This window comes from Salvelinus namaycush, chromosome 35 (genome assembly GCF_016432855.1).
Source record: "Salvelinus namaycush isolate Seneca chromosome 35, SaNama_1.0, whole genome shotgun sequence".
NCBI lineage: Eukaryota > Metazoa > Chordata > Actinopteri > Salmoniformes > Salmonidae > Salvelinus > Salvelinus namaycush.
Genome location: NC_052341.1, coordinates 12,816,896 through 13,086,893, shown reverse-complemented (window position 1 = coordinate 13,086,893; position 269,998 = coordinate 12,816,896). Strand labels below are relative to the sequence as shown.

At 43.0% G+C, this 269,998-nt stretch overlaps 5 protein-coding genes and 1 long non-coding RNA gene across 12 annotated transcripts; 3 read left to right on the top strand and 3 right to left on the bottom strand.

Annotated features, from left to right (window-relative positions):
• Positions 1-36,792: 36,792 nt before the first annotated feature.
• On the top strand, positions 36,793-66,003 carry msh6 (mutS homolog 6 (E. coli)). Its single transcript, XM_038974691.1, has 20 exons — positions 36,793-37,140; positions 39,169-39,374; positions 42,161-42,336; positions 46,478-47,164; positions 47,425-47,577; positions 47,741-47,938; positions 52,179-52,325; positions 52,772-52,862; positions 53,268-53,527; positions 53,861-54,101; positions 54,255-54,553; positions 54,772-54,974; positions 55,145-55,259; positions 55,441-55,627; positions 59,333-59,622; positions 59,921-60,038; positions 60,666-60,755; positions 61,033-61,187; positions 62,502-62,704; positions 65,652-66,003. The coding sequence occupies exons 1-20, from the start codon at positions 36,881-36,883 to the stop codon at positions 65,731-65,733; spliced, it is 4,161 nt and encodes a 1,386-aa protein (XP_038830619.1). The 5' UTR covers positions 36,793-36,880; the 3' UTR covers positions 65,734-66,003.
• Positions 65,980-107,104, bottom strand: LOC120029463 (F-box only protein 11-like). 4 transcript variants are annotated; one of them, XM_038974692.1, is made up of 21 exons: positions 106,807-107,104; positions 83,450-83,580; positions 82,812-82,893; positions 82,353-82,497; positions 78,950-79,079; positions 75,443-75,526; positions 75,058-75,190; positions 74,661-74,767; positions 74,256-74,367; positions 73,216-73,322; positions 72,955-73,092; positions 71,057-71,274; positions 70,702-70,882; positions 70,129-70,251; positions 69,913-69,998; positions 69,747-69,823; positions 69,213-69,467; positions 68,757-68,864; positions 68,449-68,557; positions 68,053-68,151; positions 65,980-67,749 (listed from the first exon to the last, which is right to left on the bottom strand). In XM_038974692.1, the coding sequence occupies exons 1-21, from the start codon at positions 106,892-106,894 to the stop codon at positions 67,620-67,622; spliced, it is 2,643 nt and encodes an 880-aa protein (XP_038830620.1). In that variant the 5' UTR covers positions 106,895-107,104; the 3' UTR covers positions 65,980-67,619. The 4 variants fall into 4 exon arrangements, 3 of the variants coding, with proteins under 3 accessions (XP_038830620.1, XP_038830621.1, XP_038830622.1); XM_038974693.1 differs by having other exon boundaries at positions 82,353-82,494; XR_005473583.1 differs by having other exon boundaries at positions 67,633-67,749; positions 68,507-68,557.
• Positions 107,105-126,508: 19,404 nt separating this feature from the next.
• foxn2a (forkhead box N2a) lies at positions 126,509-157,436 on the bottom strand. 4 transcript variants are annotated; one of them, XM_038975397.1, is made up of 5 exons: positions 157,254-157,436; positions 134,343-134,920; positions 131,895-132,069; positions 131,003-131,074; positions 126,509-130,276 (listed from the first exon to the last, which is right to left on the bottom strand). In XM_038975397.1, exons 2-5 carry the CDS (start codon positions 134,904-134,906, stop codon positions 129,813-129,815), a joined length of 1,275 nt encoding a protein of 424 aa, XP_038831325.1. In that variant the 5' UTR covers positions 134,907-134,920; positions 157,254-157,436; the 3' UTR covers positions 126,509-129,812. The 4 variants fall into 4 exon arrangements, with proteins under 4 accessions (XP_038831325.1, XP_038831324.1, XP_038831326.1 ...); XM_038975396.1 differs by lacking the exon at positions 157,254-157,436 and adding an exon at positions 157,043-157,153; XM_038975398.1 differs by lacking the exon at positions 157,254-157,436 and adding an exon at positions 156,421-156,595.
• Positions 157,437-170,913: 13,477 nt separating this feature from the next.
• On the bottom strand, positions 170,914-174,739 carry LOC120029907. The gene is made up of 4 exons (XR_005473604.1): positions 174,672-174,739; positions 173,108-173,135; positions 172,555-172,865; positions 170,914-171,660 (listed from the first exon to the last, which is right to left on the bottom strand). It is a non-coding gene; the product is annotated as an uncharacterized LOC120029907 (long non-coding RNA).
• A 17,979-nt stretch (positions 174,740-192,718) lies between these two features.
• On the top strand, positions 192,719-221,458 carry LOC120029539 (protein phosphatase 1 regulatory subunit 21-like). Its single transcript, XM_038974806.1, has 21 exons — positions 192,719-192,984; positions 194,567-194,635; positions 194,805-194,951; positions 195,331-195,435; positions 198,661-198,825; positions 199,058-199,116; positions 200,548-200,642; positions 203,823-203,875; positions 206,092-206,241; positions 206,947-207,137; positions 207,453-207,589; positions 211,223-211,315; positions 211,575-211,702; positions 213,557-213,709; positions 213,963-214,055; positions 214,269-214,535; positions 215,758-215,793; positions 215,900-216,016; positions 217,612-217,710; positions 218,212-218,340; positions 219,130-221,458. Exons 1-21 carry the CDS (start codon positions 192,931-192,933, stop codon positions 219,160-219,162), a joined length of 2,373 nt encoding a protein of 790 aa, XP_038830734.1. The 5' UTR covers positions 192,719-192,930; the 3' UTR covers positions 219,163-221,458.
• Positions 221,459-227,444: 5,986 nt separating this feature from the next.
• Positions 227,445-248,404, top strand: LOC120030048 (stonin-1-like). The gene is made up of 7 exons (XM_038975364.1): positions 227,445-227,589; positions 241,543-242,854; positions 243,015-243,212; positions 244,591-244,731; positions 244,956-245,475; positions 245,855-246,057; positions 246,375-248,404. Exons 2-7 carry the CDS (start codon positions 241,643-241,645, stop codon positions 246,438-246,440), a joined length of 2,340 nt encoding a protein of 779 aa, XP_038831292.1. The 5' UTR covers positions 227,445-227,589; positions 241,543-241,642; the 3' UTR covers positions 246,441-248,404.
• Positions 248,405-269,998: the final 21,594 nt, after the last annotated feature.

Here is a 269,998-nt window from a genome sequence, read left to right as displayed (position 1 = left end):
TGCCAACCAGTTATACCAGCAACATGAGAGAAGTTTGGAACGGATCTCCCTCCAAGCTCCCTCCACGTGGACTCATGTCGCACTCTTGAGAGAAAAGGCATGAGAGAAAATGCAGTTGATAGCTTTGACTGGATGCTGTGTACAGGTTGCTGGCTCGGATTCAGGTCTCACAGTAGAAGTGGTGAAGGACCTTACTGAACACCATTTTTGCCATTTACTTCAGCCGGTCAGAGTGGGTTTGATGTTCACACTGTTCTCGTTTGAATTATCCCTTCCATGCATATAGATACCATCTGTGGTCACCTTCGCCATAACCTCGAGAGAGGACAGACCAGAACAACAGTTTAGTTTAGGGCATTTCTGATTCAAGAAATCTAGACAAATTCTTTACTGTATGACAAATGACAAATTATTCACTGTATGACAAATTATTACTACTACCCATATTCTTAATACAGATTTCTAAAACAAAAGTCTGAGAAAATAACAACACACAGTTGAAACCATTTATTTATATTTTTTCAAATTGGTTTATACTCCCCTATCATCTTGTCGGTCTCACTGCAGAGTTACAGGATCAGGGAGTTAGACCGCTAATCCTTAGGGAGAAATCTCAAGTATTCAGCAGACCCAATCTGGTGAGATTTGTTATTGAAGCAAAACAGAAACAGAACAAACCAAACAAACAGCCATACACTTCTGCATATATCATTTGATACACTTCTATATACAGTTGAAGTCGGAAGTTTACATACACTTAGGTTGGAGTCATTAAAACTCGTTTTTCAACCACTCCACACATTTATTGTTAACAAACTATAGTTTTGGCATGACACAAGTATTTTTTCCAACAATTGTTTACAGACAGATTATTTCACTTATAAGTCTCTGTATCACAATTCCAGTGGGTCAGAAGTTTACATACACTAAGTTGACTGTGCCGTTAAACAGCTTGGACAATTCCAGAAAATTATGTCATGGCTTTAGAAGCTTCTGATAGGCTAATTGACATCATTTGAGTCAATTGGAGGTTTACTTGTGGATGTATTTCGAGGCATACCTTCAAACTAAGTCCCTCATTGCTTGACATTATGGGAAAATCAAAAGAAATCAGCCAAGACCTCAGAAAAACAATTGTAGACCTCCACAAGTCTGGTTCATCCTTGGGAGCAATTTTCAAATGCCTGAAGGTACCACGTTCATCTGTACAAACAATAGTACGCAAGTATAAACACCATGGGACCACGCAGCCATCATAGCACTCAGGACAGAGACGTGTTCTGTCTCCTAGAGATGTACGTACTTTGGTGCGAAAAGTGCAAATGAATCCCAGAACAACAGCAAAGAACCTTGTGAAGATGCTGGAGGAAACAGGTACAAAAGTATCTATATCCACAGTAAAACGAGTCCTATATCGACATAACCTAAAAGGCCGCTCAGCAAGGAAGAAGCCACTGCTCCAAAACCGCCATAAAAAACCCAGACTACGGTTTGCAACTGCACATGGGGACAAAGATCGTACTTTTTGGAGAATTGTCCTCTGGTCTGATGAAACAAAAATAGAACTGTTTGGTCATAATGACCATTGTTATTTTTGGAGGAAATGTTTGGGGGTTGGCAGCATCATGTTGTGGGGGTGCTTTGCTGCAGCAGGGACTGCTGCACTTCACAAAATAGATGGCATCATGAGGATGGAAAATTATGTGGATATATTGAAGCAACATCTCAAGACATCAGTCAGGAAGTTAAAGCTTGGTCGCAAATGGGTCTTCCAAATGGACAATGACACCAAGCATACCTCAAAAGTTGTGGCAAAATGGCTTAAGGACAACAAAGTCAAGGTATTGGAGTGGCCATCACAAAGCCCTGACCTCAATCCTATAGAACATTTGTGGGCAGAACTGAAAAAGCGTGTGCGAGCATGGAGGCCTACAAACCTGACTTGGTTACACCAGCTCTGTCAGGAGGAATGGGCCAAATTTCACCCAACTTATTATGGGAAGCTTGTGGAAGGCTACCCGAAACATTTGACCCAAGTTAAACAATTTAAAGGCAATGCTACCAAATACTAATTGAGTGTATGTAAACTTCTGACTCACTGGGAATGTGATGAAAGAAATAAAAGCTGAAATAAATAATTATCTCTACTATTATTCTGGCATTTCATATTCTTAAAATAAAGAGGTGATCCTAACTGACCTAGATAGGGAATTTTTACTAAGATTAAATGTCAGGAATTGTGAAAAACTGAGTTTAAATGTATTTGGCTGAGGTGTATGTACATTTCCGACTTCAACTGTACATGTAATTGAGATGTTCTGTAACTGATCTACACACAATACCCCATAATGTCAACATGGAATTTTGTTTGTATAACATTTTTTAAATTAATAAAACATTTAAATCTGAAATGTTGTGAGTAAATAAGTATTCAACCCTTTTGTTACGCCTAAATAAGTTTAGGAGTTTAACAAAGCGCATTATAGTTGCATGGACTAATTCTGTGTTCAATAATAGTGGTTAACATTTTTTTTTTTTTATAACTACCCCATCTCTGTACCCCACATACACAATTTTTTGTAAGGTCCTCAATCGAGTAGTGAATTTCATGCACAGATTCAATCACAAAGACCAGGTAGGTTTTCCAATGCCTCATAAAGAAGGGCACCGATTGGTAGATGTGAAAAAGAAAATTATGCTTGTGTACTGTACACCCAATCACTACAAAGATACAGGCGTCCTGCCTAACTCAGTTGCTGGAGAGGAAGGAAACTGCTCAGGGATTTCACCATGATGCCAATGGTGATTTTAAAACAGTTACAGGGTTTAATGGCTGTGATATGAGAAAACTGAAGATGGCTCAACAACATAGTTACTTCACAATACTAACCTAAATGACAGAGTGAAATGAAGGAAGCCTGCACAGAATATAAGTATTCCAAAACATGGATCCTGTTTGCAAAAAAGCACTGCAAAAAATGTGGCAAAGAAATGAACCTTTATTTTAATTTTATTTGAGTCATTTAGCAGACATTCTTATCCAGAGTGACTTACAACAGTGAGTGCATACATTTTCATGCTTTTTTCATACCTTTTGTCCTGAATACAAAGCGTTATGTTTGGGGCAAATCCAACACAACACGTCACTGAGTACCACTCTTCATATTTTCAATCATGGTGGTGGCTGCATCATGTTATGGGTATGCTTGTCTCATCGGCAAGAACTAGGGAGTTTATTAGGATAAAAATAAAAGGAATACAGCTATAAGCACAGGCAAAATCCTAGAGTAAAACCTGGTTCCGTCTGCTTTCCAACAGAGACTGGGAGACAAATTCCCGTTTCAGCAGGACAATAACCTAAAACACAAAGTTAAATCTATAAGTTGCTTCCCAGGACGATACTGAACGTTCCTGAGTGGCCTAGTTATAGTTCTGATTTAAATCAGCTTGAAAATCCACGGCAAGACATGAAAATGGCTGTCTAGCAATGATCAACAATCAACTTGACAGATCTTGAAGAATTTTTTTAAGATAATGGGCAAATATTTTACAATCCAGGTGTGAAAAGCTGTAATCGCTGCCAAAGGTGCTTCTAAAAAGTATTGACTCTATGGTGTGAATACCTATGTACATTTGATATTTCTGTATTTCATTTTCAATAAATTAGCAAACATTTCTACAAACATGTTTTCACTTTGCCATTATGGGGTATTCTGTATAGATGCATTTTGAATTCAGGCTGTAACACAACAAATTGTGGAATAAATCAAGGTGTTGAATACTTTCTGAAGGCACTGTATTTAGGGACTAGGGTGTCATTTGGGATGCAGCCATACCCAGTCATTGCATCAGCCTCATTTGCATACAGGCTGTTCCATTTTAGAACATTTTGTCAGTCTGATGCTCTAAGCGACAGCCATCAAACTCCTTTAGGGAGCAGATAGCTGTACTTGCAATGAGTATGAACATGCAATATGCATGTAAGGTAAAGCAATGATAGGCTAGATCTTCTCAATTATCTTTGTATACTGAATATGAAATAGAAATGTACATGGTGATAGGTCTGGGATTAGTAAAGAACACTTAAATCCATGCAAATAGTTAGTGTTTGAATGTGCCAAGCTCTCGGTCACCAAGACCTTCATCAGAGCAAGGTTATAACAGGATCTAAACGTCATCATAGTTACAGCAGCTAATTGACAGACAGACCGCGCACGCATGCACACACACATACATACACACACACTCACACTCACACTCACACACATATTCAGTAGCTAATTTTCAGTTAGTGGAATCCTGTCACATGACAACAGCATATCCCAGCCAGCCTAATGTCAGACCATGTTTGTCAATCAATCAAACGTATTTATTACATGCACTTTTATATCAACCAACCCAGCCTAGACGCCAGTAGAAGAGCAAGCTGAAGCAGTGGCAAGAAAGAAACTCCCCAAAAGGAAGAATCAATCATGTTTGTGAATTATTATAACAGTGTATATGCAAAGTAGTTCCCTACCACTGAGTAAAACCATATCTCTACCCTATCATGCATGAGATTTAATATGATGTTAATTATATTTCTATCACCCACATACCATATGTTTACCGAGTGGGAGGATGGTAACTTGGCATAACAAGAAATTCAAGGTTAGGTGCTGGCGTGCATCTGGACTGCATAATACAAAACTTATATGTCCTAGAGTAGGTACATCCCAAATGGCACCCTATTCCCCACAAAGTGCAGTACCCTATGGGCCCTGATCAAAAGTAGTGCGCTACAAACAGTGCTTGACTTGGACGGAAATAGGTTCCGGACTCATTTTGGGTGCAGGTACTGTTAATATGTAGGTGCAGGAGCTCCACAATGCTTTTGAGCGAATATTCTAGGAGACGAACAGCAGCTGAAGCAGTAGAACATTTGAGGTGCCGGTACTCAGCTCTGGTGAGCTTCTGCCCAAGTCAAGCACTGACTATAAAGGGAATAGGGTGCCATTTGGGACACATTCCTTTACTTCAAGAAATGTCCAAGGAAGGTGTTTAATTTCATTGTTTTGTTCAGTGAGAGAGGGAGAGAGAGAGAGAGTACGAGTGCGAGAGAGAGAACGAGAGAGAGTGTGTGCGTGTATGTGCATCCTTCCTCGCTCTCTCTTTCTCTGATTTAATTTCTCACAAATGGATGTGGGAGACATTCATTTGGAATGCAAGGCGATCAATCTCAGCACAACATGACTGGAAATATATACATATATACAGCCAGTGGACCATTTAATATTTAGCCTCCTATATTGGATTCCTGCAAGTTCTAACATGTTGCATGAAGATTATATGCTGCATGATAGCATGTAGGTTGGAATAAACCACAGAGGTAATTCTATATTTCAACTCTATGGAGTACACTGTGTCTACCTAGGTGTCTGGTTAGGCTGTAAACTCTCCTTCCAGACTCACATTAAGCATCTCCAATCCAAAATTAATAATAGAATCGGCTTCCTATATCGCAACAAAGCATCCTTCACTCATGCTGCCAAACATACCCTCGTAAAGCTGACCATCCTACCGATCCTCGACTTCAGCGATGTCATCTATAAAATAGCCTCCAACACTCTACTCAACAAATTGGATGCAGTCTATCACAATGCCATCCGTTTTGTCACCAAAGCCCCATACACTGCCCACCACTGCGACCTGTACGCTCTCGTTGGTTGGCCCTCGCTTCATACTCGTCGCCAAACCCACTGGCTCCAGGTTATCTACAAGTCTCTGCTAGGTAAAACCCCGCCTTATCTCAGCTCACTGGTCACCATAGCAGCACCCACTCGTGGCACGCGCTCCAGCAGGTATATCTCACTGGTCACCCCCAAAGCCAATTCCTACTTTACCTTTCCTTCCAGTTCTCTGCTGTCAATGACTGGAACGAACTGCAAAAATCACTGAAGCTGGAGACTCATATCTCCCTCACTAGCTTTAAGCACCAGCTGTCAGAACAGATCACTGCACCTGTACATAGCCCATCTGTAAACAGCCTATCTATCTACCTCATCCCCATACCGTGTTTATTTATTTATCTTGCTCCTTTGCACCCCAGTATCTCTACTTGCACATTCATCTTCTGCACATCTACCATTCCAGTGTTTAATTGCTATATTGTAATTACTTCGCCACCATGGCCTATTTATTGCCTTAACTCCCTTATCTTACCTCATTTGCACTCACTGTATATAGACTTTTGTTGACTGTATGTTTTGTTTATTCCATGTTTAACTCTGTGTTGTTGTATGTGTCGAATTGCTATGCTTTATCTTGGCCAGGTCGCAGTTGCAAATGAGAATGTCAGAGTCGTGTGTATAGGTGGCAGGGAAGTCAGGCGCAGGAGAATCAAACGTAATGGAGTTGTTTAATAACAATAAACAAAACATAACACCAAAACTATGAATAACAATAAAACAAAGTGGGTACGAGGACCCGTCGCGCACCAATACAAACAACACAAAACTGAACAACAAACAATCTCTGACAAAGACATGAGGGGAAACAGAGGGTTAAATACACAACAGGTAATGAATGGGATTGAAACCAGGTGTGTAGGAAGACAAGACAAAACCAATGGAAAATGAAAAATGGATCAATGATGGCTAGAAGACCGGTGACGTCGACTGCCGAGCACCGCCCGAACAAGGAGAGGCTTCAACTTCGGCAGAAGTCGTGACAGTACCCCTCCGACGCGCGGCTGGAGCCGGCCTCGGGGACGACCCGGAGGGCGAGGCGCAGGGCGATCCGGATGGAGACGGTGGAAATCTCGCAGCATGGAAGGATCTAACACGTCCTCCACCGGAACCCAGCATCTCTCCTCCGGACCGTACCCCTCCCAGTCCACGAGGTACTGAAGGCCCCTCGCCCGACGTCTCAAATCCAAGATGGATCAAACGGAGTACGCCGGGACCCCCTCGATGTCCAGAGGGGGCGGAGGAACATCTCGCACTTCAGCCTCCTGGAGCGGGCCAGCCACCACCGGCCTGAGGAGAGACACATGGAACGAGGGGTTAATACGGTAATTAGTGGGTAGCTGTAAGCTATAACATACCTCGTTCACTTTCCTCATGACTTTAAACGGCCCCACAAACTGCGGACCCATCTTTTGGCAGGGCAGGCGGAGGGGCAGGTTTCGGGTCGAGAGCCTGACTCTGTCCCCTGGTGCGAACACCGGGGCCTCACTGCAGTGACGGTCTGCGCCAACTTTCTGGCATAGTATGGCGCGCTGAAGGTGGACGTGGTCGGCCTCCCAGGTTTCCTCCGCTCGCCAGAACCAATTGTCCACCGCAGGAGCCTCGGCCTGACTCTGATACCAAGGAGCCAGAACCGGCTGATACCCTAATACACATTGAAAGGGAGAAAAGTTAGTGGAGGAGTGGAGGAGCGAGTTCTGGGCCATCTCTGCCCATGGCACAAACTTCGCCCACTCCTCCGGCCGGTCCTGGCAATAAGACCGCAGAAACCTACCCACATCCTGATTAACTCTCTCCACCTGTCCATTACTCTCGGGGTGAAAACCTGAGGTAAGGCTGACCGAGACCCCCAGACGTTCCATGAACGCCTTCCAGACCCTTGACGTGAACTGGGGACCCGGATCAGACACTATATCCTCAGGCACCCCATAGTGCCGGAAAACGTGTGTAAACAGGGCCTCCGCAGTTTGTAAGGCTGTAGGGAGACCGGGCAAAGGGAGGAGATGACAGGACTTAGAAAAACGAGCAGGAGGAAACATAAATCCTCACGTACTTAGCTAAAGTGGGCCACCAGTACCTCCCATCAAGACAGCGCACCATCCGACCTATCCCAGGATGACCAGAGGAGGGTGACGTGTGGGCCCAATAGATCAGTCGGTCGCGGACAGCAGACGGAACTTACAGACACCCAGCTGGACACTGAGGGGGAGAGGGCTCTGCACGTGATGCCCGCTCAATGTCCGCGTCCAGCTCCCACACTACCGGCGCCACCAAACAAGAGGCTGGGAGTATGGGAGTGGGATCCATGGACCGCTCCTCTGTGTCATACAGCCGGGACAGTGCGTCTGCCTTAACGTTCTGGGAGCCTGGTCTGTAAGAGAGGGTAAACACAAAACTGGTGAAAAACATGGCCCACCTTGCCTGACGAGGATTCAGACTCCTCGCCTCCCGGATGTACTCCAGATTGCGATGGTCAGTCCAGATGAGAAAAGGGTGTTTAGCCCCCTCAAGCCAATGTCTCCATGCCTTCAAAGCTTTTACGACAGCCAACAGCTCCCGGTCCCCCACATCATAGTTTCGCTCCGCCGGGCTGAGCTTCTTCGAAAAGAAGGCACAGGGGCGGAGCTTCAGTGGCGCACCCGAGAGCTGAGAGAGCACTGCTCCTATCCCAGCTTCAGATGCGTCCACCTCCACTATGAACGGCAAAGAGGGATCCGGATGAGCCAACACCGGAAACGAGGTAAACAGAGCCTTCAGGTGCCTAAAGCCCTGTTCGCCCCAGCTGACCACTGCAAGCGCACCGGGTCCCCCTTTAGCAGTGAGGTAATGGGAGTCAGCAACCTGACCAAAACCCCGGATAAACCTCCGGTAGTAGTTGGCAAACCCTAAGAATCGCTGCACCTCCTTTACTGTGGTGGGAGTCAGCCAATTACGCACGGCTGAAATGCGGTCACTCTCCATCTCCACTCCTGACGTGGAAATCCAATGCCCTAGGAAGGAGACGGACTGTTGGAAGAACAAGCATTTCTCAGCCTTGACATATAGGTCATGCTCCAACAGGCGACCAAGCACTTTGCGCACCAGGGACACATGCTCGGCACGTGTAGCGGAGTATATCAGGATGTCATCGATATACACCACTACACCCTGCTCGTGCAGGTCTCTGAAAATCTCGTCTACAAATGATTGGAAGACTGATGGAGCATTCATCAACACATACGGCATGACGAGGTACTCATAATGCCCTGAGGTGGTACTAAATGCCGTCTTCCACTCGTCTCCCTTCCGAATACGCACCAGATTGTACGCATTCCTGAGATCCAGTTTAGTGAAGAAGTGCGCCCCGTGCATTGACTCAATCGCCGTAGCGATAAGAGGTAGCGGGTAACTATACCTCACCGTGATTTTATTTAGACCTCGATAATCAATGCACAGGCGCAAACCTCCATCCTTCTTCTTCACAAAAAAGAAACTCGAGGAGACGGGTGAAATGGAGGGCTGAATGTACCCCTGACGCAGGGATTCGGAGACATATGTCTCCATAGCCACCGTCTCCGCTTGCGACAGGGGATACACGTGACTCCTGGGAAATGTAGCATCTACCAGGAGATCTATCGCACAATCCCCCCGTCGATGGGGTGATAATTGAGTCGTCCTCTTTTTACAGAAGGCAAGGGCCAAATCGGCATATTCTGGGGGGGTGCGCACGGTGGAGACCTGGTCTGGACTTTCCACACTCAACAGCTTGAAAGGTATAAAAGATCGGTGAAGAATCCAGCTACGAACTGGTCCGTTTGGTACAATTTTGTGAAACTCATGGGAGACAATACGGCCACATTACCATAACCCTGTTTATACAATAGCCTCAGATATGAGGCTTACATCTAATTGTTGTATAAGATGAATGAGTGAGGATGATACTGTTTGTGAAATTGTGTAATGTGATTTTGGACTGTTTAATGAAGGAAACTCCAATTCCCTTTGGAGTTTAACTAAATCAGAAGACCGCCCATGAGCACAGTTATGGTCTTTCGTCCTGGGACAGGCCCTTTTCTGCTCTTCCGATTAAAACCCCCACCCGGGTTTTCTATCACCAGACCAGCTTACCTCGATAACGAGAGGGCCAAGGTTTGAGAAGAGACCGAGCTTACCTCAGTTACGAGATGGCTAAAGGTCAGCTTATCTCGATAACGAGAGGGCCAAGGTTTTATCTCGATAACGAGAGGGCCAAGGTTTGAGTAGAGACCATAAACCTGAGTATAAGCTAAGGTTTGAGTAGATGGCTGAATCTTTTAACCATACCACGTGGTTAAACTCTTAGACTATTGATACCGACAGAATAAGAACAAGTCTTTGATATTAATTACTAGTCTGCAGCTAGGAATTCGGGTATCATTGAACGCGAAGACCGACAACCGCCGAAACAACTATTCTATAACGACATGAATGAATGTCACTCTGAACTATCCATTCTAACCACGACAGAGAGAGAGAGAGAGAGAGAGAGAGAGGGCGGACAGACTCTCCAACAGAAACAAACTTCTCAACAGAGATCCCGACGACACACTGAACGTAAATATATACAGTATATCACAAAAGTGAGTACACCCCTCACATTTTTGTAAATATTTGAGTATATCTTTTCATGTGACAACACTGAAGAAATGACACTTTGCTACAATGTAAAGTAGTGAGTGTACAGGTTGTATAACAGTGTAAATTTGCTGTCCCCTCAAAATAACTCAACACACAGCCATTAATGTCTAAACCGCTGGCAACAAAAGTGAGTACACCCCTAAGTGAAAATGTCCAAATTGGGCCCAATTAGCCATTTTCCCTCCCCGGTGTCATGTGACTCGTTAGTGTTACAAGGTCTCAGGTGTGAATGGGGAGCAGGTGTGTTAAATTTGGTGTCATCCTTCTCACACTCCCTCATACTGACTGGTCACTGGAAGTTTAACATGGCACCTCATGGCAAAGAACTCTCTGAGGATCTGAAAAAAAAGAATTGTTGCTCTACATAAAGATGGCCTGGGCTATAAGAAGATTGCCAAGACCCTGAAACTGAGCTGCAGCACTGGTGGCCAAGACCATACAGCGGTTTAACTGGACAGGTTCCACTCAGAACAGGCCTCGCCATGGTCGACCAAAGAAGTTGAGTGCACGTGCTCAGCGTCATATCCAGAGGTTGTCTTTGGGAAATAGACGTATGAGTGCTGCCAGCATTGCTGCAGAGGTTGAAGGGGTAGGGGGTCAGCCTGTCAGTGCTCAGACCATACGCCGTACACTGCATCAAATTGGTCTGCATGGCTGTTGTCCCAGAAGGAAGCCTCTTCTAAAGATGATGCACAAGAAAGCCCGCAAACAGTTTGCTGAAGACAAGCAGACTAAGGACATGGATTACTGGAACCATGTCCTGTGGTCTGATGAGACCAAGATAAACTTATTTGGTTCAGATGGTGTCAAGCGTGTGTGGCGGCAACCAGGTGAGGAGTACAAAGACAAGTGTGTCTTGCCTACAGTCAAGCATGGTGGTGGGAGTGTCATGGTCTGGGGCTGCATGAGTGCTGCCGGCACTGGGGAGCTACAGTTCATTGAGGGAACCATGAATGCCAACATGTACTGTGACATACTGAAGCAGAGTATGATCCCCTCCCTTCGGAGACTGGGCCGCAGGGCAGTATTCCAACATGATAACGACCCCAAACACACCTCCAAGACGACCACTGCCTTGTTAAAGAAGCTGAGGGTAAAGGTGATGGACTGGCCAAGCATGTCTCCAGACCTAAACCCTATTGAGCATCTGTGGGGCATCCTCAAACGGAAGGTGGAGGAGTGCAAGGTCTCTAACATCCACCAGCTCCGTGATGTCGTCATGGAGGAGTGGAAGAGGACTCCAGTGGCAACCTGTGAAGCTCTGGTGAACTCCATGCCCAAGAGGGTTAAGGCAGTGCTGGAAAATGATGGTGGCCACACAAAATATTGACACTTTGGGTGTACTCACTTTTGTTGCCAGCGGTTTAGACATTAATGGCTGCGTGTTGAGTTATTTTGAGGGGACAGCAAATTTACACTGTTATACAAGCTGTACACTCACTACTTTACATTGTAGCAAAGTGTCATTTCTTCAGTGTTGTCACATGAAAAGATATACTCAAATATTTACAAAAATGTGAGGGGTGTACTCAATTTTGTGATATACTGTATATTGATTGCAATTGTTCCCGAATGAGTGAGCGTTCATGTGCAAAGGATTAGCATTTCAATTGTTATAATTATCACTCTGTCTAACAAGCCGCCATGCCGGTTTAGCCCACTAGGGCACATCCCCCTATCATTTCTTTGTAAACATATCTATTGTTTGTTTGTGTGATGCATTTCTGTGAATTACTTAGTTAGTAAATAAATTATTTTAATACAATTTGTCATGATCGTCGTAATGATGAGACCAAGGTGCAGCGTGGTGAGCGTACATTTTCTTTTAATGTTATAAATGTCGCCAACAAAACAAAAAACAACAAAAACGACTGTGAAGCTGACTAGGGCTATACAGGCCACTAACACAGACAACTACCCACAACTAAGGTGGAAAAACAGGCTGCCTAAGTATGATTCCCAATCAGAGACAACGATAGACAGCTGTCCCTGATTGAGAACCATACCCGGCCAAAACATAGAAACAGAAAACATAGAAATAAAGAAACTAGAATGCCCACTCTAGTCACATCCTGGCCTAACCAAAATAGAGAATAAAAGCCTCTCTATGGCCAGGGCGTGACACAATTAATGTATGGATGACTCATAGTGAAGACTGGGTTTACGACATTTGGAACAATTTACGACGTTTGGAATGAGACTAACGTGAGGTAAATAATAATTCATTAATCAGAAGACTAAGTGATCAGATATCAAAATATCTGAAAGTTATATTAGGAAAATTATAACTTTATAATCTGAATATTTTCCTTGGTGCCCCGACTTCCTAGTTAATTACAGTTACATGATTAATCAGTTTAATCGCGTAATAATAATTACAGAGAGTTATTTGATAAATAAGTCTTCAGTTTTAATGATGCCAAAGACACGACAGCGCCCTCATTACAGAATAACACCTCACCTAAGGGAAGCATCAGTGAGTGATTTTTGTTGCGGTTATTTATTAAAACACTCACTCCCTGAACTTGCTTCCCGACTCTCAGCGCACATCGTTACAAATACAAGCATCTGCCTATCAACTGTATCAATACAGGCCTCTGCCTTTCTACTATATAAATACAAGCCTCTGCCTTTCTACTGTATCAATACAAGCCTCTGCCTTTCAACTGTATCAATACAAGCCTCTGCCTTTCAACTGTATAAATACAAGCCTCTGCCTTTCTACTGTATCAATACAAGCCTCTGCCTTTCTACTGTATCAATACAAGCCTCTGCCTTTCTACTGTATCAATACAAGCCTCTGCCTTTCTACTGTATCAATACAAGCCTCTGCCTTTCAACTGTATCAATACAAGCCTCTGCCTTTCAACTGTATAAATACAAACATCTGCCTTTCAACTGTATCAATACAAGCCTCTGCCTTTCAACTGTATAAATACAAACATCTGCCTTTCAACTGTATCAATATAAGCCTCTGCCTTTCAACTGTATCAATACAAACCTTTCAACAATATCCTGATCCTGGGCACTTTATCCAGTTAGTGGAAAGGAGGGATGTCCCTTTGAGCTTTAAGTGTGTTGAAATGATTTAAATCTGTCTAAGAGGTGAATCCCAACTTCTACTCAAGTCAAATTTTCACTTAGTCTAACATTGACATCAGTGCATTACTGAGTAAAAATAAGACTATTGTGGAAGGTAGGATTCACCCTCAAGTGAATTACCTGTCCACATCAACACAAAGGCAATGTGTCTCAGAGACAATTGTCACACACACACACACACACACACACACACACACACACACACACACACACACACACACACACACACACACACACACACACACACACACACACACACACACACACACACACACACACACACACACATTCACTCTCTCTTTTTCTCTATCTTTCACTCTCTCTCAGTCAAACACATGTACACACTTTCTCTCTCTGCAATGTGTCACAGAGACAGTAGTTTATATATCGTTAGGAGGATTCCTGACTGGAAACACCACGGTCTGCGATCAGACAGGAAAAAATAAGGAGAGAAGGTGTGTGTGTGTATGTATGCATATGTACGTGCATGTGTGTACTAATTGTAAGTGTGTTTGTGTGTGTGTGTGTGTGTGTGTGTGTGTGTGTGTGTGTGTGTGTGTGTGTGTGTGTGTGTGTATGTGTGTGTGTGTGTGTGTGTGTGTGTGTGTGTGTGTGTGTGTGTGTGTGTGTGTGTGTGTGTGTGTGTGTGTGTGTGTGTGTGTGTATGTGTGTGTGTGTGTGTGTGTGTGTGTGTGTGTGTGTGTGTGTGTGTGTGTGTGTGTGTGTGTGTGTGTGTGGGAACATCCACCCCAGGCTGTCTAGTGATCAACATCAGGTTTAACTCCTTGATTCCTGTTCTTATTGCCTCCCATGCCTGCACCAGTTCCCCATCAATCACAGCTGTCACGGGTTGCGCTCCAAATAGCACCCAATTCCCTATACAGTGCACTACATTAGGCGCTCCAGTCAAGAGAGGGAGAGTGCACTACTTTTGACCACGGTCCATAGGGTCTATATAGGGAATAGGATGCCGTTAGGGTTATGTCATAGAGCAGAGTCAGCAGCCTGAATGAAATCTATCATTTATCTGTTGAGCTACATCACTAGCCAAAGTTAGGGTCAGAGGCTTGGAAAGCAGCTTGGGAAATGGGAGATCAAGGCAATTTCTTTCTATTGTTTTATGGAGGAATTTGACACAAGTGAAAGTAACGAGAGCAGAGGAGAGGTGTAAGGAGGGAGGAGAGGAGGTAATTGAGAAAAGCAAGTTTTACCTTGTAAATTATAATTTCGTTTTATCTCACATTTACATTATCATAAGCCCCTAGTTATAGACTAAAACATCCTCAATGATCACATTCTACTAATGATAGACCCTCATAGACTGCTAGAGGGTAGAGTTAATATAGTACTAATGATTGAAGACAGAGTGAGAGCGAGAGAGAGAGAGAAAGAGAGGGAGAGAGAGAGAAAGAGAGAGAGAGAGAGAGAGAGAGAGAGAGAGAGAGAGAGAGACAAACACACAGCGATCCAGTTACAGAAGACATAGAGAGGGCACACAGGTCTGAATCCTGGGGCTGATATGTCACATTAATTAACTGCAATTACACTTGTTGAGCTTTAATGAGAGCGGAGCTGAGGCAGGGGGCCCTTATGGGCCCTGATCAAAGTAGTGCACTAAATAGGGAATATGGTGCCATATGGAACATGTCCAAGCCCTTATGGAAAAAAACATGTTTTCATGTGATCACATGTGACATCAAATCAAATCAAAATCAAATACAACTTTATTTGTCACATGCCGAATACAGCAAGTGTAGACTTTACCGTGAAATGCTTACTTAGAAGCCCTTAATCAACAGTGCAGTTCAAGAAGAGTTAAGAAAATATTTACCAAGTAGTAATAAAAAGTAACACAATAAGAATAACAATAACGAGGCTATATACAGGGGCACCAGTACCGAGTCAGTGTGCAGGGGTACAGGTTAGTTGAGGTCATTTGTACATGTAGGTGGGGGTGGGGGTACATGTAGTTGAGGTAATTTGTACATGTAGGTGGGGGTGTAAAGCAACATGTGATAACATGAAACTACACATGTGAAAACATGTGATCATATATGACATTTTCTAAAAACAATTTTTCACATGATTTAACATGTGAAATAATGTGTTTTTTTCTGTGAGGTAGGTCTCACTGCTAGCAGCGTGTCATTTTCCCTTCACAACGACAGCACAACAGCATCTAGCAGCAACATCTAGCGGCAATATCTAGCAGCAACAGCATCTAGCAGCAACAGCATCTAGCACCAACATCTAGCAGCAACAGCATCTAGCACCAACAGCATCTAGCACCAACAGCATCTAGCAGCAACATCTAGCAGCAACAGCATCTAGCAGCAACATCTAGCAGCAACAGCATCTAGCACCAACAGCATCTAGCAGCAACATCTAGCAGCAACAGCATCTAGCAGCAATATCGAGCACCAACAGCATCTAGCACCAACAGCATCTAGCACCAACAGCCACTAGCAGCAACATCTAGCACCAACAGAATCTAGCACCAACAGCATCTAGCAGCAACACCTAGCACCAACAGAATCTAGCACCAACAGCATCTAGCACCAACAGCATCTAGCACCAACAGCATCTAGCACCAACAGCATCTAGCAGCAACATCTAGCACCAACAGCATCTAGCACCAACAGCATCTAGCAGCAACATCTAGCACCAACAACATCTAGCACCAACAGCATCTAGCAGCAACATCTAGCACCAACAGCATCTAGCACCAACAGCATCTAGCATCAACAGCATCCAGCAGCAACACCTAGCACCAACAGCATCTAGCACCAACAGCATCTAGCACCAACAGCATCTAGCACCAACAACATCTAGCACCAACAGCATCTAGCAGCAACATCTAGCACCAACAGCATCTAGCACCAACAGCATCTAGCATCAACAGCATCCAGCAGCAACACCTAGCACCAACAGCATCTAGCACCAACAGCATCTAGCACCAACAGCATCTAGCACCAACAGCATCTAGCACCAACAGCATCTAGCACCAACACCATCTAGCACCAACAGCATCTAGCACCAATAGTATCTAGCAGCAACATCTAGCAGCAACAGCATCTAGCAGCAACAGCATCTAGCACCAACAGCATCTAGCACCAACAACATCTAGCACCAATAGCATCTAGCACAAACAGCATCTAGCAGCAACATCTAGCAGCAACAACTAGCAGCAACAACTAGCACCAATAGCATCTAGCAGCAACATTTAGCAGCAACATCTAGCAGCAACAATATCTAGCACCAACAGCATTTAGCAGCAACATCTGGCACCAACAGCATCTAGCACCAATAGTATCTAGCAGAAACATCTAGCAGCAACATCTAGCAGCAACAGCATCTAGCAGCAACATCTAGCACCAATAGTATCTAGCAGCAACATCTAGCAGCAACATCTAGCACCAATAGTATCTAGCAGCAACATCTAGCAGCAACATCTAGCAGCAACAGCAATTAGTACCAACATTATCTAGCACCAACATCTGACACCAACAGCATCTAGCACCAATAGTATCTAGCAGCAACAGTAACTAGCAGTAGTAGCTCTTTCAGCCCAGCCAATCAACCAAATGTTGGAGTTGGTCTCCTCTCCTCTCCTGTGCATACACACACAAACACACACACGCTTGCACGCACACATGTGCGCACTTACACACTCCCATCCGTCTCCAGCAGGTCTCATCCAGGATGCGATGCAGTGAAGGCAATGACCTCTCAAGTATATGAGGAGGGGGGGGTGGTATATGTGGAGGGGGGATATATGTGGAGGCGGAGGGGGGTATTTGTGGAGGGGGGGTATAATATGTGGAGGGGGAGGAGGGGTATATGTGGAGCGGGGGGGGGGGGGGTATGTGGAGGGGAAGGGGGTATATGTGGAGTGGGGGTATGTGTGGAGGAGGAAGTCAGGGTATATGTGGAGTAGGAGGACAGGGTATATGTGGAGGGGGAGGACAGGTTATATGTGGAGGGGGAGGACAGGGTGTATGTGGAGCGGGAGGACAGGGTATATGTGGAGGGGGAGGACAGGTTATACAGTATGTGGAGGGGGAGGACAGGGTATATGTGGAGGGGGAGGACAGGGTATATGTGGAGCGGGAGGACAGGGTATATGTGGAGCGGGAGGACAGGGTATATGTGGAGGGGGAGGCCAGGTTATATGTGGAGGGGGAGGACAGGTTATATGTGGAGGGGGAGGACATGGTATATATGGAGCGGGAGGACAGGGTATATGTGGAGCGGGAGGACAGGGTATATGTGGAGCGGGAGGACAGGGTATATGTGGAGCGGGAGGACAGGGTATATGTGGAGCGGGAGAACAGGGTATATGTGGAGGGGGAGGACAGGTTATATGTGGAGGGGGAGGACAGGGTATATGTGGAGGGGGAGGACAGGTTATATGTGGAGGGGGAGGACAGGGTATATGTGGAGCGGGAGGACAGGGTATATGTGGAGCGGGAGGACAGGGTATATGTGGAGCGGGAGGACAGGGTATATGTGGAGGGGGAGGACAGGGTATATGTGGAGCGGGAGGACAGGGTATATGTGGAGGGGGAGGACAGGGTATAAGTGGAGCGGGAGGACAGGGTATATGTGGAGCGGGAGGACAGGGTATATGTGGAGCGGGAGGACAGGGTATATGTGGAGCGGGAGGACAGGGTATATGTGGAGCGGGAGGACAGGGTATATGTGGAGAGGGACTACAGGGTATATGTGGAATGGGAGGACAGGGTATATGTAGAGCGGGAGGACAGGGTATATGTGGAGCGGGAGGACAGGGTATATGTGGAGAGGGACTACAGGGTATATGTGGAACGGGAGGACAGGGTATATGTGGAGCGGGAGGACAGGGTATATGTGGAGCGGGAGGACAGGGTATATGTGGAGGGGGAGGACAGGGTATAAGTGGAGCGGGAGGACAGGGTACATGTCGAGGGGGAGGACAGGGTATATGTGGAGAGGGACTACAGGGTATATGTGGAATGGGAGGACAGGGTATATGTGGAGGGGGAGGACAGGATATAAGTGGAGCGGGAGGACAGGGTGTATGTGGAGGGGGATGACAGGGTATATGTGAAGGGGGAGGACAGGGTATATGTGAAGGGGGAGGACAGGGTATATGTGGAGGGGGAGGACAGGGTATATGTGGAGGGGGAGGACAGGGTATATGTGAAGGGGGAGGACAGGGTATATGTGGAGGTGGAGGACAGGGTATATGTGGAGGTGGAGGACAGGGTATATGTGGAGGGGGAGGGTTGTATATGTGGAGGGGGAGGGGGGTATATGTGGAGGGGGAGGGGGTATATGTGGATGGGGAGGGGGGTATATGTGGAGGGGGAGGGGGTATATGTGGATGGGGGGGGGGGGGGTATATGTTGCCAGGGGATACATGTGCTATGGATTAGAACACATTTTATGAAGATGGAAAAACAACTGTACAGGCCTCATTAGTTTTTTCTCAATAAAGCCCACACCGCTACACTGAGTGTACAAAACCTTAAGAACACCTGCTCTTTCCATGACATAGATTGACCAGGTGAATCCAAGTGAAAGCTATGATCCCTTGTTGATATCACTTAAATCCACTTCAATCAGTGTAGATGAAGGGAGATTGGTAAATTAAGGATTTTTAAGCCTTGAGACAACTGAGACATGGATTGTGTATGTGTTCCATTCATAAGGTGAATGGGCAAAACAAAATATTTATGTGCCTTTACACTGGGTGTGGTAGTAGGTGACAGGCACACTGGTTTGTGTCAAGAACTGCAACGCTGCTAGGTTTTTCACGCTCAACAGTTTCCTGTGTGTATCAAGAATGATCCACCACCCAAAGGACATCCAGCCAGCTTGACACAACTGTGGGAAGCATTGGAGTCAACATGGACCAGCATCCCTGTGGAACGCTTTCTACACCTTGTAGGGTCCATGGCCTGATGAGTTGAGGCTATTCTGAGGGCATACAGAACCTTTTCTTCTCTAAACATACAGTACCCTTTCTTTTCGTAATGCCCTGCGTGCAGTTTCCGGGATGCCTTCATCCATGGTTGCTTGATTAAATTATGTCCCTGGCTTGTTCCCAGAGAAAATGGTCTGTCAAGCATGTTGGCTGCATTTACACAGGCAGCACAATTCTGATCTTTTGCCCAATTATTGGCAAAAGAGCTGATCTGATTGGTTAAAATAGCAATTAGTGGAAATTTTTTTGAATTGGGCTGCCTGTGACAATTAGGCTACCACATTGCATAATTATGTATACTTTTACAGCAGAGAGAGATATTTTATTTAATGAATCATTGTTCAATGGAGGTGATGAGGCTGACTCATCACTAGGGCCAGTTGTTTTGGTTGTTTTTTCTTTGACTGATAGTTCCAGCATTATCCACTAGGTTTGCTGCAGGTTGAAAATCCTATTGAAAATGTTATTTAATTGACACAAGCTGTCTCCAATCAATCAATTAACCAATGTCTGCTTGTGCATGAGTGTTTGGTGGGGGGGATTGCCTGGGGAGGCGTAGCTTTAGGGGAGGCGTAGCTTTACCAATATTAATTGCACAAAGTCTATTATTCGGCAGGGAAAACTTTTTTCAAGCTGATCCTCTCCAACGGATGAAACCAACCATGGAAGTATGTTGTAGCTAACTCGGGGGTAGCCCTGACCGGGAATCAAACTCTGGTTGAGTGATTTTCAAGCCAACACCTTACTGTTACACCAAGAGGTTCGAACCTTTTGTCCAATGCCTTAAAGAGATACTTCAGGATTTTGGCAATGAAGCTCTTGATCTACTTCCTCAGAGTCAGATGAACTCATGGATACCTTTTTAATGTCTCTGCATCCATTATGAAGAAAGTTAGAGGTAGTTTCGCGAGCCAATGCTAACTAGCGTTAATGCAATGACTGGAAGTCTATGGTATCAGCAGTTACCATAGACTTCCAGTCATTGCACTAATGCTAGTTAGCAACGTCCCTCAAACTGCAGTCAGAGACATATTTGCTATCCACGAGTTCATCTGACTCTGGGAAAGTAGATAAAGGGCTTCATTGCCAAAATCCTGAGGTATCCTTTTAACCGTTATGCCAAGAGGCCAAACAGTCGGCATAACAGTCACTGGACCTAGGTTTGAGGACAACGTACTTCTATGGTTGGTTTTATTGACTCTCTGCTTAAACTGCCCCTAATTTATCTATTTTTAGCAACAACTTCCGAGTATGTTGGATAGGATTAGCTTGAGCAAAGTGAGGTATAGAATCACTGATCTACAAAAAGTATTCCCTGCCAAACAATAGGCTTGGTGCAATTAAGATTTGTAGAGCTTCACATCCCCTGGCTCAGGCAATCCATCCACCAAACACTCACGCACAACCAGACATTGATTGATTGATTTCAGATAGTTTGTGTCCATTAAATAACATTTTCTAGGATTTTCTACCTGCAGCAAACCTAGTGGATAATGCTGGAAGTCAAAGAAAAAACAACCAAAAAACTGACCCTACTCATCACATACTGTAGGCTGTGTTTACACAAGCAGCCCAAATCTGATCTTTTTACCTCTCATTGGTATTTTGACCAATCACATCAGATCTTTTTCAAAATACCAATTAGTAAAAAAAGAAGAAGATTTGGGCTGCCTGTGTGACGCAGTGCCAGGTGTGTGGAGTTTGAACTTTTGAGGCTTTTCTATTGGTTTCATTGCAACAGGCAAGCTCAATCAAGCTCAATTATTTCAAATAGTATTTGAACCCAGATCTGATATTATGCACTGTGTTTTACAATGTTAATTTGAGATGACACAGATGTGTGAACACTGAACATCTAACACGGAACCCAAACCGGCTGCGTGCGTACGCCATCGTGCGCTATCGTGCATAAATGTATTTTGTCCCCCTACACCAAACGTGATCACGACACAAAACAAACTGACATTAATTTGGGGACAGGTCGAAAAGCATTAAAAAGCATTTTTCCTATTTAGCTAGCTTGCTATTGCTAGCTAATTTGTCCTGGGATATAAACATTGAGTTGTTATTTTACTTGAAATGCACAAGGTCCTCTACACCGTCAATTAATCCACACATAAAATGGCCAACCGAATCGTTTCTAGTTTCTAGTCTCTCCTCCTTCCAGGCTTTTTCATCTTTGCATTTATATGGTGATTGGCATCTACACTTTCATAGTATTACCACGACAACCGGCAAAACATTTCGTCTTTCAATCACCAACGTGCGTATAACCAATGAGGAGATGGCACATGGGTACCTGCTTCTATAAACCAATGAGGAGATGGGGGAGGCAGGACGTGCAGCGCGATCTGCGTCAGAAATAGGAATGACTTCTATTTTAGCCCTTGGCAACGCAGACGCTCATTGGCGCGCGCGAGCAGTGTGGGTGCAATAATTGAATAACATGGATTTCTAAAATGATTTTGTGACACTCGCGCACGCGATGTGTCCGGTCTGGTCAGCAGGTTGGCTCCAGGGACAAGGGAGCTGCTATCCATGTGTTCAGGCTTTGGTTGGATCTAAAACAATTAATTACATAATTGGACGAGTTAATAGGTGTAATTTGGTGTAATTATCCAAAATAACTATTAGTTCAGAGTGTTATGAGCAAGGATGCCCTCAAACAGAGATGTTCATTGTTAGAAATAGTGAGCATTATTTTGGTCACAGGCTGCATCCAAATTGGCACTCAATTCTCTATACAATGCACTAATTTTGACCAAAGTCCTGGTCAAAAGTAGTGCACTGTATAGGGAATAGGGTGACATTTGGGATGCAGTTTTTGGTCTGAGTGTAAAGATGGATCATGTTCAGGGGGACATCATAATAGTCGTAATAATATAGGAATGGTCTAGACCACATATGTCAGAGTCAAGGCCCGCGGGCCACATCCGGCCCGCGAGAAGGTTTTTTACGGCCCCTGGGATGATCTTGATTTATTATTAGAACCGGCCCGCAGACCGCAGCAAGCCGGCAGCCCGCAGATCTTTTACACGCACCAATACTACATTTCCCACAATGCAACGGTGACGCACCGAGCAGTAGGCTGCTTCATTTCAATATTTATTGGCACAGCAGTCGTCAGCATCACAGTAAAATTAACTTTCAGATACCCATCAAAAATGGCAAAACGGAAGGTGGACACTGAGAACCGGGGGTTTCAAACAAGGTGGGAGTCGGAGTATATGTTCACGGAGGTAGCTGGAAAACCTGTGTGTCTTCTGTGTGGAGAAAGTGTGGCGGTACTGAAAGAGTATAATCTGAGACGACATTATGAAACGAAACACGCGGACAAAAACAAGAATATGGACATGGAACAAAGGCTACAAAAGGCTAGATTTTTGCACTTTATTTTATTGTATTTCAATCCAATTATATTTTAAAAATATTTCAGTTGAGTGGATGATAGAAAATTGCTATTATTGTTTTTTTCTTTGAAGTAAATTTAGCCCACTTTTGCTAAAATAGAAAATATAGGCTACTGATGGTGCCTTGAATACCGGTTTCTTTCATTTAATGTTCATGTTATGGGGATTTTTATATAAAGGAAATTTGTCTTTTGTGTCTGTTGAAAATTAAAGATTACTGACAGAGCCATAAGAAAATATTGCTTTATTTATCTGATCATATTGGAATATATTTGTTAGGTTTTCAGTAGGTTCAATTAGGTTCACTAGACTATATGCGTCATTTAAAAAATTTTCAATGAACATTCGAACAGTCCGGCCCTCGGCTTGTAGCTAAATTTTTTATTTGGCCCTCCGTCCATTTGACTTTGACACCCCTGGTCTAGACTATGACTTTGACTAGGAGTGTAGAGGGCATTACATAGTAGTAGGCTACTACTACTACTACAACCCACACGCACACACACACACACACACACACACACACACACACACACACACACACACACACACACACACACACACACACACACACACACACACACACACACACACACACACACACACACACACACACACACACACACACACACAGACCACACTCTGCAATGGTGTTCTTCTAACCTCTACCTTGATACTGGATACTCTCAAATCATCAATATTCATCCCAAAGAGGCAACACTTTCTGTGAGGAAAAACCAAAGTACAAGACTATTGCACCATAGTGAGACAGAAATATCAGCAGAGGAGAGTTGAGAGAGAAGGGCTAGAACTGTCACATTCCTGACCTTATTTCCTTTGTTTAGTCTTTGTTTAGTTGGTCAGGACGTGAGCTGGGTGGGTGTAGTCTATGTTATGTGTTTCGTTGTTTAGGTTTGTCTAATTGGCCTGATATGGTTCTCAATCAGAGGCAGGTGTTTTACGTTGTCTCTGATTGGGAACCATATTAAGGTAGCCTGTTTGCACTGTTGGTTTGTGGGTGATTGTTTCCTGTGTCTGTGTTCATGCCACACGGGACTGTTTCGGTTAGGTTACTTTGTTATTTTGTATTTCTTGTCGTGTTCAGTGGATTATATTAAAACATGGACACTTACCACTCTGCGTCTTGGTCCGATCCCTGCTACACCTCCTCTTCAGACGAAGAGGAGGAAACCTGCCGTTACAGAATCACCCACCAAACTCGGACCAAGCAGCGTGGTAACGGGCAGCAGCGGCAGCAGCAGCAGCGAAGTCAGGAATTATGGACATGGGAGCAGAATCTGGACTACACTACTTGGGAGGAGATAGACAGGTGGGCGATCGACCCAGGGAGAATGCCGGAGCCCGCCTGGGATTCTCTGGAGCAGTGTGAGGAGGGATACCGGCAAATGGAGGCAGCACGGCGATGCGGTAGGAAGCCGGAGAGACAGCCCAAAAAAATTATTGGGGGGGCTAAAGGGGAGTGTGGCGAAGTCAGGTAGGAGACCTGCGCCAACTTCCCTGGCTTACCGTGGAGAGCGAGAGTACGGGCAGACACCGTGGTATGCGGAAGAGCGCACGGTGTCTCCTGTACGTGTGCTTAGCCCGGTGCAGTACATCCCAGCTCCACGTATCGGCCGGGCTAGAGTGGGCATCGAGCCAGGTGCCATGAAGCCGCTCAACGCATCTGGTCTCCAGTGCGTCTCCTCGGGCCGGTGTACATGGCACCAGCCTTACGCATGGTGTCCCCGGTTCGTCAGCACAGCCCAGTGCGGGCTATTCCACCTCGCCGCACTGGCCTGGCTACGGGGAGCATTCAACCAGGTAAGGTTGGGCAGGCTCGGTGCTTAAGAGCTCCAGTACGCCTTCACGGTCCGGTCTATCCGGTGCCACCTCCTCGCCCCAGTCTAGTAGCACCAGTGCTAACACCACGCACCAGGCTTCCTGTGCGTCTCCAGAGCCCTGTTCCTCCTCCACGCACTCGCTCTGTGGTGCGTGTATCCAGGCCGGTACCACCAGTTCCGGCACCACGCACCAAGCCTCCTGTGCGTCTCCAGAGGCCAGAGTCTGCTGTCTGCCCAGCGTCACCTGCGCTGCCTGTCTGCCCAGCGTCGCCTGCGCTGTCCGTCTGCCCAGCGCCGCCTGCGCTGCCCGTCTGCCCAGCGCCGCCTGCACTGCCCGTCTGCCCAGCGCCGTCTGAGCTGTCCGTCTGCCCAGCGCCGCCTGCGCTGCCCGTCTGTCCTGAGCCTTCAAAGCCGCCCGTCTGTCCTGAGCCTTCAAAGCCGCCCGTCTGTCCTGAGCCTTCAGAGCCATCCGTCAGTCAGGAGCCGCTAGAGCCGTCCGTCAGTCAGGAGCCGCCCGTCAGTCAGGAGCCGCCGGAGTCACCCGCCAGTCAGGAGCCGCCAGAGCCGCCCGCCAGTCAGGACCTGCCAGAGCCGTCAGCCAGCCAGGAGCTGCCAGAGCCGTCAGTCAGCCAGGAGCTGCCAGAGTCGCCAGCCAGCCAGGACCGGCCAGAGTCGCCAGCCAGCCAGGACCGGCTAGAGCCGTCAGTTAGCCAGGAGCTGCCAGAGCCGTCAGTCAGCCAGGAGCTGCCAGAGCCGCCAGCCAGCCAGGACCTGCCAGAGCCGCCAGCCAGCCAGGAGCTGCCAGAGCCGTCAGTCAGTCAGGACCTGCCAGAGCCGTCAGTCAGCCAGGAGCTGCCAGAGTCGCCAGCTAGCCAGAGCTGCCTGTCACGCCGGCGATGCCGGAATTGCTCCTCAGTCCGGAGCTGCCCCTCAGTCCGGAGCTGCCCCTCAGTCCGGAGCTGCCCCTCAGTCCGGAGCTGCCCCTCAGTCCGGAGCTGCCCCTCAGTCCAGAGACACCCATCAGTACAGTGGGGTTATTTTGGAGGGTCGCCATTCTGAGGAGGCCACGGAAGCGGGGATTAACTATGGTGGGGTGGGGGCCACGTCCAGCGCCAGAGCCGCCACCGTGGACAGATGCCCACCCAGACCCTCCCCTATAGGTTCAGGTTTTGCGGCCAGAGTCCGCACCTTGGGGGGGGGGGTACTGTCACGTTCCTGACCTTATTTCCTTTGTTTAGTCTTTGTTTAGTTGGTCAGGACGTGAGCTGGGTGGGTGTAGTCTATGTTATGTGTTTCGTTGTTTAGGTTTGTCTAATTGGCCTGATATGGTTCTCAATCAGAGGCAGGTGTTTTACGTTGTCTCTGATTGGGAATCATATTAAGGTAGCCTGTTTGCACTGTTGGTTTGTGGGTGATTGTTTTCTGTCTTTGTGTTCTGCACCAGATAGGACTGTTTTCGGTTTTCACATTTATTGTTTTGTAGCTTGTAGTGTTCACGTTATTATTCTTTATTAAACATGTTGAACACTAGCCGTGCTGCATTTTGGTCCTCTCCTTCATCCCAGGAAGAAAGCCGTTACAAGAACGTGTCAAATGTAGATGTTAGGGGAAAAGCTCTCTCTCTCTCTCTCTGACACCAGATTCTTAGTTTCCAAAGACACCACAGACAGCAAGCATGGGGTTTTGCAAATGAAACCATTTTTATTATAATTAAATTAATAAACACAGTACAGTTCATAGAGTGGGACTTACAGGTTGATACAGGCAATCTAGCAACCTAAGTCCTTTTTCCCCCCACAGAATATCACTACAAACGTGCTCAAATTTTAATCGTTTCAAATTCCACAGCAAACGGTAGCCTATACATCCCTCCCAGGTATAGGGGTTTAAAGCACATCTCAAATACTTTCCACTCAATTATTATGCATGCGTAGCAGAGCTTCAATAATCATGCATTCGGTAGGCGCTTCAAAAAGCATGTAATACACAGTCAAGCTAAACACACATGCTCTATGGAGCAGCCAAAGAAATGAAACAGTGCTACGTGCACTAACTCAAAACACAATATCCCATAAACACAAGTGGGAAAAACAGCTGCTTAAATATGATCCCCAATTAGAGACAACGATTACCAGCTGCCTCTAATTGGGAATCATACAAATCACCAACAGAAAACAAACTAGAACACCACATAGAAATAAACAAACTAGATCACCCCCAGTCACGCCCTGACCCACTTCACCATAGAGAAACAATGGCTCTCTATGGTCAGGGCGTGACAAAGACAGGGTCCTTCTTTTTTTGCTGAGTTTATTTACAGAAATAAAATGTGTTTTATGCCTGCATTTTCAGCTGGAAGTCATTCATGTTAGCAGTCAATGTTAACTAGGAATATCATGTCACATTGTCACTTCTCTGGAGTCCAGAGCAAGCAGGATCCTGTGGCTGGGGTGTTGCAGTATCAGATGGAAAGCATGATTTGTCTGTAGACCTTTTTTCTTCCTCACAAATATCCTAGTTAATTCGCCAGAATGTTACATCTTCATCCCATGAGTATTGCAGGTAGTACGATGTTACAGCTATCTTTAGACATATGCAGTACCACCACTGAGTTATATAATTATAACACACCCAAACTAGGCCTATCTGAAATATGAAAATGGTCAATGAATTCACCAGTTAGCCTATTGTGGAAAAGATGCATCCATAGTGGGTTGCAAAACGTTACTTTATATGGAAAGTATTGACGTAGGTAAACTACTCTCTTTTTGCCATGCAAAGCGCTTTCTGGTCATTAATCTGGATACCTACGACTGCCTTTGCGCGCCAATGGTGAATCGCGTCACTGGTCAACAATCAACTTTTTGGTTTTGAAGCACCGATTTATAGATGTCTTTGAAACAATAATTTGGTGCATTTCCGTAGGCCTATGTTAGTGACCTGATCAAATAAGCAAAGGTATACATATAAAATAGAAATGGTAGGCTATATGTAACCTATTCAAATACATATTTAGTTTCATGCTTGCAAGTCCAAATCAAATTTGTGACTCGAGTGGTTTGACCTGATGATTAAATCACCATGGGAACATACCAGAGTTGTGGACTGTTAAGGCTGCGAAGGTTCAACTGAGATAGGAACAATAGCACACCTGAACTTGGTTAAAATAATTGTTTAATTCAAAAGTTAATAAATGGCAAATGCAATTTCCGTATATACGGGTTCACTGCACCACCCCACAGGGTGGAACAAGGAACTGACTTGTTCCTGACAAAAGATATTATAATATACTCATGACAGAGATAGTTCCCGCTTCCGAGCCGGCCTGTCAGAGTAGAGACTGGGCGTGGTTTAGACTCACCCAGCCTCACCCAGCCCCAACCACACCATCCGATATACTAGGTTGCTGATGAACCCAGGAACTTTAAACCTTTATTTTGTGAATACATGAAGTGATGCACGTCCCTTTGTTGATTAACATATATAAACTGGAGTTTTTGATTCCCCCTTTTGACACCCACAAAGGTGTCACTCATTATAGTAATATGTTAATAGCATTTCATGAAAATAATAAAAAGTTTATTATTAATTAATTAATTAATTGTATTATTATTATTTTATTTTTAATCAACAAATGATATACGCAAATGATATTGCATTTTGACTCCTCCTTTTGACACCCTTTTAGGGTGTCACACTCAATATACAAAGATTAAAAGAAACACACCTTTATTGTATAGAAAATAAAAACCCTCTAGTCCACCCTGCTACCCCTAACAGGTACTAGGTTGGCTACCTCCCACCCAGGAAATGTAAACCTTGACATAAGGTAGGACAACATACAGGGTAAAAGATTACAAAGATATATTGTGAAGCAAAAAATTATGAATTAAAACTAAAAATAAGCAAATTTTTATTTTTATTATTTTATAGCAAACCATGGATCATCCTCTGTCAAGACAGTCTCAGCATCCCCCCGTGAGCAAGCAGTGGCATCATAACCGCAGCGTGCGCAACATCTGTAAAAGATTTCCTCAAACAGGGGATAATACATGCAGCACAGCACATTAATATAAGAAATACAACTATTAGGGTCAGAAATCCAGTAACCATCAATGCAGTGCACTCACCAAACCAACCACCCAGCCAGGAGAACAGTCCACTCTCCTCCACACCTGCAAGACCCCTCATCTCCACAGATAACCTCTCCAACCCGCTCAGAGCTTTTGAAATGCTCCCATCCGGACTGGTTAGGGATATACGTGCAACATTGTTCTCCAAACATTGTACAAACACCCCCCTGGTTGGCCAGAATCATGTCTAGTGCTAGTCTATTTTGTCTAGCGGTTCGAGAGGTGGCATCCAATTGTTCAGCCATCCCCGTAAGTGCAGTGTGGGTGTAGTTAACAAATCATTGTTGATTATAGTAGATATAATTGATCCAGGCAGTTTGCTTAGCATCAACAATAGCTGGGCCAATAATGGGCAATAAATGCCACAGGCCATCATTCCTGTTTAATGTCTGGAATTCGTGGGGGACCCCTATTGGGACCCCACCAGGTTGGTGTGGATGTTATCTGTACCCTCGGACCAAGGAGCGTCACGTTTCTGCCGTCTCCTGGGTTGGTCCCGAGCGTCTGTGTCATGTGCAGATCCCAGGAGGCGGTTAGCTGTAACCTTAATAATAGTCAATGGTGTTATCAGACTGGCCAAAACACATGTGCCCTGCCAGTCTCCTTTCAAAATGGGGGTCAACCGCCTGGCAGGTCCACACATCCACCATACATCAGCAACACCTCTAGTTTGGTTCAGCCCTTCAATGGGCCAGGTGGCATTAATAGTGACATTAGTGATGCAGTCAGCAGTAGGGAGCCTCCCATAGTCTATACCTCTACCTGTACCAGTGATACAGCTGTAATATCCCCCATATGCCTCAACTCTCCACGGTGTCTTCTGGGGAGGGACTTCTGGGAACACAAGACTCAGAGTTTTACACAGGGTTGAATTTGGCTTAAACTTTCCAATATGCACATCCAACCTTCCCCATTGCTTAGGGCAAATGGGTGAGTAGCCAGAACAAGTCTAGCATGTCCACATACGACACAGTCCTTTCTATTAAGTGTTTTGGCTGTGTATCTCATATAGGCCAACCACATATTCTCCCTTCCCTCATAACCAGTTTCAGTCCCCAATTGGTCACTATCTGAGATATCTTTTACATTTATTACCTGTACCGGATTGGAGAGCCTAGGTGATGGCGTGGGACTTGGTCTTGAAGTGGTGGAGGAGGTCGGCTGAACCTGGCCTGTTGGAACCGGTGGTGGCCCTGGCAGTACTGTGATGGTAACCATCCCCATCGTATCCCAATCAGACAGCTCAGGACTACAAGCAGTCCTGTAAAGCCCCACCCTCTCCCAGAGAACACATCATCAGCCAGAGATCAAGCAACACTTTCACCTCTATGAACGTACACAGTGATGAGAGGGCGGGGTCAGGGAATCTTCAGTAGAGAGTTGGCCCCCAGTACCCTGTTGGTTCTGGTTCTGCTCCTACCCCTGTGATCGTTCGACAGTGTCAGTGTGTCTCACCCTCCAAGTGCGATATGCCCCCAGGTCGAGTGAATCACCTTCTCCTTTAATTCACCTGTAATGCATAAAATCTTGGACATACAGGTTTGGTTAACAAACAGTTTCTCATTTGTTCTATCTGATTATATATTTAACTTCTATGCCTATTTGTTAGCTAGAATTTTTTAATTTTTTAAAATTAGTTTATTATCCAATAGGCCCCATCCTATCCTAGACCACAATGTACCCATCCCCCTTTTGATACCTGGCTATGCCCAGGTAACAACCTTACCTATTCTAAATAATGACTTAGGTAAGATTAGTAAAATATTCTTATGTTCTACATTATCATGTAGGAACGCCCCTTTCATTCGCCGCATATCCAATTCTCCCTTGGGCGTCCATTCATATCTATCCTTTTCCAATTCTCTGTCAAGTGACTTATCTACTTTAAAATGTATCTGTGCTGCTTATATATGTTAACCCTTTTCTCTCCTATCTTATTTCACAGCCTACCTTGCTCATTTCCTGGTCCCCCCTCTCCACTCTGCTCTCAAACCTTCAAGGTCTCAACAGTGCGGGGTAGACCCCTCTGTCTGCCTTTTTCTCATAATAGTCAATAACAACTATGTGTTCCTTTGAAATATTAACTAAGTGTCTCACTGTTTTGACTTTATCTAAAATCATGGATTTAAAAAAAACAACAACATATCTTATAGTGTCAATCTCTAAAGTCCTTACATAACCTTAATCAACCTATCTCCATCCTATCAATAATCCTAAATCATCACATATGTCATATACCCCTGTCAATTTTAATACTATTTAAATAAAAATCTTCTAATGGCCAAAACAAATGCTAACCATATCAAATCCTTTCTTTACTAATAAGCTCTCTCCCCCAAGAGTCCACTATATTTTATTTAACAATAACATTGGTTATCCTTAAACTCAGTCTCATAAATAATTAATATATGTTTTACAGTGTGGATACCTTATCCACAGTTGTAACGGCTGTTCTCCTCCTCTTCGTCCGAAGAGGAGGAGTAGAGATCAGACCAACATGCAGCGGGTTTAGAAAACATAATGAATTTATTAAACGACGAAGACGAACACGAAACAACACTTGGAATAATTACAAAATAACAAAACGAACGAAGACAGACCTGAACTAGAGAACTTACAAATAACACGAAGAACGTACGAACAGGTATAGACTACAAACCAAAACGCTACAGTCCCGTGTGGTACAAACATACATACAGACACGGAAGACAACCACCCACAAACAAACAGTGTGAACACCCTACCTTTATATGGTTCCCAATCAGAGGAAACGACAAACACCTGTCTCTGATTGAGAACCATATAAGGCTAATTACCAAATGGCCTAAACATAGAAACACAAAACATAGAATGCCCACCCCAACTCACGCCCTGACCAACTAAACACATACAAAAATAACAGACAACAGGTCAGGAACGTGACAACAGTAAATTACCACTCCTAAGAACTGAAACTTATTTCTTTTCATTAATAATTTAAATGCTTATGTATTTTCCTGCCCTATTGGCTTAAAATATCTCCTGTTCAAACCTCAATGTATCATATCTTCCCCCATTTATTATCGATGACAAATGGGATTTTTTCTGTTGTAATACCAAATCAATAATAGCCAATTCAAAACCTTCATAGCCAATGTTTAAAAACAGAATCCTGAACCACTTCCTCTTTCTCCCTAGAGTTTATTCCCCTGCTCCCCATAATTTGTCCTACCTCAATTCCACTTTTTCCTCTGTGGTTCAAACTACAATTATGTTCAAGAGCTATAAACTCCATTATAATTAATTTACCTCAAAACTAGTATCCCAAATGACCACAAATTCATTATCTTCACGCCCCCCCCCCCCCCCCCCCCCCTGTGGCTGATCAGACCACCTGGGAATGCAATGAAAACTGGTCAAAGGTTACACCACCCCCTTACATTCGTGTTCCATACCATGTCTAGACATACTAAAGAACCCTTTATCTTAAAAAATTCCCTTGTCTAATTAAAACTCAGAAAATAAAACTCCTAATATTCCATATATGAGTGTACCCCTTTAAGATATCTTGTCTCTGGGAACATGGAAATCCCCTTAACCCAAACGTTTACTACAAAAACAAAACCTAATAATTATGATAATACCCTCAAATCATTCGTTTTAAATTTCCTCGATGTTTCATGTAACTCATTCAGTCTTTCTCCAAATTTTCTCCCCAAAATACTTTATACCCTGCCATTACACTCACACAACTGTGATAAACGTGTACTGTCCCTCTAAAATAAAACACTCCCAGCCATACCAGTTTGCGGGCCGTTCATTGTTCCCCATAATGAAAACAGATCACGTTTAGAATACGTTTACTTCTTGTTCGAATTCCCTGGTGTTACCTAACCAAAAACCAATAACTTTTAGCCACTTTTGAAAAGTGACTCAAAGCTATAATGCACGCATTTTCCCTCTAAATGACACAACCAATTTTCTCTGGCATAATTTGATACGGCCACACCCGGTGGGGAAAGTACAAATTGTATCCCGTTCCTCCTATAATACCCAATGCTAAATTCAACGTTGTGGTTAAATATACGGATTTGCCAATCATTATCAAATGTTGAATATACAGGTTTAGTAATTTTATCAAATAGATTAGTATAGTTCAAATCAAGATATGCGTTTCCATATGGATATACATTCTCACTGTTGCTCTCTTTAATTAAAAACTCCTCTACTATAGTATTTATTACTAAATGGAATTAACAATCCCTAATATAAGAATTCTTATCAAATATGTATTCAAATTAATCACAGTCACAACATCATTGCCTGGTTGCATAAGTGCATCGTGAGTTATGTCAACAACTAGTGCTCAACCTGTGTTCAGAACGCAGCAACTTTCAACGAACTGTAAATCATTGTTGACTAACTGCAACAGGCAATAGTACGGGTTCAATAAACCAAACCCAATTTATCACAAAGGTTGGATCTTGAATAGAATTTACAACGTCAATCAACATCTCTCAATCAAAATTATACTGCCAGAAGTACAGAAAATAGTGTACCTGAACAATGGCCAAATCCATTCGAGTAACGTAATTGTGTATCCCACCTAATGACGTTGTTTTACGTCGTTACACAACAAATCATCCTGTCTCTAGCAACGTACCCTGAAAATTAGTAGCCAATACAATACCAAAACTAACTCTCTTATTCATGCCTCTAGGCAAAACATCTACTTACTCCAACTGAGTTTTGCATCAAAACTATCGTATAAGTAAAATCAACTTCTCAACTTTCTCTACTCCAAAGTGTAAACGTACCATATACTTCGCTAAATTTATATCGCATGTCAATCATCCATAATAATTATAACATTCCGATGGGCACAACTTTATCGTATTTCTCCGTTATTCTTTAGAATTCATCAGGTTTAGGTAACTTCTACGATTCAGTAATATAAATACGACTCATGTCTCCATACATTATTCATGAAGATCATTGAGGCAACACAACGTATCACATCGAAAGAGCATCGCTATCATTTAGAATTAGATTAGTCTTTCATTTTACCCTAAACAAGTTATTAAAACGTTTCAGTTTATATCCTATACCGACACTAATGACCATCTTTTCTCAGGCAAAACATACAAATGGTTTAATTACAATTAAAAGACTCCGATTTTAGTCAGAGCATTTACCGTGAATCGAAGTCAGGTCTCAAGCTTGGGAGGCAGTTATTTAACCCCTGAACCACCATCACTTTTGGAATAAAGGAGCCAATAACCCTATTATAACAATTTTCTGTAGTCGCAAACTCCGGCACCGAGACAATTCCCAGAAAATATTACAATTCAAAGGTCCAAGCTTTCCCCCAGCGAGGATTATCTGTATTCTCTCTACTCCGAATTGGTTTTAAGTTTTTCGTTATGTCACCAGCATTCAACCAGGCTCCCCGTAGACTGGGAGCCCGTTGAGCGCGGCAATACTGCCCTCTTCTGTCCATTCTCTGTATAGCTTTTCACCTTTCTTCTTCCATTCTTTTTCATCTTTTCCTCCGTTTATCTCTAGAGTTGATTTTAATGTCTTCACCGCTTTTTCAATTTGGGCCATAATTATCGTTTTTTACTTACTTGATTATCTGCTATGTGTTTGTATTATGTGTTATTAGTTTTATTTAGGTGTACTTAGTTAATGGTTAATTAAACGTGTGTCCTTTACTTATTTTCCATATACAGGCCTGACTTATTACATACACAGAAAAACATTCATACAGTGTGACTTATCTTATTTCCAATACGTCTTATTCAATCAGTGAACTTATCTTATCTCCAAAATACTGCCGTTCGGTAATATGTGCACATAAACCCAACTTATCTTATCTCCAATATTTTGCCGTTCACTTGTTACAGGGAACTTGTCTTATTCAGTGTATTGCCGTCTAGGGACCACCTAGACTTATCTTATTTCCAATACTTCTGCCTTTCCCTGGACTGTATTGCCGTCCACTTAAACTCTTTAATCGACAACTTATCTTATTTCCAACATACCATGTAAAACCATAAAAATCCGTGAACCCAGTATATTGCCGTTCAATATTAGAACTTATCTTATGTCCAATATCCCGCCATTCACGGTGGTTATGTTGCCGTTGTCCTCACTCACTTCCTTAGTCTAACAGACATTTCATAATCTGATTCTATTCACATACAAACACACAATCAGGCTTTTAATTCCACTTCAGACACATACAGTCATTCCATTATTATTCTGTTGGCCAACTGAAAATGCATTCGCCATTAAATAATACGTAGTTTGTTTTAACCTTACTTTAATTTAACTGAACCTATTGTTCGACAATTTATTAACTTACACCAGTTAGGTTTTCTCACAAAATAAATTTGGTTAACGCCAATGTGCAGACTTTTAGTTTAGACAATAGGCATCTGCTTACCTTTTTTAGTAGACCGGTCTTTTTGTGAGAGGACCCCGTCTGGCGACAGTCTCGGCCAAAGGCTGGCGCCTTGTCCAGCGAAGTTCCCTCAGATCATGTTGGGGTCACCAATTGTTAAGGCTGCGAAGGTTCAACTGAGATAGGAACAATAGCACACCTGAACTTGGTTAAAATAATTGTTTAATTCAAAAGTTAATAAATGGCAAATGCAATTTCCGTATATACGGGTTCACTGCACCACCCCGCAGGGTGGAACAAGGAACTGACTTGTTCCTGACAAAAGATATTATAATATACTCATGACAGAGATGGTTCCCGCTTCCGAGCCGGCCTGTCAGAGTAGAGACTGGGCGTGGTTTAGACTCACCCAGCCTATCGCCGGCGCTCAGGCTAGTCCTAGCCTCTTTGCGCTCTTTGGTGTCCCGGCGCTGTTGCTGTGTAGATTACGCTCCCTCACCCCAGAAACTGAGGTCAGACAGCTCTGCAACATTGTCTGAGCTATTTGCACCTGTATACAAAGCCCACTGTTCTCGCTCAAGGCTAACCACAGCTTCCCAGCACACTTATCTGGGGCTAACTGTTACTTCCAGCACACACACACAGACACCCAGGCGCCCAGGCCAACAGTTGCTAATATTCAATCATATTGAGTATTCAATCACAATCACATATAGTATTGGGTTGTAGTGCATAATTCAGAACCTCACAGGACGTTCCTTTTTTTTTTGACCTGCTTCTGTTCTGCACCTGTTAAATTGGATGTGTACATTTTTATATTTTTTTATATTCTGCCTTAAAAATTAATATGCTCATATATATATAGGGATAGAGAAGAGGGTTGAGATGTTAGATGTCTCTCCTCACCACTTCTAAAACCAAAGTTGTGCCCTGGTAAGATATGAGATGTTTTACAAATCTGTGCTGTTTAGCTTGATGGGAGGGCACTCTCAATAAAACATATCACCAGATATTTTTGGGTGTGTGGTTAGTTTACACCAGTTTGTCTCCAACAACCAGGTAGAAAAATGAGGGTCCCGGTCCTCATATTGGGGAAGAGTAGAGTGAAAGTGTAGTGATGAAAATATTTTTTGGACTGTTCATAATGGTAAATCAAAATATAAGGGAAACTCACAGATTGTGAAATGGGACGAACAATTCACAGGGTGAATTCCAAAGTTATCTATGATGAATGATTTACACACGTCTCCCATAATCTGCAATCAATTATACAAATACCACTACTGCACTCTGCTGGTGATGTGTGGCTATCGCATAACAAAGTCGGTCTGTATCATGATGAAATGTAACTCCTAAATAAATACAAATATGTATTAACTTATTCTTACTCGGGAAGAGAAAATACATGTTTTAATTGTTATAATTGACATGAACCAGTATGAACCCAAAAATATTTGATTAATAAATACCAAGAATAAAGATGGTTTGCCATTGGCTGAATTCCCTTGTAGCCACTCCCACATGACCTTTTACCTTCTGAGAATTTCCCGCGAACAGTGCACGAGCACTGATGCCTGCAGACCAGACAGAGAGTTAGCAGATTCTAAACATTTGCTGAACTAAATCACTTTATTATACATTTTTCCATAAACAGGCTTTATGGCGAAGCAAAGCAGCATTTTCAATTTTTTCAATAAGTCTCCGCCACCGGTTCTGAAGGCGAAACCGAGTCCCTCGCCTGCAGAAGCCGACTTGCCATCCTCAGTTCGAAAAAAGAACAGCTCTCCAAAAGAAGAAGCTAAGCATGCATCTCAAACTCCCACCACCAAAAAGACTCCTGCAAAACCCCTTAATGCAAAAGCGAGCAAAGGCGGAATCGGCGAACTCTTTGGGAATAAGACACTAACAGTAAAGGAGAGGTAAGACAGATGGCTCAAATTAGTTAGCTAGCACAAACAACAACGAGTTGCTTTGTTGTGGCTAGTGGTTTTAGCGGTAGCTAGCTACAGTAGCTAATTATAACTCATGCAGAAATGCTAATTGATTTGTGAAATGGTTAACGCTCTCGTCTACCCAGGACAGACGTTATGTAATGCAATACGTTTTCGACAGATTAGTGGCTGGATAAAACTGGCTAGCCAGTCAGCTGATTACTTAACTAGTAACGTTAATGTTATTTGTGTTATTTGTGTGTCTCAACCCTTCAACACACTTTCGTGTGTTTCCGTTGTCTGAGAGTGTTGCTGTTGGAGTAATGATACATTTTGATCAAGCATGTCAAAGTGCACAGTAACATGCATGCGTCCTCATTTGGCGGGAGAACGTGTCATGTAATTCAACACTTTCGTGACTGGCATGATGCGGGTGGACAGGGACCAATTATATTCAAAGGGGCAAGGCATCATACCATATCTTCAGGTCTATGTGAAACTAGGTTTATTAAGCCTCGATCAGTGTCATTGCATTTTGGAACACCAGAAGTACCAATGATTGTTTTTATAACTGAACCAAGATAGACAACAGCCTGCCGTTTCCAATGGGAACAAATTAGTTATGTGGGCAGAACAAGCAAGGAGGTGGACAGAGCCAAGCACGAGCTAGAGAGAGCCTATTGACACGTTCTAGCATGCATCTGCATATTTCCGTTAGGGAAGGCCTACTCTATCAAGTGCCGTGTGCAATACCTGAATTCGCCTTTGCACTCCTACTAAACAAGGCGATTGGCAAAGGGTAAAGTCTTCAAAATGTAGTCCACTCTGTAAATAACATATTTTAGTTTTGGAAACAGAACTGTGTTGAGATCAAATATTTCATTGATGAGAAAGTCCGTCAAAATCCGTCTTCTCCCACTGCCAGCCACTGGGCTTCCTCTCACTACCAGTGAGTGGCAACGCCAAGCAGATGCCTCACATTTATACATCCGGTGAAACATCTGGCTCATTGTTCTATCTGTGGAAGTACATTCATTTCCAATGGAACGCTGCGTTTTCCCTGCAGCATTGCGTTGGATTTATCGAATGTATTTGTCAAACTGTATGCATAGATGGCTTGAAAGAAATGGTAGCGGAAGGTGATTGTTGAACCTTTGTTGCACACACATCCAGATGATGCTGCGTACCATTTTGCGCAAATATGCATTAGCTGAGTTGACAACAACCGGATGCATCCGGTTTTAAGGGATACAGCCAAAGATGGGCAGAAGCTGCTTCAATATAAATCCCCGATCACACTTGTAGGCGACCATTAGACACGATGCGCAGAAACACGTCATCATGTCTAATGGTCAACCCGTGGTGAACTGCACCTGTGCAGGCCATCAAATCAAAGGCGCTCCTTTGACAAAGTTGTTTTTGACAAAAATGTAAACGTGTCAGTTTCACAAGGTTGGAGTAATATGTTGAACTACTTAAGACATTTGCTTGACTCTAGGTTGTGCCTTTTTAGATTTCGAGAAAATTAACAAGGAAGGGAGATTTTTTTTTTTTTTACTTCTCAAACCCCAAAACCCGGCCTGGTCTGTTTCACAAGCATTCTCGTAAGTCTCATGATCTTGCGCCTCTGGGTTTAGAAACTCTGTGATACAGCTAATTCAACCCTATTCAACCTAGCTTAATTTTCAGCTGAAAACTGGATATGGAAACTCCGCTCATGTGTTTTCTTTTACACCTGCTGCCTTAGGTCAATGTAAAACAAATGAATGGGACGGCTCCATATTTCCCTCAATCCCTTTCCTCTTAGTGTGCACTCGTTCACTGCTCCCCACATGTAAAAAATAATTGGATTGGAGTAGGCATTGGCTAGAGTAGACAAGGGAGTTACTATACTAGTGATTTCCTTTGAAATCCATAAAGGGAAGTGCAACAAGTAGACACTTGGGTAGACAGGAGAGATTGTTACTAGATAACCTGTTGTCTGATATTTTAATTCTCCATCTTATTTTCTTCCAGTCCAGCACCATGTCCATTCAGTGCCGGAGCCTTGGTGTGGGCCAAGCTAGAGGGGCACCCCTGGTGGCCGTGTATGGTAGTTCCCCAGCCTTTCGGCGGGCAGCAGATGAGGGGCAGGGGTAAAAGCCAGCGCCTGCATGTCCACTTCTTCGACGAGCCACCAACCAGGGGCTGGGTCAGCACCAAATATATCCACGAGTATCAAGGTGAGAAAGTTATGATTTACCTGTCCAAAACTCCCTTCCTTTACTATCTACAGCGTGCTGCGTCATTCACCTAGCCTGTGCAGGTGGACATCTATTGTCTATCTATTCTTGGTTAGCCTGGCCCCAGATCTGTTTGTTCTGTCTTTCCAACTCCAATGTTTGTTGTCATGGAAGACAATGACCATAGGAGTTTGCAAGACGGCACAAGCAAATCTGATATCAGGCTAATTCTAGCTATGCTACGGCTAGTGATGTAAGATGTCAGTTAAGAGGTAAGCTATATTACTACATCAATAGCTTCTCCAAAAAATTGTATTATTGATTCTAAAGCAATGTTTTCGGCAAACTTGAATGTTGTGAAAATTCAGTGCAACTTCTTACTGTGAACACTGAGGCTGTACCTGCTTTAGGTTACAGTGTTAAGTGGCCATGTAGGCTACTGGGGCTATTTGATCATAATGTAGGCCTACCAGAGTGGTCTACCATCAAAAACAATGGAGAAAATGTATCCCATAACATTTTAACATGGAAATCGCTGTTCTATCATTCAGCCTACAGTAGCAGCCAATGTGTGGTGTTCAATGTAGGGCTGCATTCCATGCGACTTGTGAAAAAAGAATGCAGGTAAAAATTCTGTCGTTCTGCCCCTGAACAAGGCAGTTAACCCACTGTTCCTAGGCCGTCATTGTAAATAAGAATTTGTTCTTAACTGACTTGCCTAGTTAAATAAAGGTAAAATATATTTTTTTTACCTGTTTATCCACTTGTCCTTCAGACAAAGTGACTGAAAATGTTGTCATGTTTGATGCAGGAAACCACTTTACAAAATAAAATGCATTATTATTCCCATACCATTATTACAGAAAATCAGAAAAATTATGTTACCCTCTGCCTATTGGATACCAATCTTATTCAAGCCTGTCAAAATACAACACTGCCCCTGTAAGACAAAAAAAAGCTCTTTACCGGACTTGCATTTCAAAGATATCTAGAAATGTTCATGTTTTGTGCTCTTGTAGGAGGCAATCACTCCCCTATTGCTGACTACAAATTATCTGTAACCTGGCTAATAACTCACTAACTAGCAAAGTATATGACCAAAATGTGCACATGTGGCTACATGCAGCGTTTGCTTTGATCTCAAAACAAGCACATCTACTCAACCGTTTATGCTGTAAACACAGTCCAGTTCAAAGTAAGTGGCACAGATCCGTATGTGGCAATGGTCTGTTTGCGTATAGACCTACTGCAGCTCTGATTGTTTATGCCGCACCAGTCTGTGTAGCATGCAGGCTGAGTAGTGCGTGCCAATGCAATAGAATCTTACTCCGTGTTCTGCCTATAACAAAATCTCTTGCATAGTTTGTTTTGGTATGTTGCATTGAAAGTGACTAATATTGCGTTGATTCGATCACAATTGATAGTGTTAACAGGGAAAACTCTAGAAGAGTGGTCGCCAACCTTTTTTGTGAGTAAAAATCCAATCAGCGCATATTATGCGAGAGCTCGCAATTTTGACATATCCCTGCACTTTTAGCGCATAAAAGGGTCCAATCAAAAGCGGGTTTGTAATTTGAACTAATTACTGCACTGTTACTATGGAAAATCATCCAGTCCAACCACACATCAACGTTTTTTCCCCTTGGCCTGTCAGTGTATTCACGTGCGAGGGTGATTGTTGATGGCTGACGGGCAGTACAAGGAACAGAAATCAATCTCATTTGCCAACAAACGACCCCTGCGAAACCTTTTCCAAGTGTTTTTGGAAACTAGAGAAATTCAACAATCACTTCGAATCAGCAAAGCATATGAGAATGTCAGAACAGTTCCCACAGCAGCGGCAGATCACCATGACTGAAGTGTTAGCAGGGAAGACTGTGGCAAGCGCTGAAAGAATCAAGGTGAGTGGCGTTGTACTCAAACTTGTACTCCGCTAACCCTGGCTTTAGTAGGGTGGTCGGCACTCTGCTCTCCCCAGTCCGTCTATGGAGAGCGCTGCTCAAAGCACCAAGTGCAATTTGTCAGCTTTGCCGTTTTAAACTCTGTAAAACTTGATACGGATCACTAAAGCACAATCTTTCTGGATTTTTTTAGAAATGGTAACGCTGTTTCAAAAGTATATACCAACCACAATACTCTATTTTTACGTTTTCTGTTCTTTATCTCCCTAACAAACGTTTCAGAAAAAAATCTCGATCAAGTATTTTGAAGACAATTTGTAAGAAAGAAATATTGATCCTTAAATTGAAAGCGATTGATCAGCTTTGAATCAACTTTTTTTTGAGAGAGAGAGCTAGCGTGAGTAGGAATGTGAGATTCATCTCGTGTTGATAGCAAGCCCAAAGTCTGATGGAGAGGTGAATGTGTAAGTAGATTATGACAGAGCTGTGTTCTCAGGAAAATAAACAAAATCGAAAACATCTAAAGTGCTCGTTGTTTTTGTATTATGTATTCTGCTTAAAATTGTCCTGAAACTGAGCACATATGACTTTTTATTGCTTTATATGAAAATAATGTGGGCAAAAAAAGGATCACGGCTTTATCGTTGTTTTTTTTACAGAAATGTTGGTGATCCACTATTAATGACCACTGCTCTAGAAAGTTGAGTGAAGTTCAATCTCGTGCTTCTCTCTGTGGGGTAATATTTCTGCCGGACAGTCCAGTGGAGCTGCTCGGCAGTCTCGAAGCTACTGTGCGCGCAGCTTAGACGGAACATTGTTTTAGAGCCATATACACTTTGGAGTGTACTAAAAATAATGTCCCTTCTCACTTGTACTCCATCCCAGGCTCGGACAGCAGAGATGCTAAAACAGGAGGGGTGTTCTTCAGTGGTAAGCCTGTGATCCGCAGGGCCAAGGAGCTGGCTGATGCTGTTATGCCAGACAGCCCAGAGACCAGACTGAAGATGCCTGTCTGTATGGTCCCATCTGATGCTGAGGAAGACGAGGAGGAGGATATGGAGGTGAGAACTTTTCCGTTTGTATGTACTGCTGCTAACATTGCATATCCAGTTGATTGATACTTTATTAATCCACAATCTATTTGTCTATCTAGTAGTGGTGCGACGGATCACAAAACTCACGGTTTTGAGTCATGGATCGGATAATTTTTCAGCTCTGCAAAAAAAGGGAGACAAATAACTTTGCTTTCCATTTATTACTTAAAGAACACTTAAAGCAAGGAACTTTGCAATGTTTAAATAAAATATTTAAATAAAATATTCAATACTCAATTGTTAAATTAAAGTGCAATATGCAGCATGATACCTTCTTCCTTTGAACAATAGTGAATGAAAAAAATAGCCTGTGTCAACATTTAAAAAATAAAAATGTTAAAAAGAAAGCAAAGCAAACCTGAACTTATAACTTCAACTTCTTTTTCAGAAAGATGAGGATGTCTACATTGTCTGGGGAGAGGGTTGACCTGTTAACTTCTTATGGCTGGGGGGCAGTATTGAGTAGCTTGGATGAATACGGTGCCCAGAGTAAACTGCCTGCTACTCAGGCCCAGAAGCTAAGATATGCATATTATTAGTATTATGCATATTATTTATTATGAGTATTTCTGTAAATTGATGTGACTCTCTGCAAAATCACCGGATGTTTTGGAAGCAAAACATTACTGAACGTAACGCGCCAATGTAAACTGAGATTTGTGGATATAAATATGAACTTATCGAACAAAACATACATGTATTGTGTAACATGAAGTCCTATGAGTGTCATCTGATGAAGATCATCAAAGGTTAGTGATTAATTTTATCTATATTTCTGCTTTTTGTGACTCCTCTCTTTGGCTGGAAAAATGGCTGTGTTTTTCCGTGACTAGGTACTGACCTAACATAATCAGATGGTGTGCTTTCATCGTAAAGCCTTTTTGAAATCGGACACTGGTGGGATTAACAACAAGTTTATCTTTAAAATGGTGTAAAATACTTGTATGTTTGAGGAATTTTAATTATGAGATTTCTGTTTGAATTTGGCGCCCTGCACTTTCACTGGCTGTTGTCATATCGATCCCGTTAACGGGATCTCAGCTATAAGAAGTTTTAATATGTCCCCTGCTGTGAAAAACACCCTCTCGCTATGAACTGAAGTGCCAGGCACAGCCGGGTAGCGTCTTGCCATCATGGCAATGTGAGGGTATTTATACTCATTGCTTTTCCACCATGTCAGTGGATCACCATCCACTGGAATGCCGCTTGCTGCCTTGTAGGATGCCACCTCCTCTTTGATGGTGTTGGCAAACGTCTTGCCTGTGTCCTTGCTCGTAAAAGTCTCCCCGAAAAGCTCCATGGCCAAATCATTTTGTGGAGGAGATACCTCTGAGTTGGCTCTGTGGCTTGACCCTGCAGAAAAAATGACTATCTATTAAACTATTTATTTTCATATTTCATAAACTATAATTGTGGCAATAACATTTAATAAAAGCCATTATTATTCCAACTCAAAAAGGGATGATTCTAATAGCAATAGCGTAGACTAAGATTTATTTTTTTACCTCTTCAGTGGCCACAATCTCAGTGACGAGGTCGCTGTATGTCCTCCGGTGTAGGGCATGGTCTAGGTGAGTCAGGTTGAGAGCTTCAAGTTCCTTGGCGTTCACATTAACAACAAACTAACATGGTCCAAGCACACCAAGACAGTCGTGAAGAGGGCACAACAAAACCTATTCCCCCTCAGGAGACTGAAAAGATTTGGCATGGGTCCTCAGATCCTCAAAAGGTTTACAGTTGCACCATCGAGAGCATCCTGGCGGGTTGCATCACTGCCTAGTATGGCAACTGCTCGGTCTCCGACCGCAAAGCAATACAGAGGATAGTGCGTACGGCCCAGTACATCACCGGGGCCAAGCTCCCTGCCATCCAGGACCTCTATACCAGGCGGTGTCAGAGGAAGGCCCTAAAAATTGTCAATGACTCCAGCCACCCTAGTCATAGACTGTTCTCTCTGATACCGCAGGGCAAGCGGTACTGGGGCGCCAAGTCTAGGTCCAAGAGTCTTAACAGCTTCTACCTCCAAGCTATAAGACTCCTGAACAGCTAATCAAATGGCTACCCATACTATTTGCCCCCCACGCTGCTCCTACTCTCTGTTATTATCTATGCATAGCCACTTTAACAACCCTACCTGCATGTACATAGTTATCTCAATTACGTCAACACTGGTGCCCCCGCTCATTGACTCTGTACCGGTACCCCCTGTATATAGCCCCGCTGTTATTTTACTGCTGCTCTTTAAATATTTATTCTTATCTCTTTAGTTTTTTTTAGGTATTTTCTTAAGTGCATCGTTGGTTAAGTGTTGTGACAAATAACATTTGATTTGATTTGACTTGAACCTTGGATCCAGTGCAGTAGATCTATGAAGGTAGTCCTGTACATTAGGGGGGTATCTGGGGTTCAGGTCCTCTAATGGCAGCCTTGACATCTAGTGATGGTAATGTCTTCCTATCTTGGGGCCATGGATTGTAGAATCCTTGTTTTCAGAGGTAGGATCATGGACACAGACGGTGCAGTTTCAGTGCTCAATAAGGTTTTGAGGGGTTTGAGCACCTGGAGGACCTCCTCCTGCCACTTACACAGCTGCCTGCTGCTCAAGATAGAGCTCCAACATGTCATAAGTGGAGTTCTATCTTGTTGTGACATGGTGTATGAGCTTGCGGGTCGGTAGCTGTAGCATTTCTTGCTTGTTCTTAAGCACATGAGCGGCTGTTGTGCTCCGGGGAAAAAGGAAACCTTCCTGATCCTCCCAAGAAGGCGGTCCATCTGGTTCGCTGAGATTCCCGTTTGAGATGCTAAATTGATCACATGTGCAATGCAAGCTATCTGTGTCCCCAGTCCAGCCTCTATCACTGCATTTACTTGGTTCTTGGCATTATCTGTGGTGGTTGGGATATTGCTATTGGGCCTCTCTAGCTTCCACTCTGCTACTGTTCCTAGCAGTACCTGCGCCAGATTTGTGTTTCTCATAGAGGGCGTGTCTATAGCACCGGACTTCACACCTCCCACTCCTCTGGTGTAGTGAACAGTCACATAGCTTTCCGTTACCCTGGAGGTCCACCCGTCTGGGGTGATGGCTTTAGCCCGGTCTGATTCTACAGCAAAGGGCTGCTTAAATGTCGCGGTGAGAAGTTGTCTCTTGGCTGAGTTGGCTCCCGTCAGACACACCAGGGTGATGACGGCCATGCTCAATGTATTTCCATGATCATACGGCTTTCTTGTGGCACAATGCCTACACACCGTAATGGTGTTGTCCACCACCCTTCTTCCGTCATCATATTTGACAGGGAAGCCAAAATTCTCCCATCCATGAGACATAAATGAAGCGGGAGGCTTTCCCAGTTCTTCAGCTCCTCCGCCAGTCATGGCTGTCACTGCTCTTTTTTTCTTTGTTTTTTGCAACGCGAGCATCCAGGATTGATTCGTTGGGATTCAACATGTCCCATTCACGTGAACAGTAAACACAACTGCTTTTAAAAAATAATTAAAATCAGACTTCAGAGCAAAACACAGCACGCATCTATCTGTCTTGTCTTATCTTTTCACTGCAACTTTGCGTCGAGATTTAGGGAATTATTACTTTAAAAAGTAACAGCGGCAGTAAAACTGTATTTCACACTGATGGTTAAACTTTGCAATTGATCCTCGGTTCACACGCGTGCCGAACCATGGGGGGTTGATCCGTGAGGATCAACTACTATCCTACTATCTAGACACATTTGCATCAAAATGTAAGCCAGTATCAAAACTTTTATTTTCAACATTGAACTTACCACTCAATAATGATAAATACTGTATCATTTTATATATATATTACTCTTTGTCTTGTGTGCAAACTGGCATGTGTAAAGCAAATGTGTTGAATATAAAAAATTAAAATAAAAACTTTTTAAAAAACGGACGACACTGGGCCAAATGTGCGCCACCCTATGGGACTTCCAATCACGGCTGGTTGTGATACAGCCTGGATTTGAACCAGGGTGTCTGTAGTGACGCCTCAAGCAGTGAGATGCAGTGCCTTAAACCACTTCACCACTCGGGAGCCCATATAATTTTTTTCTCCCTTGAAATAATGTATTTTCATTTGCCTTTCCTCCTACAGCTTGATAAGTCAACATTGACCGACGAAGATTTGACTGAAGAGGAAGATGAGGAGACAGTGAAGTCAAAGCCTAGTCGCTGTTCCTCCCGTGCCACAGCAGAACAGGGCAGCAAGTCCAAGCGTCGCCGCATCGTTGTCGCCTGCGACAGTGAAGGCTCGGGTGAGGAATTCAAACCAGAACAGGCCGCATGCAGCAGTGAGGAAGATGAGGAAGAGGTAGTGAACAGTGCATCGGAGGAAGATGTAGAAAGTGAATGTGAGGCTGAACCCGACAGCCCAGTTAAACCGGTGAAACGCAAACGACCCGCAGAGAAGCCATCCAGTGCCAAACCAAAACCCAAGACTCCCACTCTTCCAGAAACCGCCAAGAGAGCCCCCTTATCTAGCACCATCACAGCCGACACCAAGTCTCGACTCTCAGGCTTTTCGGCCCCGGAGAGCTTCGACAGCCAGACGAATGGCTCAGGTGCCGGCGGGCAAGGTGGGGCTACGGTATGGGACCATGAGAAGCTTGATTGGCTACAGGAAGGCCGGAGGAAAGACGCCAAGAGACGAAGACAGTCTGAGGAAGACTACGACCCCACGACTCTGTATGTCCCAGAAGACTTCTTGAACAAAACGACCCCAGGCATGCGGCGCTGGTGGCAGCTCAAGTCGGAGACGTTCGATGCCGTACTCTTCTTCAAGGTACTATAAATCATTAAAATGCTGTATTTTGGTGGCGATGCAATGCTGCTTTGTTTAACATTGACTCCCCGGCCAGTTTATTAGGCACCCCCATCTTGTACAGGGTCGGACCCCCCCTTGCCTCCAGAACAGCCTGAGATCTTGGAGATTCACCTTTGAACATGCTTTTTAGTATAGGACTAGGCAGAATTTGTGGCTGTGAATCTGGCCTTTAGTGTCATCTATCTTGAAAGGTGCAAATAAAATGTATTATTACTCAGGTGGGTAAGTTCTATGAGCTGTACCACATGGATGCTGTGATTGGTGTCAACGAGCTGGGTCTGACCTTCATGAAGGGGGCCTGGGCCCACTCTGGCTTCCCCGAGATAGGCTTTGGACGCTTCTCAGACGGACTGGTGCAGAGGGGATACAAGGTGGGGAGCCATTTTGTTTTTAAAAGAAAGCTTAGACTCATCCTTTTTAAAAGGCTTAATGTTATCCAAAATAATATTGCGGTATGTAACTATTTCCCCCCATCACTACTGTTTTGCTGGCAAACCAATTTCTCAGTCATTAATAAAGTATTTCTTATGTTAGGTGGCACGTGTGGAGCAGACGGAGACTCCAGACATGATGGAGGCTCGCTGTAAGACCATGCTGAAGCCCACCAAGTTTGACCGGGTGGTACAGCGTGAGGTGTGCCGAATCATCACACGGGGAACGCAGACCTACAGCGTGTTGGACGGAGCCCCTTCTGAGACACACAGCAAATACCTCCTCAGCATCAAGGAGAAGGTAGGATGTGTTTTGTGATGCGTTGTACAGTATATTAATTTTGTTACCTTACAGCCTTATTCTAAAATGGATTAAATAATTTATACTCCATAATGACAGAGCAAAAACAGGTTTGTAGACATTTTTGCAAATGTATTAAACAAAAATAACTATCACATTTACATAAGTATTCAGACCCTTTACTCAGTACTTTGTTGAAGCACTTTTGGCAGTGATTACAGCATTGAGTCTTCTTGGGTATGACGCTACAAGCTTGGCACACCTGTATTTAGGGAGTTTATTCCATTCTTCTCTGCAGATGCTCTCAAGCTCTGTCAGGTTGGATGGGGAGCGTTGCTGCACAGCTATGCTATCTTCAGGTCTGTCCAGAGATGTTCAATCGGGTTCAAGTCCGGGCTCTGGCTGGGCCACTGAAGGACATTCAGAGACTTGTCCCGAAACCACTCCTGCATTGTCTTTTCTGTGTGCTTAGGGTTGTTGTCTTGTTGGAAGGTGAACCTTCGCCCCAGTCTGAGGTCCTCAGCGCTCTGGAGCAGGTTTTCATCAAGGATCTCTCTCTACTTTGCTCCATTCATCTTTGCCTCAATCCTGACTAGTCTCCCAGTCTCTGCTGCTGAAAAAAATCTCAACAGCATGCTTCACCGTCTGATGAAACCAAGAGTCTTTAGATTACTTTTGGCAAACTCCAAGCGGGTTGTCATGTGCTTTTTACTGAGGAGTGGTTTCCGTCTGGCCACTCTACCACAAAGGCCTGATTGGTGGAGTGCTGCAGAGATGGTTGTCCTTATGGAAGGTTCTCCCATCTCCACAGAGGAACTCTGGAGCGCTGTCAGTGACCATCGGGTTCTTGGTCACCTCCCTGACCAAGGCCCTTCTCCCCCAATTGCTCAGGGCAGCCAGCTCTAGGAAGAGTCTTGGTGGTTTCAAACTTCTTCCATTTAAGACTGATCGAATCAAATTTATGCGCCGAATACAGTAGACCTTACTAGAGGTCGACCGATTTATGATTTTTCAATGCCGATACTGGAGGACCAAAAAAAGCCGATACCGATTAATCTGCCAATTTTTTTTTTTTTTTTTTTTTTTTTATATATATATACACTGCTCAAAAAAATAAAGGGAACACTAAAATAACACATCCTAGATCTGAATGAATGAAATATTCTTATTAAATACTTTTTTCTTTACATAGTTGAATGTGCTGACAACAAAATCACACAAAAATGATCAATGGAAATGTTACATTTACATTTAAGTAATTTAGCAGACGCTCTTATCCAGAGCGACTTACAAATTGGTGCATTCACCTTATGATATCCAGTGGAACAGCCACTTTACAATAGTGCATCTAAATCTTTTAAGGGGGGGGGGGGTTAGAAGGATTACTTTATCCTATCCTAGGTATTCCTTAAAGAGGTGGGGTTTCAGGTGTCTCCGGAAGGTGGTGATTGACTCCGCTGACCTGGCGTCGTGAGGGAGTTTGTTCCACCATTGGGGTGCCAGAGCAGCGAACAGTTTTGACTGGGCTGAGCGGGAACTGTACTTCTTCAGAGGTAGGGAGGCGAGCAGGCCAGAGGTGGATGAACGCAGTGCCCTTGTTTGGGTGTAGGGCCTGATCAGAGCCTGAAGGTACGGAGGTGCCGTTCCCCTCACAGCTCCGTAGGCAAGCACCATGGTCTTGTAGCGGATGCGAGCTTCAACTGGAAGCCAGTGGAGAGAGCGGAGGAGCGGGGTGACGTGAGAGAACTTGGGAAGGTTGAACACCAGACGGGCTGCGGCGTTCTGGATGAGTTGTAGGGGTTTAATGGCACAGGCAGGGAGCCCAGCCAACAGCGAGTTGCAGTAATCCAGACGGGAGATGACAAGTGCCTGGATTAGGACCTGCGCCGCTTCCTGTGTGAGGCAGGGTCGTACTCTGCGAATGTTGTAGAGCATGAACCTACAGGAACGGGCCACCGCCTTGATGTTAGTTGAGAACGACAGGGTGTTGTCCAGGATCACGCCAAGGTTCTTAGCGCTCTGGGAGGAGGACACAATGGAGTTGTCAACCGTGATGGCGAGATCATGGAACGGGCAGTCCTTCCCCGGGAGGAAGAGCAGCTCCGTCTTGCCGAGGTTCAGCTTGAGGTGGTGATCCGTCATCCACACTGATATGTCTGCCAGACATGCAGAGATGCGATTCGCCACCTGGTTATCAGAAGGAGGAAAGGAGAAGATTAATTGTGTGTCGTCTGCGTAGCAAGACGAATTAATCAACCCATGGAGGTCTGGATTTGGAGTCACACTCAAAATTAAAGTGGAAAACCACACTACAGGCTGATCCAACTTTGATGTAATGTCCTTAAAACAAGTCAAAATGAGGCTCAGTAGTGTGTGTGGCCTCCACGTGCCTGTATGACCTCCCTACAACGCCTGGGCATGCTCCTGATGAGGTGGCGGATGGTCTCCTGAGGGATCTCCTCCCAGACCTGGACTAAAGCATCCGCCAACTCCTGGACAGTCTGTGGTGCAACGTGGCGTTGGTGGATGGAGCGAGACATGATGTCCCAGATGTGCTCAATTGGATTCAGGTCTGGGGAACGGGCGGGCCAGTCCATAGCATCAATGCCTTCCTCTTGCAGGAACTGCTGACACACTCCAGCTACATGAGGTCTAGCATTGTCTTGCATTAGGAGGTTTAAATAATGCAAAAACAAATTGTTGGGAGAAGAAAGTAAAAGTGCTATATGTGCCATGTAAAAAAAAAAAAAAGCTAAAGTTTAAGTTCCTTGCTCAAAACATGAGAACATATGAAAGCTGCTGGTTCAATATTCCCAGTTAAGAAGTTTTAGGTTGTAGTTTTTATAGGAATTATGACGCGTCGACTATTTCTCTCCTATACCATTTGTATTTCATATACCTTTTGACTATTGGATGTTCTAATAGGCACTTTAGTATTTCCAGCCTAATCTCAGGAGTTGATAGGCTTGAAGTCATAAACAGCGCTGTGAAGCAAGCATTGCTAAGAGCTGCTGGCAAACGCAGTAAAGTTTGAATTAATGCTTACGAGCCTGTTGCCACCTACCACCGCTCAGTCAGATAGCTCTATCAAATCATAGACTTAATTATAATATAATAAACACAGAAATATGAGCCGTTGGTCATTGATATGGTCAAATCCGGAAACTATCATTTTGAAAACAAAACATTTATTCTTTCAGTGAGATAAGGAACCGTTCTGTATCTTATCGATCGGGCGGCAACCCTAAGTCTAAATATTGCTGTTACATTGCCTTCAATGTTATGTCATAATTATGTAAAATTCTGGCAAATTAGCGGCCCAAACTGTTGCATATACCCTGACTCTGCGTGCAATGAACGTAAGAGAAGTGAGACAATTTCCCTAGTTAATATTGCCTGCTAACACAAATTTCTTTTAACTAAAATATGCAGGTTTATTGATTTTAAGAAAGTCATTGATGTTTATGGTTAGGTACATTCATTGCAACAATTGTGCTTTTCTTCACGAATGCGCTTTTGTTAAATCATCCCCCGTTTGGCAAAGTAGGCTGTGATTCAACCATGTGTAGTTCACTAGTGATTATGCGAAGATTGATTGTTTTTTATAAGATAAGTTTAATGCTAGCTAGCAACTTACCTTGGCTCTTTGTTGCACTCGCCTAACCGGTGGTCAGCTTGCCACGCAGTTTCCTCATGGAATGCAATGTAATTGGCCATAATCGGCATCCAAAAATGCATATTACCGATTTTATGAAAACTTGAAATCGGCCCTAATTAATCGGCCATGCCGATTTTAACCGGTCGACTTCTAATTCAGCGTTTTTCTTGGAATGTTTCACACAGGGCGCCATTCCTTTGCCGGGTGGGCCGTTTGGGGAAATTCTGGGTAAAATTAGATTACCCACTTTTCCAGCTACCAACACACCATTGAGTTCAACTACCACCAAGCTACTGCAAAATGTAGTTAAATTACTAGTTGAACTACATGTATTTTACTACTCCCCAACACTGTCCTTTTTACAGGGTTAGTTCATCTAATAATTATGTTTGGGTCAAATTCCTCTAAATTCCTCTGACGGAGTAGGCCACAATCCCAGAATGTTAGCAAAGCTGCACTACAAGCCTGAACTTTGTAATAAAAATAATAATTAAGTAACCCTTTAAACTTTTTTATATTGTGTGACATGGAGGTTGTGCAGGAATGTGTTTTGCATCACAAAGTATAACCTCTCATCTCAAGGCAGAGGAGGAGAGTTCAGGGCACTGCAGGACCTATGGGGTCAGCTTCGTGGACACATCTGTAGGGTACTTCCATGTGGGCCAATTCCAGGATGACCGACACTGCTCCCGGCTCCGCACCCTGTTGTCTCACTACGCCCCTGCACAGGTCAGTCACTACTTCTACAGCAAAGGAGGTTGGTGGCACCTTAATTGGGTAGGATGGCTCATGGTAATGGTTGTCGCTGAGTAAGTGGAATGATATCCAATACATCAAACACATGCTTTCCATTCGCTCCGTTCCAGCCATTATGAGCCGTCCTCCCCTCAGTATCCTCCACTGTTCTACAGCCTGAATTGTTCAACACTAACAATTTAAACTTGTTAACTTCGTTCACTACCATAAAAATATGTTCGGACAGCTGAAGCAAGTCACACAATTATTATTTAGGGAAATGACCCTTTCTAGTTTTCACAACACTTACAGCATATCACAATCACCCAACAACAAGAAGACACACTACATTGATCTGCCCCATCCTGGTCGAAAATGTTTTTTAGACATAAAGGAAAATGTATATAAAATGGTCCTTTATTTTCTTTCTGTTCACACAGGTGCTCTTTGAGAAAGGGAACCCTTCAGCCGAAACCCGTAAAATCTTCAAGGCTTCTTTGTCCTCGGCTATGCAGGAGGGGCTGACTGCAGGTTCACAGTTCTTTTTCAATACTTTTTTTATTGTGTTTGTCTGTATACATCAATATTTAACTTCATCCACTTTTTCAGTACTTTATTTACAATGATAATGATTACAGCTTTACTTTACAGCTGTAATCAGTATCATTGTAAATAAAATAAAAAGTGGATGAAGTGACCCCTTCCTTCCTCTCCCGTACTTCCAGTCTGTAACGTCAGTCTTTATGTTTATGAAAATTGGTTGGGTGTCTGAACTTTACTTTACCAACGTTGTTGTTGACTTGCTCTCTCTCTCGCTCAACTAGTGCATAATTAAAACATGGAATGGAATATTGTTTATCGGTTATCAATATAATGAAAGCATGGACTGGAATAACAGTAATGTTCACTACATTACACCCTCCTCCCTCTCAACAGGCTCCCAGTTCTGGGATGCACAGAAGACCCTGAAGACCCTAGCTGAAGAAGACTACTTTAAGGAGAGTGTGAGGAAGGATGAGGAGTCTGGGAGCAGTGTTCTCCCCTCTGTCCTCAAATCCATGACGTCTGAGAGCGATTCGTTGGGTCTGACCCCTAAGGAGGGGTATGAGTTGGCCCTGTCGGCCCTGGGAGGCTGTATGTTCTACCTAAAGAAATGTCTGGTAGACCAGGAGCTGCTGTCCATGACCAACTTCCAGGTAGGGATGTCAATGGTTAACCGATTAGCCCACCATAATAATTAAGCCAATTAAGTTATTGGTTTAATGCTTAATTTGTATTATGAACATTTGCTAGCCATAAATTAGTGAATGTTGTAGGAAAATAAGTAGTTTGTAAGTTTGGTTAGTTTGAGCCTTTCAGGTGAAGCCCGGTCCCAGATCTGTTTATGCTTTTGCCTACTCTTTTGTCACTGTAAAAACAAACATGGCAGGACGATTCCATATGGAGTTGTCAAGAGAGCAGAAACAGCCTGGCACCTAGGCAAGAGGTTCCAGGGGTGCAGTAAGTTATGATTTTATCCCAAATTTTAGGAATATATCCCAGTGGACGTGGAGATGGAGAAGGCAGCCGGGCCGACCAGTTTCTTCTCCCAGACCCGTCAGCGTATGGTCCTGGATGGGGTGACCCTAGCCAACCTAGAGATCCTGCAGAATGTGTCGGGGGGTACAGAGGGGACCTTGTTGGAACGCCTGGATACCTGTAGTACTCCATTTGGTAAAAGGTTGCTGAAGCAGTGGCTCTGTTCCCCGCTCTGTAACCCCACATCCATAGGTGAGGGGAACACGAAAATACACAAATGCAGAAACCTATTGTTTTGAACCCTGTTCTTGTTTTCATTGGTTGGTCTGCTATTGTCTTATTTCTTTTGATTTGCTCGGTCATTGAAATGCGCTATATAAACCCCATGTATTATAATGATTATAGGGGAACGTCTGGATGCCCTGGATGACCTGATGGGAGTGCAGGCCCAGGCTACGGAGGTCTCAGACCTGCTCAAGAAGCTCCCTGATCTGGAGAGGCTCCTTAGTAAGATCCACAGCATCGGTACTCCGAAGGGTCAGGACCACCCGGACAGCAGGGCTGTTCTGTATGAAGAGGTCACCTACAGTAAGAAAAAGATTGCGGACTTCCTCTCTGCTCTGGAGGGCTTCAAGACCATGCAGGAGATTGTGACCATACTAGGACCGGTCGCGGTCGACTTCCGGTCCAGGCTGCTGCGCCAGGTTTGTACACTACACACCACAGCACTACCCGTTACTATAATTGTGCTTTTTACTTTACTAATTCTGTACTTTTTAAATGTCCTGTATTTATTGGTGTTGTCTTGTGATTGTTTTAAATGTTGAGTATTTGTGTTTGTTTTTACTATGGTTGTAACGAAGTATGACACTGTTTTCTTCTTGGTGATTTAATAAAGTACAATTTCATGTAATCTCATCAGGTGGTCAACCTGAAGGATGACGGTCAGGAGGGCCTCTTCCCTGACCTGTCGGCCGAGCTGAAACGCTGGGACACAGCCTTCGACCACCAGAAGGCCCGCGCCACCGGAGTCATCACCCCTAAGGCTGGCTTTGACCCAGAGTTTGACCAGGCTCTCAGTGGCATCAAGGCCTGTGAGAGGGACCTACAGGACTACCTGGACAGGTACCTTCATCTCTTGAGAAACACATTTAGGACACCTTCCCAGGGTCACATTACACCTAGTCCTGAACTAAAAAGCATGCCCAATGGAGAATTGAAATTAGCTTTTTTGCTATATTTTTCTTGGACAAATGCGTATGTAAAATGCAGTTAACAAACTTGAATGTTGCCAGGCAGAAGAAGAGGCTGGGCTGCAGGAACCTGACCTACTGGGGGACGGGACGGAACCGCTTTCAGATGGAAGTACCAGACAGTGTCTCGGAGAGGAACATTCCTGAGGAGTACAAGGTCAGAGTGGCTGCTAGCAATGCCATTTTCAGGTGTTTGATTCCCGCTGGGGCCAAAAAAGAAGCGTCTGCCAAATTAGAAATACTGAGTGTTACACAATGTGATTTTTAATCTGTAGTATGTCTTGTAAAATATTGTGGAGTGACAGTTTAGCAAACTTTTCTGAACTCTATTTAATCAGGTGAAGTCCACTAAGAAGGGCTGGAAACGCTACTGGACCAGGGAGATAGAGCGTCTGTTCTCAGAGCTCCAGAGTCTTGAGGAGAAGAGAGACGCAGCTCTGAAGGACTGCATGAGAAGACTCTTCTACAACTTTGACAAGAACTACAGGGACTGGCAGACTGGGGTGGAGTGCATGGCTGTGCTAGGTAAGCTTTGATTTATTAGGTTTATTTAACTGGCTCAATGAGTCTTCTGAGTATCCTGGGCAATTGTTGGTATATATCTGTTGCCTGGTGTAACATTTGTATGTATTTTAAATAGTCAAATCAAATGCACATTGATCAACATCTTCTCATGATCATGTAGGTCTAGTTGAATTCAAAAGAATCAACGATTCCATAAACCTACAGCTTGCTGTTTTGAGGTGCATTATACTTAATATTGAGTTGCTGCTGGTTGCCATAGATACAGTTCATGCACCTGGTGAGCCACAGACATTGGTTTGTTGACAATGCCTAAACACGTTTGCAAACTGATATTTTACATCCATTATATACAGTAGGCTTTATAATCATATTTGGCAGGGGTTTGAACCAAACCAAAAACTGGAAAAGGGCAATTTGTTTCTGCATTGGAACGAAAGTTATCTCTACTGTTCTGGAATATAACTGTTATTTTAAAAGCATGGGAACTGGTTTATAATTGTATTTTATTTTGCTGTCATTTAAAAAAAAAAAACACCTATGCAAAGCCCTCGCTCTCTCACTCAAACGTATTCCAGTGTCTGCCTGCCACTGAAAATCTTTGCTAGTGTGTAAGCTACCTGCCCCCCCCCCTGCGAAGCATAGACTACTGTAGCCTACTGACTATACAAGCATGATTCAGAAGATGGGGACAGATTTTACAGAAGAATGGATTAACTTTTTCAATGCTAGTTAACTTCTCTGGGATATGTGGGACGGTAGCGTCCCACTTGGCCAAAAGCCAGAAAAAAATGTAGCGAGCCAAATACAAATATATTACTATAAAATCAATCTTTCATGAAATCACACATGAAAGACACAATTAAAGCTACACATGTTGTGAATCCAGCCAGCATGTCTGATTTTCAAAAAGGGATTTACGGCAAAAGCACACCAAACAATTATGTTAGCTCAGTACATAGCCACAGAAAAACACAGCCATTTTCCCAGCAAAAGATAGTAGTCACAAAAAGCAGAAATAGAGATACAATTAATCACTAACCTTTGATGATCTTCATCAGATGACACTTATAGGACATGTTACACAATACATTTATGTTTTGTTCGATAATGTGCATATTTATATCCACAAATCTCTGTTTACATTGGCGCCATGTTCAGAAATGCCTCCAAAATATCCGGAGAAATTGCAGAGAGCCACGTCAAATAACAGAAATACTCATCATAAACTTTGAAAGATGCATGTTTTACATATAATTAAAGATACACTTGTTCTTAATGCAACCGCTGTGTCAGATTTTAAAAAAACTTTACGTAAAAAGCACACCATGCAATAATCTGAGACGGCGCTCAAAAATAACAATATTTCTCCGCCATGTTGGAGTCAACAGAAATACGAAATTACATCATAAATATTCCCTTACCTTTGATCATCTTCATCATAATGCACTCCCAGGAATCCTAGTTCCACAATAAATTGTTTTGTTCGATAATGTCCATTACTTATGTCTAAGTAGCTACTTTTGCTAGCATGTTTAGTACACATGTCCAAACGCTCGCGCAAATGCAGGCGAACTCGGACAAACTTCAAAAGGTTATATAACAGGTCGAATAAACTGGTCAAACTAAGTAGAGAATCAATCTTCAGGATGTTGTTATCATATATATCCAATAACGTTCCAACCGGAGCATTCCTTCATGTCTGTAGAAGTTATGGAACGCAAGGCGATATCATGAGGAAAGCGCATTACCAGGAACTGGCATTCTGCCAGACCAATGACTGAAACGCCTCCCATCCGGCCCCACATCACACTAGAGGCTTCATTCCACGTTCTACAGACTGTTGACATCTAGTGGAAGGCGTAGGAAGTGGAAACAGATCCATATCTTACAGGGAATTGAATCGGCGATGGTCAATGTTCAACTCAGTCTCAGAATTCTCACTTCCTGTTTGTATTGTAGTTGGTGTACTTTGTTTGCTAGCCGGGAAATGGGCCTAGCTCGAGGATAGCTGGTGCATGCTTCTGGACAAGGGCGTTAGCCACAATAGCCTTTCGGTAGCAACTAGCTAGCTGCAAAGATCCGGTGTAATGGTCCAGAGCTTGCGGCAGGAATCCGGTGATGTAGTGGAGAGAAAAAAGCAGTCCGATATGCTCAGGGCTGATATCGTGCTGTGCAGACTGGCAGGTATTTATCTGGGCTATCCGGGCTAAAGCAGCTGGAGTCCGACCTAAAGGTAAAGACCGCTAGCAGTGGCTAACAATGACTGAAAAGCTAGTAGCTAATTAGCTGGCTAGCCTCTGATGGAGGTTCCAGAAGGTGTCTGCCGATATGGACAGACCCATCAAGAGGATCCTCCTGGATGGTGTATTTTGGGAGAGAGTGGTAAGCAGCCTGACTAGTGAAACCTATAGCAGTAGCCATTGCACGTATTGAGGGAGACCATGCCATTCTGTCTGATGTTCAGACTCTGCTTGCAGATGTAAGAGAAGAAATCCGTACTGCCCTGCCCACTTCACGGTTGCTCCAAGCAGAGGAAACTGCAGTTCTGAAATGCATCAAAAAGCGTCAAGACTTCTGCCTGAAGCCCATACACACCGCAGCGTACATGTTGGACCCCAAGTATGCTGACAAGAGCATCCTGTCTGGTGCAGAGATCAACAAGGCCTATGGTGTCATCACTACCGTTTCTCGCCACCTTGGCCTGGATGAGGGCAAGGTTCTTGGCAGTCTGGCGAAGTACACTTCCAAGCAAGGGCTTTGGGATGGAGATGCAATATGGCAGTCGTGCCAACATATCTCATCAGCCACCTGGTGGAAGGGACTTTGTGGATCGGAGGCTCTTTCCCCTGTTGCCTCCATCATCCTCTAAATCCCACCAACATCAGCCGCCTCAGAGCGCAACTGGTCCTTGTTTGGGAACACACACACCAAAGCACGCAACAGGCTGACCAATACAAGGGTTGGAAAATTGGTGGCCATCTGAGCAAATTTTGGGCTTTTTGAGCCTGACAACAAGCCATCCTCAACAAGGATGGGAAGTGACAGTGAAGATGAGGCCTCAGAGTCTGATGTTCAAGAGATGGACATTAAGGAGGTCCAGGTACAGGGAGAAGACATGGAAGCCTGAGAGGAAGACAACCAAAGCTTTAGTTTCTAGACTATCATTTTACGTTGAATGTTGAAAACGTTTTTGGGAGATGCGATGGATCATTCAATATTCACTTTTGTTGTTCAGTGAAATCATCCCATGTGAAGAGTCATCTCATTTAATTAAAACAATTTTTTTTTTCTATTTTAAGGATTTAATCATTTGCAATTGTCTACTTATGATAAGATAAAAGGTTTGTTTCTGTCTCCATATGTTATGGTAAATATATCCAACGCAAAAAACATCTACATTTAAATGGTATTAAGGTATTAACTTGCATATTTCTGTTAATTCCCATATATTCCCGTTAATTCCCACGGAAAGTTTCCATCTCTGAATATTCCCCAAAATGTGCAACCCCAATCACAATATTAGGTGCATTTGACATTTGGTCTATATTTTATGTCATCGTTATGTGTGTTTTTAAATACTATTTTGTAGGACGTAACTAACTTCAGACATGCATAATTTATACACAAGAAACAACACATCTACATATCTCCAAAAACAAAATGCATGTTTATATACTAAGTTAGGATCTGCTTTTACCTGTGTAGATGTGTTACTGAGTCTGACACGGTACAGCCAGGGAGGAGATGGAGGACCAATGGCACGGCCTCAAGTACTAATTCCTGGTGACATCAGCCAATCAGCAGCCTTCCTGGACCTGAGGGGCTCCCGCCACCCCTGTGTCACCAAAACCTTCTTCGGTGATGACTTCATCCCTAATGACATTGCTATTGGCTGCCCTGGCGGCGAGGAGGAGGGCCAGGAGGATAAAGGACATGCACCCTGCGTGCTGGTCACTGGGCCTAACATGGGAGGAAAGTCGACTCTTATGAGACAGGTATGGGTTTTTCTTTCAACTTCCACTTTCAACTTTATTTGTCCCAGAGAGAAAGTGGTTATGCTGCAAGATCACACATTAAAGACATCAAATAAACATTTAACAGGAATGGCAGTTGATCTTGAACATCACCTAGGTCCTGTGTGTACTTTTGCTTCTCCTGTAGTTGTTGGCTTGACGTTGTTAGATTTCCATCTGTGGTGGTTCTGTGTTCCTGGCACAGTCTGGACTAATATGATTCTGGATTTCCTTGGTCCTGATGTGTATTTTTTCCTGTGCTTGGTCACTCCTCTCGCAGTGTGGTCTGGTGGTGGTCTTGGCCCAGTTGGGTTGCTATGTTCCTGCTGAGAGCCTGTCCTTTACCCCTGTGGACAGAGTCTTCACACGCTTGGGAGCATCGGACCGTATCATGGCTGGTAAGGACTCGTACCCCACTCCCCAGGAAGTGAATGGGTGTGTCCCAATTCTTCTGAAGTGTGGACTTGTGCACTGCTCCCTGTGCATTTTAAAAGTATTTGATTGGTGTAAGCATGGGCAACTGGGAGTTTTGACCATATTTATTCAACCTTTCCTATTAAGTGTGAAGTGAACAAGTGCAAACTTTGGGCATAAGGGTTGAGATACATAAGTGTTTTCCCAGAGTCTCAGGAGTTCCTTAAGATGTCCTCCTGAACTAAGTGAATGTAACCCAGGCCTGTGTTCCTTAAGATGTCCTCCTGAACTAAGTGAATGTAACCCAGGCCTGTGTTCCTTAAGGTGTCCTCCTGAACTAAGTGAATGTAACCCAGGCCTGTGTTCCTTAAGGTGTCCTCCTGAACTAAGTGAATATAACCCAGGCCTGTGTTCCTTAAGATGTCCTCCTGAACTAAGTGAATGTAACCCAGGCCTGTGTTCCTTAAGGTGTCCTCCTGAACTAAGTGAATATAACCCAGGCCTGTGTTCCTTAAGGTGTCCTCCTGAACTAAGTGAATGTAACCCAGGCCTGTGTTCCTTAAGATGTCCTCCTGAACTAAGTGAATGTAACCCTGGCATGTGTGTTCCAGGGGAGAGCACCTTCTTTGTAGAGCTCAGTGAGACTGCTAGTATCCTCCACCATGGGACCAAGCACTCCCTGGTGCTGCTGGATGAACTGGGTAAACAACACATCTCTTATCTATTTGTCTGTCTTAAGTCTTTGTGTTGAATTCAACATGGTGTGGGTACTACAAGAAGAAGATGTAGCTTTTGGGTTCATCCTCCACTTCTGAGGCATAGTTCTTTGGCCAGTTTCAGACCCAGAACTAGTTCGGAACTAAAAAGCATGATCAATGAAGATTCTCTTTTGAACATGCTTTTAAGTCAAAGACTTAATCTGTGTCTGGGAAATCGGCCCATAAAGTTTAAGTGAGAAACTGATCCTTTGTGTTGCAGGAAGGGGCACAGCCACATATGACGGCACAGCGATAGCCAGTGCTGTGGTGAACGAGCTGGCGGAAAGGATATGCTGTCGGACCCTCTTCTCCACACATTACCACTCCTTAGTAGAAGACTACACCAACAACCCTGCTGTACGGCTCGGACACATGGTGAGGAGACGGCACACAAGCTCAATGATCATCAACACAGTACACGGACATAACAATTCAATGACAAATATTGTGCCTTCGGATTTTATACGCTGGACATGTTATTTTCAGCTCTGTCAATCAATCACAAATTGTAGACTGTTTTATAGCCGTATCAAATATTTCTGGGTAACAATTACGTTATTTTCTAACCAGGTTTCCAGCCAACCTTTTTTATGCGAATAAAGTACATGTCGGATAACAAATGGCAGGACTGATGGAAACTTCCACAAAACACATACGCTAGACAATGTGGGATCTTTTTTTGTCGGTAAAATTAATTATGCAAGAATTGTCGGTGGAAATCCTTTTCTTCGCAAATATTGATAATAACCATCATATCGAAGTACGTGATGACATCTTGTGGTCCTCCCACTACGACTTGTCGGGAGAGCATGCAGTTTTTTTAGGCTACAGATTAAATCAGTTATGATGAACTTCATAGGCTGGTGAAAGTGCAAGGTGATGAGCTTGATGCTCCTTTCCAATAAATATTGAGGATCTTATTCTATTCACATGATGATCGATGCTTGGCTGTCGTTTGACAAATAAAAAAATTCTTGCTCGTTTGTCCATAACAATCTCATGAAGGCTGTACGTGTGTTCTAGCCAACAGCACGTAGATAGCGCTATTCATTGGCTAGACTAGAGCGAACCTGCCAGTATCAGAGTGGGCACACTGGCTATATAACGCAAAAGAAATTAAGGAAAACCATTAAAAATGGGTTAAAAATGCGATGGAAACCCATTTGACTTGTATTTTTTTTATTTGGTACTTACGAATTTAACCGCAATCAATTTTTATGTGCCCTACGTCATCACGCACATTATTTTAAATGCAACAAGTCAATTTTGTGGAAACACATCTCTGGAAGGAACATTTTGAATATAGCTTTTATGATTTAAAAAATATATATATTTGCATGAAAATCCAAATCTGTCGCCAATTGGATAAAAACCTGACTACTGTAATAGATTTCAATTTAAAATTGGCAAAAATTGCTTTCTAGCTAAACTTATTCTCAAGCAACAATTTTCCTAGTACTGTCTGGGAGGGGAAACCCGAAAACTAGCTGTTATTAGCAGAGCAGTTTGGAACTCTTTGCTATTAGTCTATTAAGCAAACATAATTGACTGCACTGGGCCTTTAATCAACCAGTCAGTCTTCCCCTATCAGGCTTGTATTGTGGAGAAAGAAGGAGATGAGGACCCTAGCCAGGAGACATCACCTTCCTCTAAGTTCAAGCAATTAACCCATCACTCTGTCCCCCTCAGGCCTGTATGGTGGAGAATGAGGGAGATGAGGACCCTAGTCAGGAGACCATCACCTTCCTCTACAAGTTTATCGCGGGAGCATGTCCTAAAAGCTACGGTTTCAACGCTGCTCGCCTCGCCAACCTGCCTGAGGATGTTATTCAATCAGGCCACAGGAAGGCCAAGGAGTTTGAGAGGAGCACCATTTCCCTACGAGTCTTCAAGTATGTGTTGAACTGTAGTTACAGTGAAGTCGGAAGTTTACATACACATTTAAACTCAGTTTTTCACAATTCCTGACATTTAATCCTAGTAAAAATTCCTTGTCTTAAGATCAGCACTTTATTTTAAGAATGTGAAATGTCAGAATAATAGTATAGAGAATTATTTATTTCAGCTTTTATTTTCATCACCTTCCCAACTTTGGAAGTATGCTTGGGGTCATTGTCCATTTGGAAGACCCATTTGCGACAAAGCTTTAACTTCCTGACTGATGTCTTGAGCTGTTGCTTCAATATATCCACATAATTTTCCATCCACATGATGCCATCTAGTTTGTGAAGTGCACCAGTCCCTGCTGCAGCAAAGCACCCCCACAACATGATGCTGCCACCCCCGTGCTTCACGGTTGGGGTGGCGTTCTTCAGCTTGCAAGCTTCCCCCTTTTTCCTCCAAACATAACGATGGTCATTATGGCCAAACAGTTCTATTTTTGTTTCATCAGACCAGAGGACATTTCTCCAAAAATTACGATCTTTGTCCCCATGTGCAGTTGCAAACCGTAGTCTGGCTTTTTTATGGCAGTTTTGGAGCAGTGGCTTCTTCCTTGCTGAGCAGCATTTCAGGTTATGTCGATATAGGACTCATTTTACTGTGGATATAGATACTTTTTGATTTGCACTTTTCGCACTAAAGAATGTTCATCTCTAGGAGAAAGAACGCGTCTCCTTCCTCAGTGGTATGACGGCTGCGTGGTCCCATGGTGTTTATACTTGAGTACTATTGTTTGTACAGATGAACGTGGTACCTTCAGGCATTTGGAAATTGCTCCCAAGGATGAACCAGACTTGTGGAGGTTTACAATTTGTTTTCTGATGTCTTGGCTGATTTATTTTGATATTCCTGTGATGTCAAGCAAAGAGGCACTGGGTTTGAAGGTAGGCCTTGAAATACATACACAGGTACACCTCCAATTGACTCAAGTTATGTCAATTAGCCTATCAGAAGCCATGACACAATTTTCTGGAATTTTCCAAGCTGTTTAAAAGCACAGTCAACTTAGTGTATGTAAACTTCTGACCCACTGGAATTGTGATACAATGTCTGTAAACAATTGTTGGAAAAATTACTTGTGTCATGCACAAAGTAATGTCTTAACCGACTATAGTTTGTTAACAAGACATTTGTGGAGTGGTTGAAAAACGAGTTTGACTCCAACCTAAGTGTATGTAAACTTCCGACTTCAACTGTACATGTAGAAGTAAACTGAGTATACCAAACATTAGGAACACCATAATATTGAGTTGCCCACTGCCTTTTTGCCCTCAGGACAGCTTAAATTCGTTGAGGCATGAACTCTACAAGGTGTAGATAGCGTTCCACAAGGATGCTGGCCCGTGTTGACTCAATGCTTCCCATAGTTGTTAAGTTGGCTGGATGTCCTTTGGGTGGTGGACCATTCTTAATACACGCAGGAGACTGTTGTGTGTGAAACCCAGCAGCGTTGCAGTTCTTGACAAACTGGTGCGCGTGGCACTGACATTTGTCTTGCCCATTCACTCTCTGAATGGCACACATACACAATCCATGTCTTAATTGTCTCAAGGCTTAAAAATCCTTCTTTAATCTGTTTCCTCCCCTTCATGTACACTGAACAAAAATATAAATGCAACATGCAAAGTGTTGGTCCCAAGTTTCATGAGCTTAAATAAAAGATCCCAGAAATGTTCCATACACACAAAGCTTATTTCTCTCAAATTTTGGGCAAAATGCGTTTACATCCCTGTTTGTGAGCATTTCTCCTTTGCCAAGATAATCCATCCACCTCACATGTGTGGCATATCAAGAAGCTGATTAAACAGCATGATCATGTGCTGGGGACAATTAAAAGGCCACTCTAAAATCTGCAGTTTTGTTACACAACACAATGCCACATGTCTCAAGATTTGAAGTGGCATACAATTGGCATGCTGACTGCAGGAATGTCCACCAGAGCTTTGCCAGAGAATTGATTGTTTTAAACGTTGTTTTAGAGAATGTGGCAGTATGTCCAACCGGTCTCACAACCGCAGACCGTGAAACCACGGCAGCCCAGGATCTCCCCATCCGGCTTCTACTCCTGCGGAATTGTCTGAGACCTGCCACCCTGACAAAACTGGGTTTGCAAACTGTCAGAAACCGTCTCGGGGAAGCTCATCTTTGCTCGTCATCCTCACCAGGGTCTTGACTTGACTGCAGTTTGTCGTAACAGACTTCAGTGTGCAAATGCTCACCTTCGATGGCTGCTGGCATGCTGGAGAAGTGTGCTCTTCACGGATGAATCCCGACAATATGATTGCACAGAGATACAATGAGATCTTGAGGCCCATTGTCGTGCCATTCATCTGCCGCCATCACCTCATGTTTCAGCATGATAATGCACGGCCCAGTGTCGCAAGGATCTGTACATCATTTCTGGAAGCTGAAACTGTCCCAGTTTTTCCATGGCCTGCATACTCATCCGGACAAGTCATCCATTGATCATATTTGGGATGCTCTGGATCGGCATGTACGGCAGCGTGTTCCAGTTCCCGCCAGTGTCCAGCAACTTTGCATTAGCCATTAGTGGGACAATTATACAGGCCACAATCAACTCTATGCGAAGGAGATGTCTCGCTGCCTGAGGCAGTCACACCAGATACTGACTGGTTTTCTGATTCACACCCCTACTTAAGGTATCTGTGACCAATAGATGCATATCTGTATTCCAATTGACTGATTTCTTTATGAACTGTAACTCAGTAAAAAATATATATTTTTGTTTAGTCTACATTGATTTAACAAGTGACATCGATAAGGGATCATAGGGTTCACCTGGTCAGTCTGTCAGGGAAAGAGCAGGTGTTCTTAATGTTTTGTATATACAAGTCTTCAAGTAACTAGTGTTATTTTTCCATATTTTTTGCTCCACAGGAAGCTGTGCTTGTATGCTGAAGACCCCACAGCAGCCAGCACACAGTTTGCCTTGCTCGTCCGGATGATCAGCAACCTGTGAAGATGAAGGCGTTTTGTTTTTTGGGCCTGTTAAAGAGAACGTTACATTTCTAATTTGAATGTTGTATCGAGTAGAAATGATTCTTTCAGAATAGGAAACTGTCTTCAGTCTATTTGCAACATTTAAAACCTTTCACATCTCTGAATCCATGTTTTGTTCTTTATAGTTTGCTCTTCTCCCCTTTCCATCATCACAAATATTATGATCTAATAAAGTTTATTTTAAAAGAATGACCACTTTCCTCTATCTAGGAAATTAAACCCTTTTAATTCACACTAGCATCTACAAAATGGTTATTGAATACTCCACAATATATTAAGTCTAGATGTTATGGTACATGCATACAATTCTGGCTGTTTGAGAACCCACAGTCACACCATATACTGGTTATATATTTAAGAGCTTTACTTTAGAAAAAGATCTCTGGCAATGCTTTACTCCAATGTGAAAATATTTGCCTTAACCTGGGCTCAGATCGGTTTGTGTGGCATTGCCAACACCTATGGTCATTATGGGAAATGACAACCAGAGGCATTTGCAAGACAGAACAAACAGATCTGGGACCAGGCTAGAAAAGCGCCATGTTAACCAGGACAGCTGGATTCAATCAGTATCGCAGAGGATCCGCATTATAGCTCGAGTTAAATTTTAAAGGCAATGTTCCTATGTTTGGCAACGTCATCGGTAAACGCTGCATGTCAGCTCAGTCAGAAATGTCCTTTACATTTTAACGCGGAAGATACCGATTGAATCCAGCCCTTAATACAGAGGTTTACCTCCAGTGTGGTCCAAATAATAGGAAATATGTAGCGAAGCATTCATGGTTCCTTATCTCCATATTGCAGACAAATGTATTTGGGTGTTCAAAGAGTCAAAACCAAAATGGCCACAGTTCTAGATCAATTCTAAAAGTTTTTAACAAGACCAATGTATTTTTTGCAGCTTTTCTTAAGTCTCTTAAAATAGTCAATGTTGCTTTGTTCTCTTTCACAGAAAGAATGTAGATACTGCGACATTACACCAAGTCTGGGGGGTAATAACCAAAAAAAAAAAGTATATATTTAATAAAGACATTCAAGTACAGTAACATTTCTGCATGAAAATACAAAACTACATGAGAAGAGCATTTAAAATCTTTTTTCTTAAAAAACCCCCGAAGTGCTAGGTCAATTTTTTTCTGTAACCATACATATACCAGCACAACGGTTTGCTGCCGGAGACAGAAGCAGTGTGTGGCGAGGCTCTGCCTCCTCTGCCTGAGGAACTAGTTCCTCGTATGGCTCTGTACAATAACTGCAGTCTGACTTCACTTCGCCAAGAAAGGCAGGGAGGGGCATTAAAATGTCTAGCGTCCATCCACAGCTCCGCTATAAAGCTGAAATGTTTCCCATGAATTCTCCAACCTGAGTCAATATCTGACATGGCACCCTATTCAGTTCATAGGGTACTTTTGACTAGGAACCTAATGCTGGCCCTGGTCAAAAGTAGTACCCTATGAAGGGAATAAGAATACCCATTCATCACCGACCAAGTCCCATTGCCTCCTCGTCAACATGTTGCTGGGAAGGAAAATAAAAAGAGAAGCGCTGCAAGCAGTCAGTGCATCCACAGCAGAAATGTCATGTCTCCTTTCAGCTTGACATCCATTTTTTTCCATATTTTTTTTAAGTCATTTTTACATTGTGTAATATTTATAAGTTTGTATTTTTCATCCTCCCCATAGGTGGACTAGTTAGCTGAGCTGAACAAACAGGAGTCTCTGTCCAAAATGACACCCTATTCCCTACAGTGCACTAGTTTTGACCAGGGCCAGCATAGGGTTTGAGTCAAAAGTAGTGCACTATATAGGGAAAAGGCCTGGAAGGGTCCGGGGGGGGGGGTCCAGCTCAGTTGTGTTGCAGCGTATTGGACTCTATAGGAGGGGCTGAGTCGTACAGTGTGTCCGTGTCGTGCGTGGGCTCTCCGGCTAGCGTGCAGGGGTTTGACAACGTCCCGGCTCCACAGTCACAGAAAAATCTACAGCGAAGACAAAAGAAAGAATTATGCTGGAAATGACATGGAAGACTAAACTAACTGATCAAGTAGCCACTGAAATACTAGCAGATATCCAGTTGGATCTGTACACTATTTTTTATAAATTAAAGTCAATTACTGACGAGATACTAACACGTTTGAATGTGACATTTCATTTGGCACAAGAGGAAGAGGTTCTGCAACAAAACCAGATCTAATTTGAATATCTGCAAAGTCATTTAGAATGAAGTATCGCTGTAAAATACAGTGTGTATGGGTCTTATTAACAAGAGAACAGTAACGTACCTATCATGCCTAATGAACTCGACGTCGTGTCCCTGGTGGCACTTCTTGATGCAGTTCACACAGATGGCGTTGCGGTCTGTTGTGTTACAGGTGTGACACCTGACCACACGGAGGGACAGAACAAAGAAACAGGTGATGAGCCAAACGAGTTGTCCAGGTTACATCGATTAAAGTGGACAGCTGGGGCCTGTTGCAGAGAGCTGGATCAATGAGTTAGCCAGCTAACTGTCCAACATTGCTTGATAATGTTATTTTCAGAACATAGCGTTCTCAAATCAACCAGAAAGTGAAGAGTTAAGTGGCTGTTTATCAAAGTTTAAATGGCTAATTTAATAATCCTGCTTTCTGGAAAATCCCACTGGTAGAAGTTAGATATATAGGGTAAGAAATTATTACCTGTAAAAATCGTGCATTGGATAGCTGGTGTAACTTGAAATCTTGTACAGGCACTGACCTCTGCTCACAGCTTTTTCAATGGCATCTTGATTGTTCATTATTTTGTTATCTGGAGAGACAGGAGGACAGGTGTAGTTGGATCAGTCCAGGTACAGATGAGAAAAAGTAATGAAGAGGCAATTTAAGATAATTCAATTTTGACAAAGACTAACTGATGTAAGTAGATCCTACAATGCTAGATTCCAGGAATAAATCATCCACAAATCACATCATGGTGACACATTGTCCTCCCCTTTCCCCCCTCTTACCTTTCATTGTAACGTTGACACCAGATGCGAGAAACAACCCTCCAAAGCGGTTATTGAAGATCTGATTTCCCTCCAGGGTTGCCGTGGCATGATTGGTGATCTCAATACCTGGTGGACAGAGACAGGTCAGGATCAGCGTGGAGGAAGTGGAGATTCAGGCCTGACCCCTAAGCACTTGTGGAGATCCAAGAGGATTTGATTGGTATAAGCAACATGGTTTAACTTCCACATTTTGGATTGGGCCTCACTCTTTGTCTACTATTAATCAAAAGGATACAAAGCAAAATACTGGTAGGCTGTGTTCATTAGGGCACACAATGGAAAACAGAACATTTGGATTTCTTATTGGACAAATCCAGGTAGTCCCTCCCTCTCATTTCATTCCACTTTCCACCATATGGTGCCTAATGAACACGACCTGGATTGAACCCTGCTTTCTAGAATTGCATAATGCACCTGCAGCGAAGCCGTCAAATATTCTGTTCTTCCTCAGGACGGGGTGGCTGTTGGTGCTGATGAGGACCCCTGCTTGGGCATTCCTGAATATATCATTCTCCTCCAGTAAACCTCGTCCTCCGTTGAATATACAGATCCCTCCGTCTCTCCCGTCGTGGATCTTATTCCTTCGGAGAGTGGGGTTGCTGTCAGTCTTTATCCACACCCCTGCCATGGCGTTGTCAAAAATCTCATTGTCCTCGATGAAGCCCAAACCTGAAACAGAGTCAATATATCAGCCAATAGGTCTCCCTTTCATTTATCCTGGTTAGAAGGTTCATGCGGGAGCATCTGAATTACACAGGAATTTGATTGGTCCACTTCACTCAGAACCTGTGAGTCCAGGGTGTCTTCACTGTTCTGCACATGAATTTAAAATGTAGAAAGGTACACTTTCTGAAGAAGACGTGTGCTTGCTTCACCCCTATCCAGACAAGATCAAGCAGTGTGAGAGGAGGATGGATAAAGACAGAATAATAGATACTGGTTTCTCACCTGAGTTGTAAACCAGAATGCCTCCATTTTGACCTCCCCAGATCTTGTTTCGTCTGATTTTGGGATTGCTGCCAGTTCTGTTACAGTGGGAAACATTAACCATCAATCAATCAATGCATATATGTATGGTTGGCCATTCATTTTGAGTTCCTGCTCTCTCACTGACCTGATTTGAACTCCGGAGTACATGTGGTTGTAGATATCATTGTCCTCCAACACTCCATGGCCGTTGTCGTAGAAGTAGACGCCAACCTGTATGACCCACACAAGGGCAAGTGTTTAGTTTGCAGGTTATTGTCAAATTTCATTCATTCATCTGTAAGAGATGAGTAGCCCATAGAGCCATCTGAACAGACAGACGGGTCTCTCTCCATCTCCGTACCTGTTTCCCACTGTGTATCCTGTTCCTCCTGAGGACAGGTGTGCTTCCTGTAGTCACCCACACTCCTGCCAGCGTGTTGCTGTACACCTCGTTCTCCTCTATCACCCCCTGTCCCTTTTCATGCTACAGGGGAGACACACATATTCATGACATTACTAATACCCTTATCCAATGAGAACTGTCCCGTCTTTCAGAGTCCATTGACTACAAGATGGCTCTGTATCAATTTACATTTTCGTCATTTAGCAGACAGACACTCTTATCCAGAGCGACTTACAGGAGCAATTAGGTTTAAGTACCTTGCTCAAGGGCACATGGGCTGATTTTTCACCTAGTCGGCTCGGGGATTAAAACCAGCAACCTTCGGTTACTGACCCAACGCTCTTAGCCGCTTGGCTACCTGCCTAGCGTTTTAGAGCATTTTATTTTCAGACACTAATAAGGTGGGCTAGTAGTTAAATATGCTAAAGGCTTGCAAATAAATCACAGCTATAAGTCTCAGAATATTTGCTACACATTTGACTACATGCTTTCTTTAAATACACATTAAAACAAGTTATAAGAAAGCCCTACCACATAGATGCCCCCGTGCTGTCCGTCGTGGATCTTGTTGTGTCGTACGATGGGGCAGCTGTTTGTCCTGATCTGGATCCCTGCCAAGGCGTTACCGTAGATATCGTTCCCCTCGATGAGGCCTCGCCCATCACCGAATATGTAAACTCCGCCCTGGTTACCGTTGAAGATAGCGTTGCCCCTGTGATTGACACAACGTGGAAAAATTTCATCAGAGTATCCATTTACACATCAGAATCAATTTAACTTAATATGGGTTGTATAACAGACAACAGCGCGAGCGATATAGAAACAGGGAAAGAGGGGGGAGAGAGAGAGAGAGATAGTGAGTGTTTGACTTTAAAACCCCACTGACCTTATTGTAGGATCACTATTGGAGGTGATCCACACTCCAGCAAAGTTGTTTGCATAGATCTTGTTCTCGATGAACTGTCCTCGGCCCTTCTCGTGCACGTAGATCCCTCCCGTCTGTCCGTGGTGGATCTCACAGCGCACCACCGTGGGGTTGGCGTACGCCTTCACCTCGAAGCCAGCTATGCGGTTCCTGTGGATGTTGCAGCTCTCAAAGTAGCCCTGCAGGGGGTGACAGTCACAGTCAGTCAAAATAATCAGAATGCCAAGGCTCTTTCTCAATTCATATTTTCTCGATTCGTTGCATCCTCTCTCCTTGCCTCCTTTTCCAAAAGCATTGGAGAAGATGGTCAGTGGGGAGGAACCTTGGACCTTCTCTAATACGTTTCAGAAGAGCAAGGTGCTAAACGGTTCTTTCCTCTTGAGAAAATTACCTCAATCCAATGTCTTATGTAACGAAGCTACAGTGTGAGTAGGAACACATTTACATGTTTTTAAAAGGGAAAAGCTGTGGATTAAGGTTTATGTAACTAAAATCAGTGGTGCGTCTCTAAAACCTACACATGGATTAAACTGCAAGCCAACACTTCTCTTTAAGAAGAAACGGCTGCAGACTGAGGTTCTACAGTACACTAACGTTCTTCCTCAATTCTTCTTTCCTTGTTACCTTGCATCCTCTCCTTCTCAAAACACATTGGAGAAGAAGGTCAGAGGGAAGAGACCTTGGACTTTCTCTTGCAATAGGTGAGAGGATGCAAGAGATGGAGGTAAGATGAATTGAGATGGCGCCTTAAGTCACTACAGTAGACAATGAGCTGGCCACAATGGACCAATATGGCGTGTCATCTCAGTGGTAGCCAACCCAATATGGCGTTTCATCTCAGTGGTAGCCAGACCAGACCAATATGGCGTGTCATCTCAGTGGTAGCCAGACCAGACCAATATGACGTGTCATCTCAGTGGTAGCCAGACCAGACCAATATGACGTGTCATCTCAGTGGTAGCCAGACCAATATGACGTGTCATCTCAGTGGTAGCCAGACCAGACCAATAGAGACCAGACCAATATGACGTGTCATCTCAGTGGTAGCCAGACCAATATGACGTGTCATCTCAGTGGTAGCCAGACCAATATGGCGTGTCATCTCAGTGGTAGCCAGACCAGACCAATATGGCGTGTCATCTCAGTGGTAGCCAGACCAGACCAATATGGCGTGTCATCTCAGTGGTAGCCAGACCAGACCAATATGGCGTGTCATCTCAGTGGTAGCCAGACCAGACCAATATGGCGTGTCATCTCAGTGGTAGCCAGACCAGACCAATATGGCGTGTCATCTCAGTGGTAGCCAGACCAGACCAATATGACGTGTCATCTCAGTGGTAGCCAGACCAGACCAATATGACGTGTCATCTCAGTGGTAGCCAGACCAGACCAATATGACGTGTCATCTCAGTGGTAGCCAGACCAGACCAATATGACATGTCATCTCAGTGGTAGCCAGACCAATATGACGTGTCATCTCAGTGGTAGCCAGACCAATATGACGTGTCATCTCAGTGGTAGCCAGACCAGACCAATAGAGACCAGACCAATATTGCGTGTCATCTCAGTGGTAGCCAGACCAATATGGAGTGTCATCTCAGTGGTAGCCAGACCAATATGGAGTGTCATCTCAGTGGTAGCCAGACCAGACCAATAGAGACCAGACCAATATGACGTGTCATCTCAGTGGTAGCCAGACCAGACCAATAGAGACCAGACCAATATTGCGTGTCATCTCAGTGGTAGCCAGACCAATATGGAGTGTCATCTCAGTGGTAGCCAGACCAATATGGAGTGTCATCTCAGTGGTAGCCAGACCAGACCAATAGAGACCAGACCAATATGGAGTGTCATCTCACCATGCCGTGGTCGAAAGTGAAGACGCCCACGTCTCTGCCGTGGTGGATGTGGTTCCGTCTGATGATGGGGTTGCCATGGTTTTTCACCCAGATCCCAGCCAGAGCGTTGTTGGAGATCTCGTTGTCCTCATAGATACCCTGGAAACACAGAGTGTCAGTTTCACAGCAGAATCTTGGAAATGGGATTATTTGAGTTATCAAGTGCCATAAGGAAAGAGAGGTGTGTGTGTGTGTGTGTGTGTGTGTGTTTGCATTACCTACCTGTGCATGGTCGGTAATGTAAAGCCCCACGTTCTCACAGTCGCTGATGTTGCAGTGTTTGATGGTGGGACAAGCTCCCTGGCCGCTCACACAGACCGCTGAGCCCACTGAAACAAACAGGTGTAGAGCCAGCAAGGTCAGCATGCTAGAGCCAAGCCAGCAAGGTCAGCATGCTAGAGCCACGTGAATCGACTACGTTAGACTTAGACAGATACCCACTGTCTCAATTGAATGTGTTGAAGACACTGAAAATAGCTAGCATAGCTCCAGCATTATTTTAAAGAGTAGAAGCCTATGCGCTATGATAATTATTATGCATTTGGGAGTCAAAATGCAATCCAAAATGAAAAGGCCCTATAAATAACAAAATCAATCAATTACCCATAATTGGACTGCACTAAGTAGGACAGAGGGTAATACTATGTTTTATGAAAGGCATGTAGTTCTGAGAGGGTAATACTATGTTTTATGAAAGGCATGTAGGTCTGAGAGGGTACTACTATGTTTTATGAAAGGCATGTAGCTCTGAGAGGGTAATACTATGTTTTATGAAAGGCATGTAGTTCTGAGAGGGTAATACTATCTTTTATGAAAGGCATGTAGTTCTGTGAGGGTAATACTATGTTTTATGAAAGGCATGTAGTTCTGAGAGGGTAATACTATCTTTTATGAAAGGCATGTAGTTCTGCGAGGGTAATACTATCTTTTATGAAAGGCATGTAGTTCTGAGAGGGTAATACTATCTTTTATGAAAGGCATGTAGTTCTGAGAGGGTAATACTATCTTTTATGAAAGGCATGTAGGTCTGTGAGGGTAATACTATCTTTTATGAAAGGCATGTAGGTCTGTGAGGGTAATACTATCTTTTATGAAAGGCATGTAGGTCTGTGAGGGTAATACTATCTTTTATGAAAGGCATGTAGGTCTGTGAGGGTAATACTATCTTTTATGAAAGGCATGTAGGTCTGTGAGGGTAATACTATCTTTTATGAAAGGCATGTAGGTCTGTGGGGAGATGAAGACATTGTGTTGTAAGGTACCTGTGCAAGTGCTGCGTATGATGCAGTGGTCAATGCTGGGGCTGCAGTTGACTGTAATCTCCAGACAGTGGTGGGCGTTGTGGTGCTGGGCAGACTTATCATCAGGATTAAACTAAAGGACCACAAACATACAGGAGTTAGACAAGTTAATTACATGACTAAGATATTACTAAGACATGACAAACGTCAGGCTAAAAGTAGATAAAAGCTTCTGCTAAATGGCATATATTATATTACTAAGATATGAGTCATATTCATAACATATGACTAACAACCACAACTGATATGTCAAGACTGCCCTTTGTTTTAGACCAGCTGTATTTACAATGACATGTGGACCACTAATGTACAGAGTCAGTCAGCTAGGCTAGAGTCATATTACATAAGTCATGGATAATATCTCACCTTGATGGTCATGTAGCCAACGTATGCATCCTCTGAGCCCTCCATGAAGACAAACGTGGAGTCTCTGGTGTTCTCAATGATCACTTTGTCCGCTACTTTACCAGGTGCTGTTGAAAAATGAACGTCGTTAGGATTAAAAGGGCGAGGTTAGGAAAACAACATCGGGCTAAAAGTGTCCAGCAATGACAATCAATTAACCTAGTTAACAGGTCAAGTGGTATAACTCAGTGGGGGTACTTGGCCTATCCACAGGGGGTACTTGAGAAGACTCCTGAGACCACAGGCCTACAAGCAGAGCAAAATGTATTTGGTGGTACAGTAACCAAAAAAGGTTGGGAACCACTGGTACAGATAGACAACAAACAGACAGTAGGTCAACTCAATAATGAATACGTACCAGCTCCGATCATTGTGATGGGTGACTCTATGTAGATCCACTCGTCAGTGTAGACCCCAGAGTGGACGAATATGAGGCCGTCAAAGTGGGCCTCCTGAACACCCCCCAGTGCATCCTCTATGGTGTCATAGTACTGAGGAAGAACAGAGAAGTGTGTTAAAGCCAAGTCACAGTGAACACATGATGACAAATCACTCAATAACAACCTTAAAACAAACAGAACTCTCTGGGCCAGTTTCCCAGATTGAGAAGCCTAGTCCTAAACTAAAAAGTTAGGCCTATTTAAATTGACATTCTTCAATCAGTGTGCATTTTAGTACAGGACTAGGCTCAATCTGTGTCAAGGAAACTGTCCCTTAAACTCTCTGAAACAAACAACTCTTACAAGCATGTTCTCTCTTCCTTTGTATCTGGCAGGATTACTGTAGAAGTGTTCTGCGAACCCTGTCTTCACGTGCGCTCCTTTATACTGAAAGCAAAAGAATAATGAATCTAGCCATTGCTATTATTACACAGTAATACTTATGGTGAGATTCCCTCTAGAATCACAGCAACCTCAAGTGATATTAGACTCCACTGGGACTACTTGCGCCATAGAATTAGAATTACTGAGACTCTGTTCTTGCATGCATACGTCTGTACAAACTATTGACAGTACGTTTTAGCAGCAGCAGTATCTACAATGCATTCAGAAAGAATTTAGACCCCTTCACTTTTTCCACATTTGTTACAGCCTTATTCTAAAATCAATTAAATACACAATTTCCCTCAATCTACACACAATACTACAAAATGACAAAGTTTAGATTTTTTTGCAAATGTACTACAAAAAACCCCGGAAATACCTTATTTACATAAGTATTCAGACCCTTTCCTATGAGACTCGAAATTGAGCTCTGGTGCTTCCTGTTTCCATGGATCATCCTTGAGATGTTTCTACATCTTGATTGGAGTCCACCTGTGGTAAATTCAATTGATTTGACATGATTTGGAAAGGCACACACCTGTCTATATAAAAGGTTCCACAGTTGACAGTACATGTCAGAGCAAAAACCAAGCCATGAGGTTGAAGGAATTGTCCATAGAACTCCGAAACAGGATTTTGTCGAGACCTCAGATCTGGGGAAGGGTACCAAAATATTTCTGCAACATTGAAGGTCCCCAAGAACACAGTGGCCTCCCATCATTCTGAAATGGAATAAGTTTGGAACCACCAAGACTCTTCCAAGAGCTGGCTGCCCGGCCAAACTGAGCAATCGGAGAAGGGCCTTGATCAGGGAGGTGACCAAGAGCTGATGGTCACTCTGACAGCTCCAGAGTCCCTCTGTGGAGATGGGAGAACCTTCCAGAAGGACAACCATCTATGCAGCACTCCACCAATCAGGCCTTTTAAGTTAGTGACCAGACGGAAGCCACTCCTCAGTAAAAGGCACATGACAGCCCGCTTGGAGTTGGCCAAAAGGCACCTAAAGGACTCCAAGACCATGAGAAACGAGGTTTTCTGGTCTGATAAAACCAAGATTGAACTCTTTGGGCTGAATGCCAAGCGTAAATGTCTGGAGGAAACTTGGCACCATCAAGCATGGTGGTGACAGCATCATGCTGTGGGGATGTTTTTCAGCGGCAGGGACTGTGAGACTAGTCAGTACAGAGAGATCCTTGATGAAAACCTGCTCCAGAGCTCTCAGGACCTCAGACTGGGGTGAAGGTTCCCCTTCCAACAGGACAATGACCTTAAGCACACAGCCAAGACAATGCAGGTGTGGCTTTGGGACAAGTCTCTGAATGTCCTTGATTGGCCCAGCCAGAGCCCGACTTGAACATCTCTGGAGAGACCTGAAAATAGCTGTGCAGCGACGCTCCCCATCCAACCTGACAGAGCTTGAGAGGATCTGCAGAGAAGAATGGGAGAAACTCCCCAAATACAGTTGTGCCAAGCTTGTAGCATCATACCCAAAAAAGACTAGAGGCTGAAGTCACTGCCAAAGGTGCTTCAACAAGGTACTGAGTAAAATGTGATATTTCAGTTTTTTTATTTTGAATAAATTAGCAAATTTAAAAATAAACATTTTGCTTTGTCATTATGGGGTATTGTGTGTAGATTGATGAGGATTTAATTATTATTATTATTTTTTTTTAGAATAAGTCTGTAACAAATCAATTTGTATTTGTCACATGCGCCAAATACAACAGGTGTAGATCTTAGAGTGAAATACTTACTTACAAGCCCTTAAGAAAAAAAAGTGTTAACTGTATTGTTAGTTAAGAAAGTATTTACTAAAATATACTGAAGTAAAAAATAAATAGATAAAATGAAAAATAATTAAGGAGCAACAATAAAATAACAGTAGCGAGGCGATATACAGGGGATACCGGTACAGAGTCAATGTGCGGGGGCGCCGGTTAGTCCAGGTAATTGAGGTAATATGCACATGTAGGTAGAGCTAAAGTGACTATGCATGGATAATAAACAGAGTAGCATCAGCGTAAAAATGGGGATGGGAACAATGCAAATAGTCCGGGTAGCCATTTGATTAGCTGTTCAGCAGTCTTATGGCTTGGGGGTAGAAGCTGTTAAGAAGCCTTTTGGACCTAGACTTGGCGCTCCGGTACTGCTTGCCGTGAAGTAGCAGAGAGCAGTCTATGACTAGGGTGGCTAGAGTCTTTGGCAATTTTTGGGGCCTTCCTCTGACACAGCCTGGTATAGAGGTCCTGGATGGCAGGAAGCTTGGCCCCAGTGATGTACTGGGCCATACGCACTACCCTCTGTAGTGCCTTGCGGTCAGAGGCCGAGCAGTTGCCATACCAGGCGGTGATGCAACCAGTCAGGATGCTGGTGGTGCAGCTATAGAACTTTTTAAGGATCTGAGGACCCATGCCAAATCTTTTCACTCTCCTGCGGGGGAATAGGTTTTGTCGTGCCCTCTTCACAACTGTTTTGGTGTGTTTGGAACATGATAGTATGTTGGTGATGTGGACACCAAGGAACTTGAAACTCTCAATCTGCTCCACTACAGCCCCATCGATGAAAGTGGGGGCGTGCTCGCTCCTCTTTTCCTGTAGTCCACAATTATCTCCTTTGTCTTGACCACGTTGAGCGAGAGGATGTTATCCTGGCACCACACTGCCAGGTCTCTGACCTCCTCCCTATAAGCTGTCTCATCGTTGTCGGTGATCAGGCCTACCACCGTTTTGTCGTTGGCAAACTTAATGATGGTGTTGGAGTCGTGCCTGGCCACGCAGTCATGGGTGAACAGATAGTACAGGAGGGGACTGAGCACGCACCCCTGAGGGGCCCCTGTGTTGAGGATCAGCGTGGCAGATGTGTTGTTACCTACCCTTACCACCTGGGGGCGGCCCGTCAGGAAGTCCAGGATCCAGTTGCAGAGGGAGGTGTTTAGTTCCAGGGTCCTTAGCTTAGTGATGAGCTTTGAGGGCACTATGGTGTTGAGCGTTGAGCTGTAGTCAATGAATAGCATTCTCACGTAGATGTTCCTTTTGTCTAGGTGGGAAAGGGCAGTGTGGTGTGCAATAGAGATTGCATCATCTGTTGGGGCGGTATCCAAATTGGAGTGGGTCTAGAGTTTTTGGGATAATGGTGTTGATGTGAGCCATGACCAGCCTTTCAAAGCATTTCATGGCTACAGACGTGGGGTCTGAATACTTTCCGAATTGACTGTATTTGGTTGAGTAACAGTGAAGGTTTAGAGGTCAGAGTACAGTGTGAGTTTACAGAAGTCAGAGGTAAGTGACGACAGTGAGGGTAGAGGTCAGAGGTAATTGTTTGTAAACAATCCCTGTCCTGAGATCAGAGGTGAGAGCTAACAGTGAGGGTAGAGGACAGAGGTGAGTAACAATTAGGACAGTTGGGGTATAGAGGTCATAGTCCTACCAGCTGCTGAAAGCTCTCTTTCCACGGGTTGGGCTGCTCGTACTCCTCTGGGTTAATCTGGAAGAACTTCCCCGCCTCCGGGTGCATCATGGGACGCGTGTACTCAAACACATCCATGTACAGCCTCTTCCTGTGAAGCAAAGCAAGGCACACAGACAGACACCATCAGACAGGGTTACTTCATGTGATAACACTCGGTGGTGGGAGGGGGGGGTCTCGGAGGTAAAGACATGGTGTGTGTTCCAGATCGGTCCATTGCAGTCAGACTGTGCAGAATCACTGGTCTACAAATCACCTTGCATCCCAAATTGACAACTCACTATGTGATCAGGATTAGACTCTGTGCATCAGCTTGCTGAAACTGCTGATTAACTGAGTGGTGCGGGAGGGAAAGGGATGCGGGAGGGACTTGAATGGGGATGTCCATTCTATTGCTATGGTCTCACCATCCATCCATCCAGTCAGAATGAATGGCAGTGTGTCTCACCATCCAGACACACACCATCAGTCAAACAAGGCTGGTCATGGCTCACTTCAACACCATCATCCCGGAAACCTTAGATCCACTACAAATCGCATACTGCCCCAATAGATCCACAGATGGCATAATCTCAATCCACACTGCCCTTTCCCATCTGGACAAAAAGAACACCTATGTGAGAATGCTATTCATTGACTCAAGCTCCTCATTCAACACCATAGTGCCCACAAAGTGCATTACTAAGCTAAGGACCCTGGGACTAAACACCTCCCTCTGCAACTGGATCCTGGACTTCCTGACGGGCTGCCCCCAGGTGGTGAGGGTAGGCAACAACACATCTGCCACGCTGATCCACTAGGGATGCGTTTCCAGTCCCCTCCTGTACTCCCTGTTCACCCACGACTGCGTGGCCAAGCACGACTCCAACACCATAATTTGGTTTGCTGACGACAACAGTGGTAAGCCTGATCACCGACAATGATGAGACAGCCTATAGGGAAGTCAGAGACCTGGCAGTGTGGTGCCAGGACAACAACCTCTCCCTCAATGTGAGCAAGACAAATGAGCTGATCGTGGACTACAGGAAAAGGAGGGCCGAACAGGCCCACATTAACATGACAGGGCTGAAGTGGAGCGGGTCGAGAGTTTCAAGCTCCTTGGTGTCCACATCACCACCAAACTACCATAGTCCAAACACACCAAGGCAGTCGTGAAGAGGGCACGACAACACCTTTCCCCCACAGGTAACTGAAGAGATTTGTCATGGGTCCCCAGATCCTCAAAAAGTTCTACAGCGGCACCATCGAGAGATTCCTGAATGGTTGCATCACCGCCTGGTATGGCAACTGTTCAGCATCCGACCATAAGGCTCTACAGAGGGTAGTGCGTATGGCCAAGTATATCACTGGGGCCAAGCGTCCTGCCATCCAGGACCTATATACTAGGCGGTGTCAGAGGAAGGCCCAAATAATTGTCAGACTCCAGTCACCCAAGTCATAGATTGTTCTCTCTGTTACCGCACGCAAGCGGTACCGGAGCGCCAAGTCTAGATCCAAAAGGCTCCTTAACTTCTTATGGCTGCAATCCCGTTAACGGGATGATATGACAACAGCCAGTGAAAGTGCAGGGCGCCAAATTCAAATAACAGAAATCTCAATTAAAATTCCTCAAACATACATGTATTTTATACCATTTTACAGGTAATCTTGTTGTTAATCCCACCAAAGTGTTCGATTTCAAATAGGCTTTACAGCGAAAGCACCACAAACGATTATGTTAGGTCACCGTAAAAATCACAGAAAAACACAGCTATTTTTCCAGCCAAAGACAGGAGTCACAAAAAGCAGAAATAGAGATAAAATTAATCACTAACCTTTGATTATCTTCATCAGGACTTCATGTTACACAATACATATGTTTTGTCCGATTAAGTTCATATTTATATCCAAAAAACTCAGTTTACATTGGCGCCATGTTCAGAAATGCCTCCAAAATATCCAGAGAAATTGCAGAGAGCCACGTCAAATAACATAAATACCCATCATAAACTTTGATGAAAGATACATGTTTTACATAGAATTAAAGATACACTTGTTCTTAATGCAACCGCTCTGTCAGATTTAAAAAATCTTTACGGCAAAAGCACAATATTCAATAATCTGAGAACAGCGTTCAGCCACAAAAGTAAGCCATACAGTTACCCGCCAAATTGTGCAGTCAACAAAACTCATAAAAAGCATTATAAATCTTCACTTACCTTTGCTGATCTTCGTCGGAATGCACTCCCAGGACTCCCATAAGAAATGTTTGTTTTGTTCGGTAATGTCCATCATTTATGTCCAAGTAGCTACTTTTGTTAGCGCGTTTAGTACACATAGCCAAATGCTCATGCAGGTCCAGGCGAATGTCGGACGAAAACTTCAAAAAGTTATATTACAGGTCGAATAAACTTGTCAAACTAAGTATAGAATCAATCTTTAGGATGTTGTTATCATAAATATTCAATAACGTTCCAACCACAGAATTCCTTTGTATCTATAGAAGTAATGGAACGCAAGTCGATATCATGTGGAATGCGCATGACCAGGACCTGGCTCTCTGCCAGACTACTGACTCAAACAGCTCCCATCCAGCTCAACATCACAGTAGAAGCTTCATTCAACGTTCTACAGACTGTTGACATCTAGTGGAAGCCGTAGGAAGTGCAAACAGATCCATATCCTACAGTGTTTTCAATAGGCGATGAGTTGAAAATCGACCAACCTCAGATTTCTCACTTCCTGGTTGGATTTCTTCTCAGGTTTTTGCCTGCCATATGAGTTCTGTTATACTCACAGACATCATTCAAACCGTTTTAGAAACTTCAGAGTGTTTTCTATCCAATACTAATAATATTATGCATATATTAGCAACTATGACTGAGGAGCAGGCCGTTTACTCTGGGCACGTCTGTGCACCTTTCATCCAAGCTACTCGATACTACCCCTGCAGCCATAAGAACTTAACAGCTTCTACCCCCAAGCCATAAGACTGGTGAACAATTAATCAAATAGCCACCCGGACTATTTACATTGACACATCCCCCCCGCCCGTTTTTACACTGCTGCTACTCGCTGTTTATTATCTATGCAATATTTTATCCCTACTTACATGTACAAATTATCTCGACTAACCTGTATCCCCACACATTGACTCAGTACCGGTACCCCCTGTATATAGCCTCATTGTTATTTTGTGTTACTTTTTTAATTTATTTTTAATTTAGTAAATATTGTCTTAACTATTTCTTGAACTGCAAAGTTGGTTAAGGGCTTGTAAGTAAGCATTTCATGCTAAGGTCTACACCGGTTGTATTCTGTGCATGTGACAAATACAATTTTATTTGAAACAGACAGCCAACCAAACAGAGACACAGCCACTCACCAGAGGATGGGATCATTGGCCAGTTCACTGAAGCGTTTGCAGACACATGCTGCGCGACACAGGTCCTGCTCCAGCAGGTAGGAGAAGATCTTCAGAACCACCTCGTCTGGCAGCTTCTCCTCGAGGTAGTGCTCCGCAGGCGCTGCTAGTGGTGAAAGCAACGAGATGGACACTTTATTAATGGAGGTTTTCACACATCCAAAGTAATAAACAGGAGCTGGACAGAAAGGATGTCCAACACAGAGAAGGGCCATTTTTAACCTCCAATTCTCATAACATGTTAACCAACATCTTCAACAACTCTCCGAAACCTCTGTCGTTGGTTTTACTCTATTGTGTATGTCATTGTTGTCTTTTAAAGATTTTTGTAAGATTAGCCAGAGGTGAGAAGTGACAGGACAGTGAATATAATAAATCTAAATTCAACAAAAAGTCTGTAAGATCAAAGTATTATTTTACCTGGTAAATCTTGAGACTTTCCTGACACTCTGGCACGTTTTGTCCGATGGCCAAAGTCTTCTGTGGCTGAAGTGGAAGCACCCTGCACACATAAAAAAAAATAAAAAAAATTGTTATAAGCCTTGATAGCTTTGACACGTTTTGATAGAACAGACAGTGGTCATCTGCTTAAAACGACTGTATCAATATTTCAGCATTGTTTTTAATAAATCAAATTCTTCAATTAATCACTACCGCTAGTGAAATACTAATCAATTATGCAAAGACGAAAGATTAATTATCAAATTCAGCCCGTGGGTGAAAGGACGACATGCTAAAGACACCATTGTGGGTGGAATGCATTTCCCACTGATATTGCTCAACAGTCTAGGTTATAATGTCTGCAATATGTCTTTATAACCAGTGGCACTCAACAGCCCGAGTTAAGTGAGCTGATTCATTATGGCAGATCCATGTTCAGCAGGCAAACAGATAGAAGTGTCATGAGTAGAGCTAAAATTAGTCATTATTCTACATGTCAGAGGTATCATGTTTGTTTTACATAACATATGTCTACCTATATGGTGCACTGCTTTTGACCGGGGCATAGTGCACTTTATAGGGAGCCATTTGGGACACATTCCATTCTAATGACTCACCTCCATGTTAGTCTTTGCTGGACACGCTGCTGTTCTCTTGGGTAGTAGAGACTTTCTTCGAAGTTGGTACGGACTATTCTGAGCTCCTGGGCCGGATTCTTCTGCAACCATATCTGCAGGGACGTCCTCATCTGGAGAGGAAGAGAGGACACAGTCAAAACAACCATATCTGCAGGGACGTCCTCATCTGGAGAGGAAGAGAGGACACAGTCAAAACAACCATATCTGCAGGGACGTCCTCATCTGGAGAGGAAGAGAGGACACAGTCAAAACAACCATATCTGCAGGGACGTCCTCATCTGGAGAGGAAGAGAGGACACAGTCAAAACAACCATATCTGCAGGGACGTCCTCATCTGGAGAGGAAGAGAGGACACAGTCAAAACAACCATATCTGCAGGGACGTCCTCATCTGGAGAGGAAGAGAGGACACAGTCAAAACAACCATATCTACAGGGACGTCCTCATCTGGAGAGGAAGAGAGGACACAGTCAAAACAACCATATCTGCAGGGACGTCCTCATCTGGAGAGGAAGAGAGGACACAGTCAAAACAACCATATCTGCAGGGACGTCCTCATCTGGAGAGGAAGAGAGGACACAGTCAAAACAACCATATCTGCAGGGACGTCCTCATCTGGAGAGGAAGAGAGGACACAGTCAAAACAACCATATCTGCAGGGACGTCCTCATCTGGACGAGGGGAAGACAGTCAAAACCCTCTTAGCTTAAGCTACGACAAGTAGAAATGTTACGGCTGCACAGTAGTGAGCTACATTTCCTTTGCACAGCGCTAAAATCTTTCACAGAGTAGAGTTCTAGAAGTCGGCATGCCTCTCAGATCACTGACTGACAGCAGAATATTCGCCTTCATTCCAGTCAGTATCTTCTAAATAAAAGAGGAATACGTGAAGAATGAAAGTTAACTACATGAAGTAGCTAAGAGAAAACATTTCATGTAGTCCAAGGTCCCGTAGACAACACTGCTTCCTAGCCTGTCACAATAACTGCTCCCTGGCATTTTAATTAGTTGTCATGTTAAACACTGTATTCAAAGAACTATAGAATTAGAATAATCATTCTATTTCCATGATTCCAACAGTTCACCTAAGTGTTTTGCTCTAAATCACAAGTCAATCGCAATTGCAACATTTGGTAAAAAATAATGCCTAGATTGTTTGCCCATATCGTGTAGCCCTATGTGGCAGTGTGGAAATTACCTCAAATGAAAATTGTTTTATACTATTCAATTCAACCAAAAACTATCAGAATGGAGAAAGACCCATTGAAATCACTTAGAATATGTGTGATGTAGGGCTGGCCCCATTTAGTCGACCAGTCGTAATTATTTGTATTCATTTCTTTATGGTGCACACGACACCTATCTGATTCGCGCCTGACTGAGTGGACTAACCCATTGCAGAGACCATGTGGATGGCACAGTCCACCACTAAGACGTGATACTGAAATTGTATATGGTTATATTATATTTAAAAAATTATGGCGCAACACTAATAAATCAAATATTATTTTATAACAAATGCACTCTCCCACATTGGATACGGTCGCTGTCCGCGGTTCTGAAATAATCTTCAGTGCGCTGTAGAATTTGCGCCTTTCCCTATGTTGCTATGTGCATAATAGCAAAGTTAACCAGCATATTGGGATTGAGAACAATGCGGCGGAGGCAGCAGCAGAGATGAGGAAACAGCCCTTGCCTTAGCCTAATTGTCTAAGAAAAGTGAGGAGAGAAGAAACCAACTTAATTAGGTCTATAATCAATAACCCAACTGTTAAATGTGCCTGGCTTTATAAATCATCCCTATATATCTACATAAATAAGACAGATCCTGCTTCTGTTGCCTGTTTGAGTGTTTGTTTAATAGCCTGCTGATTCCATGAGCACCAAGCCTCATGCAACGGCAAATATCAGATAAAGCAATCTCACAGATTGAGCTGTTTCTAATCTTTAATATGCTGTAATAAAGGCTTTACACATTTTTTACATTAGAACAGACTAGTATTACTTAACATTTATTCAGTGTTGTTTACACTGTTCCAAACAGGCAGAAAAATAACTAATCTAACATCTGTTTGACACAATATGCACGCAGCTCTCGCTCCCTCGTCTTATTGTTATTATTACAATCATCATTATAATAATGTAATGTTGTTATCAGTAGGCTTAGTATAGCATCCTTGTATAACCACCATCGAGCTGTCGGCCGAAGAGCGCGTCCTGTTTAGTCTTAATTACGTAACTTACTTAGGCCTATATTTCAATATATAGGCTACAATATCAATCAATCATTCATTCCTTCCATCACACAGCATACGAGACATTCATGCTTTGAAATGCAATCCAGGATTGTAGTTTAAAAATGAAACAAAAATGGAGCTTTGAATAATTAGCCTAAACAATAAATCAACCGCAATTCACGAATGCATGCAACCGTCGTTATACCGCTGTAATAAAAGGTTGATATATATTTTAAAAAATATATAGAAAAAAGTTTTTTACTTTAAAACATACACTTATTTAGTGTTGTTTACACTGTTTAAAAAAAATTATATTGTAATCTAACAGCAACTGTTCGGGCACACAATACTCTCGCCATGCGTGATCCTATACTCTCATTTATCTGGATCTCCAGTAGTTCCCACAACTAAGTCAAATGTCTTCCACAGATCTGACTTCCTCTTTCCCTCCTGAGCAACCAGTAAACATTCACCCGTTGCGAGTTTCTTTTTCACATGCGCCGCATCCATTTTGCTGTCATGTGTTACTGTATTCGGAGTTTGTTATAACCAATTTATTGAGGTGATTATGATAGGCTATAGCTCAGGCCATATTGTTCACATGCATGCGATGCTTACATGTTTTACGTAAAGAGAGCAAGGGTTGAGCGAATAGGGAATGTTTTTCCTAAACAAATTAGGGATTTCAGTAACAGAACTTTTCAGTCAAACAAGTAAGAAACTAAATGGCTGAAATGATGTAGAAGCTTCAGCACAGACAGCGCAATAAACACTTGCTGTGGTGCCTTTACGTTGCAGTAGGGAGGAGAGAAAGACAACGTGCACCAGTCACACGCTGTCATTTGTTTTTTTAAACAGTGTGACCATCAGGCTCTTTGAGTAATTTGTGTGTCTTTATTATCTAATCAAACAGTGTGCTTAAAGCATTAGACAAGGTCAGTGGGGCGGCAGGTTGCCTAGTGGTTAGAGCATTGGGCCAGTAACCGAAAAGTTGCTAGATCGAATCCCCGAGCTGACAAGGTAAAAATCTGTCATTATGCCCCTGAACAAGGCAGTTAACCCACTGTTCCTAGGCTGTCATTGAAAATAAGAATGTGTTCATAATTGACTTGCCTAGTTAAATAAAGGTCAAATAAATAAATAAATAAGTGCATATGTAGTTGATTTTATTCAAACACATAGGGTGTGTATCTATCTATATATTCAAACAAATGTTTCCATATTTCGACCAATTGATTGGTCAAAAGAACAAGACGACTCTCGGTCAACTAAGATTTTTTTTTTTTTTTTGTCGGGACAGCCCTAATTGTTGCTACCCTAGGGTCACGCACTATTCAAAGCAAATTTAGAACTTTTATTATTCAAAAACATAAAACATCGTCAATTTAAAAAATATGATATTTTGGTCATATTGCCCGGCCCTAGTATATACACACCATATACAGTGGTGTAAAGTTCTTAAGTAAAGTACTACTTAAGTAATTTTTGGGGGTATCTGTACTTTACTTTTACTTCACTACATTCCTAAAGAAAATTATGTACTTTTTACTCCATACATTTTCCCTACACCCAAAAGTACTCGTTACATTTTGAATGCTTAGCAGGACAGAAAATGGTCCAATTCACACACTTATGAAGAGAAAGGGAAAGGGGCATACCTAGTCAGTTGTACAACTGAATGCCTTCAACTGAAATGTGTATTCCGCATTTAACCCAACCCCTCTGAATCAGAGAGGTGCAGGGGACTGCCATAATCGACATCCATGTCGTCGGCACCCGGGGAACAGTGGGTTAACTGCCGTGCTCAGGGGCAGAACGACAGATTTTTACCTTGTCAGCTCGGGGATTCGATCGGTTACTGGCCCAATGCTCTAACCACTAAGCTACCTGCCGCCCCCATCCCTGGTCATCCCTACTGCCTCTTATCTGGCGGACTCACTAAACACAAATGCTTTGTTTTTTAAATTATGTCTGAGTGTTGGAGTGTGACCCTGGCTATCCGTAAATAAATAAAAACAAGAAAATGGTGCTGTCTGGTTTGCTTAATATAAGGCATTTTAAATTATTAGTACTTTTACTTTTGATACTTAAGTATATTTAAAACCAAATACTTTTAGACTTTTACTGAAGTATTCTTTTACTGGGTGACTCACTTTTACTTGTCATTTTCTATTAAGGTATCTTTACTTTTACTTAAGTATGAGAATTGAGTACTTTTTCCACCACTGACCATATACCAGAGTGTTTGGAAATAGCCATGCAATGGTTTTTCAATACCGTTGAAACTATTTCTTAGATGTTTTTCAATAAATGTTAATATTTGAAGCTACTTAAGTGAATACCTGCAGTTAACTTGTGCAATACGTTAGGAGATAAAGCATACACGTTCTTAATTTCACCAGTCACATTATGAAGCTTACCGTAGTTCACCAGAACGGTTGAGCAAGTTATGTGTTTGTAAATAGCACAATAGGAGAAAGCGGGAGCAGGTGAATCCAGCTGTGTATTGACAGGGCTGCGTTTTATATTGAAAGTCAGCTGTGTTTTTTGCTTCAATGGAGTGATTAGGGACGTGCAACTATAGTTTTCCTTCACAGAAAATAAATGAGCGTAACATATTCATCAGAAGACAACAGAAGTGCAACGCTATTTGGCTAGCAGCCACACAAGTAAATGAGCTTACAATGAAAACGCAAGGTCTTTTTTAGCAAAAACGACAAATGGCCATCCTATGTCTAATGTTTATCATCGAAAGAATGTAGCCAGCTACATTTCCTAGTGTTTTGTCTAAAGTTAATCTGGTATTTTACCAGAGAAAAGTAGTCTGGCTACGCCGAGAAAAGTAGCTACACATCAGTCAGAGAGATGTCTGCTGATAGAATGCCCGTTGGTGAATTCTCATCCAAGTGAAGAAGTGCAACTGAAGCACAGAATGTGTGATGCCGAGCAGAAATTAGAAGCAGCAGTTTACAAAACCCCCCTCGTCATGGAGAGCACCTCATATCAACAGCTGTGCTGAACGGAGCAGGTGACAGAACCAAGAGGAACCGGCTAGCATGACTAGTGATGCACAATATCGGTGAACATATCGTAATTGGCTGATATTAGCTAAAAATGCCAACATCGGTATCGGCCCAATGTCTAGTTTAACGCCGATGTGCAAAACCGATGTCAAAGCTGACGTGCATACCTATATAACGTAGGTACATGATGTAATGACGCCACGTAAAATGTTGCACTACACGTGCAACACAGCATTCCTGACCTAGCCCACAATGTCTGCTGTGTGGAGTGAGCAGTCAACAAGTCGAGCAGTCATTTGAAAGATTATGAAAATTTCAGCGAGACAACTAAAATGGCGAAATCCATTAATGCCAAGATAACAGAATTAATTTCCCTTGACAATCAACCGTTCTCTGTCGTGGGTGATGTTGGCTTTCGCGACTGGTCAAGCACCGGTACACACTAAGGTTACCAAGTAAGCTATTTTTCAGATGTTGCCCTACCGGAGTTACACTGTAATAGCGTCACTGCTATTAGCTTCACGACATACTATGGAACACTGTTTGGGTCTTTTGCATGTCAAAAAAGATACGTCAAATAACAACATTTGACGTGTTAAATAAGCGTTTAATTTGATACGTCAAATAACACAGTTCTATTGTAGAAAGTTGTGTGTTCTGAATTTGCAAGTGCAAGCCAAGCACCACCACTACTATCAGTAGCACTGTCAAAGCTGTACAAAAAAAGTCTGCAGACACCGGCCACGAAAGATGTGTTTACAATACCGCATTGGTAATAAAGCATTATTTGTCCGACCGCAAGTAGCTAGCTAGCTTAAGCTAGGTACCAAGCTAGCACCAATACAACCAGCCTGAAAACCATGACCAGTAGAAACTGCAGTCATTTTCATTATTCTTAGCAATGGTTTAGGAATCCTTGTGAGTAAGTATTAGCTAGGTAGCCACTTGTTGTTCGCCTATGGAAATTGAAATTCAGTTCATGAAAATAAATAGCTAGCCAGCTACTTAACCCTGTTGCCCAAAGCTAACGTTATAAGCAGCCAGCTAGCTTGCTTCATCTGGCTAGTGAGGCTTTGTCGGACCGGATTATGTGTTGTGAAGCAAGCCACAATATGGATTAGGCACAATAGTGGAATTTGCAGTTTGCCTTCAAAATAAAAGTACCTCTTTGAAAGTGATGCAGAAGGTTACAATTTGTGGAATCATGCCATATTTAGACTAGATAATGTTAAACAAGGTTGGAATGTGAAGCAATGAAATGGGGTATCAGCCTACTCAGTGACACCCACAGAACACAACTGTGAAGAATTTACGCAAATATTAGCGTTGTAGCTCTTATTGCGGGACTGTGACTGTGTGAAATCACCTCCCCAGTCAGCTTATTGTGTGTATTGACATTCATTTTGCATTGGGGATCAATGAAATTGGGTATCAGTCTACTCAATACCCAAGATATTCCTCAGGGTTATCAGACTCCAAAACATCCACGCAGTATTGTTTTTCCTCAGGAATAGTGTTCAATACACATAGGTTGACAAATGTGTCTCAATTCAGTTGTTTCAGAGTCCTGCAAAAAGAGCTATGACGCTAATGTTCTCTGGGTGTCACTGAGTAGACTGATACGTATGGATTGTGGATCAATGACATGGGGTAAGGCTGTAAAGTGAAATAAGTATGCCCCCAATGCAATTCTAAAGTATAATACATCCAGTGTGATTTCAACAGATTGTCAAATTATTGTCTTTTGTTGATTTTATACAATAACATTGCAACCTCGTTTAGCATGATCTATTCAATAATGGCATAATTCTACTATTTGTATTCATTTGCTTCACTGTCAATGACATACTTTTATTTTGAAGGCTAACCGCAAAGTCCACTATTGTGGCTAGCTTCACATAGATGGGTCCGACCACCATTAATCAAATAAGAACAGTCTTGTAAATTAGGGTTATTTTAGATGACACCTAGCTATATAGTTAGCTAGCTAACTATAGCTACTGAAACAGGTTGTAGTTTTGCTATGTTTTTGGGGAAGAACATTATTTGCATCCATGAGCTAGCTAGCTTTTTCTATGAACAGCACTGTAGGTGCGCGAGACAACTTTACCAGCATCATAGCATATGTATCGATTAATCGTTGTGACATATAATATACGAGTGATAGTGTAATCAATGTGTAATAACTAGGTAAAAAGTTTATGAACGCGTTAAATTATTATGTGACATTCAGTCATATTCAGGTCCTGATTGGTCAACAAGCTTATTTGTCAAATAGTGCTATTCGACGTACATCTTTTTTGACACTCAAAGACCCAAACGCCGTTCCATAGAAATCCTGGTTGAGAATGAAACGACTCAACGAAACAGGACAGCAAGTAAGTAAAATAAATAGGTTTTGATTATGTTTTACTGGTAATGGGGACATAAGTAAATGCCAACAAAATAACTTTTTGGTCAGTGTAGTGTGTGTGTGTAACCTTTATTTAGTGGGCAAGTCAGTTAAGAACAAATTCTTATTTACAACGACGGCCCGGGCGACGCTGGGCCAATTGTGCGCCGCACTATGGGACTCCCAATCACGGCCAGATGTGATACAGCCTGGATTCGAACCAGAGATTGTAGTGACACCTCTTGCACTGAGATGCAGTGCCTTAGACCGCTGCGTCCATGTGTGTGTTTTAACTATTTAACTGTACTAGAATGCTTAAAAGGCTGCTAAAATATAAAATAATCGGTTATCGGTATCGGTTTTTGGGGGGCAAGGAAAGTATCAGATATCGGTATCGGCCAAAAATGGCATATGGGTGCATCACTACTAGTGACGCAGTGACACATGGATGGTGGTGTATGCTGATCACAGATCATAGAATTATCAGCAGGGACAAAGCCCTCTCACCAATTCTAAGTCTCCTCTCTAATCTATTTTACATTTGTTATAGCATTGGCTATTCTCTCCTTTTAGCTGTAGTCATTTCCCACAAACTTTACCACTGTGTTATTCAATCTCTGTCTCAGGTTCCTTGACAGCATGACATAAGATAAATATTACAATGCAGTGCACTAACAAATTCATAAACTAGTTAGGAATATGTGGCGCTGGACATTTCACATTTGAGAAATCTGTAGGACCCACATACACTGGGTGCATAACCTTATTAGGGTGTCCACCCACGATACTCAGAACGACAGAAATCACATTTAGATTATGGTAATTCATATTAACAGAACATACAAGTCGAGGATGCAACGATGTGCGTCCTTCTTACCAAACTCTGATGTGCACTTCAAACATGTTAGAATAACTGCCACATTTACTTTCCTCAGGCTAGTGCTGTTCGATACTCATCTTGGCTATGTCAATCTACCATCCCCCATAGTAGAAAAGTTTACCTATTATATTGGTCAGCTTGTTGAGAAACAGCCTGTTCCAAACAGACTCTAGGACAGTTATGGGAAGACAGAGCCCAAATGAATACAACAACGAGGCCTAGGCTACATTAAAAAAAACATTAAAAAGCAATGAGTCTGATGCAACATATCAGAATGTTTAGCTTAAAATGTTGATAAACAAGTATTTCTTCACATTATAAGCAGACAAGGCAATAGGACACGCGCGAATGTTCATCCCATAATGCAAATAGCTGGAAAACACTGTTGTCAAAAGGGCACCTCAGTTTCATGTGACAGTGATGAAAATATCCATTAGAAATGGAGAAAAAGAGGACATCTAATAGGCTACTTTGAAGCAAGGTAAGACATGCCTCATATACAGTTGAAGTCAGAAGTTTACATACACTTAGGTGGGAGTCATTAAAACTCATTTTTCAACCACTCCACAAATTTCTTGTTAATAAAATATAGTTTTGGCAAGTCAGTTAGGACATCTACTTCGTCCATGACAAGTAATTTTTCCAACAATTGTTTACAAACATTATTTCACTGTGTCACAATTCCAGTGGGTCAGAAGTTTACATACACTAAGTTGACTGTGCCTTTAAACAGCTTGGAAAATTCCAGAAAATGATGTCATGGCTGTAGAAGCTTCTGATAGGTTCATTGACATCATTTGAGTCAATTGGGGGTGTACCTGTGGATGTATTTCAAGGACAACCTTCAAACTCAGTGCCTCCTTGCTTGACATCATGGGAAAATAAAAGAAATCAGCCAAGACCTCAGAAAAAAAATTGTAGACCTCCACAAGTCCTTGGGAGCAATTTCCAAACGCTTGGGAGCAATTTCCAAACGCCTGAAGGTACCACATTCATCTGTACAAACAATAGTACGCAAGTATACACACCATGGGACCACGCAGCCGTCATACCGCTCAGGAAGGAGATGCGTTCTGTCTCCTAGAGATTAATGTACTTTTGTGCGAAAAGTACAAATCAATCCCAGAACAGCAAAGGACCTTGTGAATGCTGGAGGAAACAGCTACAAAAGTATCTATATCCACAGTAAAACGAGTCCTATATCGACATAACCTGAAAGGCCGCTCAGCAAGGAAGAAGCCACTGCTCCAAAACCACCATAAAAAAGCCAGACTACGGTTTGCAACTGCACATGGGGACAAAGATCGTACTTTTTGGAGAAATGTCCTCTGGTCTGATGAAACAAAAATAGAACTGTTTGGCCATAATGACCATCGTTATGTTTGGAGGGGGGGGGGGGGGGGGGCTTGCAAGCCGAAGAACACCATCCCAACTGTGAAGCACGGGGGTGGCAGCATCATGTTGTGGGGGTGCTTTGCTGCAAGAGGGACTGGTGCACTTCACAAACTAGATGGAATCATTAGGTAGGAAAATTATGTGGATATAGTAACATCTCAAGACATCAGTCAGGAGGTTAACTTCTTATGGCTGGGGGGCAGTATTGAGTAGCTTCGATGAATAAGGTGCCCAGAGTAAACTGCCTGCTACTCATGCCCAGTTGCTAATATATGCATATTATTAGTAGATTTGGATAGAAAACACTCTGAAGTTTCTAAAACTGTTTGAATGAAGTCTGTGAGTATAACAGAACTTCTATGGCAGGCAAAAACCTGAGAAAAAATCCAACCAGGAAGTGGGAAATCTGAGGTTTGTAGGTTTAACTCATTGCCTATACAGTGGGATATTGGTAATATTGAACTTCCTAAGGCTTCCACTAGATGTCAACAGTCTTTAGAACCTTGTTTGATGCTTCTACTGTGAAGGAGGGGGGAATGAGGGCTCTTTGAGTCATGGGTCTGGCAGAGTGCCTTGAGCTGACCAGGCGCGTTCACGTGAGAGAGTTAGCTTGCGTTCCATTGCATTTCTGAAGACAAAGGAATTCTCCGGTTGGAACATTATTGAAGATTTATGTTAAAAACATCCTAAAGATTGATTCTATACTTCGTTTGACATGTTTCTACGAACTGTAATATGACTTTTCGTCTGAACTTTCGCATGGACTTGCCCGCGCGTCGTGAGTTTGGATTGTGTACTGAATGCGCAAACAAAAAGGAGGTATTTGGACATAAATGATGGACTTTATGGAACAAATCAAGCATTTATTGTCGAACTGGGATTCCTGGGAGTGCATTCTGATGAAGATCATCAAAGGTAAGTGAATATTTATAATGCTATTCTGACATCTGTTGACTCCAGAACATGGTGGATATCTTCATGGCTTGTTTGGGCTCTGAGCGCTGTACTCAGATTATAGCATGGTGTGCTTTTCCGTTTTTTTTTTTTTTTTTTTTATCTGACACAGCGGTTGCATTAAGGAGAGGTTTATCTAAAGTTCCATGTATAATACTTGTATCTTTTATCAATGTTTATTATGAGTATTTCTGTAAATTGATGTGGCTCTCTGCAAAATCACCGGATGTTTTGGAGGCAAACATAACTGAACATAACACGCCAATGTAAACTGAGATTTTTGGATATAAATATGAACTTTATCGAACAAAACATACATGTATTGTGTAACATGAAGTCCTATGAGTGTCATCTGATAAAAACCATCAAAGGTTAGTGATTCATTTTATCTCTATTTCTGCTTTTTTGTGACTCCTCTCTTTGGCTAGAAAAATGGCTGTTTTTCTGTGAATAGGTGCAGACCTAACATAATGATATGTTGTGCTTTCATGTGAATTTTTGAAATCGTACACTGTGGTGGGATTAACAACAGGTTTATCTTTAAAATGGTGTAAAATACTTGTATGTCTGAGGAATTTTAATTATGAGATTTCTGTTGTTTTGAATTTGGCGCCCTGCACTTTCACTGGCTGTTGTCATATCGATCCCGTTAACCTTTTCTCAATAGGGGGTGCTGTTTTCACTTTGTAAAAATGTCGTTCCCAAATTAAACTGCCTCGTACTCAATTCTTGCTCGTACAATATGCATATTATTATTACTATTGGATAGAAAACACTCTAGTTTCTAAAACCGTTTGAATTATATCTGTGAGTAAAACAGAACTCAAGTTGGAGCAAACTTCCTGTGAGGAAGTGAGAAATCTGAAATCAGGCAGGCTGTCCTGGGGTCAGTTTATTAATTTGCATGTCTTCTATTGGTCGAGATGCACTGCATACGCCTTCCCCTAGATGTCAGCAAATAGTGAAAATTGGAATGGAGTTGCTAGGCAGATCTGAGGCCATATAAATGGTCTTGGAACGTGGGGTGCAGTCTTTTCAACATTCGCCATGACGCAAGACAGACCTCAGGATGGCGTTCTGGAAAGCTCCCGTTATAGGCCTTAGATATATCCGGCTCTGATTTTATTCGATATAGGTGTTAAAGACATCATAATGTTGTTATTTTAAACCGAGTTATATCAGTTTATATCAGTATATTGCGATTTTCGGATATTTCTTAGTGCTGCGTTATAGTGAGTTGGACACGTCTTCGCCACATGGCTAATGTTTACTGCTAATTCCAAAGTTGAAGGCGACAATCTACAACCGATCAACGATTCCTCTGGACAAAGGACAACTTGCCCAAGATTCTGATGGGAGCTCATCAAAAAGTAAGAAGTATTTATGATGTTAATTCGTTGTTCTGTTGAAAAATGTAAAACTACTATTCCGCCATTAATTTCGGTGCGGTCTCGCTTTAACGCACGCTGTATGTCGTAGTAACGTTAATTTTAAAAATCTAACACAGCGGTTGCATTAAGAACTAATGTATCTTTCATTTGCTGTCCAACCTGTATTTTTTAGTCAAGTTTATGATTAGTTAATGATTAGATTAGGTGCCTCTCCCAAGATTTCTCCCGACATTTTGTTGGCAGCTTGGCTACTATTCTCATTGTATAACCACGATTTGTGCCACTAAATATGCACATTTTCGAACAAACTCTATATGTATTGTGTAATATGATGTTATAGGACTGTCATCTGAAGAAGTTTGAGAAGGTTAGTGAAAAAATTTATATCTTTTGCTGGTTTATTCGTTATCGCTATTGTTGGCTTGAATCAATGCTGTTGTGTGGTTGGCTATTGTAGTAAGCTAATATAATGCTATATTGTGTTTTCGCTGTAAAACACTTAAAAAATCTGAAATATTGGCTGGATTCACAAGATCTTTGTCTTTCATTTGCTGTACGCTGTGTATTTTTCATAAATGTTTTATGATGAGTATTTAGGTAATTCACGTTGGTCTCTGTAGTTATTCTAGTTGCTTTGGTGAGAGTTGTGATGGTGGCTGCAATGTAAAACTATGATTTATACCTGAAATATGCACATTTTTCTAACAAAACATATGCTATACAATAAATATGTTATCAGACTGTCATCTGATGAAGTTGTTTCTTGGTTAGTGACTATTTATATCTTTATTTGGTCGAAATTGTGATAGCTACCTATGCAGGAAAAAAATGGTGGGAAAAAAAGTTGTGTCTTTTGCTATCGTGGTTAGCTAATAGAAATACATATTGTGTCTTCCCTGTAAAACATTTTAAAAATCAGAAATGATGGCTGGATTCACAAGATGTGTATCTTTCATCTGGTGTCTTGGACTTGTGATTTAATGATATTTAGATGCTAGTATTTACTTGTGACGCTATGCTAGGCTATGCTAGTCAGCTTTTTTACTGATGGGGGTGCTCCCGGATCCGGGATTGTGACCAAGTAGAAGTTAACTTCTCTAGGGTAGGGGGCAGCATTCGGAATTTTGGATGAAATGCATGCCCAAATTAACTTCTTGACACTAGGGGGGCGCCATTTCGACTTTGTAATATTTAGTTCCCAATATTAAACTGCCTCGTACTCAATTCTTGCTCGTACAATATGCATATTATTATTACTATTGGATAGAAAACACTCTCTAGTTTCTAAAACCGTTTGAATTATTTCTCTGAGTGAAACAGAACTCATTCTGCAGCACATTTCCTGCCAGGGAGTGAGATTTCAGAAATCGAGGTCCCTGTTCTGAGGCCAGTTTATAAGTCCCCATGTAAGCCATCGGGCTACATGCACTGCATACGTCTTCCTCTAGATGTCAGTAAGCGGGGAGAATTTGAATGGAGTGGATTGCGCAATCTGGGGCCCTTTATAAGACCGTGGAACGGAAGTACCGTCCTTTTCAACGGTGCGCCTGACGCATGAAGACATCACAATGGCGTCCTGCAAACGCTTTCGTTTTAGTAGTTCTATATCTCCGGTCATGTTTTTATTCGTTATAGGTGTTAAAGACATCATAAGGTAGTTAATTTAAACCGACTTATAGCAGTTTATAGCAGTTTATTGCGATTTTCTGGGATTTCTTTGTCATGCGCATTCACGAGTTGGACACCTCTCCAGTTGGTGGCTAACATTAGCGGCTATTTCGACCGGACAAGAGGACATCTTTCAACCCAAAGACGATTGTTCTGGAGAAAGGACACCTTGCCCAAGATTCTGATGGAAGCTCAGCTAATAGTAAGCAGTCTTTGCTGTTAATTCGTACTTATGTTGACAAATGTCAGATAATAATTCCGCCATGAATTATGGTGCGGTCTCGCTTTAGCGCACGCTGTATGCTTGAAGTAACGTTAATTTTAAAAATGTAACCCAGCGATTGCATTAAGAACTAATTTGTCTTTCAATTGCTGTCCAACCTGTATTTTTTAGTCAAGTTTTGGAATAGTTACTGATTAGATTAGGTGCCTCTTCAAAGATTTCTCCTGCCATTTTCTGGGCAGCTTTGCTACTTTTCTCATTGTATAACCACGATTTGTGCCGCTAAATATGCACATTTTCGAACAAACTCTATATGCATTGTGTAATATGATGTTATAGGACTGTCATCTGAAGAATTCTGAGAAGGTTAGTGAAAAAATTAATATCTTTTGGTGGTTTATACGTAATCGCTATGTTTGGCTTGAATCAATGCTGTTGTGATGTTTGCTATTGTGGTATGCTAATATAACGCTATATTGTGTTTTCGCTGTAAAACACTTGATAAATCTGAAATATTGTCTGGATTCACAAGATCTTTGTCTTTCAATTGCTGTACGCTGTGTATTTTTAAGAAATGTTTTATGATGAGTAATTAGGTAATACACGTTGCTCTCTGTAGTTATTCTAGTCGCTTTGGTGAGAGTTGTGATGGTGGCTGCAATGGTAAACTATGATTTATACCTGAAATATGCACATTTTTCTAACAAAACATATGCTATACAATAAATATGTTATCAGACTGTCATCTGATGAAGTTGTTTCTTGGTTAGTGGCTATTTATATCTTTATTTGGTCGAATTTGTGATAGCTACTGATGGAGTAAAAAACTGGTGGAGTAAAAAAAGTGGTGTCTTTTGCTAACGTGGTTAGCTAATAGATTTACATATTGTGTCTTCCCTGTAAAACATTTTAAAAATCAGAAATGATGGCTGGATTCACAAGATGTGTATCTTTCATCTGGTGTCTTGGACTTGTGATTTAATGATATTTAGATGCTAGTATTTACTTGTGACGCTATGCTAGGCTATGCTAGTAGCTTTTCTACTGATGGGGGTGCTCCCGGATCCGGGTTTGGGAGGTGTTAGAGGTTAAACTGCCTGCTTCTCGGGCCCAGAAGATATGATATGCATATAACTGGTAGATTTGGATAGAAAACACTCTAAAGTTTCCAAAACTGTTAAAATAGTGTCTGTGAGTATAACAGAACTGATTTGGCAGGTGAAAACCTGAGAAAAATCCATTCAGGGAGTAGTTTTTGGGGGGGGTTTGTAGTTTTCTATTCAATGCCATTACAGTATCCATTGACTTAGGACTCAAATTGCAGTTTCTATGCCTTCCACTAGATGTCAACAGTCTTTAGAAATTGTTTCAGGCTTGTATTCTGAAAAATGAGGAAGTAAGAGCAGTCTGAATGAGTGGATCCTAAAGTGTCACAGAGCTTTTTCATGAGCGAGACCGTGAGAGTGCCTTTCTTGTTTACCTTTTAAATTGACGACGTTATTGTCAGGTTGAAATATTATCGATTATTTAGGCTAAAAACAACGTGAGGATTGAATATAAACATCGTTTGACATGTATCCGTAAAGTTCATAGAAACAAGTTGGATTTTTTTGTCTTCCTGTTTTGAATGCGTTTGAGCCTGTGGATTACTGAAGAAAACGCGCGAACAAAACGGAGGTTTTTGGATATAAAGAGACTTTATCGAACAAAAGGAACATTTATTGAGTAAATGAATGTCTGCTGAGTGCAACCATATGAAAATCCTCAAAGGTAAGGGATTAATTTTATCTCTATTTCTGACTTGTGTAACTGTTCTACTTGGCTGGTTACTGTTTGTAATGATTTGTCTGCTGGGCTATGTTCTCAAATAATCGTAAGGTATGCTTTCGCCGTAAAGCATTTTTTAAATCTGACACCGTGGTTGGATTCACAAGAAGTTAATCTTTAAACCTATGTAAAATAGGTTTTGTTTTCTGAACTTTTATAATGAGTATTTCTGTATTTGAATTTGGCACCCAGCAGTTTCACTGGCTGTTGAAGAGGTGGGACGCTTGGGTATGTCTTCAGGCGGAAGGGGGGGGGTAGCTGTAAGAGGTTAACGGGATCCCAGCCATAAGAAGTTAAAGCTTGGTCGCAAATGGGTCTCCAAATGGACAATGACCCCAAGCATACTTTGTGGCAAAATGGCAATGAAGGACAATGAAGTCAAGGTATTGGAGTGGCCATCACAAAGAAATACAAGCTGAAATAAATCATTCTCTCTCCTATTATTCTGACATTTTACATTCTTAAAATAAAGTGGTGATGCTAACTGACCTAAGACAGGGAATTTTTACTAGGATTAAATGTCAGGAATTGTGGAAAACTGAGTTTAAATGTATTTGGCTAAGGTGTATGTAAACTTCCGACTTCAACTGTATGTATTAAAACGTTCAGGTTTCAAACAATGAAGTATGTTTTCAAAATGCATAGCCTACTGCCTCCAGCTCATTGCAAAGTGGTGAGTGACATGCTGATGAAGCCCGTCTTCTGTTGCCGTTTGAGATGCTGCAGCAGCAGCTCTCGCACTGTGACAGATTCTCTGTATCTATCTGTATGCTGTACGGGTGTGATAAGATACAATATTTTCGTTATGTACGCACGCGCCAATTTAATTCCACTAAACTAAGTAAATTAACCAATAAGCATGTATTTCCATCAATTAATAGGCTAAAAAGCATTATTACACAATAAAAAAAAATTATCCTCCTTGACAATTGGCCGGGCCCAATTTTATTAAATCTGCTTTACCATTTCTTTTTTATAGCCCTAAAACCAGCTATTACCGCCTAACCAAAACCTGGTTAGAGAGAATAAATACAAGGATATTGGCCAGCGAAGCTAGCTGCTGGATGAGAACTCCTCCTGACAGAAAGAAAATGAGCAGTGAATTAAGTAACCCCACAACAGCTTGCTCACATCTGGGCACAGCCCCTTTGCCCACAAGGAGGCTTAAACACATTTAGATGGGTTACAAAGATCTCCCTAGAGGGTAGCAACAACAACAGAGCCAGCCTCGATCCTATCATGTCTCTGTGCCAGCAGCAGCTTTATGACTATTTAACTCTTCTGATGAGAGGTCAGAGTCTAGGCCTCGATCAGGAGCAACAAAAAGTTAAGGGCCTTTTGGGAAAGTAGGCTAATTGTTACACAAACAATAAAGAACATCAATCCCAGACCAGTCCTCCCACTACTAAACTTGTAATTCGTGAACTCCACTAGGTCTAAAAGACCATTAGATCATAAAAAGAAAACCACATCGTAGTTTCAAAAGCAGCAGGTCAGAACGTTCCACTGGAAAAGCCAAAAGGGTTCTGCCTGGAAGACATAGGACAAATTATTTACATCAACATGACATTAATAGGAGCCTAAACGTCCTGTTGTACAAACAAGATATGTCAAATCAACTGGCTTGGTGAACTAGGCTACCTCTCAGGTCATCAGGGTCAGAAGAACATCCATGTATGTGTACATTGTGTAATCTTCCCTGTCAGATTGTATCAAGCCTAACCATAGGCACACAAAATGGCTACATCATATGATAGGCCAATAAACAGCCATATATATATATATATATATATATATATATATATATATATAGATACATACATGTGGCTCTGGGCAAATAAATAAATAAATATATATATTACACACAGAACAAAAATATAAACGCAACATGCAACAATTTCACTGAGTTACAGTTCATATAAGGAAAGTCTGTCAATTTAAATCAATTCATTAGGCCCTAATCTACAGATTTCACCGGGGCATAGGCCCAGGGGGCCAAGGCCCACCCACTGGGGAGCCAGGCCCAGCCAATCAGAATGGGCTTTTCCCCATGAAAGGGCTTTATTACAGACAGAAATACTCCTCAGTTTCATCAGCTGTCTGGGTGGCTTGTCTCAGACGATCCCGCAGGTGAAGAAGCCGAATGTGGAGGTCCTGGGCTGGTGTGGTTACATGTGGTCTGCGGTTGTGAGGCCGGTTGGATATACTGCCAAATTCTCTAAAATGGCATTGGAGGCGGCATATGGTATAGAAATTAACATTAAATTCTCTGGCAACAGCTCTGGTGGACATTCCTGCAGTCAACATGCCAATTGCACTCTCCCTCAACTTGAGACATCTGTGGCATTGTGTTGTGTGACAAAACTGCACATTGTAGAGTGGCCTTTTTTTGTCCCCAGCACAAGGAGCACCTGTGTAATGATCATGCTGTTTAATCACCTTCTTGATATATGTCACACCTGTCAGGCGGATGGATTATCTTGGCAAAGGAGAAATGCTCACTAAAAGGGATGTAAACACATTTGTGCACAAAATTGTAGCGAAATAAGCTTTTTGGGCATATGGATAATTTCTGGGATCTTTACAAGTTGCTATATATATATATATATATATACACAATGCCAGTCAAAAGTTTGGACACACCTACTCATTCAAGGGTTTTTCTTTATTTTTACTACAGGTCATCTGATGCAGCACTCCGTCACTCTCTTTCATGGTAATATAGCCCTTACACAGCCTGTAGGTGTGTTAGGTCATTGTCCTGTTGAAAAAAATTATCATCCCATCTTGCGCTTAATGGGACTGCGTATCACTGCAGAGTGCTGTGGTAGCCATGCTGGTTAAGTGTGCTTTGCTTTTTAAATAAAATCACTGAGTGTCACCAGCAAAGCACCCCCACACCACCTCCTCCATGCTTCATGGTGGGAACCACACATGCGGAGATCACCCATTCACCTGCTCTGCATCTCACAAAGACACGGCGGTTGGAACCAAAAATCCCAAATTTGGATACAGACCAAAGGAAAGATTTACACCAGTCTAATGTCCATTGCTTGTGTTTCTTGCCCAAGCAAGTCTCTTCTCATTATAGGTGTCCTGCAGCAATTTGACCTTGAAGGCCTGATTCACAGTCATCACCTCTGAACAGTTGATGTTGAGATGTGTCTGCTACTTGAACTCTGAAGTATTTATTTGGGCTGCAATTTGAGGCTGGTAACTAATGAACTTATCCTCGACAGCAGAGGTAACTCTGGGTCTTCCTTTCCTGTGGAATTCCTCATGAGAGCCAGTTTCTTCATGGTGGTTCATGAATGGCACTTGATGGATTTTGCGACTGCACTTGAAGAAACTTTAAAAGTTCTTAAAATTTTCTGGATTGACTGACCTTCACGTTTTAAAGTAATGATGGACTGTTGTTTCTCTTTGCTTATTTGAGCTGTTCTTGTCATAATATGGACTTGGTCTTATACAGAAGATGGCACTGTTTGGTAAACCACCCCTACCTTGTCACAACACAACTGATTGGCTCAAACGTATTAAGGAAAAAAATTCCACAAATGAACTTTTAACAAGGCACACCTGTTAATTGAAATGCATTTCAGGTGACTACCTCCTCATGAAGCTGGTTGAGAGAATGCCAAGAGTGTGCAAAGCTGTCATCAATGCAAAGGGTGGCTAGTTTGAAGAATATCAAATATATTTTTGGTTTGTGTAACACTTTTTTGGTTACTACATGAATCCATGTGTTATTTCATAATTTTGATGGTTTCACTATTATTCCACAATGTAGAAAATAGTAAAAAAAAATAAAGAAAAACCCTGGAATGAGAAGGTGTGTCCAAACTTTTGACTGGTACCATATATAAAATTGAGACAGTCTGCTGTCCCTGAGGAGGGAATGAATCCTATGACAACATTTGGGAGGGATGCAACAGATGAAAAAAAGTTCAGTCCCTTGTAGAAATGTTGCAGCCTTCTGGCAATTTTGCACAGAGCCTGCTAACAAGGCAGAGGAGGATATTTTCATTGGCTAAAACTTTCAAACAGCTGTGTGGTGCTACTGAGCTTTCCCTCTGATTAGATTGTGTCACATGTAAAGCGCAAAGCAGTCCATTGGGAGAACCATTCAAACTACATAGTAGGCCTATACATGAAACACAGAATAAAATGAATGTCCCATAAAAAAGCTGACAGACCATATATTAAAAATTGTGAAGATCAATTTCTGAAACGTATTGACCACTGTCTGCACAATCTAATGTGTTTGTTTATGACAAAAGATTGTTAACCTTTGACCATATTTGTAGACAATACACTTTTTACATCTCCTGCTAGCACCCAGATGACAGAGGATTGAAATAATTTGCAATGACTGCAGACCGTTTACCTTCACCAGGTGAATAACAAAAAGTCCATTCTGCCTGGAGGATCCATAACGTATGAATCCATAGGCTAACTGTTGCCAATCAAAACCACCCAAGCTGGGAGCTCCTAGCTCCAGCAAACTGTCTATTGCTCTGGTAGCAAGGCTGCTCTCCCAGGCTACTAGTCCAGTAACCACTACAAACACTGTCTCTGCTTAGCTCACTACAACATCATCTCTAGTCTTCTACAACAAGTGCATCCCAAACACAAGTGGCACTAAAGCAACTAACTCATTAGGCCTAAAAGCCGTACATATAGTCTATTCAAAACACAGTACACAGAAAAGCCAACCGATTCCCTGCTGTTGACAAACAACCATTACAATGGACATATAGTGTGCCGCGTTGTGCTCCACATTTGTTTTAGCACAAAAAATGCATCCTTACTGGAAAAAAAAACAAGACCAGAGTTCAGATCATGGAGATGGTGGGGAGGAGACAGTAAAGACCTCATCAGGAAGAAGCAGGGTTCACTTAATTAAGACAGCCTAACGAAAGAGTATAGCGGCATTGTTCCTGTCATGGTTCCTGTGCCCCACTAGTTAGTAATCGAACTGATCAATGGATATGGGCAGTAGGGCCAGGACAATACCAGTATTGTAATATTTGTTCCATGGCAAAAATGAAAACGTGGAGCACACTAAACTCTTCGGTCCTTTAAAAACCTGCTGTATGTAAAATAGTGTGTTATAGCTTGGAAAATAAATACATGTTGCTCTAGATGACAACATAATTATGTTTGTTTCCAACATTAAGGCTGTTTTCCTAAACAAGTTAAGTCCGCGTCTTGTTTTGTTTCCTTGCCATGATACTAACGAGTATCGCAATACTGGTATTGTCCCGGCCCTCTTTTAAAGACTTTGCCAAATTCTGCTAAATAACATTTCAGGTTTTTAGGGTACAAAAACAAAGCCGGCTCTAATTTAATAGGATACCGTGTATTGGGGACAGTTTAAGAGGTGGCAGCATGACCAAAAACAAAACAGTGTTCCTCTCTTTCAGGCCGATGAAGAATGCAAATGTCTATATGTAAGCCTGTAATCTATAGTATTGAGAGCTCAGATCACAAGTGACAGCATCAAACACTCTTATTGCACTTCATAGCTATGCTTCCCTAAGGCTGCTTTTAGACAGGCAGACCAATTGTGAGATTTTTTTCACTCATTGTTCAAAAGACCAATCAGATCAGCTCTGAAAAGATCTGATGCGATTGGTCAAAACACCAATTAGCAGGAAAAAATAGAATTGGCTGCCTGTCTAAACACCCTAAATACTTAATTAGGAAAATACACATTAGTACAGAGTGCCCTCTTTTCTAACAATTGGAGGTAGTCGTATTCAAAAAGGATGTGGTAGTACCTCTCTGCTTGGTCATGCTGTCACATGATGAGTACCCCATAACTTATACCCAATTTATTTTAGATGTCAATGGATGCATGTACACAGGCAGCCCAAAACTGATATTTTCCCAACTGATTGGTCTTTTGACCAATCAGATCAGCGCCTTTGCCAATAATTGGGCAACGCAGCCAATATAGCCTAGCTAGCTAACATTACATGTACCTCTTCACTTCGGAGGCCTCAGACCATCATTTGAACAGCTGCCTTGACTATTTTGAAGCCTCCTCAACTACCGTGACTTGTATGGCTTATCCTATAACTGGTCATACTTACACGTTAATGTTTACAATAACGTAGCTGGCAAATTGACTAAAATCTAGTCAGATTAGACAAATGAGAATCACCTAGCTAACGTTAGCACCAAAATAGAGAAAGGAGTTTGTTTGCACTCAAAAAGCTCTGACGGTCAGTCCCAAGTGAATTTCCCCTGCTTTTATAAATTAGCTCGCTTTGTCTAACCATCAGCTGTTAACGTACCGGTAACTAGACGATTGTTGTCAAATTGTCGTGCATAGAACCTAAACGTTGTTTACATTTGAAAGGTTAGCTTTCGTAAGATTGCCTGGTTACCCCATTGTGTGCCTCGGTATAACGCCGGTGGGTGTCCTCAGTCATAGATACAAATGTAATCCTAACACAGCCAGGCCTTGGTTAAGGTGGTGTGAGACGCCGCACAGACAAATGTGTTAGCTACTTTAGATGCGTCAAGCGAATTTAGCAAGCTACTAACGTTAGCTGTCGACGCCAACGACAGTAGCTAGCCTTAGCCACAGCTAAAACGTGATTTATTCACCTCCTAGTTATTTTCTCTACAATTTGTGACTAGTAACAGTAGCTAGCTAGCTGCATTGGCTAGATGGTTAATGTTAGCTAACCAGCCAACACAAATACCAACTCTAGAGAACGCAACTTTCGTTAAACTAGTAACGGGGAAGGCGTAATGACAGGAAACTAAAATTGTCCTCTACATAATGTGCAAATAACAATTGTAAGTTATGTTCACTTCGATAATTTCCTAATTGTTATTTAAACAAAGGCGTAGCTAGTTGGCTAGCTAGCCGTCTACAGAACGTCCGTCATGTGTTGCCAATTTGCTCGTTACGTTAACGTACTACTAGTTCACTTAGCTGGCTAACTTTATACCAGTAAAAACTAACGTTAGCGAGACTAGAAATATTAAGGCATCCACAAGAGACTGACTAACCGTTATTTACAATGTACAATAGTCGTTTGAGTATTCTCTTCTACGATCTGTAGCTAGTCAAGATCAGCAAGGATTAGTTTAGGTCTAGGAACAAACCAAGCCAAACAAAGCGCGGCCTTAAGGATTGTGGACAGAGCAAGATGCCTCGGCGTTTCCTACCGTCTCAACCAAAAGGGAAATATTTTCAACCCTAATTTTGAAAATCAACCTGACAACACGCAAACGTTTACCTTGAGTCAACAAGTCACGTAATTAACGTATGTCTGTAAAGGTTTGAAATGGGCCCAATTAGCTTAGCGACTACATTAAATGCATTACCTCTTTCCTGGTTGTTCCTTTCCGGCTGTACCGGGCGCGGCCTCGACACTCGCCTGGGTCTTCTGCTGGTTGCTCTGACGGAGTTCATTTGGGGTATTTAGAATTTAAAAGAAAAACCGAACCCTTCGCTACAGTTGGAACGACGTCTAAGCACGCAATCTAAAATGTTTTTTTCTTAAACATTGCTCAATAAGTCACCCCTTTCCTGCGGCTAGAGATTTTTTAATATTTATTTGCGTTGCCCCTGCAACCCTTGCTCAGCTGCGTTTTGCTATTGCAGGAGGAGCCATTAGCGCAGAGACCGTCCGACAACAAGAAAATTGAACATCAATCACATGGGAAGAACTTCCACCAATAGCACATCGTAGTTCGACGTTTTTTCTTGCTACTGCAAACATGAATGTGCGTCTGAAAATGGCTGAGAATGAAACAATAAAGCATATTATGGGCTCACGTTACCTCTGAACTATTATTAGCCTACTGTAGCCTAATCATCACTATTATGTGTGTTAGTACTAGGCTGGAACCAAACCCTACACACCCTGTGAGTCCTGTTCAGAACAGTCTTTCGAGATATATAGACATCCAGTACAGGGGGCTAGTAGCCCACAATAGGGACTGAAGAACAAAGGTATATATGGCTAAAGAAGCCCACTCTATTTCAAAGTATTATTTGACAATTCATCTCCTATCGGAAAATACACTGCTCAAAAAAATAAAGGGAACACTTAAACAACACAATGTAACTCCAAGTCAATCACACTTCTGTGAAATCAAACTGTCCACTTAGGAAGCAACACTGATTGACAATAAATTTCACATGCTGTTGTGCAAATGGAATAGACAAAAGGTGGAAATTATAGGCAATTAGCAAGACACCCCCAAAAAAGGAGTGATTCTGCAGGTGGTGACCACAGACCACTTCTCAGTTCCTATGCTTCCTGGCTGATGTTTTGGTCACTTTTGAATGCTGGCGGTGCTCTCACTCTAGTGGTAGCATGAGACGGAGTCTACAACCCACACAAGTGGCTCAGGTAGTGCTGTTCATCCAGGATGGCACATCAATGCGAGCTGTGGCAAAAAGGTTTGCTGTGTCTGTCAGCGTAGTGTCCAGAGCATGGAGGCGCTACCAGGAGACAGGCCAGTACATCAGGAGACGTGGAGGAGGCCGTAGGAGGGCAACAACCCAGCAGCAGGACCGCTACCTCCGCCTTTGTGCAAGGAGGTGCACTGCCAGCGCCCTGCAAAATGGCCTCCAGCAGGCCACAAATGTGCATGTGTCTGCTCAAACGGTCAGAAACAGACTCCATGAGGGTGGTATGAGGGCCCGACGTCCACAGGTGGGGGTTGTGCATACAGCCCAACACCGTGCAGGACGTTTGGCATTTGCCAGAGAACACCAAGATTGGCAAATTCGCCACTGGCGCCCTGTGCTCTTCACAGATGAAAGCAGGTTCACACTGAGCACATGAGCACATGTGACAGACGTGACAGAGTCTGGAGATGCCGTGGAGAACGTTCTGCTGCCTGCAACATCCTCCAGCATGACCAGTTTGGCGATGGGTCAGTCATGGTGTGGGGTGGCATTTCTTTGTGGGGCCGCACAGCCCTCCATGTGCTCGCCAGAGGTAGCCTGACTGCCAATAGGTACCGAGATGAGATCCTCAGACCCCTTGTGAGACCATATGCTGACACATGCACATTTGTGGCCTGCTGGAGGTCATTTTGCAGGGCGCTGGCAGTGCACCTCCTTGCACAAAGGCGGAGGTAGCGGTCCTGCTGCTGGGTTGTTGCCCTCCTACGGCCTCCTCCACGTCTCCTGATGTACTGGCCTGTCTCCTGGTAGCGCCTCCATGCTCTGGACACTACGCTGACAGACACAGCAAACCTTTTTGCCACAGCTCGCATTGATGTGCCATCCTGGATGAACTGCACTACCTGAGCCACTTGTGTGGGTTGTAGACTCCGTCTCATGCTACCACTAGAGTGAGAGCACCGCCAGCATTCAAAAGTGACCAAAACATCAGCCAGGAAGCATAGGAACTGAGAAGTGGTCTGTGGTCACCACCTGCAGAATCACTCCTTTTTTGGGGGTGTCTTGCTAATTGCCTATAATTTCCACCTTTTGTCTATTCCATTTGCACAACAGCATGTGAAATTTATTGTCAATCAGTGTTGCTTCCTAAGTGGACAGTTTGATTTCACAGAAGTGTGATTGACTTGGAGTTACATTGTGTTGTTTAAGTGTTCCCTTTATTTTTTTGAGCAGTGTATAATTGGTCAATGTGGTTTCCTTCTGTTGTCTGAAGTAGAAGCCAGTATAGGTTTATTATTACAGTCCTGACATATCTGACACAATGCCTTGCATAACTATGTCTAAACAAGCACCTGATTGACTCCTGTAGGATAGACTGGACTACCCTTTTCTTTTCCCCCGACAACACAGGATTGTGCACAGGGTTTGGATAACAGGTGGGCTAGATGGGTCATCAAATCAGGGCCCCTCAGAAGAATTCTCATACCAATATGGCGCCCCCAAAATGTTCAAAGATATCGATGTCTGGGACCCATAAGACACCTCGTCGGGCACCCCAAGAGTCAATGTGTAATTCAAACCCTGAGTTTGTGTGCCACTGCCAGTCATTGACTCAGTGCTTAGAAGGAACAAATAAGCCTACAGACAGACATCACTACTCCTGTACATGGTCTTTCTCACAGTTCAGCTGTCTATGTAAATCAGTGTAATAAAAACATACTTTATCAATCACCAGTGTTGAACTTCACCTCACAGCTGAGGTCTTCTCCTTTGTGGTCAGCTGTCATTACTTTAAGTTCCTGACTGACAGCTGTATAGACCACATGTTGTGTGGTTGGTGGCTGGCTGATTGTGACCCAAATGGCACTCTATTCCCTATTTAGTGCACTACTTTTGAACAGGGACCATAGGTCATGTGGGATGCAGACACTGATGCCCATTGCAAATAGTGTCTGTAAGTAATTGGCATCTCTTGAACTACAACAAGAGGTGGCCACATTTTATGCATAGGGATTGATGGGTCGCTCTGACTGAGCATATCCAGCAGTAGGCCGTCCTGCTGCTAATTCTGAGCTCTAGTGTTAATTATTGAGCGAATGCTCAGGTCTCATTGAATGCTCTTTGTACTTGTGTATTTGTCATAGTATGGTAAACATTCTGTGAGTTAGATATTGAGCTTCAATGCCTTTATTCAATGGGCAGTTTATTTGTGAAATTTCTGAACAAAGCTCATTCATGATTCAATATTTCAGTGAAATAGTGATCATTCAAGTGTTAATGTATGGGACCTTGAATGCAGTGTTTCTCCTATATTCATTTAGCGGTGGCGGGCCGCAAAATGTTGTCTCTGAGACCAAGAGGTGAGCCTCTAAAATCTTTGGTCAGAGGCCGCGCAATTGGCCACCGCTGCTGAAAAAAGTCCTAGGGGAAACACTGGAATGGCATCATGAATAATATACATTTGACTGAGAGGAGGTAGCCTATCTATTCATGCATTCCGCGCTAACTTTCCGCGCTAAATTTCTCAGCTAATTTTCTGCGCTAACTTTGCCACCGCTGCTGAAAAAAGTCCTAGGGGAAACACTGGAATGGCATCATGAATAATATACATTTGACTGAGAGGAGGTAGCCTATCTATTCATGCATTCCAGTCTAGTGAATGTTCACTCACAGATGGAGCCATATTGAGGCATCATGCTCTGATTTCCTCATTGCGAAGGGTTAGTAATGTCACGTAGGAAATAACGCCATCTGTTGGGAGGTAATGATGATGCCACGTAAACCTCAAACCTAGGACTGCCCCCTGTGGTGTATTCATTAGTCAGACAATGTTGCTAACAGTTGCAAACTTTTGCAATGGAAGCTGTTTACTCCAAACCGAAAGATCAGGGGCGTATTCATTATGGAAACCGTATACCATTTAAGAAGCAAACGAAACGGGGAGGAACCTACCTGAATTTGTTCAATAGAAACTCTCGTTTACATTTTCCGTTGGAGTAAACGGTTTCTGTTGAAAAACTTTTTGCAACAGACTAATCATTTTGCAACAGACCCTGTGTAATGATTACACCCCAGATGTCATATAATGAAAAGAGGGACATATCACAGATGGATGCAAATCTTCTACTGATTTGTTTTTTCTAATTGTTCAATAATTTATGGGCTGTGGGAAGAGACTACTAATTGTTCCAGTCTCAGTCAGCTCCCTCTTTGACAACAGCACCATCAACAGCACCATCAACAAACTACAGCAGCAGTGAGATTCCCATTCTGCTTAAAGGCCCAGTGCAGTCAAAACCATGATTACCTGGGTTTTATATTTCCATACTATGAGGTTGGAATCATACTGTGAAATTGTGAAAATGATGATAATGCCCTTGTAGTGTGCGAGCTGTTTGAAAAGACCGCCTGAAATGTCAGCCTGTTTTGGTGGGAGGGAGTTTTGGCCTTCCATGGTGACATCACCATGCAGTAAATTAGTTAATAGACCAATAAGGAAGAGTTCCAAATTTCTCAGCTAATTTTCTGTTTTCTCCTCCCCACTCAAACCACTCCCAGTGTTGTAACTTTAATGTGTTACAGAGTTAATGTTTAAGTTAATTCATTGAGCTGTATCTAAAGATATTTCTTTACAGTTATTTACATATGTAATTGTATTGGTTAGTATTGAATTACGCTTTTGACTGCAAGTTCCAGAATGCCTTGCGACAGGAAGTAGAGAGTGAACGCGCTAGTTAAGTGCAATTAACAGGTGATTATTTGGCTCCTTTACGCTAGCATCTTACTGGCATTGCTCTGTAGAATCTAAAGTTGTTAAATGTAACGTGATCAAGAATTATTACTAAAAGAAGCTTTCATATCAAACCCGACGTCCCGAGTCATTACTTTGAAGATAGTTATTCTATATTTTGGTGCCGAAACCCGGGATATGAGCTGCGATGAAGAAGCAGCTGAAATGGCTGAGGAGGAACGTCGGCATGAAACCGAAAGAATGAGACGAAAGCGGGGTACCATTCGAGGTGCCACAACACGGATTTTGAATCAGATTGACGTGGAAATAACCCAGTCAAATCCGGATACCGATCACTTGAGTACATTGTTGGAATTGCTGTTAGCTAAGGAGAACAGTTTGTTTGAACTTGATCGTGGAATTGAACAGTTAACGCCATTGGACGGATTGGAGGCAGAGATTGCATGCACGGAGGATTACAAAGAGCGCGTTATCATGCTGAAGAGCCGTGCACAACGAGTGATAAAGAAAAACCAGGATCTCAATCCACTAACAGCACGGGTGAGTGACGCTAACTCCAACAGATCACAGAGACAATCAGTAAGGCTACCAAAGTTGATTATTGAGAAATTCTATGGAGATGTCAGTATGTGGCAGGAGTTTTGGAGCCAGTATGAGACCGCTATTCACAACAATGATTCACTGTGTAATAAAGAGAAGTTTACCTATCTGAAAACATATCTCACTGGACCAGCTGCAAAGGCAGTAGCAGGACTGATGTTAACAGACAGTAACTATGATGATGCAATCGCTCTACTCAAGAGCAGATTTGGAAGGAAAGATCTTGTGATTAGTGCTCATATGTCAAAGCTGCTGAATCACCCCTGTGAAGAAATCCTCTGATCTAAATGCATTGAGGCAGCTATATGATGAATGTGAAATTCAGATTAGGAGCCTGGAATCACTGGGTGTAGTGTCAGAAACCTATGGAAGCCTACTATGCCCAATCTTACTGCAGATGATTTCAGAGGACATAGCTCTTGACTATAGTCGTCAGAGGGGAGTAGATGATGAATGGAAAGTGTCTGAGATTGTCAGTTTCCTACAGAAGGAGGTTCAGAGCAGGGAGAGAGCGCTACAAATGACAAGATCATGCAACCAACAGAAAGAGAGCAAACCATGGAACAAATCATGCTTCTCCAATGAAATGAAAACAAAAAGACCCAACATGCCCTCTGCTGCAGCACTGCATACAGCCAGCCAGAAGGAACAAAACTGTCTATTCTGTGACAGTGCAGACCACAAATCAGAAAACTGCCCTGACCACAATATTGCTGCACGCAAAGAGAAACTAAAGAAAATGGGAAGATGCTTTGTATGTTTAGGACAGAGACACATAGCAAAATTCTGTAAAGTCAAAGATGTGTCATGTGCAACATGTGGAAGCAGACATCACATTGCTGTGTGTACCAGTAAGAGGAGTGAGGTGCAACCCCCTACTGTTTCTGTAGATGCTGTTGTTTCCTCAGTTATTCCCCATTCAGTGAAGATGAAACCAGATGGACAGAACACTGTGTTGCTACAAACGGCAAAGGCATGGGTAGAAGGCCCATCGGGCAGGAAGATAGCTCGTTGCTTACTAGATGGAGGCAGTCAGAGAAGCTTCATACATGAAAACCTTGTGAAGGGCTTGAAGCTACCAGTAATCAGACAAGAGGCACTCACTCTTCACACGTTTGGCTCCTCTGCCCCAGCAACGTCCCAACGCAACACAGTGAAAGTCATCTTGGAGAATGTCTGGGACAAACAGCAGAGAATAGAGATAGAGGCAATTGAAACCCCACAAGTGTGCACAGCTGTGATGAAGGTTCCTGGTGAACAGATTCGACATGAGCTCAATAGAAAGGGACTGCAGCTCGCAGACTTTCCAAGAGATGACAATGATCCTGAACTCTCTGTCCTGATAGGAGCAGACTACTACTGGCAGATAGTATCAGGCAGAGTGGAGCGACTGACGGAGACGCTGGTTGCTTTAGAGAGCACCTTTGGATGGTCGGTGCAGGGACCCGTGTTCATGTCAAGTGTCGCCGAGGCAACTTGCATGTTCATCCCACTTGATGAAGACACACTAGTCTCCAAACAACTGCATGCATTCTGGGAGCTTGAGTCTCTGGGTATTATAAGCGAGAAAACACAGAACCCAGAGGAAACCGAGGCTCTACAGAGGTTCGAGGAAACAACCACCTTCAAAGATGGTCGATACCACGTGGAGTTGCCATGGAAACGAGAAATGCCAGAACTCAAAGACAACTATAGAATCGCCAAGAAACGGTTTGAAGGTCTGAAGAAAAGACTGAAGAAGGATGTGACGTTGTACAGCAGATACAATGAAGTGGTAGAGGACTACTTACAACAGGATATGGCAGAGGACGTGCCCAAGGACAACGCATCAAGTGCAGACAACGTAAAATACTACTTACCTCACCATGCAGTACTCCGAGAAGATAAGGTGACAACAAAACTGAGAGTGGTGTTTGATGCCTCGTCCCATGAAGATGGCTGTCCATCCCTCAATGACTGTCTACTCACAGGACCGAACCTGAATCCGGATCTGCTCAGCGTTCTGATAAAGTTCAGACTACATGAGATCGCATTCATGGCAGACATCAAGAAAGCTTTCCTGCAGATATCCCTAGCAGAGAGAGACAGAGACGCCGTGAGATTTCTATGGCTCACAGGCCCACCAAGGGGAGAAAATGAAGAGGAGCTGCGTGTGCTGAGGATGAAAAGAGTGGTATTTGGAGCTTCCCCAAGTCCATTTTTGCTGGCAGCTACAATCAGGAAGCACCTAAAACAATATGAAACAGAACAACCAGAAGTTGTAGAGATACTGAGAGAGTCACTCTATGTAGATGATTTCATTGCAAGTTCACGCAATGTTGAAGAGGCTTACCTTGTGACAACAACTGCAAAGCGAATGTTGTCGATTGCAGGCATGGACCTCTGCAAGTGGATGACCAATTCTCCTGAATTAAAAACAAAATGGGAGGAGAGTACGACAACTGACCACCCGTTGACGCTAGAAACACAAGGATTAGTGCTGAAGGTTTTAGGTTTAGTATGGAGACCGGAAACGGATGACTTTGTGTTTGACCTCAGGCCGCTACTGAGCATTCTAAAGCAAAAGGAAAACACAAAGAGAAGTGTTCTGCAGTCGTCTGCACGTATATTCGACCCTCTTGGTTTCTTAACTCCCTTCACCATCAGGATCAAGTGCATGTTCCAGGAAATGTGGGAGAGGGGACTCAGCTGGGACGAAGAATTACCGCCTGATCTGACACGAGAATGGCAACAGTGGTGTTCAGAACTACCCCAGTTACACCAGCTCACCATACCAAGGTGGTACAGAACAGACATGCGGCCACAGAATAGCCACACTCTGAAACTACACGTGTTCTGTGATGCAAGTGAAAGGGCTTACAGTGCAGTAGCTTACTTGCAAGGTGATTCACAAGACAGGGAAACAACAAGTCTAGTCGCATCCAAGTCCAGGGTAGCCCCACTCAAGAAAATGACGCTGCCACGCCTGGAGCTCATGGGAGCTGTGATTGGAGCGAGACTCGCAAACAACTTGATGACCACACTGAAATTGGAAGAAAAACAGATCCAAATGTGGACAGACTCGATGATCGTGCTGCATTGGATTTGCAGCTCAGCTCAGAAATGGAAACAGTTTGTTGCGAACAGAGTGACGGAGATCCAGTCCTTGACCAATCCAGAGTCATGGTCACATATTGAAGGGAAAACTAATCCAGATGACCTCCCTACAAGAGGACAAACTGTTCGAAACTTGACTCAGAGCGAGCTATGGTGGAATGGACCCAGAATTCTGATATCACCCAATCAGTCCGAAGAGACTGATGATAACAAGGTTCCGGAAGAGGTGAATGCAGAACTCAAGTCCAGCTGCCAGGTTACTGTACAACTCGCAGCAAACAGCACAGCAATCACTGAACCTGTGTTGGAGCTTGAAAGGTACAGCAAACTGAAAAGAGTGTTCAGAGTCACCGCCTGGATAAAGAGATTCATAGCCAATGCTCGTACAACCATAAAGATACAAGGTGAACTGACTGCTGACGAACTGTTCGATGCAGAAAAGTACTGGATTAAGGTAACACAACAACAGAGTTTTGGACAGGAGATCAAACTACTGAAGGCAGGAAAAAGCCTAAACAATGACTGTAAAATCAGAGAACTGAAACCGTTCCTGGACGAACACGAACTACTCAGTGTAGGAGGAAGACTGCAACAGTCCAGCTTCACATTCAGAGAGCAGCACCCATGGGTTCTGCCCAACAAGTACAGCTACTCAGACAGTGCAAAAACGTTCAAGAGAGCTGATCAGGACTTGAAAGAGCTGTGGAAGGCAATCGAAGAGCCCCAACTCTTGGCTTTCTTCTCAGAAAGGGGCATCACCTGGAGGTTCATCGCCGAGCGAGCAGCCTTTTGGGGCGGATTCTGGGAAAGACTTGTCAGGTCAGTGAAAACATGCCTGCGAAAGGTTCTTGGGAGAGCTTCACTCAACTTTGAAGAGATGTGCACAGTCCTGACAGAGGTTGAAGCAATTCTAAATTCTAGGCCTCTGACCTTCGTGCACAATGAAGTGGATGAACCACAACCCCTGACCCCAGCACACTTCCTGGTGGGTAAACGACTAACCTCTTTGCCTCCAAAGCCATTTCCAGCTGACACTCAGCACCCAACGCTAAACAAGGAGGACATGACACGCAGATGGAAGTACAGGCAGAGACTTGTGACCAGCTTCTGGAACAGTTGGCGAAGAGACTACTTGCTGGATCTAAAGTCAGCACACCGCTGTGATACACCACAGCCCACCCCACTGAAAGCGGGTGACGTTGTACTCGTAGGAGAAGATAACACACCCAGACAAACCTGGAAACTAGGAAAGATTGAGGAACTGTTTCCAGGCCGAGATGGCCTAGTTAGATCATGTTCAGTTTGTACTGCTTCAGGGACTTGGTTGAGGAGACCTATTCAGTTGATATACTGCCTAGAGATCTAGATGAACACAGTTGTTCATCGGGGGGGGAGGATGTTGTAACTTTAATGTGTTACAGAGTTAATGTTTAAGTTAATTCATTGAGCTGTATCTAAAGATATTTCTTTACAGTTATTTACATATGTAATTGTATTGGTTAGTATTGAATTACGCTTTTGACTGCAAGTTCCAGAATGCCTTGCGACAGGAAGTAGAGAGTGAACGCGCTAGTTAAGTGCAATTAACAGGTGATTATTTGGCTCCTTTACGCTAGCATCTTACTGGCATTGCTCTGTAGAATCTAAAGTTGTTAAATGTAACGTGATCAAGAATTATTACTAAAAGAAGCTTTCATATCAAACCCGACGTCCCGAGTCATTACTTTGAAGATAGTTATTCTATACCCAGACAGTCTAGCAAAATTCTTGCTTGAGAAATTGCTCTTAGCTTAGAAACTATTTTTGTTTGTTTTTGACCATTTTAATGGAAAACAATCACAGTAAGGTACTTAATTGTTACCCAGCAATGATTTGATATTAAGATAAAACGGCTGCATTGGACCTTTAATCACTATCAAATGCACATCACACTATTGCTCTCGAGTGGCACAGCGGTCTAAGGCTCTTGAGGCGTCACTACAAACACCCTGGTTTGATTCCAGGCTGTATCACAACCAGCCGTGATTGGGAGTCCCATAGGGGGGTGCACAATTGGCACGGATTTGGCCGCTGTAGGCCGTCATTGTAAATAACAATGTGTTCTTAACTGCCTTGCCTAGTTAAATAAAGGTTCAATAAAAAATTGCTGTGTATTCCTTACATAATCGTATCTCTTTGCTGTAGTGTATAGCCATGAAAGAATATTTTGTAAGAGATGGCATTCCTTCATTCCTTGCATGTTCCGTGTGTGTGTGTGTGTGTGTGTGTGTGTGTGTGTGTGTTGTCCTGTCACACACACAATACACAACCTTAGAACACAATGTCAGTCTGTATTGCAATACCGTTTTACACCGGGGCCCAATGCTGGACATGATAACTTAAAACCCCCTAGGGTTGATGTCCGCGCCCCCACGGAAATGTAATTAGCATAATAACAAAATCCCCATTAAAATCTGTCAGTTTAAACTAGAGATAAGCTAGAGAAGCCAGCAGAACATCCCACCTCAGATCCTGACCATAGCCTCGACATCACAGCAGGACAGATAAATGAAGAACCCCAAGCCCAGGGGTTCCCACGCCCTCCTAGCACCCCCCTGTCAAACAAGCCACAGATTGTAATCCGTATGGACTCAAACGAGAAATATATACAAGAAAATACACTTTTTCCCAAACACAGTGTCTAAACTCTAGTGTCCAAACACCCAGCGTGCCCTAGACCTTCTGTACGAGGACCAATTAGGGTCACCCAGCCAGATAATGATAAACACAGGCACAGCACTCAAGGGAGTGATTGAAAAGGCTTCTTCTACTTTCCTAAACGCACAAGTGGTTATCTCCACCCTGCTACCACAAAAAGACTTCTACCCTGCTACCATACAGCGGGTAAACGCAAGTATTTCCCGTGACTGTGCCTCAAAATCGAATGTTTACCTGGCTCACCACTCCACCCTGGACTTGAACAGCCTTTACGACCAGGTCCACCTATACAAGGCAGCAGTGCCCACTTTCGCCAGGACCCTAAAGGACATCGCCCTCAACCGCAGCCCCAACACCTCACAGGAGCAACAGATCAACGGACACCCCGCCCAGACCAGCGAGACACTCTCCCAGACATGCGGGACCCCCCAGGACGTACACCTAGAGGATCCACGCTGAGAGGACCTACATCCAGACCACAGCACCACCAGCCACATCCACACCCCCATCCTAACCAATCAATACTCCCCCAAACCAACCATGCCCACACCCCATGCCACACCTCACCTCAGGCCCACTCAGATCAAACCTATGCCCCTCCTGCCCCCCAACCCTGCAAAGAGGGCCTCAACATGAAAATCACACATACGCCCAGGCCGTGAGCAGGCAAACAGAAGCAACCCCACTCTTACTCTAGCCCAAGCCAATGGCATGTATCAGATGCTCAGCAGGCTCTGCTCACACTTACTGGTCTGAGGCCAAACCACAGGACTAACAACATTGGACACTTTATGGAAAACAAAGCCTTCACTATCTCATCCTGGAATATCCAAGACCTGAGGTCATTTGCCTTTGGCCTAAAGAGCAGGAACCTGGAATTCACCAAAGACATTTGAAATACAGACATTGTCATCCTACAAGAAACATGGTATAGAGGAGACGGACCCACTGGTTGCCCTCTAGGTTACAGAGAGCTGGTAGTTCCATCTACCAAACTACCAGGTGTGAAACAGGGAAGGTACTCAGGGGGGTATGCTAATCTGGTATAGAACAGACCTAACTCATCTATTATTTATTTATTTATTGTATTTCACCTTAATTTAACCAGGTAGGCCAGTTGAGAACAAGTTCTCATTTAAAACTGTGGCCTGGCCAAGATAAAGCAAAGCAGTGCGACAAAAATAACTACACGAAGTTACACATAAACAAACGCACAGTCAATAATACAAAAGAAAATACAAAAAATTACAATTATTACATGAACTATTACATTAATCAAAACAAAAACATTTGGCTTGAAATTCAAAAGGACATTTAATTTTTTAAACTAGGAAAGTCAGTTAACAACAAATTCTTATTTACAATGACGGCCTACCCCGGCCAAACCCAGATGATACTGGGCCAATTGTGCGCCACCTTATGGGACTCCCAATCACGGCCAGATGTGATGCAGCCTGGATTCGAACCAGGGACTGCAGCGACTCCTCTTGCACTGAGATGCAGTGCCTTAGATTGCTGCGCCACTCAGGAGCCCAATGATCTCAACAGAGAAAAATGTCCTCCTGTGTGCTACCTATAGTCCCCCCACTAGAATCCCCATACTTTAATGAAGACAGCGTCTTCATCCTAGAGGAAGACATCAATCCTTTCCAGGGACAGCTACTAGTCTGTGGTGACCTAAATCCCAGAACTGGACAAAAACCTGACACCCTTAACACACAGGGGGACAAACACATACTGTACCTGGAGGTGACAGCATTCCCTCTCACATATGCCCCTCCCCCCTTAGACACAACTACGACAACATAACCAGCAAAAACACGTCACAACTCTTGCAGCTATGTTGCATGCTGGGTAAGTGCATAGTCAATCGTAGGCTTCGAGGGGACTCCTACGGTAGGTACACCTATAGCTCATCTCTTTGCAGTAGTATTGTAGACTACGTTATCACCAACCTCAACCCAGAGTCTCTCAGAGCGTTTACAGTCAGCCCACTGACACTCTTATCAGATCACAGCAAAATCACAATCTACTTGAACGGAGTAAGAATCAAGCATGAGGCATCAAAGCCGAACAAACTACATACTATTAAGACATTGTATAGATGGAAGGAGGGTAGTATATTAACCTATCAACAAACAATTGGCCAACAACATAACTTAGAAGTAGAAAGCCTGAACAATATATTTGACCTTTCAGCTGACATATCAAATGTTCTGGCAGAAAACCTAAGACAACTAACAATGAGAAATGGTTTGATGAAAAATGTAAAAACCTAAGAAAGAAATTGATTAAACCTATCCAACCAAAAACACAGAGAACCAGAAAACCTTAGCTTACGCCTTCACTATGGTGAAACACAAAAACAATACGGAAATACACAAAGAAAAAAGAAGGAACAGAATGACAGAAAACAGCTCATTGTGACTGAGGAATCCATAGAATCAAATCACTTCCGGGAAAATTGGAACACACTAAACAAACAACAACACTATCTATCCAAAATTGAGATGTATGAATAAACCACTTCTCCAACCTTTTCGGCCATTTAACAAAGAACCAAGGGCAAAAAACATATAGCAGTGCATTCAGAAAGTATTCAGACCCCTTGACGTTTTCCACATTTGGTTACTTTACAGCCTTATTCTAAAATGGATCAAATCAAATACATTCCTCATCAATCTATACACAATACCCCATAATGACAAAGCGAAAAAGTTTTTTTGAAATGTTTGCTAATATATTAAATGTAAAAAACAGAAATACCTTATTTACATAAGTATTTTGACCCTTTGCTATGAGATTCGAAATTGAGCTCAGATGCATCCTGTTTCCACTGATCATCCTTGAGATGTTTCTACAACTTGATTGGAGTCCACCTGTGGTAAATTCAATTGATTGGACATGATTTGGAAAGACACACACCTGTCTATATAAACTCCCACAGCTGACAGTGCACGTCAGAGAAGAAACCAAGCCATGAGGTCAAAGGATTTGTCCGTAGAACTCAGAGATACGATTGTGTCGAGGCACAGACCTGGGGAAGGGTACCAAAAAATGTCTGCAGCATTGAAGGTCCCCAAGAACATAGTGGCTTCCATCATTCTTAAATGGAATAAGTTAGGAACCACCAAGACTCTTCCTAGAGCTGGCCGCCAGGCCAAACTGAGCAATCGAGGGAGAAAGGCCTTGGTCAGGGAGGTGACCAAGAACCCGATGGTCACTCTGACAGAGCTCCAGAGTTTCTATGTGGAGATGGGAGAACATTCCAGAAGGACAACCATCTCTGCAGCACTCCACCAAATCAGGCCTTTATGGTAGAGTGGCCAGACGGAAGCCACTCCTCAGTAAAACGCACATGACAGCCCACTTGTAGTTTGCCAAAAGGCACCTAAAGACTCTCAGACCCTGATAAACAAGATTCTCTGCTCTGATGAAACCAAGATTGAACTCTTTGGCCTGAATGCCAAGCGTCACGTCTGGAGTAAACCTGGCACCATCCCTACGGTGAAGCATGGTGGTGGCAGCATCCTGTTGTGTGGAAGTTTTTCAGCGGCAGGGACTGGGAGATTGGTCAGGACCAAAGGAAAGATGAACGGAGCAAAGTACTGAGAGATTCTTGATGAAAACTTGCTCCAGAGCGCTCAGGACCTCATTCTGGGGTGAAGGTTGATCTTCCAATAGGACAACGACCCTAAGCACACAGCCAAGACAATGCAGGAGTGGCTTCGGGACAAGTCTCTGAATGTCCTCGAGTGGCCCAGCCAGAGCCCGGACTTGAACCCAATCGAGCATCTCTGGAGAGACCTGAAAATAGCTGTGCAGCGACACTCCCCATCCAACCTGACAGAGCTTGAAAGGATCTGCAGAGAAGAATGGGGGAAACTCCCCAAATACAGGTGTGCCAAGCTTGTAGCGTCATACCCAAGAAGGCTCGAGGCTGGAATCACTGTCTAAGGTGCTTCAACAAAGTACTGAGTACTGAATACTTATGTAATTGTGATATTTCAGTTTTGTATTTTTTATGAATTTGTTCAAATTTCTTAACCTGTTTTTGCTTTGTCATTATGGGGTATTGTGTGTAAATTGGTGAGGGGGGAAAAAACAATTTAATCCGTTTAAGAATAAGGCGTAACGTAACAAAATGTGGAAAAAAGGCCAGGGGTCTGAAAACTTTCCGAATACACTGTACATGATAATTTACAAAACTTAGAATCAGCTATTAAAGACTACCAGAACCCACTGGACTCTCCAATTACATTGGTTGAGCTACAGGATAAAATGCAAACCCTCCAACTCAAAAAGGCCTGTGGTGTTGATGGTATACTAAACGAAATTATAAAAGTATAGACCACACATTCAAATGGGCTATTCCTAAACTCTTCAACATCATCCTCAACTCTGGCATATTCTCTAATATTTAGAACCAAGGCCGGATCACCCCAATCCACAAAACTGGAGACAAATTTGACCCCAATAATTACCTTGAACTATGCGTCAGCACCAATCTCAGAAACAATCATCTACAGTATCATCAAATCAAATCAATGTTTATTTGTCACGTGCGCCGAATACAACAGGTGTAGACCTTACAGTTAAATGCTTACTTACAGGCTCTAACCAATAGTGCAAAAAAGGTGTTAGGTGAACAATAGGTACATAAATAAAGAAGTAAAAACAACAGTAAAAAGACAGTGAAAAATAGTAGCGAGGCTATAAAAGTAGCGAGGCTACATACAGACACCAGTTAGTCAGGCTGATTGAGGTAGTATGTACATGTAGATGTGACTATGCATATATAATGAACAGAGAGTAGCAGTAGCGTAAAGAGGGGTTGGCGGGTGGCGGGTGGCGGGACACAATGCAGATAGCCCGGTTAGCCAATGTGCGGGAGCACTGGTTGGTCAGGCCAATTGAGGTAGTATGTACATATGTACATCAACAGCAGACTCCAACATTTTCTCAGTGAAAAAAATGTCCTGAGCAAATGTCAAATTGGCTTCTTACCAAAATACCGTACAATAGACCATGTGTACACCCTGCATACCCTTATTAACAAACAAACAAAACAAAAGCAAAGTCTTCTCATGCTTTGTTGATTTCAAAAAAGCTTTTTGCTCAATTTGGCAAGAGGGTATGCTATACAAAATGATGGAAAGCGGTGTTGGGGGGAAAGCATATGACATTATAAAATTAATGTACACAAACAACAAGTGTGCAGTTGAAATGGGCAATAAACACACAGATGTCTTCCTCGGGGCAGTGGGGTAAGACAGGGATGCAGCTTGAGCCCCACCCTCTTCAACATGTATATCAATGAATTGGCGAGGGCACTAGAACAGTCTGCAGCACCTGGCCTCACCCTACTGGATTCATAAATCAAATGTCTACTGTTTGCAGATGATCTGGTGCTTCTGTCCCCAACCAAGGAGGGCCTACAGCAGCACCTAGATCTTCTGCACAGATTCTGATAGACTTGGGCCCTGACAGTGAATCTCAGCAAGACAAAAATAATTGTGTTCCAAAAAAGGTCCAGTAACCAGGAATTCTATCTAGACACTGTTGCCCTCGAGCACACACCTACCTCAGCTTATACATCAACACCACAGGTAACTTCCACAAGGCTGTGAACGATCTAGGAGACAAGGCAAGAAGGGCCTTCTATGCCATCAAAAAGGAACATAAAACTCAACATCCCAATCAGGATCTGGCTAAAAGTACTTCAATCAGTTATCAAACCCATTGCCTTCTATGGTGGTGAGGTCTGGGATCCACTCACCAACCAATAATTCTCGAAATGGGACAAACACCCAATTGAAAAAATATACTTAGTGTACAACGCAAAACCCCAAACAATCCATGCAGAGCATAATTAACAGAATATCCACTAGTTATCAAAATCCAGAAAAGAGCTGTTAAATTCTACAACCACCTAAAAGGAAGTGATGCCCACACATTCCACCATAATGCCCTCAGCTACAGAGAGATGAACCGAGAGAAGTGTCCCCTCAGCCAGCTGGTTCTGGGGCTCTGTTCACAAATGCAAACAGACCCCACAGAGCCGCAGGACAGAAACACATTTGGACCAACCAAATTATAAGAAAGCAAAAACATAACTATTTGACTCACTGGAAAAAAATCTATCAAATAACAGAGCAAATTGGAATACTATCTGACCCTAAACAGAGTACACAGTGACAGAATACCTGACCACTGTGACTGACTCCAAATGTAAGAAAATTCTTGACTATGTACAGACTGAGTGAGCATAGCCTTGCTATTGAGAGGCCGCCATAGGCAGAAGACAGGCTATGTGCACACTGCCCACAAAATGAGGTGGAAACTTAGCTGCACTTCCTAAACTCCTGCCAAATGTATAACCACAGTAGAGATGTAAATTCCCACAGATCACACAGACCCACAAAGAATTTCAAAACAAGTCAAACATTGATAAACTCCCATATTTGTTAGGCAAAATACCACAGTGTGCATTCACAGCAGCATGATTTGTGGCCCATTGCCATGAGAAAAGGGCAACCATTGAAGAACTAAGAACATTGTAAATACAACCTATATTTATCTGTTTATTTATTTTCCCTTTCAAACTTCAACTACTTTCACATTGTTACAACACTGTACATAGCCAATAATATAACATTTGAAATGTCGATATTCTTTTAAAACTTTTGTGTGTGTAATGTTTCCCTTGTTTATTTCCCTTTTGTTTACTGTCTATTCCATTTGCTTTGGCAATGTAAACATATGTTTCCCATGCCAAAAAAGCCGTTTGAATTGAATTGTTTTTTTGCTTTGGATGCGTCTCAATCCACTGCATTCGCCGATGTCGCTCATCCGCACCTGTGGTGAAAGTTGACAGAGCTAGAGCAATGTTTGTCAAACCATGAGACATCCCAAAAAATCATCCTTCTCACAAAATCGTCTGTAGCGTCTGAACGGTTTGTCTATAATGAACCCTCTATGGAAAGTTGAGACTCTCACGAACACCATGGTGTTGCTCAATGACCCCAACAAGCATCTTGGGACTCAAGTCGATACAGCCGATCTGTCAACTTCTGTCTGTAGCGTCCGAACAGTTGGGGCTACACACTAATATAATCCCTCAGTGTGAAGGTGAGACTCTCACGAACAGGGCTTGACTGTAATGGGAGTAGACAGTATTTTCCTGGTTAATAACCCATTACTATCTACACATGAATAAAACAGATTTATCTGTGTTACATCACCAAGTTTAGAAGTAAACTCATTGATAAAAGAATGTTTCACTACTAGAGGATACTACTGTATTATCTAGGTCTAAGACTATATTTATATATCAGCTAAGAGTTGTTAAAATCCCCTAAAGTCAATGTCTGTGCCCCAGCGAAAATCTAATTAGCATAATAATCCATCTCACATAGCCGCATGCGGTGGTTTAACACTTTTAACCTTTAACGAGGCAAGTCAGTTAAGAACAAATTCTTATTTCTAATGACGGCCTACACCGGCCAAACCCAGACAACACTGGGCCAATTGTGCGCCGCCTTATGGGACTCCCAATCACTTCCGGTTGTGATACAGCCTGGATTCAAACCAGGGTATCTGTAGTGCCGCCACTAGCACTGAAATGCAGTGCCTTAGAACGCTGCGCCACTCGAGAGCCCTTAAAACAATTCCATATAGGTTAGTAGAACCCCCCGGCTTAGACAGGGTTGACTGTTTAGTGTATCGCTCAGATATAGGACAGACACTTTTTTTGTGGGGACTATAGTTGTTCCATCTATTGAATCTGTTATTCAGTGCATTTGTATGGGCTAATAGCAGTAAGGCCAAAAATAATTCCTCATCAAATATTATTTTTGATACTTCAAGGGGTCTTAAAATTAGAACCATCACAACAAAGTGCTTACCTCCTTAGTTTAGAAATAAATTATTTTGACCGTTTTAACCACATTAGCACTCTGTTTTGAAGTAAGAAATAAAATGTGTTCCACATTTTAAAGGAAAATGACACAAAAAAAATACTTTTGGGACAATGGGACCTATAATTATTTGCATTTCAAAAGTCACTTCTGACCTCCATTACATTTTAGTGATTGCCTCCTCTAAACACCAGGTGGCGATGTTGATCACCATTTTATTACTAAAGCATGATCCCTTGACTTTCGGGTTTCATAACCAATGACCGAGTTTACACAGGCAGCCCATTCGGATATTTTTTCCACTAATTGGGCTTTGACCAAATCACAGATCTTTTCACATCAGAACTTTTTGGAAACTGATCAAATTTGTAAAATAACAAACAAATGGGGCTGCCTGAGTCACACATTTTTGGTTGTTCAAATGTGTAGTTTATGGAATGCATAATTATTTTTCAAATGCACCAGATGTCAATGTCATTTTGGATTTGTGATCAGTACCTCAGATGAAAAAGTCCATTTATCCTGATATATCCTTTGATTAGACAGAAGTTTCTCTATAATAGTCCATTCATCAAAGTAAACAATAACATGAAAAAACAAAAATGATAAAACAATATTTTTTTTATTTTGTAATACCATATATAATGCAATTGCATATCTTTGGCGAAAATAAACTTTATAAAACATTTTATTAACAGAGGTTAGCATACAAAAACCAAAAGGTGTCTGTCTAACAGACATGGCAGACGACTGACTGATACTGGGTTGGCAGCTTTAGTTAGTTCAACACAAAACGCTTTATCAGAATCAATAAATTGCAACTGCATTTTTGAAAAAAATACAAATAATTTTTTTTTAAATCGCATAATCAATATCCAATAACAAGTTTTCAAACAATGAAGCAATCCTATGTATGCAGCTTTGAGTCTAACATAATGTATCACTGTGTAAAGTGAACGATATAGACCCCTGGGGTACCCCACGGTGTGTCTTAGAGCCCCATGTCATGCAGTTATTCCTAAAGATCCATCTCAAAAACATTCACTTACTAAGAGACTCAGGATAAAGTTCACTTTGAGTCTGATAACATCTTCCTTCTAGCTACAAGCACTACAGCATGAACAAGTTACTGGAAACTGTCCTCAACTATCTAAGTTTAAACATAAGTCCATGGGGGTACCAAGACTAACACCAGGGCAACCCTCGGGAACATGTAGATGACTTCTATGGTGGCAGGATCCTAACATGTAAGAAGGAGCGCCAACTAATATCTATGGTGCGACTACTTCTGGCAGTCAGAATATTATATAAACTTAAACAATACTAATTCAGATAAAGGCTGTGAAGTTTGATGATTAAAATCAACTTTGCAGAGAAGAAGTTCTTAATAGTTAGGGAATATCCATTCATCTGAAATGTCTACGTCGGCTTTCTCTGTACAACACCACTGTTGGCAAAAAAGGGTTCAGGATCAATTTGCTCATAAATTTTCTTCTATCCAGTTCAACAACAAAACAATCGGTACACTTGGCAGTCGTGGAAAGACAAAATACATTGGCAAAATACTTTCTCAGACACAGATATCTTTATCACTATATCACATAGTGAAAGTATTGGTCTATGGCAGTAAAATGAAGAAAATAAAACAAAATTCATCAAAATAATTTTCCAGAGGGGAGAGAGGAAGTAACCTTTCCACTCGCTTCAAATGACCATTATTTGATAGAAGTTCCATTCAATCGTCCCATTATAAATTAATTATAATAAATACATTGATGATTTAATGGACAACATTAATTTGTTCTTTGTTTATTCACAGACAGTGAATGTCCATCTGTCCATCATATTTAGGAGAACCGCGGCTTAGTTCTAAGAACAAAGTGATTCCCATTCCTGAACAACAAAATAAACTGCATGTCAGACTAAAGTCAGTCCACAAGGTCAGAGTACTACATTTCCTGTTAGTTGGCTTCTAGGGCACCAATGTTACTGTCAGTCACACAAAAACTGTGAGAAGAGGAACATGGTCGCAATGGCACAAATTAATGTTTGGCACTGCATGCAATCTATATTTATGGAAGTGAATTAATTTAACATTATACAACAGAAGTGGAAAGTTAAGTGGGCTCATGACAGAGGGCAGTATACAGTCATACAGTGAACCAACTAAAAGCAATTCTATCATATAGGCATGCTGTGGGCTTTTGGCATTTTGCTTACTAATGCAGGTTAATGCATGCAAGCGCCGAAAGAAAACCAGTCTAGCCTCCTCTCTTCACAAGTTCTGTTGCAACATCCTGTACTTCCCGTCACTGAACTCTATGCAATCAACTGGCAGTAAACACATTACTGTACAGCGGAGCTAAGAGGGTGGTGTGTTTCCTGATTTTGCCCTCCCTCCTCCGTGTTTTCTTATTGTGGAGCAAGACAAACCAAAGCCTCTTTCTGTCAACACAGTCTAAACTTTGCCACAGCCAACAACAGGCAGTAAGTAGTACAATATTGTCAATCTAACCTCACTACAACGTTTTTATAACTAAATCCTTGTCTTAACTTCCCTTTGGCCTGAATACTAAGCGTCAGTAGGTGTGACTAATATTACATGATTGAAAACTGAGCAGCACATCTGCCAGTGAGTGCTCTCATGCAAGCGCATCGTCTCGGGATCACGATGGTTACAACCATAGCTGTGTTTCAGCCAGATACACCTTGCATAGGAGAGGATAGGACAGGGTAGGACAGGGTAGGATAGGACAAGAACAGGATAGATCAAGAGAAGAATCACAAATACAGGGGCCTGTGTCAAATGTGTCATTTCTCAGGTTTACACACTAAACACAAATAATGTATGTATAACAGAATAAGAGGGGCCACAGAGGAAAAGCCATGAAGAGGAGTGGGTTCTGATGGTACGACGACGTAATGACGTTTTCCTCTCAGTGTAGGAAACCAGAGTGGACTCTTGCCAATCTAGCAGTCGGTCATCGTTGTTTTATTCCTATTCTTAACACGGCAGTAGCAGAGTTCCAACATTTCCTTTGTTGCGTTTCCCCACCATGCTATTAAACCCTGACATGGAACCAGTCCAGTATTCTGCTCTGGGATCAGGTTGTTCCGATCACACTCTAAACGGCCAGTGCCATGAATCATCTCACTACTTCAATACATTCCCTATATTGTATTGTTTTTAGACACCAGTGTTGTCATCAACCCAAGAAGAATACCAACATTGAACTAATTAAATAATATAAAGAGCAGTTTAAGGTTACAGATCAATTATTGCATCTCTCTTTCTATGTTATTTCCAGACCAAGGTTGTCGCCTATCAAAAAACAGTGGCATGTTTTTATTTGATTTTTGCACGGAGAAGGGAGAAACTGACGAGAAGATGAGAGGTTAGTTGTTTGTTACAGACATGCACTCATTCTCTTATAAATAGGTTCACTTGGAAGAGGATACAGGTTGAGGAGGAAGCATGCAATGCTTTGAGTTTTAAAAACTTTAAGCTTTTTCTGGTCTCGTCTTTCTTTTATCGAGAAGAAAATCCTTTGAATTGCGAGGATCTGTGGCGAAGCCATCTGAAACAGGCAGTTCGTTTTGGAAAGATGGGTATTGTGATGGTTCTTCACAGTAGACCCCAAGCACCCCACTTAACCCCACCCACCTGACACGCCCGAGTTACAAAAGTCTCAATATGGCTTTATTCTCCTGTGTGAAAGATACTATTGCCATTTGTTGTGTTGGGATAGGGAGGGATTTCCCATCCCATCGTGTCAAACCAAAAAACTGGCTCAAAAATCAGCAATCAGAAAAGCAGGAGGCGGCACAACCTGGACCTATCAGTAGGACACACAATCAGATCAGGGTTACAGGGGCGGGAGTCTGAGGGCGAGGCAGTACGACCACCTCATTTCCTGTTCAGTTTTTTGCTCTTGGCACTGCGTTTGTTGAGCTCCATGGAGGTACGGATCCCAGCCAGGTGAAGCAGAGACCCAGCCGCCTCCTTCAGCTCCTCATCCAGCTCCGGCTTGGCTGTCACCTCCCTACGTGCCCTCTTACCCGCCGGGCACTTCACCGAGGAGGAAGAGGGGGAGGGGCGACGAGGAGCAGGACGGGAGTGGCTGCCCCTCTCGTCCCGGTCCCCGAGGTCGGAGTCCTCCTCGTCGCTATGGAAACCCTCGCTGCCGGCACGGCGTGGGCGGGGCCTGGCGTGGCCTGGGCCTCCTTCATCCAGGGAGGAGAGGGAGGAGGAGGAGGAGCGGGAGGAGCAGCGCTGCAGGGCCATGCTACTGTAGTTGTGGTCCTGCTTAGGATCGCTGCTCACCAGGACCAAGTCTGGCCGGGACAGGTCCAGGGGACTGTCTGGATCACCTGGGAGAGGGAGGGAAAGAAGAGAGAGATGAGGAAGTAAGGAGAGGAGAGGGAGAGAGATTGAGGAATAAACCATCTTCACACTAAAGAAACTGTGTTTCTGAATGCAACAGGGCAGTAGGATTAGTTTGTGAACAAGAGAGTCAAGTGTTTTTAATCCAATAAGCGGCGGGCTAGGGAGTGTCCGTGTGTCCAGCAGGCTAGGGAGTGTCCTTGTGTCCAGCAGGCTAGGGAGTGTCCGTGTGTCCAGCAGGCTAGGCAGTGTCCATGTGTCCAGCAGGCTAGGGAGTGTCCGTATGTTCAGCAGATAACAGCAATTAAGATTCATAACAACAGCAGAGGCAGAAATGTCTCGTGGAATGAACACTATTAAGACACATGGGGGGGAGGCATGAAATACAACACCACTTATTCACAGGAAGATAATTCTATATGCAACCTTGTCTGGCTTGGAACGGGAATATGCAGGACTTCAACTGTGCTGTTGAGTGTACATAGTAAGCAATAGAGAGACACAGGAAGATGTTTTACAAGGGGTGGATAGATGCTGGGCGAGTGATGCTGGGCGAGTGATGTAAAAGCATTAAAAGAGGAAAGCATGAAACGGGCGGGTGACAGAGAGAAAGTGGAAGAGAGACAAAGAGAAAGGGTGGAGAGTAGTAATGAAAAGGTCACAGAGAGAAGCAAAGAAGAAGAAGAGGCATGGTGTGGGGTGGCGTCTCTTACATGGGTTGGCGTGGTGATGACCAGGGGCAGAGTTTAAGAGCATCATGGCAGTGGCAGCATCTATGTCAGACTCTGGAAGAGGAGAGAACATGCATGGTGGTCAGTGGAATAGCCTGAGCGCGTGTGTGTGTGTGTGTGTGTGTGTGGCCGGCTGGCAAGGGGGCTGTAGAGGGGTAAAGGAAGAGAGGATTCCTAGCTCTCTCCATACCACACTTCAGGGGCTCTAAATTATTTATAATCAACTAGAGTGGAGACTGAGTGCTCTGCTCTACACTCTATCAGCATCACCAGGGCCTCTGTAGTCAAGGTTACCAAACAAGAGGGTAGGGGAGAGAGAGAGAGCGTTAAAGTGAGAGACACCGAGACAGAGACACACACACACACACACACACACACACACACACACACACACACACACACAGAGTGAGACAGAGAAAGAGACAGAAGTGGAGGATACAGATGAGAAGAATCTACCTTGAGGCATCTATGATTAGAAATCAAATAAATGACTAAAATGACAGTTGAAGATGAGGATGGTGATGCTGAATGTTTTGCCGGCCAATGTTGCATGACAAAAATGTGTAGAGGCAACAACCATGTGAATTTGAAATCACATGCACTGGATCAAATCTAATACCAATCATATTTCTAGATCAGGGATGGGCAACAGGCCGCGGGCCCTCTTGTGAAGACCCACAAATCAATCCCACCCTCCCCATTCTTTTTTGTAGAATTGCAAAATTAGTTTTAAAATTGCTAAATCTTCTCTCAGCCCAATGGCAAAATGTGTAGAATTGCAGCAAACTTGCTTTAAAAACAGCAACATTTTCTTTACACCTCTTGGCAAAATGTGTAGCATTGTACAAAATGAACAAAAAAAGGCAGGAATCACCTTTGAGGGAGCAGTCCTGCAGGAAGTGGTGTCTGGGTGGTGAGGAGGCACTGGGTGGGGAGGCGGGCGGTGTGCAGAAGGTATGTGCTGCAGGGAAGTGCTGCTTCTTCAGGGCCTGGATCAGGTTGGGTCTGTACTCTGGGTCCACACACCACAGGGAACCCTTACCATTCACCTGAAAAAAACATCACATACTACATCACAAATTACAGTAAGACTGACCCTGAGAGGTGTTCATTGGGGTACATCGTAGCAAAATGTTTAAAAACTGAACATTTCTTATTGGATAAATTCATATAGCATCTCACGGGTAGTATCAAGAGATACTTTGGTAAAGTACTCATCATGACTAGGCTTACTAGATTTTCCACGGCAAACACCTAGAACTTTTTTGCCTGCGTGGCTGACTCTCACGGTAGTCTCCCTGTAGTCTGACTAGTGCTGGCCGATATGGCCAAAACAATATATCATGATACTCTCATTTTTGATGGTATGGCGTCATGTTTCTGAATAATAAAAAGTTCTAAATATGTTTTATGAGTATTGCATGACCCTAGGATATCAACAAATGAATTCTAAGTGGTTTTAACAGGCTTTCTCCATTCAGATTGTTTTATACTCCGCTAAACTAGGACAAACTTTTCATTTGTTTAGCACTGTATCAAAACATTGTTATAGACGATATTGTAAAAATCCATACCGGTATGTTGATCCATACCGTTATACCTTAAAATACAATAAAAATCACCCAGCCCTAAGTCTCACTGAGTCTCACTGTAGTCTTACAGGATTTTAGTGGCTTTAGCTGCCATAATGACTCATAATGCAGTCACCTGAGCATGTGATAAACAATCCAGACCCTGCTGGGTGAACTGCATGATGGGAGGAAAACAGTCGATAAACAATCCACACTGTCCTTAAATGATTTATTACAGGGTTGGACTGAGTTTAGCTTTTTATAGTGCTGTCCATGTGATTTGCCTTTGTAGAACCTCCCACTACAGTAGCCAGAGACATGTGAAGGCATTGTCATAACCAATGCAAGTTCATGAACTACCACTGAGACAACACGTCTCCATGGTGTTCTCACAAAAAAAAACATAAATGTCTACGTGTGTGGGGGGTGGGGGGTGAGAGCGAGTGTGTAAATGGTTCTCTCATTATGTGTCTGTGGGGTTCTGTCCAGGAGGAGGAAGGAGGGATATAACCTTGACTCAGATTACTAGCCGGCTCGCAGGCAGGAAGGAGGAAATGTCACCACGGCAACGCAAACCACCAGGCAGCGTGTGTCATCTGAAACCAGTGCTGCGCTCTCTCAGCAGACGGGTGGGCTCACACTGAGCCCCCAGCACACTGAACCCAGAGAGACTGTCTACATTGTGATGCACTGGGCAACAGTCCTGCTGCCGCTAAGCTAATTTCTACTTCTAACTGGTCTTCAGCCCCTCCTAGCAAACTAGTTTTTATCTAGCCACTGAGCCCATTGTAACAGTATAGTTATATCCTCTTTTTTCCCCCGAGCTGAGCTTGAACCAGTGTCCAACACAACTACAGAAACAATGTCTCTTTCCTATATATGCTCTACTTTCTCCCTCACTTCGTCCTTTCGTTTCCCTTCTCTACCCTTTCTTTCACAGACACTTGTCTCTCTCCCTCTCTCTGTGTTGGTACAGGTCAGGTCTTCAGTCCTGGGCTTGTCCTCTGCCTGGCGCTACAGTTGCAGTGTGTGTCCACTGCCTGGTCGTGGCGCTACAGTTGCAGTGTGTGTGTGCGCGCACGCCTGGTCGTGGCTCTACAGTTGCAGTGTGTGTGTGTGTGTGTGTGTGCGCCTGGTCGTTGAGAGATAACTCCCCATCTTACTGCTGCGTTTGCATTTCCTCTGAAGGAGAGAGAGGAGGGTCTATGACCTTGACTGGTATACACCGGCTCTCCCAGCCTTATCACAGCGAGGGGAGGCACACAGGGGGCCGCAGGCAGGGGGCCGCACTACACTGGCCCTGACACACACACGTCAGGGGGCCCCAGGGTGGGTTAAAACCCTGGCCCTGCCCATCAGCCATACAGAGAGCTGCAAATCCTATACAGGCACAGGTACACAGAGTGGAGGTGTACAGTTAACACTGTTAGTCAAACACTTTGAGCACATTGTCAAAGTCACACTACTGCCACTACAGAATATCAGTGAAGAGCTCTAATGACTCTTCGTGGCACCTTTACACAACAAATCATCTCAATGGGGAAGGATACTTTGAGTTAATTTCAACCCCATAAGAAGACCACTTCAAACCCACAATGTCAACATATCAATCTCACCCTGCAGTGTCAGCATGACAACTTTTAAATGGTTAAATAACATGTTAGTGTGACCCTTGTGAGAATCAAACCCAGGCACTGCCAGCTCCTTGCAAGGTAAACAAACAGTGTGTGTGTGTGTGTGTGTTCACTCACCTTTCCCAGGCTCCTCTCCACCTTGCGGAAGCACTTGTTGAGTGACAGGTTGTGTCTGACGCTGTTCTTCCAGCCGGTGGGAGCGGAGGAGAAGTAGGGGAAGTGCTGTAGGATCCAACCATAGATGTCCTTCACCGGCAGCCTCTTACTGGGGCTCTGCTCTATGGCCATGTAGATCAACAGAGAGAATGAGAAGGGAGGCTTGGACTTCAAAGAGTCCCTCTGCGACGAGGAGTAAGAGGATGAAGACGATGGGTTCTGAGGGGCCCCGGGGTCACCCTCGATGTCAAAGAGGGGGCTGGCGCTGGGTTGGGCCCCACCGGGCCCCCCTAGGGTAAAGTTCTGGAGCAGGTTCTCATGGAGCCAGTTGAGGTTGGTGAGCTCCTCATCCTCGGAGCCACCGGATCCCCGGTCCAGGCTGGTGGCCAATGGGCTGGCTGCGCCGCACTCCGCCTCCGGGAGAGTCCCCGCCCCCCCGCATAAGCCCCTAAGCCCCGCCCTCTCCTCCTGCATCCCCGGCGTTTCAGCTTTCTTATCCGGCGACATCCCGATGATTGGACCCATTAAACCAGGTAGGTCTGGAGAGGAGAGAAATGGTTAGAAAACAACTGCAGGATAGGACGCACTAGTGGGGGGGGGGGGGGGCTACAGCACACAGAGACGGGATGCCACAGCACACAGAGAAAGTGGCTACACAGAGACGGTGGTTACATAGGCTAGAACCAGTGGCTTTAAGTGGCTACATAAAAACGGTGGTGGAAACATAGAACTTTCCTTCACACAGCGACACAGTAGTTATGCTGGGGAATGAGGAGGGAGCTGCTTTCCCAACACCACTGGAAACGTGAAATAAATTGATGTGACACATTGAAATGATGTGCTCTTCCAAGCACTCAACGTGTTTGTCTAAGGTTGGCCTGAGGGCAAGCATGGTCAGGGTACAACCCCATCTGTCTGTCCCGCTCTCCCGCTCCTCTCCCACCAAATGGAGAGACTATCCCCTCTCCTCCTCCTTTCTGCCCCCTCTCCCACGCAGGCTGATGGTGGAGAGACTATCCTCCCCTCCTCTCTCCCTCTCCAGCCGAGAGCCTTTGAGGAGGACCTCTAAAGTGTGGGAGACGACTCCAGTCTCTCCAGACTGCTCACCTCTCCGCCCACCTCATCTCAGACCAGACCACCTGCTTGTTAGATGCCAATGAGCATGAAACCATCTGCAAAATCCTGTCCCGGCTAAAGGAGGGAGAGAGAGGAGGGCATCCTTCCTTCTTACACTGCCTTGAGTGGACAGCTCTCAAATAAAGAGCCACCTGCCCTGCAATCATCTAGCAGTCAAGACCATTACTTAGCTTAACTCAACCCACCTGATACCACCTGATACCAGAGGGATTCAACTGCCTGTCCTCCTTCCACTATTCAAAAGCACTGAGGAATTCAGCCAAGTCAATATGAATATTGTTGATTAGCCCGGATAGCGATCATCTGGTCTCCCAAAAAACAGCTAAGTGAAGCTAGGCTACATAATGTTCAGTAGGCCTGTCCTGAAAGACTCAGACCCTCTCCACCTCCCTCCCTCCACAGGAAATAGTCTCACATACTTTGGGCAGTCCTCCTCTGGAATGTTTGCACACATTTAGTAGCTACTTCTACTTCATAAAACCAGCGAAGAAATATAGGCTATATAGTCCAATTATGTCAATGCAGCTGCAGTAAATACTAACACAGATATGCTAGTGTGTAGAGCACTGCATGATGGTCAATGAGGCCAACCAAGAGCACAGCAGGCAGCCAGCAAGAGATATCACCCCTCTCCTCCCCCCTCCCTCTCATCCTCTCCCTGCTCACAACAAGCTTTAATCTATGTCCCCAGTGTCACCATGACAACCCTGCTGCTGTCACTTCAATTAAGAGCAGAAATCCTCCCAACGAGAGAAAGAGAGTAAATGGGAAAATAAGTTATCCATCTAGGCTGGCCGTGTCTTGACTGTAGCCAACAACCAAATCAGCATTCAGCTTGTGGGAACCTTACAGTCTGTAGGCCACCACCAAACGTCCCAGTATAGGCAGATTGTGGCTTGGGTTGTGCTGAGCTGATGCTGCTTGGGCTTGAGGTGGGGCTGGGAATGGGGTGGGTTGTGACTAGACTGGTGTTGGGCTCAGTGGTCTGGGTTATGTCTGGGCTGAGGCGGATGCTTGGGGTGGAGGTTGAGGGACACTGAGAAACAGAGGGGTGGAGGGCAGCTGGGGCCCATCCTTTCACTGTTGTTGTTTAAGAGGAATTGGGTCAAGCTCTGCTCTGGACTGAGAGAAAGCAGGAGAAAGAGGGGGAGACGGGAGAGGGAGGGCATAGAGTGGAAGAAGAGAGAGGAGGGAGCAGCCTCGGAGCGTAGCGATGGAGGGATGATAGGAGCAGAAAAGAGGTCAGGGATGTGATGTGCACCAGAAACCCCCTGCCACTCATCCCACCTCTAGGTCTAGGGTTGGCTAGTCAATGGAGAAAGAGAGAGAGGAGTAGAAGAGAGAGGGGGGAAGGAGAGAGAGGAGTAGAAGAGAGAGGGGGGAAGGAGAGAGAGGAGTAGAAGAGAGAGGGGGGAAGGAGAGAGGAGTAGAAGAGAGAGGGGGGAAGGAGAGAGGAGTAGAAGAGAGAGGGGAAAGGAGAGAGGAGTAGAAGAGAGAGGAGTAGAAGAGAGAGAGGAGTAGAAGAGAGAGGGGGAAAGAGAGAGAGGAGTAGAAGAGAGAGGGGGAAAGAGAGAGAGGAGTAGAAGAGAGAGGGGGAAAGAGAGAGAGGAGTAGAAGAGAGAGGGGGAAAGAGAGAGGAGTAGAAGAGAGAGGAGTAGAAGAGAGAGGGGAAAGGAGAGAGGAGTAGAAGAGAGAGGGGGAAAGAAGAGAGGAGTAGAAGAGAGAGGGGGAAAGAAGAGAGGAGTAGAAGAGAGAGGGGGAAAGAAGAGAGGAGTAGAAGAGAGAGGGGGAAAGAAGAGAGGAGTAGAAGAGAGAGGGGGAAAGAAGAGAGGAGTAGAAGAGAGAGGGGGAAAGAAGAGAGAGGGGGAAAGAAGAGAGGAGTAGAAGAGAGAGGGGGAAAGAGAGAGAGGAGTAGAAGAGAGAGGGGGAAAGAGAGAGAGGAGTAGAAGAGAGAGGGGGAAAGAGAGAGGAGTAGAAGAGAGAGGGGGAAAGAGAGAGGAGTAGAAGAGAGAGGGGGAAAGGGAGAGAGGGGGAAGGAGAGAGGGGGAAGGAGAGAGAGGGGGAAGGAGAGAGAGGAGTAGAAGAGAGAGGGGGAAGGAGAGAGGAGTAGAAGAGAGAGGGGGAAGGAGAGAGGAGTAGAAGAGAGAGGGGGAAGGAGAGAGGAGTAGAAGAGAGAGGGGGAAGGAGAGAGGAGTAGAAGAGAGGGGGGAAGGAGAGAGGAGTAGAAGAGAGGGGGGAAGGAGAGAGGAGTAGAAGAGAGAGGGGGGAGGAGAGAGGAGTAGAAGAGAGAGGGGGAGGAGAGAGGAGTATAAGAGAGAGGGGGGAGGAGAGAGGAGTATAAGAGAGAGGGGGGAGGAGAGAGGAGTAGAAGAGAGAGGGGGAAGGAGAGAGGAGTAGAAGAGAGAGGGGGAAGGAGAGAGGAGAGAGGAGTAGAAGAGAGAGGGGGAAGGAGAAAAGAGGGGAAAACAAGCAGCAAAGAGGCATAGAAACAGTAAATAAATAAATAAGTCAGATCTCCAGTAGCAGGCTAGCGGAGGATGAAGATGAATCATAACTCAGAGTAAAGTAGAGCAATCAGACATGTCAGACAGCGAGAGAACTGCCCGTTTGTGTTAAAGAGAATGAGCTCCACATACAGAACCACAACACAAATACATCCCCCGTATTTCCACATGGGAGGCTGGGTGCAACCTCTGGTCTGAATGAGAGGGGAAATATATAAAACCAGACAGACAGGTCTGTAGCCTCTGGAGTGGTGCCACACCTCTTAAAGTGATGCTCCAAAACTTTTGTATTATTTTAGTCAGTAGTTTTGAAAGTAGTGCTCACGAGCCAAAACAGGTTCCTGAAAATTTGGTCCCCAATTTCTTCTCTCTATAAATATGTTACAAATGTATAAGTGCTTAAGATACCGGACTGCATCTTTAATACAACACAAACATACCTGTAGTAACAGGCAGCACTTTATACTAGAGGACAAACTGCTCTAGCCTGTGTTCTGCTGATATGTATTGTATAGGGCTTGTAGGAACCAATCACAATTGTCTGCATTGATGCCACTTGTTATATTCGTCTACAACTATCCTATCATGTTGATCCAAGCTCAATAACCACTGTGTAGGTGCGTGTTTGTCTGGTTTCTAAGTGCGTATGAGACATTGGCATCACATAATAATGATAATTATTTGGCGGGTGCTTATATTTGTCCTATTTCACACACGTACATTTTTTATTTTACATTTATTTAACTAGGCAAGACAGTTATGAACAAATTCTTATTTTCAATGACGGCCTGGGAACAGTGGGTTAACTGTCTTGTTCAGGGGCAGAATGACAGATTTTTACCTTGTCAGCTCGGGGATTCGATCTTGCAACCTTTTCGTTTACATATGCCTGGGCGATATGGCCAAACTATCATATCACGGTATTAACATTTTGAGACAGTATGATGTTTTTGAATAATATAAGTTCTCAATATGCTTCATGAGTAGTGCATGACCCTAGGGTGGCAACACATACATTCTAAATTATTTCAAATGGGTCTTTCTTCATTCTGAATGTTTTACACTATTAAATTCAACCCAAAATATTTTTCGGTATTTTCAGCAATGTCTGCATTTCCTGCACTCATTTGAGGTAATTTCCACACTGCCACATAGGGCTGCACAATATGGGCAAACAAACAATCTAGGCATTATTTTTTACCAAATGTTTCAATTGCGATTGACATGCGATTTAGAGCAAAACACTTGGGTGAACTGTTGGAATCATGGAAATAGAATGATTATTCTAATTCTATAGTTATATAATACATAAGCATGTGTGAATTGGAAATATGTTTTTTTGCATATCCCAACTCCCCCTTAGACACCTTTAGAGAGTGGGGTCACGGCCAGGGTCAGGCATGATCAATGGCGACCCTGGAGCAATTATGGTTAAGACCTCAAGGGCACACAGATTTTTCACGTTTTGGTTAATGGTCCAACTCCTAACCGCTAGGCTACCTTCCGCCCTACATGGGCTTCTTAAAGCACACGTTAAAGTGTAGCAAAGAAAGCTTTGTGTGAAGGCTAGTTTGTGTTCAAACAGGTATGGCAGAGAGGTAATGTTTGGTGTAAAAACAGTGTGGGTGTGTCCTAGTGCAGGCAACCAGGTAGCTTCCCTTCCTTCCTTCCCTCTCTGACCAACAAACTTAGCTTATCTATTGCACTTCTTACAGTACACTTGGCTGGCATAAACGGTGCATTCAGAAAGTATTCAGACCCCTTGACTTTTCCACATTTTGTTATGTTACAGCCTTATTCTAAAATTGATGAAATATTTGTTTTGCCTCAATCTACACACAATACCCCATAATAACAAAGCGAAAACAGGTTTTTTATCATTTCTTTGCCAAAAAATAAAACAGAAATAACTTATTTACATAAGTATTCAGGCCCTTTGCTATGAGACTGAAAATTGAGCTCAGGTGAATCCTGTTTCCACTGATCATCCTTGAGATGTTTCTACAACTTGATTTTAGTCCAGCTGTGATCAATTCATTTGATTGAACATGATTTGGAAAGACACACACCTGTCTATATAAGGTACCACAGTTGACATTGGATGTCAGAGCAAAAACAAGGCCATGAGGTCGAAGGAATTGTCCTTAGAGCCCCAAGACAGGATTGTTTAGAGGCACAGATCTGAGGAAGGGTACCAAAACATTTCTGCAGCATTGAAGGTCCCCAAATAACACAGTGGCTTCCATCATTTTTTAATTGAAGAAGTTTGGAACCACCAAGACTCTTCCTAGAGCTGGCCGCCAGGCCAAACTGAGCAATCAGGGGAGAAGGGCCTTGGTCAGGGAGGTGAACAAGAACCCGTTGGTCACTCTGACAGAGCTCTAGAGTTCCTCTGTGGAGATGGTAGAACCTTCCAGAAGAACAACCATCTTTGCAGCACTCCACCAATCAGGCCTTTATGGTAGAGTGGCCAGACAGAAGCCACTCCTCAGTAAAACACACATGGACAGCCTGCTTGGAGTTTGCCAAAAGGAAAATAAAAGACTCTCAGACCATGAGAAACAAGATGATCTGGTCTTATGAAACCAAGATTGTACTATTTGGCATGAGCAAAGTACAGAGAGATCTTTGATGAAAACGGGGCAAAGGTTCACCTTCCAAAAGGACAATGACCCTAAGCACACAGCCAAGACAACGCAGGAGTGGCTTCGTGACAAGTGTCTGAATGTCCTCGAGTGGCCCAGCCAGAGCCCGAATTTGAACCCGATCAAACATCTCTGGAGAGACCTGAAAATATCTGTGCAGCGACACTCCCCATCCAACCTGACAGAGCTTGAGAGGATCTGCAGAGAAGAATGTGAGAAACTCCCCAAATACAGGTGTGCTCTATGGGGTATTGTGTAGATTGATGATGAAAAAATAAAAATGTAATACGTTTTAGAATAAGTCTGTAACCTAACAAAATGTCAAGGGGTCTGAATGCACTGTATCTGCAGCTACTATTTAACCATTAAAACCATCTTCTGCTCTGTTTATTGTTGTGCAGGTCTGGGGCAACAAACATGCTAGTCGAGGTTAATCACCAACCAACACATACAAAGACTCTCCTTCCCTCAACACCAACCCCCCCCCCGCCACCTCTCTGCAGCACCACCACCGGCCCAGCATCCTTTAGATCACACACTCCACCAGCCACGCACATTTAAATATCAACAGTGTGTGTGTGTGTGTGTGTGTTAAAATGTGAGTGTGTAAAAAAAAAAAAAGCAGAAGAGCATCCATCTGAGGAGCACACAGGAAGTGCTTAGGCGATTAGCACGTTGCCGCTGAGCTGGATAGTGAATTATCATCGCTGTTATGATTATCGTCATTATCCTTGCTCTTATCAAAAAGGCATCAAAGCGAGAGGCGGCAAGGCGAGCGAGGGATGTGCTAGCTGGTTAATGGGCCACTTGTGTTTGTGAGTGGAGGGGTGGAGGAGTGGAGAGAGAGCTAATGAGAGAGATTAGCCTGTTGACTGTTAGCGCAATGCTAAGCAAATCACTACCGGAGCAGCACCGGCCCGGATGGTGGCCCATCGGCTCATCTGCAAGTTAAAACAACCCGCCTCTCCGTCGGGCCAGCCCCTGCCATCCATTCAAATTCATGACATGATTGTGGTAACAGAGACAAAACACGACAGGTACCGAAGCACACATTAGGCTATTTTCCCTTGCAAACTGATCTCTTTTATCCTTCTAATGCACTGATTTGAAGACACAAAACAACATATGGAGGCATTATGTTAGTGGTGACTTAATCTCTTCGGGCAGTTCTCCCTGTGTACAGAAGGATTGCAATAGTGGGTAGAGATGACAGACTACACCAGCTCAGGGTTCATTAGGTCAGGCACACAGTAACAAAATGCTTGAAACTTTTCCCAAAGGAAAAAACTAAAAACAAACAGTTCTTATTAGACAAGTCCATATAGTCTGTCACTGTTTCAGTGCAACTTCAATGCCTTATTAAAACAGAGCAGGTCATGAAGAACAGAAGAGGAGAGAGAGACCACATACCAGATGCCTATCTCCTGATCTGCAGTGTGGTTGCCGTGGCAGCAGGGCCTAGCTGTAAAGGGAAGTGATTGTATTCTAGGTGGTGATGGTGGCAGAGCGAGGCATGAGAAGAGAGGCTGATGTGGAGGGATCAATACACGCGTCGCTTAAAGTGCTGAGGCCAGCAGTCTAGCCCCATTCTCCTCAAACCTCCATCACAAAGAGGTGGCTAGGCTACAGTGACTGACTGGGAGAGAGAGAGATCAGCCCAGATGTCATTCTTTGAGAGTGCAGTAAAATCATGAGACCCTACGAACAACAATTTTCAATGGCTCCACACCACAATTCAAATATTGCATTGATATCTAAACAACATGGCATTTTGAAGTTAATAGAGGTGGGTAAAGGCACACACAGACACACACAACCATCCCTCCCTCGCTCCTGCACCGAAACCACTGACTCAAACCTGTATCACCTCTGTAATAGATACACAAAGGTGTGTCACGATGCTTACGCATATATAACGACTAAGGTTGGTTAGATTTCAACTGATACTTGTTACAGTGGGGGTTACTTTACAACCTGGTCTGTCTGATATTGGAACAAGGAGTAAGATATGTTTCAACAAGTTTGCGTCTTACTTTATTGGTGAAACTGGTTTATATGTGTTTTTATTAAGTGTGTGTGGGTGCCTTGTCTGTCTGTCTGTAGTAAACACAGGTATCTCCACTGATGAGAAAGGACAGAAAGACACTAACCTAATGAGATAATAATTTTTTCAGAGGCCTCTGATAGACCTTTCAATGAGGTTTTAAACTCCTCTGACACCGAGATATACATGTGGGTCTAATCTGTGCTTGAGGTCAAAGCAAACGAGAGTTGAGTTGAGAAAAATAAGTTAGATTCGGCTTGGCATTCTCCTCATATAAAGGAGCAGTTGTTTTTGCTCTGGCGACATTTGGCAACCCCCACAGTATTCTAAACAGAGAACTGAGCAAGGGGGAAACCCTTCGGGCCTGGTGAGGAAGTTAATTTACAGAGACACACCAACTCACAGACACCTCTATGGGACTGTGTGCTTGACCAGTGTAAGGAGTGGAGTTCCCTACTTGAGGGAGATTAGCTCTCTCACAGAAGGGTTATCTGGCTGTGTGTGTGGCTGCATGCGTCAGCTGAATGTACCCATTGCCACAACATGCACTGTCAGACAAAACAATGCCCACATAGCAGACATATGGGGAAATACAAAACCGTTGAAACCAAACAGAGTTGAGGATGAAAACAAAAAGATGTCAAAGAACAGCGATGAGTGATGAGCACCACAACACACACAGCAGCTGCAATGTTTCCTGTTTTCATTTAACTAGGCAAGTCAGTTAAGAACAAATTCTTATTTACAATGACGGCCTACCCCAGCCAAACCCTCCCCTAACCCGGACGACTCTGGGCCAATTGTGCGCCGCCCTATGGGACTCCCGATCACGGCCGGTTGTAATACAGCCCGGGATCAAACCAGAGTCTGTAGTGACGCCTCTAGCACTGAGATGCAGTGCCTTACACCACTGCGCCACTCGGGAGGCCAAGTCACCTGACTACCAGTCATATGAGTCCGACAGCTAGTATCAGGTTGTGACGATAAACAGTGTCCTTTAGCTCACCGACTTAGACTAGTGGAGGGAGTGACACAGATAGCCTAACAAAGGCCTATATAGAGGAAGACCAGGAAAGAGGACAAAGCGAGAGAGACAGACAGGACAGAGGGAGAGACAAAGAGATAATCAGACAGAGACAGATAGAGACACAGAGAGCTGAAATTCAGCTTGGCCCTTAAGACCCTGACAAATCTTTACAGATGCACAATTGAGAGCATCCTGTCGGGCTGTATCACCGCCTGGTACGGCAACTGGACCGTCCGCAACTGCAGGGCTCTCCAGAGGGTGGTGCGGTCTGCCCAACACATTACCGGTAATAAAGCAAATAACGAAGGAAGAGTCGGACAAGTGAGGACATTTCGCCAGTCCCCACAAGGAAAAAGGCTATTTTAGGCATAGGGGTTATAATTAGGGGTTAGGTTGAAGGTTATAATTAGGGGTTAGGTTGAAGGTTATAATTAGGGGTTAAAATTAGGGGTTAAGTTGGAGGTTATAGTTAGGGGTTAAAATTGGGGGTTAGGGGATGGAATTTTGAATGGAAATACAGGGTTAGGTCTCCACAAGGATAGTAAAACATGAGCTGTGTGTGTGAGGGGAGGTAGGTGTGAATGCCTTCCATCTATCTCTTAGGGGTCATGTGGTTTAGACTTCAGCCAGCTAACACAGATTCGTGGCAGAGGAGAGATGTTGCAGAATCATGTCGAAAAGAGCAGCACTAGGCAACTATTGAAACAAATGTAAATGCTTGTGCTCTTTTAAGACAGGAAAAATATTTAATTTGTGTGGAGAATGTCAGCAATGATTGATTGAATAGACAAATATTGACAATGACAATACTTTTTTCATAACCATCGTCTCATCAGCTTTTCTTGACATTACAATGTAATAACTTGACACCAATGTGTTGTGCATTCTTTGAACATAGGACTAAGAGCATTATGAATTCTGTTTTACTGTACCATACAAAAGCCTTAAAACCCCAGTAGCACTGCCCCAGTGGTCACCCCCCCCCCCCTCCGCCCAAACCCTGATCAATGTCAGCCAAGCCGCTCTATGTTCTGCGTCGTCACACTACGATCTCCTTTAAACCCAGCCGGTTTATTCAAGCAGGAGTCTCTCTCTCCCACCCTCCAACGGTCACACTTTAGCATCATTTCAACAGAGCTCGCCAGCTTGTAGTCCTAAATGTCCAAAAATAAGTTACCTCTGGCTCATTCAGAAATCCCCATGGAAAAAATGAATGGTGAAAGAACAGGGTTTTTGGAATAAATACCAAAAATATGGTCAGGGGTTAAAACAGGCTTAGGAGATCTTATACATGTTGTTCTATGAGATAATAGCAGTCAGTTAACAATACCTTTATTATGACATAAATGCTTCAAAATTCACAAAAAAGTGACATTAGCTGCTCTCTTAAGCCTGTGTTTACCACAGACCTTATTTTCGGTGTTCATCCAAAAACGCTTTTCCCCATAGGCGTTTGTCCAATGAACCATGGCGGAGTTAGTGCCTACAAAAAGACGCCATTACTCGCCCTCTATATGGGGCCTAAAGTCCCACACATCTTCCCGCCTCCGACCTCCCCACTCTCAGAAATCAGACATGCAAAACTACAAACATGCTTAATTAAACACACTCCTAAAGTCTGAACACACAGTAAAGTCACACTCGTCTTAGACCGGATCAGAGAGTAACGCTTTCAGAAAAGTGCACATACCCAACCTCCTGTTTTACAACTCCCCGTTGGGATAGGGGCACCAACTGTTGTTTTGTGATTGGGGGCCTAAAGAGTGGAGGGGCACACTTCTGCCTGAAGAGAAGAGAGCGGTAATACATTTGCAACCCAAATTCAGAGCAGCCACGTTTATTTGATTACTGCACTCTGATGTCATGTAACCAAGACAACGGAAGCGTTGCTCAGGGTGTGTGTGTGTACGGCTACCTCCTCCTGTGTGTCAGGAGATGAAAAATGTGTGCAGCTGCAGTCATTAAAAGCAGTCACCTCCAAACAAAGGCCAGATCATATCAGCAGACAGACACGAGCTTTGATGGGTTGATAGGGGGCAGCAGAAACAGCCAAGGCGGCTGGTTCAGTTGGAGAAATCAGAAGCCAGCAGAGATGGACAGAGACGACGCACCTTACTAACCCCACAGGGACAATGCACAGAGAGGACAAGATGAAGGATAGACGGTCATGATGAATATAACTGAATTAGGGCGACTTCAAAAAGAAAGAACCACAGCAAGAAGGCAAACGGTTTTTGCTCATATTTCACTTCCTTTAAAATCATACAGCCTGGGTTGAATGACAGGAATTCATTGTTTAACTTTTTAATGCAACACCGTTAGCAAAGTTCAAAGTGTTGCTTCTGTCCGTCTGTCCATCAAAACCAGACATCTGTGACTTAATGCGATTGTCTTTGTAATCCTCCCACTGGCATCTTTTTCTTCCATTGTGCTATAAACATGGGAAAACAAATTATCCAACCAACCACACAGAGGACAACAGCACATTTAAGGTCATTGTCAAATCACGCAGACCTTTTCTAGACTGACTAATGTCAGGCCACAACCAGAGGTCACTGGTACTGTAGTTTGCAAGAAACTCGTCAGTTTTTGTTCCTACAGGCAAATGGCTTTACAATTGGAAAACATTATCTCAAACCCCACACACTACGACAGTCCAGATGGTTCAGATAGGCCTAGTTGCTGCACACATCGGTAATGTTGGACCACCAGTAGATTGTCTTCGCAACTTCAGTGTTAATTGGGTATAAAGGGTGTTGACTGCAGCACCTTAGCACACTGGAGCCAATAGAAGAATAGGAGTGAGAGAAGTTAGTTTACGGCGTGGTCCTTTGTAGCTGAGTTGGTAGAGCATGGCGTTTGTAATGCCAGGGTAGTGGGTTTCATTCTCAGGACCACCCATATGTAAAATGTACGTACGCATGCCTACAGTTGAAGTCAGAACTTTACATACACTTAGGTGGGAGTCATTAAAACTCATTTTTCAACCACTCCACACATTTTTTGTTAACAAAATATAGTTTTGGCAAGTCAGTTAGGACATCTACTTTGTGCATGACACAAGTCATTTTTTCAACAATTGTTTTTATTTCACTGTATCACAATTCCAGTGGGTCAGAAGTTTACATAAACTAAGTTGACTGTGCCTTTAAACAGCTTGGAAAATTCCAGAAAATTATGTCATGGCTTCTGATTGACTCAAATGATGTCTATTAGCCTATTGGAGGTGTACCTGTGAATGTATTTAAAGGCCTACCTTCAAACTCAGTGCCTCCTTGCTTGACATCCTGGGAAAATCAAAAAAAATCAGCCAAGATCTCCGAAAAAAAATTGTTGACCTCCACAAGTCTGGTTCATCCTTGGGAGCAGTTTCCAAATGCCTGAAGGTACCACGTTCACCGGTACAAACAATAGTACGCAAGTATAAACACCATGGGACCAAGAAGCCGTCATACCGCTCAGGAAGGAGACGAGTTCTGTCTCGTAGAGTTGAACGTACCTTTGTGCGAAAAGTGCAAATGAATCCCAGAACAACAGCAAAGGACCTTGTGAAGATGCTGGAGGAAACAGGTACAAAAGTATCTATATCCACAGTAAAACGAGTCCTATATCGACATTACCTGAAAGGCCGCTCAGCAAGGAAGAAGCCAATGCTCCAAAACCGCCATAAAAAAGCCAGACTACGGTTTGCAACTGCACATGGGGACAAAGATTGTACTTTTTGGAGAAATGTCCTCTGGTCTGATGAAACAAGAATAGAACTGTTTGGCCATAATGACCATCGTTATGTTTGGAGGAAAAAGCGGGACACTTGCAAGCTGAAGAACACCATCCCAACTGTGAAGCACAGGGGTGGCAGCATCATGTTGTGGGGGTGCTTTGCTGCAGCAGGGACTGGTGCACTTCACAAAATAGATGGCATCATGAGGGAGGAAAAGTGTGGATATATTGAAGCAACATCTCAAGACATCAGTCAGGAAGTTAAAGCTTGGTCGCAAATGGGTCTTCCAAATGTATAATGACCCCAAGCGTACTTCAAAAGTTGTGGCAAAATGGCTTAAGGACAACAAAGTCAAGGTATTGGAGTGGCCATCACAAAGCCCTGACCTCAATCCTATAGAAAATTTGTGGGCAGAACTGAAACAGCGTGTGTGAGCATGGAGGCCTACAAACCTGACTCAGTTACACCAGCTCTGTCAGGAGGAATGGGCCAAAATTCACCCAACTTATTGTGTGAAGCTTGTGGAAGGCTACCTGAAACATTTGAACCAAGATAAACAATTTAAAAGGCAATGCTACCAAATATTGTGCATGTAAAATTCTGACCCACTGGGAATGTGATGAAAGAAATAAAAAGCTGAAATAAAAATCACTCTACCATTATTCTGACATTTCATTCTTAAAATAAAAAGTGGTGATCCTAACTGACCTAAAACAGGGAATATTTACTAGGATTAAATGTCAGGGATTGTGAAAAACTGAATTTAAATGTATTTGGCTAAGGTGTATGTAAACTTCCGACTTCAACTTTAAGTCACTTTGGATAAATGGCATATCTTATTATTAGTTAACCATTCCCGTCTATTAATAACAGACATGTCAACTTCTGCTAATCCGAATGGCCTCAATTAGACGGCACCAGATAAGAGACAATCCCCTATGCACACCAATACCACAGTTCTGAAGAGGTATATCCTAACCTTTCTTCATTATGGGTCAAAGTCTATCACACTGTGATAAAATGGCATTCTTGTTAAAGGGATACTTCAGGATTTTTACAATGAAACCCTTTTTTCAATTCAAATGGGGCATCATTGGCATGGGAAACGTGTTTACAAATGAACAAAAATTATAATCAATAAATAAGAGTGAGAAGACAAAACACCAACAAAAATATTTGAATTTTACAGTAAATATTGCACTCAAAAAGGTTTGTACAGTGTTTTAGCAATGTGCAAATATTTGTAGTACGAATAGTAGGGGAAGAAAAATAAACAAATATTGTTGGTATTTACAATGTTGTTTGTGCTCCACTGGTTGCCCTTTTCTCATGGCAACAGGTCACAAATCTTGTGGCTGTGAATGAACACTGCGGTATTTTGCAAATATGGGAGTTTATCAAATGTTTGATTTGCTTTTCAATTCTTTGTGGGTCTGTGTGATGTGGGAAATATACATCTCTAAAGTGGTCATAAATTTGGCAGGAGTTTAGCAAGTGCAGCTAAGTTTCCACCTGATTTTGTGGGCAGTGGGCACATAGCCTGTTTTCTGCCTATGGCGGCCTCTCAATAGCAAGGCTATGTTCACTCAGTACATGGTCAGGTATTCTGTCACTGTGTACTCTCTGTTTAGGGTCAGACAGTATTCCAATTTGCTAAGTTATTTGGTAGATTTTTTCCAGTGTGTCAAATAGTTATGTTTTTTCTTTCTTATAATTTGGTTGGTCCAAATCTGTTTCTGTCCTGAGGCTCAGTGGGGTCTATTTGCATTTGTGAACAGAGAACCAGCTGGCTGAGGGAACACTTCTCTAGGTTCATCTCTCTGTAGCTGAGGGAATTATGGTGGAATGTGTGGGCAACGCTTCCTTTAACCCCTTTGTTATGGCAAGCCTTAGCTTAACAAATTTAGTGTTAACCTCTTGGCGCACGGATCCCTTTAGCAGGATAATTTATATCAACAACCGCTGAATTGCAGAGCGCCAAATTTTAAAAAAATTGCTACAAATATTTATATTCATGAAATCACAAGTGCAATATAGCAAAACACAGTTTAGCTTGTTGTTAATCCACCTGTCGTGTCAGATTTTGAAAATATGCTTTACAGCGAAAGCAATCCAAGCGTTTGTGTGAGGACATCGATCAGTAGACAAAACATTACAAACAGCTAGCAGCAATGTAGCTTGGTCACGAAAGTAAGAAAAGCAATAAAAAATCGAATCGCTTACCTTTGATGATCTTCGGATGTTTGCACTCACGAGACTCCCAGTTACACAATAAATGTTCCTTTTGTTCGATAAAGATGTTTTTTATATCCAAAAACCTCCATTTGGTTTGCGCGTTATGTTTAGTAATCCACAGGCTCGTGCCGGTCATGAAGGGCAGACAAATTCCAAATAGTATCTGTAAAGTTCGTAGAAACATGTCAAATGTTTTTTATAATCAATCCTCAGGTTGTTTTTAACATAAATAATCGATAATATTTCAACCGGAGGGTAAACTATTCAATACAAGACAGAAATAAAATGTCGAGCTACCACTTTCGCGCGCTTGAACTAATCAAGGTCCCTGACGCAATTTGATAAATCTCGCTCATTTTTCAGAATTAAAGAGGAAGGTTGATATCCCTTTAAATGAAGGAAAGGCAGGCAATGGAACAGGGGTTTTTCAAAATAAGAGGCACTTCCGGATTGGATTTCCTCAGGTTTTATCCTGCAAAATCAGTTCTGTTATACTCACAGACAATATTTTGACAGTTTTGGAAACTTTAGAGTGTTTTCTATCCTAATCTGTCAATTATATGCATATTCTAGCATCTGGGCCTGAGAAATAGGCCGTTCACATTGGGAACGTTATTTTTCCAAACAAAAAAATTCTGCCTCCTAGCGTCAAGAAGTTAACCGCTCTGGCGCTCCTCCCACATTCCACTGAAAAGGCAGAGCGCGAAATTCAAAATATATTTTTTTAGAAATATTTAACTTTCACACATTAACAAGTCCAATACAGCAAATGAAAGATACACATCTTGTGAATCCAGTCAACATGTCCGATTTTTAAAATGTTTTACAGCGAAAACACCACATATATTTATGTTAGCTCACCACCAAATACAAAAAAGGACAGACATTTTTCACAGCACAGGTAGCATGCACAAAGCCAACCTAACTAACCAAGAACCAACCAAACTAACCAAGAAACAACTTCATCAGATGACAGTCTTATAACATGTTATACAATAAATCTATGTTTTGTTCGAAAAATGTGCATATTTGAGGTATAAATCAGTTTTACATTGCAGCTACCATCACAGCCACCGTCACAAATAGGACCGAAGCAGCCAGAGTAATTACAGACACCAACGTCAAATACCTAAATACTCATCATAAAACATTTCTGAAAAATCGATGGTGTACAGCAAATTAAAGACAAACATCTTGTGAATCCAGCCAATATTTCCGATTTTTTAAGTGTTTTACAGCGAAAACACAATATAGCATTATATTAGCTTACTACAATAGCCTACCACACTACCGCATTCATTCATCAAGGCACGTTAGCGATAGCAATAGGCACGTTAGCGATAGCGAATAAACCAGCAAAAGATATATAATTTTTGACTAACCTTGATAAGCTTCATCAGATGACAGTCCTATAACATCAGGTTATACATACACTTATGTTTTGTTCAAAAATGTGCATATTTAGAGCTGAAATCAGTGGTTATACATTGTGCTAACGTAGCAGCTTTTTCCCACAACGTCCGGATATTTTTCTGACACTTTTTCTGACCAAATAACTATTCATAAACATAACTAAAAAATACATGTTGTATAGGAAATGATAGATACACTAGTTCTTAATGCAATCGCCGTGTTAGAATTCTAAAAATAACTTCATTACGACATCCAGCTTAGGTATAGCGAGAGAGTACCCAAAATCTGGGCGCAAACGACTAGTACAACATGTTCGACAGATATATGAAATAGCATCATAAAATGGGTCCTACTTTTGCTGATCTTCCATCAGAATGTTGTACAATGGGTCCTTTGTCCAGAACAATCGTTGTTTGGTTTTAGAACGGCCTTTTCCCCTCTCGATTTAGCAAGCACACTTGCCAAGTGGCGCGAATCTCTCCATCGTCAACAAACTCAGAGAACGGAACACGGCAAAACTCCCGAAAAATTTTCAATAATCTGATTAAACTATATTGAAAAAACATACTTTACGATGATATTGTCACATGTATCAAATAAAATCAAAGCCGGAGATATTAGTCGTCCATAACGACAGCTTATCAGAAGGCAAATCCAGGTCCCTTCTCGCGCTCTCCAGAAAACAGGAAACTGGTGACACGTCATGCCAAGAGCTATTATTCGAGCCCAGATCAAGTTACACACTCAATTTCTTCTCTCACTGCTTGTCGACATCTAGTGGAAGACGTATGAAGTGCATCTAAACTAATAAATATCAAGGACTTTAATAAGCAGGCCCTAGAACAGTGCATCGATTTCAGATTTTCCACTTCCTGTCAGGAAGTTTGTTGCAAAAGGAGTTCTGTTTTACTCACAGATATAATTCAAACGGTTTTAGAAACTAGAGAGTGTTTTCTATCCAATAGTAATAATAATATGCATATTGTACGAGCAAGAATTGAGTACGAGGCCGTTTGAAATGGGCACCTTTTATCCGGCTACTCAATACTGCCCCTGCAGCCCAAACAGGTTAACTCTGTCAGTTAGGTTAGTATTGTGGAGTAACTACAATGTTGAGCCATCCTCAGTTTTCTCCTATCACAGCCATTATATTCTGTAACTGTTTCAAAATTCCCATTGGCCTCATGGTGAAATCCCTTAGCAGTTTCCTTCTTCTCCTGCAACTGAGTTAGGCAGGACACCTGTATCTTTGTAGTTACTGGGTGTATTGATACCACATTTTCTGCAGTTTTACTTTAGTGCCTTACATGTTCTGGAATATTTTTATTCTGTACAGCTTCCTTCGTTTCACTCTTTCATTTAGATTATTATTGTGGAGTAACTTCACTGAAAAAGAATAAACACAACATGTAGTGTTGGTCCCATGCTTCAGGAGCTAAAAAACAAATCCCTGAAATGTTCCATACGCACAATCTTATTTTGCTCAAATTTTGTGCACAAGTGTGTTTAAATCCCTGTTAGTGAGCATTTCTCCTTTGCCAAGATAATCCATCTACACAACAACTGTGGCATATCAAGAAGCTGATTAAACAGCATGATCATTACACAAGTGCACCTTGTGCTGGGGACAATAAAAGGCCACTTTAAAATTGTGCCGTTTTGTCACAAAACAATGCCACAGATGTCTCAAGTTGAGGGAGCGTGTAAATGGCATGATGACTGCAGGAACGTCCACCAGAGCTGTTGCCAGAGAATGTAATGTTAATTTCTCTACCATAAGCTGCTTCCAACATCGTTTTAGAGAATTTGGCAGTACTTGTAACCATGCCAGCCCGGACCTCCACATCCGGCCTCTTCACCTGCTGGATCATCTGTGGGTGATCAGTATTGCTGTCTGTAATAAAGCACTTTTATGGGGAAAAACTTATTCTGATTGGCTGGGCCTGGCTCTCCAGTGGGTGGGCTTGGCAGCTATGTGGGTGGGCCTATGCCTTCCCAGGCCCACCCATAGCTGGACCCCTGCCCAGTCATGTGAAATCCATAGATTAGGGCCTAATTCATTCATTTTAATTGACTGATTTCCTTATATGAACTGTAACTCAGTAACATTTTGAAATTGTTGCATTTGTTTTTTTGTTCAGTAAACAATGTTGATCCATCCTCAGTTTTCTCCTATCACAGCCATTAAACTATGTATGTTTTACACCATTGGCCTCAGGGTGAAATCCCTGAGCAGTTTTCTTCCTCTCCAGCAACTGAGTTAGGAAGGACACCTGTATCTTTCTAGTGACTGGGTGTATTGACACACCATCCAAAGCATAATGAATAACATCACTATGCTCAAAGGGATATTCAATGTCTGCTTTTTTTTTTACCCATCTACCAATAGGTGTCCTTTTTTTTGAGGCATTGGAAAACCTCCCGGGTCTTTGTGGTTGAACGGGTTTGAAATTCACTGCTCGACTGAGGGACCTTACAGATAATTGTATGTGTGGGTTACAGAGATGAGGTAGTGATTCAAAAATCATGTTAAACACTATTATTGCACACAGTTCATGCAACTTATGTGACTTGTTTTAAAAAAATTACTAAACATATTTAGGCTTGCCATAACAAAGGGGTTAAATACGTATTGACTCAGCTTTTCATTAATTGGTAAACATTTCTAAAAACATAATTCCACTTTGACATTATGGGGTTGTGTGTGTAGGCCAGTGACACAAAATCTCAATCTAATCCCATTTAAATTCAGGCTGTCAAGGGGTATGAATACTTTCTGAAGGCACTGAATAGCCTCCTACATGTTTCAGAAACATGTGTTTCATTCCCTTTGTCTGCAGAGTGAGATGTATAATGTCAGTACACTTTAACATGTCCCAGAGGACAAGGACAGAATATTCACTAAGATTGAACCAGCTGCTCTTTCTATTCCACTTCTTGATTAAATGGCATGGCTCCTTCCACTCTGTGGAATAGGCTGTGTGTGTGTGTGTGTCTCTCAACTAGTGTTGAGCGCAAATAAATAAATAAAAAACAGGGAGGAAATGTAGATTCCAGAATCTCATGCCCGCAATCTAAATAACCGTATTATGTGGAGCAGCGAAGATGACCGACGCACAGCACCGCCCCCCCTACACACACACACACATTTGTGACAATTGTTCAGCTCCATGTGCCTGTGCTGCACTGAGTGGAGAGAGATAGCCATTCCATAGCGAGGTTAGCAGCGGAGTTAGCAGCAGCGTTATTAGGGTTATGGGCAGGGCATATTTATAGTCATGAATGCCATGAAAGAGAGCAGGTCTCAGGCTATTTCAGGCAGCTAAAATACTTACCCTTCTGACTGCAGCCCTCCTCTGCAAGTATACATACTTGTACACACAATGCGAATGGTATAAAAAAACATATTTACAAAAACACACAGGGTATTAAAAGAGCAAAAAAAACAGCAGATGGTTCCAAGAAAACCAATCATGATGTACACTGTGTTCACACACACAAACACACTATTGGCATGAATTCCTGGCAGTAAACAAATGACAGGTTGATCACTTCTGTTTCTCTCCTTTTATCGCAGGCCTGCTTTGTTTTACTGTTTATCTGAGGCACATTAGTCAGCAAACTGTGTGTCAAAAAAAGGAACATTGCCCCTCTCCACCCTCATGTCAAACACACACACCACATACACCAAACAAACCGTTGCCTGCATAACAAGACAACTACAGTAGGCAACAATTTTCAATCCAAATAATTGATATAGGTTATTTTTATTTATTTTTTTACAATCAGAAATCCCAAATTTGTAACTTTTGTAAGATAGGAGAAAGGGGGTAATATAATCACACAGACACACGAGAGGGGAAACTATCATTGTATGTTATCACACCAACTGACATACCTCGTTCGAGAAAAATAATGAATTGGCCGCCAACAGCCACTCACTGTTTGGAGATAGCTAGTAATTTGTATCTGGGACAATCTTGTGATAATCCATTACATCATGAACAGCGTAGCAGCCTAGCTGTAGCCTCTGGTGCCAATTTCAATGTCCAAAATCACAGTTGCGGTTCTTTAGTTAAATAAGCAATAAACATCCCATAATGGTTAGGGTCATGTCTAAAATAAATGCCCAGTTGCCCATTATTAGCCTAGTGGTTAAGAGCATTGGGAAAGTAACCGAAAGGTCGCCGGTTTGAATCCCCGAGCCAACTAGGTGACAAATCTGTTGAATATGCCCTTGAGCAAGGCACTTAGCCCAAATTGCTCCTGTAAGTCGCACTGGATAAGAGCGTCTGCTAAATGACTAAAAATGTCAAAGTAAATTATTTTGTCTAGAAGAGATCTCAGTGACTTTGAAAGAGGGGTCTCAAATGACCATGGGGGTTTAAAGGGTGTGCATGTCTCAGTCACCAGATCTCAACCCAATTGAAAACTTATGGGAAATTCTGGAGCGGCACCTGAGACAGCATTTTCATCCACCATCAACACACCAAATTATGGAATTCCTCGTGGAGGAATGGTGTTGCATCTCTCCAATTATGTTCCAGAAACTTGTAGAATCTATGCCAAGGTGAATTGCAGCTGTTCTGGCGGCACGTGGTAGCCCAAAGCCCTATTACGACACTGTTGGAGTGTCCTTTATTTTCGGCAGTTATCTGTAGCTACATCAAAGGCAACTTGACACTAAACTCATTGCATGTCCGGTAATGTGCTGATATGCTCCAATATGTGAATAAGCCTTTCGGAGTTGCTGTTGTGACTTCTATCAACAGGGAGCTGTGTCGCTGTCCAATAATGCGTTATGACAAAGGCCACGCTCCTGCCTCACTAGCGCCATATATGCGCGTGGATGGGTTTGGAACTGTGTGTGGGACATTTGAACTGACAAAATTGTAACACCGCAACAATCTGGGCATGTGAGTGATTGAGGAATTGACTCAACGTCCATCCAGACATATTGCATTGCGTACAGGCCAACTCATGGGACAGAGGAGCTTTAGCGGAATAACATAAATGTTAGCAAGCTGCTAGCAAGCTACATTTTGCTTGCTCAGCTCTTCGATAACCCCTGAAACACTTTCCACTGGCAATGTCACTAAACGAGTTATCAATAACAGTAAAATAACTCACTGAATGATATCATCTCCAAGAAATGAATCACAGAGGACACACGGCAAATGAGCTACATAGTCACAAACACGGAAACCTCCCCCCCTTGCTCCTGTCGCCCAACAAAGTTGCCCTACATTTTTTATATAAAAAAAAAACATAATACAAATAAACAGATAAAGAGTCCTTACATGAACGACTCACCGACAAACGTTTGAAATTGGATTCAAGAAGACTCATATCAAACTGTTAAAATGGTCCACGGTCCAAATTACAACAAATTGACACGACCTCGTTGCTCAATATGAAATAAGTTCAAGCAGTTATCGATATGGTGTCTGACAGAAATAGTCGAACTCACTGCCAGACTCGTGACATGGCAATCGAATGACAACTAAAACGGGCAGCAAGCCAACACTATACAGAATCTAGAACTATACATTTTCAACGTATGACTGCATGCGCAAACGAGACATTTGTTATCTGACCAATTAAATTTGGTGTAAAAGTGGCGAAGCCATCCAAGCTGGATACAAAATATCCACCGTCGGTACACATTGTTGCAATTGATATTTAAGTTAACAGTGTTTCATGCAAGCTCAAATTAAAATGAAAACACATTGGACGGTCAAATTTCTCGTTGTTGGCTAACTACTTACTACTCGACCGTAAAATAAGTTTGCTACATCTAGCTAACTCGATAGCTAAAGAGCCACATGGAAGACAAGAGACGCCAAAAACAACGTATTAGCACAACTGGAAAAAAATTAACAAAGTCTAAAGAATTGTAAAGTTTCGATATAGCATTGTTTCTATTATAGCTTACCATTCCATAACGCAGCGCTAGAGCTCAGATAACAAATGGGGGAAGTACAGTACATGTTGTTCGCTATTGAACTGCCATGCTGGCTGCTCGAGCTATCAGTCACTTCTCCCATTTATTTTGCGCTACCTTTCACCGGCCACGAAAAACACATTAAAGCATTCCGTAATATCACACCATTAAATAAATTAAAGACGCCTTTTCAAGTACTTACATTCATGCAAGCGTTGCCTGCAAAGTAGCAGTATGGCAGGAATTGTGTGTTCAGATGTCTGTCTCAGTGTCAGAGATCACATCGGCAGCTGCTTCCTCCATCCACGCAGCGCGCAGATCACGCCGCACAGCAACGCTACCGAACCCCTCGCCGTCGCCAAGGCAACAAACCCACTTCAACCAATCATAACCCCTCCCATTCCATATCCCCTGGCAACTGCCGCAGCGCAGAAGCACATGGTTATTTTGTGGCGCTGCCGACGCCGACGCCACTCCATTTTCTTTTTTACTTTTTTTCACACGAGTTCATTGTGTAGCCTAAATAGAATATGACATATTGTAAACTTAATTAAAATACCACACAGTACATTTTTTGGGGTGTCTCCAAATAACACAGTTTATTTCAGCGGGTAGAATAAACTACACAGCATGTGGTGATGAAAGTGGGGATTAAAGTAATAGAAGGCACCTGCGTCATTTTGGCGGGGGACTAGAAGGCATCTACGTCATTTTGGCGGGGGACTCCAGCCAGCCAGCAGTCATGATGATGATACAATGTAGCCTACTTTTTCTGGACTAAGCAGTCTCTTCCGCTAGCAGATTAATTTGTAGTATAACTCTGCCTAAGGGCTCCAGCGGGTCATCATTAAAGGGATATGTTAAGCTTTGTAATGCCTCAATATGCAGCCAACACTAAAGAGACCCCTGATATCAGTACATATGTGACTGATAGGCACAGTATTAGTCATGTAGACCTACAGTATAATGGAAAGGGCTGCATTATTTGTATTCTGGAGTCGACCCTATTACTCATTTGGTATGGGCCACTGTGCAACTCTCTTAGTATCAGTGAGTTTACACCAAACTGTAACTCTCACATCAATGTGATACCTGACCCCCTTTAGAGCTCCTCCTCCCACCCCTCTGTTCTCCTTTTATTCATTTTTTATTTCACCTTTATTTAACCAGGTAAGCCAGTTGAGAGCAAGTTCTTATATACAACTGCGACCTGGCCAAGATAAAGCAAAGCAGTGTGACAAAAACAACAACACAGAGTTACACATGGGATAAACAAACGTACAGTCAATAACACAATAGAAAAAGTATATGTACAGTGTGTGCAAATGTAGTAAGATTGGGGAGGTAAGGCAATAAATAGGCCATAGAGGCGAAATAATTACAATTTAGCATTAACACTGGACTGATAGATGTGCAGATGATGATGTGCAAGGAGAGATACTGGGGTGCAAAAGAGCAACAACAACAAAAAATAACATTATGGGGATGAAGTAGTTGGGTGTGCTATATACAGATGGGCTGTGTACAGGTAAGCTGCTCTGACAGCTGATGCTTAAAGTTAGAGAGGGAGATATAAGTCTCCAGCGTCAGTGATTTTTGCAATTCGTTCCAGTCATTGGCAGCAGAGAACTGGAAGGAAAGGCGGCCAAAGGAGGTGTTGGCTTTGGGGATCACCAGTGAAATATACCTGATGGAGCGTGTGCTACGGGTGGGTGTTGCTATGGTGACCAATGAGCTGAGATAAGGCTGGGCTTTACCTCCTCCTCTGTCCACTTCGATCCTGTTTTTAGAAGCTCTCTCAGAGAGATAACTCTGAAAGCTACCAAAGTAGCCTGCCCCATTAGATTTTATTTTCCTGCCAAAGTTCTTCTTTCAATATGTTGAGTTCAAGGCTTATCATTTCTCTATTACCTTGTAATTAATGACCTACCTTTTTGTTCACTTTGAAATGTCTTTCTACGCCATTGTTCTGTTTGGGATGTTGTAGTATTTACAATGCTTTTGTATCCTTCTTCTAGTGGAAACACAGAAACACACCCTGTTTCACTTCATGCCCTTCAGTTAGTTCAACTGGACAAACAGGATCTTCTGTGAATCATAGGGTGGTGGTATGCTACAGCCACACTGGATTCGAGTAAACCAGCCATTAGAGGGTTGAACAGGACCTGTAGTGTTTGTTTACCCAGATGCAGTGTTGTTCTAACCCATTTAACTCCTTTTCATGTTGATGTTTTCTTTTCTGGGTTTTGAGGCTTGAAAGAAATAATACAATCCCACATGTGGTGCTCTATCAAGTCTTTGATTTGAAGTCTCAGTTTTGAGTTGTCCTCATTCACTCGTTTTCTTTCTGAAGTTGCTGTTTCTGTTTTTCCCCCAGCACATTTCACCATGGCTACTGTTGGTGACTGGGTCACATGGCCTATCTCGTGCTTGGAGAAGAGGAAAGGATGGACAAATGATGCAGGAAGCTGTTTGTCTGTTTCTGGTTTACTGGTTAAAACTCCCTTGTGGGAGTGGAATGAATCATCCCCCAAAAATGCCCCTTTGAATAATCAAACACTTTAAGGTCATATATTTGACCTATATGCCACATTCTGTTTATAGATATATTTGGAGAGCTAAGGACCATTATATTTCTCTTGAATAAATCCTTTGTGTGTATGTAGCTTGTGTCGCCACCGACGTAGGTCTGACGGTCATGATTTACATTCATTATTCACACGTTACATTGTTTATGTAATCCTCTCTGAATGTACAGGTATGTTTCGGTTTGTGAGTGTATGTACGTGGTGTTTGTCTACTCTCACACAGACCTAGCTGAGATAAAGAGGAATAATAATACATTTAGAATGGTATTCATGGTATCTTCCATAGCCAATCTCCCTGCTATTCTGATATAGTAGATAGATGTGCCATACTCTACGAGAGTGTATGAGAAGGAAAGCGTTAGGATTTATGACCAAAGTCAAAATATAATCCTTGAGTTCATCTTCTTCATTCACTTACTGTACTGTCTGTACTTTGCTTTTGCTCAGGTTGCCGTGTCATCATTTCAATACTGTACATGCTAAGAGCTATTCATAGGGCCATACAGCCAGCAGCAGCAGCGTACAGCCTATAGCACAGAATCACTCTGCCTCATTTTTATTCTCCTCCCTTCCCTGTATCACTCCTTCCTCTCTTTCCCTAGCTGGATGATGAAGTTGCAAAGACAGCAAATGGGAGAGGAGAACAAGATATAGCAATCACCAGGGCAACGGAGCTGATTGAGGATGCCTTGAAAAGACAGAGCCATTAGTCTGTGCGCCTGGAACTGTGCTAATCTGATTTTAAATCTGTTACTACAATCTAAAGCATTATGCCCAAGAGACCACTGACAGGGATAGGTCCAGATACCTGATTCAGGGAGGAGGGAATGGCACAGACCAGATCACTCACAAACAGTCTGCCTTGGATTTCATTTTGGAGAATATTTATGAAAAATAGAGAGGCAATAGTAGAGCATTATGTAATGTAGTTAGATGGGATGCATAGGTAAGAGGAGGTTATGTTTTGATGGTGGGGTTATGTTGGCTAAATGGAAGGAAGGTGATACATACAGTAGATGGAATGAAGTGTGAGAAGATTGAGGAGAGATGAAGGAAGAAATTAAATGTGGAGAGGTACCTATGAGAAGGAGGAGCTAATTTATGTTTTATGGTTACATACACCAGATAGGTGCAGTGAAATGTGTTGTTTTACAGGGTCAGCCATAGTAGTACAGCACCCCTGGATCAAATTAGTGTTAAGTGCCTTGCTCAAGGGCACATCGACAGATTCAAACCAGCAACCTTTTGGTTACTGGCCCAACGCTCTAAACGCTAGTCTACCTGCCTAGCCGTTGAACTGAGTGTGTGAGATGAACTATGTATGTGAGGTGGTAGTGGAGGGATGAAACATGAGGATGGATGCAATCTGTAGATACGGTGTATTTTCTGTGTGTGAGAGTGTGTGTATGTGTGTGTATGTGTGTGTGAGAGAGTGTGTGTGTGAGAGAGAGAGAGAGAGAGAGAGAGAGAGAGAGAGAGAGAGAGAGAGAGAGAGAGAGAGAGGGAGAGAGAGAGAGAGAGAGAGAGAGAGAGAGAGAGAGAGAGAGAGAGAGAGAGAGAGAGAGAGAGAGAGAGAGAGAGAGAGAGAGAGAGATCATGTGTGTGTGTGTGTATGAGAGTGTGCAGTATATCAGGACTGGTGTCTAAGAGTGTGTGTGTGTGTGCGTGCTTGGTTGCATTTTGTTCATGCTCTTGGGCATGCATGCGACTATGTGTGTGTGTATGTTTCAATGTGTGTGTGTGTGTGTGTGTGTGTGTGTGTGTGTGTGTGTGTGTGTGTGTGTGTGTGTGTGTGTGTGTGTGTGTGTGTGTGTGTGTGTGTGTGTGTGTGTGTGTGTGTGTGTGTGTGTGTGCGCAGTGTGTGTGTGCGCAGTGTGTGTGTGCGCAGTGTGTCAGATTAACAGGCTGCAGTGTGTTAGTAGTGGTGGTGGCATTGTGGTCAGGAGGAACAGGAGTCCTGCTGCTTTAATGGTATATAAATCTGTGCGGCCTGGCTAGCCTGACACTGTCCCACTGAGACCCACTCATGCGGAAATGAATCAGGCCCTTTATACGGACCGCAAGTTTCCAAGCTCCCACACACACACTCGTACGTACACACACAAGCACGCACGCACGCACACACACACACACTCCCCTGCCAGGCGGCTAGCCGATAAGAAAGGCTGCACACACACACGCACTCACAGACACACAGACACAAACAGACAAACACAGACACGCCCCTGCCGGCCGCTATCCGATAAGAGAGGCTACACATGCACGCACACACACGCACATGCACACACATACACACACAGCAATACTCCATTCCAACCCTGTCGGAGCTCCTAAAACACTCCATTAATGACAAGTCCTCTTCATTCTGACTCTCTTCTGATTTCCCTGGCTTGCTATTTCTCCCCCTGATACTCTCTTCACACCGTAGTTAGCTTTCCAGAGGGTGAGCAACCACACACACACACGCACGCACACACGCACGCGCACAAACACACACACACACACACACACACACACACACACACACACACACACACACACACACACACACACACACACACACACACACACACTACACAGTCATATTTTGGCCTATGAGGATCTGTGATTGTGGTAACACTCAACATCAAATCAAATCAAATTTTATTGGTCACATACGCATGGTTAGCAGATGTTATTGCGAGTGTAGCGAAATTCTTGTGCTTCTAATTCCGCAAATGCAGCAATATCTAACAAGTAATCTAACAATTCCCGAACAACTACCTAATACACACAAATCTAAGTGAAAGAATGGAATAAGAATATATACATATAAATATATGGATGAGCAATGACTGAGCGGCATAGGCAAGATGCAATAGACAGTATAAAATACAGTATATACATATGAGATGAGTAATGCAAGATATGTAAACATCATTATTAAAGTGGCAAATTCAAAAATTCAATAACAACTCTCAGTCACTGTGCTGGAGTTGTTATTGAATTTAAGCAGCTCTTAACATAGACGTGTCTGTAATGCATCTCTACAGAAGATTAGGTTATGGCTGCTACAAGCCTGGTAATGTCATTAATATACACATGCACCCACGTGCTCCTGACTGGGCACAGACGTCAGTTTAACGTCTAGTTTTGATTTACATTTTGTTGAACTACACACACCCACACGCATGCATGCACATACACACGCCTGAACACACATCTATGTAGGCAGGCTTGCATACACAAACACGTGCGTATGCACGCATGCAGGGGGGCATGCATGCACACACACACACGCAGACACACATGAAAGGTGTTTAACCTGTGGCCCGCTGGAGGAAACAGGAAGCCAGTGGTGCTCTCATCACTCTGTGCCTTCAGCAGTGGTGATATGGATCTAATTATTTTGTTGAATTAAATTGCTAATTGGGATTCCACCAGGGTGTGTTTCTGAAAGAGAATGTGTAATTGCATTGCAAGGTGGGAGGCCAAATTGTGTCTTGTGTGACTGGTCTCTGATGAGGGTTTCATTGGGGACAAGGGTCATACGGTGGAACTGCCTTCTTCTGTCACCTGTTCTTTATTGTATGGCTCCCGTCAAATGATATTCTTACAGGGAGTAGAGGCCGATGACAGCACTGGTGAGAATGAGGCTGAATCATCATGCTAAAGACACACCGATTGGGATTGCCATATGGGCCAAAGCCTAATGATCCTACCTGTGCAATGTTTTCATTTGCAGAATGAGTGTGATATGAGACACACCACTCACGCAAACCTTTCAAATGCACACACCATCACCTGAAGTTCCCAGGGGATCACTACGCTCAGGCCAACTTGTGCTAATTAGTTCAAACTTAAGTTGTTAAACAGTATAAAACTCATGAGCACACACACACGCACACGCACGCACGCACGCACGCACGCACGCACGCACGCACGCACGCACGCACGCACGCACGCACGCACGCACGCACGCACGCACGCACACACACACACACACACACACACACACACACACACACACACACACACACACACACACACACAGCCTACTCTGCTCAGCTATTTAGCTGTATTTCCATAGATAAGGATCTCAAGGCCAGCGGACAGGGTAAACATGCAGTATTTGCATTCGCCCAAGGACAGGTACTGCCTGTCTGTCTGTGGAGCCGTCACTGCACACGTCACCTGAGTAATGAAATGCAGTAAGTAAGTGAGTAAGTAAGTGTTACTTACTGCATTTCATTACACCAGGTGACGTGTGCAGTGACGGCTCCACAGACAAACAGGCAGTACCTGCCCTTGGGCGAATGCAAATACTGCTTGTTTACCCTGTCAATGAGCCCAGCCCTAACTCAAGCTTATTACTCCATTACATGACGATCAAAGTTCACTATAAAAGTGTGGGGGAGGCAATCAAAAACAAAATGGTTTGACAGAACACAAGAAACCTTTGGACATCCTGATTTTCAAGGAAAACCCCTTTACCTTTGCTGAGCTACACCCGTAGATAAAAAAATATATATACAAAATAATAATAATATATACAGTATTCATTTTATTAAGTATTTTGTATGTTTATTGGTGGAGAGAGATAGAGGTGAAGGGTAGAAGATAGAGCAGATTCAAACCCATGCCGGCAGCGATACATTGTACTCCAGAGGCAGCGGCTTAGACCGAAGACCTGAAAACCTGCCTAAGAACCGGGTGCGGTTAACAGGTTTCTTTTAACTTATCTGTTCTTCAGGTTTTGGTCCCTAGGTCTTTCCCTCTCCTCCCATTCCTGTCCTCCCGCTCCTCCCTTGTCCTTTCCTCCCTAGCCTACAGTAATAATCCTAAATGCAGTACTGGAGACGGTTTGTTTACAGAAGCCCTGTGTTTGACAGGCCTTTGTGCTAACCAGGCCTTATGAATTGTGTCAACAGGCGCTGGCTGTCTCTTATCTATAGCTTGATAAAGGCCTCCTTCAATGATGGGGCAATAAAATAACTCAATAGACAGGCAGGTAGGAACATTATTTATTTATTTTATTATTATTATTATTTTAACCTTTATTTAACTAGGCAAGTCAGTTAAGAACAAATTCTTATTTACAATGACGGCCTGTCTAGTAATCTCTCTCTGCTTTTGAGTGGCTATCCAGAAGGAAAAAGGGAACACACATTCAGAAAGACTAAAGCCAAACAATTAGCCAGTAATTCTCTATTGATTCAGCCTATTTATTCAGGTTAGAAATGTAAATAGTCATTGTTTTTGATGAGGTGTTGAACTGTTGATTCACTCCAGGGCAGGATGAACACCCAGGCCCTGGCTGCTTCCCAAATGGCACCCTATTCTTCATATAATGCATGGGTCCTGGTCAAAAGTAGTGCACTGTAAAGGGAATAGGATGCCATTTGGTACACAAACACTATAACGCGAACAAACAACAATCAGCAATGTTTTAACTGATAAAAAAGGACATAACAGACTTCTATGCAGGAATGTTAAAGCAGCTGCTTAGTAAATCCTGTTTTTTAAACCAAGTCCTGCTGCGGGCTAAGTTTACTGATAGATGAATGACAACGTCTACATTTTGTGTTCAATGAACCGTGGAAAAAGAGTTTCTGCCTTTAATAAGTATTTCTTTAACTTCTTTGAAACAGTTTAAAAATCATTAAGAAAGTTTTAATCTATACCATTATAACTAAGCAGGAAGAGAAGCAGGAAGACAGAAAGGCAGGGATTAGGAGAGGAAGTGTGGCCAGAATTAAATTATTATTATCTCACATGAATCCCAACAGTCTAAACAGCATTGGCCATGGGGATTTATCTGTATAGAGCAGTCAGTGGTTGAAAAGGAATCCCTCTCTGCTCTTGAGTGGCTATCCTTTTTACAGGTCAGGGTGAGAGCTGCAATAGTGTGAGGCACCAAGGCATCACAGATCAAAATCAATAGGCCCCTATAGGCCCCAGGCTAGGCCTATTCAGCTAGGAGGATGAGAGGGGACCTAGATTGAGTGGGGGGTTGGACATTCCATAAAGGAGGATAACATCACAATAGGGAGTTGGGAGTTGCTGGTTGGAGCACTGACCATGAAATAGACGCCTCTCTCTGATCACGGGATCAACCCACTTCCTAGAGAAAATCTAACCACTCCAGTTCCTGGGATTGTTCAAGAGGAGTGGGATTCCACAGCTCTACCCCTGCCTCCATTTCCATATCCACACTCTGAGGAAGACTGGTTGGTCGAAACATGTTGCTCAGCTATGTAGTTCTGCTCCTACCTCTGTTTACACAGTATCTACCTTAAGTATCTTCTCTGTATTATACAGGCTTCCTTTTTTGTATTTTGTTTTGGCATATCCTCAACTTTGCCTGACTACCGAGCATGGAGATATACTGTAACACTGTCACGTTCCTGACCTGTTTTCTGTTGTTTTTGTATGTGTTTGACGGTCAGGGCGTGAGTTTGGGTGGGTAGTCTATGTTATGTGTTTCTGTGTTGGTTTAAGGGTGACCTGATATGGCTCTCAATTAGAGGCAGGTGGTTTTCATTTCCTCTGATTGAGAGCCATATTAAGGTAGGTGTTTTCACTTTGATTGTTGTGGGTGGTTGTTTCCTGTGTCAGTGTTTGTTGCACCATACGGGACTGTCTCGTGAGTTCGTTTTGTTTGTAGTCAGTACTTGTTCGTTCGTTCTTCGTTGTATGTAAGTTCGTAGTCCAGGTCTGTCTACTTCGTTTGTTGTTTTTGTATCTATTCAAGTGTTCTTCGTGTTTTCGGTTTTGTTAAATAAATATTATGTCTAACTCCAACGCTGCATTTTGGTCCTCAAATCCCTACTCCTCCTCTTCGGATGAGGAGAAGGAGGAAGCCCGTTACAGAACCACCCACCAATCCAGGACCAAGCAGCAACAACAGGAGAGGCTGAATTATTTGGAGAAATGGACATGGGAGGAAGACCTAGAAGGCAAAGGACCCTGGGCGCAGCCAGGAGAATATCGCCGCCCCAAAGAGGAGCTGGAGGCAGCTAAAGCTGAGAGGCGGCGATATGAGGAGGCAGCAAGGAAGCAAGGCTGGAAACCCGAGAGGCTCACCCAAAAATTTCTTGGGGGGGGGCTAAAGGGGAGTGTGGCGAAGCCGGGTTGGATACCTGAGCCAACTCCCCGGGCTTACCGTGGAGTGAGAGGGCGTCGTACTGGTCAGACACCGTGTTATGCGGTAAAGCGCACGGTGTCCCCAGTACGCGTGCTTAGCCCAGTGCGGGCTATTCCACCTTGCCGCACTGGGAGGGCTAGGTTGGGCATCGAGCCGGATGTCATGAAGCCGGCCCAACGTATCTGGCCTCCAGTACGTCTCCTCGGGCCGGCGTACATGGCACCAGCCTTACAGGTGGTGTCCCCGGTTCGCCTGCATAGCCCAGTGCGGGTTATTCCACCTCGCCGCACTGGCAGGGCTACGGGGACCATTCAACCTGGTAAGGTTGGAGAGGCTCGGTGCTCAAGAGCGCGTGTCCTCCTTCACGGTCCGGTATATCCGGCGCCACCTTCCCGCCCCAGCCCAGTACCACCAGTGCCTACACCACGCACCAGGCTTCCAGTGCATCTCCAGAGCCCTGTTCCTCCTCCCCGCACTCGCCCTGAGGTGCGTGCCCTCAGCCCGGTACCTCCAGTTCCGGCACCACGCACCAGGTCTACAGTGCGCCTCATCCGGCCAGAGCCATCCGTCTGCCCAGTGCCATCTGAGCCATCCGTCTGCCCAGTGCCATCTGAGCCATCCGTCTCCCCAGTGCCATCTGAGCCATCCATCTCCCCAGCGCCATCTGAGCCATCCGTCTCCCCAGCGCCATCTGAGCCATCCGTCTGCCCAGGGCCGTCTGAGCCATCCGTCTGTCCCGAGCCATTAGAGCCGCCGGTCTGTCCCGAGCCGTCAGAGCCGTTAGTCAGTCAGGAGCCGCTAGAGCCATTTGTCAGTCAGGATCTGCCAGAGCAGCCAACCAGACAGGATCTGCCAGAGCCGTCAACCAGACAGGATCTGCCAGAGCCGCCAACCAGACAGGATCTGCCAGAGCCGCCAACCAGACAGGATCTGCCAGATCCGCCAGCCAGCCATGAGCAGCCAGATCCGCCAGCCAGCCATGAGCAGCCAGATCCGTCAGCCAGCCATGAGCAGCCAGATCCGTCAGCCAGCCATGAGCAGCCAGATCCGTCAGCCAGCCATGAGCAGCTAGATCCGTCAGCCAGCCATGAGCTGTCCAGCCAGGATCCGCCAGAGCCAGCCATCCAGAACTGCCCCTCAGTCCAGAGCTGTCTCTCTGTCCGGAGCTGCCCTTCAGTCCGGAGTTGCCCCTCTATCCTGAGCTACCTCTCTATCCTGACCTACCTCTCTATCCTGACCTACCTCTCTGTCTTGAGCTACCTTATCCCGGTGCTGCCCCTTATATCGACGGTGCCCTTTAAATTAAGTGGGTGGAGTAGGAGGGTGGTCATTCAGAGGGGAATACGGAAGCTGGGTTTGACTATGGTGGGGTGGGGACCTCGCCCAGAGCCTGAGCCACCACCGTGGTCAGACGCCCACCCAGACCCTCCCCTTGAGTTTTAGGGGTGCGCCCGGAGTTCGCACCTTGAGGGGGGGGTTCTGTCACGTTCCTGACCTGTTTTCTGTTGTTTTTGTATGTGTTTGACGGTCAGGGCGTGAGTTTGGGTGGGTAGTCTATGTTATGTGTTTCTGTGTTGGTTTAAGGGTGACCTGATATGGCTCTCAATTAGAGGCAGGTGGTTTTCATTTCCTCTGATTGAGAGCCATATTAAGGTAGGTGTTTTCACTTTGATTGTTGTGGGTGGTTGTTTCCTGTGTCAGTGTTTGTTGCACCATACGGGACTGTCTCGTGAGTTCGTTTTGTTTGTAGTCAGTACTTGTTCGTTCGTTCTTCGTTGTATGTAAGTTCGTAGTCCAGGTCTGTCTACTTCGTTTGTTGTTTTTGTATCTATTCAAGTGTTCTTCGTGTTTTCGGTTTTGTTAAATAAATATTATGTCTAACTCCAACGCTGCATTTTGGTCCTCAAATCCCTACTCCTCCTCTTCGGATGAAAGCAGTGTCCCTGGGCCTGGCTTGGCCTGGGCTTTGTTGTAAAGCTTGGTACTAAAGTATTGACTGATGGGGATCTCAGGAGTCAGGACCTGGATTTACAACCGCAATTGGTCACAGCTTCTCCTGGAAGGACCAAAGGGACAACTGGAGAGTATAGCGGTGCAAAGTTTAACTCCAACCCGATGAGTTAGACTGCCAATAGAGTGCTGACAGCTAGGGAAATGGCATTGTCCAAGCTGTCAAGGAAGGCTTGGATATATGGCATGTGACTTACCCTGCTTTTATCACGTTTACAACCGGCAATGTCCATTGAAACGGCGACTCCTGAAGTTCAGTTTAGCAATATAACAGCATAGCACTGAACTTTGCCTGCTTTTATGTCATTGTAGCAACCAATTCAGTGCTGGTAGTAACTACAGTTGGACAGAGTTTCTTATTGAGCAATAACAACCGTTTCTCTTAAGCCTGGTCCCAGATCTGTTTGTACTGTCGCTATGACAACAACAAGTAGACTAGACAGCACAAACAGATCTGAGACCAGGCTAGTTTCTCTTCTTTGCTGTGATTGTGGTTCATGGTTTATAGCCCCAGTAAAACTACACGGGAGGATAATTCCTCTCTATAAAAGCTCCTGCAAATAACCCTGCAATACAATCAACCACATGCAGGGGCAATTAAATTAGCCTATTGATCCTGGACTGTTCTATTACCCTGCTAAATTATGTTTTCTACTGGTAATGACTGCCTCATGCTGGCAAATGAACACCTCGGCAAGTCTATTAACTGACAAGGGAAAGAGGATGAAAAGACAGACGGATGGCAGACAGACAGACATACAGATAGACAAGCCACTCTGACATGTTGTGTTATGTTCAGTATAGTTCATTACAATGTTGAAATGATCCCAAATTGTAAATGTATTCATCCTCACTCATCAGTTGTTTGTTGTTGTTGTTGTTTACAGTGAAAGGGGGTTCAGAGTAAGTCTTCCTCAACATCTTCAGTGTAACCAGTGAAGGCTTGCCAGAGGTAACAACACTGAATACTTTGGGCTCTATGCTCTTAGAAAAAAAGGTGCTGTATAGAACCTTAAAGGCTTTTTTGGCTGACCCCATAGTAGAACCATTTGAAGAACCCTTCTTGGTTCCAGGTAGAACCCTTTTGGGCTCCATGTAGAGACTTTTCTATAGAGGGTTCTACATGGAACCCAAAAGGGTTCTGCCTGGAACCAAAAAGAGTTATCCTATAGGGACAGCGGAAGAACCCTTTTGGAACCTTTTCATCTAAGAGTGTACCCGTCCCACTGCCACCACATTGATTTACACAGCATCCCATCCACCCCACTCTGCCTTGGGCACAAGTACACTTTGTGTTGGGGGGACAATTGTGGTGTTTGTGCCCTGCCAATGTTGTCTGGCACCATCAGCTCCATAGTAGGCTGCCGTGGAGCTAGTTATTGTTCCCTGAGCAGCATGTGTGTGTGTTTTGTTAATAAAGTTCATGTATGTGTGTACAATTACTGTTCAGTGACTGTCAAGGATATGCATCACAAAAACGTGGGATACAGTCTATACACTATGGGGGTTGAGTGTCTATTAGTGTTACATAAGTATATGTCCTAATTAGTTTGAATAGAGTTAGTGTGTACAGAGTGTTGGAAATGTAAAGCGCTAAAGGGCAAGTGTTAGCATGCTAAAATGTTAGTTGTGGAACTATAGTGGTGTGGACATTGTTATTGTGTAGACGTGAGTGTACAGTGGGGTGTAGGGCTGTGAGTGAGTGTGACCCGTTGCCTAGGGGCGTGGGGCTGTATAAAGAACTCTAGGTCTATGGGGAGCCTGCCTGGCTGGCTGGCTGTGGCTATGGGCAACACGGCTGCAGACAGTGTGTGTGTGGATAGAAAGAAGCGTGTGCTGCCTCTCTCTGCCTCACTGAGCACAGGGTAATGAAGCATGGCAGAGGAGAGGAGGGGAGGAGGAGAGTAGCGGGTGGGAGGAGAAGAGTAGGGGAGGGGAGAAGGAGAGGAGGGGAGGGGGAGAGGGGAGTGGAGGAGAGTAGGGGAGGAGGGCAGGGGGGAGAGGGGAGGAGAGGAGAATGTGGCTGCAGGGTAGGTAGGGTGCCGAAACCAGGATCAATGTTGGGGAGGTGAGACAGCACAGCAAATCAAAATCAAATCAAATCAATAAGACTTAGACTTCTCTGTGAAATGCTTCCCAACGATGCAGAGCAAATTTTATTTTGAACAATTAAAATAGTAACACAAATGGAATAAATGACACAAGAATGAAGCTATCTCTCCTTTCTCCCAAAGCGTACACTTGTACACTTCCTTTCATGGATTTAAAAGAAAATGACCGGTATATGGGAACTCCCTCTAGCCCATGCCTGCACCAATCTAATACTTAAACATTTGTGGGGAGTAGTGAACGAGTGCAGACTTCAGCGACAAGGAGAGATTATTGGGACGCGTCCTTTCTTTCTCTTTTTCCTTCTGGTCGGTCAACTGTCCACTCATGTCCCTCCCTCTTGTTTTTTTCTTGTGCCATCTCTCCTTTCTTTACTCATCAAACAGCTCTCTATTTACATCTCAAACAAAAGACAAGCCTTATTACATGTTCATACATAATAGCTGCAGGTACATATTCTGTTTTTTTGTGATGAAAGTTTATGAAAGTGAAGGAAAATCATTTTTTAAGTCAATAATTTTTTTCACATTGTCCCTGCTATATTAATTCTTCATGAGTTCTCTATTCCTCTTTCTCTCCTTCCTTGTGTTCTTCTGCTCTTCTCTTCCTCTTTATCTTTGCCCTATTGACCTATGAGGTCTAGCCTGAGCAGATGTGATATTGCGTCTCCAGTGTTAGGTTGTCTTGAATGGCATTCCACAGACAGGGAAAATTGCCCCCGTCTGGTCCTCTATCTTATCTGTACTGGGATCCAGGGGCCTTGAAACGTGAGTCTCCTGGGTGATTGTTTTTTAGGGTGAGAGAAGATATGTCTATTTGTACATTTAAATACATTTCTAAATCAATGCATGTATTCAGGGCCTAGTTGACTGTTAGGAGTCAATGAACCAAGGAGAAGTGAAATTTATGCGAATAAACTTTTATATAAGTTTGAGTTTGTATGTCATATGTATTTGTAAGATGTAAGATGTATGACAGAGCACCTTTCAGAGTAGATGAGCCCTCAACCGTTCAACAACACACTACAATGAAACATTTATGGATTTTTGGTTGATATACCAACATGGTGTGAGTCAGCAAGTGTGGTGCTATTCATAGTCTGCAACCCAGGCCCTAACACTTCTCTCTTCCGGCACCCTGCTCCTAGAGGGCCGGAGAGGAGAAGGTGTGAGCTCCCTCTGCCAGGTACCACTGTGTTGGCCATACACACCCGCGCGCACACACACACACACACACACACACACACACACACACACACACACACACACACACACACACACACACACACACACACACACACACACACACACTAGGCCCCACTGTGCTGGCTCAGCCCTCAGCCTGGCTCCAGCTGTAGCAATGGTAGGGCCCATCGGCCATCTGTCCCTGACCAGCAGAGAGAGAGGCAGCCACTGTCCCCGGAGCAGAGAGCACACACACACACTCACACACACACACACACACACACACACACACACACACACACACACACACACACACACACACACACACACACACACACACACACACACACACACACACACACACACACACACACACACTGTCCCCAAAGCAGGGGATGAGGGGGCGTGAGCTGGGATGAGGTCGAATGGGAGGGTAGGGGGAGTCATACAGTCAGGCAGTCAGGCAGCATTGTGTTTCTACCTCACCTAGCAACGGCCTCCTATTTCCTGGGGTTTTGGGCGGCAGGGCAGGCATCATGGTCCCCTTGGATGGTGTGGGGGTGGTGGCCCCTCTCCCTCACACTCTTTCTGTCTCTAGCTGTCCTATTTATGGTAATGAGCCATCTGCCCTCTCTGAACACAGTGGCCCAAACAAGGGAGGGGGCTGGGGGAGCGGGGGGTAGGAGTGCTGGGGGGACAGGCTCTGACAGCCTACTGGCGGGACACAGAGACAAAGACTCCTCCTCTGCTTGTTGTGTCTGTCCCTATAGATCAGGACTGTCCAACGATTCAGGAGCCTGTAAGTAAGCATTTCGTTGGACGGTGTATCCCATACATGCGACTAATAAAACTTGAAACTTGTTCTTGGTGAGCTACTGTCCTGTAGGTTTTCACTTTAACTCTAATCTAGCGCACTTGATTCTAACAAATAGCTGGTTAATAAACCGAATCAGGTTAGTTACAACTGTGAGAAAACCTACAGCAGGGTAGCTCTCCAGGAACTCTCCAGGGTTGAAGAGCTCTGCTATAGATACAGTACCTTCAAACCTTCACATTATTCAGTATTTCTGTGGAAGAGACAGAGGATGAGAGTGAGAATGAAAGACAAGCTAAGGATCTTAACACCATGAGACAAACATCATGGCTTCAGTTTCACTTTGCACATTTGGAAAAATGTTGCTGAGCATTGTTAGTGGTAACCAACCACTCGACAGGTCTTGTTGTGATCGCTAAAGGTGACATCAGTGTCTGATAGTGATGTAGCCTATTACCTTGTGTGACTAAATACAGGCTCAGTTCTGTGTAGACAATGGCTGGTGAACTGCAATGACAACTGTTGGTAAATGTGTGCTTGCGTGCGTCTGTGCATGCACGCGTGAGTGTGTGTTGAGTGTGTGTGTTGTGTGTTGTGTGTGTTTTCACTCGCACTTGACTTCTTAGTACTAGCACTGACTCTGCTGACAGCTGCTTTATTGAGGAAATTACTATTATATCCACTTACTATGACTGTGATATGTGGTTGTCTCACCTAGTTATCTTAAGATGAATACACTGACTGTAAGTCTTTCTGGATAAGAGCGTGTGCTAAATTACTCAAATGTGTGTGTGTGATTAAAGGGTAGCTGTGTTCACTGCGGCCACCTGCAGGTTTCTGTTAATAAGTCGTTTTTTACAAAGAACTGTTGTAAGATCAACTGCTACAGGTGCTGATAGATGGACAGCTAACTAAACACACATGCTGATGCAATTATCTCTCTCTGTCTCTCTCTCTCTCTTTCTCTTTATCTCTCTTTGACGTAGTACTTACAACTGGTATACCTGTAAGGCAAGATGGCGCCGACAGACATGGCAACTCTACTTCTAGCTTCTAAGCAACTTTGCAACTTTGTTACATAACATGTGTAAATAGCAGGTAATACTTTGGTTCTAGTGACACTTAAGCAGGACTTCATTTTCTTTTGAGGACAAAGCTAAAAGACTAGTTAACTAGTTGATGGTTTTCTTGTAGTTGCTGGTGTCTATGTTGTGATCGCTAAACGTTACATCAGTGTCTGATAGTGATGAAGTCTATTACTAGGTGTGACTAAATACAGGCTCAGTGTTGTTTAAACAATGACTGGTGAACTGTAATAACCCCATTTAGTAATCAATGCCTGTTATGTGAATACTCTTCATAGGGACTGTCTCTGTGACACAGGCGTGTGGTGGGCACAGAGCAGCCAATACAGAGCCATCGCTGGCTGCTCAATAGACCTCTGTTGCCACTGGATACTAGGTTGGTTACCAAGCCAACACATATGCTTCCCTCACCACACCAACATCTGAATGTAAAACACTCACACACATGCATGCACATACACTGGCACGCAGGCAGGCAGGCAGGCAGGCAGGCAGGCAGGCAGGCAGGCAGGCAGGCAGGCAGGCAGGCACGCACACACACACACACACACACACACACACACACACACACACACACACACACACACACACACACACACACACACACACACACACAGTGTTCTATATTTTGATAGACATCACAAGTTTGTTGACACTAAAACAGTACAAAGTCAACCTGATGGGGGATAAAAGCAGTTACTCACTTCCAGCTTTACAGGATACAGTATGGTGCTGTTTCCATGCAAACGAGACAGATAGGGAGAGAGAGAAACTGGCACAACTGGTGAAATTAGAAATTAAAGACAAGTTTAGGGAGGGTCCATGAGCATTATCATGATAATGCACACCACATATGCTCACATGTACGCACGCGTCATATACATAATTATAGTGCATTTGCATGGGGGGCGGGGGGTTAACGGACTTCAACTGAAACTGAAAGTGTATGTGTGAGTGTGGCTTTATGCGCTTGGAGTGAAGTGTCTGTTTTGTGTTTAGTGTGCATCAACAGGACAGGCCACATGACATGGTTGTCATGGTAGCAGCCTGGGGTTATGAGTCATGACTGTGTTGGTGGACAGGCAGGAGGAAGAACAAGGACAGTTATAACAAGATATTACGGTGTACTTGTTAACTTTCTACTCTTAGTTTTACTGAATATTTGGAGATAGGAGGGTGGGGACAGGGTAGGCTACAAGGATGTTCACTGTCAAATTAAGTTATGAAGATTTCAAGAAATGTACTAAGGAATTGTGTCATAGCGTGTCAAAAGAGTGTGTCAAAATTAAATGAGTTTAATATGATATTGAGGTTGAGTTTCTGTTCTTCTTTTGTCAGCTGGGAAAATATAAGTACTTGAACTTCAACAGTTTGCCACATCCTGCCAACATGAGCGCGCACACACACACATACACACACACACACACGCACGCACGCACGCACGCACGCACGCACGCACGCACGCACGCACGCACGCACGCACGCACGCACGCACGCACGCACGCACGCACACACACACACACACACACACACACACACACACACACACACACACACACACACACACACACCAGCCCAGCTGGAGTGTACTGATACCCCTCCCCACCCATGCACACCCTGCCTACAGCTTCCTGTGCACTATACTGTCACCATGGAAATGGTGGAAAACTGTCACATTGTCAGAGGGCATAATAGCATTTTTGTTTTTACTCACTGCTTCTATATGTCCCCCAGTCCCTCTTTCAAGGCATCCTATAATTATATAAGTAAATACGCTTTTTTAAAATATATATAATCTGCCTGATAATGGTAAAAGCAGTTAGGCAGACCTTCCAATGCCACCCATTTTGTGAGAGAGTGTAGTAACTGTAGTTTGCAGGATCAAGATCACAAGTCAAAGTACCAGCTACCCACCTGTGCTAACCATCAAAACAGAAATCTATTTGAAAGGGCTTATTACGTTTGAATAGAACTCCTAAGTGGCAGTTTCATAGCCTGGGTTATGTAGCCTACATTTTCTGATAACCTGCATAAAGGGAGCATCATTTTACTATGTCACTCAGGGTCCTGTGTCCATGAAATCACAATGGTTGGAAAATGCATGATGATTTGAGGTCAGCTCCCTCACTGACTAGGAAGGAGGAAGTAAAGAATAGACTACTATGCTATTTCTGACCTAATTTCCACTCTCTGTATTATTGTGAGAAACCCAGAGAAAATATTGTGAGACAGCATCACCGTGTGGCTTGTTAAAGAAATGCAATCAAGCAGAATCACACACGTGACAGTTCTGTAGGAAGTATTTACCATGATCTCTCTCTGCCCATTCTCTTTCTCTGCCCATTTCTCTCTCTCTCTCTCTTACTCTCTCTCTCTCTCTCTCTCTCTCACATCAACGTCAACATAGAAGACAGCCAGAAAAGCACTCTTCATTATTTATGATCTAAGACTGTGTGTATATGTCTATGTGTGTGTGTGTGTGTGTGTGTGTGTGTGTGTGTGTGTGTGTGTGTGTGTGTGTGTGTGTGTGTGTGTGTGTATGTGTGTGCGTGTGTGTGATGGATGCTCCATCAGAAATCCTACTAACGACACCTCCCTGTTGGTCAATTAGTCACGGAGGTCTGATATATGAACACACTGCCTGTGTCCTAAATGAAACTATATCCCCTATGTAGTCTACTACTTTGGCCAGAGCCATTAGGTCTGCCTGTGTGACCCTGAATAAGAGCTTGTCTGACTAGCCCAGGCCCCGTTGGCACAGCCTCTATTGTTCATTAGGCGCATCCGTGCGTGTGCTCATGCGTGTGTGTGTGAGAGAGAGACAGAGAGGGTCTGTGTGTGCGTGTCTGCTGCAAGCAGTGGCCTCTCCTCTTCTCCCCACTGACTGACTCAATTCAGTTCACTAGAAATCAGAGCTGCAGTTTAGGCTCCCCCCATCCTACATGGCCCTAGCAACCACGCCACGCCAACAGTTACCAGGCAACCAGAGAGCTGGAGCCACTGGCTCCACAGTAGTGTGTGCATGTGTGTGTGCATGAGAGAGAGAGAGAGAGAGAGAGAGAGAGAGAGAGAGAGAGAGAGAGAGCAGAATATGGTTTATGACAGCTTCATGCGTTACAGCATTAACATCTCGGAATAGAAACTGGGCAATTGAGGATTATTTAAATCTATCAACAAATGAGATTTTAGAAAAAAATGTAGAGATTAAGGGACAAAGCCTTGACGAAATTTGCCCAAAAGAGGAAGCATGGGACAACAGTCTTTCCACATTAAAATATAGCTGATTTAAAAAATGTGATTCATTTAAAAAAATCACAAAGACCATCCCTGAGATAAAAAAACACAGACAAGCGTGCTTTTCTTGTAGGTGTAGCTACTCTTCCAACCGTTAGAGGTCATCTTTACCCAATTTCACCCCATTTATTTTGCGTTGATCTTGGAGGAGTCACTATAGTCACAGCGGCCTTTCACAGGTTTGCTGATGGTTGAGGATTTAGAAATTGCTATGACCTGGCTTTTTGTTCAAACTCATCTGTTTTGTATACTAGGGACTCTATTGGGTAGACTAGACCCTCGTTTTATGGACACACCTTCGATTGTATGTCCTGGACAGTGCTATATTTGTATTTATAAACCGGGTAGTTTTGCTCCTGAATGCTGATTGGCTGAAAGCTCTGGTATATCAGACCGTATACCACAGTTTAAGATTATTTTTTACTGTTCTAATTTAATTGGTAATCAGTTTATAATAGCAATAAGGCACCTCAGGGGTTTGTGATATATGGCCAATATACCACACCCCCTCGTGCCTTATAGTTTAAGTATAGAAGGGTTGGCTGACAACTTCACGAAAATGATGCACGCGCATCAATGTGGCCGAAAGGCGTGCGTTGTTATGATTCTGAATGGTCAGATAGCTAGCAACAATGAAAAGTAGATGCCATGTTGGAAATCGTAGGTGGCTCGCTTCGGCTCGTTGTATCTAATTATTGAGCCCCACAGTGGACACGCCATAATACCCATAAAACCTAGCGGTCAAACACAGAAATAGTTCCAATCGTTTTTCCACCATTAATTTGATCCATTTGGGATTTTAAAAACACTTCCAATAAGTGCTATGTTTCGTGTAGGCTTACCCTGGCGTGACGTTTTGATAACCATGTAAATCTCTCTCGAACAAGGTGACTTTTATCAATATATTCGCCTCTATTTACTTTCATATTCGAAAATGCTAATTAGCATCAAAGTAGACATCGTGCAAGACTACAAATCCTTGCAAGCTCCTCCTGCACGTTATCTCTTGCTGACATCTTTGATGGCAGCCAGCTAGCTACTACCTACTTTGATCCAAAACGAAAGATATATCGAACATTTTTATTTACTGTTCCATATTTTATTGAACTAATTTGTTGTCTTGTGCATTTGGTCATTTACAGAATATCCTAGTAGCAATCAGATATGTATAATGTGCCATGAATAATACTAGGCTCGTTTTTTTCAAAGAAGCTATATAGCTAGCAACCTACCTAGATGATATAATGGGCAACATACTCTTATTTTTCCAGAGCCTCTTCTTTTTCAGCCAGTGGGTTTTTTATTTCATCGCTTATCATTTCTGCCAACTATATGAACAAGGTGACATATATTTCAATTCATGGTGTCCGAATGCAGTGCTGTATTAAATCAATTCAGAACTAACTTGTTTGACATGTTCTGTTGCAGATTCATGGCAAATTAACTCATTGCACAATGTATCCATAATCATGAATGAATAAGCATATTTATTTGACAGGAATACACCTAGTCACACATCAATCACATGAACTCCAACAATTACCTTGTTTTAAAGAAATCAAAATAGTAAACAATGCATACATATGCCTTTTATACATAACATATAAACATCTGAATAAGTAAACATTAAATGATTTATTCATCAATGCCACAAACCTGGAACATTGAAGAGCACCATATAAAATGTTACTGTCCAAGAGCACACAGATTCTTCTGCTTTTCCATTTTAGGAATTAGACCAGCAACAAATAACAAAATGTAAAACAGCATATTGTAATTTCGGTGGGCGAGTTACAAATGGAAAATGGATGTGTAGGGTAGGTTTTATATAAAATACAAGGTAAACTCCAGCTGAATCAGAAACACTTAGACTCAAAACAAGGAAGCTATGCCTAAATACAGCTATATCAACACCCATTTTGTTGAAAAAAGGTAGCAAGAACAGTACACCACAATACTTTTAAACGTGTTACTGAGTCTAGATGTTATGAAATCAGGAGAAGAACAAGTGAAGGAAGCAGCATAGGGAAAATGGGTGAAGGTAGGGTAGGTAGGAGATAAGATGGATAGTTATAAAGTGTCAGAAGTTGAGGGACCATGGAGCATAAAAGGCATCGTGTGGAATAAGGGGTAGCTAGAGAGATGGTTGGCCATGGAATAAACATAAAATAGGGTGCTGGTGTGCTTCTGCACCCCTTTCAGGTCGTAGTCGCAAATATCTGGCCCATGTCTAATCATACTCGGGGTCTCAGCGTGTGTCCCTTGACGTCATTCCTTCTCAGTTGCAGCATTTAAATCGTGGTCATAGTGTGTCTGGAAATCACAACATTAAAGACTATGAGCGATCACAGCATTTCCACAAATTGAGCCATAGACAATACAATTTAAGCATTGAGGACAGCATTTTGTTTACACTATGTCTACTGAGTGTGAATGATGGAAGAATCTTACCCCAGCTGTAGGTCCATTTGAGTGTGTGTGGTCCCTTAGGCCTGCACATCAAGTACATCAGTACTGGGACCACTGGAGACTTGGGATGCTTGCTCTGAAAGTGCTACTTGAATGTCTTCGGGTCTGCATCTATAAATGTCAAGTACAAAATGAAGGAAGTTAACAATGTGGCTTAGATTGACTTCAAAGTTGACATAAATGATAAACTAAGCAATAAGATGCAACAAACTACTGCACATATGAAAGACTACCACACAGGCCAGTACAATAGCCTACACATGGAGAGGAACCTAAAAGGCACATACAGTACCAACCAGTACTACTCACCTGACAGACAGGGCAGGTGTGGACCAGTGCTACCTTGGCTGGAGTCTTCTGGTTCGCAGCTGCTCCCTCCATCTTAGTAGCCATGGCCACGGCATCAGTCTAGAAGTTCAACTTTAAATTGAGAGTGGAGCATGTGTTATACAGTACCAGTCAAAAGTTTGGACACAACTACTTATTCAAGTGTTTTTCTTTACATTGTAGAATAATAGTGAAGACATCAAAACTATGAAATAACACATATGGAATCACGTATTAACCAAATTTAAAAAAAAAATCAAATTGGATTTTAGATTCTTCAAAGTAGCCACCTTTTCCATTGATGACAGCTTTGCACTCTTGGCATTTTCTACAACCAGCTTCACTTGAAATGCTTTTCCAACAGTCTTGAAGGACTTCCTACATATGATGAGCACTTGTTGGCGGCTTTTCCTTTACTCTGCGGTCCAACTCATCCCAAACCATCTCAATTGGGTTGAGATTGGGTGATTGTGGAGGCTAGGTCATCTGATGCAGCACTCCATCACTCTCCTTCTTGGTCAAATAGCCCTTACACAGCCTGAAGGTGTGATGGGTCATTGTTTTGTTGAAAAACAAATGATAGTCCCACTAAGCCCAAATCAGATGGGATGGCGTATCGTTGCAGAATACTGTGGTAGCCATGCTGGTTAAGTGTGCCTTGAATTCTAAATAAATCACTGACAGTGTCACCAGCAAAGCACCCTCACACATCCTCCTCCATGCTTCACGGTGGGAACCACACATGCGGAGATCATCCGTTCACCTACTCTGCATCACCAAGATACACCGGTTGGAACCAAAAATCTCAAATTTGGACATTGCCTTGATTCGACAATCTCGTCCAGATCATCAAGGCGCTGGTGATTGACGTGAATCTTGAGACAGGCATTTGTAGTTCTATATGATCGCCACATTAGCAGATAATTAGTGTTTTTTTGTGTGGATGGGGGGAAATACCGGCGAATATATTGAAAAGTCACCTTGTCCGAGAGAGATTTACATGGTTATCAAAATGTCATGCCAGGGTAAGCCTACATGAAACACAGCCCTTATTTGAAGTGTTTCTAAAATCCACAATGGATAAAATGAATGGTGAAAAACCGATTGGAACAATTTCCGTGTTTGACCACTAGGTTTTATGGGTATTATGATACTGTGGTAGTCTATTGATACTATGTCTTGTTTTGAGGTGTTTTGACTGATGTCATGTCTATGCTAATATGGTAAAAATGTGCTCGCTAGCTAACCAACAACTACAATGATGTATTTGAGAGACAACAAGTGTTCATTGTGCAAATGTATTTATGTAAAAAATATATAGTTTACACGTTGTTAACAATCTAAGCCAATCCCTTTTGCCCCATAGTTGCGCTCAGCATCTGTTTTGTTGCTAAACACATCAACCAATAATCTATACAAAAATGTGTATGTTTTTGTAAAATGTTTTAAAACCCAAATTTTATTCAAATGTCACAGATATGAACAAATATGAATCATAGTTAATTTATAGACAAACATTTGTCATATATCATCTACATTAATAATACAGGAACGTCCCAAGAATCCCGGATTCCCCATTCATATACAGTGCATTCGGAATGTATTCAGACTTTTCCCACATTTTGTTACATTACATCCTTATTCTAAAATTGATTAATTAAATAATGTTCCTCATAAATCTTTAAACAATACCCCATAATGACAAAGCAAAAACTTGTTCTTAGAAATGTTTGCAAATTAAACATTTACATAAGTATTTAGACTCTTTGCTATGAGACTCAAAATTGAGCTCAGGTGCATCCTGTTTCCATTGATCATCCTTGAGATGTTTCTACAACTTGATTGGAGTTCAGCTGCGGCAAATTCATTTGATTGGACATGATTTAGAAAGACACACACCTGTCTATATAAAGGTTCCATAGTTGACAGTGCATGTCAGAGCAAAAACCAAGCCGTGAGATCGAAGGAATTGTCCGTAGAGCGCCGAGACAGTACTGTGACGAGGCACAGATCTGGGGAAGGGTAGCAAAACTTTCTGCAGTATTGAAGGTCCCCAAGAACACAGTGGCCTCCATCATTCTTAAGTTTGGAACCACCAAGACTCTTCCCGCCCAGTCAAACTGATCAATCTGGGGAGAAGGGCCTTGGTCAGGGAGGTGACCAAGAACCCGATGGTCACTCTGACATACAGTTGAAGTCGGAAGTTTACATTTAAACTCAGTTTTTCACAATTCCTGACATTTAATCCGAGTAAAATGTCCCTGTCTTAGGTCAGTTAGGATCACCACTTTATTTTAAGAATGTAAAATGTCTGAATAATAGCAGAGAGAATGATTTATTTCAGCTTTTATTTCTTTCATCACATTCCCAGTGGGTCAGAAGTTTACATACACTCAATTAGTATTTGGTAGCATTGCCTTTAAATTGTTTAACTTGGGTCAAACGTTTCGGGTAGCCTTCCACAAGCTTCCCACAATAAGTTGAGTGAATTTTGGCCCATCCCTCCTGACAGAGCTGGTGTAACTGAGTCAGGTTTGTAGGCCTCCTTGCTCGCACACGCTTTTTAAGTTCTACCCACACATTTTCTATGGGATTGAGGTCAGGGCATTGTGATGGCAACTCCAATACCTTGACTTTGTTGTCTTTAAGCCATTTTGCCACAACTTTGGAGGTATGCTTGGGGTCATTGTCCATTTGGAAGACCCGTTTGCGACCAAGCTTTAACTTCCTGACTGATGTCTTGAGATGTTGCTTCAATATATCCACATAATTTTGCCTCATGATGCCATCTATTTTGTGAAGTGCACCAGTCCCTCCTGCAGCAAAGCACCTCCACAACATGATGCTGCCACCACCATGCTTCACCGTAGGGATGGTGCCAGGTTTCCTCCAGACGTGATGCTTGGCATTCAGGCCAAAGAGTTCAATCTTGGTTTCATAAGAGAATATTGGTCTCATGGTCTAAGAGTCTTTAGGTGCCTTTTGGCAAACTCCAAGCGGGCTGTCATGTGCCTTTAACTGAGAAGTGGCTTCCGTCTGGCCACTACCATAAAAGCCTAATTGGTGGAGTGCTGCAGAGATGGGAGAACCTTCCAGAAGGACAACCATCTCCACAGAGGAACTCTGGAGCTCTGTCAGAGTGACCATCGGGTTCTTGGTCACCTCCCTGAACAAGGCCCCTCTCCCCCGATTGCTCAGTTTGTCAACTGCAAGCTGGATCCTTTTTTTATAGACCTAGATTACATGGTTACATTCAAGACAAGGTCGTTGTCATTGATCTGTTGTCAGCAGTGTAGGCTGTGTATTAAAAATGATTGGGGTAATAATGTCTCGAGTCATAAAGTGTAGTAGAAATGGATGCAATGTTTATCAAAAGGCCACATTTTTCCCTGCAAAGGAAATAAACTTCTCTGATATAGCCAATGCTGGTCATTTAACATCCAAACATATGCCACTACGTGCTCATTAATAGCCTACATTGTGACTATCCAATCTACTCACAACATTAGGAATAGTAGTTTTACATAAGGCTGCAAATGCGATGATAGATGCATGTAATCCTTTGTTATAAAGGTGCAGATTTATGGTGAAAAAATTGCTTCCCAAAACGTGAAACTCACGTGACACATGCTAATAGCTACACTATAAGCTATCTAGCTGGCTAATTTAATGTTGTTGTTAACACCTGGTTAGAATAACAGCTAAACTCGAAATTTATCAGATTTGACTAACCAGTGATACAATTATTGTTGTAAGGGAAGTCCCCCCCCAATTGTACAAAATAACATGGCAACTTATTGGCACCGAGCGGACCATATACACGATGGGATTGTGTGGGATTTCATATTACATCCGGCGCTGTTTCGTCCAAAGTTGATGGCAAATGCCATATTGTAAATGAGCTGTGTAACACCCCAAAAATCCTATAGTGGGCGAGTGTTTTCTATCTAAATTTTTCATAGGCCTTTTGTAACGCAAGTCAAGACCCAAGAGTAAAATTTTGAGATTTTGAAAGTTTTGGCAAAAATTTATAACCCCCTTAAAAAAGTGCTTTCTGGACCTTTTTTCGAAATTCTTTCGAGTTTTATGTCAATTACACATGTGTAAGAACTGTATGAAAGTACTTTAGTCACATTTTATTATCATAATTTTTTATAAATGTTTACTTGTACTTAAGGAATATGTTTTGTGCATTTGGAATGTGATTTCATAGGAAGTAAAAAATGTCAAAAATTTGGAAAAAACGTATAACCCCCTTCATAGTCGAAAATAACTTTTTTTTTTTAAAGGCCAAAATGAAGCATTTAAAACTGTATTGAAAATCGTGTGTGGTAACCCAAAACATGAAACAGAATATTTTTTGACTTTTTTTGAAAACCTCCATAAGTCACTCAGGCCAGCACCCATTGATTTTTGCCCGTAGTATAGTGCTCCCAGAGCGGGTATGGAAGTCTGGATCCCCCCTAAAAGCATTTAAGGCTCTGTGTGTCTTTAAGCACCATACTTTTTCATTCCATCCTTGCTGTGTGTGTCTGTGTGTGTGTGTGTGAGCTTTTCTTTGACATCTGATTAGAGAAATGACTGATTTACACTTCATGAGGGTTGCCTAATCACACACTTAAAGTTTTGGAAAGATCTGACTTTTTTAACCCTTTGAAACAGCACCTATGACCCCATTTTAAGGCACTTCCGGTTGGCACAGGAAGCTATAAGTAAACACCTATCCTGATCGGGGTATGCTTTTACAGAATCCTGAGTTTTAAGTCTATACGTTAAGAACTGACTGATTTACACAGGGTTGAATGCACTATATATCACAAACTGCTGGTTGGGTAAAACACTTTTAGGGTGATTTTATCACTTCCGGTTGCTCCAGGAAGCTTAGAATCAACACAGGTAGACCTCATAGTGGCTTGATGGATTGTCATTGAAGACAGGTTCATAAGACATTCATAACCCACATAGGGTTTATTTAAAGAATGCACGTTACATTTGCATATGATTCAACAGTGAAAAACACCACATCATATTGCAAACATAACACACTGTTGAATCATATTGCAAACACACACTGTTATATTTGCAATATGATGTGTTGAATCATATTGCAAACATAACACACACTGTTACGTTTGCAATATGATGTGTTGGATCATATTGCAAACATAACACACACTGTTACATTTGCAATATGATGTGTTGAATCATATTGCAAAACATAACACACACTGTTACGTTTGCAATATGATGTGTTGAATCATATTGCAAACATAACACACACTGTTACATTTGCAATATGATGTGTTGAATCATATTGCAAATCTAACGTGCATTTGCAATATGATGTGATGTTGAATCATATTGCAAATGTAACGTACATTCTCTTAAATACTTTAGAAATGCAAAAGTCAACGGTCTGATGACCTCAGGATGGCCGGGCAGTGATAGTGGTTCCTCTCCATCGCTCGTTGTGTTAAATTTCATCATGTCGCTTTTTGTGATGGTACCCCCCCGTTGAAACATATTGCAAATGTACAAAAGTCAAGTAGCAAGTCGGTGTCCATCAGTCAATTAGATATATTCAGACACCAAACTGATACCATCTGACACCAAACTCACTTTTACCAACTCCTTTAGAAGCCAACTATCACATATTTCAGAGCAGGCCCAAAATTCACAGCGCCTTCCATTTAAACCATAATAAAACAAATAATACGTAGTTATGTTCTAGCTGCGGGTCCAATATTCACATTATGTTTAGCCCTATGTGAGGCGACCTGGAATCCCAAGTTTCGGCTCGATAGGTCATTCGGTGCCCGAGCAAAACCCTAATTGGTAATGAAAATCCACTTTTTTCCATGCCTTGCTACGGGGTGCTTGAATGAGCAATCAAACAGGCTCGTTGGGGTCTGTCTCTATGGACCGAGCCGGTTTCAATGCACCTAGTCTTGAGACTCTGGGACTTTTCTAAATGTCGTCCGTTTCGTTGAGCTGAAAATGAATTGAAAACATAGCAAATACACGAGGCTGTTTATCGGTCTGAGAACCTTCTAGAGCCACATAACTCACCGTGCACAATCAACCTGAGGTCTAGAACAGGTTTGTAAATTTTCAGAACTCTAGGTCTGACGGTTCTTTAAAAGTTGGAACAAAAGTAACTACCACAGGCACTGTCTGCCTCTTAGCCCCTCAGTGTGTCCCTCCATCATTTCTGTTTGGGTGTGTAAATTTTTCTTTGAAATCTGATGGGACTAATGACTGATTTACAGTTCAGGAGGGTAGCCTAATCACAATTATGAAGTTTTGGAAAGATTTGACATTTTTAACCCTTCAAAACAGCCCATTTGACACCAATTATGGCACTTCCGGTTGGCACAGGAAGCTGAAAGTAAAGACATATACTCACTGGAGTATGCTGTTACAGAATCCTGAGTTTTAAGTCTATATGTTAAAAATTGACTGATTTACATAGGGCTGAATGCACTATTTCTCTCAAATTGCAGGGTGCTTATTGCAAACACTTTTAGGGTGATTTTAACCACTTCCGGTTGCTCCAGGAAGCTTAGAATCGACACAGGTAGACCTCATGGTGGCCTAATGGACTGTCATCAAAGACAGGTTCATAAGACATTCATAACCCACATAGGCTTCAGGTTGAATTTAGGGGAGCAGTCAATGTATTCCTATGGGGCGAAATGTCATTGTAAACTGTTTGATGTAAACACCTTCTTTTAACTGTGAAGGGTTAATGCCACAAGGTCAAAGTTAGGCTTGCACAGATCGGGAGGACCTTAAGAACATTCCTGAGGTGAAATTGTGTTTCTAACCTTAACGGTTCTCTCTCTGTCTCCCAAAAGCAAATAAAATTGACATTGAGGTCAAAAGGTCATTCGTGTCCGTTCTCTTGTAACGGTCGCTGCTCTCAGACCGAGTGAGCTACGGTCAAGCGGGGCATCTCGTTGAACTCGGCACGGCCTAGGGATAATGGGAATGCCATTGCCGGCTTTGTGTGTCTTTAAGCACCGTACTTTTTCACTCCATCATTGCTTTGTGTGTGTGTTTTTGTGTGAGAGAGAGCTTTCCTTTGACATCTGCTTAGAGAAATGACTGATTTACAGTTCATGAGGCTTGTCTAATCACACAAATGAAGTTTTGAAAAGTTCTGACCTTTTTAACCCTTCGAAACAGCACCATGAAACCATTTTAAGGCACTTCCGGTTGGCACAGGAAGCTATAGGTAAACACATATCTTGACTGGGGTATGCTGTTACAGAATCCTGAGTTTTAAGTCTATACGTTAAGAATTGACTGATCTACATAGGGTTGAATGCAGTGATTTTCAAAATTGCAAGTCATGTATATCTGGACACTTTTTAGGGTGATTTTAACCACTTCCGGTTGCTCCAGGTAGCTTAAAATCAACACAGGTAGACCTCATAGTAGCCTGATGGATTGTTATCAAAGACAGGTTCATAAGACATTCATAACCCACATAGGCTTCAGGTTGAATTTAGAGGAGCAGTCAATGTATTCCTATGGGGCGAAATGTCATTGTAAAATGTTTGATGTAAACGCCTTCTTTTAACTGTGAAGGGTTAATGCCACAAGGTCAAGGTTAGGCTTGCACAGATCGGGAGGACCTTAGGATTGTTCCCGAGGTGAAATTGTGCTTCTAACCTTAACGGTTCTCTCTCTGTCTCCCAAAAGCAAATGAAATTGACATTGAGGTCAAAAGGTCATTCGTGTCCGTTCTCTTGTAACGGTCGCGGCGCTCAGACCGAGCGAGCTACGGTCAAGCGGGGCATCCCGTTGAACTCGGCACGGCCTGGAGAATATGGCAATGTCATTTTAGTGGTGATTTCAGAATGCTATTTTGGTGCATTCATGGAAGGCGCTGTGAATTTTGGGCCTGCTCTGAAATATGTGATAGTTGGCTTCTAAAGGAGTTGTAAAAAGTGAGTTTGGAGTCAGATGGTATCAGTTTGGTGTCTGAAAATATCCAATTGACTGATGGACACTTGCTAGTTGACTTTTGTTGACACTTGCTAGTTGACTTGCTAGTCGACTTTTGTACATTTGCAATATGTTTCAACGGGGAGGTACCATGAGGAAAAAGCGACATGATGAAATTTCACGCAACGAGCGTTGGAGAGGAACCACTATCACTGCCCGGCCATCCTGAGGTCATCAGGACGTTGACTTTTGTATTTCTAAAGTATTTAAAGAATGCACGTTACATTTGCAATATGATTCAACATCACATCATATTGCAAATCTAACGTGCATTTGCAATATGATGTGATGTTGAATCATATTGCAAATGTAACGTACATTCTCTTAAATACTTTAGAAATGCAAAAGTCAACGGTCTGATGACCTCAGGATGGCCGGGCAGTGATAGTGGTTCCTCTCCATCGCTCGTTTCGTGAAATTTCATCATGTCGCTTTTTCCTCATGGTACCTCCCCGTTGAAACATATTGCAAATGTACAAAAGTCAACGAGCAAGTCAGTGTCCATCAGTCAAATAGATATTTTCAGACACCAAACTGATACCATCTGACTCCAAACTCACTTTTTCCAACTCCTTTAGAAGCCAACTATAACATATTTCAGAGCAGGCCCAAAATTCACAGCGCCTTCTATTTAAACCATAATAAAACAAATAATACGTAGTTATGTTCTAGCTGCGGGTCCAGTTCACACATTATGTTTAGCCCTATGTGAAGCGACCTCGAATCCCAAGTTTCGGCTCGATAGGTCATTCGGTGCCCGAGCAAAACCCTAATTGGTGCTGAAATGCCACTTTTTTCATTGCCTTGCTACGGGGTCCTTGAATGAGCAATCAAACAGGCTCGTTGGGGTCTGTCTCTATGGGCCGAGCCGGTTTCAACGCACCTAGTCTTGAGACTCTGGGACTTTTCTAAATGTCGTCCGTTTCGTTGAGGTCAAAATGAATTGAAAACATGGCAAATACACGAGGCTTTTTATCGATCCGAGAACCTTCTAGAGCCATATAATTCACCGTGCACAATCGACCTGAGGTCTAGAACAGGTTTGTAAATTTTCAGAACTCTAGGTCTGACGGTTCTTTAAAAGTTGGAACAAAAGTAACTACTGCAGGCACTGTCTGCCTCTTAGCCCCTCAGTGTGTCCCTCCATCATTTCTGTGTCGGTGTGTATTTTTTTTTTTTGAAATCTGATGGGATGAAGGACTGATTTACAGTTCATGAGGGTTGTCTATTCACATATATGAAGTTTTGGAAAGATTTGACATTTTTAACCCTTCGAAACAGCCCATTTGACACCAGTTATGGCACTTCCGTTTGTCACAGGAAGCTATAAATAAACACATATCATCACTGGAGTAGGCTGTTACAGAATCCTGAGTTTTAAGTCTGTATGTTAAAAATTGACTGATTTACATAGGGCTGAATGCACTATTTCTCTCAAACTGCAGGTTGGCTATGGCAAACACTTTTAGGGTGATTTAACCACTTCCGGTTGCTCCAGGAAGCTTAGAATCGACACAGGTAGACCTCATGGTGGCTTGATGGACTGACATCAAAGACAGGTTCATAAGACAATCATAACCCACATAGGCTTTAGGTTGAATTTAGAGGTGCAGTCAATGTATTCCAATGGGGAGACATTTCATTGTAAACTATTTGATGTAAACACCTTCTTTTAACTGTGAAGGGTTAATGCCACAAGGTCAGGGTTAGGCTTGCACAGATCGGGAGGACCTTAAGAACACTCCTGAGGTGAAATTGTGTTTCTAACCTTAACGGTTCTCTCTCTGTGTCCCAAAAGCAAATGAAATTGACATTGAGGTCAAAAGGTCATTTGTGTCCGTTCTCTTGTAACGGTCGCTGTGCTCAAACCGAGCGAGCTACGGTCAAGCGGGGCATCTCGTTGAACTCGGCACGGCCTAGAGATAATAGTAATGCCATTGTGGGCTTTGTGTGTCGTTAAGCACCGTACTTTTTTACTCCATCTTTCCTTTTTGTGTGTGTGTGATTGTGTGAGAGAGATTTTCTTTGACATCTGTTGGGAAAAATGACTGATTACAGTTCATGAGGGTTGTCTAATCACACAAGTGAAGTTTTGAAAAGATCTGACCTTTATTACCCTTCAAACCTGACCCTGTGGCACCATTTTAAGGTACTTCCAGTTGACATAGGAAGCTGAAATTGAACACATACCCTCCTTGGTGTAGGCTCTTATATAATATTGAGTTTTAAGTCTTTATGTTAAGAACTGACTTATTTAAAGAGGGTTAAATGAGTGTGTGTTATTTCATAAAATCATATAAAATCACAGGATTCTCGCAGAGCTTCGAGACCCACTTTAAAAATGTACGTCTGAACACACTGCAACTGGATCTGTGATTTTTTTGAAAAAAAAAATCCTCTTTGTGAACATCACCAAACGGTCAATGTACGATTTCTCTTAAATTACGATAGATAAATGGCTGGTTCTTTTTTTCCTGACACCGTATGCTTATGTACTTTGACATGAAGCGGTCAAATTAGCACCCTACTTGCGTTTTAACCCTTTAATCCCAGAAAAATGGCCATAACTCAAAAAGCGCCGAGGTCTCGACGCCATCTCGTTCGGGGCCAACTGCCCATTACTCCAAACCTACGCTCGCCGAGTTTCGTCTTCGAAATATTTTCAGTTTAGGAGAAAAGGCCGCGCTCGTTTGCCACGTGCTCGTGCGCCTGCAATATGATTTATTTTCCCTCTTGTGGGAATTTTCGAGAATGCAGAAAAAAGTCAAAAATTTGTCATTTTTATAAAACGGAAACCGAAATTCCGAAACGTTTTTTTGAGTGACTTCCTGAAAGAGCTCTCCGCCGCCCACGGCCCGACGCCGTCCGCGATTTTCTGCGACGTATTAAGACGTCAGGTAAGGGACCGTACATTTGCAATGGGACTTTCTTCACTAACCATACGGCTCCCGTCCCAGACTTCCCTTAAGGTATGTAAACCCTGTACTGAAGGCTGTCTGGATTCGGGTCTTGACGGGTAAAAAAGTTTTCATTTTTCCGACAGTTCTTGACACTTATTTTGCATTTTTTCACCTGTATTTAACCAGGTCGGCCAGATGAGAACAAGTTCTCATTTACAACTGCGACCTGGCCAAGATAAAGCAAAGCAGTGCGACAAAAACAATAACACATAGTTACACATAAACAAACGTACAGTCAATAACACAATAGAAAAATCTATGTACAGTGTGTGTAAATGTAGAAGAGTAGGGAGGTAAAGCAATAAATAGGCCTTAGAGGTGAAATAATTACAATTTAGCATTAATACTGGAGTGATAGATGTGCAGATGATGATGTGCATGTAGAGATACTGGGGTGCAAAAGAGCAAGAGGGTAAGTAATAATATGGGGATGAGGTAGTTGGGTGTGCTATTTACAGATTGGCTGTGTACAGGTACAGTGATCAATAAGCTGCTCTGACAGCTGATGCTTAAAGTTAGAGAGGGAGATATAAGACTCCAGCATCAGAGATTTATGCAATTCGTTCCAGTCATTGGCAGCAGAGAACTGGAAGGAAAGGCGGCCAAAGGAAGTGTTGGTTTTGGGGATGACCAGTGAAATATACCTGCTGGAGCGCGTGCTATCTCCTTGTCACCAATGGTTGCAGGGAATCTGTAAAAAAAAAAAAATCCTCGTTGTCTTTCCTGCCTTGTTGGAGCAGGCAAATACTGAACAGAAAATGACCATGGTGATGAATCAACTAGTTTAAGGCACCATTATCAAGCAGTTTGTGGTAGTCACTCATCTGTTGTCGATGAATTAATGTGGTCTTCCAACATGGCCACCAGGAGGCGTCGTACGTCAACTGCAAGTCCTCTATAGTTTCCATTTACCTTATCTTGGAACACTACAGAAGGACCTAAAACTAGATCATTTTACTCTAATTGATGATTTTAAATCCCAGATTGGAGGGCTGCTGACCACAAATTGCACATGTATTTAAACCTGCTCTTTTAACCTGTTTTATGCACTTTGCGCATTTTTTAACTTCCATTCATTGTTATATTTTATGGTTTGTTGTGTCTCATGCATTTACTAAATGCAACATTTCTGTTGGATGTATTTTAAATATGTATTTCACTGGAGTATTTTGTCATTAACATTACACTGGGCTGAACTACACTCCAATGTATTTTGAAACAAGATACTTTTGACTGCTGTAATTTGTATTTTCAAAATACTTTATGCAATTTTAATTTTAAAGTCCAGCAACACTTCCTATGACCTATCTTTTTGTTAAAACTCACCTCATTTGTTTTCTAGGGACTCCAGTGAGTAGACTAGACCCTGGATTTATGGACACACATTCGATAGTTTTCCTGTGCAGTGCTATATGTGTATACTTTATACGGAAATGTGTTATTCTTTATTTGACATTGAAACATGTTTTCCTGGTTCAAATGTCACTTAAATAACAACAAATATGAATCATTGTTAAGTTATAGACAATTATTTTTCATATAATAAAATATACCGTTTATTGACGCTTTTCTACTATTACGTGGAGGACTTTTATTTGGAAAATTTACTGACCCGGAAGTTCTTTTTTTATTGTTGCTGGGACGTTAGCTTACTAGCTAGCTGAATAACGTCCGGCTTTACCACTCAATCAGATGATAGAATAGCTTCCCTCCCCTTCCTACATTGCATGAAACTGTTTATCAGTCACTTGCACCAACTGTCATTCAGATAAAGAAACGGCAAGCTAACTAGTCAGTGTACCTGCGCTACAGTAACTAGCCAGTTTATTTTCTCGTGTTAGCTAACTATTCCATGACATATTGGTTATCCAGCTAACTAGCTTTATTTTTTCCTAAAGCAATGGCTGCAGACCTGCAAGGGAAATACACCAAATTGGCCCTGGAGTATTCAAAGGTAAGCAGTTATTTGTTGCTCTATCGTTAGCCACAGTTCTTGGCTATTTAATCCGATTGCTGATTCATTCTAACTAACGTGCAAGGTACACTATATGATCAAAAGTATGTGGACACCTACTCGTCGAACATCTAATTTCAAAATCATGGGCATTAATATGGAGTTGGGCCCCCCTTCGCAGCTATAACAGCCTCCACTCTTCTGGGAAGGCTTTCTACTAGATATTGGAGCATTGCTGCGGGACTTGCTTCCATTCAGCCACGAGCATTAGTGAGGTCGGCACTGATGTTGGGCGATTAGGCCTGGTTTGCAGTCGGTGTATCAATTCATCCCAAAGGTGTTCGATGGGGTTGATGTCAGGGCTCTGTGCAGGCCAGTCAAGTTCTTCCACACTGATCTAAAAAAAACAATTCTGTATGGACCTCGCTTTGTGTACGGAGGCATTGTCATGCTGAAACAAGAAAGGGCCTTCCCCAAGCTGTTGCCACAAAAGTTGGAAGCACAGAATCATCTAGAATGTCATTGTATGCTCTAGCATTAAGATTTCCCTTCACTGGAACTAAGGGGCCTAGCCCGAACCATTATTCCTCCTCCACCAACCTAAAAAATAAAAGGTGCTGTCCAAAGTATCTAGTTACTTAGCTCGATCTGTTTCCAATCAAGTTCCTTTTCAGGGTGTCACTACTCACTAGTGTGTCACCCTCCTGGGTGTATTGTCAAGTATAGAGAGAGCAGGCCATCAATAGGTTGATTGGTGTTTGTGATAATCGAAGACAATATTTGGTGTCTTTACTGCACTGTTTACTATGAACGTGAACTGTGTACAGCAAAGGATGTTGCTAACTGCTGTAAATCAATCAAAACAATCTCATAGTGAACAGTATTTTGGATGGTATCTTCACTCTATGATTTAGCCTAGGTCACTGCCTGATATGTCAGCTGACACTCACAATGCGTCTTAGTCTTTTATGACAAAGGGAGGAGGGTAGGCCAGAACAGAAGCCACCCTTCTCTAAACAATACAATGTTACATAGCCTGAGTAAAACATGGGCAGCCATGTTCTTCAAACCCCCTGTCATACGTTAGGTAGAAAATGGATTGGTATCCATGTCAATAGTACCCATCCTAAAAACCCTTTTTAGGCATTATTAAAATAAATGTCAGTTAGACTGACTAGCTTTGGTTAATATAAGAACCATCCTCCTGACCCGCACTGTTTCAGTTGACAGGCAGTGAATGCATGGTGTTTCCTGTCTGACTGTTGTAAAACCACAGCCCCCCGCTGGCCAATATCCTGTTATTTCTATTTTCCATTAAATCTGGGTTGTAGTTTCCCAATAAGCAGCAACATTCACCCAACCTTCAGAAATGTTAGTGCAGTCATGCATTGCAGTGGAGTTATCCATATTTTATGATTTAACAATATGTCTCACACAAAATAAATCCATAAAATAGCTATGTTGCTTTGCTTAGAAGCCAAAGGCCGAGGCAATACTGTACATTTGGCCAGTTTGGTCTTTAGAGGTGGTGTGTCTGCAGTAGACCTACAGCTCAGTGTCTATACTCCCCATTTCTCCATAGCTCCGGGCACAGAACCAGGTCTTGAAGAAAGGCGTGGTAGATGAGCAGGCCAGCTCCACCTCTCTTAAGGTACAGAATCATTCAGACCCCTCTGGAATAGGGTTTCAAAATTCTAATCCTGGTTGGAGGAAATAATCAGGAAGGGAATCCTCCAACCAGGAATTCTGAAAAACCTGGGAATTTTGGGTGATTTACTTTAAAATCACTAAGCGTCTTCTCCTCCACCCCGACACTACAGGATCAGGTGAAGCAGCGAGAACAGAGCCTGAGGAAGGTGGAGCAGGAGATGGACAGTCTCACCTTCAGGAACCAGCAGCTGGCTAAGAGAGTAGAGCTGCTGCAAGAGGAACTGGCTGCCAGTGAGGCCAAGGGCAAGAAGAGCAAGGTAGAGACAGACAGTGGTCCTCTGTAGCTCAGTTGGTAAAGCATGGCTCTTGCAACGACCGGATTGTGGGTACGATTTCCGGGACCGCCCCTGCGTAAAATGTATGCACGCATGACTATAGCTTTGGATAAAGGCAACTGCTAAAATGGCAGTATATTAGACAGGGAGGAGGGTGCACCCCACAATCAGACATGTCATAGTTCGACAGGCTTACCCTGCTCTCCTTTTACCTTTGATCATGTTTGAGGAGATCAGTTTAAGTAAGGCAAAGTGCAGAATCACTCATCTCGATCACATAATGAGTATTAATTTGGGATGCAAGGTGATTTGTCGATCAGTGATTTGGTGCAGTCGATCTCAGACACTTTCTCTTCACCAGAACAAAGGGGACTCCCCCTCCCAACAGGGCTTGCAGCAGACCCAGAGTGTGTTTGATGAGGACCTGCAGAAGAAGATCCAGGAGAACGAGAGGCTTCACATCCAGGTATGTCTGTCTCTGAGACATGGAAGTGTATACAATGCATTTGGAAAGTATTCAGACCCCTTCCCTTTCTCCACATTTTGTTACATTACAGCCTTATTCTACAATGGGTTCAAAAAAAGAAAAAAAGAATCCTCATCAATCTACACACAATACCCCATAATGACAAAGCAAATACAGTTTTTTATTTACCTAAGTATTGAGACCCTTTGCTATGAGACTTGAAATTGAGGTCAGGTGCATCCTGTTTCCATTGATCATCCTTGAGATTTCTACATCTTGATTGGAGTCCACCTGTGGTAAATTCAGTTGATAGGACATGATTTGGAAGGCACACAGGTGTCAATATAAGGTCCCACAGTTGACAGTGGATTTCAGAGCAAAAACCAAGCTATGAGGTCAAAGGAATTGTCCGTAGAGCTCTGAGACAGGATTGTGTCGAGGCACAGATCTGGGGAAGGGTACCAAAAAATGTCTGCAGCATTGAAGGTCCCCAAGAATATAGTGACATTCATTCTTAAATGGGAGAAGTCATTCTTAAATGGGAGAAGTTTGGAACAACCGAGACTCTTCCTAGAGATGACCGCCCGGCCGAAGTGAGCAATTGGGGGACAAGGGCATTGTTCAGGGAGGTGACCACGAACCCGATGGTCACTCTGACAGAGCTCTAAAGTTCGTCTTTGGAGATGGGAGAACCTTCCAGAAGGACAACCATCTCTGCAGCACTCCATTAATCAGGCCTTTATGGTAGTGGCCAGATGGAAGCCACTTCTCAGTAAAAGGCACATGACAGCCCACTTGGAGTTTGCCCAAAAGCACTTAAAGGACTCTCAGACCATGAGAAACAAGATTATCTGCTCTGATGAAACCAAGATTGAACTCTTTGGCCTGAATGCCAAGCATCACATCTGGAAGAAACCTGGCACCATCCCTACAGTGAAATGTGGTGGCAGCATCGTGCTGTGGGGATGTTTTTCAGCGGCAAGGACTGGGAGAACCCGATCAAACATCTAAGAAACCTGAAAATAGCTGTGTAGCGACACACCCCATCCAAACTGACAAGAGCTTGAGAGGATCTGCAGAGAAGAATGGGAGAAACTCCCCAAATACAGGTGTGCCAAGCTTGTAGCATCATACCCAAGATTTGAGGCTGTAATCGCTGCCAAAGGTGCTTCAACAAAGTACTGAGTAAAAGGTCTGACTACTTATGTTCATATTTTATTCAATTTTATGTGCATTTGCTAAAATGTCTAAACATGTTTTTACTTTGTCATTATGGGGTATTGTGTGTAGATATTTTTTGCCCCTAATCAATCTAATCCATTTCAGAAAAAGGCTGTAACGAAACAAAATGTGGAAAAGGTCAAGTGGTCTGAATACTTTCCGAATGCACTGTATACAGTTGAAGTCGGAACTTTACATACACTTAGGTTGGAGCCATTAAAACTAGTTTTTCAACCACTCCACACATTTCTTGTTAACAAACTATAGTTTTGGCAAGTCGGTTAGGACATCTACTTTGTGCATGACACAAGTAATTTTTCAAACAGTTGTTTACAGACAGATTATTTCACTTATAATTCACTGTATCACAATTCCAGTGGGTCAGAAACTTACATACACTAAGTTGACTGTGCCTTTTTAACAGCTTAGAAAATTTCAGAGAATTATGTCATGGCTTTAGAAGCTTCTGATAGGCTAATTGACATAATTTGAGTCAATTGGAGGTGTACCTGTGGATGTATTTCAAGGCCTACCTTTAAACTCAGTGCCTTTGTGCTTGACATCATGTGAAAATCAAAAGAAATCAGCCTCAGAAAAGACCTCAGAAATAAAATTGTAGACCTCCACAAGTGTGGTTCATCCTTGGGAGCAATTTCCAAACGCCTGAAGGTACCACGTTCATCTGTACAAACAATAGTACGCAAGTATAAACACCATGGGACCACGCAGCCGTCATACCGCTCAGGAAGGAGACGCATTCTGTCTCCTAGAGATGAACATACTTTTGTTCGAAAAGTGCAAATCAATCCCAGAGCAACAGCAAAGGACCTTGTGAAGATGCTGGAGGAAACTGGTGCAAAAGTATCTATATCCACAGTAAAACGAGTCCTATATCGACATAACCTGAAAGGCCGCTCAGCAAGGAAGAAGCCACTGCTCTAAAACCGCCATAAAAAAGCCAGACTACGGTTTGCAACTGCACATAGGGACAACGATTATACTTTTTGGAGGAATGTACTCTGTTCTGATGAAACAAACATAGAACTGTTTGGCCATAATGACCATTGTTGTGTTTGGAGGAAAAAGGGGGAGGCTTGCAAGTCGAAGAACACCATCCCAACTGTGAAGCACGGGGGTGGCAGCATCATGTTGTGGGGGTGCTTTTCTGCAGCAGGGACTGGTGCACTTCACAAAATAGATGGCATCATGAGGCAAGAAAATTATGTGGATATATTGAAGCGGCATCTCAAGACATCAGTCAGGAAGTTAAAACTTGGTCGCAAATGGTTCTTCCAAATGGACAATGACCCCAAGCATACTTCCAAAGTTGTGGCAAAATGGCTTAAGGACAACAAAGTTAAGGTATTGGAGTGGCTATCACAAAGCCCTGACCTCAATCCTATAGAACATTTGTGGGCGGAACCGGAAAAGCTTGTGCGAGCAAGGAGGCCTGACCATCTCTGTCAGGAGGAATGGGCCAAAATTCACCCAACTTATTGTGGGAAGCTTGTGGAAGTCTACCTGAAATGTTTGACCCAAGTTAAACAATTTCAAGGCAATGCTACCAAATACTAATTGAGTGTATGTAAACTTCTGACCCACTGGGAATGTGATGAAAGAAATAAAAGCTGAAGTAAATCATTCTCTCTGCTATTATTCTGACATTTCACATTCTTAAAATAAAGTGGTGATCCTAACTGACCTAAAACAGGGAATTTTTACTATGATTAAATGTCAAGAATTGTGAAAAACTGAGTTTAAATGTATTTGGCTAAGGTGTATGTAAACTTCCAACTTCAACTGTATGTATGTATGGGCAAGTGTTTACCAAGGGACTACTGGCTTGAATATGTGTACTACATAATGTATTTGATCAGTTGTTTTTGTGTGCTGGTCTGTTCTAGAATGTGTGTCTGAGAATGATATTTTTAGAATTCTTGTAAGGTGATGCCCAAAGAAATGTTTAATCCTCGGTTGGACAATAAAGTTATGTTCTATTCTAAGTTCTATGAGGCTGATGAGCAGCACAGGCAGCAGGAGTCTCAGCTGAAGGGCCTGTTGGAGGAGCTGGAGAGAGACCATGAACAGCACCAGGCCATAGTGGACGGACTCACCTCCAAATACATGGACACTATTGAGAGACTACAGAGTGACAAGGCCAGACTAGAGGTGAGCGGGAGGGGAGGTGGAGAGAGAAGTGGATGTCTCACCATCAAATACATGGACACCATTGAAAGACGTTAGTGACCAGGTCTGAGTAGAGGTGAGATGGCGAGAGAGATGGCTGGAAGGAGGATGAGGGCAAGTAGGAAGCGACTGAACAAAGGCAAAACTCAATCTTTTGTTATTGGTAAACGATAGAATAGTAATACATGATGCTATTTGCTGTGTCCTCCTACAGGTGAAATCCCAGACTCTGGAGAGGGAAGCTAAAGAGTGCAGAGCTCGGACAGAGGAATGGTAAATATCTTGTTCTAATCTACACATGTGCCAGTTAGATACACACATGCTATATACACTGAGTGTACAAAACATTAGGATCACCTTCCAAATATTGAGTTGCAATCCTCTTGCCATCAGAACAGCCTCAATTTGTTGGGGCATGGATTCGACAAGGTGTTGAAAGCATTCCACAGGGATGCTGGCCCATGTTGACCTCTTTGCGAGGCATTGGAAAACCTGGTCTTTGTGGTTAAAGCTGTGTTTGAAATTCACTGCTGGACTGAGTGACCTTACAGTTATCTGTATGCGTGGGGTACAGAGAGGTAGTCATTCAAAAATCATGTTAACATAGTTATTGCACACAGAGTGAGACCATGTAACTTATGTGACTTGTTGAGCACATTTTTACTCCTGAATGTATTTTAGGCTTGCCGTAACAAGGGGTTGAATACTTATTGACTCAAGACATTTCAGATTTTCGTTTTTGATTAATTTGTGAACATTTCCACTTTGACATTATGGGGTATTGTGTGTAGGCCAGTGACAATCAAAATGTAAACCATTTTAAATTCAGGCTGTAACGCAACACAATGTGGAAACGTCAAGGGTGTGAATACCTTCTGAAGGCCCTGTAGATAATCTTTGATTAACATCAGCCTACTACCTAGTGAGTTACACTGAGTGTTAAAAAACATTAGCAAAATCTTCCTAATATTGAGTTGCACGGCTTTTTGCCCTCAGAACAGCCTCAATCCGTCGGGGCATGGACTCTACAAGATGTCCAAAGCGTTCCACAGGGATACTGGCCCATGTTGACTCAAATGCTTCCCACAGTTTAAGTTGGCTGGATGTCCTTTGGGTGGTGGACCATTCTTGATACACACAGGAAACTGTTGAGCGTGAAAAACCCGTTGCAATTCTTGACACACTCAAACCGGAGCACCTGGCACCTACTATCATCCCAGCCAGCCAAACCCTCCACTAACCCGGACAAAGCTGGGCCAAATGTGCGCCGCCTCATGGGTCTCTCGGTCGGGGCCGGCTGCGACACAGCCCGGGGTCAAACACAGATCTGTAGTGACGCTTCTAGCAGTGCGATGCAGTGCCTTAGACTGCTGCGCCACTCGGGAGGCCCCATCTACACAGATTTGAAGTGGATTTAACAGGTGACATCAATAAGGGATCATAGGCTGACCAGGTGCCTCCAAGTGAAATCTATGTCATGGAAAGAGCAAATGATCCTAATGTTTTGTTCATGGAGAATGATTGTATGTATCTGGTAGAGGACTTGTGGTTAACATGAAGGAATAATGAGAGTTGTAATAATGCGGATAGGGAAGTATTTATTATGGTCACTGAGTGGTCATTCACCATCTCCTGATTCCTCTCACCATCATCCCTTCCTCTCACCATCATCCCTTCCTCTCACCATCATCCCTCTCTCTCCAGTCAGCAGCAGTTGAGGAAGTGTCAGTCAGAGCTCAGCAGACAGGTGAAAAAGAGCAGCATTGTCATCCAGGAGAAAGTGCCTTTCAACGACACCAGTGAGTACTAGTTCACTATGCAACATTTCACTGACCCAGATCATGTTTATTAGGAAGAAAACAGACAAAGAGTGAGGGACTACCTGGATTTGTCCAATATGAAACTGCACATTATACATTTTCTGTTGCAGTGTGTGCTCTAATGAACACAACCTTGTAGACACATCACTGATGATGGTTTATCTATGAGCATGTCTTCCCATTCTAAGACATGACACCCACACATATTTATGTATGCAGTACTATCTACTAGAGGTCGACCGATTTATGATTTTTCAACGCCGATACCGATTATTGGAGGACCGAAAAATGTCAATACCGATTAATCGGACGATTTTTATTTATTATATATATATTTTTTAAATGTAAAAATGTATTTCTAATAATGACAATTACAACAATACTGAAAACACTTATTTTAACTTAATATAATACACTGCTCAAAAAAATAAAGGGAACACTTAAACAACACAATGTAACTCCAAGTCAATCACACTTCTGTGAAATCAAGTGTGTAAGCACAACCCCCACCTGTGGACGTTGGGCCCTCATACCACCCTCATGGAGTCTGTTTCTGACCGTTTGAGCAGACACATGCACATTTGTGGCCTGCTGGAGGTCATTTTGCAGGGCTCTGGCAGTGCTCCTCCTTGCACAAAGGCGGAGGTAGCGGTCCTGCTGCTGGGTTGTTGCCCTCCTACGGCCTTCTCCACGTCTCCTGATGTACTGGCCTGTCTCCTGGTAGCGCCTCCATGCTCTGGACACTACGCTGACAGACACAGCAAACCTTCTTGCCACAGCTCGCATTGATGTGCCATCCTGGATGAGCTGCACTACCTGAGCCACTTGTGTGGGTTGTAGACTCCGTCTCATGCTACCATTAGAGTGAGAGCACCGCCAGCATTCAAGTGACCAAAACATCAGCCAGGAAGCATAGGAACTGAGAAGTGGTCTGTGGTCACCACCTGCAGAATCACTCCTTTATTGGGGGTATCTTGCTAATTGCCTATAATTTCCACCTTTTGTCTATTCCATTTGCACAACAGCATGTGAAATTTATTGTCAATCAGTGTTGCTTCCTAAGTGGACAGTTTGATTTCACAGAAGTGTGATTGACTTGGAGTTACATTGTGTTGTTTAAGTGTTCCCTTTATTTTTTTGAGCAGTGTACATCAATAATATAAATTTAGCCTCAAATAATAATGAAACATGTTCAATTTGGTTTAAATAATGCAAAACAAAGTGTTGGAGAAGAAATTAAAAGTGCAATATGTGCCATGTAAGAAAGCTAACGTTTAAGTTCCTTGCTCAGAACATGAGAACATATGAAAGCTGGTGGTTCCTTTTTAACATGAGTCTTCAATATTCCCAGATAAGAAGTTTTAGGTTGTAGTTATTATAGGACTATTTCTCTCTATACGATTTGTATTTCATATACCTTTGACTATTGGATGTTCTAATAGGCACTTTAGTATTGCCAGTGTAACAGTATAGCTTCCGTCCCTCTCCTCGCTCCTACCTGGGCTCGAACCAGGAACACATTGACAACAGCCACCCTCGAAGCAGCGTTACCCATGCAGAGCAAGGGGAACAACCACTCCAAGTCTCAGAGCGAGTGACGTTTGAAATGCTATTAGGACGCACCCCGCTAACTAGCTAGCCATTTCACATCGGTTACACCAGCCTAATCTCGGGAGTTGATAGGCTTGAAGTCATAAACAGCGCAATGCTTGAAGAATTCGAAGAGCTGCTGGCAAACGCAGGAAAGTGCTGTTTGAATGAATGCTTACAAGCCTGCTGCTGCCTACCACCGCTCAGTCAGACTGCTCTATCAAATCATAGACTTAATTATAACATAATAACACACAGAAATACGAGCCTTTGGTCATTAATATGGTCGAATCCGGAAACTATAATTTCGAAAACAAAACGTTTATTCTTTCAGTGAAATACGGAACCATTCCGTATTTTATCTAACGGGTGGCATCCCTAAGTCTAAATATTGCTGTTACATTGCACAACCTTCAATGTTATGTCATAATCATGTACAATTCTGGCAAATTAATTACGGCCTTTGTTAGGAATAAATGGACTTCACACAGTTCGCAATGAGCCAGGCGGCCCAAACTGCTGCATATACCCTGACTGCTTGCACGGAACGCAAGAGAAGTGACACAATTTCCCTAGTTATAAGAAATTAATGTTAGCAGGCAATATTAACTAAATATGCAGGTATAAAAATATATACTTGTGCATTGTTTTTAAAGAAAGGCATTGATGTTTATGGTTAGGTACATTGGTCTAACTACAGTGCTTTTTTCGCAAATGCGCTTGTTAAATCATCACCCATTTGTCGAAGTAGGCTGTGATTCGATGAGAAATTAACAGGCACCGCATCGGTTATATGCAACGCAGGACAAGCTAGATAAACTAGTAATATCATCAACCATGTGTAGTTAACTAGTGATTATGTTAAGATTGATTGTTTTTTATAAGATAAGTTTAATGCTAGCTAGCAACTTACCTTGGCTTCTTGCTGCCCTCGCGTAACAGGTAGTCAGCCTGCGTGGAGTGCAATGTAAGGCAGGTGGTTAGTGTTGGACTACTAACCGGAAGGTTGCAAAAACAAATCCCCGAGCTGACAAGGTAAAAATCTGTCGTTCTGCCCCTGAACAAGGCAGTTAACCCACCGTTCCTAGGCCGTTATTGAAAATAAGAATGTGTTCTTAACTGACTTGCCTAGTTAAATAAAGGTGTAAAAAAAATAAAAAAATACAGATTGTCCAAAAATACAGATTACCGATTGTTATGAAAACTTGAAATCGGCCCTAATTAATCGTCCATTCCGATTAATCGGTCGACCTCTACTAAGGAACATAATTCAATATCATATCTCACTGACGCTGTAATAGGAGGAAAAGTGAAGCACTGTGTAATGTGTGTCATGCCACTAGAGCCCTGTTTTCCTCCTCAGATGGTTTTCATGCTATATGAAGGACAGAGCTAAGACATGCCATCATTCGGCGCTTTAAAGGCATAGTGTGAGATTTTGGCAATTAAGCACCCAGAGTCAGATGAACTCATGGATACCATTTGTATGTCTCTGCGTGCAGTTTGAAGGTAGTTTGGCGAGCCGTTGCTCGCAACCTCTCCTTTAAATTTCCCTCCCTTTTTCTCCAGAATTCAGTGACTACAACAGTCTCAACGTTCCACCACACAACAGAAGACACCAGGTGAGAGGAAGTCCTATAGGAGGCATCATCAACTAGATTCAATTTTTTTCTTGAGTGGATGGTCGGGCCAGAACATAATTACAAATCATTTGTAGACTGCAAATTGATCGTAAGAAGCCGAAACTGATATATTGTAAAAAATAAATATAATATTAATTTTAAACCTTGCTTACAAGGTTTGACATTAACACCCGCCAAATGCGGGTTGAACTATGAATTCTACAATATATATCCCACAACGCGCAACGAGCATCGACAATGCCTGGCTGGGGAGCTGTGAGCAGTGTGATTTAAGTGCTGAAGATACATTTTTAGAAGCACTGCACACAGGCATACAAGTTGGTCTAACTTACTAAAGTCAACTAGTGAGACTTTGTCCTTGTGTTTCTTGACTATTTACATTGAAAAACAACCTAGCTTGTAAACAAAACAATGTTGGACTTTGCTTCAACTTCTAGCGAAGACATTCTCTAGCTCACACAGGCACACTGTCACTAAGCAGTTGAAAAAATGTCTCCTCTGTGATATTTTGTTTAAAATATTCGGGTCACAAAAATGTTTCTAATATTGAGCAATATACCACATCACTTCTTAATAGTAATCCAGTTATTGTTTTAGAAACATTACAAAGCATGCTCATCCATAGTGGTTAGAGCGTTGGGCCAGTAACCGAAAGGTTGCTGGATCGAATCCCTGAGCTGACAAGGTAAAATTTTTGTTTTGCTCTGAGCGAGGCAATTAACCCACTGTTCCCTAGGCGCCGAAGACGTGGATGTCGATTATGGCAGCCCCCCCCCCGCACCTCTCTGATTCAGAGGGTTTGGGTTAAGTGCTGAAGACATATTTCAGTTGAAGGCATTCAGTTGTACAACTGACTAGGTATCCCCCTTTCCCCGTATGTATGTATTCAGACCCCTTGACTTTTTCCACATTAAGTTACAGCCTTATACTAAAATTGATTGAATTGTTTTTCCCCCTCAATCTACACACAATAACCCATGATGACGAAGCATAAACAGTAAAAACAATTTTATTTGCAAATTTATAAAAAATGAAATTACATTTACGTAAGTACGTCAGACCCTTTACTCAGTACTTTGTTGAAGCACCTTTGGCAGCGATTACTGCCTCGAGTCTTCTTGGGTATGATGCTACAAGGTAGATTTTCCCATTCTTTTCTGCAGATCCTCTCAAGCTCCGTCAGGTTGGATGGGCATATTTTCAGGTCTCCAGAGATGTTCGATCAGGTTCAAGTCTGGGCTCTGGCTGGGCCTTTCAAGGACATTCAGACACTTGTCCCAAAGCCATTCCTGCGTTGTCTTGGCTGTGTGCTTAGGGTCGTTGTACTGTTGGAAGGTGAACCTTCACCCCAGTCTTAGGTCCTGAGCACTCTGGACCAGGTTTTCGTCAAGTATCTCTCTGTACTTTGTTTCGTTCATCTTCGTCTCGATCCTGACTAGTTTTCCAGTCCCTGCCACAGAAAATATCCCCACATGATGCTGCCACCATGCTTCACCGTAGGGATGGTGCCATGTTTCCTCCAGACGTGATGCTTGGCATTCAGGCCAAAGAGTTCAATCTTGGTTTCATCAGACCAGAGAATCTTCTTTCTCATAGTCTGAGAGTCTCTAGGTGCCTTTTGGTAAACTCCAAGCGGGCTGTCATGTGCCTTTTTACTGAGGAGTGGCTTCCGTCTGGCCACTCTACCATAAAGGGCTAATTGGTGGAGTGCTGCAGAGGTGGTTGTCCTTCTGGAAGGTTCTCCCATCTCCACAGAGGAACTCTAGAGCTCTGAATACTTTCCGAAGGCACTGTATATACACAGTATGTTTAATATAGTTTTTTTATTTGTAAAAAGAAATGTGCCTGCCACAGTGGCTGGTGGACCAAAAGGTTAATTTCAGGCCCAGACCACATATCTCTATTGTGTGTAGGAATACTTTGGAACTGATTTTCCCAAATTAAAATCACTTGGAACTGATTTGCTGGTGTTTTTACAGTCTTGTGTCCCAAAATGTTTTTGCTAAGAGAACTTGGGGAGCCAAATAAAATCACGGGCCACTAGTTGGGGAACCCTGAACTATAGCATGATCCTGTAATTATTGTTTGTTTCTTTCCTCATATTTTATAGAACAGTTAGGGCTCCATCATACATTGTCATTGTAGATATGTGGTCCAGAGTTTTGGTACTAATTTCTCCTTTTCCTGTCCTCCAGTTGAAGGCCCGAGACGTGGCTGGTCAGGCCTTAGGCTTCGTCCAGGACATAGTGGCTGCTTTGTTAAACTTCCACTCCTACACAGAGCAGAGGGTACACATCTACCCTCTAGACTCCTCTATCGAACCCATCTCACCACTCAACCAGAAGGTCAGGAAATACAGGGATACACACCCACACACAGTCTATGCTCTGACATCCTGTTTTAGTCATTTAGCAGATGCTCTTATCCATATGTGTCAAACTCATTCCAGAGGGCCGAGTGTCTGTGGGTTTTCGCTCCTCCCTTGTACTTGATTGATGAATTAAAGGTCACTAATTAGTCCTATATACTAGGCGGTGTCAGAGGAAGGCCCCAAAAAATTGTCAGACTCCAGTCAACCAAGTCAGACTATTCTCTCTGCTACCGCATGGCAAGCGGTACCAGAGCGCCATGTCTAGGTCCAAAAGGTTCCTTAACAGCTTCTACCCCCCAAGCCTTGAGCAATTGATCAATTGCTTCGCTATTGTTATTTTGAGTTACTTTTTATTAATTTTTTTACTTTAGTTTATTTAGTATATATTTTCTTAACTCTTTCTTGAACTGCATTGTTGGTTAAGGGCTTGTAAGTAAGCATTTCATGGTAAGGTGTTGTATTCGGCACGTGACAAATACGATTGGATAATTAGTAATTAGTAAGGCACTCGCTTCATCGGGTTGTCTAGGGCTTAATTGAAAGCAAAACCAAAAACCTGCAGACACTCAGCCCTCCGTGGAATGAGTTTGACACCCCTGCTTTTATCCATAGTGACATACAATAAGTGATTTTGGCTGAAGTAGGTAAGATGAACTGTCCTCCGCAATCTTCCCCCCAGTTCTCCCAGTATCTACATGAGAATGCAGCCTATGTGCGCCCACTGGAGGAAGGACTAGTGCAACTACACCAGAGCATCACAGAGAACACAGTAACAGTGCTGGAGACTGTGGGGAAACTCAAGGACTTTGCCGATCACTTCACTTCCTACACCCACTTTCTGCAGAAGATTCTACCATACCAGCTCAAAAGGTCAGTACTCATTACATTAGGTGTGTGTACTATATGCATGCGTGTGTGTGTGTTCCTCCCTATCCCCTTCTTCTTCTCCTCCCCAACCTGGAGGAAGAGTACGGCCCCTCTGTACCTGAGCCCTCACCTCTAAGAGTGTGTGTTTCTCTATGGCTGCGTTTACACAGGCAGCCCAATTCTGATATTTTTTTTCTACTAACTGGTCTTTTGACCAATCACATCAGATAATTGGTCAAAAGAAAATATCAGAATTGGGCTGCCTGTGTAACTGCAGCCGATGTGTCTCACCCTCTCCTCCTCTCTTCTCCTCACCAGTCTGGAGGAAGAGTGCGGGACTCCTCTGTGTACCTCCTCTCTCACCTCGAAGAACCAGGAGCTGCAGAGTGACATGAAGAGAATAACTTCTTTGTTCGACAAACTACACAGCTACATCAGCCTACTGGCCTTACCTAGTGAGTTAACATAAAGAGGAGAAGTGAGAGGGCTGACTCTGCGGCAAAATCAGTCCACGCAAGAATAAAGCATGAAGCAGACCAAGTGTGGGATTTTTTTTGTATGGAGGGTGTTAGGGTTGGGTGGATTTCCATACCTTCATACCGTATCATGCTAACAAAGTACTAGCAAATTCCTAGATTGGATGCTAACTAAATGCTAACAAGCACAAGCGAACATAAACTAAATGCAAGTACAGACAACCCAACTCATAAAGTTATACAAATGTCTCAAAAGGCTACTCACACTTTATCCAGGAGGGGATTGATCGTTTGCTGTAACCAAGAAGCTTGAACTTGCACACTAACCACCTATGGCTAGCAAGTTATCAAACCAAATGCATAGCTGGAGCCCTGAGCTGGAGAAAATGTATTTGGCATTTAGATATTTAAGTTATATTTATAAGATATTTAGTAGGGAATTTCAAGTGGAACTTGATCACCACTTGTGCTGCTCAACAGTGGACATCGTATCACAAAACGTAAGTTTGAAACATCACTTTGCTCCATGTGATCTTTGAAAACAAACATCATGTGACTGGCTCAATAGAATTTTATGAATGAAAAAGAAACAAAAATATTTGGGGGATGGTTTTGAATATCATACAGTTGTTTTTTGAAAATACCCCGGTATACCACTCAAGCCTAGAAGTGTGTTGAATTTTGTTAATTTGTTAAGCAAGGCTTATTTGGTAGACTAGAAGTTGTTAAGAATGTACTGATATAAGAGGATGCATGTGACATCCCAGCAACTTTGAGAAAAAATATTTTATATTGGGGTTGTGCATGTTCACATGCATATCTGCCCTCTCATTATCTAGAATGTTCCTGTCTGCTCCCTCCTGCCTTTGCCCTTTGCGGACATTTATTCTCATTGGTAGAGCAGACAGTCAAATATCTTGTCAATGTCGTGCCTTCAGAAAGTATTCATGCCCCTTGACTTATTCTACATTTTGTTGTTACAGCCTGAATTCAAAATGTATTAAATAGATTTTCTTTCCTCACCCATCTACACACAATACACCATAATTACAGAGTATTCACCCCACAGAGTCAATACATGTTATAGTCTACTATGGCAGTGATTACAACTGAGTCTTTCTGGGTAAGTCTCTTAAGAGCTTTGAACACCTGGATTGTCCAATATTTACCAATTTTATTATTTTCAAAATTCTTCAAGCTGTCTAATTTGGTTGTTGATCATTGCTAGACAACCATTTGCAAGTCTTGCCATAGATTTTCAAGCAATTTTAAGTCAAACCTGTAACTCAGGAACATTCACTGTCTTCTTGGTAAGCAACTCCAGTGTGTATTTGGCCTTGTGTTTTAGGTTATTGTCCTTCTGAAAGGTGAATTAATCTCCCAGTGTCTTGTTGGAAGCAGACTGAATCAGGTTTTCCTCTAGGATTTTACTCCTCAGTCCTTAATGATTACAAGCATACTCAATTACCCATATGACGCAGCCACCACAATGCTGACAAATATGGAGAGTGGTGTGTTCAGGACATAAAGTGAATTGCTTTGCCACATTTTTTGCAGTATTACTTTAGTGCCTTGTGGCAAACAGGGTTCGTGTTTTTGGAATATTTTTATTCTGTACAGGCTTCCTTCTGTTCACTCTGTAATTTAGGTTAGTATTGTGGAGTAACTACAATGTTGATCCATCCTCAGTTTTCTCCTATCAAAGCCATTATATTCTGTAACTGTTTTAAAGTCACCATTGGCCTCATGATGAAATCCCTGAGCGGTTTTCTTATTTTCCGGCAACTGAGTTAGGAAGGACACCTGTATCTTTTGTAGTGACTGGGTGTATTGATACACCATCCAAAGTGTAATTAATAACTTCACCATGCTCAAAGGGATATTACCCATCTACCAATAGGTGCCCTTCTTTGCAAGGCATTGGAAAACCTCCCTGGTCTGGTTGAATCTGTGTTTGAAATTCACTACTGGACTGCGGGACCTTACAATTATCTGTATGTGTGGGTTACAGAGGGGTAGTCATTTAAAAAATCATGTTAAACACTATTATTGCACACAGTGAGACCATGCAACTTATGTGACTTGTTGAGCACTTTTTTTTTTTTTTTTCATAACAAAGGGGTTGAATACTAATTGACTCAAGACATTTCAGATTAAATTTTTTTATTAATTTGTGAACATTTCCACTTTGACATTATGGGGTATTATTGTGTGTAAGCCAGTGACAATCAAAATGTAATCCATTTTAAATTCAGGCTGTAACATAACAAAATGTTGAGAAAGTCAAGGGTTAGGGTTAGGAATACTTTCTGAAGGTACTGTAGAAAATCTTTGATTACCATCAGCCTACTGGCCTTACCTAGTGAGTTACACTGAGTGTAAAAGTTGCACCCCTTTTTGCCCTCAGAACAGCCTCAATTCGTCGAGGCATGGAATCTACAAGGTGTCGAAAGCATTCCACAGGGATGCTGGCCCATGTTGACCCCAATGCTTCCCACAGTTGTGTCAAGTTGGCTGGATATCCTTTGGGTGGTGGTCTGTTCTTGATACATACAAGAAACTGTTCATGACACACTGAAACCGGTGCACCTGGCACCTACTACCATACCCCGTTCAAAGGCACTTAAATCTTTCGTCTTCCCCATTCACCCTCTGAATGGCACACATCCACAATCCAAGTCTCAATTGTCTCAAGCCTTAAAAATCCTCATTTAACCTGTCTCCTCCCCTTCATCTACACTGGTTTTGAAGTGGATTGAACAAGAGACATCAATAAGGGATCATAGCTTTCACCTGGTCAGTCTATGATATGGAAAGAGTAATGTTTTGTACACTCAGTGTATATCAGCCTACTGGCTTTACCTAGTGAGGAGAGAGAGGGACCGCTGTGCCACTCAGGAGTTCTATTTCTAAGGCATCACAGTGCTAGAGACGTCACTATAGATCCTGGGCTGTATCACAACCGGCCGTGATCGGGAGTCCCATAGGGTGGCACGCAATTGGCCCGGGGTTGTCCTGGTTAGGGGAGGGTTTGGCCGTCATTGTAACTAAGAATTTGTTCTTAACTGACTTGCCTAGTTTATTTGACTTATTACATTTTTTTTTACCTCTTTTTCTCCCCAATTTTGTGTTATCCAATTTGGTAGTTACAGTCCTGTCCCATTGCTGCAACTCCCTTACGGACTCGGGAGAGGTGAAGGTCGAGAGCCATGCTTCCTCCGAAACAACCCAGCCAAGCCTTACTGCTTCTTGACACGACGCCCGCTTAACCCGGAAGCCAGCCGCACCAATGTGTTGGAGGAAACACCGTACACCTGGCGACCGTGTCAGTGTGTATTGTGCCCGGCCCACCACAGGAGTCGCTGGTGCCCGATGGGACAGGAATATCCCTGCCGGCCAAACCCTCCCCTAACCCGGACGACGCTGGGCCAATTGGGCCGGCAGCGACAGAGCCTGGAGTCGAACCAGGATCTCTAGTGGCACAGCTTGCACTGCACCACTCGGGAGACTGACTTGCCTAGTTAAATAAAAAATTAATAAATGTCAGCTTACTGGCCTTACTAGTGAGTAGTGTGGGACTTGAGGAAAATCATGTGTGCAATTGTTTTCCAGGTGTTCGACAGGACTCCATGCCCCAGAGCAGTTCCTCTGCTGTCTTCACCCAGCTAGCTGCCTGTCTACACAGCCTTCACGATGCGGTCAAAGGTGAAACCTTTTTTTACTAGAAAAGGTTATTTTGTCTGTTTTTATAGACTAGACTAATGTTCAAGCCACTCTGTCCTTCCTCTGTGTTCTGTAGAGATGTCTAAGCTTAACTGTTATAAAGCAATATACCTGCAGGCTTCAAATAAAATGGAACCAATAACAGTGTAAGCCCCCTGTTCCATCCTTTAACTGTTGGTCTCCTTCCTGTGTGTGTGGAGATTATTTTGTATGTATAAGCTAAGTCCCTCTGTCTCTACAGAGATGTCTACTCATTACAGCCAGAAGGCCAGTCTGGAACAGGAGTTGTCTACAATCACTCAGAAGCTCCGCACTACTAATGAGTGTCTGCTGGCTTCCCTGGGCTCCCTCGCCAGCAGCACCGGCAAGGTAGGACCATTTACCGCTATAGAAACACTGGGTATGTATTAGTGATTGGGGGGAAAAAATAGATGCAGTTACATATCACAATATTATTTTGGGATGATATTCTATCAATTCGGCTGTCCATTTATAAAAAAAAAAAAAATCATCCTATAGCTTGTTCTCCATCTTATTTTTAAATAGTGAGCCAACATGTTTTCAGCTCTTATTTCCATGACTGATCAAAATACAATTTATCTTGTCTCTGCAGCAGACGTATAATGAGCAATATGTTTGGAACATCAAATCGCAATACATATTGTATCGGCACATAAGTATGGTGATAATATCGTATCGTGAGTCCCCTGGCAGTTCCCTGGCAATTCCTGGCCCAATCTGTTACCACAACATTTGTGTCTAAATGGAGACAACTGGCCCCAGCAAACAAGCACACTGACAGAGCCGCTGTTGTTTTGGTTGGCATTCTCACATTAGCACAGTTTCATAGGTTGGGTAACATGAAAAAATATTGATAGATTTGTCAGTAAAAAATAAGACAAGTTTTTATATATTTTTTTGTTCCCAGGAATAGTCAATGACATCGGACTTATTTCCATTGTGGTCCCTATTTTTGCTGTTTTCTTTACATATGATGAGTTTAAGCAATAGTAGCAACTGCCTTGGTATCTGGCTCATCGACCGTGAGGATTGGTCGTTTACAATACATGACCACTAATAAGAAGGGAGGGCTTAGTTGGGGCAGGAGTGATTTTTTTCACAGATCCGCACCATATCAGAGCATTACAGCTGTGTACCCCAGATAAAAGGGGTGGGGGATGGGGACTTTGAAACAGACGGTACAGTGAGTGGATACGTTTGTACTATACGTATGAGAGCCTTGTGGGAATTGAAACCACGACCGTACCAACTGATTGTATGTAGAGGAGGTAGATATGTTACTGTTATAACTGCAATAACCATACTGCTTATTTTTTGGTATTATAGTTCTAATAGTAAAGAGGTATGTTTTTAGTCTCTACTGTTGCCTGGCTGATGAATGCACCAGACACAGACCGACTGTTTGTTTGAGGTATGAGAGATGGACTGCTGTTCTATGTTGTGGAGGAACAGGGATGGAATGCTCTGGGCTGGCTGCAGAGTTCTGAAGGAAGGATGTTTACTATGAGGTGATCTGAGTGGGCCAGTTGTTTTGAATGGCCCGGTGCCCCAGGTGGTTGGAGATTTCACTTAAGGAACAATGGAATGGTCTAAAATGTGCAAACTCCACCCACCCAGGCCACCGGGCCATGTTAAATAAAGGTAAAACGAACTTGGTTAACAGTAGTGGGAGTGTAAAACAACAAAAACAAGGAGGAGCAAGGCACTCGTCATATAATTAAAAGTTGTAGTGGGAGTGTATTAGAAATCTGTGTCTGTTTTCTGTCAATCCCTCCCACTGACCTACTTAAAGGAACAGTGACATAGTTGTGTAGGATAAGTGTGTATAGGAAAGTTTGACTTGGTGTTGTGGGTTTGTTTAAGTGTGTGTATAGTGAAGTGATCATGACAAAAGATTTTATAAACTCCTTTCACATTAGTTTGTTTATTTAATTGCACCTGTTTCACCCTCATATTGAAGCGTATATAATATTGATAGATTGAAAACGTATATTCAATGACATTGTTGCACCGTGATATTGAAATAGCGGTGTGGACTACAACATATAGGCCTAGAAGACCATGTATATGACTCACCAATACTGTTTATAAGAAGACATTATAAAAGCTTATACTTCCTTAAAACAAATGATAAAGAATTAGTCTCTATACCTGGATGGTAAGTCTTACCATAATATTCATTCTGTACTTTTTTTTCTACAGATTGCGACGTTCTTCAGCAACAACCTGGATTTCTTCACGTCTTCGACAGGCTACAGTCCAAGAGGGGGGGCCGGGGCACTCAACCCCCTGCAGGCAGAGAGCATGCTGGGTAACAAGAAGAAGGCCTCTGACTACATGCATGCCATCAGAAAGGTCAGTAGCTTTGCTGGTCATGTCACCGTCACAGACCTGAGTTAAAATACTATTTAAACCTCATTCAGCTGTGTTCAATTAAGCTTGCCTAGCAAAATAGAACCAATAAAATAGTCTTAAAAGTGTAAATCCTGCCCCATCTGGCACGCCAATCCAGGCTGCCTAAAGCAAACAGTGGAACATCCCCTTAAAAACGATGTTGTGGTTCAGTATAACAGTGTGTATTTGACTCCTGTCCTGTCTGTGTATCCAGCCCAGACCAGAGTCCGTTCCATACAGAGAGGCCCTGTTGCACCGCCGTGTTCTAACTAGCTCTACAGAGAGCAGAGAGGGACTCACACAACAGGTATTGTTTGTATTTCCACGCTTCTCTCTTCCCTTCTACCCTCCAGTCTGTCAGGACACACGTCTGACTCTTTATAATGCTCAAGGTAACCCATTTGGTTACTGACTAGGTAAGTGTGTTAGGGAAGTATAGTCCTCTTACCAACTCGCTCCTCTTCTTTCCACCTCTCCTCACTGTGTCCTCTCCTCTGTGTCCTCTCCTCTATCACCCCAGGTGGTGGCGAGCCAGGAGAAGATTGCTCGTCTGGAGCAGGAGAAGGAGCACTGGTTGCTGGAGGCCCAGCTGGGCAGGGTGAGGCTGGAGAAGGAGAGCCAACGCATCCATGACCTGGAGACACAGCTCTCCTCTGCCCTGGGAGGAGGAGGCAGCCCAGCCCACTCCCTGGGCCAGGCCCCGGGCAGCCCAGCTCTCACCAGCCTGGAGGACGGAGAGGTGGAGGAGAGAGGAGCAGGGAAGGAGGCAATGCTAAGCAACAGTCTGGTAGATGCATCTTCACTCTTGTTTTTTCTTTACGGTTGCAAGAATCCTCAAAGGGATTTCAGGAAAACTGGTAACTTTTGGAAACTTTCTGGAATTTTGCGACCTTATATTTCTTCAACAGTGATTGAATTGGTCTTCATCCTCATGCTTAACAATACTACTTTGCAGTTGTGTGAGACTGGCATGATGTGAGATTAAATCTAGGGACATCATTCCTCCCTTTGCAACCCTCCCCTTTCCCACGAAATGAGTCAGACACATCCTCGTGGGAGTAGCCGTAACATGCGTTTGAGTGTTTTGGCTTCAGTGAAGGCGGTTGTGTTATCAGTGTCTGGTTAAGTTCCAATTATCTCTCCTTTGGCCCAATGTGTGCACTTGTTCATTTCCCTTCACTGATTTGAAAGTAAATGATGGGTATAAGGAATATGCTGGAAACTCCCTCTAGCCCATGCCTCCACAAATTCAATGCTTTAAAAAAAAAATCAAAAAAATTGATTTAACCTTTATTTAACTAGGCAAGTCAATTAAGAACAAATTCTTATTTACAATGACGGCCTAACCCAGACGACGCTGGGCCAATTGTGCACCGCACTATGGGACTCCCAATCATGGCCGGTTGTGATACAGCCTGGAATTGAACCAGGGTCTGTAGTGACGCCTCTATCACTGAGATGCAGTGCCTTAGACCGCTGCGCCACTCTGGAGCCCTAGTAGTGAAGGAGAGTTCATTTCTCACTTCATGAGAAAATAAATATTATTGGGAGGCACCAGCTTCCTTGTTTCATAATGCCTGTATTTTAATAGCATACTCAAGGTCCAGGATACACCCACTTAATCTGGTCCCAGATCTATTGGTGTTGTCCTATGGTAGTTGTCAAGACCGCACAAACAGATCTGGGACCAGGCTAGCACCATGCTAGTCACTAACTGGACACGGTTGTCATTAACAACCAGCTAAACTCTTCATTCACAGGCTTCTATAAATTTAATTCCTTGCAGGTCCAGTTTCAGATACCATTAGGGGCCTGTAGTGTTTTATTGGATTTCAGTGGGTTTTATTAGCCTGGGCCCAGATCTGTTTGCGCTGTATAGCCAAAAATGACCATAGCAGTTGGCAAGATGACAGAAACCGATCTGGGACCAGGCTTGGTTACATTTTTATAGCTTTCTCAATTCTCATAGGGAATGAGTATCTAACTGTTTGTGTTTTTCATCTCATCAGGTTGGCATGTTAACCACAACTCCTACCAACGAGGAAGTAAGTTTTGTCTTGTTCTTCTTGACCCAACTATTCCTAGTGTAATTACAACACAGGTATAAGAGCAATTTCATGTAAAGTTGTTGTCCTCTCTGTATGCTTACAGGTGGGAGACGAGGAGTCCAGAGAACAGCTGATTAAGACCCACTACATGGCCAGAGTAGGAGAGCTCACCACACAGCTACAGGTCTCTGACAGCAAGGCTGTTAACTTCCATGCTGAGGTGAGATACTGGATCTACTTCCCATTCATAAACACAGAACTATTATTTCCTATTGAATGTAAAAGGATGTGTAGCTCTTATTTTGTTGGTGGATACTGGGGAGAGATATGGGGAACAAAGTCACATGTGTGCTCAATTTAGACGCTGCTATACAGAAGACTAACTTACTAGTTGTACAGTCACTCAACTATTTCCCCTCACGTCTTCCTTCCTCTAATACATAGTGCATTCAGACCCCTTGACTAAGTTACAGCCTTATTGTAAAGTAAATTTTCCCCCTCAAATCTACACACAATACCTCATAATGACAAAGAAAAAACAAGTTTATATATATATACACACACAGTGGGGAGAACAAGTATTTGATACACTGACGATTTTGCAGGTTTTCCTACTTACAAAGCATGTAGAGGTCTGTAATTTTTATCATAGGTACACTTCAACTGTGAGAGATGGAATCTAAAACAAAAATCCAGAAAATCACTGTCTGATTTTTAAGTAATTAATTTGCATTTTGGGGCCTCCCGGGTGGCGCAGTGGTCTAGGGCACTGCATCGCAGTGCTAACTGCGCCACCAGAGTCTCTGGGTTCGCGCCCAGGCTCTGTCGCAGCCGGCCGCGACCGGGAGGTCCGTGGGGCGACGCACAATTGGCATAGCGTCGTCCGGGTTAGGGAGGGTTTGGCTGGTAGGGATATCCTTGTCTCATCGCGCTCCAGCGACTCCTGTGGCGGGCCGGGCGCAGTGCGCGCTAACCAAGGGGGCCAGGTACACGGTGTTTTCTCCGACACATTGGTGCGGCTGGCTTCCGGGTTGGAGGCGCGCTGTGTTAAGAAGCAGTACGGCTGGTTGGGTTGTGCTTCGGAGGACGCATGGCTTTCGACCTTCGTCTCTCCCGAGCCCGTACGGGAGTTGTAGCGATGAGACAAGGTAGTAATTACTAGCGATTGGATACCACGAAAATTGGGGAGAAAATGGGATAAAATAAAAAATATAAAAAAAATAAAAAAAAATGCATTTTATTGCATGACAAGTATTTGATACATCAGAAAAGCAGAACTTAATATTTGGTACAGAAACCTTTGTTTGCAATTACAGAGATCATACGTTAAAATCATACATTACACTGGTGTTCCCTGTTCCAGAACTACACTAGGATATATATATTTTAGTTGTCTAATCTAGAATTGTTACTCTTTTTAAAAATATATTTTTTATATACATGCATCTACATTGGCATGAAATATGTTGTTATGCTATAGTTAGCCAAATTTAAAGATAGCCATGTGGCGTTAGTATGTAGTATTGACTTACTGCCACATGTCAACCCTCCGTGCTATGCATCACGGCAGTATGATTCCCCGACAGATGGGGAACTGGAAGTAGTGACTTAGAATCTCCCTCAAAGTCACACTTTACTGTAGCAGGGTCTGTTCAGTTCAAACCCAGACATCATGTAGGCCTATATTTAAATAGTTTTAATGAAGAGCATCCCATTTTGTGACTTCCCATTAGTTGAAGTGATCATCTGTGGATATGTTATATTTTGTAGGTTTGTTTATTCTCTATCTCCTGTGTTGTAACTTCCCACCCTCAGTGTCGAGCCCTGGCCAAGCGTCTGGCTATCGCAGAGAAGTCACGGGAGACTTTGACGGAGGAGGTCAAACTGGCCAATCAGAACATCACACGTCTCCAGGTAAACATCTGTTGTCTAACTGCCTGACTAAAAGAAACCAGCATATCCCAGATCCAATCAGCTTTATAATTTATTACATTGGTATTTGTTGTTTATTATGTATTTGTTGTTTATTATGTATATTTGTTTATGTATTTGTTCTGACCTTTTTTTTGCTTTTTTAATTCGGATTTAGAAAGTAGGATTCCCATGTATTCAGTAAACATGGCAAATTAACTTTAACCTTGAACAAATATACAAATTTAAATGTTCAACTTCATGTTCATTTCCAGCACCACCTCAACATGTGAAAATTGAGCGTTTCTATGTTTTGTAGTAAAAGAGAGAGGACGATAAAGTTGGTTATCATTTTCCTCTATTTTTTTTTATTACAAAACATATGTTGATGTTTGGGTGGTGCTGGAGATTTTGAATATTAAGTTGGACATTTTTTAAATATATATTTTTTAAATAATTTAAACATATTGTCTACCTAGCCACAACATGTTCCTTGTCTTTCAGGATGAACTGGCCACGACCAAGAGGAGTTACAAGGAACAGCTCAGTATGATGAGTGACCACCTGTGCAGCATGAACGAGACTCTCAGCAAACAGAGAGAGGAGATCGACACACTCAAACTGGGCAGCAAAGTATAGAGTCCCCTCACACATTCCTCACTTCCTACATACTCTTTGTCGACTGCTACTATATTGATATGGTCTCTTGCAAAACAGATTTGATCTCATTGAGACTAAAGTTAAGGTTCAGTAAAACACTTCACTCACTGGCCCACACAGCAAGAGAAGCAGACATAACCCAGTAACAAACTACTATCCATTCTGAGGGGAGCTGGGATGTGCCAGTGGGGGATAAGGAGGGCACAGCAGGGTCTGATAGGAAAAGCACCTGCTGGAGTCAGAGGCTGACATCTGAGAAATTCATTACTGTTTGGCTAGGCTGTTGAAGTCGAGGAAGAGGCCTTCTGTTAAAACCCACTTCTCTTAAAACACTTCAGAGATGAGGTGTGTGTATACGTTCTGAGGGTATGGATTTCATCAACCCAAGCTATTGTGTGTGAATGTCAGCACTTGGCAGCCACCACAAGCCTATTCAACCTGAATACAATCCAAGTGTAAAGAAATAAACCGATGACATGATTAGCTGTGAGTGAAACTCTAGAATGGAACTAACAATGTTTCAAAGTCAAGACGCATTCATGTGGTTTCTTTCATGAGTGATCACTGGTCACGTACTAACACCACAGTCTTATTCAAAAAATGCCATTCCGATCTCCAGTTTACAGTACCAAAACAGAAGTGTTGATACTAGGACTAGTGCTCCTGGTTTTGCGTTATCGCTTTAATGTTCATTCAAAAATGTATTGTGAGTCTTGGTTTACCATGTGTTATATGTAACTTAACCCCTCCTGCCTTTTCCAGGGAAACTCCAAACTCCTGAAGAAGAGTCGGTAGGAAAGTCTGTTGGGAAACCTGCTCCATTTTGGATCGGCAGAGCACCCTGGACTGAGCTTTACTATGGGACAACCCACCCACTACAGTCCTGTCAGCTTCCTAGCACCCCAAGATGGAGGACCCTGTTAACTTCTCCTCTATCAGAGGGTGGGCTATTGGGGGGGGGTGTCTCTGATACCACTCTGCTTAAGCAGTTTATCTAATGTGTATTTCTGATTGACACAGATAATGACTTGTGTAAAGTGCTTCCTAACGTGTGACGGAGAGGGCAGACTGACAACTGCTTGACCCTTTGACCTTTGGTTTGAGGGAAGTAAAGGAAAAATTAATAAGGAGAAAAAAAAATATCCTAGTGAGGTCATGGATGCTCACTAAAGTCAGGGAATGAAGACCACCAGGCCCTTATGGTTACTGTCTCTCTCTCTATCTCTGTGCAATGACAGAAATATCTATTACTCAAATTGCTATTAAGTGGGAAGAGGAGATCATACGAAAGAGTGAGAATGTGTTTGCGTGCCTGACTGACTGGGTTTTCATTATGTAAGAGAATGTCTGTCTAATACTGTGACTTGACTTTTGTGCCAGGCTTTGAGTGGGACAGAAAATAATTTAATCTTTCCATGTTTTATTAGATGGTTTTTAGTTTCAGTGAGAGAATTTGTGAGGGACTGTTGGTTATGTTTACCACAGTCTTCTGTTTGAAGAAGGGCTGCCACAGATGAAATCAAGGAATGAATGAGTGACCAATTAATTACACACACTAGCCTCTGACGCCCAGGCTTCGCGCTTAACCGAAAGCCTGAAACAGACAGACACGCACACACACATTCCCTTAACTAGATATCCCATCTATCCTCTAGAACGGATGGAAGAATCCATACACTCAAGTAGCATTGATGACCTTACTAGCCAGAGGGTGTAGATAGACAAGGGCTATGTCCCAATGGCAGACTAATTCCATATTTAGTGCACTGGCTTTGGTAAAAAAGTAGTGCACTATATAGGGAATAGTGTGCCATTTTGGAAGTAGTCCAGGGGTGTATTCCGTGAGGTGAAATGTAAAGAATGTAACGGTGCAGATAGAAATGCAGTGACATAGAATAGATCTGTCTCGATTCCCCAATCAGTTTTAACATGACAGAACTGTTCTATATGATATTTCTATCTGAACTAAACGTTCTGTAATGTTGCGCCGTTCTGAACTAGGCCCAAGGTAGAGTTCAGAAAATGGTGACCGTTTGTCTGTGATGTTTCTGTAGTGTGGATGTGCACTGAGAACTATGTTTGCGTCCCAAATGGCACCCTATTCCCAAATAGTGTGTTACTTTTGACCAGAGCCCTATGGATCCTGGTCAAAAGTAATGCACTATATAGAGAATGTGGTGCCATAGTATGTGTAGCACCACAGTCTCCAAACCCATGTTATGTATTGATGAAAAAGGATTGTGAATATAATACTCCTTTTGAATCATTCAATGTACATGTATTGTATTGTGTACTTTAAAAAAAGTAATATACTAAAAAACAAAGGCATTCATTCTATGGTTTCAAATGTCTAATTTCCATGATGACCCAATTAAATGACTGGTTGATGATCAATGAAAAAGATAAACATCAAGGTAATCAATCACTCACCTGCATTTATTTTTTGATTATTGGGTTTGAGGTATTTGGAAATATGTCTATTGAAAGGCAATACACACGCAGAAAGGTCCACTCTCTTGGAACTGTAGTGAGACGATCACTGTTTGTGTACGGCACTTTACAATTGTATTATTGGCATGTTGGCAAGCTAGTCAACCCCTTGTCTGGAAATGTGTAATGACATCTCTAAACTGTTTATAATTAACAGAAGGGTCGTGTTCATTGGGGTACACCGTAGCAAAACTTTTATCAACGGAAAATGAAAGTTCAGATAGTAAAATGCTGTTTCAGCCAGTTTTGGAACATTTTGTACCTACTTAACACACTTCTGGACTCTTCTTGCTTGTGTGTTCTAGTGATATATATATTGTGGCAAATAAAACAATCTTATCCTGTGGACGGTTTAGACCGAAAATTGGTTTTGACGAGTTTGGATGCTTCTGACAGGTTTTGATTGGTTCTTACGTGTTAAGTTCAGCCACCAGGTTTACCAATAACGAGATCTCTATTATACCTGCCATTGGATATTTTATATGATGAGAATTCAAGAGGTTTGCCAACATGCCCTATACTACTGAAACGTGTAAAACAATGTAATCTGACTGACCAACAGATTGCACATATGAAATAAATAATAAAGAGCTCAATATTCTTTGTTTTGTGTTAGTACTACTAGTACTTATTGATGACGTACCAGAGAGTTGAACATTTCAGAATATAATGTTGACAAGCTACTGTAGATTTATGATGTTCCAATGTTATATGGCAAACAAACTTGTTAACTATGTCCAAAATGTTCCCAATCCCAAAGAATTCAGGCAACACTAGCAGCTAGAACCAAACACTCTTTCACTCATACACAAGCAAATTTCAAAAGCCACTCATACATCTGAGCTATTTTTGTTGCAGGTGCATGGTAACAGTTGAATAATATGAGAAAAAAGAAGAAACCTGCACACTGCTCTTGATAGTGTCACTGCTCTTTAATAAGCTTTACCTATCGGCCTCAAGGCCTTCGTCAGAGCTTTTGCAACCACTCATACACTACCACCCATAATAATAGTTGGCAGTTCCAGGATGATGGCCCTTACAGACTTCTGTTGCCAGCTGCACTGTTACAGAAAATAACAGGATAAACCCTGATCACATTCGTGTTGTCAGTCTGCCCTTGGCCCACTGTGACTGGGTGTTCTCATCCAAATACTCCTCTCGCTCTGTCCTCTCCATCTCTTACTGAATGTTCTCATCCAACTACTAGGGAAAGGGGGATATTCAACTTCCGCATTTAACCCAACCCCTCTGAATCAGAGAGGTGTAGGGGGCTGCCTTAATCGACATCCATGTCTTCAGCACCCGGGTAACAGTGGGTTAACTGCCTTGCTCAGGGGCATAACTACATATTTTTTCCTTGTCAGCTCAGGGATTCGATCCAGCAACCTTTCGGTTACTGGCCCAAAGCTCTAACCACTAGGCTACCTGCCACCCTTCTCTCTCTGTGACTGAATGTTCCCATCCAACTACTACCTCTCTTCTCTCTCTGTGACTGAATATTCTCATCCAACTACTACCGCTCCTCTCTCTCTGTGACTGAATGTTCTCATCCAACTACTACCTCTCTTCTCTCTGTGACTGAATGTTCTCATCCAACTACTACCTCCTCTCTCTCTGTGACTGAATGTTCTCATCCAACTACTACCTCCTCTCTCTGTGACTGAATGTTCTCATCCAACTACTACCTCTCTTCTCTCTGTGACTGAATGTTCTCATCCAACTACTACCGCTCCTCTCTCTGTGACTGAATGTTCTCATCCAACTACTACCTCCTCTCTCTCTGTGACTGAATGTTCTCATCCAACTACTACCGCTCCTCTCTCTGTGACTGAATGTTCTCATCCAACTACTACCTCCTCTCTCTCTGTGACTGAATGTTCTCATCCAACTACTACCTCCTCTCTGTGACTGAATGTTCTCATCCAACTACTACCTCTCTTCTCTCTGTGACTGAATGTTCTCATCCAACTACTACCGCTCCTCTCTCTGTGACTGAATGTTCTCATCCAACTACTACCTCTCTCTCTGTGACTGAATGTTCTCATCCAACTACTACCGCTCCTCTCTCTGTGACTGAATGTTCTCATCCAACTACTACCTCCTCTCTCTCTGTGACTGAATGTTCTCATCCAACTACTACCTCCTCTCTCTGTGACTGAATGTTCTCATCCAACTACTACCTCTCTTCTCTCTGTAACTGAATGTTCTCATCCAACTACTACCGCTCCTCTCTCTGTGACTGAATGTTCTCATCCAACTACTACCTCTCTTCTCTCTGTGACTGAATGTTCTCATCCAACTTCTACCTCTCTTCTCTCTCTGTGACTGAATGTTCTCATCCAACTACTACCTCTCTTCTCTCTGTGACTGAATGTTCTCATCCAACTACTACCTCCTCTCTCTCTGTGACTGAATGTTTTCATCCAACTACTACCTCCTCTCTCTGTGACTGAATGTTCTCATCCAACTACTACCTCCTCTCTCTCTGTGACTGAATGTTCTCATCCAACTACTACCTCCTCTCTCTCTGTGACTGAATGTTCTCATCCAACTACTACCTCCTCTCTCTCTGTGACCGAATGTTCTCATCCAACTTCTACCTCTCTTCTCTCTCTGTGACTGAATGTTCTCATCCAACTACTACCTCTCTTCTCTCTCTGTGACTGAATGTTCTCATCCAACTTCTACCTCTCTTCTCTCTCTGTGACTGAATGTTCTCATCCAACTACTACCTCTCTTCTCTCTCTGACTGAATGTTCTCATCCAACTTCTACCTCTCTTCTCTCTCTGTGACTGAATGTTCTCATCCAAATACTACCTCCTCTCTCTCTGTGACTGAATGTTCTCATCCAACTACTACCGCTCCTCTCTCTGTGACTGAATGTTCTCATCCAACTACTACCTCCTCTCTCTCTGTGACTGAATGTTCTCATCCAACTACTACCTCCTCTCTGTGACTGAATGTTCTCATCCAACTACTACCTCTCTTCTCTCTGTGACTGAATGTTCTCATCCAACTACTACCGCTCCTCTCTCTGTGACTGAATGTTCTCATCCAACTACTACCTCCTCTCTCTCTGTGACTGAATGTTCTCATCCAACTACTACCGCTCCTCTCTCTGTGACTGAATGTTCTCATCCAACTACTACCTCCTCTCTCTGTGACTGAATGTTCTCATCCAACTACTACCTCCTCTCTCTGTGACTGAATGTTCTCATCCAACTACTACCTCTCTTCTCTCTGTAACTGAATGTTCTCATCCAACTACTACCGCTCCTCTCTCTGTGACTGAATGTTCTCATCCAACTACTACCTCTCTTCTCTCTGTGACTGAATGTTCTCATCCAACTTCTACCTCTCTTCTCTCTCTGTGACTGAATGTTCTCATCCAACTACTACCTCTCTTCTCTCTGTGACTGAATGTTCTCATCCAACTACTACCTCCTCTCTCTCTGTGACTGAATGTTTTCATCCAACTACTACCTCCTCTCTCTGTGACTGAATGTTCTCATCCAACTACTACCTCCTCTCTCTCTGTGACTGAATGTTCTCATCCAACTACTACCTCCTCTCTCTCTGTGACCGAATGTTCTCATCCAACTTCTACCTCTCTTCTCTCTCTGTGACTGAATGTTCTCATCCAACTACTACCTCTCTTCTCTCTCTGTGACTGAATGTTCTCATCCAACTTCTACCTCTCTTCTCTCTCTGTGACTGAATGTTCTCATCCAACTACTACCTCTCTTCTCTCTCTGTGACTGAATGTTCTCATCCAACTTCTACCTCTCTTCTCTCTCTGTGACTGAATGTTCTCATCCAAATACTACCTCTCTGTTTGCATTGTGTTCGTTTTGGGTCTGTTCCCAAGGGGCTAAATGACCTTGTATTGTGTTAGGCTGAAGGTTGGCCATAACCCCATAGCCATCCTCCTCCCCTTTGTGAAAAGTGCTATGCTATCCTGTTTATCCACCCTCCTACACTCATATTTTATCGGACAGAACAGAAAGGGGGATACCTAGTTAGTTGTACAACTGTATGTCTTCCGCATTTAACCCAACCCCTCTGAATCAGAGAGGTGCGGGAGGCTGCCTTAATCGACATCCACGTCTTCGGAGCACGGGGAACAGAGGAAAACCACTTCAGTTTGTGTTGATATTGGTTTAATTTAGTGTGTGTGTGTGTGTGCGCGAAGGCCCTTTTGCATGTGTGTACTTTTGCATGCTCGTGTGTGTGTGAGAGTGAGAGAGAAAGTGTGATTCTTGTCTGGACCAGCTCCAGATGACAGCACTTCAATGACCGTTATCTTCAACCCTTTAATTATCTCCTATCCAACCGCTGACCCCTCCCTTGGTGAGTAATCTCTAGTCATCCACGCCTAATTGTCCCACCCTAGCATCAGACCTCTGTCACTGTGTGAACCACTACCCTTTTTATCATGGAGTCATATGAACATGTCTGCCAGAATTCAGCTCAAACCTCTTTCCTTCTCTTTCTCTCTCACTTCAGATTTTTCTCTTTGGTCATAATTTATAGTCTCTCCAGTCTCTATAGCTTGTAACTAGGCCTAGCTTACTGTGATGTAGGGCTAGGGCTGGGGAAGAGGTTCATTGACAGACAACCATGTCCTAATCAGTGTGTGAGTGAGTTGACTGGGGTGGAACGAGGTTCTTTGACAGACAACCCTGTCCTTGTCCTAATCCAACTGTCTAAATGTCCCACCTGGAACGTAAAAAAAGAGTCAGAATGTCTAGAATGTGCTTTACTACTTATTCATTACCGTTTTACTTAGTTGGTGGAAATCAACAAAAAATATTATATTGTAGCGACCCGCACAGACAGCTGTGTGTTATGTGTTAGTAGGTGGTTGTGTTGTACTTACCAGTACCCAGTGTTCGCGGGGTCCGACATGCCAATCAACCTGCTATCTGCCAATCACGGGAATGCCTGGAATGTTCTGATGCCGGGCATCCTGGCGGTTGGCGGAGTGGCGTGGAGGGGGGTTGGGCAGGGGGATGGAGCATTAGAAGTTAAGACTTGATGGGGCCAGACTTGGAAGAATATTCTCTGATTTTGATCCTACCTGTGTCAGATGTAAAATGGAACCAGCCACACTGTTGCATATGTTCTGGGGCTGTCATAAACTGTCAGGTTTCTGGGAATTAATATTTAAATGTTTCTCTGATATATATGACACTGTTATAGATCCCTCTCCCCTTACAGCCCTTTTTGGAGTACTGCCCATAGGTACCCCCCTGTCAAGAATCCAGTCGGACACTGTTGCTTATACAACTCTTTTAGCTAGACGGCTAATACTACAGAACTGGAAGATGGCAGCTCCCCCATCTTATAAATATTGGGTGAGAGATGTGTTGTGCTCTCTGAAACTAGAAAAAATTCAATTCAATTCACGTGGGAACCCCAAACTGTTTAATGAGGCTTGGGCTCCATTCCGGTCTTACTTTAAACAGTCCATCCTCTGATGGCATTCCTATTAAAACCAAAATAAGTCTGTATTTGACCCCCCTGTGACTTAGGGGTTGGATGAGCATTTCTTTGTGTTTTTTCTGGGGTGGGGGGGGGGGGGGGGGGGGCATTAAGGTTGATGTGCTTATTGATTGTGACCTGCGGATGCCTTGTTCATCTTGCCCGGGCAGAGACTAAGGTGTGAGCTTGTTTTTCCCAGTTATTTTTATTTTTAAATTTTGTTCACGCCTACATTAAATGATTATTATTCATTTTTTATTTGAAAGCATTGAAAACTTTTTATTTTTGGTCCAGTGGATGGTCGGTTTGTGGCCTTGACTGTCTGTGAGTGGTTGCATTTCTCCACCCCTATCCCTTGACTGTTTACAGGAACAATGGTGAGGTGTTTGCTCTGTCCCTGTACTATAGATTGCCCTTTAACCTTTGTAGCCTTCTGCCTGGTGTGTTTAACTTGTCTAAAGTATGGTATCTTTAAAGCTATTTTTTTTTAAATGTATTATTTGTATTTTTTTCTAGTTGAGTATATTATTTATATTGCTTTGTCTTGTCTGTGTGTGTGTAAAACTTAATAAACAGAGTTTTTAAAGAAGTTAAGACTTGGTTTAGCCTTTGTTCTCCCTCTTATGTCCGGACTTCACAAGAGAAGGTCACGGTTGGCTTGTGGGGTATCTTTCATTTATTTGGCGTGGGCTACGGCCAAACAGTAGCCTGTGTAAAGTTGGGTTAATAAACCGTCATTTCGTAAACTCAATCCTCTGTCTGGACAATTATTCCTTTATGATCTAGTCAGGTCATTACAATATTCATAAAGCTTCCAACTAGGCTATCTACTCCTAATGTTGAAGTATGCTAATGGCTCTTTGCGCTCGCAACATTGCAGCCTGAAGTTTTATCTTGTGTGTTATTGTAGCCAAACCATAAGCTTTGTCTACTTCACCGGCCACTCATAACATTGGCAAAAACAAACTCCCTGTCACACCAAAAGCATCGTCATCATTCGGCCAGATGAGATGTGGGAGGAGAATATGGGCATCCTCCGTTCATTCTTTCACTCGCCCCACTTCATTTCTCTAGCAGGGACGTCCCGTTAACGGGAGGGCTGAAAGGGGATAGCAAATCGGCTGCATTTTCTCTCTCTCTGCCATTTTGAGAGAAACCTGTCGGCCTCGCATATTGGGATTTCTGCAGTTTTAACGGAAAATAAGAATCATGACGTGATTGTTGTTATTTCGGGATTTGTGTAGAACGTGAGTATTATTTTGTTTCGTTGCAAGTTTCCACCAGAGAGTCAATTGACAACTTCCATCTCATTGCTCCGTCAAAACAACCTACTGTAGAAGAAGCAAGCAAGGCTACAACAATAGCTAACTTCTGTTTTGGGGACAACTTGTTACCACACACTGTGCAAAGTTGTTTATTCTATAAAAATGGTATTATATTCTTAGTGGCAAATCTTGACCATCATGACCATTGACCTTTCTTGAACGAGTGGAATTTGCGTTTAAAACTTTAGCATATAATTAACCATTTTAAAACTGTCATATTCTTTGCTGACAAACTACAACGAAAGTCATAGGTCGAATGACAATACAACAAATGCACTGGTAGGATAGCCTCATTCTCCTTTCGTGACATTGCATTGCAAAACAACATCGTTCCTGTCCTGATGTTGAGACCAGAGTTCCTCCGGCGGTAATGAGTCATGGACGATCACAGCACGGTTGAATTGTTACCGAGACCAATGCACAGTCTGCGTTGTAGCAAACCATGGAAAAACAACGATTGTCGCTATGCACCGTTTCACAGAAGGATGCCGTAGGACCAAAATGCAGCATTTTGTTGTCTCATTATATATCAATCTTCAAACCACTAGGTCAGATGTCACTCAAAAATACATTATTGTACACTGGACATATAGACTTGGCGTATGTCACTCAAAAGCAATACATCAGCTACAGCAGAGACGCTTTTAAACAGGATGGTGTCCACACAGTGCCTGCTAAACATTTATTGGTTGATAAACAATAGTAGTTGTAACTTACAAATGTAGGATCTGAATTTGATCACCCTGTTGCAGGATTACTTTCCTTAAATGCAGGAAATATTGAACTTGTATTAACTTGAAACATATGAGGTTTTAAAAGGCTTCTGAAGGTTGTAATTTCCAATATGAAATGTTCCCTTCTGAAAAATGCATTAACCCCTACAAAAATGGTCATTAATTATAATCCACATATTTCCTGTTGCTGCTGGATTATTTTCCTGCTGTAGCAAACTGGCTCAAATTAAGATCTTCTGCTCCAGAGTGGCACAGCGGTCTAAGGCACTGCATCTCAGTGCAAGAGGCGTCACTACAGTCCCTGGTTTGAATCCAGGCTGTATCACATCCGGCCGTGATTGTGAGTCCCAATAGGGTGGCGTACAATTGGCCCAGCATCGTCCGGGTTTGGCCTGGGTAGGCCGTCATTGTAAATAAGAATTTGATCTTAACTGACTTGCCTAGTTAAATAAAGGTTACATTTACAAAACCCTTTTTTTATATATATATAAAAATATATGGGGCATTGAAAAGTCAGCCTTGTGTAGATTTTGCCACGAGGAAACAGAATCAATAGAAAATATTTTCTGGTACTGTCCATCGGTTGCTCGCTTTTGGAGTCAGGTCCAGGAATGGTTATGTCATAATATCAGGGTTCAGATGGACCTGGGAACTGTATTGTTAGGGGGATCTGAAAAACCATGATCAGTCAATGGGAAATATCATTATACTCTTGCGTAAAGTATTTCCTTTTAGGGAAATATCGGTAGACATTTTACAAATAGGGAGGTTCAGGACCCTTGTAAGAAATAGTAAAATGGAGGGATGTATTGCAAAAGGAAATTGCAAAATGGCATTATACTGGGAAAGATGGGCTAATGTGTGGACATCGGAGGGTTGGGGTTAAGATCAGAATGATGGTGGATTGGCCGTTATGGGTGAAAATCAAGCACTTGAAGAGGAAATTAGGAATAGTTATAATTATTTAACTACAGGTACCATAGATATAAGGGAAAATAGCTGTAAATAGAAGTATTCTTGTCCATTAGTTTACTTCTGGATCAGAAAACCAGTCAGTATCTGGTGTGACCACCATTTGCCTCATGCATCGCTACACATGTCCTTTGCATAGAGTTGATCAGGCTGTTGATTGTGGCCAGTGGAATGTTGTCCCACTCTTCAATGGCTGTGCGAAGTTGCTGGATATTGTCGGGAACTGGAACACGCTGTCGTACACGTCGAGCCAGAGCATCCCAAACAGGCTCAATGGGTGACATGTCTGGTGAGTATGCAGGATATGGAAGACCTGGGACATTTTCAACTTCCAGGAATTGTGTACAGATCCTTGTGACATGGTGCCGTGCATTATCATGTTGAAACATGAGGTGATGGCAGTGGATGAATGGGCCTCAGGATCTCGTCACGGTATCTCTGTGCATTCAAATTGTCATCGATAAAATGCAATTGTGTGTGTGTTGTCTGTAGCTTATGCCTGCCCGTACCATAACCCCAATGCCACCATGGGGCACTGTCATAACGTTGACATCAGCAAACCGCTCGCCCACACAACGCCATAGACACTGTCTGCCATTTACCTGGTACAGTTGAAACTGGGATTCATCCGTGAAGAGCACACTTCTCCAGCGTGCCAGTGGCCATCGAAGATGAGCATTTGCCCACTGAAGACGGTTACGACGCCGGACTGCAGTCAGGTTAAGACCCTGGTGATGACGATGAGCATGCAGGTGAGCTTCCCTGAGACGGTTTCTGACAGTTTGTGCATAAATTATTTGGTTGTGCAAACCCAGAGTTTCATCAGCTGTCCAGGTGGCTGGTCTCAGATGATCCCGCAGGTGAAGAAGCCGGATGTGGAGGTCCTGGGCTGGCGTGGTTACATGTGGTCTGTGGTTGTGAGGCCGGTTGGACATACTGCCAAATTCTCTAAAATGACATTGGAGGCAGCTTATGGTAGAGGAATTAACATTAAATTCTCTGGCAACAGCTCTGGTGGACATTCCTGCAGTCAGCATGCCAATTGCACGATCCCTCAAAACTTGAGACATCTGTGGCATTGTGTTGTGACAAAACTGCACATTTTAGTGGCCTTTTATTGCCCCCAGCACAAGGTGCACCTGTGTAATGATCATGCTGTTTAATATGCCACACCTGTCTGGTGGATTGATTATCTTGGCAAAGGAGAAATGCTCACTAACAGGGATGTAAACAAATTTGTGTAGAAAAGTTGCGAGAAATAATAATTGCGAGAAATAATAATAATAATAAATAATAAAGAAATAATGCATATGGAACATTTCTGGGATCTTTTATTTCAGCTCATGAAACATGGGACCAACACTTTAAATGTTGCGTTTGTATTTCTGTTCAGTATATCGGCAATATTAAAGCTGATCTGTTCAGGAGTTTGAGTGGTTCCATTTCTTCAGCGCCATCCCTCAGCTGTGTACCCTTTGTTATCATTCGACCTGCAGATTGGCCCTTTTATCAAGTCATTGATTTGTTCTAATCAAGCCATGCTGATCTAAGTTGCCAGTGGGATGTCTAGAGGACACGGTGTCAGCACAGGGGCAACACTGATGGCTATAAAGGCATTATCAAGATCATAGTGTGTTTATCTTATGTTTACATCAACACTGTTTACATTTGGTCATAATCAAGATGGGAAAGAGACATCATAAGAATACCCACAACTTCACAAACGACGCCGTTTTTGCAAAGGTACTGTAGGGACTCTATATTTTATTCCCTGTTCAAATGTGTGAATTCAGCACAGTAGCAGGGGGCATAGCAGGGCACAGCAGCACTTGTAGGGGGCATGAATCTCTTCTTTAGTCACAGCAGGGAGTATTTGATTCCAGATTACATTGTTTGTTCTGCTATTAAGTATTCTGTCAAAGTTTGGAAGCAAATAAGATACTATAAAACGCTCAAGAAGACAGTAGTCTAATAGGCATTCATGTACATTTCCACTGGCTGAACACGTTAAATAAGGTCACGATGACAACCTTTAAAGGGGCAATCTGGAATATGACCACTTGTTTTGATAAACAACTGAATGATGGGTCTAGAGAAATGTTACCACTCTCAAATAATTCATAGACAAAGCTATGGATGCAAGTAGGAAAATAAATCGGTCTGTGACTCACTCAACTCACTTCTGCAGCAAGTGTCTGACAGTTTTAAAGACCAGACGGTTCTTTATTTAACAAGGGAAGTCACATCTCTTATCTAAATGCGGCTTTTTTGTCTCTCACTCATCAAGTCATTGTCTTGTGACTGTTTGGAAAGTGTCTCTGCCAGAAAATACATAACCTAGAGTTAAAAAGTTCCATAGCTATCTTGTAGGTGCTTTGAACTTGGCGTCTCCCTATATCTTGATTCATGGGGACAAAGGCTGTCTTTCTCCCACTTCAAGTCATTATAAAAGGATGATTTATATCATGTGAGACAAACATTACTGGAAAGCGAGCGATCTTATCATGCGAACATATACTTCTTATTTAGTTATTAGACCACTGAGCATGCTTGCCCTTACAACATTTACATTTTAGTCATTTAGCAGACACTTTTATCCAGAGTGACTTACATGAGCAATTAGGGTTAAGTGCCTTGCTCAAGGGCACATCGACAGATTTTTAACCTAGTCGGTTCGGGGACTCAACCAGTGAACTTTCGGTTACTAGGCCAACTATCTTAACCGCTAGGCTACCTGCCGACAAAAGAGTCTCATATAGTAAAGGGATGGTTTCCGGACACAGATTACATTTTGTGTCCGGGAAACCATGCCTAAAAAGCAAGCTCAATGGAGAAGTTCCATTTAAAATGCTTTTTAGTCCAAGAGTAGGCTTAATTGGTGTCCCTAACCCTAAAAGTTTGGGCTTCAAATCGTAAATCAGCTGACATGAGCAACCAAACCTGAGTGACATGTACAGTACAGTTCAAAAGTTTGGGTTCACTTAGAAATGTCCTTGTTTTTGAAAGAAAAGCAAATTTTTTGTCCATTAAAATAACATCAAATTGATCAGACATACTGTGTAGACATTGCTAATGTTGTAAATGACTATTGTAGCTGGAAATGGCAGATTTTTAATGGAATATCTACATAGGCGTACAAAGGCCCATATGAGCAACCATCAAATCAAATTTATTTGTCACATACACATGGTTAGCAGATGTTAATGTGAGTGTAGCGAAATGCTTGTGCTTCTAGTTCCAACAATGCAGTAATAACCAACAAGTAATCTAACCTAACAATTCCACAACTACTACCTTATACACACAAGTGTAAAGGGATAAAGAATATGTACATAAAGATATATGAATGTGTGATGGTACAGAACGGCATAGGCAAGATGCAGTAGATGGTATAGAGTACAGTATATACATATGAGATGAGTAATGTAGGGTATATAAACATAAAGTGGCATAGTTTAAAGTGGCTAGTGATACATTTTTACATAATTTCCATCAATTCCCATTATTAAAGTGGCTGGAGTTGAGTCAGTATGTTGGCAGCGGCCACTAAATGTTAGTGGTGGCTGTTTAACAGTCTGATGGCCTTGAGATAGAAGCTGTTTTTCAGTCTCTTGGTCCCTGCTTTGATGCACCTGTACTGACCTCGCCTTCTGGATGATAGCGGGGTGAACAGGCAGTGGCTCGGGTGGTTGTTGTCCTTGATGATCTTTATGGCCTTCCTGTGACATCGGGTGGTGTAGGTGTCCTGGAGGGCAGGTAGTTTGCCCCCAGTGATGCGTTGTGCAGACCTCACTACCCTCTGGAGAGCCTTACGGTTGTGGGCAGAGCAGTTGCCGTACCAGGCGGTGATACAGCCCGACAGGATGCTCTCGATTGTGCATCTGTTAAAGTTTGTGAGTGCTGCGCCTTCTTCACCACACTGTCTGTGTGGGTGGACCAATTCAGTTTGTCCGTGATGTGTACACCGAGGAACTTAAAACTTTCCACCTTCTCCACTACTGTCCCATCGATGTGGATAGGGGGGTGCTCCCTCTGCTGTTTCCTGAAGTCCACAATCATCTCCTTTGTTTTGTTGACGTTGAGTGTGAGGTTATTTTCCTGACACCACACTCCGAGTGCCCTCACCTCCTCCCTGTAGGCCGTCTCGTCGTTGTTGGTAATCAAGCCTACCACTGTAGTGTCGTCCGCAAACTTGATGATTGAGTTGGAGGCGTGCATGGCTACGCAGTCGTGGGTGAACAGGGAGTACAGGAGAGGGCTCAGAACGCACCCTTGTGGGGCCCCAGTGTTGAGGATCAGCGGGGTGGAGATGTTGTTACCTACCCTCACCACCTGGGGGCGGCCCGTCAGGAAGTCCAGGACCCAGTTGCACAGGGCGGGGTCGAGACCCAGGGTCTCGAGCTTGATTCCGAGTTTGGTGGGTACTATGGTGTTAAATGCTGAGCTGTAGTCGATGAACAGCATTCTCACATAGGTATTCCTCTTGTCCAGATGGGTTAGGGCAGTGTGCAGTGTGGTTGCGATTGCGTCGTCTGTGGACCTATTGGGTCGGTAAGCAAATTGGAGTGGGTCTAGGGTGTCAGGTAGGGTGGAGGTGATATGGTCCTTGACTAGTCTCTCAAAGCACTTCATGATGACGGAAGTGAGTGCTAGCTCAGTTAGCGGTAGTCGTTTAGCTCAGTTACCTTAGCTTTCTTGGGAACAGGAACAATGGTGGCCCTCTTGAAGCATGTGGGAACAGCAGAATGGGATAAGGATTGATTGAATATGTCCTTAAACACACCAGCCAGCTGGTCTGTGCATGCTCTGAGGACGCGGCTGGGAATGCCGTTGCGAGGGTTAACACGTTTAAATGTTTTACTCACCTCGGCTGCAGTGAAGGAGAGCCCGCAGGTTTTGGTAGCGGGCCGTGTCAGTGGCACTGTATTGTCCTCAAAGCAAGCAAAAAAGTTATTTAGTCTGTCTGGGAGCAAGACATCCTGGTCCGCGACGGGGCTGGTTTTCTTTTTGTAATCCGTGATTGACTGTAGACCCTGCCACATACCTTGTGTCTGAGCTGTTGAATTGCGACTCTACTTTGTCTCTATACTGGCACTTAGCTTGTTTGATTGCCTTGCGGAGGGAATAGCTACACTGTTTGTATTCGGTCATGTTTCCGGTCACCTTGCCCTGGTTAAAAGCAGTGGCTCGCGCTTTCAGTTTCACGCGAATGCTGCCATCAATCCACGGTTTCTGGTTTGGGAATGTTTTAATCGTTGCTGTGGGTACGACATCGTCAATGCACTTTCTAATGAACTCGCTCACCGAATCAGCGTATTCGTCAATGTTGTTGTTGGACGCAATGTGGAACATATCCCAATCCACGTGATCGAAGCAGTCTTGAAGCGTGGAATCAGATTGGTCGGACCAGCGTTGAACAGACCTGAGCGCGGGAGCTTGCTGTTTTAGTTTCTGTTTGTAGGCTGGAGGCAACAAAATGGAGTCGTGGTCAGCTTTTCCGAAAGGAGGGCGGGGGAGGACCTTATATGAGTCGCGGAAGTTAGCATAACAATGATCCAAGGTTTTACCAGCCCTGGTAGCACAATCGATATGCTGATAGAATTTAGGGAGTTTTGTTTTCAGATTAGCCTTGTTAAAATCTCCAGCTACGATGAATGCAGCCTCAGGGTGTGTGGTTTCCAGTTTACATAGTCAAATAAAGTTCGTTCAGGGCCATCGATGTGTCTGCTTGGGGGGGAATATATACGGCTGTGATTATAATCGAAGAGAATTCCCTTGGTAGATAATGCGGTCGACATTTGATTGTGAGGAATTCTAAATCAGGTGAACAGAATGACTTGAGTTCCTGTATGTTGTTATGATCACACCACGTCTCGTTAATCATAAGGCATACACCCCCGCCCCTCTTCTTACCAGAAAGATGTTTGTTTCTGTCGGCGCGATGCGTGAAGAAACCAGCTGGCTGCACCGACTCCGTTAGCGTCTCTCGAGTGAGCCATGTTTCCGTGAAGCAAAGAACGTTACAGTCTCTGATGTCTCTCTGGAATGTTACCCTTGCTCGGATTTCATCAACCTTGTTGTCAAGAGACTGGACATTGGCGAGTAGTATGCTAGGGAGTGGAGCGCGATGTGCCCGTCTCCGAAGCCTGACCAGAAGACCGCTTTGTTTGCCCCTTTTACGGCGTCGTTGTTTAGGGTCGCCGGCTGGGATCAGATCCATTGTACTGGGTGGAAGGCAGAACACAGGAACCGCTTCGGGAGAGTCATATTCCTGGTTGTAATGATGGTGAGTTGACGTTGCTCTTATATTCAGTAGTTCCTCCCGACTGTATGTAATGAAACCTAAGATTACCTGGGGTACCAATGTAAGAAATAACACATAAAAAACAAAATACTGCATAGTTTCCTAGGAACGCAAAGCGAGGCGGCCATCTCTGTCAACTGAGCAAGAGGACAAGTACATTAGATTGTCTAGTTTGAGAAAAAGACGCCTCACAAGTCCTCAACTGGCAGCTTCATTAAATAGTACCCGCAAAACACCAGTCTCAACGTCAACAGTGAAGAGGCGACTCCGGGATGCTGGCCTTCTACGCAGAGTTGCAACGAAAAAGCCATATCTCAGACTGGCCAATAAAAATAAAATATTAAGATGGGCAAAAGAACACACACTGGACAGAGGAACTCTGCCTAGAAGGCCAGCATCCCGGAGTCGCCTCTTCACTGTTGACGTTGAGACTGGTGTTTTGCGGGTACTATTTAATGAAGCTGCCAGTTGAGGACTTGTGAGGCGTCTGTTTCTCAAACTAGACAATCTAATGTACTTGTCCTCTTGCTCAGTTGTGCACTGGAGCCTCCCACTCCTCTTCCTATTCTGGTTAGGGCCAGTTTGCGCTGTTCTGTGAAGGGAGTAGTACACAGCGTTGTACCAGATCTTCAGTTTCTTGGCAATTTCTGGAATGGAATAGCCTTCCTTTCTCAGAACAAGAATAGACTAACGAGTTTCAGAAGAAAGGTCTTTGTTTGTAGCCATTTTGAGCCTGTACTCGAACCCACAAATGTTGATGCTCCAGATACTCAACTAGTCTAAAGAAGGCCAGTTTTATTGGCTTTTTAATCAGAACAATAGTTTTCAGCTGTGCTAACATAATTGCAAATGGGTTTTCTAATAATTAACTGTGCCATTGGAACACAGGAGTGATGGTTGCTGATAATGGGCCTCTGTACGCCTATGTAGATATTCCATAAAAAATCTGCCGTTTCCAGCTACAATAGTAATTTAAAACATTAACAATGCCTACACTGTATTTCTGATCAATGCCTACACTGTATTTCTGATCAATTTGATGTTATTTTAATGGACAAAAATGTGCTTTTCTTTAAAAAACAAGGACATTTCTAAGTGACCCCAAACTCTTGAACGGTAGTGTACAGTACAGTGTAATCACTGTCATTTACAGTGTATGTGAACCCATTGACAGAGACTGACATTGAGTTGATGTTTGCTGTGTGTGTGTGTGTGTGTGTGTGTGTGTATGTTTGTGCAGAAGCAGTAGAGTAGGCTGGTATTTCCTGTGTGTATGCTGCTCTGTCCCTTAGGAATGATTAGAATGTCTGTTATTTTCTGCCTTTGTAGATTTAGTAACCTTTCATTCCCCCATCTACTAGCCTGGTCAGAACTCCTGCTAGCGTGACAATACATTTAGGACCACGATATTTCTCTGCTCCATCTCTTTGGAACAGGCTGATGGAGGTGGCAGTACTGTTTGGAAGTGAACTGCAGGAGTTGCCAGTCTTGGACTGGAGCAAGGTTCAGTTAGCCTCAATACAAGGTTCTTCCTCCTTAAAGTCCACATTCTGTCATTTCAACAGGCCTGAATCAATGGGATTAATTTAAATGACCATTAAACAGCAGGAACAATTGCAGAACGTGGCTTTAAGGCTGAAGCACTGCTGGATCCATTGCTCACTTAGCCTGTCGTCTACAAGGCTATTGAAGCACTGCTAGATCAAACCATAGTTCAGTGAGTCCATAAGAAGGAGGGAGAGGATGGTCCTCATTTTAATGACCCAGCTCTCATGCAAGCCACGACCGATGTAGCTAGTTTGTAAGCTATGCTAGCCACTAGCTAGACAGCAACTTCTCCAGTATGTGTTGATGTTATTTCACAGGATTTGTTTTTGGGCGGAAGCTGTAGAAATCAGTAAGAAATTACACTTCTGTAGCCAAATATCTTATTCCTAACTTTTTGTTTTGTTTTTAGTCATTAAATGACCTGGTATGATGGTGCATTGATCAGTTATACAGTTTAAAAGGAGTTGTTTTTGCATTTTTGCCCAAAGTCAACTTTTAAAGTAACTGTCCAGTGTTTCCAGATTTCTATGAAATATGACATATAATTAACTACAATATGAGTAAAATAGTTTTCTTTACAATGTTTTTAAAATTAAGTATGTTCAAAAGCAGCTTTTCTGTGTAGGAATGGTGTGGGCGAACCCCAACAACAGAATGGTGTGGGCGTATATAGCGGTCATAAAAAATATGAATATCAGTAGACTGCTGATTGGCCAGCTCATCTTGCTCAGGAGGATGACATCATCCTCTGAGGAGATAGCAAGCATTTTTTTAAATGGTCTGTTTGAGGTGGGGCTTTTGAAGTGTTTTTTCCCCCTCCAATTTATGCGCTGGCCACAAAACACGAGTATAAGAGGAGTCAACAACATTATTTGGGTATGAGTTAAGAGAATATTAACTTTTAAAAGTGAGATTTTCACTGGAAAGCTGCAACATTGTCTCGGTCTCATGGCGAAATGTGTAGAGTAGAAGGAAATTAACTTTAAAACTACAAAATTATGTCTAATCCTCATGACAAAATGTGAATAGCATGAGATCAGCTATAAAACAGCTAACTTTTTTCTCTGCCCCATGGCAAAACGTGTTGAAATGCAGGAAGTTAGCGGTTTTCTTTCCACTTATACTGTGTTTTCAAAATACCCATCCATATACCCTTTATTATGCCCCTAGAGGGGTATTTTAAGTCATGTCAAACTGTAGAATTGCAGGAAATTATTTGTAAAATAAATACACCCGTTGATTCATTATGATCGAAAATGAAAAACTGATCCTAGATCAGCATTCCTACTCTGAGATGCTCCCTTGGGTTCCTACAGCCCCTGAGCTCCATCCATATACTTCATTATAGCATCAAGGGAACCTTGCCCTATTACATTTAACCCATTGACTGTGGTAAATGTAATGTAAGTTAGGCCTCCATCTCTGTGGTGAGGTCGGTGGCTGTGACAGATACAGATTGAAACCAGTTGATCTGCCTCTGTCTGGGTGTTACTACTGTCATTGCTGCTGCTGCTGCTGCTGGCAAGAGCAGTGTTGCCAGCGTGTCACAGCCAAGGCACAGGTTGACTGGGAATCAATTGCTAGATGGTATGTTGATTACAGCGTGTCTGCTCTCCATTCTGCCATATTCTCTAACTTGGAAATCTTTAACAGCTGGGGCCGAGGCTAGGGTGGAGGACATGAATGACATCAGAGCTCAGGATAATGTACTAGCCTATATTTCGAATAGCCTGGTCCCAGATCTGTCAGTGATGTCTTGCAAATCAGATCTGGGAACAGGCTATATTTCCACAGCTCTTAAGAAACTACTTCCACATAATAGGCTATGCAGTAACCATTGTATTAGATTTTTCCACCATCCGGCTCTTTCTCTAGCAATTAGTCTGGGAATGAGGTTTACAGTACACTATATATACAAAAGTATGTAGACACCCCTTCCAATTAGTGTATTTGACTATTTCAGCCACATCCGTTGCTGACAGGTGTATAAAAATAGACCACACAGCCATGCAATCTCCATAGACAAACATTGGCAGTAGAATGGCCTTACTGAAGAGCTCATTGACTTTCAGCACGGCACCGTCATAGGATAACACCTTTCCAAAAAGTCTGTCAAATTTATGCCCTGCTAGAACTGCCCCGGTGAACTGTAAGTGCTGTAATTGTGAAGTGAAAACGTTTAGGAGTGACAACGGTTCAGCCACGAAGTGGTAAGCCACACAAGCTCACAGAACGGGAACGCAGAGTGCTGAAGCGCGTACAAATTGTCTGTCCTCAGTTGCAACACTCACTAACGAGCTCCAAACAGCCTCTGGAAGCAACGTCAGCACAAGAACTGTTTGTCGAGAGCTTCATGGAATGGGTTTCCATGGCCGAGCAGCCACACACAAGCCTAAGATCACCATGCGCAATGCCAAGTGTCAGCTGGAATGTTGTAAAGCTCGCCGCCATTGGACTCATTAGAAACGCATTTTCTGGATTGATGAATCACGCTTCACCATCTGGCAGTCCGACGGACAAATCTGGGTTTGCGGATGCCAAGAAAACACAACCTGCCCGAATGCATAGTGCCAACTGTAAAGGTTGGTGGAGGAGGAATACTGGTCTGGGGCTGTTTTTCATGGTTTGCACTAGGCCCCGTAGTTCCAGTGAAGGGAAAATCTTAATGCTGCAGCATACAATGACATTCTAGACGATTCTGTGCTTCCAACTTTGTGGCAACAATCTGGAGAAGGCCCTTTCCTGTTTCAGCATGACAATGCCCCTGTGCACAAAGCGAGGTCCATACAGAAATGGTTTGCCGAGATTGGTGTGGAAGAACTTGACTGGCCTGCATAGAGCCCTGACCTCAACCTCATCAAACACCTTTGGGATGAATTGGAATGCCGACTGCGAGCCAGACCTAATCACTCATCAGTGCCCGACCTCACTAATGCTCTTGTGGCTGAATGGAAACAATTCCCTGCAGCAATGTTCCAACATCTAATGGAAAGCCTTCCCAGAAGAGTGGAGGTTGTTATAGCAGCAAAGGCAGCACCAACTCTATATTAATGCCCATGATTTTAGAATGAGATGTTCAACAAGCAGGTGTTCACATACTTTTGGTATTGTAGTGTATATATATATATATATATATATATATATATATATATATATATATGGAGGTGTAACTAACTAAATCCTATGAGGACATTCATTATGCTTGGATTTTCCAATTCCCATTACACCACAGCACAGTAGTGTCTGTGCCTCATATCTCACCAGCTGTTAAATAATCCAGAACCCTCACACCAGCTGTTCCAGTGTTCCACAGCCTAGTTATCACAGATGGTGAATAAAGAGGATGATTGGTTCTCTGCTCGAGTGCCAGTGACACGTTTCCTGAATCCTACCCAGGCTTTGGGTTCCCCTCCACCCAATCCCAATTCAGTTCCATCTTCTACATTTCCTACCAGAGCATGGTATTTTCATCCATCACAATTTATCTACAAGTTCCAAAACCCTACATTTTATTCCAATTTATTCCAAATTTCACCACCTTTGAATAGGAGGGCGCTGACGCCTGAAGTTCAACCCAAATTGAAATTGACCCCAATTCCTCTGGTAGTGGCTGACAGAGCAGAGCTGTACCTCTCTGCCTTTTCATTCAACAAGGCTGCAGCTGTAGCATTTAGCCAAATGTTACTCAGCAGTGTCCACTAGCATATTCAGTGTTTCTATATTTATCCTACTCAATTCCAGTGAGAGAACACATGGAGTGTGTGTGGTTGACAAGACACTTAGACACAGCAAAGAGCTGTACTATATTTTTCCTCCCCTCTTATGTATTTTACTTGAATTTATTCCTAGCACAAAGTGCATTATTGTAAATATTACCACACGGAGCCAGTTGCTGAATTGCCACAAATAAAAAGGAAAAAATAAACGCGCCAACATACCAACACACAAGCTATTAAATAATTAAACCAACAGTCATGTGGAAAATTTAATGTCGCCGAGTGGCTGAGGGGACATCATCTAACTGCACTGTGTTGCCAGATTTTCATGACACTTTGCAGGTGAATCTGAGCCGAAATCCCCCTCCAATCTACTAAAAGTAGCCCATGAAACGACCCTATCTGGCAACACTAACTGTAGATGTCTCTTAGGCCAGAATGCTCACTAAGGGACACTGTAGGGTAATTTCTCAGTGTAAACAAGAGATGCCTGATATCTTTCAAAGCAAATGCATCTATATATAATAACTGTAGATTCTACGGAAAAAATATTATTTTCTGATACTCTGTGTGTTCTAATCTATGACTATGTTCTGTTCAGTGTTTCAGCAGGGAAGACCCCTGTGGCGGAGTCTGAGGATAACGACAACAACAGAAGCAGGAAGTGCTGACTTGAACCTTGACACCAAACTACCAAAGCCATGTGCTCCGTGAACAATCCAAACTGGGTGACCTTCGAGGATGAGGGGAGAACGTCTACGTCTCCTTCTTTTGCCTCAACCCCCTTGAAGATCCCAGAGAGTGGGACAAAGTTGGCCGCAACACCCCTGAAGTCACCAGGGGCAAAGACAAGTTCACCCCCTTCCTTTGCCTCTACACCTCTGAAGACAGCCCCAGGTAGTGTGACAACGACAGGGTTAAAGACAATCCCCCGTCCCAATGGACTAAAGCTGATACTGCCCCCAGTGGGAGATCCATCCTGGATCTTCAGCAGTTCCCTTGAATCCAGCTCCCCTCCAATGCACTTTAACCTCAATGGAAGTTCCTGTGTGCCCTGCAACACTCCTCTTTGCACTCCGGTGACGGAGGTTCCTCCTACCGGCGCATTACCTTTCCATTGCAGGCCCTGGGATCAGCACGATTTCTTCCGTAGTTTTTCCAGTTCATCCTCTGCCTCTGTGCCTTATTCTTCTTCTCCCCCTGGCCCAGACCAGGCCACCACTACCGGCACCACCACACATCCCCAGGATGACGTCTCCGTCTCGGTCTCCGATGGCCCCAGTACATTCTCCTCCTTCCAGGGGGACCCGGGACATTTCAACCCATTCTGGGAGGGGGCTGGTGGGCATAGCGTGGACTCTGGGAGCTCATCTTCTGACTCCGAGGCTGGAGGTTCTAGTCTGCCTCGCTTCTTCATTCGGACGAAAGACGGCAATGAGCCTCCTCGACCAGACCAGCTCCAGAGCTCCTACTCCTACATCTGCCACAAGCTGGAGGGCCTGCGGGCCGAGGAAGACAATGACACAGAGGAAGGAGTAGGGATGGAGAGGGGGGAGAGGAGAGGAGTAAGAGACAGGGAGGCGGTCAAGGAGGGACCATCACCAGCCTTCGTCTCTCACGGTCTGTTCCGTAGCGAGAGGAGAGACGGCTGGTCTTTAATGCTGAGGATCCCAGAGAAGAAAAACCGAATGTCGTCCCGACAGTGGGGCCCCATTTACCTGCGTCTGCTGTCTGGAGGCGTGCTCCAGATGTACTATGAGAAAGGACTGGAGAAGCCCTTCAAAGAGTTCCAGCTGCAGCCTCACTGCAGGTTGTCAGATCTCAAGCTGGAGAGCAATGGAGAGCCTCGCAAGATCCAGACAGTTAAGGTGGAGCACGTGTCTTACACAGAGAAGAAGCGCTACCACCCCAAGGTAATGGGGGGGGGGGGGGCACAATTGAGGTTTTTAAATCACATTTAAAACACACCTTTGTAGCTTGGCGTTTAATCAATCAATGATATTACTGTTATAGATGTCATCGTATTGTTTTACTGTGTGTTGCAATTTTAAATGCATAAAGTTTGATTTGAAGCTGGAGGTGTCCCACGAGGCAGAGGTGGAGCAGCTGCTGAAGTTTGGAACCACGGAACACGGCGACATGGAGGACCTTTTCGAAACTATGGAGGAGGAGCTTCTCAGGCTGGCACCGCCGCTGTTGCAGAAACGGCACTACGACGAACAGGAGATGACACTGCAGATCACAGACCACCTCTGGGTACAGCTGGACAAGGTGCATGTACTTCTTCTTCCACTACCATACAACTACTGTAACACAGTTGACGCAAGCACACACATTTTGGTCAGGAAATGTAACTTTGCTAGTGTAGTTCATTGGTATTTAAGCGTTATTACATGTTCTTTTAATTATTATTTTTAAAAAAAAATTTGAATATCCAAAACATACAATATACTTGCAGTGAAGCCGCTCAACAACTACACCACACCAGTCATCCAACAGACTCCCATTCAGAGCGACACACAGAAGCATCCAGGGTCAATGCCCTGCACAAGGGCACGTCGACAGATCTCACAAGGCAAAAAACAGGGACCCGAATCCTCCAAGATCCCCCCCCCCCCCACAGTTCCCCAATAGCTGCCCCTCAACCATCTGAGACCCCTCCCACACCCCCCCAATAATAATAAAAATAATGAATTCCATTCCCCACCCCCAAGAAGCCCCCCAATGCACCAACAACCAAAAATATTAACTAAAGAGAAAAAAGACAAAAGGAAAACAGAAAACAATGCAAAATAAAAATAAAAAAGGACATCAAGGACAACTAAAATCTTAACAGCAAGGCCAACTGTTTGTTTGAGTGCATGTCTGGCACTATTTACATGTGTGTGTGTCTGTATATGTGTGTATTGAATGAGAGTGTGTGTATATGGATGTGTACAAACACTTGCACGGCATCAGCCTCAGGCAAACCGGCATTAGCTGTAAAAACACTGCCCCTCAGTGTCATTCTTTTTATTATGTTTTATTTTGACTTGATTTTTTTACTTTTATATTTGACTATCATTCTATCTCCCGCTCAGCAACTCCACTCCCACTTGTCTCCAATTCCACACCCCAACCCTCAGCTTCCATCCCATCTATCTCTGCTGGCCACCCTCTTCGGATTTCTACGCCACATATCTTTCAACTATGCTGTGATGTTGAATGTACAATTTCAATCTATCTAATCGAATCCACAGATTGCGAGTTGAAGATAAATACTTTTACTCAGAGTATTATTATATTAGTAATAGACTGACCCGGTCTCTCCAGTTCTCCTAACAGTACTATTTCTAGGGTAAATTTTAGATCAATGTTATGCATTTTCAGCCATACTTCTCTCTGAGAAGTAGCAGTTATTTACTATTTTACACGTGGGGTTGCTATACATTACAGGTTCTTAAAATCAGGCATTATTAAAAACGATTTTATATAAAACATTGATAGCCTAAATAATAAGGGTATACATTTCTATGAATGTCTTATCCTAAAATCTTTCACATAAAAATTATTCCCTACCTCCTATTTTGTATATATTGCATGCCCCTTGGGGATCCTTTTTTGCCACTCGACCTCTCATTTGCTAAAATCAGAGGATACATTTTTCAAGGATGGTGTGTTGATGGACCGGGCGGCCATGACGAGGATCCACTGCCTGGCGTTCCTCAATGGCCCAGGGGAGTGCTTCCTGGCTCTCAACGACTTGGGGCTTCTCCGCTTCGACGCCAGCTACGGCTCTGGCTCCGAGGAGGTTTAGTATTAGTTTCTTAACATGCATATCAACACACAAACACAACATTTTAACATGCATAACAACTAATCATACAATTTGAACACACACATCAATGCACAATTTTAACACCCATCAACAAAAACATACAATTTTAACATAAGTAAAATCATCCAGGATGACCAAAAAAATCAAGATAGGTCTATTTCCATTGTGGTCTTCTAATTGCCATTGTGGTCTTTCAGGATGACCTCCTGGAAGGCTGGATGGAGATTAGCGACTGCCACTTCCACAAGTGCATCAACGACTTGGAGTTCCACAGGTCCCGGCTGCTCAAGTTCTCTCCTCCGGACGCCTGTAGAGTAGAACTGATGCGCTACAAGACGTTAGCCCTGGGAAGTACCGAGCTGCCCTTCTCCATCAAAGCCGTGGTGACTGTCCAAGGGGCCTATGTGGAACTCCAAGCCTTTCTCAACATGTCAGCCATCTTCCCGTCATTTATCGGCGTGTCGGAGACTCAGACACTCTGCGAGAATGTCCTGATCCGTGTGCCGGTACCGGGGGACTGGGTGAAGGTGTCGCGTACAGTGACGTTGCTACGACGTAAGTCACTGACGGCCAGGATGAACCGGAACGCGTGTCTGGGGTCAGTCAGCGCTTCAGAGTCACAGCCAGTCATGCAGGTTACCGTGGGGACGGTCAAGTATGAGAATGTGTACTCAGCCATCGTGTGGAGGATCGACAGACTGCCTGCTAAGAACATGGGTAAGGACTAAGGAAGAGTTTGGCTGTCTATTGATGATGGCGGTCTATTGATCTATTTTCATATGGAATGCTGGCTTATTCTGAGAATATTGGCTTTATTTTACATGTTACATTTACAACTTACCGAAATATGTTTCCAAATAGTCTGTGAAATGTAACTTATGTTCCCTAATCAGTTTAGCTACAATACATATTATTTATAGTATTATGGTTTGTTATACTATTGCTTGGCTAAATATTATATTCCAATTGACTGATGTTACAGTGATTTGTTTGCATTGTGCCAGAGGATGGAAACATGTATCTTTCAGATTCTGTTCATTGTGCTACCCCAAGTGGTAGAGATTGCTGACTACACATTCTCCTTTTTACCTCACAGCAGTGGACCATCCCCATACCTTCTCCTGTAAGTTAGAGCTCGGTTCAGACCAGGAGATCCCCAGTGACTGGTACCCGTTTGTCACAATGGAGTGTGACATGGTGGGGGCCGTGGTTTCACAGACCAGAGTGAAGTCACTGGGCACAGAGAGTGACATTCAGCCTCAGAAACATGTCACCAGTAGGACCCACTATCATTGTCAGGTAAGGCCTGAGATATTATTAGTTAACAAGTTTAATATCTATAATGTTTCGTTTTTTTTCTGTTTAATATCTATAATGCTGTTGTAGACTTAATTGTGTTTCTATTTAAATCTATTTCCCAAGCAGAATCATGCTTTGTGATTAAGGGTACAGGTTATTTTTTATACTGTAGTTATTACTGTGACACCAGCTGACCTTGCCTAGGCTGGTCCTATAGTGTATGTGCTGTAGTGTAGCAAAATCTTCTATTGTTGTCATGCCATAGTGATTATTCCATACCTAATGAAACTGAACCGTATCGGTCTGTCCTTTTATAGGTAGAAATTGAGAAGAAGTGGATTGAGACAGAAGCACAAGGGCAATCAGGCTGCACAACACAGTAATGATTATGATCAAGGAAGTCTTAAAGGATCAAGTCTCACATTACCATACTCCCAAGTCTCGTTAGTCATAAGGAAGCCTGGAATTGAGGCTATACACTAGATGCCCATTTCCTTGGTCCAAGACATTTTTGCTCACCAAACTCATCCTCGCTGTTTCAATACAAGGACACATGTTTAAAAGGGACATAATCTACATGTGGCTGATGAATAATTGTGCTTTTATATTGTGTGTTCGTTGTGTATACTTTATCACCTTTAAGTCTGTCATAATATTGTTTGGTCCTATTGTACTCCTGTATGTATGGATATTAACATGTTGTATATCCTGGGTGCCAGACATGACAAGAGAGCAGAAACAGACTGGCAGCCAGGCTAGTTCTAACCTGCATGGTAGAATAGAATTAGGCTACAACAAACAAATATATTATCATTGGAAGAACAAACAATTGAACACACAGCCCTACCATCACAATGCACTTTACATTTGTCTCAGAAGATTAGTCATTGTGAAATGACAGGAGGTTGAAGAAGCTCTCTTTATAAAAGAGTAAATACCACATAATCTTGTAGGCTTGCATTTAACACACTCAAAAGGACTGGTTTCCGGACACAGATTAGGCACAGGAGGCTGCTGAGGGGAGAACGGCTCATAATAATGGCCGGAATGGAGCAAATGGAATGACATCAAACACCTGGAAACCATGATACCATTCCACCTATTCTGCTACTGCCATTACCACAAGCCCATCCTCCCCAATTAAGGTGCCACCAACCTCATGTGAGATTAGGCTAAATCTAGTCCTCTGTAGCTCAGTTGGCAGTTGCAACGCCAGGATAGTGGGTTTGATTCCCAGGACCACCCATACATAAAATGTACTGTATGCATGCATGACTAAGTCGCTTTGGATAAAAGCATCTGCTTAATGGCATATATTATTATTATATAAAAAGCACTTTCAATGTAGATTCTCAATTGAGCTTGCTTTTCGGTCCAGGACAAGGCTCAATCTGTCTCTGGGAAACAACCCATAGTGTTTCCAATAACTATCTGGAATGAATTTCCAATTAAGACAATTAGGCTAATTATATAAATGTCCTGTCATTTGTTGACTAGCTAGCTGACCATGGTCCTTTTGCACAGCTAAGCATGTGCACTCATCTATTATTCTATAAGTCAATATCATTGACTTATGGTTATATGAAGTAGCCCACATACATTATGGTCCCATGTACTTGCCACGCCAGGGCTGTGGTTTCGATTCCCATGGGGGGGACCAGCACGAAAATGTATGCACTCACTACTGTAAGTCATTCTGGATACGAGTGTCTGCTAAATGACTAAAATGTATTACTAATTACAATATTTCAGAGGGGGCCCTAGAGATGCAGCAATGGTCTGCACTCACTAAAGAAACTATATAACTACATTTATTAAATGTGTTGTATGTGTATATGAATTAAGTGGTAGTTATTAACAAAACAAATTAAAGATATTTGCATTTTATGCCTGTGTTTGTGAAATGGTAGAGGTGTAGATCAAAAGTTGCAACCTGGTCTCAGAGCATTTTGTACGATTTTGATAGTAAATCCAGGACAAACCATTTAGCATGATACGTTATGTTTCATGTGGTATGCATTCATTTGTGGATGTCCATCATACATTTCGTATGACGGGGTTCGTACAGACAATGGCAAGTCAAATTCAAGGACTTTCAAGTACTTTTTCAAGCACTAGTATTTATTTTCAATGACCATCAATTTGTAATAGTTCCTATTATGCCATTGTTTCTAGTCGCACCAGATAGCAGTATATTGCCACAACCTCGTAAAAAAACTAAAAACGTACTATTCATCACTACCTTACAAGTTCTACTCAATAATATGTGTTTCACTACTTATTTACTACATACATGAGTGATATGTCAGTACTGATGATGTTGACTGATTTCCTTATATGAACTGTAACTCAGTAAAATCTTTGAAATTGTTGCATGTTGTGTTTATATTTTTGTTCAGTGCACATTATAATAATATTAAAATTGTATATATATTTCACTAAATGTTAGGTCCCGTAGGCTCTCCCAACACAATGACATGAAAGTGAATTTTAACAGTGTTAAAGGCCCTTAGTTGACTCTAAAATGTTGTATTCTGTTGACACGGAAGGAGTCAAGTGATAAAAAAAAAAATCCCACTCTGCCATTTACCACTGTAGGTCTGGGCTGAGGAAGTTTGTTTTACCTCTCGGCCTATGTCACGGGCAGAGTTTCTCGTTGGACAGAGTGGTGAATGAATGTGCTGCTAACAAGGCAAATCCAACGGAGCTGGTGAACATAACGAGCATACATGAATCATTCATGATTCCACTCGTTAGCAGAGGTAGGCACAATTAGAACTCAGATCAAGAAGCCTTCTGAGCATTTTCAACGCTAGGAACACAATAATGGGTAAATGTTAATTAACAAAATAAAAAGGTGAGTGAACACTATGTAAAAAGGTGCGTAAACTGCGTTTACCCTCCACTACATCCCTGGTTGGGTCTGGCAAAACAGATTTATAAACATCAATATCCTGCCAGACAAGTTTTAATCTACATTTGCCAGGCATTTTAGCTATCGATGTGATGTTTTGCTGCACCTAAGCATTCAGTTCGGTACCTGTCTGGCTGAGTGGAAGTGTGGGTGGAATGAGCGAGCTTGTCTGGCAACCAGAGCGCAAACATGTAATTGCATGACCAATACATTTATCAAATATTTTTCATATTAACATATTTGATCATTTTCTGTTCTCTCATTTTAATTGAAGTACCAACTTGATAAAATATCTGATTTTCAAGGTATTCCGGTACTTGAATTTCAGAGTGCCAAATGCAAGTACTTTAAGCACCTCAAGCCCCTTGTGTGAACCCTGGTACAATATGTTAAGAATTACAATACGTATGATATGTTATGAATTACAATTTCTAGTGGCTAACCTTAGCTAGGCTCGTGTTTGGGGTTAGGTTAAGGGTTATTAAGGCTATGGGAATGGGTTAGCTAAAAGGGTTAAAGTTAGGGTTAGCTAACATGCTAAATAGTTGCAAAGTAGCCAAAAAGTAGTAAGTAGTTGCTAATTAGCTAAAGTTGTCCGTGATGAGATTTGAACACGCACCCCTTGGGTTGATAGACTTTCGCATTACACGCCCAACCTTTTTTCGTTTTTACCTTAAGTAATCTTCTGTCTTATGTAACTATACCAAACATAACATATACTAATTTGATGTTCCGGATTTACATTTAGTATGTTACTTCTAGTCAATGAGATCAGGCTGCAACCAGATGTCAAGAATAAAATGTCACACTCACCTGTGTTGGAATGAACAGCCCCTTCAGACTAGCCTACTATTTCAGCCGTTTCTATCTAATGAAACCAAGATATAAACTTCAGTATCAATGTCCACCTAAGAAAGAAAGACCAACCGATGATGTGTCAATATTGAAATATGTGTCTGTCACATGCGCGAGCTATTTAGCTGCCCAGCTAGTTAGCTATTTTGCTTACCTCGCGCCTTCTAGCAAGACAAAGGCAGCCGATCGTCTGGTCCCTCAAAATGTTGTCAAATTCAAGTCATGTGGTAAGATGGAAGTAGCCTGTAAACGAATATGTATATTGTTGTTTGGGTTAGTTAGTAACATGATCAGTAGTAATTTGTCACAACAACATAGCCACGTCACTAACGTTACTCTTAATTGCAAAACTGTCTCCTTCTTTCCTTGTATCCTCGTTTAAAACCCCTCTAACCGAAGCTATCTAGGACTGGAGGACTATGTCCTTTAATTAAGACCTGAGACAGGTGAGTGGGACTTTACCTGGACTAATGATTTGTATACCGGTGTGGTGAGATACATTGAGTAAATTGACAAAACAGACCATGGCATGGGACTCCTTTTCACATGGGACCGCGGTGGGTCTGTGTAAATAATCCGATTATATTCGAGACAGGTTTACAGCAGTGAATGTCATCTATTAATTTACTGTTATAGTATTTAGTATGTATACTATAGTATGTTATAGTACTAGCAGCCATGTAAACCATGGATTTTCTTTCTATCAATTTATGATAGAAGATTCCTTTATTTTCTGCTTTACTGTGGCTCTTTACCTAAATTGTTAGGATTTTCTTTTAATCACAAAAAAATACTTATTTTGCTGAAATATAGATATAATTCAATTGTGTTTTCTTTGAAAATATGGGCCTGGCTGGGAATAGAACATTCCGTTTTCTGCCTGAGTGTGGCGCTGTTTACCGCTATTTTCTGGATTATTTTGTGACCAGAACAAAACAAATTTTGCTCAACTAGAGATGTAATTAAATGGTGTTTATTTTCAAAGGTGTGACTGGCTGACATGAAAAATACATTAAGGGGAAAGGATCCACAGACACCAGAGGCTGATAATCTTTCTGCACATCTCTTTATTACAATGTTGGCTGCTATGGTTAACACACACGCATGACATTGAATGCCTCTACCTGCCCGTTACCTTAATGTCCATAATTAACATGTACAGCTCTGGATCCATTGCCTTAGTTACTACTGCAACAACTTGTAAATTATTTGCCCTTTTATAGAACCCCCTTTTTTTTTAAACTAATGACTGAAAGGTATGTGACCATTAACATTGGCTGCATATCCATTGTCCTTCTTCGGAAGTGTGGACTTTTTAGTCATTTAGCAGACACTCTTATCCAGAGCAATTAGGGTTAAGTGCCTTGTTCAAGAGCACATTCGACAGATTTGTCACCTAGGGGATTCAAACCAGTAACCTTTTGGTGACTGGCCCAATGCTCTGTTAATTACTTTATTTTCTAAACTTTCTTTATTGTGTGTGTCCTTTTTTTAAATAAAACCTTTGTCCAGACAATAAATCCATATTTTCATTGATGGAATATTCAACAGACTGAACAGTCATGTACCAATGAGATTAAGTAGTTGTATTGCAGTTGTGTGTGTGTGTGTAGTGTTGGCGGCATTCAGCCTCATCTTGGCATGGAATAACTGACAAAATACCTCAGCCTTAGGAAATCATTGGGGAAAGAAGTCACACTTCCAGTTTGCACAAATATTTATTTGACTTGCTGTAAGACAGAGATACAGACCATATATTCAAAACCCTATGGTCAGATGTCATAAAGACACCATGGAAGAACTCTGTAATACATGTAATTGTAAAAAAAAAAAAAAGTTTGTTTGAAAGTGTATTGGAAAGTTCATGGCAACTAGCTAGCTAGCTTCTTAGTTTGGATCCCGAGACTCAGTTGGCATCAGTTGCTGGGACTGCTTGTCTCTTTCCAGTGATCCTGCTGACCAAGGACGGGTCTGAGGAGCTATTTGGCGTCGCAGCTAGAATAGCTGCTAGCTAGCAGCATATTAAGCTAGCAGGGTCTTCATGAACGCAGCCCACGACGCAGTTAGCCATTGTGGCTGGCACCGCGGATTGTCCCGGGTTTGTGGCTGTCTAGATCCCGGCTGTTTGTTGTTTTCAATCTTCCCTGTGACCTGCCTTGTCTGGAATTGCAAGGAGTAACAGCGTAAACTACGTTGCTAGCTACCATGACAAAGACCAAAGCCGGCGGGAGTACCGTTGAGGACAGTGGTGTCTCTCTATCACACATGAAGGATATTTTTAAATTAACAAAAAGAGACCTATAACAAGTTGTTAAAACAAGAAAATAGCTACAAGTGTTTTGTCCAAATACTCTTAGATTTTACTAATAAAAGAATGGACGACCTGATCAGAGAGGTCCAGGACCTGAAGAACAGTTTGCAGTTCTCCCAGGGTCAGCTCGATTAGTTGAAACAGGGAAATTATCTCTGAGAAATTGAAATTGAAGATGGACCACGGGAAGATTGAGGTGGAGCGCGCCCAGAGGACTGGAAAACCCAACACCGGCCCAGTTGATAGGCCCAGGACGATGGTTGTCAAGTTCCTGAGGTTCAAGGTAGCTGTTCTGGAAAGAGCCAAGAACTTGAGAGGAACGTATATCTTCCTCAACAAGGACTACCTTGAAGCTGTGCGCCAGAAGAGGAAAGAACTGATCCCAGCCATGAAAGCTGCCAGAGTGTGTGGGGACATTGGTTACATCTGCTATGACAGGCTCATTGTCCACCCTCCCTCCCATAAGCCTCGAAGGGATGAGAGAGCCAAGCCTATGGGTTCGTAGCTTCAACCCCGCAGCACACACACACCAATTGATTAACGGATTGCTGATTTGTATATTTTTTTCTCTTGCTTTGTTTGCTCTTTTCAGTATTATGTCTCTGATAAGCCTCCCAGGAAAGGGCTGAAAATAGCCCATATGTATATATGTAGCCTTAGAAATAAGGTTCATGAAATCAATCACTTGCTAACATCAGATAACATTCATATATTAGTCATTTCTGAGACTCGCTTAGAAAATTCATTTGATGATACAGCAGTAGCAATACAAGGATATAACATCTATAGAAGAGACATACATGCTTCTGGGGAGGTGTTGCTGTGTATATTCAGAGCCATATCCATGTAATGCTTAGAGAAGATCTTATGTCAAGTGTTATTGAAGTGTTGTGATTGCAGGTTCACTTGGCACATCTAAAGCCTTTTCTTTTGGGGTGTTGCTATAGGCCACTAAGTGCTAACAGTCTGTATCTAAATAATATGTGTGAAATGCTTGATAGTGTATGTGATGTAAACAGAGGTCTACTTTCTTGGGGACCTGAATATTGACAGGTTTTCATCAAGCATTTCTGCTCAAGAGGAAGCTTCTTACTGTAACCAGTGCCTGTAACTTGGTTCAGGTTATTAATCAACCTACCAGAGTGTTTACAAACACTACAGGAACAAGATCATCCACATGTATCGATCACATTTTTACTAATACTGTAGAACTTTATTCTAAAGCTGTATCCGGCTATATTCAGGAAAGCCAAAGTTCCAACAGCTGGGCCTAAAATAGTGTATAAGAGATCATACAAAAGATTTTGCTGTGACTCTTATGTGGATGATGTTAAACATATTTGTTGGTCTGATGTGATTTAATGAGGAGCATCTAGACGCTGCACTTGAATTTATGAAATTGCTTCTTCCAATTTATTGATAAACGTGCACCTGTTAAGAAACTGACAGCACTGTTAAGGCTCCATGGATTGATGAGGAATTTAAAAACTATGGTTGAAAGAGATGGGGCAAAAGGAGTGGATAATAAGTCTGGCTGCACATCTGACTGGCTTAATTTCTCAATTTGCAGTAAGTATGTGACTAAACTCAACAAAAAGACGAATAAACTGTATTATGAAGCCAAGATCAATGATATAAAGAATGATGGAAAAAAACTTTGGCGTACTTTAAATGACATTCAACTCCATCTTTCATGGAATCAGATAACTTATTCATCGCAAAACCATTTAATGTTGCCAGTTATTCTAATGATTATTTAATTGGCAAAGTGGGCAAACTTAGGCAGGAAATGCCAACAACGAACAGTGAGCAATTGTATTCATGCATAAAAAAAACTAATAATGAAAGAAAAACATTGCAAATTTGAATTTTGTAAAGTTGGTGTGGGAGAGGTGGAAAAATCGATAAATAATGACAAACCTGGCATTGACAATTTAGATGGAAAGCTACTGAGGAGTGGCTACAGAGTCAGCTACCATATCTGTCATATTTTTAATCTGAGCCTAGAGGAAAGTATTTGTCCTCAGGCCTGGAGGGAAGCCAAAGTAATTCCGCTACCCAAGAGTGGTAAAGTGGCCTTTGCTGGTTCTAACAGCAGACCTATAAGCTTGCTGCCAGCTCTTAGCAAACTGTTGGGAAAAAATAGTGCTTGACCAAATACCATTTCTCTGTAAACAAATTAACAGATTTTCAGCATGCTTATAGAGAAGGGCACTCAACATGTACTGCACTGACACAAATGACTGACCTGTTGAAAGAAATTGATAATAATAAGATTGTGGGCTCTGTACTGTTGGATTTCAGTGCAGCCTTTTCATATTATTGACCATAACCTGTTGTTGAGAACTTGGGTTGCACATTTTGAGAAATATTCAAAGGTGGAAACTTTCCATGTAATTAACGGGAATATATGGGATTTAACGGAAATATATGCAAATTAATATTAATACCATTTAAATGTAGATGTTTTTTGCATTGGATATACACTGCTCAAAAAAATAAAGGGAACACTTAAACAACACAATGTAACTCCAAGTCAATCACACTTCTGTGAAATCAAACTGTCCACTTAGGAAGCAACACTGATTGACAATAAATTTCACATGCTGTTGTGCAAATGGAATAGACAAAAGGTGGAAATTATAGGCAATTAGCAAGACACCCCCAATAAAGGAGTGGTTCTGCAGGTGGTGACCACAGACCACTTCTCAGTTCCTATGCTTCCTGGCTGATGTTTTGGTCACTTTTGAATGCTGGCGGTGCTTTCACTCTAGTGGTAGTATGAGACGGAGTCTACAACCCACACAAGTGGCTCAGGTAGTGCAGCTCATCCAGGATGGCACATCAATGCGAGCTGTGGCAAGAAGGTTTGCTGTGTCTGTCAGCGTAGTGTCCAGAGCATGGAGGCGCTACCAGGAGACAGGCCAGTACATCAGGAGACGTGGAGGAGGCCGTAGGAGGGCAACAACCCAGCAGCAGGACCGCTACCTCTGCCTTTGTGAAAGGAGGAGCACTGCCAGAGCCCTGCAAAATGACCTCCAGCAGGCCACAAATGTGCATGTGTCTGCTCAAACGGTCAGAAACAGACTCCATGAGGGTGGTATGAGGGCCCGACGTCCACAGGTGGGGGTTGTGCTTACAGCCCAACACCGTGCAGGACGTTTGGCATTTGCCAGAGAACACCAATATTGGCAAATTCGCCACTGGCGCCCTGTGCTCTTCACAGATGAAAGCAGGTTCACACTGAGCACATGAGCACATGTGACAGAGTCTGGAGACACCGTGGAGGACGTTCTGCTGCCTGCAACATCCTCCAGCATGACCGGTTTGGCGGTGGGTCAGTCATGGTGTGGGGTGGCATTTCTTTGTGGGGCCGCACAGCCCTCCATGTGCTCGCCAGAGGTAGCCTGACTGCCATTAGGTACCGAGATGAGATCCTCAGACCCCTTGTGAGACCATATGCTGACACATGCACATTTGTGGCCTGCTGGAGGTCATTTTGCTGGGCTCTGGCAGTGCTCCTCCTTGCACAAAGGCGGAGGTAGCGGTCCTGCTGCTGGGTTGTTGCCCTCCTACGGCCTCCTCCACGTCTCCTGATGTACTGGCCTGTCTCCTGGTAGCGCCTCCATGCTCTGGACACTACGCTGACAGACACAGCAAACCTTGCCACAGCTCGCATTGATGTGCCATCCTGGATGAGCTGCACTACCTGAGCCACTTGTGTGGGTTGTAGACTCTGTCTCATGCTACCACTAGAGTGAAAGCACCGCCAGCATTCAAAAGTGACCAAAACATCAGCCAGGAAGCATAGGAACTGAGAAGTGGTCTGTGGTCACCACCTGCAGAACCACTCCTTTATTGGGGGTGTCTTGCTAATTGCCTATAATTTCCACCTTTTGTCTATTCCATTTGCACAACAGCATGTGAAATTTATTGTCAATCAGTGTTGCTTCCTAAGTGGACAGTTTGATTTCACAGAAGTGTGATTGACTTGGAGTTACATTGTGTTGTTTAAGTGTTCCCTTTATTTTTTTGAGCAGTGTATTTACCATATCATATGGAGACAGAAACATAAACCTTTTACCTTATCATAAGTAGACATAATTGCAAATGATTAAATCTTTCCAATAGAAACAAAATAAACTATTTAGTTACGAATTTAACTTTAATTAATTGAGTTGACTCTTCACATGGGATGATTTCACCGAACAACAAAATAAAGGGAATATTGAATGATCCCCAATGATCCATCACATCTAACAAAAACATTTTCAACATCTGAAAAATGATAGTCTAGAAACTAAAGTTTTGGTTGTCTTCGTCTCAGGCTTCCATGTCTTCTCCCTGGACCTCTGCAATGTCCATCACTTAAACATCAGACTCTGAGGCCTCATCTTCACTGTCACTTTCCAACCTTGTTGAGGATGGCTCGTTGTCAGGCTCAAAAAGCCTCAAATTTGCCCGGATGGCCACCAATTTTTCAACCCTTGTATTGGTCAGCCTGTTGCGTGCTTTGGTGTGTGTGTTCCCAAACAAGGACCAGTTGCGCTCTGAGGCGGCTGATGTTGGTGGGATTTAGAGGATGATGGAGGCAACAGGGGAAAGAGCCTCCGATCCACAAAGTCCCTTCCACCAGGTGGCTGATGAGATATGTTGGCACGACTGCCATATTGCATCTCCATCCCAAAGCCCTTGCTTGGAAGTGTACTTCGGCAGACTGCCAAGAACCTTGCCCTCATCCAGGCCAAGGTGGCGAGACACGGTAGTGATGACACCATAGGCCTTGTTGATCTCTGCACCAGACAGGATGCTCTTGCCAGCATACTTGGGGTCCAACATGTACGTTGCGGCGTGTATGGGCTTCAGGCAGAAGTCCTCACGCTTTTTGATGTATTTCAGAACTGCAGTTTCCTCTGCTTGGAGCAACAGTGAAGTGGGCAGGGCAGTACGGATTTCTTCTCTTACATCTGCAAGCAGAGTCTGAACATCAGACAGGATGGCATTGTCTCCCTCAATCGGTGCAATGGCTACTGCTATAGGTTTCACTAGTCAGGCTGCTTACCACTCTCCCAAAATACATCATCCAGGAGGATTCTCTTGATGGGCTGTCCATATCGTCAGACTGTGATATGGTCGTTTCTTGGAGAGACACCTTCCCCTCCAGGAGACTGTCAAACATGATGACAACACCACCCCAATGGATGTTTCTGGGCAGCTTCAATGTGGTGCTCTTATTCTTCTCACTTTACTTGGTGAGGTAGATTGCTGCTATAACTTGATGAACCTTCACATAGCTAAACATTTCCTTGGCTCTCTTGTAGAGTGTGTATCCATTGTTTTCAGTGCCATGATGTCCTTGAAGAGCAGATTCAATGCATGAGCAGCACAGCCAATGGGTGTGATGTGAGGGTAGGACTCCTCCACTTTAGACCAAGCAGCCTTCATGTTCGCAGCATTGTCTGTCACCAGTGCAAATACCTTCTGTGATCCAAGGTCATTGATGACTGCCTTCAGCTCATCTGCAATGTAGAGACCGGTGTGTCTGTTGTCCCTTGTGTCTATGCTCTTGTAGAATACTGGTTGAGAGGTGGAGATGATGTAGTTAATTTTTCCTTGCCCACGAACATTCGACCACCCGTCAGAGATGATTGCAATACAGTCTGCTTTCTCTATGATTTGCTTGACCTTCATTTGAACTCTGTTGAACTCTGCATCCAGCAATTGAGTAGATAAAGCATGTCTTATTTCCGGTCACAACTTGCAGATGTGTTGCTGTGCGTTTTGTTGCCAACCTTACTTTGCTACCTGACAACTTTACGGTTTTTACTTTTTAATTACCGTTTATATTTTTAGTTTTTCCCTCAACTTTTTTTTCATTCAACTTTTTCACTCCAGACGCTTTATCTGGACATGGTTCGTCAGGACCTCCAACAGCCGAAGCTAAGTAGTAACATTAACATGATGCCTTCTAATTGCAGTCGTTGTACTCATAATATACAGGAGAACGATCGTCTTACGGCGAGGATAGCTGTGCTGCAAGCCCAGCTTCAGACGCAATCGTAATCGGTTTTCCCCATTAAGCAGCGAGTCGGAGTCTGAGCCTTCTCTTGTCTCTACTCCTCTCGTTACGGGGTCTGAGACGCCGAAGCTTCCCAACATTAGCTCTAACAAATTGAAAACCCTAGTCATTGGCGACTCCATTACCCGCAGTATTAGACTTAAAACGAATCATCCAGCGATCATACACTGTTTACCAGGGGGCAGGGCTACCGACGTTAAGGCTAATCTGAAGATGGTGCTGGCTAAAGCTAAAACTGGTGAATGTATAGAGATATTGTTATCCACGTCGGCACCAACGATGTTAGGATGAAACAGTCAGAGGTCACCACGCGCAACATAGCTTCAGCGTGTAAATCAGCTAGAAAGATGTGTCGGCATCAAGTAATTGTCTCTGCCCCTCCCAAAAGATAGAATTTGTAGATAATTGGCCCTCTTTCTGGGACTCACCCACAAACAGGACCAAGCCTGGCCTGCTGAGGAGTGACGGACTCCATCCTAGCTGGAGGGGTGCTCTCATCTTATCTACCAACATAGACAGGGCTCTAACTCCTCTAGCTCCACAATGAAATAGGGTGCAGGCCAGGCAGCAGGCTGTTAGCCAACCTGCCAGCTTAGCCTTTCTAGGACACACGTTCCGCTAGCGGAACCCACCCCCAACATTCCGCTGAAAAGGCAGCGCGCGAAATTCAAAAATATTTTTTTGAAATATTTAACTTTCACACATTAACAAGTCCAATACAGCAAATGAAAGATAAACATCTTGTGAATCCAGCCAACATGTCTGATTTTTTAAAATGTTTTACAGCGAAAACACAACATATATTTATGTTAGCTCACCACCATATCCAAAAAACACACAGCCATTTTTTCCCAGCAAAGATAGCTTTCACAAAACCCAGAAATAGAGATAAAATGAATCACTAACCTTTGAACATCTTCATCAGAAGACACTCATATGACATCATGTTACACAATACATTTATGTTTTGTTCGATAATGTGCATATTTATAGCCACAAATCTTGGTTTACATTGGCGCCATGTTCAGAAATGGCTCCAAAATATCCGGAGAAATTTTAGAGCCCCGTCATCTAACATAAATACTCATCATAAACTTTGATGAAAGATACATGTTTTACATATAATTAAAGATACACTGGTTCTTAATGCAACCGCTGTGTCAGATAAAAAAAAAAAAAACTTTAGTAAAAAGCACACCATGCAATAATCTGAGACGGCGCTCAAAAATACACAACATTACTCCTCCATGTTGGAGTCAACAGAAATATGAAATTACATCATAAATATTCCCTTACCTTTGAATATCTTCATCAGAATGCAATGCCAGGAATCCTAGTTCCACAATAATCGTTTTTTTTGTTCGATATCCATTACTTATGTCATATTAGCAACTTTATCTAGCATGTGTAGTACACGTGTCCAAACACCGGCGCATTGAAGGCAAACGTCGGATGAAATCTTCAAAAAGTTATATTACTAGTCGAATAAACTGGTCAAAATTAGTAGAGAATCAATCTTTAGGATGTTGTTATCATATATATCCAATAACGTCCCAACCGGAGCATTTCTTCATGTCTATATAACTCATGGCAAACATGGACATCACATGCCTAGCGTGCGTTGCCAGGAACTGGCAATCTGCCAGACCAATCACTCCAATAGCTCCCATCTGGCCCCACATCACACTAGAGGCTTCATTCCACGTTCTACCGACTGTTGACATCTAGTGGAAGGCGTATGAAGTGCATACAGATCCATAAATGACAGAGATTTGAATAGGCGATGACTTTCCCATCGACCCATTTCAGAATTTTCACTTCCTGTTTGGAAGTTTGCCTGCCAAATGAGTTCTGTTATACTCACAGACATAATTCAAACGGTTTTAGAAACTTCAGAGTGTTTTCTATCCAATAGTAATAATAATATGCATATATTATCATCTGGGACAGAGTAGGAGGCTGTTCAATTTGGGCACCAATTCATCCAAAAGTGAAAATGCTGCCCCCTATCCCAAAGAAGCTTTAGTGGAGTCTGCCACTAGCACAGTCAGTGTAGTCAGCTCAGCTATCCCCATTGAGACCGTGTCTGTGCCTCGACCTAGGTTGGGCAAAAGTAAACGTGGCAGTGTTCGCCTTAGCAATCTCACTAGGATAAAGACCTCCTCCATTCCTGCCATTATTGAAAGAGATCGTGATACCTCACATCTCAAAATAGGGCTACTTAATGTTAGATCCCTCACTTCAAAGGCAGTTCTAGTCAATGAACTAATCACTGATCATAATCTTGATGTGATTGGCCTGACTGAAACATGGCTTAAGCCTGATGAATTTACTGTGTTAAATGAGGCATCACCTCCTGGTTACACTAGTGACCATATCCCCCGTGCATCCTGCAAAGGCGGAGGTGTTGCTAACATTTACGATAGCAAATTTCAATTTACAAAAAAAAAAGGACATTTTCGTCTTTTGAGCTTCTAGTCATGAAATCTATGCAGCCTACTCAATCACTTTTTATAGCTACTGTTTACAGGCCTCCTGGGCCATATACAGCGTTCCTCACCGAGTTCCCTGAATTTCTATCGGACCTTGTAGTCATAGCAGATAATACTCCAATTTTTGGTGATTTTAATATTCACATGGAAAAGTCCACAGGCCCACTCCAAAAGGCTTTTGGAGACATCATCGACTCAGTGGGTTTTGTCCAACATGTCTCTGGACATACTCACTGCCACAGTCATACTCTGGACCTAGTTTTGTCCCATGGAATAAATGTTGTAGATCTTAATATTTTTCCTCATAATCCTGGACTATCGGACCACCATTTTATTACGTTTGCAATCGCAACAAATAATCTGCTCAGACCCCAACCAAGGAGCATCAAAAGTCGTGCTATAAACTCTCAGACAACACAAAGATTCCTTTATGCCCTTCCAGACTCCCGCTGCCTACCCAAGGACGTCAGAGGACAAAATCAGTTAACCACCTAACTGAGGAACTCAATTTAACCTTGCGCAATACCCTAGATGCAGTTGCACCCCTAAAAACTAAAAACATTTGGCATAAGAAACTAGCTCCCTGGTATACAGAAAATACCCGAGCTCTGAAGCAAGCTTCCAGAAAATTGGAACGGAAATGGCGCCACACCAAACTGGAAGTCTTCCGACTAGCTTGGAAAGACCGTACCGTGCAGTATCGAAGAGCCCTCACTGCTGCTCGATCATCCTATTTTTCCAACTTAATTGAGGAAAATAAGAACAATCCAAAATGTATTTTTGATACTGTCGCAAAGCTAACTAAAAAGCAGCATTCCCCAAGTGAGGATGGCTTTCACTTAAGCAGTAATAAATTCATGAACTTCTTTGAGGAAAAGATCATGATCATTAGAAAGCAGATTACGGACTCCTCTTTAAATCTGCGTATTCCTCCAAAGCTCAGCTGTCCTGAGTCTGCACAACTCTGCCAGGACCTAGGATCAAGAGAGACACTTAAGTCTTTTAGTACTATATCTCTTGACACAATGATTAAAATAATCATGGCCTCTAAACCTTCAAGCTGCATACTGGACCCTATTCCAACTAAACTACTGAAAGAGCTGCTTCCTGTTCTTGACCCTCCTATGTTGAACATAATAAACGGCTCTCTATCCACCGGATGTGTACCAAACTCACTAAGTGGCAGTAATAAAGCCTCTCTTGAAAAAGCTAAACCTTGACCCAGAAAATATTTAAAAAACTATCGGCCTATATCGAATCTTCCATTCCTGTCAAAAAAAAATGAAAAAGCTGTTGCGCAGCAACTCACTGCCTTCCTGAAGACAAACAATGTATACGAAATGCACTGAGACTGCACTTCATAGCACTGAGACTGCACTTGTGAAGGTGGTAAATTACCTTTTTATGGCGTCAGACCGAGGCTCTGCATCTGTCCTCGTGCTCCTAGACCTTAGTGCTGCCTTTGATACCATCGATCACCACATTCTTTTGGAGAGATTGGAAACCCAAATTGGTCTACACGGACAAGTTCTGGCCTGGTTTAGATCTTATCTGTCGGAAAGATATCAGTTTGTCTCTGTGAATGGTTTGTCCTCTGACAAATCAACTGTACATTTCAGTGTTCCTCAAGGTTCCGTTTTAGGACCACTATTGTTTTCACTATATATTTTACCTCTTGGGGATGTCATTCGAAAACATAATGTTAACTTTCACTGCTATGCGGATGACACACAGCTGTACATTTCAATGAAACATGGTGAAGCCCCAAAATTGCCCTCGCTAGAAGCCTGTGTTTCAGACATAAGGAAGTGGATGGCTGCAAACTTTCTAATTTTAAACTCGGGCAAAACAGAGATGCTTGTTCTAGGTCCCAAGAAACAAAGAGATCTTCTGTTGAATCTGACAATTAATCTTGATGGTTGTAAAGTCGTCTCAAATAAAACTGTGAAGGACCTCGGCGTTACTCTGGACCCTGATCTCTCTTTTGACAAACATATCAAGACTGTTTCAAGGACAGCTTTTTTCCATCTACGTAACATTGCAAAAATCAGACACTTTCTGTCCAAAAATGATGCAGAAAAATTTATCCATGCTTTTGTTACTTCTAGGTTAGACTACTGCAATGCTCTACTTTGGCTACCCGGATAAAGCACTAAATAAACTTCAGTTAGTGCTAAATACGGCTGCTAGAATCCTGACTAGAACCAAAGAATTTGATCATATTACTCCAGTGCTAGCCTCCCTACACTGGCTTCCTGTTAAGGCAAGGGCTGATTTCAAGGTTTTACTGTTAACCTACAAAGCATTACATGGGCTTGCTCCTACCTATCCTTCCGATTTGGTCCTGCCGTACATACCTACACGTACGCTACGGTCACAAGACGCAGGCCTCCTAATTGTCCCTAGAATATCTAAGCAAACAGCTGGAGGAGGGCTTTCTCCTATAGAGCTCCATTTTTATGGAATGGTCTGCCTACCCATGTGAGAGACGCAGACTCGGTCTCAACTTTTAAGTCTTTACTGAAGACTCATCTCTTCAGTGGGTCATATGATTGAGTGTAGTCTGGCCCAGGAGTGTGAAGGTGAACAGAAAGGCTCTGGAGCAACGAACCACCCTTGCTGTCTCTGCCTGGACGGTTCCCCTCACTCCACTGGGATTCTCTGCCTCTAACCCTATTACAGGGGCTGAGTCACTGGCTTACTGGTGCTCTTTCATGCCGTCCCTAGGAGGGGTGCGTCACTTGAGTGGGTTGAGTCACTGACGTGATCTTCCTGTCTGGGTTGGCGCCCCCCCTTGGATTGTGCCTTAGCGGAGATCTTTGTGGGCTATACTCGGCCTTGTCTCAGGATGGTAAGTTGGTGGTTGAAGGTATCCCTCTAGTGGTGTGGGGGCTGTGCTTTGGCAAGGTGGGTGGGGTTATATCCTTCCTGTTTGGCCCTGTCCGGGGGTATCATCGGATGGGGCCACAGTGTCTCCTGACCCCTCCTGTCTCAGCCTCCAGTATTTATGCTGCAGTAGTTTATGTGTTGGGGGGCTAGGGTCAGTTTGTTATATCTGGAGTACTTCTCCTGTCTTATCCGGTGTCCTGTGTGAATTTAAGTATGCTCTCTCTAATTCTCTCTTTCTTTCTCTCTCTCGGAGGACCTGAGCCCTAGGACCATGCCTCAGGACTACCTTGCATGGTGACTCCTTGCTGTCCCTTGTCCACCTGGCCGTGCTGCTGCTCCAGTTTCATCTGTTCTGCCTGCGGCTATGTAACCCTGACCTGTTCACCGGACGTGCTACCTGTCCCAGACCTGCTGTTTTCAACTCTCTAGAGACCGCAGGAGCGGTAGAGATACTCTTAATGATCGGCTATGAAAAGCCAACTGACATTTACTACTGAGGTGCTGACTTGCTGCACCCTCGACAACTACTGTGATTATTATTATTTGACCATGCTGGTCATTTATGAACATTTGAACATCTTGTCCATGTTCTGTTATAATCTCCACCCGGCACAGCCAGAAGAGAACTGGCCACCCCTCATAGCCTGGTTCCTCTCTAGGTTTCTTCCTAGGTTTTGGGCTTTCTAGGGAGTTTTTCCTAGCCACCGTGCTTCTTCACCTGCATTGCTTGCTGTTTGGAGTTTTAGGCTGGGTTTCTGTACAGCACTTTATATATATATATCAGCTGATGTACGAAGGGCTATATAAATAAATTTGATTTGATTTGGTTGGGCGAAGAACATTCAGAAATCTCTTCAATACACATCGCCTGTGAGCATCAGAGGTGAACCAGTTGCATACACAGCTCGAGCAAGACATTCATCAGCATTTCTGTGACTACTTTTCTCCATTGAGTCAAAAAAACTTCTGATTTGAGGATGGCCATGAGCTGTTGCTATCGATAAAGTGTGATTTCATAATTGTCACCTCGAATAGAAGTAGAGGGACTTTTGTCAGAGGTTGCTTGTTGTGAGCGCTGAGGGAACTTTATGCACTTAGCCAGATGATTCTGCATCTTTGTTGCATTTTTCACATATGATTTGGCACAGTATTTGCAAATGTACACAGCTTTTCCTTCTACATTAGCTGCAGTGAAATGTCTCCACACAGATAGTGGCCGTGGCATTTTCCTGTAAAGATTAGGGGGAAAAAGAGTAAAAAATACAATTCCATGTACAGATAAAAAGTTAAGCAGTTGGATTAAACAACTATTTTTGTAAGATGAATGTTTTAAAATGAAAAATGTATGGAAACAGGTGAATTAACACTCCTCAGTTAGCAGGCTCAAGCAAGCTAAAACCCACACGTTAGTAAACACTAACTAGCAGAAATTGTTAACAAGTTAGAAATGATTTAAACACACTTTGCTGTAGGCTACTATTTATTAGTTAACAAAAAAAATGATGTATGTCAAAATATATTCACCCCACCCAGTATTGTAATCAGACTTACCAGAAAGCATGTAGTCCTTTGCTCAGACAGTGTAGTAGTGTGGGCTCCATAGCATCTCATTAGTGTGCAAGATCTTGAGAGTCAGCTATAGATGTGATGGAAGACGTGATGAATGCACTGTGCATGCAGAGGGTTGCAATTCCATTGAATTGGGGATAGTTTAACCAAAATATGCCACAAGACCTAGAATTGTGTTGTGTATCCCATTAAAAAAAGTTGACTGTTATAAGCTGACTTTTTCTAATGAATTTAAGCAAAATTCCCGGGCTTAACTTCCCATGGGAAATTTTTCAGAAATTTACCTGAAAGTTTCCGACTCTTTGCAACCCTAGTTTTCAACCTGACATATCGTGGATTCAGAGCTACAGTTGAAGTCAGAAGTTTACATACACTTAGGTTGGAGTCATTAAAAATCGTTTTTCAACCACTCCACAAACTTTAGTTTTGGCAAGTCGGTTAGGACATCTACTTTGTGCATGACACAAGTAATTTTTCCAACAATTGTTTACAGACAGATTATTTCACTTATAATTCACTGTATCACAATTCCAGTGGGTCAGAAGTTTACATACACTAAGCTGACTGTGCCTTTAAACAGCTTGGAAGATTCCAGAAAATTATGTCATGGCTTTAGAAGCTTCTGATAGGCTAATTTGAGTCAATTGGAGGTGTACCTGTGGATGTATTTCAAGGTCTACTGTCAAACTCAGTGCCTCTTTGCTTGACATCATGGGAAAATCTAAAGAAATCAGCCAGGACCTCCACAAGTCTGGTTCATCCTTGGGAGCAATTTCCAAATGCCTGAAGGTACCACGTTCATCTGTACAAACAGTAGTACGCAAGTATAAACACCATGGGACCACGCAGCCATCATACCGCTCAGGAAGGAGACGCGTTCTGTCTCCTAGAGATGAACCTACTTTGGTGCAAAAAGTGCAAATCAATCCCAGAACAACAGCAAAGGACCTTGTGAAGATGCTGGAGGAAACGGGTACAAAAGTATCTATATCCACAGTAAAACGAGTCCTATATCGACATAACCTGAAAGGCTGCTCAGCAAGGAAGATGCCACTGCTCCAAAACCGCCATAAAAAAGCCAGACTACGGTTTGCAACTGCACATGGGGACAAAGATCGTACTTTTTGGTAAATGTCCTCTGGTCTGATGAAACAAAAATAGAACTGTTTGGCCATAATGACCATCGTTAGGAAAAAGGGAGATGCTTGCAAGCCGAAGAACACCATCCCAACTGTGAAGCACAGGGGTAGCAACAGCATGTTGTGGGGGTGCTTTGCTGCAGGAGGGACTGGTGCACTTCACAAAATAGATGGCATCATGAGGGAGGAAAATGATGTGGATATATTGAAGCAACATATCAAGACATCAGTCAGAAAGTTAAAGCTTGGTCTCAAATGGGTCTTCCAAATGGACAATGACCCCAAGCATACTTCCAAAGTTGTGGCAAAATGGCTTAAGGACAACAAAGTCAAGGTATTGGAGTGGCCATCACAAAGCCCTGACCTCATCCTATAGAAAATGTGTGGGCAGAACTGAAAACGTTTGTGCAAGCAAGGCAAACCTGACTCAGTTACACCAGCTCTGTCAGGAGGAATGGGCCAAAATTCACCCAACTTATTGTGGGAAGCTTGTGGAAGGCTACCTTAAAACGTTTGACCCAAGTTAAACATTTTACAGGCAATGCTACCAAATACTAATTGAGTGTATGTAAACTTCTGACCCACTGGGAATGTGATGAAAGAAATCAAAGCTGAAATAAATCATTCTCTCTACTATTATTCTGACATTTCACATTCTTAAAATGAAGTGGTGATCCTAACTGACCTAAGACAGGGATTTTTTACCAGGATTAAATGTCAGGAATTGTGAAACTGAGTTTAAATGTATTTGGCTAAGGTGTATGTAAACTTCCGACTTCAACTGTATCTATCTAATAGAACTCAAAGGGTTTTCTTTAATGGAATCTTCTCTAATGTCAAACATGTAAAATGTAGTGTACCGCAGGGCAGCTCTCTAGGCCCTCTACTCTTTTTTAATTTTTACCACAGACCTGCACAGGCGTTTAAACAAAGCATTTGTGTCCTCATATGCTAATGATTCATCCATATACGCATAAGAAACCACAGTTATTGAAGTTACTGAAACACTTAAAGAGTTGCAGTCTGTTTGGAATGGGTGGCCAGTAATAAACTTGTCCTGGACATCTCTAAAAGCATTGTATTTGGTACAAATCATTCCGTAAATTCTAGTCCTCAGCGTAATCTGGTAATGAATGGTGTGGCTGTTGAACAAGTTGAGGAGACTAAATTACTTGGCGTTACCTTAGATTGTAAACTGTCATGGTCAAAACATATAGATTCAATGGTTGTAAAGATGGGGAGAGGTCTGGTTGTAATAAAGAGATGTTCAGATTATTACTATTTTTGACACCCCACTCCAAAAAGCAGGTTCTGCAGGCTCTAGTTTTGTCTAATCTTGATTATTGTCCAGTCGTGTGGTCCAGTGCTGCAAGGAAATACCTAGTTAAGCTGCAGCTGGCCCAGAACAGAGCGGCACGGTTTGCTCTTCATTGTAATCAGAGGGCTGACATAAATACTATGCATGCCAGTCTCTCTTGGCTAAGAGTTGAGGAGAGACTGATTGCATCACTTCTTCTTTTTATAAGAAACATTGATGTGTTGAAAATCCCAAATGGTTTGCATCGTCAACTTACACACACTTATGCCACCAGGGGTCTTTTCAGAGTCCCCAAATCCAGAACAAATTCAAGAAAGCATCCAGTATTATATAGAGCCCTTATTGCGTGGAACTTCATTCCATCTCATATTACTCAAATAAACAGTGAACTTGGTTAAAAAAAACAGATATAGCAACACCTCATGGCATGACGCCTCTCCCCTATTTGACCTAGATAGTTTGTGAATGCATCGATATGTAGGCTACGTGTGCCTTACTTTTTTTATGCTGTTCTTATTTATTGATGTTTTGTGTGGACCCCAGGAAGAGTAGCGGCTGCTTTTGCAACAGCTAATGGGGATCCTAATAAAATACCGTTCAATGTCCTGCGTTTTGTATTAACCATGGCAGCCAGCATTGTAAATACACAGGTGTGCAGAAAGATAATCAGCCTCTGGAGTCTGTGGATCTTTTCCTCTTAATGTATTTTTCATGTCAGCCAGGCCCATCTTTTCAAAGAAACACCATTTTTAATGAAATCTCTCGTTGAGTAAAATGAGTCTATTGCTTCAGTTTTGTTTGCACTTCTTGTTATCTGGTATATAACCAACAACCATGGATCACCACAAGGAAAATAAGGTGAGAATGTCAGCCAGGACTATCTTTTTAAAGAAACACCATTTATTTCAATCTCTAGCTGAGTAAACAGATTACATTCACTGCTATAAACCTGTCTCTATAATCGCATAGTTTACACAGACCCAACGCGGACCTTTGACACACACATCTCAGTTTGAAAAGACGTCCAATGGTTTGTTTTGTCAATGAACTCAATGTATTCCCAACACTGGTGGTAACCAGATGATCCCAATAATTTAGGTAGCCGAGTAAACGATGCCCCCCTCTGGTCAGTTTCTGGCATGTTCTATTGCGAGTTGTTTGGGACTCGTTGTTTTCCGTGTTTACTACTCAAAGTTATTTTACTTATTAAGTGAAATACGAAATTATCTGCAATACACTGGTCTTTTACAATTGTGGACCCAATGTAAAATTAGAGGCTTTTTATTGTATTAAAACGTGTCTCAATCCAACGTGCCTAGCTAGCTCTGCCCACTGGGGCGTGGCTTACGGAGCGCTCTGAAATAAGTGCTCTTAACTCGATCCGTTGAAATAAGGCGATACCTCACCAGTGAGCACGATTTTCTAGCTAATGTTAGTCCTCCCTGACCAATGGACTATTGACTTCGCTTTGTAACGCACAGTGTACTTGACTACTTATTTTATGTCATAAAGGGAGTTAATAAGTATTTCAGAATATATCACATTGAAGTGTGGTGTTTTGAAGCTACATGTTGAAATCAAGAAAAGAGCAGAGGCCATATGGCAGTGCTGTGTAACTAGAACTGCAATCATATTAAACACAGCTTATGTTATGTCAAATCAACTAACTAACTAGCAAACCAAATGTGTTTTCTTTCATCTGTAGCTCTGGGAGTCAAAGATTCTGCAGTCCAAAGCAGTGGATGGCTTGGCCCTCATGAAGAACACCAACTCATCCGACTTTGTGCGGCAGCTCCCTCAACTATGGACAGACTTTTACAAAACCTACATGTAAGTAATTAGAGGTTTTACAGTCCAAGGGTACTTCTCAATTCTCTCTTTCCTCCAAAAGTGTGAACTTGTTCACTTCCCTTCACTGATTTGAAGGGAAATGACTGGTAAAGGAAATATGGTGGAAACTCCCTCGCATGCCTCCACCCGATCTAAAGCTTTTAGAATTGTGGAAAGTAGTGAACAAGTGTAAACTTCAGGAGAAAGGAGATATTATTGGGACGCACCCAAAGGCTCTACACCGCACCCATTGCTATCTATGTCACAAATCAACGAGTTGATCCACCATATAGGGTTGCCCAATGGTTGCATATTCTACAGTGCAAGTTAATCAGGTCAATTGATTATTGAATACAGATCGCTACATTTACTTATTTAATTGAATTGATGAGTTGATGGCATTTAATCATTCCTCTTCCATCCCCAGCCTCTGTTGTGATCCCTACAGGCCAACATGTCCAGAGTTTCACAGCTAAGGGAAGTTACACGAAACTGTCATACATTTGAATGATAACTTTTGTTGTGCAGTGCATGTCTGCAAACCG

Bases quoted from the DNA above. Each gene is read 5' to 3' on its own strand.
- msh6 (XM_038974691.1), top strand. From the start codon at position 36,881: ATGGCGAAGCAAAGCAGCATTTTCAATTTTTTCAATAAGTCTCCGCCA. The intron at 54,975-55,144 runs GTACCTTCATCT...GAATGTTGCCAG, and splicing joins CTACAGGACTACCTGGACAG to GCAGAAGAAGAGGCTGGGCT. The intron at 60,039-60,665 runs GTAAGGACTCGT...TGTGTGTTCCAG, and splicing joins ATCGGACCGTATCATGGCTG to GGGAGAGCACCTTCTTTGTA.
- LOC120029463 (XM_038974692.1), bottom strand. From the start codon at position 106,894: ATGAACTCCGTCAGAGCAACCAGCAGAAGACCCAGGCGAGTGTCGAGG. The intron at 73,093-73,215 runs GTAGGTAATGCA...CTGTGTTTCCAG, and splicing joins ACATTACCGACCATGCACAG to GGTATCTATGAGGACAACGA. The intron at 68,152-68,448 runs GTAATAATTTCT...CCGTGTGGTCAG, and splicing joins CCAATGCACGATTTTTACAG to GTGTCACACCTGTAACACAA.
- foxn2a (XM_038975396.1), bottom strand. From the start codon at position 157,097: ATGTACTGTACTTCCCCCATTTGTTATCTGAGCTCTAGCGCTGCGTTA. The intron at 134,921-157,042 runs GTAAGCTATAAT...TCTCCTCTCCAG, and splicing joins TAGCGCTGCGTTATGGAATG to ACCTACCTGGTTTAATGGGT. The intron at 130,277-131,002 runs GTAAGAGACGCC...TCCCTCTCCCAG, and splicing joins TCATCACCACGCCAACCCAT to GTGATCCAGACAGTCCCCTG.
- LOC120029539 (XM_038974806.1), top strand. From the start codon at position 192,931: ATGGCTGCAGACCTGCAAGGGAAATACACCAAATTGGCCCTGGAGTAT. The intron at 192,985-194,566 runs GTAAGCAGTTAT...ATTTCTCCATAG, and splicing joins TGGCCCTGGAGTATTCAAAG to CTCCGGGCACAGAACCAGGT. The intron at 194,636-194,804 runs GTACAGAATCAT...CCGACACTACAG, and splicing joins CCAGCTCCACCTCTCTTAAG to GATCAGGTGAAGCAGCGAGA.
- LOC120030048 (XM_038975364.1), top strand. From the start codon at position 241,643: ATGTGCTCCGTGAACAATCCAAACTGGGTGACCTTCGAGGATGAGGGG. The intron at 245,476-245,854 runs GTAAGGACTAAG...TTTACCTCACAG, and splicing joins ACTGCCTGCTAAGAACATGG to CAGTGGACCATCCCCATACC. The intron at 246,058-246,374 runs GTAAGGCCTGAG...GTCCTTTTATAG, and splicing joins GGACCCACTATCATTGTCAG to GTAGAAATTGAGAAGAAGTG.